Raw genomic sequence first — 288,358 nt, 5'->3', positions numbered from 1 at the left:
CCCTAGTCTCCCTAAATACAAATCATTCCTTTAACTTTTTTGAATGGCTTACTCCTTTTTGCCATTCAAATATCAAATTTAATGTTGTCTGGAAAGATTTTCCTTCAAAAATAGCCAAAGTCACTCTAGATCATTACAGCCAACTTTAATTCTTCGCACAACACAAACCACAATTTGGTTCTCTTTTTCTTGGTTGATTGTTGCTTGAATGATCAATTTACTTCTCTCTCTCTCTCTGTGTGTGCATGTGTGTGTGTGTTTAAAACCAGCCACCTAAATGGAAAATAACAATGAAAACCAACAGTGGGAGGTAGGACAGTAAAGGGGGGGAAAATAATCAAAGAGGAAAACAAACCATGTTTAGTAACAGAAATAAACAAATATGGCTGGAAGAACAACCCATATCTCAATAATAACCCTAAATGTTAATGGCTTAAACTCACCAATTAAGAGACACAGGCTAGTAGAATGGATCACAAAACAAGACCCAACAATATGCTGCCTACAGGAGACGCATTTGATAGGAAAAGACATACATAGGCTGAAGGTGAAAGGTTGGGAAAAATCATATCACTCATATGGACTTTGGAAACAAGCAGGAGTGTCCATACTCATATCAAATAAAATAGATTTCAAGCCAAAGTTAATCAAAAGGGATAAAGAGGGACACTACATACTGCTTAAGGGAACCATACACCAACAAGACATAACAATCATAAATATTTATGCCCCAAACAATGGTGCAGCTATGTTCATCAAACAAACCCTTCTCAAGTTCAAGAGTCTAATAGACCACCATACCATAATCATGGGAGACTTCAACACACCTCTCTCGCCACTGGACAGATCTTCCAAACAAAAGTTGAATAAGGAAACTATAGAACTCAATAACACAATTAATAACCTAGACCTAATTGACATATATAGAGTATACCACCCAACATCAAGCAGTTACACTTTTTTCTCAGCAGCACATGGATCCTTCTCAAAAATAGATCATATATTATGTCACAGGGCAACTCTTAGACAATATAAAGGAGTAGAGATAATACCATGCATCTTATCTGATCATAATGGAATGAAACTGAAAATCAACGATAAAAGAAAGAAGGAAAAAGCATACATCACTTGGAGAATGAACAATAGGTTACTGAATGATCAATGGGTTATAGAAGACATCAAGGAGGAAATTAAAAAATTCTTAGAGATAAATGAAAACACAGACACAACATATCGGAATCTATGGGACACATTGAAAGCAGTTCTAAGAGGAAAATTCATTGCTTGGAGTTCATTCCTTAAAAAAAGAAAAAACCAACAAATAAATGATCTCATACTTCATCTCAAAATCCTTGAAAAAGAAGAGCAAAACAACAGCAAAAGAAGTAGAAGGCAAGAAATAATTAAAATCAGAGCTGAAATTAATGAAATCGAAACAAAAGAAACAATTGAAAAAATTGACAAAACTAAAAGTTGGTTCTTTGAAAAAATAAATAAAATCGACAGACCCTTAGCGATGCTAGAGAAGAGAAGAAGAGAGAGAACTCAAATTACTAGCATACGGGATAAAAAAGGCAATATCACAACAGACACTTCAGAAATACAGAAGATAATCAAAAACTATTTTGAATCCTTATACTCCAATAAATTAGAAGATAGTGAAGGCATAGATAAATTTCTTAAGTCATATGATCTGCCCAGATTGAGTCAGGAGGATATAGAAAACCTAAACAGACCAATATCAATTGAGGAAATAGAAGAAACCACCAAAAGACTACCAACTAAGAAAAGCCCAGGACCGGATGGGTATACAGCAGAATTTTACAAAACCTTTAAAGAAGAACTAATACCAATACTTTTCAAGCTACTTCAGGAAATAGAAAAGGAGGGAGAACTTCCAAATTCATTCTATGAGGCCAACATCACCCTGATACCTAAACCAGACAAAGACACTTCAAAGAAAGAAAACTACAGACCAATATCTCTAATGAACCTAGATGCAAAAATTCTCAATAAAATTCTGGCGAATCGGATACAAAAACATATCAAAAAAATTGTGCACCATGATCAAGTAGGATTCATCCCTGGGATGCAAGGCTGGTTCAATATACGGACATCAATAAATGTTATTCACCACATCAATAGACTTAAAAATAAGAACCATATGATCATCTCGATAGATGCGGAAAAAGCATTCGACAAAGTACAGCATCCCTTTATGTTCAAAACTCTAGAAAAACTAGGGATAACAGGAACATACCTCAATATTGTAAAAGCAATCTATGCTAAGCCTCAGGCTAGCATCATTCTGAATGGAGAAAAACTGAAGGCATTCCCTCTAAAATCTGGAACAAGACAGGGATGCCCTCTCTCTCCACTTCTCTTCAACATAGTTCTCGAAACACTGGCCAGAGCAATTAGACAGACGAAAGAAATTAAAGGCATCAAAATAGGAAAAGAAGAACTTAAATTATCACTATTTGCAGATGATATGATTCTATACCTAGCAGACCCAAAAGGCTCTACAAAGAAACTATTAGAGCTAATAAATGAATTCAGCAAAGTGGCAGGATATAAAATCAACATGCATAAATCAAAGGCATTCCTGTATATCAGCGACAAATCCTCTGAAATGGAAATGAGGACAACCACTCCATTCAAAATATCCTCAAAAAAAAAATAAAGTACTTGGGAATCAACCTAACAAAAGAGGTGAAAGACTTATACAATGAAAACTACAGAACCCTAAAGAGAGAAATAGAAGAAGATCTTAGAAGATGGAAAAATATACCCTGTTCATGGATAGGCAGAACTAACATCATCAAAATGGCGATATTACCAAAAGTTCTCTATAGGTTTAATGCAATGCCAATCAAAATCCCAACGGCATTTCTTGTAGAAATAGAGAAAGCAATCATGAAATTCATATGGAAAAATAAAAGACCCAGAATAGCAAAAACAATGCTAAGCAGGAAGTGTGAATCAGGCGGTATAGCGATACCAGACTTCAAACTATACTACAGAGCAATAGTAACTAAAACAGGATGGTACTGGTACCAAAACAGGCGGGTGGACCAATGGTACAGAATAGAGGACACAGAAACCAATCCACAAAACTACAACTGTCTTATATTTGATAAAGGGGCTAAAAGCATGCAATGGAGGAAGGATAGCATCTTCAACAAATGGTGCTGGGAAAACTGGAAATCCATATGCAACAAAATGAAACTGAATCCCTTTCTCTCGCCATGCACAAAAGTGAATTCAAAATGGATCAAGGAGCTTGATATCAAATCAGAGACACGGCGCCTGATAGAAGAAAAAGTTGGCTACGATCTACAGTCGGTGGGGTCGGGCTCCAAATTCCTCAATAGGACACCCATAGCACAAAAGTTAATAACTAGAATCAACAAATGGGACTTACTCAAACTAAAAAGTTTTTTCTCAGCAAAAGAAACAATAAGAGAGGTAAATAGGGAGCCTACACCCTGGGAACAAATCTTTACTCCTCACACTTCAGATAGAGCCCTAATATCCAGAGTATACAAAGAACTCAAAAAATTAGACAATAAGAGAACAAACAACCCAATCAACAAATGGGCCAAGGACCTGAACAGACACTTCTCAGAGGAGGACATACAGTCAATCAACAAGTACATGAAAAAATGCTCAACATCTCTAGCTGTCAGAGAAATGCAAATCAAAACCACCCTAAGATACCATCTCACTCCAGTAAGATTGGCAGCCATTATGAAGTCAAACAGCCACAAGTGCTGGCGAGGATGTGGGGAAAAGGGTACACTTGTACATTGCTGGTGGGACTGCAGATTGGTGCAGCCAATTTGGAAAGCAGTATGGAGATTTCTTGGAAAGCTGGGAATGGAGCCACCATTTGACCCAGCTATTCCCCTTCTTGGTCTATTCCCTAAAGACCTAAAAAGAGCATGCTACAGGGACACTGCTACATCGATGTTCATAGCAGCACAGTTCACAATAGCAAGACTGTGGAACCAACCTAGATGCCCTTCAATAGACGAATGGATAAAAAAAATGTGGCATTTATACACAATGGAGTATTACTCTGCATTAAAAAATGACAAAATCATAGAATTTACAGGGAAATGGATGGCATTAGAGCAGATTATGCTAAGTGAAGCTAGCCAATCCCTAAAAAACAAATGCCAAATGTCTTCTTTGATATAAGGAGAGTAACTAAGATCAGAGTAGGGATGAAGAGCAGGAGAAGAAGATTAACATTTAACAGGGATGAGAGGTGGGAGGGAAAGGGAGAGAGAAGGGAAATTGCATGGTAATGGAAGGAGACCCTCAGGGTTATACAGTGGAGGGGGTAGAGAGAGAGGAGGGGAGAGGAGGGGAGAGGTGGGGAGGGGGGAGGGTGGAGGATGGGAAAAGCAGCGGAGCACAACAGACACTAGTATGGCAATATGTAAATCAATGGATGTGTAACTGATGTGATTCTGCAATCTGTGTATGGGGTGAAGGTGGGAGTTCATAACCCACTTGAATCAAAGTGTGGAATATGATATGTCAAGAAATTTGTAATGTTTTGAACAACCCACAATAAAAAATTAAAAATAAAAAAAATAAAAATATAAAAAAAAAATAAAATAAAATAAAACCAGCCACCTACTTTCCATACAACCTTCTACCTATTTATTCACCTACCTATGTTCTTTTCAATTCAGCCATTCTCTTGGACCTTGTGACTAATATTTTTAAAATATATTTATTGTTATTTAAGTAGGGTTTGTATCAGAAATACTGTGTATCTGTACTCATGGATTGCAGTTTTCAAAGATGTTGGCAAAAAGCATCTTCCATCCCACATGCTTTTCTGAATGTGACATTGCCTATTTTCCACCAAGAGTCCCTTTCCATAGAATCTGGGCCTAGTTACTGGCTTGTAACCAATAGTAGAATACAGCATCAGGGGTGCTGTGTGACAGGTGAGAACATTTATCAGATGTTAAGTTCTCTTGAAACATCCCCCCTCTGAATTCTCCCTCTGGGGGATACTTCTCACATACCATGCTGTGAGGAGCCCAGGCCACACAGAGAAATCACATGTAGGTGTTCTGGTTTATAGTCTCAGCTGAGCATTGGGGTCATCCTTGCAGGCATCAGACATGTGAATAAAGAAGCTTCCAGATGATTCCAACCCCAGTCATTTTAGTCACCTTCATCTACTCTTCTTAACTGAAGTCCCAGACATCAAGGAGCAGAGATGGACCATTCCCACTGTGTCCTTTCTAAATTCTGATGGTCTAAATCCATAGACATTAGATTTGGGGAGAGCAATAAGTAATTATTTGTTACACTTGTGAATCAGTGGATAGACTAAGTAGTCAATACTTCTACTATTGGTCATCCTCAACACCTTCATTATATCAGTTAAGTTTTCATGGTCTGAAGTTTTCTTATCTGTAATAGGAGGACAGTGTTATCTGACTTTCCAAAACCACAGGAATTGGTGAGAAGCAGATGAGAAAGTGATGTGAAAGCACTTTGTGAAAGTGGATCTGAAATAAGAATTGAGGAACTATATAAACACAAAGGTAACTTTGAAGTCAAATTATATGTATTTTTTCCTAAGATAAAATAGGCTTACTAACTACCCTGGTCAGAGCTGGTTCCATACTGCAGGAAAGATGATCCTGGCCCCATGGAACATACGCTGTTATCGCAAACACATGAAAAGAACTCTTTACTCTTGATAAATGACTGTAATTCCTTCTGAGAAAGACAAGATTTGTGTGGTTCCATTCAGAATTGAGAGAAATACAGATATCTCAGATGGGACTGAGGTAAAACTAAAACTGCTTGAAAGTATTTCACCCTTGTTGAGATTTTTCTTTATAACCCAAGGTCACCACATTAAAAATAATTGAATCTGAGTGAGGAGAGGTGGTGTGTTGCTCCAAGGCAAACCAAGGCGTCAGCCAAAATGGCTTAGATCTCCATTGTGAAGTGCCAAAGCCATCAACCATTATGCCAAGTTCAATGATTTCCATGCAACCCAAGTAAATCAGAGTTAGATAAAGAAAGTTTTTGACCTTAGGAAGAGCACTGGAGGGGTGATTTCTCTCTGCCTCAGTATTTCCACTCTATTTTTTTGCATATCTAAGAAAAAAAGTGTTTATACACAAATTATAGAGATTCAAACTTCCTGATTTTTATGCCTAGTGATTGGTTTATGCAAAACCAACACCTGCTCATTCGCTTTTTGACTATCAATTCTGCTTTAATCTGTTTTAATATTTAAAACAATCTGAGCATCTTTTTCAGCTGTCTGGTTTTTTATTTCTTTAAGAATCTCACAACTGTAAATAGGCAAATGACCAGGATTTAATGCCTAAAAGAAGTATGGTTTACTGGAAAGAATATTCACTTTTTAGTAAGATCTTGGTTCAAAGCTTATTATACACAGTTAAAAACATTGACATTAATCTATCTACTTAAACTTTCTGAAGCTCAGAAACAGAGTAAACAGGAATAATAATATTTACTTCTTAATGTTGCTATGAGGAGTAAATGACCTTTCACTTTTGGGGAGACCAAAGTCATGTTGACATTTTTACCCCAATTCCTCTGGGTTAGGGTCATCTACATGAACATCCCAGCATTCTATCTTACCCAATTTTCTCCAGGTATTTCTGGAAATTTCCATGTATTTTCACACTTGCTCATGTATGTGACTCAGGCTAAACAAAATTCAGAGTAAAACAGTCCTTTTAGCCTTTGCTTCTGGCCCCCTGCCTATGGGATTCAGGCTAGAGATTAGATATAATTTCCTCTCTACAATTCTGTTTTCCTTCTCCCTCCCCATCTACCTTTCTGCTTAAGTACATAATTTTACCAGTTCTTCATCGTATGCAAGTAAATTCATGAAACATACTTGGGAATCACAATGGTTCCTGGGCACAGATGGACCCTGGATTCTGATTTAGGCTTACTGGGGCATCTGGCTCACAGGAGTTTCTTACATTATGTGATCTAATTTTTCCCTAAGAAAGCTAAGTGATGCATTCAAGAATCCAGAGTTGGGATTCAAACTCAGGCCCTGTGATGCCAGAAAGCCTCAGCTATGTCACAGTTGGAGCTAAGCTCTGGAGCTAAGTTGCCTGGTCTCAGAGCTGAATCTAGCTGCTTTCTCTTCAGTGACTTTGGACAAGGCTACTACTCTGAAACAAGAGAATCAAACCCTATTTTGTGACTTAGCCTAATAGCTGCCCTCAATGATACTGACCCCTGAAGATCACCCTGCAGGATTGGTGATGCCTTCCTATGGGGCAGGAAAGGCTACATCTTTATTTCTCACCCTTGGCAAATATGTAAGTATACCTTTCCTGAGTAAATAACAGTTCTTTGTGATTAATTTCTGATGTGTATTGGGTGGAATTCATGGCTTAAACTAAGCTTACTTCATAGAATTTCAGATTCAGTATCTTCCCTTTTCTTTTACATTTTGTTCAAGTCCTCAAATATCTCTTGGATATATCTCTTGGATATGAATTAGCAGAGACAGCTAGGTAGTGTTGTCTCTCTCTCTCTCTCTCTCTCTCTCTCTCTCTCTCTCTCTTTCTCTCTCTCTCTCACACACACATCTTTACAGAAAAATCCAGTGATTTAAAAAATTTCTTCCTCAAGGGACCAGCCATCTGGCATCCAGATCCATGTATAAGTGACACAGTTAGTATTGATGGAGTCAGCCTAGATAGCTAGCTGATGACTCCTGTGGCAAACCCCAAGTAACTCAGAAAACTGAGAGGGTACAAATCAATTCAACATTGATTTCTAGCCAAGGAACTAATAACTGCACTTGCATGGTCAAAACAGATGCATTATTTGTTAAAATGGTCCTTCAGAGCCCTTTTTATGATCAAGGGCTGCAAATATGCCCAAGGCTTAGCCAAACATTTCTGCCTCTTTATAGGAGCTGACCTGCCAACTCAGAAAACTCTCCAAAGCTCTTGCCTCTATTGGGGGGTCTCTTGAGCACGTAGGCAAGTCATTGTTCCATTATTAAAGATAAAAGGGATTAATTATGCCATGAATAGAAACGCTATGTAACTATTAAGTTATAGGTAGGATTTTTTTTTTTCATGGTGCAGGGGATTGAACTTGAAGCCTTACACATGATAGGCAAGTGCTCTACACTTGATGAGCTATACCCCGTTCCCAGGATTTTTGTTATCAATCATTTTCAGGAGAAAAATGTCTCCTGAAGAATTCTTTTCCTTTTTCCCTCATTGTGCTTATTTACTTTTCACTTCATTTTTATGTGTTTTTATACCTTTGGGGCAGGAATTTCAACCTAATTGAGACCATAACCATAGCCACCAGACCAGCTTGCTACCCCTGAACCAAAGATAGATCAACAAATAAATATTAATTTAAAGCACAGCCTAAACAAAAGGGCTTTTTTTCCTTTCTTTTCAAACTTCCAGTGAGTAGATTTGAAATAAAACAATTTAAAAAATCACAACAATCAAAGTATTCTCAGAAATCAACTAAACAAAACTTATTATTTTAAATCCAAGATCTGCAAAGGAAAAGAGAAACTGGGATCACTGTGTTTATTACCTGAGATGATGAGCAAATTACTAAGCTTTTTGTGGCTGTGGCTCATTTCTTGCCATTCTTGTCCCTCTTTTCTCCCTTAACATGAGGAAGGTGATGATTTAAAATTTGGGCTGACTTCTGTACTTTCCTGTGTTATCTGCATTGGAACCAACAACTGGTAGCGTCTGGAAAGTCCTTGGATTGGCTAGAAAACCATCAGCCCATCAAGTCATTGTTCTGGTACTTCAATTAGCTTTTGAAGCTTATAAACAGGTGGATGCAGGTCCAACTTTCTGAAAGAGAGAGAGGGGAAGGGAAAAAACAAAATCTCTGACTTTCAAAAGATATTGTATAAAAGCTCTCTCTTTATGCTTGTGTTAAGGTAGTTACTGTAACACCTGCACTTTGCTTTCTTCAAGGAGAACTTAATTGTCTGTAGTAGGCAAAAATAAGCTCCAAGACTACTTCACATTCTGAAATTTTCAGGGAAATAAGACTTTCAATTCAGTCTGACATTTCCATTAGAGTTCAAATAAACAATAGCAAAGCAGCTCACTTTAGAACCCTCCAGGCTGAACTAAGTGAGACAGAAAATTACTTCTGACACTTCAGGGGACAGTTTTTCTCCATCCCCACCCCATCTCTATATACCCTAAATTCTGCTGTTGTCACCTATATTGATTTTTAGCTCAATTTGTTCCAGAGAAGGGTTTTCATTTTAAAATAACACTGATAACTGGCATTTATTGAGTGCTTACTATCTGCCTGATATTGAGGTAATTAATGTGTGATTAAGTGATTTAATTTTTTTGTCACAACCCCATAGGAGAGAGGTACTTTTGTTTCCACTTCACATAGGGAGAGAATACAGGCATATGTTTTTTCATTCCCTGAGTATGTAGGCTCTGTGATGGTCCGCCTTGTTTTGTTCACTGCTGTATTTTCAGAACCTAGAAGAATATATGGCATGAAGTAGGTACTCAGAAATTACATGTAGAATGAACATTTACGTGCGTGTGTCAATGAATGAATGCACAGAGGATCCCAAAGTCACATAACCAGCTGGGACCCACTCAGCTGTCTAACCCTGACACCTGTGCCCCTCTTGGCTGTAGCACATAGGTGATTCAGGTGATATGCTTGCACTGTTGATATTACTCTGTTCAGGAAGGAAAGGCATAGCTACCTTCTTATTGCCATAGCCTTTGTGAAACCACTGGCCAGAGCAGAACAAAATTTAGATCCTCTTCAATGGTCATTACTATTTGTTTGGTTTGAGGTTAATGGTCTGGGGGAACTAAAGGAGTAATTGTTTATATATATATTTAGTTGTAGATGGACACAATACCTTTATTTAATTTATTTATTTTTCTGTGGTGTTGAGGATCAAACCCACACTTCACACATCATGTGGGGCAGGTGCTCTACCCCTGAGCTACAACCCAGCCCCTAAAAGAGTAATTCTTCAGTGGAATCTGACAGCCTTTCTACACTCCAGTTCCATAGTCTGTAAAGGAGAAATAGTTGTGTTTACTTCGTACAAATATTGTGGATATTAAGTAGAAAAATATATAGATGAAACACTTAGCACCAATGTCTTACACATAGTGGTCATGCAGTCATAGTTTACCTTTTCCTTCTCCTATTGAATGTGATGCTCTGTCACTTATTTTTGGATAAGCAACAAAATTCCTTTCTCATTTTGGTGCTTTGAAGCACAATATGGGAAAGGAAAAACCTGAATAAGGATGTGCACCCCAGGGTATAGACAATGAAAATGTACTCAATTTGTACTGACTGTTCCCCTGCAGCTAAAATGTTCCCTTGCAGATATTTTAGCACGTGTGTTAATGCTCTGAGATAATTCTGGCATTGGTGGTTATGGAAAAAAAAGCCAAACTGACTGAGGGGTTGTGGATACTGGAACAGAGCCTAATTAAATAGGTTATGAAATGCTGTAGGTAATGTGTAGCTGTTTTGAGGTTAGAGAAGACTTCCTTTTCAGAATTTTTATTAAAAGGAGGGATTTTAATAAAGCATTACAAAATATCCAAATTTTAACAAAAACTGGATTTTTAAAAATGCACATATAAAGCGAAAAATGCTTATATGAAAATATACTTTACCAAAAAAGGAAAAAAAGAAAAAAGTGGCTTCCTAATTAGAATTTAAATGCCTCTGAACTTTTTGCTTGAATACAACATCAAATCCTTTGTTGGCCTGAAGAGGAAGGGAGACTGCTTGGGGAGAAGAAGCTAAGTGGGGAGCATGGAGGCAGCCCTCCAAACCTGGGCGTTCACCTGGAGGGTGGAGTCACCTGTGTTGGCAAATCTGGATCTGATGCTAACCCCAAATGGGTCTTGCAACTAGAGATCTTGTGGAGGAGGGAAAAGGGGAGGAAAGAAGGAGGTACTGCGGAATGAAATGGAACAAATTATATTCCATGCATGTGAGATGGTGTCAAAATGAATGCCACTTATGTATAGATATAATGCACTAATAAAAAAAAGAAATAGAGGGATATAAGTAGTATTTATGAACATGGCAGTAATGATAACATTAAACACTTAAGTGTTTGATTAAAATTTTAAAATAAAGATTAAAAAAGAGAAAAAAGATTTTGAAATAAGTTTTAATGTTAAAAAGCAAGCAAATAAATATAAAGAAAAGTAAAGGAAAAAGATGTGTGTGAAAATGCATGCAGTAGGGGCCTCCAGAGACAATAGTCCTAACAGCCTGGAGTTTAAGATCTGATGCTTATGCCACTTATGCCTGTAGTGGGTTGCTCTGAGCTCACAGCGTGTTGAAGTCTAAATTCAGAAGAAAATGTTACATCCCAAAAAGGACACTCCGAGCTGAGCAAGTCCCCTAGATGGGGAAACAAGCTCTACCCCATTCTGCTGTTTCCTAGACTACTGGTCACTCAAAGGCTTTGCTCCATGACTTCATCTCTGTAAAATATCTTAGTGATTTGAACAATTGAAAGAAAGCCTTTAGTGGAATGTTTTCCTCTTGAAAGAAAGAATAATAAAGGCAGATTGAGGAATGAGAGTTTAAAGATAAAGCAAATATGAAGTCCCATCTTTCTTCTCTTTTTCTGACTCCCGCAGGGCCACGCAAAGAACGATGTGAGGAGGGCTGCTTGCTGTGTTTGTATCTCATTGCCATGGCTACTTTACATGGCTTTATTCGGCCTGTCATCTTTTCTCCTTGCCTTTATTTATCTTTTTTCCTGTTACTGTTTTTTCCCCCCATTTTGGGTACTGGGGATTGAACTCAGGGGTACTCAACCACTACGCCACATCCTCAGCCTATTTTGTATTTTATTTAGAGACAGGGTCTCACTGAGTTGCTTAACGCCTTGCTTTTGCTGAGGCTGCCTTTGAATTCTCCATCCTCCTGCCTCAACCTTCTGAACCGCCAGGATTATAGGCGTGTGTCACCGTGCCTGGCTGTTACTATTGTTTTAATTTGTATTCTGTTCAATTCTGCTCCTGTCTGCTCTCCTTCCTTCTTCCTTTTGGATTAGGATTGGTACATTCCTGCAAGACTTTTTGAGGTCATTGGGCTTCAGGACACATCTCCTTCCCTATCTCTGATCTTCAGTGTTAAATGCAAGACATTTTTATTTAGGAATTAAATTAACAATCTATTTCCCTGAAAACTTCTCTTAAAAACTAGAATACCATTAGAGATAATTTGATAGAGATCGAAGTGTAGCAAAACAAAGGCTGAACGTCTTAGCACTGGAGATCTTTGTAGACCCAAAGCAAAATAAGTTTGTCTTCATTTGGAACCATAATAGCCCTGGAGAAGATTGAAGCATAATGGCTCAACATGTTTCCGTGAGCACAAGAGTTAGCTAAATTATTAACCCCTTATCTTTATAATATGATTCTCAACCTTAATAAGAATCTGGAAAAAAATTTTTCTATTAGTTATTTCTCAGTTCCGAGTACCTAAAATTAATTTTTAAATTATTCATGTGTGGTTAAAACAAAGCATGTGGTGGTCTTCTGTGATCTAGTATTCTCTTTCTTCAATAATATTATTTAGAAAGTGATAGTGATAAAAATACTTACTATAGGCTATATAGTTCTAATAGTAATGGTTTTATTGGCTCAGTAACTCTGGGGATTATGCCTTTTCCTCTCTTCCAAATAATCCTGTTGACTTCTTCTTTCCACCCAATCTGGTTTATTCATTTATTCCACAAGCACTGAATAGTCCAAAGCATTTTGCTAAATGTTGGCCATTAGAACACAGTGAACAGACCCACATGGCCAGGTCATACCAGAGCTTAACACTCATTTGTTTCTTAAAAAGCCTTGATTCTTACCAGGCTCTCAGAGTCTACAGAGAAGAGAAATTCATTCCTTGACTTGAATATTGATGCTTTCAAACTCTGCAATGCTAGACTCCCAAATATCTTCATATTCTACTTGAAATCTGAAATGATTTGACTAATAATTATATTCCTTGAAATCAATAATCCTTATAGACTACCTATAGGGTATAAGTCATTGGAGATAAGATATTCTACTAGTAAAATCCAGATACAATCATTGAGGAGTATATATAGGCAGCACACACTTTCATTTTTATTTTTTACTATTTTTTAGTTAGCTTTTAGGTTTTTAATATATAGGTTATAATTTTCAGAAGATGATATAGATGATAAATTTTCCAGTTTAGAGAAATTTGATAAATGTATATAGTTATGCTAACTATCCTAATATTGAGAACATTTTCTGCCATCCCAGAAATCTCCTTTTCCTACCGGGGTATGGTAGTACACACCTATAACCATAGCTACTTGGGACCCTGACACAAGAATATTGCAAGTTCTAGGTCAGCCAGAGCAACTCAGTGAAACCTTGTCTCAAAATAAATTTAAAAGGGTTCAATAGTAGCTAGCATGTGCAGGACCCTGCGTTCAATCCTATGTAATGGCAAGAAAAGGAAGGAAGGAAGGAAGGAAGGAAGGAAGGATCATCCATCCTTCATTGTTTATATTATGAATATTTTATATATTATTATGTTTTATTCAGCTATTTCATTGCTGCAACCAGAAGACCTGACAAGAACAATTTTAAGGAGGGAAAGTTTATTTTTGGACTCAGAGTTTCAGAGTTCTCAGTCCAAAGATAGTTGATTCCATTTTTAGGGCTAGAGGTGTGGCAGAATATTATGGTGGAAGAGGGTGGTGGAAGAGCTTAAGATATCACAGCAGGAAGGGGGGAGGGGGAGGGGAGGGAGGGAGAGAGAGAGAGAGAGAGAGAAAAGACACTCCACTAGCCAGATACAAGATATATACCCCAAAGGCATGCCCCCAATGAACCCACTTCCAGTCACACCCTACCAGACTACAGTTATGACTCAGTTAATTCTTACCAAAGGATTAATTCAGTGATTGGGGTAAGACTCTTATGACCCAATCATTTCATCTCTAAGCCTCTTGAAATGTCTTACATATAAGTTTTGGGGGACACTGTACATTTAAATCATACATATGGATATTAGACCTAGACTAGAAATATTTTTATGAATATTTTCTCACAGTTTGTGGCTTTTACACATTTTCTCGTAAACCTATTGTCATATTCTACTTATTTCCATGATTCATCTCCAATTAGTTTAAACTTTTGAAATAGAAAAGTCAAGAATCCAATCTTCCTTCTTTCTTTCTTTCTTTCTTTCTTTCTTTCTTTCTTTCTTTCTTTCTTTCTTTCTTTCTTTCTTTCGAATTGTTGTAGCATCTCATCCCTGAGGAAATAAATAAGAGATGCCTTTGCTAATGAAATGGATTAAAGGTCAGGGGTAGAAAGATATCATGGGGTAAAATTAAAGATGTTTTTCTATCACACAGGGATTAAAAATATTTTTTAAAGTGAAAATGGAAAGACATACACACAATTGTGGAGAAAGGACGAGGACAAAATGGCTGGAGAGAGACACAAGAGAGAGGCTCAAGAGAGGGGAAGTGATTGATGGAGCCAGACTGATGGAGAGGTTGTAGGAGATAAAATCAAGGACATGAGAGAAAGGGTTTGCTTAGGAAAGATGCCTGCCTCTTGATGTAAGAAGAGTAGGGAAGGAAAGGATGAAAATACAGAAATATATTGAGAAATAAAAGGGAATTTTCAGGATGCTCTATACAATGGCTTTTAAAAAAATTATTAGTTGGTGATAGACCTTTATTTATTTATTTGTGGTGCTGAGAAATGAACCCAATACCTCACGCATGCTAAGCAAGCACTTTTCCACTGAGTCACAACCCCAGCCCCTATATAATGGCTTTGATCAGAGTAAAATACAAGAAGTCACTGCAGAAACTGAGAGAAGCATGGATTGGCCTCAGAGCTTAAGGATCATGAATTGCAGTGGGGAATCTGGGAGAGTTGAGAGAAAGGACAAATCAGGATGTAAGGACAAAAATGATTTATAAGGTGACCCATTCATTCACTGGCCAGACCATATGCAATGGATCTGTATCAGAAGAAGGAGGGAGAGGAATAAGGATAGAAAGGAGCACTGAAAAGGTAGATAACAGTGTTAGGTGGTGAGGAATCTCAAACATGGGGAAGGCCACCAATGAAAAGATAGATCTTGAGGGCTGGGGTAGAGCGCTCAGAGGTAGAGTGCTTGCCTACCATGTGTGAGGCATGGGTTCAATCCTTGGCACCACATAAAAATAAAATAAAGATATTATTTCCACCTAAAACTAATATATATATATATATATATATATATATATATATATATATATATATGAAAAGATAGATCTTTATGCTGAGGAGGGAGGAGTTCAAGGTCAGAAGGGAGCTGATAGAGCTCCTAAGAGCAAATGTGTCAATTGATATTACAATCTTCTGATTATGGGCAGCCATATACCTTTAAGCCCTATTTTTTCGTCTATAGGGAATTTTATGCAGGTATGGCTGACCTAATATTTAGCTTAAGCTTGTGAACATTCTAATTTTCATGAAAGGATAAGAAATGCATTTTAGAATTATACCAGAAAAGTGTTCAAGGGCCTATGGATCTCAAGTTTCTCTCTATTTTATCATATGTAGGTTCAATGATTTTATAAAAATTCTATTAAGTATGCCTTATGAAAGTGATTCCTTCCTATTAGTCACCTAGGTCTTTTCCTTTAGAAAAATTATTCTTCTGTGGTAACACTGGTGTTATACTTAATATGGCCAAACCTGCATGTTAAATTTACTTTTACTTTTAAGTAAAAGATATATACCACAACTATATATATATATATATATATATATATATATATATATATATAATATATATATATATATATATATATATATATATATATATATATATATATATCTTATAGAAAATGAGATATCAACTGGGTGTGGTGGTATACACCTGTCATTCTAAATGTGGGAGGTTGAGTCAGGAGGACTGCAAGTTCAAGACCAACCTTAGAAACACAGCAAGACCTGGTCTCAATAAAAAATAAAAAGTGATAGCGATTTACCTCAATGTTAGAGCATCTGTGAGTTCAACCCCTCACCCCCCTCCCAATAAAGAAAATGAGACACCAAAACTACAGGGAGAAAAAGTGGGAGATAGAGAGCAAGACATCTGGGACATTTATGAGGCTCTAGATTAGTAACACATCTCCATGAGGCTTTTGTTTTGTTTTTTCAGTGCTGGGGATGGAACCCAGGGCCTCATGTCTGCCAGTGCTCTACCATTGAGCCATATCCCCAACCCTTAATAATGCATCACGTAAGGAGCCCCTACCAGGGTGTTGAGAAGGTTCTTTCCCAAAATTTTGGTCTTTTTTATATTTTTCATGATTTCATGTCTTAACTAAAATTTGCCAGTAGTCCTTGAGCAAATTTCATCATCTGTTTGCAGATTGTAATTTCCCTTCAATTTTGCAATAAACATACTCAATTATTCTGCCAAAACTCAGACTCTTGTGAAGATAAATTTAATAAAAAGAAAAGTGAAATGGGAAAATGAACTTAGTCTAGCTTGGCTTGGTTTGAAAGTAGGCCCCTCAGTCTGATTAGCCTTCAAGTCAGTGGTTATTGCCACATTTTCTATCCTAATTTCTATTTGGCCTAGGGTAAGTGGGTTGTCAGTTGTACCCAATTTTAGAAACCTTTTTGAGTCTATTATCATCTATCTATTATTTATGATTATCATCCTCTAGAGCCTATTACTATCCCTTAAGCATTGGATGCTCTTTCTTTGAACTGTTTGAGGCTAATGTCGAAAGAACAAAACATCTTTCCTCTGCTCTCACACCACAAAAATCAATCTAGACCTCTATGCACCCCCAAAAGTATGGAGATATCTCCCCACCAGCAAGCAAGCAATCAGTTCTGCAGGGGACACCAGCTGGGTGTCCTCTAGTTCAATTCAAGCCTGACACTATCTACCTGGAAATAGTGTTAGGTCCCATGAGTTGAGGACTCAGTCCTGCAACTGTCCCCCCACCTTCAGAGCTCAGTTGCAAGCTCTAGATTGCTTCTGACCAATCTGCTAAAAATCAGAGTTCCAACAACCTCCTCCTTGGGTTTGATTAATTTGTTCAAACAGCTCACATACATTTACTGGTTTCTTATAAAAACTATGTATTATAAAGAATACAGATGAAGAGGTCAAGGTATGCAGAAAGGGCACTCTTTAGACACATGACCCTCCAGGAACTTACATATGTTTAGCTATTTCAATGTCTTCCAAACTCTGTCCTTTTGAGTGTTGTGGAGAATCCATTGCATAGTATGCTAGAATCATGGAAAACCACGTAGAAATGTGATTGGACCAAAAGGGTATGATCTAATCCTAATAGACTGAGTGGGGAAACCCAGCAAGGCCTGTCTGTTCAGATTCTTCAGCGTTTATTCCTTAAATGTAGGGAACCAGGGCCCTTTCTGAAATGGAGGTCTGCCTCCTAGTATCAGATAAGGTAGGTCAGAGAATTTCTTTATGGCAAACTCCAAGATAGAAAGGGGCGGGGGTGGGGGACATTAGAATTTCTATGACTTGCCTTGTGGAGGGAGTTATGAGCCAGAACCATGGACAAAGTCCAAAACGCACATATATAACATCACTCCTATCAATAGGCAAATCTCCTAATCTCCAGGGAGTCATGCTCTTGTGACCTAATCCAGGACTAAGTAAATTGAATTGTTTAATTTAATAATAGTGAAGGGAAGTGTGAGCTATAAGTTACTGCCTTCAATACTGTAAGGATCCAGTTGGGGAGGTAAGACATGTATGTATAAAAGCAGCTAACATAGTAGGTGCAGCGTCTAATGGAATCTCTTAATAATGTGTGCTGTAAGAATTCAAAAGCAGGAGAAATTAATGTGGGTTGGAGATCTCTGGAAAGATTTGTGAAGGGATAGATACTGGAGTTAAAACAGGATTCTAAGAGGAAGACAGAAGTGGACAGGGCAACCCAGCAGGAAGACACTTTATAAGTGAAGCATAGAGGTGGAAAGGCTCATGGGTACTTGGGAAATGCTGGATAGAAGAGAGTGGTTAGATTGGAAGCCTTGAGCTCAGAAATTGGAGATAAATTTCGAAATCTAGGGTGGAATAATTTGTAGTGGATCTTGATATTACCAGTCTAAAGGATATATTGTGTGGCATATTTTAAGGGAACATTCACCATTCAGAACATTTTCACCACAATTCAGAGCCTCCAGATGACTGCTTTTGCTAGTGCAGAAATTCACATAAGAAATTCTGACTCAAATGTTAGTTAAGCTGGTTCAACAAGAGAGAGGTTGTGAGGCACAAAACATAGGATTCTAATACCCAATATTTTGTTTTCCTTTATTATTTTCCTTTATAAAACACTTTTAGCTGTGTGCTGTGGTGCATGTAATCCCAGCATCTCAGAAGCCTGAGGGAGGATGATCAAAGTTTGAGGCCAGACTCAGCAATTTAGGTAGACTCTGCCTCAAAATAAAAAGTAAAAAGGGCTAAGGTTGTAGTTCAGTGTTAAAATCTCCCTGAGTTCAATCCCCAGTACCAAAACAAACAACAACAACAAAAACAAACAAAAATTTTTAGATTTGATAAACTCTTTGTTGGAATTTTTTTGTGCTATAAAATACCTCTCAGAGATATGATACTGTAAAATTCAGATGGCTCTACTAAAAATTGCTCATATCTCAAAAAAATGAAATTATCTGAAGGTGATTGTTCATGGAAATAGAGGAAAAGCAAAAATAACCACATACAGTCTTTGGATCTTCTCTCTTTCCAAGTGACTCGATACTGGGAGTCACAGAGATAAGCAACCTCTTGGTCTCAGCTAGAGAAAGCTTCCCTTTTATTTTGACCAGCCCTATACAAACCAGGTCACTGCATGTTGTATTCACGGCTTTACAAAGCCCTGCTTTCATTCTAGTTAGAGGCTGATCTCTATTCAGGACCTTTGTTGTTCATGGACACCGAATAAAAGAAAAGGGATCTGATGTTGGCTGGGCTGGGTTGCAGAACTGCAAGTGGAAGCCTCTTATTTTCAAAATGGGAGACTCTTCTAGGCCCTGCAGTGCCCCTTGCTTCTGTATCTCCAAGTTTCTACCAGCTTTAGGTCCCCGAAAAATGTGTTAGTGAGGGTAGGATCCACTTGAGCAACTTGTGGGATTGAATCTTGGGGTTTTAAAAATACTGTGCTCTGTAGGAGTTTATACTCCTGTGCCTTAGGTGTGTAATAAAATTTGCATGTTCTTTTCCAGGCTTAAAAAAAATACTATGCTATAAAGCAAGCAGTATATTTGAATAGTTGGCCTTTTATTACTGCACAAATTCTTTAAGTGATCTGTCTCTAGAATTTTAGAGCTGAGTGGGATTTTATTGATCATCTTCTTCAGGCATACCATTTATGAATGAGGAAATAAGGGTTAGGGATAACAACCACTAAGGTGACAAATCAGCTTTCTGGGGAGATTTCATGTGATGCAGGTTTTCACTACTAAAACTGAGAAAATCCTAGGCAAATGGAGAGAAGATGGTCACTCTAAGAACCAACTGACTAACTCAGTTTCACAGCAGTGGTTGAAATGTGGCAGACTAAAAGCCATGCTGCCTTTCAATTCAAGGATTTTCCATAACAGAATAACACAACCAAAATGTGTCCTCATTCATGGGCCACATGTTAAGATCAAAGAATATTATAAAGGTCAGTTTGATATTATGCTCTAGATGTTTATAAAAGTTTTTTCCCCACTTTGGATTTACGCCATCTTATCTCTAAGAACTCAGCATTAGTACATAAAATTTTAAGTGTATTTTAAGTTTAATAAATATAGTAGGCTATTTCTTACTTTATTGGATGGAGGCAGGGTGGAAGTCAATGAAGTATACTGAGAGTAGCCAAAGAAAGCATTTGTTCTGAAAATTAGTTTAGGGCCAAAGTTATTGTATCTCCCAATATATGAGGTTGGATTAAAGGCACAAGGCAATAGACAGGAATTTTTTTAAAAAATTTTCATTCTAATTTGTTATATATGACAGCAGAATGCATTACAACTCATATTACACATATAGGTCAAAATTTTTCATGTATTTGTATACAAAATATATTCACACCATTCGTGTCTTTGTACATTTACTTAGGGTAATGATGTCCATCTCATTTCACCATCTTTTTTACATTCTTTGCCCCCCTCACTTCCCCCTCCCCTTTGCCCTATCTAGAGTTCATCTAATCCTCCCATGCTCCCCCTCCTAACCCCACTATGAATAAGCCTCCTTATATCAGAGAAAACATTCGGCATTTGGTTTTTTGGGATTGGCTAACTTCACAAAGCATTATATTCTCCCAACTCCATCCATTTACCTGCAAATGTCGTGATTTTATTCTCTTTTATTGCTGAGTAACATTCCATTGTGTATATATACCACATTTTCTTTATCCATTCATCTACTGACAGGCATCTAGATTGGTTCCACAATTGAATTGTGCTGCTATAAACATTGATGTAGCTGTGTCCCTGTAGTATGGTGTTTTTAAGTCCTTTGGTTATAGATCAAGAAGTGGGATAGCTGGGTCAAATGGTGGTTCCATTCCAAGTTTTCTGAGGAATCTCCATACTGCTTTCCACATTGGCTGCACCAATTTGCAGTCCCACCAGCAATGTATGAATGCACCTTTTCCCCAACATCCTTATCAACATTTATTGTTGTTTGTATTCTTGATAATTGCCATTCTGACTGGAGTGAGATGAAATCTTAGAGTAGTTTTGATTTGCATTTCTCTAATAGCTAGAGATGTTGAACATTTTTTCATTTATTTGTTGATTGATTATATGTCATCTTCTGAGAAGATCTGTTAAGTTCCTTGGCCCATTTATTGATTTTGTGTGTGTGTGTGTATGTGTGTGTTCAGCTTTTTGAGTTCTTTATATATACCCTAGAGATTAGTGCTATATCTGATGTGCAAGTGGTAAAAATTTGCTCCCAACCTATAGGCTTTCTACTCACCTGACTGATGGTTTCTTTTGCTGAGAAGAAGCTTTTTAGTTTGAATTCATCCCATTTATTGATTCTTGATCTTAATTCTTGCACTATAGGACTCTTATTAAGGAAGTATGGGCCTAATCCAGTATGATGGAAATTTGGGCCTACTTTTTCTTCTATTAGACACAGGGTCTCTGGTTTAATTCCTAGGTCCTTGATCTACTTTGAGTTGCATTTTATGCATGTTGAGAAATAGGGGTTTAATTTCATTTTGTTGCATATGGATTTCCAGTTTTCCCAGCAACATTTGTTGAAGTTATCTTTTCTCAAATGTATGTTTTTGGCACCTTTGTCTAATATAAGATAGCTGTAATTATGTGGGTTAGTCTCTGTGTCCTCTATTGTGTACCATTGGTCTACCAGTCTATTTTGGTGCCAATACCATGCTGTTTTTGTTACTATTGCTCTGTAGTATAGTTTAAGGTCTGGTATAGTGATGCCACCTGCTTCACTCTTCTTACTAAGGATTGATTTATCTATTCTTGGTGTCTTATTTTCTAGATGAATTTCCTGATTGCTTTTTCTATTTCTGTGAGGAATGCCATTGATATTTGATTGAAATTGCATTAAATCTGTATAGTGCTTTTGGTAGTATTGTCATTTTGACAACATTAATTCTGCCTATCCAAGGGCAAGGTAGATCTTTCCATCTTCTAAGGTCTTTGATTTCTTTCTTTAGCATTCTGTAGTTTTTATTGTACAGATCTTTCACTTCTTTCATTAGGTTGATTTATTTTTAAAATAAATTTTATTTATTTATTTTTGAGGCTATTGTAAATGGGTAGTTTTCCTCATTTCCCTTTCAGAAGATTTGTCACTGATGTAAAGAAATGCCTTTGATTTATGGGTGTTGATTTTGTATCCTGCTACGTTGCTGAATTCATTTGCTAGTTCTAAGTTTTTTGGCAGAATGTTTTGGGTCTTTTAGGTATAGAATCATATTGTCAGCAAATAGTGCTAATTTGAGTTTTTCTTTTCCTGTGTATATTCCTTTAATTTCTTTCATTTGTCTAATTGCTCTGGTCAGTGTTTCAAGAACACTGCTAAATAGAAGTGGTGAAAGAGGACATCCCTGTTTTGTTCCAGTTTTTAGAGGGAATGCTTTCAATTTGTCTTCATTTAGAATGGTATTGGCCTGAGACTTAGCATAAATACCTATTACGATGTTGAGTTATGCTTCTGTTATCCCTAGTTTTTCTAGTGTTTTGAACATGAAGGGGTGCTGTATTTTGTCGAATGCATTTTCTGCATCTATTGAGATGATCATATGATTCTTATCTTTAAGCTTATTGATGTGATAAATTACATTTATTGATTTCCATATGTTGAACCAACCTGCATCCCACTTGACCATGGTGCATGATCTTTTGGATATGTTTTTGTATTTGATTCATCAGAAATTTATTGAGAATTTTTATATCTATGTTCATTAGAGATATTGGTTTGAAGTTTTCTTTCTTTGATGTGTCTTTGCCTGGTTTTGAAATCAGGGTGACACTGGCCTCATAGAATGAGTTTGAAAGTTCTCCCTCTTTTTCTATTTCCTGAAATAAATTGAAGATTATTGGTATTAATTCTTCTTTAAAAGTCTTGTAGAACTTGGCTATGTATCCATCTGGTCCTGGGCTTTTCTTGTTGGTAGGTTTCTGATAGCATCTTCTATTTCATCGCTTGAAATTGATCTGTTTTAATTGTGTATATCATTCTGATTCAATTTGGGCAAGTCATATGACTCTAGAAGCTTGTCATTGCCTTCAATATTTTCTATTTTATTGGAGTATAAATTTTCTGAATAACTTCTAATTATCTTCTGTACTTCTGTAGTGTCTGTTTTTGTGATATTTCCTTTTTTATCACATATGTTAGTAATTTGAGTTTTCTGTCTCCTCTTTATTAGCATGGCTAAGAGATTTTCTATTTATTTTTCCAAAGAACCAACTTTTTGTTTTGTCATTTTTTTTCAATTGTTCCTCCTGTTTCGATTTCATTGATTTCAGCTCTGATTTTCATTTTTTTCTGTCTTATACCGCTTTTGGTGTTGATTTGTTCTTCTTTTTCTAGGACTTTGAGATGTAATATTAAGTCATTTATTTGTTGACTTTTTCTTTTTTTAAGGAATGAACTCCATGCAATGAACTTTTCTTTTAGTACTGCCTTCACAATGTCCCAGAGATTTTGGTTATGTTGTATCTGTGTTCTCATTCACCTCTAAGAATCTCTTAATTGCCTCCTTGATGTCTTTTGCAACCCAATGTTCATTCAGTAGCATACTAATTAGTCTCCAGGTGTTAAATAGCTTTTATTTTTTATTTTATCATTGATTTCTAATTTCATTCCATTATGATCTGATAAAATGCAGTGTAGTATCTCTACTTTTTTATATTTGCTAAGAGTTGCTTTGTGGCATAATATATGGTCTATTTTAGAGAAGGATTCATGTGCTGCTGAAAAGGAAGTGTATTTGTTCAGTGAAGGATGAAATAGTCTATATATGTCAGTTAAATCTAAGTTCTTGATTATATTATTTAGTTCTATAGTTTGTTCAGCATTTGTTTGGACGATCTATCTAGTGGTGAAAGAGGTGTGTTAAAATTACCCAGAATTATTGTGTCATGGTGTATTTGACTCTTGAACATGAGAAGCGTTTGATGAATGCAGACACCCCATTGTTTGGGGCATATAAATTTATAATTGTTAGGTCTTGTTGCTGTATGGTTCCCTCGAGCTGTATGAAATATCCTTTTTTATCCCTTTTGATTAACTTTGGCTTGAAGTCTACTTTATTTGATATGAGGATGGAAATCTCTACTTACTTCCACAGTCCGTATGAGTGGTATGATTTTTCCCAACCTTTCACCTTCAGTCTGTGGATGTCTTTTCCTATGAGATGAGTATCTTGGAGGCATCATATTGTTAGGTCTTTTTTTAAAAAAAATCCAATCTGCCAGTCTATGTCTTTTGATTGATGAGTGTAGGCCATTAACATTCAGGGTTATTATTGAGACATGATTTTATTCCCAGCCAGTTTTGTTTATTTTTTTGGAATTTTACTGGACTTGGTTTTTTCTTTGATTAAATCAGTTTTTCTTTAGTGTAATACTTCCCTCTGCTGATTTTCATTGTTGTTTTTCAAATCCTCTTCATGGAGTGTTTTGCTGAGGATGTTCTGTAGTGCAGGCTTTCAAGTTGTAAAACCTTTAAACTTTTGTTTATCATGGAAGGTTTTTATTTTACCATCAAATCTAAAGCTTAATTTTTCTGGATATAAGATTCTTAGTTGGCATCCATTTTCTTTCAGAGCTTGATATCTGTTGTTCTAGGATCTTCTAGCTTTCAGGGTCTGGTTTGAAAAATCTGCACATATTCTAATTGGTTTACCCCTACATGTAATCTGATTCCTTTTTCTCGTGGATTTTAATATTCTCTCCTTATTCTATATGTTATGCATTTTCATTGTAATGTTCTTGGTGTGGATCTGTTGTGATTTTGTGCATTTGGCATTCTGTAAGTCTCTTGAATTTGGTTTTCCAATTCATTCTTCAAGTTTGAAAATTTTGCTGATATTATTTCATTGAATAGATTGTTCATTCCTTTGGTTTGGAACTCTATGCCTTCTCTATCCCAATAACTCTTAAATTTGGTCTTTTTATGCTATCCCATATTTCTTGAATGCTCTGCTCATGTTTTTTTTCTTACCATTTTCACTGTGTGGTCTACATTTTTTTTCAAGATTATGTATTTTGTCTTCCTTATCTGAGATTCTGTCTTCCATGTGGTCTAAACTGTTGGTGATGCTTTCAATTGACTTTTTAATTTGGTTTACAGTTGCTTTCATTTCAAGGATTTCCATTGTTTTTTTTGGAACCTCTCTCTCCCTATTGAAGTAATCTTTTGCTTCCTGTATTTGTTTATGTAGCTCTTTGTCAAAATGATCTTTTGCTGCCTGTATTTGCTTTCTTATATCATCCTTTAATTCACAGAACATTTTAATTATGTACATCCTGAACTCCTTCTGTGTAATTTCTTCTGCTGTGCTAGCCATAGATTCTAATAATGGGGTATCTTGATTTATTTGGGGCACTTTCTTCCCTTGTTTTTTCATATTGATTGTGTGTCTTCCTTTCTAGCATTGTTTATCCAAGGCATTACCGTTTTTACTCTTTAGGCTTATAGTGTTCCTGTAGGGTTCAATACCTCTCCTTTGAGGTGAAGGACAATATTATTGGATCCCAATATAAGCAATATACACCCCCAAAACAAATGTTTGCTAATAAGACATTTACAGTTTGGTCACAATGTACAGAAATGGTAAATTCAATTATTATCTACAATATACTCAGTAGGTTTGTAAAAGGGTTTGTAGTTTCTGATGGTGGTCAAAGAACCAAGGGTGAGAAGTAGGATGATATGCTGAGGATGTAGGAAGTGAGGGTATCAGTTGTTAGGACGTGTGAAAGAAAAATATAAAGAGGAATATATTTAAATATAAAGAGAAATAGTAGCAGGAGAATAGAGAGGAAGTAATTTTGGGTAGAGAAGTAAGTGGGAGGACAGGAGATTACATAAAACAAACACATATATATTAAGAAAAAATGAAAAATCTTAAAATAGTAGAAATTGGTGGGAAAAAGAAAACATTTTAAAAAATTAAAAAATAAAAAGTATATATAATACAACTGTAATATACTGTTCAGATGTCCCAGTCCTCAAAAGCCTAATTCATGCAAAGTACTTGGTTCCACATATGTTGGGGAGAATAGGGAAGGAGAAGAAAAAGAATCTTGAAAGAAGAAACAAGGATTGTTTTGGCTGGAAATCACTATTTTTCATGCTTCCCTTCTCATCCAGTAGGTGGGGTCATCTGTTGTTAGCTGGTATTTCCGCCCTTAGGATGGTGAAGGTAACCAGGGTGTCACTGTGCTGGGTTAACAACTTCTGGGGAGAGGGGGGAGTTAGAAACTGGGTACATGGAAGATGGTGATGAAGGTGACCCAAGATGGAGGCTCCTGCTTTCAGGGGTGAAGTGTCAGGTTGGGTGTGGGAACCGAGCGATGGCATTGGACAATGAGTTCAGAGATTATCTCTGTGGCTTGCAGTGTTGGCTGACTTTAGAGCCTGTGTGAAGTTCCCAAGTGCAGGCAGGCTACTGTGCTTAGGGGACTATGTCCTCTGCTACAGAGTCCCAAGATGGTGGTGACTGGGAGAGTCCCACATTGGTAGATGGGGTCCACACCGGAGTGGCAGCCAGAATTCCTGCATGTGGGAAGCTGCTGGGTGTCCTGAGTGGGAGCGGCGTCAGTGATTTATGCTCTGGTGGATGGCCGAAAGTTTTCTGCAGCTGTTGATGGTCTTGCTTGGGTACCCAGTAGTTCTGCATGGGCCAGTAGTTGGGAGACCTACTCTGATGCTGAGGCCTAGAGCCCTGGACGGGCACAGTGTCCATGATTCCCTCTAGGGAGCAGGAATATTGCTCTCAGAGAAGTAGCATTCTCACTCCTTGAGTCCCAGGTCATGGAGCGACACAGAATGCTGCCTCCCTCTGGCCCATCATCTTGGATTTCCAGGACAAGAATTTTATATTAATGAAAATTGAGGGCTGGGACTCAGTAGTAGAGCACTTATGAAGCATGTGTGAGGCACTGTGCTGCAACCCTTGTGCTGCAAAAACAAAACAAAACAAACAAAAATGAACAATAAACCTTAGCACTATTGTTAACAGTTCTCCCTGTCTCAATTCTTGTGACTGTAGCTATAAAGCAGTGATAAATTGATACTTGAAGTTTTGAAGTAGCCTTTCTACTTTTCAGGCACAACCCAGGCAACTCTGAATTCTTGATGATAAAGATGAAATGCTTAAAACTCAGGTTGATAAAATTGCTGGATTTATACACTCTGTTTTTTTTCTTTTACAATCTACTTTTTAAAATATCAATGATTCATTGGATTCCACTTAATTACTATCATCTTATGCCATGTGCTGTCTGGGGGCAAAATCATCTTCATCCATGACTTAACTGTTTAGAACAAGTCCTGCCTGTGACCACCCCTCCTGCCTGTGTTCATGGTACTCACTGCTGATTTGTTCTGGTACTCATTCCTGCTCAAACCTGACTGGTCCTCAAAGTACTTCTGAACATGTGTCTTCAATCTAATGCTACACACTGACCCAAACTGGTACCAAATACAAAATCTATTCTGGCACCCATAATTAATTATTGTGGGACTCAAATTACCCCCAGATTTGTGCAACTCATCTGGATATCCTCATACTGTGATATCCCACATGCTATCTCCTTCTATGTGATTTAAGGGTGAAATTTCAACATGTCTAAAAATGAAATCCTCATCTCTACCTTCCAAGTCTGCTTACCTCCTGCCATCCTGATTCCTGCTCTCCAGTTAGTCACTAAAGCCTGTATTTTAATTGTTCTAAAAATCTCTGAAATCCTTCTCCTGCCTTCTGTCCCTGCTGCCACTGCTGTATTTGGGCTCTTGCAAGGCCTGCTTGCTGGTATCTCTGGCTACTTTCTCTTCTTTTCTTCCTTCAACATTGCTGCAGGAGGGGTTTCTCTCAAAAATCACAAATCAAATCATGTCATTCCTCTCCTTTAGATTCCTACTCTGGCTCCCCCTAATCTTCAGAAGATAGTTCAGGTCTCATGGGTTAGCTTATGAAAACTTTTCATGCATCTGTGCTTATCTTTCCAAAATTGCCTACTTCTTCCCAATAGTTACTGAGGGACTGGCTAAATCATCTTTGAAAATGACAAGGTTGCTTTGTTTAAGAAATCTTTTTTTAGTTTTTAATTTATTTTATTTTATTAAGTTTAATAAAAGTATTTAGATAATTTATTTTAAATTTTAATGTTCTTGCTAGACATGGTGGTATACACTTATAAACCCAGTGACTTGGGAAGCTGAGGTAGGAGGATTCCAAGTTTGAGATCAGTCTCAGCAACGTAGCAAGCCTATGTCTGAAAATAATAAATAAAAAGGACTGGAGATATAGCTCAATAGTAAAACATCCCTGAATTTAATCCTTGGTACAATAAAGTTTTTTCTTATAAATGTTTTTAAGATTGGATTTTTTTCCTACATATTGCTTTGATCAAATTCTGTAGATCTTATTCCACTTGTCATTAATCTCTAACTTGTTTATACTTTCAGTTTTAATTCTGATTTTATTCAGGATTTATTATACAGAGATATTTAACAATTTTAAAATGAATAAATTTTTTTTTTTTTCAGAGTAGAAATTAGAAGTTTATTAAAGGACAGCAGAAAAGACTTCTCCCGGAGGAAGAAGGGGACCCAAGAGGTGGAATCCGTGGAAGTGCGGTTGTTTCCCCTTTTTATAGTTTTGGTGATGGAATGTAGGTTGGAAGGCCCGAGGGGTGGGACACAGGTGGGCCAAAGAAGTAATCTGGTCAGGAAGGACTTCTGAGTCAGCACCTTTTTGCTGGGGGCTGTTCATTAACATTTCTTTGAGGTGGACTTTGGCCTAGGGCCTTTTAGGACTTCATTAACATTCCTTGAGTTGTCCTGCCTTTCCCGGAATCATTGCCAGCATGGCCTCCATTTTAGATTTCACTCGGTATTAGACCCGATTTACCTAACTACACTGACTACCTAACTTTAAATCTGGCTTCATTCCCCCCTCTAAGTTGGGAACTCCTTACTGCTGTAAGGAAGGGGGGCGAAGAGAATCTCTCTGGCTTCTTCAGGCTGAAAAGGGACGGTGTGGGGCAAGCAGTTTGGAGTCCCCCTTTAGAAATCGGGTCTATCGAGTGGTCCATGATAGAAGTCTAATTGAGAAGTAATAGGCTGGAGGGCCATTTGAGTGATGGATGGTCTATAAGAGAAACAAGAATTCATTAGTACTGGAACCATATTGATGCAGCAAAATGCCATAGCACAGCAATATGCCAATGAGTATGATGGCAAAGACAAAGATTAACAATGTTTTCCACCAGGAAGTACCAAGAACTAGGAGATAAGATATTGTTTCCATGACAAAGTTGCTGAGGACATGGCTTCTATCTGAGCATGTAAATCTTTAAGGATATTTGTCACATTGCCAGAAATGTCAGGGATGTAAACACAACATTTAACTTTTAGGGTTACAGATGTCCTTTTCCTTAAGATACAGTTTAATAATTTAATGTCATCTGGTCTTGTAAAATCCTTTTACTAGTATGACCTCTGTGTCTAATAGAGAAATCTTTAATTCTGTTACTTAGGGCTGGATAACCATACTTGCAAACACTAAGCCTACCTGTGTAAGTTAGAAATAAAGGCCTTAAACTAAAAACTACTTTGGCAGTTCCTTTTGATAGTTATCAGGCATTCCTGTCTGAGAATCTCTTTTGTAGCCTCCAGTTTACTTATTTTTGGAAGTTACATTTAACTATTATTATTATTTAAAATGTCCAGGAACAGCTGTGCTTTGGCTTTGACTGTTTTTGCTAAGTGTTTAAGATGAAGCAAGTCAAACTGACTTTTGTTTTTATCTATTGTTAACAGTCAGCTGAGCTTCCCTGGGAGTCCTCGGGGAACTTCACAGCAGCTTCTTAGTTCTGCTAGTGCCATTGCGCTAGGATGGGTCCAGGCCTTGCTTGACCATGTGGCTTCCCTTGGAAGCATCAGGGATGTCTCCCTTTTCTGATGACCCTCCTCTTCACAGCAAATGCACTGATTGGCTTTCTGTCCTCCACTGGTCTCATTAATCTCCCTGATTGGGAGGTTATGTGGCCTAGAGTTGCAAAGCTCTTTGGAGAAGTCCCCTATTTCCTGATTCAGACTGACTCAGAGGGCAAGAGCCAAATATTGGTTTTCTTGGCCCTTTTAATTTAACTAATTTTAAAACTTAATCTTAAACATCCAGCAAATAAGTTAACAGCCTTATATTAAGAGCACTGGGCTTTAATGTCTATCTCTCTATCCTGTAGGTGATAACTCCTTATCTTATGTTGACTCAGGTTGTGTGTTCTTAAAGCAGTACCTCCTTAAAACATTAACAGGCAATCCTTAAACCATCTATAAGCAAACTACAAAACAAAACTAACTAGGGTAAAAACATATTTAGCTTATATAATAGCTACCTTGAATTCTGGCAGGGTTATACATCATAATTCCCTGTTTGAGATCCTAGTAATCTTGGCAAAAAACTACTTTCGGACACAACTTTAACTGTACTGAAATCTGGCCTACTTCTTTCATAGTCACTTTCACATGTAGTGAGATGGGACAGAGCCTTATCTCAAGTAAGGCAGGGCTTTTCATAAATCTTAAGTACTGTAGTTCTGAAACTGATCTTTGCTTTTTAAACATCATTTTACAAAGCCTACATAAATTGTTGTGAACTTGAGCAAACACAACATAATATCACATCTAAAACATGAATTAAAGAAAGGCTGAAAGCTTTTAACCTTTTGTAGAAAAGTAGCAAAGTACTTTTGTGTTTTGCAATAAAACCTTCACACAGATTAGGCTCTCATTAACTTAAAAATACATTTAAATTGTATCTCAGTGTAAAAAGTAACATGGAACTTTATATATCTTATTGATAACAAGTCCAGTTATAGAACACAAATGATAAATAAATTTCCAACATGTTTTTCTTTTAAGCCTAAAATTACCATACAACTTTAGAACACCAGCTTGATATAATGCTCTTTTAAAACTTCTACCTTACAGACTTGTATACCTGGAAGATATGGACACATTAACACCACAATTACATTGATGTTTTTATATTAACCAAGTTTAGCTTTTTAAAGAAATATGGCACCATTCTCTAAAACAACAGCACTTGTTTGACCAGCTGTTTAATTTCTTTAAGATTACTTGCTCAAAAACTTACACTTATAAGCAACTTACACAGACCTTTTTATATCATTTACTTCTCTTAATTACTTAATCATATACTCTTATCCAGAAACTCATTTTCCCTCTATTAAATCCATACCTAGAACCTTCTAGTTTCTCTTTTTCATCTGTTAACCTCCTCCTGTTCACATTTTGAAACAATACTTGTAAATTTTTGAATTTAAGCAGATTTAACACTTTATTAGGGCCTTTTTGAACATCTAGAAAAACTTATAAGCTTAATTTTAAAGACATCTTTACTTTCATCTGTTTACCAAATTTAAATTGAGCCATTTGAATCACGTGAATCAAAGACATTTGGATCCATTTTTTAAAAATTTTTCATGAGCGCTCCTCATCTGCCAATTGTCATATCACTGCACGATATATGGACATACACACAGACATACCGACATACAACACGTAACACAAGTGTAACACAACACAATAGTAAAGGCCTTGTAGGTTTCTCAGGTGAAATCTCATTGCAATGTTTAAAAAAACTCCAGTTGATCAAAAATAGAACTTATCAGAAAAACATTGACTTGTCTGTAGGATCAAAATCACGAGCTCAAAAAAAATACAGAATCTAAGAAAAAAGCAAAAGTCCTAGAAAAAATTGACTGGCCAGTAATTAGTAAATGCCATACAATTTACTCTTTGGTTTAATCTAGTTTGAGTTCCCATAAAAAGACACTTTTACTCTTTTTTTTCTTTTTTTTCCTTGGGCCTGAAATCTGCCCTCTGTTGAGCCCCAGGCTTCTTCTATTTGCATATCAGTTTAAGTCCTGGCTGAGGTCTGGAAGGAACTGGGAAAACTGGAATTCTGAGTAGAAACCTCATGCCTAAGGCATTTTAACCATAAGTCACAATTTTCAGGTTTGGATGTTGAAAATTATGATACAAGTTTAAGATACAATTTACAAAATTTCATACCTTTACATTTTCCTACACTAGAAAAACTTGCTCACACAAAACTGAAAATAGGATCTCTACCATCAGAAGAAATTTCTTTAGGATCATTAAGTCACTTCCTTTGTTCTGAAGTTCCTAAAGTAGTATTAAGTTACATTAAATCACCTGAAAAAAAATCTTGAGAACCACACACTACCATGTATATCCAAAATTAAGCTTTAAAAATTTAAGACTGTTGCTATTCAATGTTATTTCAATAAGCCAGACCAACGTTCCAATTCAACATTTTTCCTAAATCTTACACACTGAGGGGAACAGATACCATATCATAATTTACTATCCTTGCCCAAGTTAATGCACTGGTATACCTAGTGAAATCTTCTCAGGCTACCCAGTTCAAAATAAAACTAAATGATCGGGAGTTACTTGCCAACTTGGAAGTAGAATTCTTTTAATTTTCTATCCTAAGTATTTAAGTTCTCTGGCATGAATTATCTGAAATCAAACTAAATAATTACCTAACCCCAACTTTTAACTGCAAGATTATGCAATGCTTCAAACTCATTTAGGTACCAGATGTTACAATGAAACATCATCTTTTAGACACACATTTAGCCTAGATTATCCCCAAGAAACAATCTATAATAACCTTTAAAATAGACCAGATAAGAGAAAAATCTCTCCGGGTTTTTAACTTCCATTTAATTATGACTCCTATCAGTGGCACCTTAGATTTCCCATGAGTGGACCAGATGTTTTCACAGAGGGGCAACTATAGGTGTAAAATCAAGGGTCTCAGTGTGACTGACTTTACTGCATTCAGTGTCCCTTCTTTTTAAGTGGACAGAGATGGAGCAATCCTTACAGTGCAGGGAAGAATGAGGAAATTCCCCAAAGCGAAAATGGCTCTGGCAGCTGCTGGGAGTACCTCAGTTTCCCTTTTACTTACAGGATTAGCTCCTTTGGATAGATCCAATCCCAGGCAATCTGACATATCTCTTAACTTTCCACTAGAGTCAGTTTTTATCTGCCTTAGGTCTTGAAGGGGGAAGGGGGTATGTACTTTGATCGGCCCAAATTTTTCTCTTGATTCTTTTTCCTCAGTGAGTCCAAGATTTTTTCTCTTCATGGCAGATATCATAGCTAAGTCTACTTTACACTGTTGGCATAATTTAGGATTTTCCCTTAGAGCAAAGAAAATCTGAACATACAGCACCTCACACCATTTCCTTTTTTGTAAATTTTATCAAACTGTAAAATTGTATTAAAATTGATATTTCCCTCTGGTGGCCAGGTTTCTTCATCAGAGAGTTTGTATTGAGGCCAGGCCAAGAAAATGAGGCGCTTTTTCTTGAGCGTCTGAGGTTCAAATTTATCCCAATTTTTCAATACGCAGGCTAGTGGTGCACCTGGCATATTGGAGAGAGAGAAGCTCCCGTCTGAGTGAGAAGAACAGGACTCAGGCGCCCCCGCCGCACTGGAGAAAACTGTTCTCATTAGGGACGTCTCCCTAAGCTTGAGCTTCCTAAACGGTCCAGAAAACCCGTCTCTCACCTTGCTTTGCCAAGGGGTTTCTGGTCCCCTTTAGCAAAGTGCTAGGGTCTCAGTTTGCCCTGTGCCAGAGACCCTGGGAGGATTCAGACTTAAGGGCATTACTGCTTATCCTCCCGGCCACTAAAAACCCATTGCAAAAGAGAATCGTGTGCTCTTTTGTTGCCTTTGCTCTGTAGACTGAAGGAGCCGCCTAAGTGTTAAGGGATATCTACTGGTTGTAAGGTAGCAGATTACCGGAGGAGTTGATTCTAAAAATGCCTCTCTAGTAGCTTAAGGAACACAACACATTTTAAACATTGGGGTGGTAAAACAGACTAGTTAAAGTTACCTATGCATCTTAGGGAACCTGGGCAGATTTTGCTAATTATCCCATGCCTTTCTCTCAGTCCTACAACCTGAATTGCTAACATTTCTGACCTGCGAAGGAAGGGGAGCATCCAGGAGGAATGGATGCGAGGTTGGGAGTGTTGCATGGCCCATACGGAGGCAAATGTGATTGGGGCTTTCCCTCAGTGCCATTCATCTACCGATCACCCTAGATACCCCTGAGGGCCGTCAGAAGGGGGCTCAAGAGAAAGGAACCTTAGGAATCCTCTGAGTGTAGCCCAGACCAGAATTCCGCAGTTGTTCCAAACTCCTTCCTCCACCTCCACGCATCCGAGGCAGATCGGGATTTGGGACACTGTGTACTCACGCCAATTGCTCTCCAGGCCCAGACAGAAAAGTTGGAAGCGGCTTTGGCAGAAGCCAACATGCCTGCTCTGTATTGAACAGGTGATTGAGAGCTGCCTAGGCCGGGAAACCTCTCACCCGAGTCTTGAAGAGTGGTGGCTGCACTAATTGCGTTTAAGTAGCCGTCGGGTGCCCACCTTACCCTCCAGAAAGAAATAGAGAAAGATGCACCTCAAACAGACATGGGGTGTGTGCACTTACCTCGGTGTAGAATCTCGGTCTGGGACCTCCAACATGTTACCGCTGTTGACTGGTGAATAGTTCTTGCTTCCCCAATGTTGAAGAATAATACCAAAGAAGCACGCCGAGGCAAGGTCAGAGTAGAAATTAGAAGTTTATTAAAGGACAGCAGAAAAGACTTCTCCCGGAGGAAGAAGGGGACCCAAGAGGTGGAATCCCTGAATAAAATATTTTTAATCTTGTTTTTATTGTATGCATTAGAGTTAGAAAATGTGAACAAAATAATCTCTGCATTTTGAAATTTTCTGAGAATATGTGTGGTCTAACATATAACCCGTTTTTGTAAATATTTCATGGAGTTTAAGAATTTATATTCTCTTAACTGTTGAGTCTACTGTTCTCTCAATATATATTAAATGAAAAGTATTAATTGTGATATATATGTAGTTTCTTAGAAAGTTTTTTTTTCATGTACGTTTTCTGAGTAAGGATACAGATATATACTGTCTCAAAGATAAGTATATGTTCTTAACTTTTTTGAGATTTGGCAAGGTAAGTATCCTAGATTCACAGTGGCTTTTCTTCAGAATTGGGATGATACCATTTCTTTGTTTTCTAGCAACCACATTTACAGTTTTATTTAATTTCTTGTGCTTATATTATTTTGTAGCTTTAGTTGCTGTGAATCCATCATTTCCCCAGGAGTTAATTCTACTTGTTCAGTTTAGAACTATATTGTTATATTTTTGTTACTATATTTAGCCATTCGGATTGTCTGATCCTACTTGTAGCTGTGAGTAATACCCTCAATGATCATTGCTGATCATATAATACCACAACAGGTTCTGACTACAGGGGACCTGCCTCCATAGTCTGTGCAGGGCATCTGTGTACCAGGAGTCTGGGTACCTGTAGTCACAGTAACCATAGATTGTCAGCAGTCCTGCTCTGCTTCTCCAGCCTCACTCACTCTGTTTGCCATTGCCCCAATCCCACTTTAGAGAGCTGTTCTCATGGCTTGAATCTAGAGGCTAAGCAGGAGTCTGTAGCTCTAAGCAGCCGCTGCTCCTTTCATGACAACAGGGACGTGGGTGGATACTGATGTCAGTGTTTTGATATGGTGAGTTAATCACCTCACCAACTATCTTCATCCTGCTCTTTCCCCTAGTTCCCACTGTTTTTGTTCTTTGGATTATTTTGAGGCACAATTGGGAAAACAAACTCTGTTTGGCCTACTTCTTTGTATGAGATTGTGGCTTCCTCAACTGTCTTGGGTTTTACTTTCAATTTGGTCCAAACTACTAAATGTCCTTGAGAAATTTGGTTGGTCACATCACTTTCAAATTTACCACTCTGCCAAGATTTATTTATTAGACCATATGTGCTTTTCTGACATTTTAATGGGATTTCCCACTCCACCTCCCCAATGTAAACCTTTGTATTCAATTAGCCAGCATGCACTTTCTAGAAAGCCAACTCTGAGTTTAGGACTTTAATATGTAACCAAGACTTTTCCTTTTTACTATTCCCTCTGTTAAAGAATGTAAGTCTCAAATCAAGTCAGCAGTATTCTGAAATATGCCTTAAAGTTCTCCTTCCTGCTTCATGACCACTCAGAGCCCCTGGCACATGTTAGATATCTTGTACCTCAGGGTAAGAACATGGGGACCACCTTTATCTCATCTCTTAGGAAATATAATTACAAAAGGTCCAACTTCAAACATATTTATCAAAATCCAGTTTAGTCTTATCTCAGGAAGTTTGGGGACCTTTATACACAGGGACTCCTGGTTATATAGATGAGTTCCCCTCGAATGCACTCATGTTTGTGTAGCAGTTTTTTTTTAAGTTTATAAAAGCTAATTTTATTCTCACATATAGATAAATTATTTTAACTGTGTGTGTGTAACAGTTTTTCACTTAGACTTTCTCATTTGAGTCTCTTGATAATTTTCTTCATAGCTGTAGAATACTATTCTCATTTGGCACATGAGGAAATGGACTCAGACAGGTTATTTGCCAAAGTATACAAATTAAAAATGGGGAGGGAAGCACCAGTCCTCAGACCTTGAAATTCTTTCTCTGAGTACAATGCTTTACTTGTATACCTCACGTGGATTTTTTTAATGACTGAGGTGAAAGCAGCGTTCTTAGACCAAAGCGGATTTAAAATCTAGATAAGTATCTATGAGGCGAGACAGGAATCGAACTGGACTTTAGGGGCCCGATACATTATTTACTGAGAAGAATGTGTCTGATTGTGACAGATTAAGTTTTTATATTATTTTCACAAGTCATAGAACGAATTACTCCTTAAAGAAGCTCCTCTGATAAAAAACAATTCCAAAGCATCATTGTAGGAATGATTGCTTGAAGATACTTAGTGACCTGCATTAAAGCCATACTTTCATCTAGGGTCCTTTCTTGGGGTTTATTAATTATCCATTCTGTTTGACAAATGCCCTCCCCACTCCAAGCTTAGTGGCTTAATACAGCTACCATTTATTATTGCTTCCAGGTCTACCAGTCAGCTGGGCAGTTTCTGCTGAGCCAGCCAGGCTTAGCTGATCTCTGCTGGGCTCACTCATGTATCTGTGGTCAGCCTGAGGATTCATTGGGAGCTGGCTGCTCTATTCATGTGTCTGGTGGTAGGCTGGTTGACTGTTGGTTGGGGCAATGTCTGTCACCATCGAGCGAGTCAACCCAGTCTGATTCATGGGGTGGCATCAGAGTTCCAAGAGAGCAAGTGGAAGCTCTCCAGGCCGATTGAGCTCTAGGATTAGAACTGGCACAATGTCATTTCCACTGCACTTTGTTGGTCAAATAATTCAAAAAGCCAGCTCAGATACACAGGGTAGAGAAGAAGTTAGAAAGTCATATTGAAAGGGCCATGAATACAAAGAGGAGAATAGCTGGCATCATTTTTGCATCATTACCACACCTGGCTCACAGTTGCTGTGAGTGTTGGCTGCAAAAGGATCATAGATGCCTTCCAGAATGGCCTGAACTATGTCTCCCCCAAATTTCTATGCCGAAGTCCTCATCCTTCATGTGACTTTATCAGGATATAGAGTTTTTAGGAGGTAATTAAGATTCAATGAGGTCATAAAGGTGGGGCCTTAATCCAATTGTGACCTTATAAGATAAGCAAGAGAGAGAAATCTTTGTTTCTTTCTTTGCCTTTGATGATTCAGTGAGAAGGCAGCCATGCCATTCCAGGAAATGGGCCCTCACCAGAACCAACCCTGCTGGCTCATGACTTGGGCCTTCTGTCCTCCAGAATTGTGAGGAAATAATTTCTGTTGTATAAAACAGGTAGTCCATGGTGTTTTAGTATGGCAGCCTGAACTGACAAACACACTTCCTCTTTTCTGGAGAATGGCCTTAGCTGTAGGGAGACTGCCTTGCCCTAGAGATTATGCCCTCATCTTTCATGTGTTGGGGAAGGAGGTGTAGCTTACAACAAATGGTCAGTGGATTTGAAAGAACAAAAAGTCCTTAACTCAAGGGGAAACGACTCCAACTACTCTGTCATATTGTGTAAGCTCCATGGTCTCTATATGAATCAGCTTGACGATAGACTCAGTCTGAGACCACATCCTTTAACCCCCTCCACCATCTTCCATTCCTCTTAAACCTTAACAGGTTTTTATTGATGATCACTCCTTCAGTAATTCACAGGCACCCAGTTCCATCACCAGGCCCCACTTATAGGATCCCTACCCAAACAGATGTTGTAGGATAATAAGATATTAAAAGCAGACACTTGCCATTAGCACATATTTACAAGAATAGTTGCATATTTTTAGCTTAGTTGTAATATCTGTGAAATTTCAAAATGCCATTTTACACTTTGTTAAAAATAACAATGGTTAACATTTGCTAAGTGCTTGGGAGGCTGTATGCTGAGTGTGTAGCAAATACGATCTCATTTAATCCTCGTCATGCCCATTGGAAAGCTGCTGTTACTATCAGTTTTTAACTCCACATGTTTTATAAATCATTTCATATCTGGGATTTTGATCTACTATTCTTTGCTCTAGCAACAAAAGACTCCTGGGGGTGCATAAAAACAGCCTTTGACACATGGCATTCAGGAAACATCTGAGTGTCACAGACAAGACAACTTGACCTTCATTTGACTTAGGAGATCAGGCCTCTCTGGGTGCATCATTGAACAGTCTTGATAGGAAAACCTAATGGCCAAGGGAGCAATCCTGTTCAAAACATTGACACTCTTCAGGGAAGTTAGCTGGCCATTGGGGTGTGCCTCTCTGTGTTGCAAAGTGTTCAGCTGAAGAATGCGCGTAGACTCCAGGCACACTCATTTTAGTTTTCAAAAAGTTTTAACCTCTCACCTTTCCATTAAATCATGTTTATTAATACAACAAACCTTTGAGTTTTCATTACTGCATTTTAAGTACTTATCTCTCTTTTTCTATCGTAAGTATATGAGCGTCACAGGAAAAGGAGAAATTAGTCAATAGCAACTGTTTAAGACAGTGAATCTGTAACTTCAGCAGCTGCAGCAGGAAATAGGAAATCTTATAAAGGGAGGGTCAAGGAGCACCATCAACTCTTTGTTAGTTATGTGGGGATGCTTTGTCTTTTTCAGTTTAGGTGGAAATGTCCTATGACTCCAAGGGAAAATCCAGAAAGGAAGACCAGATAAGACTGTGTTTGGCATGGTACTAAGCCAGAAACCAAGGCTTAGAGAAGTAAAAAGAACTATCCCTGAGGTCACACAGCCAGGAAGTGGCACAATCAGAATTTGGACATGGGTGCTCCTCTTCATGCTGAAATAGCAGGAAATGAGAGTGAGCTACATGATGGTGGTGCTTTCTGGAGAGTCTCCCATACGATGCAGTTTCTTCTATAGTGAAAGTAAAGAAAATTCTGATGGATGGCATTCAGTGCAGTTTCATGATTTCATCTACCCGAATTAAATTCCTGCAAGTGTAATTTAAGAAGATTTTATCTGAATTTATAAAATTAAATGTATTAGTTACTAGGAAGTGCAGCAGGCATTTGAAGAGAGGAGGGCTTAAGAGACAGACTAAATATGATTGTGTTTCTCTGAGTTTGGCTGATTTGAAACCTCTCCTAAGACTGATGAGAAACTGCTAAGAGGTAGAAATGTTGGAGATTTTATAAAGAAAGTTTCTCTGAAAAGTGAATAATTAAGGCATAAAATTCTTTCAATGAAAGAAAAAGAGGTCTAAGTTACCAGGAGACTGGATGCCTTGTTCTGCAAGGGGCTAGAGATTGAAGGCTGCCATTGGGCATTCTACAAATTTCCTTTGGTGGGGACTCTCTGGCATGGAGCCCATGGGTTACCCACCTGTTTGCACAACACACAGGAAGGATTCACAGGAATAGCTCGAGTTCCCAAAGACCATTTGTTTCATCTAAGAGAAATACAATCCTCATGAATGCAGTTGAGTCTCAGTTTTAGTGGATTATTATCTGTCCCTGTGTTTTAAAGACAAAGCCAACTGATTTCTACATCTGCTTTAGCTGATCTTTTCCTGTGTTAAGCAGACATCCAGGGAATGCAGGTTTCCTCTATTACCTAAAGTGCAGGAGAAACATTAACGACAGAGATGAGAAAAGAAGTGAGAACATAAGGCAAAAGGATTGGTGAGATTAAAAAAAAGGGGGGCGGGTGGGGAGTAGGGGCCTGGTGAGGGATCCTTGGCTGGGTGCCCAGAGCAGCTACAACAGAGGGACAGAACCCAGCAAGAGCATTTCCTGCTTTGGGTTAAAAAAATAAATCCCACTCTCCTCTAAGAGGTGGTCTATTCATCTTGTGCAGCATTAGGTCATTAATTTGAAAATTGCAGGTAGTAAAAACAGCAGTCATTTTCTTAACACCTAGATGAATGGGCCTCTCCCTGCTACACCCACTGCACACCTGGGTTATATTCATATTATCTTATGTGTGGGAAGTTTCCCAGAAAGTTTCATCCTGGAAGAAAGCTTAAAGCTTGTTATTGCTTTTCTGAGACTTTCCTACATTTCCTATCTATTTGTTTGTCTCAACCCACAATCTTTGATAGAACGTAAAAAATAATTACAAAAAAGCCTGGGAAGTCGCCTTTTGTTTGAAACTATATTTAGCAAAATCCTTAGCTTCCATCACAGAATTTCAAAGTGACCTCATGCTTTCCTTGGCTTTTACAGGTCATCAATTCCCCTCCTCCACAGGACTATAGAAATTTCCACAACATTCCGGACTATCAGTGTCGCTGACCTTCCTTCAGGAAGTAGGTAAGTCTGGCTTTCTCTTCTTACTTGAGAGCTCAAGAAACCCTGGATTTGGTGGGATTTGCCTTAGATGTCCAGGTTTGTTACTATGAACCATTGTCATGTAAAACTTTCTTAATGCTTATACAACCTGTAATAAGACCACAGTTCTTTGAACTCTGGGCAGGTGTATGGTTTTACAACACAGTATTTTAAGATAGAATTTGTTTTAATCTTCCAGTTAAGCTTCTTTATACAAACAGAACTGCCAAGAGAACAAATGCAATTCACTTACAAGTTGTTTGTCTAGTTAACAGTAAGTACGCAAATCAGTTTCCTGTTCACACAAAGGATTTTCTTGTGTTTGAAATCTTTGACCAAGGGTACATTGGCTTGGATTTGTATAGGGAATTCATAGTGTTAATTATCTATAGTACTCTGTGCACCAGGATGTGAGGAGACTTGGTAGGCGGCTGGTAAGGACGAAACGAGTATGCAGTCCCTTTCTGGAAAGAACCTTTGTGTCTATCTGCATCAGGGAAGCATCACAGAGGGTCCATACAGAAACAGAGATTCAGGCAGTGGAAGGTATTAGGAAGTTGGAAGATAACACAGAGGAAAGAAAAAAGAAAGCTTTGTTGTTGAGATAAAATTAAGAAGGGTTGCAAATGGCAGTTTCCTCAGGGTTTCTGTTCAAGGTTTTCCTCTTCACTTTCTTCTCTCTTTTTTTTTTCCTGGTTGTATACAAAGTATATTTACACCATTCATGTCTTCATACATGTACTTAGGGTAATGATGTCCATCTCATTCCACAATCTCTTCTATCCCCATTCCCCTCCTTTTCCCTCCTACCCATTTCCCCTATCTATAGTTCATCTAATCCTCCCATGCTCCCCCTCTCAACCCCACTATGAATCAGCTTCCTTATATCGGAGAAAACATTTGGCATTTGGTTTTTTAGGGATTGGCTAACTTCATGAAGCATTATGTTCTCCAACTACATCCATTTACCTGCACCTTCTATGATTTTATTCTCTTTTATTTCTCAGTAATATTCCATTGTGTATATATACCACATTTTCTTTATCCATTCATCTACTGAAGGGCATCTAGATTGGTTCCACAGTTTAGCTACTGTGAATTGTGCTACTACAGACATTGATATGGCTGTGTCCCTGTAGTATGCTGTTTTTAAGTCCTTTGGTTATAGACCAAGAAGTGGGATAGCTGGGTCAAATGGTGGTTCCATTCCAAGTTTTCTGAGGAATCTCCATACTGCTTTCCACATTGGCTGCACCAATTTGTAGTCCCACCAGCAATGTATGAATGCACCTTTTTCCCCAACATCCTCATCAACATTTATTGTTGTTTGTATTCTTGATAATTGCCATTCTGACTGGAGTGAGATGAAATCTTAGAGTAGTTTTGATTTGCATTTCTCTAATAGCGAGAGATGTTGAACATTTTTTCATTTATTTGTTGATTGATTATATGTCATCTTCTGAGAAGATCTGTTAAGTTCCTTGGCCCATTTATTGATTTTGTGTGTGTGTGTGTGTGTGTGTGTTCAGCTTTTTGAGTTCTTTATATATACCCTAGAGATTAGTGCTATATCTGATGTGCAAGTGGTAAAAATTTGCTCCCAACCTATAGGCTTTCTACTCACCTGACTGATGGTTTCTTTTGCTGAGAAGAAGCTTTTTAGTTTGAATTCATCCCATTTATTGGTTCTTGATCTTAATTCTTGCACTATAGGAGTCTTATTAAGGAAGTTGAGGCCTAATCTGACCTGATGGAGATTTGAGTCTACTTTTTCTTCTATTAGACACAGGGTCTCTGGTTTAATTCCTAGGTCCTTGATCCACTTTGAGTTGAATTTTATGCATGTTGAGAAATAGGGGTTTAATTTCATTTTGTTGCATATGGATTTCCAGTTTTCCCAGCAACATTTGTTGAAGAAGTTATCTTTTCTCCAATGTATGTTTTTGGCACCTTTGTCTAATATAAGATAACTGTAATTATGTGGGTTAGTCTCTGTGTCCTCTATTCTGTACCATTGGTCTACCAATCTATTTTGGTGCCAATACCATGCTGTTTTTGTTACTATTGCTCTGTAGTATAGTTTAAGGTCTGGTATAGTGATGCCACCTGCTTCACTCTTCTTACTAACGATTGATTTATCTATTCTTGGTGTCTTATTTTCCAGATGAATTTCCTGACTGCTTTTTGTATTTATATGAGGAATGTCATTGGGATTTTGATTGGAATTGCATTAAATTTTATAGTGCTTTTGGTAGTATAGTCATTTTGACAACATTAATTCTGCCTATCCAAGGGCAAGGTAGATCTTTCCATCTTCTAAGGTCTTCTTTGATTTCTTTCTTTAGTGTTTTGTAGTTTTTATTGTACAGATCTTTCACCTCTTTAATTAGGTTGATTCCCAAGAATTTTATTTTATTTTATTTTTTTAGGCTATTGTAAATGGAGTAGTTTTCCTCATTTCTCTTTCAGAGGATTTGCCACTGAAATACAGAAATGCCTTTGATTTGTGGGTGTTGATTTTGTATCCTGCTACTTTGATGAATTCATTTACTAGTTCTAGAAGTTTTCTGGTGGAATGTTTTGGGTCTTCTAGACATAGAATAATATTGTTGGCAAATAGTGCTAATTTGAGTTTTTCTTTTCCTAAGTGTATCCCTTTAATTTCTTTCATTTGTCTAATTGTTCTGGCCAGTGTTTCAAAAACTATGTTAAGTAGAAGTGGTGAAAGAGGGCATCCCTGTTTTGTTCCAGTTTTTAGAGGAAACGCTTTCAATTTGTCTCCATTTAAAATGATGTTGGCCTGGGGCTTAGTGTGGATAGCTTTTCCAATGTTGAGATATGTTCGTGTTATCCCTAGTTTTTCTAGTGTTTCGAACATGAAGGGGTTCTATATTTTGTTGATGCTTTTTCCGCATCTATTGAGATGATCGTATGGTTCTTATCTTTAAGCCTATTGATGTGATGAATTACATCTATTGATTTCCATATGTTGAACCAACCTTGTGTCCCTGGGATGAACTACACTTGACCGTGGTGCACGATCTTTTGGATATATTTTTGTATTTGATTTGCCAGAAATTTATTGAGAATTTTTGCATTTATGTTCATTAGAGATACTGGTCTGAAGTTTTTTTTTTCTTTGATGTGTCTTTGCCTGGTTTTGGAATGAGGGTGTCACTGGCCTCATAGATTGAGTTTGGAAGTGCTCTCTCTTTTTCTATTTCCTGAAATAAATTAAAGAGTATTGGTATTATTTCTTCCTTAAAGGTCTTGTAGAACTTGGTTGTGCATTCATCTGGTCCTGGGCTTTTCTTGGTTGGTAGGTTTCTGATAGCATCTTCTATTTCATTGCTTGAAACTGATCTGTTAAATTGTATATATCATTCTGATTCAATTTGAGCAAATCATATGACTCTAGAAATTTATTCAATGCCTTCAATATTTTCTATTTTATTGGAGTACAAGTTTTCAAAATAATTTCTAATTATCTTCTGTATTTCTATAGTGTCTGTTGTTGTAATATTTTCTTTTTCATCATGTATGTTATTAATTTGAGTTTTTTCTCTTCTTCTCTTCGTTAGCACGGCTAAGGGTTTTTCAATTTTATTTATTTTTCTAAAAAACCAACTTTTTGTTTTGTCAATTTTTTCAATTGTTTCTTTTGTTTCAATTTTATTGATTTCAGCTCTGATTTTAATTATTTCCTGTGTTCTACTGCTTTTTTTTTGTTGTTATTGTTGTTGTTCCTTTTTTTCTAGGGCTTTGAGATGTAATGTTAGTTCACTTATTTGTTGACTTTTTCTTATTTTTTTTTTATTTAAAATTTTTTTTTTAGTTATACATGGGCACAATATCTTTATTTTGTTTATTTATTTTTATGTGGTGCTGAAGATTGAACCCAGGGTCTCACACGTGTGAGGCAAGCACTCTACCACTGAGCCACAACCCCAGCCCTGACTTTTTCTTCTTTTAAAGAATGAATTCCAAGCAATGAACTTTCCTCTTAGTACTGCCTTAATAGTATCCCAGATTTTTGGATACATTGTGTCAGTGTTCTCATTTACCTCTAAGAATTTTTTAATCTCCTCCTTGATGTCTTTCTCAACTCACTATTATTTAGTATCTAGGTGTTGGAGTAGTTTTCATTTTTTATTTTGTCATTGATTTTTCATTTCATTTCATTATGATATGATAAAATGCAGGGCAGTATCTACTTTTTTGTGTTTGCTAAGAGTTGCTCTGTGGCATAATATATGATCTATTTTAGAGAAGGATCCATGTGCTGCTGAGAAGGAAGTGTATTCACTCATTGATGGATGAAATATTCTATATTTTCCAGTTAAGGCTAACTTATTGATTGTATTATTTAGTTCTATAGTTTCTTTTTTCAGCATTTGTTTGGATGATCTATCCAGTGGTGAAAGAGGTGTTTTAAAGTCACCCAAAATCATTGTGTTGTGGTCAATTTGACTCTTGAACGTGAGAAGAATTTGATGAACACAGATGCTCCATTGTTTGGGGCATATGTATTTTTAATTGTTATGTCTTGTTGCTGTATGGTTCCCTTGAGCAGTATGAAATATCCTTTTTTATCCCTTTTGATTAACTTTGGCTTGAAGTCTACTTCATTTGATATGAGGATGGAAACCCCTACTTGTTTCCTCAGTCCATGTGAGTGGTATGATTTTTCTCAACCTTCAGTTTGTGGATGTCTATGAGTCTTCTGGAGGCAGAATATCGTTGGGTCTTTTTAAAAAATTTTTAAAATTTTTTATCCAATCTACTAGCCTATGTCTTTTGATTGGTGAGTTTAGGCCATTAACATTCAGGGTTATTATTGAGACATGATTTGTATTCCCAGACAGTTTTGTTTATTTTTTTGGTGTTTAACTGGACTTGGTTTTTTCTTTGATTAGTTTTTTCTTTAGTGTAATACTTCCCTTGGCAGATTTTCATTGTTGTGTTTCAATTCCTCTTCTTGGAGTATTTTGCCAAGGATGTTCTGTAGTGCAGGCTTTCGAGTTGTACAATCTTTTAACTTTTGTTTATCATGGAAGGTTTTTATTTCATCATCAAATCTAAAGCTTAATTTTTCTGGATATAAGATTCTTGGTTGGCATCCATTTTCTTTCAGAGCTTGATATCTGTTGTTCTAGGATCTTCTAGCTTTCAGGGTCTGGTTTGAAAAATCTGCACATATTCTAATTGGTTTACCCCTACATGTAATCTGATTTCTTTCTCTCATGACTTTTAATATTCTCTCTTTATTCTGTATGTTAGGCATTTTCATTGTAATGTTCTTGGTGTGGATCTGTTGTGATTTTGTACGATTGGCATTCTGTAAGCCTCTTGAATTTGGTTTTCCAATTCATTCTTCATGTTTGGAAAATTTGTTGACGTTATTTTATTGAATAGATTGTTCATTCCTTTGGTTTGGACCTCTTTGCCTTTCTCTATCTCAATAACTCTTAAATTTGGTCTTTTTAATGCTATCCCATGTTTCTTGAATGCTCTGCTCATGGTTTCTTACCATTTTCTGTGTGGTCTACATGCTTTTCAAGATAATATATTTTGTCTTCATGGTCTGAGGTCTTGTCTTTCAAATGGTCTGATCTGTTGGTGATGCTTTCGATTGACCTTTTAATTTGGTTCATTGTTTCTTTTATTTCAAGGATTTCCATTTGTATGTTTTTTTTTAGAACCTCTATCTCCCTATTGAAGTAATCTTTTGTTTCCTGTATTTTTTGTGTAACTCTTTGTCAAAATGATCTTTTGCTGCCTATATTTACTCTCTTGTATCATCCTTTAATTCAGAGAACATTTTAAATATGTACACCCTGAACTCCTTCTCTGTAATTTCTTCTGCTGTGCTGGCCATGGATTCTAATAATGTGGTATCTTGATTTGTTTGGGGCACTTTCCTCCCTTGTCTTTTCATGTTACTTGTGTGTCTTTCCTTCTAGCACTGTGGATCCAAGGCATTACTGTTTTTATCCTATAAGCTTATAGTGTCCCTGTAGGGTTCCAATACCTCTCCTTTGAGGTGAAGGACAATGTTACCAGATCCCAACATATATATATATATCTCCTTAAAACAATTAGTTGCTATTAAGATGTTTACAGTTTAGTCACAATGTACAGAAATGGTGAATTTAATTATTATCTACAATATAATAAATAGATTTGTAAAAGGGTTTACAGTTTTGATGGTAGACAAAGAACCAGGGGTGAGGTGTAGGATGATATGCCGAGGAGGTAGGTGGTGAGGATATAGAGTTATTTTGTTTTAGGAAGTGCGGAAGAGAAATCTAAAGAAGAAGGTTAGTAGCAGGAGAATAGAGAGGAAGTAACTTTAGGTAGACAAGTAAGTCGGAAGACTGTAGGGTACATAAAACACACACACACACACACACACATAAATAAAAAATAGTAAAAATTGGAGTAAAAAATAGCAAAAAAAGAATAATATATAACACAACTGTAATATACTATTCAGATGTCCCAGTCCTCAAAATCCTACTTGGTTTCACATATGTTGGGGATGTGAGGGAGGGAGAATAGGGAAGGAGAAGAAAAAAATAATCTTGAAGGAAGAAACAAGGATTGTTTTGGTTGGAGATCAGTATCTTTTCTGCTTCCCTTCTCACCCAATAGGTGGGGTCATCTGTTATTATCTGGTATCTCTGCCCTCAGGATGGTGAAGGTAACCAGTGTGTCACTATGCTGGGTTAGCGGCTGCTGAGGAAAAGGGGGAGTTAGAAACCAGGTACCTGGCCAGGTGAAGTTCCAAACTGGGAGTTTTACCCAGTTGGTGAAGAAGATGACCTAAAATGGAGGTGCTTAATTTCAGCGATAAGATGTTGAGTCGGATGGGAGGAGCCAGATGATAGTGTTGGACATTTAGAGAGAGCTCTGTGGCATGCAGTGTGTGGTTTTGGCTGTCTTCAGAGCCTGTATGAAGGCAGGTAGGCTACTGTGCTTAGGGTGCTATATCCACTGCTGCAGAGTCCCAAGATGGGGGTGACCAGGGGAGCACCACATTGGTAGATAAGGGTCCACATGGGAGTGGCCGTTGGAGTTACTTTATGTAGGTAGCTGCTGGGTGTCCTGTGTGCGAGTGGCATTGGTGATTTCTGCTTGTGTGGGTGGCTGAAAGTTCTGTGAGGGTGTTGATGGTCTTGCTGGGACACCTGGTAGCCCTGTGTGGCGTGTAGTTGGGAGACCTACTCTGATGCTAAGGCCTGAAGCCCTGCATGGGCACAATGGCCGTGATTCCTGCATGGGAGCAGCAATATCTCTTGCAGAGAAACAGAATTTTCACTACTTGAGTACCAGGTCATGGGGCAACACAGAATGGTGCCTCCCTCTGGCCCGCCATCTTGGATCCACTTTCTTTTCTTTTGTATCTGTGTTTTTCTTTTTCTTCATGAAACATGAAAACGTGCATGTGATTAAGTATTTTCAAAGAAAGTTTTGTGCCTTAAGGTCTGTATGTTAGTATTATCATTTAAGACCAGTTGTATGCAGCATGGATGGCCAAAGGCCAACAGCCAAAGCCCTTCGGGTCATGGGAGGGGTCTTGTCTCCGGAGCATTGCCAATGTGCACTCTTTATGAGATGCTTCCCAGGATTACTGTGATCATCTCCAGTCCCAATGTACTAATTTCAATGGTTTGTCCTTTTTTCCAGGCTCTTTATATCTTTCCTCTTCACTCAGATATGTCCCTTCAGCCCAGATAAGTTAAATGTAAATTGCACGTTGCCCTGGGGGAAAGAAAGATGCTATGGAAGCAGAATAAGAAGAGTACCAAGGTCTGTTTTCTTAAGTTTTGACCGATGGCCCAGGTGGAAAACAGAAAAATTCAAAGCATCCCTGTAGAAATAGTTCCTCTTATGGTCAAACCTACGGCAATGTGGGTATGATGGAATTCTTTCTGAGTGTGCATTTTGCAAAACATAAATTTATAATCTGGAGCAGGGGACATCAATATTCAGGGAAATGACTACTTTCCCCATGCCATCCCCATGTGGCATCTAGCAGTTGTAAAGGAAAACTGGTGGCACAGTGGACTAACACAAGAGAGGGCCAGAGATAATCACCTCAGTTTGACTTCCACTTGAAGCTATGGGCAAAGGCATACCAAGTTTCCCCAAGTCTCTAGAGATACAAGCTGAGGACAGCCACTGGGCTATGTAGGTATCATGCCAGGAGAAGGGTTACATCATTGGTAGGGGTTGGGCCACTGTTAGTAAACAGATGCCAGGATACTCCATGGGAGCCAGGCCAAGATCTGTAGACCCTCTGTGCACATGGAGATAAGCACCACACTTTGTCTCTACTCAGAACCAGATAAGATGAATCACAACTGTAGCAGGAAGCCAGTGTTAGTCTGGGGTGCCATCTGCTTATAGCCCATGATAGCTTATTAGCATCATCAATCTCAGGATAGAGGAGGAACAATTGCCCTGGGTTGAATTCCCAGCACTACCACCAGAACCACCACCATACACAAAAACACACAAAAAAAAGAAGAGGAGGAGGAGAAGGAGGAGGAGGAGGGGGAGGGGGAGAAGTTGGAGGAGAAAAAAAAGGAGAGGAGGAGAAGGAGGTGGTGGAGGAGGAGAGGAGGAGTATTAAAAAAAAAAGAAATAATCCTGAATGCACTGGAGTATATTGCTTATTTTTCTGTTAAACTTTGTATTTCAGATAATTGTAGATTCACCTGCAGTTTTAAGAATAATGCAGAGATATCTTGTATACTTTATTCAGTTGCACCCAAAGGTAACAGCTTGCAAAACTACAGAATACCAGGAGGGAGCTGGGGTTGTGGCTCAGTGGTAGAGCACTTGACTGGCAGGTGCGAGGCACTGGGTTCGATTCTCAGTACCACATATAAGTACGTGAACAAAATAAAGGCCCATCCAACATCTAAAAAAAATAAAAAATAAAAAAGGAATAACAACCAGGATATTGTTAAAGTTCAGAACATTTCCATCACCACAAGGAACTTCATGTTATCCCTTCATAACCATGCCTTCTGTCTTCCCTTCCCTTGTACCTGACAATCATAGATTTGTCCTTCATTTCCATGGTTTTGCTTTTCTGAGAAAGTCTTTATTTCTCACTCACCATTGAAGAATAACGCTGATATAGATTCTATGTTGGTTCACCTTCATTTGTTTGTTTGACACAGCGTCTTGCTATGTTGCACGAGGTACCCTCTAACTCCAAACCCTGCCCTACCCTCCTGAGTATCTATGATTACAGACTTGGTGCCCGTTCCCTGCATTCAACACTTTAAATATTCCCCTTGCATTCTTTCTGGGAAGTCCAATGCAGTTCTTACCCTTGCTTTTCTATAGATAAGATGTTTTTATCTTCTGGCTTCATTCAAGAATTTCACCTTGTGTCTGCTTTTTAATTTTTTTTTTCATTTTGAGTATGATAAATGTAAGCATGTGAGGGATTTTTGAATCTTTACTTTTTATTCTTTTTTTTAAAAAAATTATTTGTTCTAATTAGTTATACATGAGAGTAGAATGCATTTATGTACTTTTTGATATGTCATACATCGTTTCTCATTTTTTTCTGGTAGTACAGGTTATAGAATCCCATCAGTCATGCTGTCATATATGTACATAAGGTTTCATTCTACTCTTTTCTACCCTCTCCCCTCCATTCACTCCCTTCTACCTAAAGTAACTCTTTTCTTCCCTAGGTAACCCCATCCCTCATTGTGAATTAGTTTTTTTATGGATTCATTTTGGTATTATTCTACTTGATATACTTAGAATTTCCTGGATCTGTGATTTGGTGCTTAATTTTGGAAAGTTGTTATCTATTATTACATTATTTCCAACTTATTTAGACATTCTAGTTACTTTGCCTTTTCATATGCATTTTAGAATAATCTTTTCAATATGTTTACCAAAATTTTACTGTGATTTTATAGGAATAGTGTTAAACTTCTATATTAACTTGGAAGAGTTGACACCCTCTTGGTTGAATCGTCTGATCCATGAACACAACAAGTTTCTCCATTTATTTCGATTTCTTTGATTTCTTTTAATAGCATTTTGTAATTTTTTCAACATACAAAGTCATGTAAATGTTTTGTTAGATTTATATCTAAGCATAATTTTTTAAAAAGTGATGATAATATAATGCATTTTTTAAAACTTGATATTTGTAGTACAGACTCATTGTTACTTTACAGAAATATAATTAGCTTTTAAATTTCTATATTGTCTCCTAAAAACTTGCTGAATTCACTTATTAGTTGTAGGGTATTTTTCTGGTACAGGTTTGGGAAATTCTACAAATTTTCAAATAAGGACAGTTTTATTTTTCTTTTCCAATCTCCACTCCTTTTATTTCCTTTTCTTGCCTTAGTGCACTGGCTTCAACTTCTAGCACTATATTGAATGAGAATAGTGAAACTAAACAACCTTGACTTGTTCACAATCTTAGGGGAAGGTATTTGGTCTTTTGTCAATGAGTATAATGTTACCTGTAAGTTTTCTTTATGAGTATTAAGGGAATAAGTTTTTTTTGTTTGTTTTGTAGTGCTAGGGACTTAACTGAGGACCTCATGAATGCTAGATAAATGCTCAGTAAGTGCTCTACTATTGAGCTCTGTCCCCAATCTGAGAACAAGTTCTTCAGAAGACTATAAGTTGATTAAGTTTCCCTTTATCACAATTTCTCTGAGAGTTTTTAATCATGAAAGGACATTAAATTAGGTCACATATTTATTCTGAATCAATTGATATGACTATTTGATTTTTCTTCTTTGGCTTATTAATATGGTAGATTACTTTGAATGAATATTGAATTCAAATTGAATATTGAATATTTCACCAGTCTTGCACCCCTAGAATAAACCTCCGTTGGCCATGATACATAGCTAATCTTCATTATTGCTGAATAATAATGCTAATATTTTTGCTTAGGAATTTTTGAGTTCATGTGGCATATTTGCCTTAGTTTTGTCTGGTTCTGGTATTAGTGTAATTCTTGCTTCATAAAAGGAGTATTTTCTCCTTGTTATAGTTAATTTTGTATTAAGCCATGTCAACTTGACTAAGCCATGGAACCCAGAGTCAAATATTCTAGATGCTTTTTAAAAAGTATTTTCTAGATGAGATTAACATATAAATCAGTAGATAATGAGTAAATAAAATTTAATAATCTGCTTCCATAATTGGGTGGACCTAAACTAATTCCCTTGGAAGAAGAAGAAAATTCTGTCAGTAGTCTTTTTTGAGATATGAACTGTAACTTCAGTTCTTCCCTGGGTATATAGCCTGCTGTCCTACTTTGCAGATTTTGTACTTGCCAGTTCACATAAGCCAATTCCTTAAAATAAATTCCTCCACCCCTGCCGCAGTCTGGCTGGGCACAAAATCACGAGCCACTCACAGCCTTGTAGATTCAAACAGCAATTCTTTATTCCCGAACTCACACTTGCACTCTACAAACACGTTCTGGGCAAATCCACACTCTCCACCGGGCTCTGAATCCCAAATACTCTCTGAATCTCGTGAGAACTCAACGGGAACTCAAGGCACCTGAGGCAGCAGGATACGCCCTATTCCTAGCAGGAATCACGTTAAACCTGGAACCGCCCTAAACCTGGAACGCCCTAAATCCCGATCCGCCCTAAACCCTGATCCGCCCTGGTCCTTGAGCAAGGTCACCTTTCATGCAAAGTCACTGCAAATGACCTGGGTTCACCATGGAGAGTCCTTCCTCTAAGCAACATGGAGTAGGCTGACAAAGAAATTGTGATGTCTCATTCCTACTTGGCAATGGCTCTCAGCACACCCCTGTATGTAAAATATGCATTTTATATGTATAGTTGGATATGTGCCTGTATGTGTGTATATATATTTTGTTGTTGTTGTTGTTGTTGTTGTTCTACTTCTCCATATTCCCTTGTTGGGTGGAGTATTCTATGAATGTTGATTAAATGATCTATATATGTATATACATTTTTTTGTGCTAGTTTTTCTGAAGAACTCTAACATGCTCCTGTGTTTTAAATGATATATATAGAAATGGTCTCAATTCTTTTTTAAATGTTTTGTAGAATTTACTGTGAAACTATTGAGCATGGAGGTTTATTTTTCTGAGATTTAAAATAATTAATTCAGGTTTTTTTTAGAGTCATTCAAATGATTTGTTTTATTATTGACTGAATTATGATAGTTTGTGGTTCTTGAAGAATTGGTCTAATTTCTCTCTAAATTATTAAATTTAGTTTTATACAGTTGTTCCCAGTATTCTCTTATCATCACTTCATGTCTGCTGATATACCTGATTTGAATTTTTAAAATTTTTTTAGATATACATGACAGTAGAGTATATTTTGATGTATTTATACAAACAGGAAGTACATCTTTATTCCAATTATGATCCCAGTCTTGTGGTTGTACATGATGTGGAGATTCACTATGGTGAATTCATGCATGTTCATAGTAAAGTTGACTGATATTCCTAATTTATTTCTGATATACTATGATGCATCTTCTTTCATTTTTCCATGTCAGTGTTGTGAAAGTTGTCAACCATGCCTTTACTTTTTTTAAATTAACTTTTTGTTTTATTTTCTCTATTGTTTTTCTGTTCTCAATTTCATTGATTTAAATTCTTTTTTTTTGATACTGTGGATTGAACCCAAGGTTATTTTACCACTGGGTTACATTTTATTTTGAGAAAGGGTCTCACTAAATTGCTTAAGGCCTCCCTAAATTGCAAACCTCCTGCTGAGGAGGACTGGGATTATAAGCAAGCGCCACCACATCCAGCTTCAGCTTCATTGATTTTGTTCTTACCATTGTCATTTCATTCCTGCTTTCAGTTAATTTTGCTCCTCTTTTTCAAAGTTATTCAAATGGAAGTTTAATTATTGATTTAGGACTTTTCCTCTTTTATAATACACATGTTTGATGCTATAAATTTCTCTCTTGGCACTGTGTTAGCAAGGCTCTGCCAGTTTTGAGAGTTAAATTTTTATTTTCATTCAGTTCATTGTATTTGAAAAATTCTCTTGGGACTTTTTAATCCCTTTGCTTACTTAGAGGTGTGATTAATTTCCAAGTAAAGATTTTTCTATTACTATTGAATTTTAGTTTGATTTCATTGTGCTCAGAGAACACTCTATATGATTTCAATTCTTTTTAAGTTTTTGATATTTGTTTTATGGCCCAGGATATGGTCTGTCTTACCGTATGTTTCACAGGCACTTATGGAGACAGTGTGTTCTTCCCTTACTGGATGAATACTTTTATAAGTGTTGATTAGATCTTATTGATAAATGAGTTCTATTGATGAGTTCTATGTCCTTGCTGATTTTCTTTCTTGCTATTCTATGAATGTTGAGAGAAGGTTGTTAAACTTCTTAACTGTAATTTAGGACATTTCTATTTCTCCCTTCAATTATGTCAGGTTTTGCTTAGCATATTTTGCATTTCTATTGTTTGGTGTGTGCACATTCAACAATGCTATGTCTTTTGGTGAATTGATTATTTTATCATATATTATGTCCCTCTCTAGCTCTGGTGATTTCCCTTTGAAGTCTGCTTTATCTGATACTAATGGACATGCTTGCTTTCCTTTGATCAGTGTTTATAAAATGTATCTTTTTACCTTTTTAAATTTTCAACCTGCCTATTTTGTTATATTTGAAATGAATTTCTTTTAGGCAGTATATGCGGTAATAGTTTCATATGTATTCTTTCACTTATATTTACATGTAATTACTGCGATGATAGGATTTAATTCTGCCATTTTATTTCTTATTTTGTTTGTCCTCTCTAGGTTTCCCTAACTTCTCTGTTTTCTTTTTCTTGCCTCTATTTGGGTCTAACATTTTTTAGAATTCAGTTTAGGTTTACCTGTATCACATTTAGTATATTTCTTTATGTGGCTCTTCTAGTGGTTACTGTAGGTATTATATCATATATCATGTATGTGAATGTGTGTGTGTGTGTGTGTGTGTTATTATCAAAATCTACTGTTGGAAATGAGAAAGTATTACACATTTTCAAATAGTGAAAGTTAGTGATAGTTCTCTTAATCAAGTATGAGTTACTTTCAAGCTGAAATGTATATTATTACCATTTTATTATCCAACCCACTGCAATTCCGTATAACTCTATTGAAGAAACAGAATGTAGAGCTTTGTAAAGTGCTCTCTGACAGGGAGGAAAATTAAGTTACTTATTTTATAAAGCTCCCATAATACTCCTTTACTCCAACATGACTTCAGTCATCAGAAAAGAAAGAAGAAAGGGTCTGAAAGTGTGGCTCAATGGTAGAGCACTTGCTTTGCCTAGCATGCACAAGGCCCTGGGTTCAGTCCCCAGCACTGCTAAAAAGGAGAAGGAGGAGGAGACAGGCAGCATCTATTCTATGAGCATCTGTTGTGCTTTCCTAAATTACCTCATTTTAGGGAAAATTCTAATCAACCTCATCATTGTGAGGAAAATTCCACCAAACTCATAACAAACCAGTCATTAGTGCTGACTAGAAATAATGCAGATGTTTAATTCTCTCTTTTCTTTAACTTAGGTGAAGGACACACACATAAGAGTTCAAATTGGCATTCCCTGCTTAATCTTTGTTATTGTTAATTGTGCCTACTTGACAAATCTGAAAAATACCATAATTTATTCAAACATAGAAGGCTGACTAGGGAAGTACCAAAGGGGAAAAAATTTAAAAATTAAAAAAATTGTATCCTTGTTTCCCACATAGTAACATAATGTTTCTCATTTCATCCAAAGACTTACTCCTATGGAGAGTTCACTAAAGCAATAGAATGTTTGCTGGAACTTTGATTTACCACATCTTTCCTTGGGTATGTGTGTGAGCGGGGGAATCACAAATGTTTTAGGCCTTTAGAGGTTAACACTAGTACTAATGAGAACAGATGTTTCTTGGGGTTCATTCTCTGAAAGAGATTTTCCATGTGTTTGATTTGTAATGCAAATATTTTATTTTCTGATTTTAATTACTAAAGAAAGGAAATTTAAGCATAGACACGACACAGCTTTCTTTGTAAATCTAGTTCTTTTTTTTTTTTTTTTTTTTTTTTTTTTTTTTAGGAAGCATTGAGTTCTCCAGTTGTTACTGAAATGGTGGCAGATGGGACTATGCTTTCTCAAATTATACATCACTCCAGAGGCCTATCTGGTTTCAGTGTTTGCTTGGGACTAAGGGATTGCCAGTGTGGTCTGATGCTTGAGTCAACTCCCTCCATTTCAGGTGCCCCTTGCACAGCCTTAGCCTCACTCATGCACATTCTGACTTTTCAGGAGATAATGCTGTATATTAAAATTGTGAAGCAAATACCTAAAAGGAAGAAAAAAAAATTTTTTCTCTTCAGGATCTCAATTTATTAAAGGTTGCAATGATAAGTCATCTAGAGAGCAACCTTATGAAATAGGTCCAAGTTTCTATGATAAAATAGTAGGATTGAAAAACTCCTAGGGGATAATCAGAATTATTTAAATTCCTTGCATCTTTGTTTATGCTGGGGGTGAGGTGGAGAATAATGGGAGCCACAGTCCCCTTTTCCATCCCTAGACCTTCCTCCAGTCATCTGAATCTGAGCTTCAGGTGGTACATGACCAAGGAAAGTCACCTCCCCCTCTGAATAGCATTAATCCTCCATACCTTGGAGGGCTTAACAAAAATCCTGCAAGCTAATTTCAAATCTATTTATAAAAGGAAAACCTCTCTCTCTCTCTCTCCTGGTTCTTTTTGCCAGCCATTTTGTAAACCTACTATTTAACAAATGTAAAAAGTATAATAGAGATGGAGATGTAGCTTAGCTCAGTGGCAGAATGCTTGCCTGGCATGCCAAGGCCCTGGATTGAATCCGTAGCACTGGAAAATAATGAATTTATAATAAACATCTCTGAGGAAATAATAAGAAACTTTATTATTATTATATAGAAATCTGGTCTCAATCTAGACATCTGACATTTTGGATAGAGCATATAATGTGTACAATCTCATATTAAATACTCAGTAAATATTTGTGAAGTAAATGAGGGTATCATGACTCTGGCTATTAATCTATTTTTTTTTTTAAATAGGAAATTTCACCCAAAATGATCCTGCAGCTGGATTTCTGAAGTTATCACTTTAATGCATCTCTGGAGAAGTCTTACTTTTTGTAAGTCACACAAAAAATGATCATTTAATGATGGGAATGCAAATACCTACTTCTTAAGAATGAAGTCACCATATATCTGAACGTGCATGCACAGACTGGGATTAAGTCTGTAAAGTAGTGCATGTAGAGAATATTTGCTCCTAAATAGGGATATTTATAGGGTTGGTTGTTGGTATGCCACAGAAAATGTTATTTAAGACTGAATAACTCAGGTTCCGGGACATATGGTTAGAGTCCATGAGGTCAGACCACACCCTGTGGACAGGATGAAATTTTCTCCAGAAGGAGAATATTGTCACTATTAAACACCCTGGAATTCAACATCAACAGTTTTGGGATTGGGGGAAGAGAAGACCGCTTTGCTTTCTGAGGAAGGAATGTGGTATTTGTAGTGAAAAGCCAAGGGTAGTAGCTGAGCTGGTACTTGTCACATGGAAATCTGCTGAGAACAAAGCAAGAATTTGAAATCTTAAGTATAGGCCTGTGAGTAACTTAAATGAACTGTGGGTTTTGCACCCGATCTTGATGATTCCTAAGCATTTAACAAAGTTTTATAAATACCATGTTTGGGGGTGGCTGTGCTTAGGAGAGTTAAAAGGGAGGCTTTTCTTGAGGCCTGAACCCACCAGAGTAGAAGGGTAGAGGTGCTGGGGGAGCAGGTGGGCAGTCACAACATGATAGGAGGTGACAGTCATTCTCTGAGCTGCAGTGGTTCAGGGTGAGAAGGGTGGGCTGAGGTGTTGGCTCACCAACATGGTGGATTTGTAAAATAAAATAAAAATACCTCATTGGATTTCTCCAAATTTGGGGAGGGGAAGAAAACAGGAATAGCAGGGGATAAATACAGGGAGAAGACTGTATTAATAATTTGAAAAAGCATTCTGTCATAGAATAATAAAAGATCTCTAAACTTAGTTTTCTAGTCAAAATTTAGTGAGATTTGGGACCTCTGGGCACGTATATTTTCTTATAATTTCATGTCAAATATTAATCTGTATAAAAGGGTCTGTACTCAGATCACAAGGAATATCCAAGATAGAATAAGAATATCTGACTCAAGCCTTCTTCTGAAACTTACTAGCTATATGACTTTCATTTCATTGCTATGGACCAGGGGTCAGCAAACTTTTTTTTTTCTTTTTTTTGGTAAAAAGCCAGATAACATTTATGTTTGACTTGTTGGTTGTAGGTTTCTGTCTTAACTACTCAAATAACAATAAACAGCCCAGAAATAATACCTAAAAAATTGGTATGACTGTATTCTAATAAGACTTAGTTTATAGACAATGAATTTTGAATTTCATATAATGGTTGTATCACCATTACATTATAATTTCAAAGAAATTATTCTTTGAAAAAAAATTTTGTACAATCATTTAAAAACACAAAAAGCATTTTAAGCTCTTAGGCCATGCAGAGGTTAAGTATTAGCCAGATTTGGCCTATAGCTCAAGTTTGTTGAACTCTGTTCTGGTCTCTAATTCTAGAAGTCAGTTTTCCCTCTTGTAAATGGGAAGCACACAAGTCACAGAATTCTAGAATAAACTGAGATAGAATGTTTTACTTTGATTTTTAAATTTAAAACATGATTGACTAATGTATTAAATTAAGAAGACCTGATTGCCTACATTTTCATCTTAATTGATGACAAATTATCTGGAGCTAGAATCAACAATCTTTGTAAGTGCACTTAACTGATCATTTTTGCTTCTCCCCAAAAGGAGATCTGCAGATAAGTGAGTAGTAGCATGTTGATGGGGAAGATTCCCTCCTTCAGAAAATGCCAGATCTGGTAGTGATCACTTACGGCTCATTTGTACTTACAGTGTGGATAAAGTTACATTTTACTATTAGAAGCCTTTCTGCGTGCACTTATTAAAAAAGACTTAGCAACTCTCTTGTACTAACAAGAAAGATGTAGTGGACCCTTGATTAGTGACTTAGTGGGTCTGGGGATATGTGTTAACATTGAATGTGTTGTATATTTTAGCCTATGAATTGAAAGCTAAAGACACTGCAATTTGTGGTGATACCTACAACATAGTGTACAATTGTATTTGAAACAGGGGTTACAAAGCCATTTACCTACAGGGCAGGGCAAGTAAGATATATGTCTTAAGCAGCCAGAGATTAGGTAATAGAAAATGAGGGTGGCAGCTGTGCAAATTGTAGAGTGCATTTCTACCCTTCTTAAAAACATTTGCTTTAGAAACAAAACACAGTGAAACACAATGAGTAAACAAAAACAAAAATACTATTATGACCAGATTAAACAAGTTGATCAGTAGAATCTGGACAGGTTTTTTTTCTGACCCATATTGGGAATGGAATTTGAGAAGGAAGGTGCCAGGTATGGTGGTGTACACCTGTAATCCCAGTGGCTCAGGGGGCCAGGCTAAGGCAGGAGGATTACAAGTTCAAAGCCAGCCTCAGAAACTTAGTGAAGTCCTAAGGAATATAAATATAAAATAAAGAGGACTGTAGATGTGGCTCAGTGGTTAAGAAACTCTGAGTTCAATCCCCAATACCAGAAAGAGAGAGAGAGAGAGAGAGAGAGAGAGAGAGAGAAGTACCTGTGGAAAATCATTTTTCTATAAATGGAATGGAGGCTGGTTTGAGAAAAGAGATACAGACAATGAAGATCTTTGTTGTACAGCTCACAGGGTGGTGAGTGATGAGCAGGGTACTTGCCTGGTAGCAATAGGCCCTAGTTCTGGTGTTTTCTGGTTAGAAATTTGGGATTTGTGGTATAGCTGAAACCTCCTTTATGAGGATTAAATAAAATGATCAACTTGTAATTGTTTTCATTAAATTTCTATGAAAATATGAGTTACATTTTTATATCCATAGCATATGCTTAGTAAATGCAGGACCCTAAGAAGATAATGGGCATCCCATACAGCTATTTCTTGTTTTCTTCACCATCACCAAACCCAATTCATTTCAATAGCAGTTAGGCAGTAAGACACCCCTTTTTATTATTAGGCTGAGGATTATATTATAAGCCTCTATCTTTTAACTGTAACTCACTGTTGTCAATAACTGTACCACACGTGACATGGGCTAGTTCTTTCCCATTCTGTGATATCAACATTCTATGAAAAAGGTGATAGCAGATAACAAACTGTAGGTGAAATTTATTGTGAAATTTCAGGAAAATGGATTCAAGAGTTATTAGACCACATATTATGTGATTTTTCCATCCAAGAATAGATGAATTACATACTATTGGAATTGAGCATTAAGGGTCATTATTTGATAGACAAAGCAAAAAAAAAAAAAAAAGGAAATTGGTTATTATAGGGATCAAACCTTGCATATGCTAGTTTAGTATCCTCCCACCAAGCTGCATATCCTGCCCTGCAAATATAGCTCTTACAGATGGAAATGGCCAGACAATTGAAGTCATCCTGCCACAGGTTCATGCTGTTGAAAATGGAAATGACTTCTCTGGGAAGATGGGAATAGAACTGTTTTTATTTTGTTTTACCATAAAAATGCTAATTTCATTAGACATGGGAAAATGGAGGTAACACTGAATGTAGCCAACACTGAATTTTGTTATGAACTTTGTCCTTCTGTACTTATATTTTTTTCTTAAGGTTATTTCCTGCTAGAACTTGATTCTCTTTTATTATGAGGAATACTGTCCTGTATCAGGGAAATCTTAATTGTAAGACCAGGGAGAAATTATAATAATTATTACTTATTCTTTATAATTTTTCTTTTCTTTTCTTTTTTTTGTCTGTCTGTTTTTCTTCCCTCCCTCCCTCCCTCCCTCTCTTTCTCTTTCCCCCTCCCTCCCTCCCTTTCTCCCTCTCCCTCTTCCTCTCTCTCTCCCTCTCCCTCTTGGTGCTGAGTATTGAACACAAGGTCTTACCCATGCCAAGCATGGGTTCAACCACTGAGCTACACTCCCCAGCACTAATGTTTTAAAATTATTAGAGTCAGACTTTTTAAATTTCAAGCTTGTAGTTTTCCAAGTCTTTTTTTTTAAGTCTTATTATATTGGAATAATTTTGTCTTTGCAGACCTTATATTTGATAATTGCCAAGTAAATATTATTTCAACTTAGGCCTGCAACATTTATCCACACTTCTCCATTTGTTTAGTTAAATCAAAATTTCTTTACTTCAGCATAGTATAGAAGAAAGTGTTTGGATTTTGGAGTGAGCACAGAGGAGCATAAAATTATAATTTGATAGGATTCATTATTTTGCAGAAATGCATTTAGACAGAGTGTATTATATTGTTAGTTTTTCTACCTTTACTTAATTGAATCCTGAAGAACTTCATTCACTTTTATGGACCAGTTCCTCCAGTGACTTGATTTTCTGCTGATCTTTAAAGTCTACTGCTGGCCAGGTGAGGTGGTGCATGTCTATAAAGTCTCAGGAGGCTGAGGCAGGAGAATTTCGAGTTCAAAGTCAGCTTCAGCAACTCAGCGAGACCCTAAGCACTCAGACAGACCCTGTCTCTAAATAAAATACAAAAAGAGCTGGATATATGGCTCAGTGGTTAAACATACCTAGGTTCAATCCCTGGTACCAAAAAGTAAATAAAATAATAAATAAATAAATAGATAGATAGATAGATAGATAGATAAAGTAAGTCTATTGCTATAATTTTAGCTTGCTGCAGATATATTTGGAAGCATACAAACATATTAATCATTTAAGCATACAATAATTAAATGATCATTAAATTCAACATTTACTTAAACTGGTGAGACATATCACATATGCCTTAACTTTCTCTCTGAAAAAAGTTAATGATTGGTGAAAAAGTGAAATTAAAACTCTGCATATATTTCTATAAAAGTTTTCAGAAAATTAGAGAATGGCTTGAGTTACTCATTCAATATTTTTTTCCCAGGATTTCTAGTTATTTTAAAATCAGATATGTTTCTTGATGATTTGTTAAATTTTCATTAAGAACCCAGTACATCAGCATGTTAATTGCCTCATGATATTTATGCCAGATATTTTAAAGGTCAGTGGATTCCTTTGCGATTCTAACTTGCTCCTAAGAAAATGAACTTTCAGCTTACAGTGTGTACCATAATCTGATTTTTAGTTTGTTTGAACCAGGTGATTAGGACAATCTGCAGCTTACTACTCAATTTCCTGGAGGAATAGCAGAAAATGGAAATGAACTTTGGGAGCATGCATTAACAAAGATTCAATTGCAAATGTGAATTTTTCTCCTTAGAAATTGCTCTGAGGCCAGTATCTCCTTCTCTGAATACCTAAAGAATTTTTGTTACTGAAATATCACTAGTAGAGATCAGTCTATTTGCTATTGGACCAAATCTCTTCCCAACTTCTAATTTGGAGATAACTTAAACCTGAATCAAGATCAATTTTTTGTAAAGATGGCTTGGCAGTGTGATGTGACTCTTGATGCCTTCTTCTTTGGTGGCTGGTCTGCTGACATGTACAGGTGACAGGCTCAATTAATTATTAATAGTAGATCTGCTTTGCCTGTTACTTTATCTCCACCATAAGGCCGCTTTCATGGTAAGGACTAGCCAGGGCAGTGATGGGGGAAATTTTCTAGAAGTTAATTACCAGGTGCCTATCTGGGATGTGACGGGATTTTCTCTCTTCCTTCCTACCTTCCCTTTTTACCATCCCCAATGTTCTACAGGATTAAGACAGTATTTGATAAAACAAAGAAATGGAGACTTAGTTAGCCATAATAACACATCTGAAGTGTGAGGAGGTGATAGTTGGCTTAGAAATGTTCCACTCTTAACAAAAGGGAATGATTAATGCTTACTCTCAGAAATACAATGTAAAGAAGTGTCAACCCTAAGCATCATTGTAGTGTCAGGAACTGTGGTCAGGACATGGACATTGAGCTAGGACATCAAGCTGGGGACAGAGAAGATAGTGAATTTTGACCAAGAAGATCATGGGGTTTAGAGAGGTGAGAAGAGAGGACCAGAAAGAAAAATTTTCTGAAGTGGACTGAGGGGCTGAGGTCAACAGGGCATAGAAATGTTTTGAACTGTTTTCTGGGGTAGGAGCATATTCATGATCAGTGAGGTGTAAGTTAGTTTCATTTCTGATATTGAACTGCATCTGTATGCATTTGCAGCTATTACATGTGAAACTAAGGTTATACAAAAATATGGGAAGAGTGTAGCTCAGTATGAAAATAGAAACTACTGGTAACACACAGTTTTTTGTTTTGTTTGTTGTACTGAACCTCATAGTCATTATATAGCTCAAATACTTCCTTTTTAAAAAATCAAGTTTGGACCCTGCCTTGCCTTGTAGGTAGGTAGCCAGGATCCACCATCAGACTATATACTAATTAAATGATATAGGAGACTCATCCTGGTTCACAAAGAGCAATTCTCCTTCTGAGCATTGTCCATTAGTCTGGAAGCAAAAGTGTAATAGCTCTGTGTGAGGCCAGCCCCAACCTATTATCTTAAACTGAAGTTCCTGGAACATGCTAACCAGAATACCATCTGTGTTTCTTAAAATACGTATTCCTGAACCACATTCCATAAGCCAGGAGTGTACTCTCTTACTGATCATGCTTGCTTGGTAAATATGAAAACCTCTACTAAAGCAATGCTCACTAGGTTGACCCCATGCTTACTCACTTTTTAAAATTTCCCATTTCTTATTATAATCATCCTTACATTCAAGAAGACACCCGTGTCTATAAACTTCTGGCTAATAAAAGTTGGGATTCTTGTGTTCCCTCTATTTCTAACATGTATGACTGTTCCTGGAAGACAGAAGAGTTTAGACGAATATTTGTTTAATAGGTAAATTGAAGAAGCAACAGTTCAGTTCTACTTGTGAGAGAGCTATATTTGTTTGCTTGAGTAAGAATGGTAAGAATCAAGTACTAATATCTTTCTCAATGTTAATGTCTAGTTGCTCCCCTTGGGTGGGAAATAGTTCATTTGAATGGAATGGATGGAAAAGGACTATGATATGATCCCTCTAACCTGTTAATCACAGGGTAGCTTTCCTTTGCCCATGCTCTATTTTTCTTGCTATTATTTTGTGCTGCTCACAACGACGTGGTACAATCATAATAGAAAAGTGTATTTTGCTTTGGTCTTAGTCCTTTTTCCTAAGGGAAAAATCAGTATTGTGTGTTTTTCCAGGGAGATGCTGTCCCAGAATGCTTTTCCCAAAGGACTATGGCTCTGATTCATCTATTTTTTTTTAAAATGCTTTAGGTTTATTTTATTTCTACTATTTGTTAATGTTAATAAAATGTATACCATAAAGAAATAAACTTCAGAGGACATAAAGCACATACCTGGGGGCTACCAACTCTGTTAGCAAAGGTTCTGTTCCTCAGCACTCAAACACCTCCAGCTGAAGTTGGCTCTCCATGACAACTTTCTGTTCACAACAGAGCTACACACCAGGACAGGATGGGTGCCACCCTTCCTTGCAGTGTGACAAATATTTGGTAAGAAGATAATGCTAAATTCTTTCACCACTTGTCTAGTTTTGTTACTAGGAATGTCTAAAAGGATAGTATTCTATAGCTCTGTGGATTATGTGACTACTACTGTCTGCAGAGGAAATATTTAGTGTTTGTTTCTGAATAAACCTTTTTTGTTTTGTTTTTTTTCTAATATGAACATTATAGGAACCATGAACTTGAACTTGAATTTGTCAGTGAGGAGACTACTTGGGTTCTGGACTTTACCTTGAGGATACTTAATAAACTTTTATTGTTTTTCTTTATCCTAATCAGAGACCATAGGAGGGATGCTATGATTAAAGAAAATTGGGGTTTCTTCTAAACATTCTGAAGAGTTTTCCTCCTTTTGGGAAACATGGGGCTCCCATTTGTCTTCCAGCTGCTGAATTATCCTTTCCTTCTCCTCCAACTCTTCTTCCAACTCAGTGATCTTCTCTGTCTGAAAGGAAAGCTGGGTCGACAGTTCCATGATGAGGCTAATTTTCCTATCACTCTCTTCCATAGGAGGGAGACCACCACAGAACTCTTCTTCTGACAAGTTGTCTTCTAGAGCAAACAAGAAAAGGAAAGTGTGAGCAGTTTTAACTGGAGCTTCTAGAATTCAAAGACAGGAAACATGAAAAAACTTCATTTCTCACGTTCTCAAAAGAGAACACAGATGTTGTGTCATCTGGCCAGAGAGTTTGAGGATGGAAGGGACCAATTTCGGGTGCTTGTGAAAAAACTTGGAAGCCTCTTGAGAGTAAGGAGGATCATACTTGCAAAGTTTTTTTTAATTTTTTTTTAATTCATATGCATTTATTTTCAACTAACCATGGGAATGAGCCATCCTTGAAAATCCTAAGTTTCATGTTATCCTTTTCCCTAAAAACCTTTCACAAGAGCTACAATCAAGTAGAAATATGCTTCAAATTAAAGTTTTATTCAACTGAAAACAAAACAACTTGCCATTGTCCCTTCTGGGGAAAATGATAATGAGAAAAGACTAGACTCTCAACCCAAGTCAGCTTTAGAGTTGGCAGGGGTCCAGTTTGAGGTAATCCAGGAAACTCTGTTTGCATGGTAAATCCCACAGATATTCAATTCTTTCATTTCTGAAGGCTTTATGGCATTTAAAATAGAAAATTCCCCTGGACATAAAAAATCTTACCTGTTATCAATTTCTATCAGCTAACCCCTCAAATAAAGATAAGATCTGATAATACTAAAGATAATAAAGATAAGAATAAGAAGTTTAAGAGAGGCTCTAAGAAAGAGATAAAAGATTAGTGATTGTCCGCAGGGTGTTCTGCAAAACAAGTCTCAGTAGCCCTTCCAAAAAATTTGCTCCTCAAAATGAACCCCATCTTATTAGACCTAAGCAGTACCATCCCTCATTATCACTCTTCTTTTGAAATTTATACTATTAAATTCCTTTGGGAAAACATTCAAAGGATGTCAAGAGCTTGGGTATCACTTTAGAAGCAATGGAACCCTATCATATGAATAAACCTGACATAAGACTTTGACACTTGATTGCTATAATTGAAGGTCTAATATTTACTCCAGTCCAGTGAAAACAATTCCCAGAGCTACACCTGGGAGAAACACTACTCTCAGTCCCAAATACAGAAGCCTGCTACTGTCATATACCCATGTACCTGATAAAAATGGGGCATTTTTGTTGGGTGGTGCTTGCTTCCTCAGCAAATAAAACTAATGGGCTGTCATCACTTTCTCAGGGATTCACTAAAAGAAGCTTGAGCATTACATAACACAGTCTGCAGAGTCCTTTTGGTTGCCCAAAAATGATAAGAGGAGACATCAGGCCATTCTCTGCTCTTAGAAATTATTAACAATTTCTAAATTTAAGATGACTTGAGGGAAAATTTTGTTCTGATTATATGAAATTCTAATGCTATATTGAGGAGATAGTGGTTTGAGTAACTTTCTTAGAGAGAAATGAAAAAAAAAAATCTCAAACGTCAAAGGAGTGTTTAGTTCATTGCCTTTGCAATAGGCATGTGCTTTCCAGGGTGGGAGAGGGAGTCTATATGGTGGGGGATTTTCCTTGTCTGCTGATATGCCAGGGCCTCCCTCACCTTTTCTTTCACCTGGCCAGAGCTGTGCTATCACTACGGTAGCCACATTAAGCTACTGAATGTGGCTAGTCTGAATAAAGATGTACTATAAATGTAAAATCCATATTTGATTTAGAAGATCTAGTTTGAAAGAAAAAAACTGAGAAGTATCTTTTAAATTTTTTGTGTTGTTCATGTATTAAACTAACAACGTTTTAGATATATTGTGTTAAATGAGATAGATTAATGAAACTTCTTCACTCACATGTTCTAACTTTTTGAAAATGTGGCTATTAGAAACTTTAAAATGTGTGGTTTGCATTTGTAGCACTCATTATATTCCTGTTTGATAGTCCTGGGCTAGCATTTGCTTTTTTTTATTTGGTATCAGGAATTGAACCCAGGGGAGCTTAATCCCTGAGCCACATCCCCAGCCTCTTTTAAAAATATATATTTTATTTACAGACAGGGTCTCTCCGAGTTGCAAAGTGCCTTCTATTCTGCTGAGGCTGGCTTTGAACTCATGATCCTCCTGCCTCAGCCTCTCTAGTTGCTGGGATTACAGGAGTGCATCACTGCGCCTGGCTGGCATTTCCTTTTGAAAGAATACTCCCCTAGCCCAGAGGGACATGTTACTTGTAGACACACAGATCTAGTTAACCTGCACAGATGTTTATTGGGAGGGAGGGTTGCTGGTTCTCAACCACAGATTGTTTTTCTGTGACCCATGTAAATCTAAGCTTGAGAATATGGGGTTTCATGGACTGAAATAAGTTTCATCAGGAGTAGAAAGAAAAAATGATAAATTTTGCAGCAAGGTGATGATGGGGAGATGCTGTGGAGAGGAATGGCAGGAGGAGGAAGGCTGGATCTTGGAGCAGTTCAGCGATGGAGAGGGTGTATCAGGAGCTGCTCTCCTTGAATGTGTCTGTTTGCCAGCTTTTGTCATTTCTTTGCACTTGCCTTCAAGTTTTTCTTTCTCTAGCTTTTTGTCTCCTTTCAGGACGTTGTCATTAACTTATATGTGTAATGACATTTGGCCTTTTTTTCCTTTTATTTTTCTTTTAGATAAGGCAAGATAGGTAGAATACTTTGTTCATCTTTTTCAAATTAATTAATTAATTAATTATAATTAGGTATATATGATGGCATATATACCACCATCTTTCCTGCCCCCATGCCCCCTCCCCTCCTCCCTTTTACCCAAAGTTACTCCATTTTTCCTATGCCCACCCCTCACTGTGGATCAGCATCCACTTATCAGAGAGAACATTCGGCCTTTGTTTTTTTGGGATTGGCTTAATTCACTTAGCATGATATTCTCCAACTTCATCCATTTACCTGCAAATACTTTTATTCTCTTTTATTGCTGAGTAATATTTTATTGTGTATATATACCACAGTTTCTTTATCCATCCATCTACTGAAGAGCATCTAGGTTGGTTCCACAGCTTAGCTATTGTGAATTGAGCTGCTATAAACATTGATGTGGCTACATTACCACAATATGCTGTTTTTAAGTCCTTTGGGTATAGACCGAGGAGTAGGATAGCTGGGTCAAATAGTGATTCCATTCCAAGTTTTCTAAGGAATCTCCATGCTGCTTTCCAGATTGGTTGAAGCAATTTGCAGTCCCACCAGCAATGTATGAGTGTGTCTTTTCCCCACATCCTTGCCAACACTCATTGTTGTTTTGTATTCTTGATAACCACAATTCTGACTGGTGAGATAAAATCTTACAGTAGATTTGATATTCATCTTTTTTTTTTAATGATAAAGGAGCAGAACACAGCTGGGAGGTCTTAAGATTAGACCTTAAGATTAGGCAATATAGGCAAAAATATAACTTCTTCCACAAATGATGCTGGGAAAACTGGAAATCCATATGCAGCCATGAAACTAAACCCTTATCTCTCACCATGCACAAAACTCAATTCAAAATGGATCAAGGATCTAGGAATTAGACCAGAGACCTGTGCCTAACAGAAGAAAAAGTAGGTCCAAATCTTCATCATGTCGGATTAGGCCCCCACTTCCTCAATAAGACTCCTAAAGTGAAAGAAATAAAATCAAGAATCAATAAATGGGATGGATTCAAATGGGAAACTAAAAGGCTTCCTCTCAGCAAAAGAAACAATCAATGAGGTAAAAAGAGAGCCTACATTTTGGGAGCAAATTTTTGTCACACTCATATTAGATAAAGCACTAATCTCCAGGATATATAAAGAACTCAAAAAACTTAACAGATATACAAAACAACACAAAACAAAAAACACAAACCAACCCAATCAATAAATGGGCTAAGAAGCTGGACAGACCCTTCTCAGAAGAAGATATATGATTGATCAACAAATATATGAAAAATATTCAACATCTCTAGTAATTGGAGAAATGCAAATTAAACTAAGATTCCATCTCCTGTCAGAATGGCAGTTATCAAGAATACAAACAACAATGAGTGTTGGCAAGGATGTGGGGAAAAGACACACTCATACATTGCTGGTGGGACTGCAAATTGCTTCAACCAATCTGGAAAGCAGTATGGAGATTCTTTAGAAAACTTGGAATGGAACCACCGTTTGACCCAGCTATCCCACTCCTTGGTCTATACCCAAAGGACTTAAAAACAGCATATTGTGGTAATGTAGCCACATCAATGTTTATAGCAGCACAATTCACAATAGCTAAACTGTGGAACCAACCTAGATGCTCTTCAGCAGATGGATGGATAAAGAAACTGTGGTATATATATACAATGAAATTACTCAGCAATAAAAGAGAATAAAAGTATTTGCAGGTAAATGGATGAAGTTGGAGAATATCATGCTAAGTGAATTAAGCCAAACCCCCCAAACCAAAGGCCGAATGTTCTCTCTGATAAGTGGATGCTGATCCATAATGAGGGGTAGGCATGCGAAAAATGGAGTAACTTTGGGATAAAGGCAGGGGAGGGGATGGGGCATGAGGGCAGGAAAGATGGTGGAATGAGACGAACATCATTACCCCAGGTACCTGTATGACTGCACATATGGTGCAATGCTACATCGTGTACAACCAGAGCAATGAAAAGTTGTGCTGCAATTGTGTACAATGAATCAAAATGCATTCTGCTGTCATATATACCTAATTAGAGTAAATAAATAAGTAAATTTAAAAATAAAAGGTTAGGCAATGTAGACACCAGGTCCACATTCTCTGTTGAAGAGTGGCAGAGGGAGAAGGTAGCAAAAAATGAGAGGAGAGGCAAGGGCTATTAATCAGCCTGGGATGCTATAAGAAAATATCACATACTGAGGGACTCAGACAAGAGACATTGATTAACCACAGTTCTGGAGGCAGAAAGTCCCAGGTCAGGCTGTAAGGATGGTTGGGTTCTGGTGCAAACTGTTTGGCTTGTAGACAGCTGCCTTCTCTCCATGTCTTCACATGGCAGAAAGACAGAGAAACTGAAAGCTCAATAGTGTCTTTTCTAGTAAGAACACTAATTACATCATGAAGGCCCTGCCCTTATGACCTTATAAGACCCTTTTTACCTTCTACAGGCCCCATCTCCAAATGCCATCACATTGCAGGTCAGGGCTTCAACATATGCATTTGGGTAAGGCCATAATTCAGTCCATGGCACAGGGAGAAAACAATTGGAAAAGTTGGAAACAGGAGAGATGGCATGAGGTTTTTGATTCCCACTGTATTAGTTTTCAAGTGTCCTAATAAAAATTCTGATTAAGAGATAAGCTAAGGAGTATGTATGCCAGAAAGGAAATTTCTTACCCAAGAACATTTTACTCTCAATGATCTCTTTGCACACTTCTGTTCTATTTGTGATATATTACAAATAACCAAGTGTTTTAAACTCTTTAACAAAGTGGGAGACTCCAAGTGTGTCCCATCCTATATGTGTTGGAAATTCTCTCAACCCCAATGAGTTTTTAGAACTCTGTCATCAACTGTCACTCTGCTCCTCCATCATTGGGTCTCTCTCCTTTGAAATAAGAAGGCACATATGTCCCTGAAGTTCTGACAGCTCACAAGGCCCAAAACTCAAAGGCCTACAGTCTTCCCTGGACTTTCCCTGGCAGCTCAGATAGTGTTACCACGTGGTGGCTGCCTGAACATAGAGGTCCTGCCATCTGACTAGGTACACTCAGATTTAACCCTATACCCAGAGGCTTCAGAAGACCCAGACATAAGAAAGGCCCTTAGACCTGTGAGAGAAATGATTAGCCACAATCAGGATGTGAACTTGTCATACTTACAGAGATTTTTTTATATGCATACATGATTTTTCATTATTTCCCTTCTATCTGCCTGCACATTAACTAGATGTTAAAGCTGAGGATGTAGCTGAGTGGTAAAGCACTTGCCTAGCATGCACAAAGCCCTAGGTTCCCCCACAAGCAGAGAGAGAGAGAGAGAGAGAGAGAGAGAGAGAGAGACAGTTGTGAGAATGAGGAGAATAAGAGTTTAGGGTCATAGCAAAGGGGATACAAGAAACAGGTACTAGAAATTGAGGAGGTTTAAAAAATTTAAGAAGAGGACAGACAATAGGACTATTCAGCTTGCAGATGGACCAGGCCATGCTCACTTTTCTATAACAGCCTTGAAAGACCAAAGGCCCAGAAGAAATTGCAACATTTGCCTTTGGCCATTTCTAGTTTCCCATTCTCTATAACCTCAAAACCTTTATGTTCGTAGCAAAGTGCCACATGAGAATTAGATAAAAAATTATTACTAACAACTAATAGCAGAGATCATTGTAATAGCAGAGGTAATTGTAGTTTGAGGAGTAGCTTAGCATCTGAGAGTTGGAGTGCATTTTGGGGACAATCAGGTCTTGCCTGCCACCCAGTACAGGAATTATTTCTACAACATCTCTATGATGCTTTTCTAATCAAGTTACTCTTAGTCACTGGGATCCCTCGTGCACTTTATATATTGGTTGTCAAGTTGTAGTCAATGGATAAAATCTGCATTTTTGTCATCATTGCAGGGGCCAGCTGTTATAGAGACAACTAACAGGTAGAAAGCTGATGGACAGATGTGAAGGAGAGTAGGGAGCAACCTGTTGCTAATAAGAAAAAGAACACATGGTATCACATTTGGTCAAAAGACCCAGAACACGTGAAAACATTACTTTGTGAGTTGAGGAAGTTAATAGCTTTCTATAGGCAGTGATATAGTGTTGAAAGGTGACCCAGGGAATGGCAGGAAGGGAAATTTTTAGATTTTCTAAATACTTCTTTGTAAAGATCCCTGTACCAGTGCCACACAAAAGTGTGCACTGAGCAAAGAAATCCTGAAAGCCATTGGTCTAGCTTCTGAATCAAATACCTCAAGGAATAGGAAAAACACATGTGCCCTGATTGTGAGTCTCCTCCACAGACATCCTTTGGTTCATTCATTCATGCAGTAATTAATGATCAGGCCCCTGGACACAGAGAATAAGCTGCAACATTGGCCCCTGCAGTGGTAAGCTCCACCATGGGGCATGGGAGAGGCTGCCCTAAGTGAGGCCCTAAAGGACATTCACAATTAGCCTACACAAACACCTCTGCTGGGTACTCACTCCTGAAAGTTTACTTTTCTCTCTGCCTTTCAAGCGGATGACCAAGGCTGCCAAGTGTTTACTCAATACTAAAGACTCTTACCGGTGAGGTGATTACATACCTCATTCCACCAGAGCCACCCAGGATTATTATTTGGCCTAAGGCTCCATCAGCCTCCTCTGTACAAATGTCCATCACTCTGACTCACTTCATGCTGCTTTTGAAAGCTGTGTATATTATCAACAACCACCAGGAAGTCCAGCTTCATCTCTTGTCACACTTGGGCTTGCAAGTTGGCACATCCTTATAAATACATCCCTCCCCGCTTGAATAACAAATAAAACAACACAAATCTTCCTGGTTTTCTGTCCTTCTCAATGGACCTTTTTTGGCTAAAGGTAGTTCTCTGAATTAGATGATTCACTTATTTGTTTTGTATGCTTGTAGTCCCAATAATTTGCCTCCTGAAACTCAAACTAGTATTATGTATTGAAGTTTTTCTCCATCCTCCCTCTTCAATGTTTTTATTTGTACAATAAGACCAGTCTCTATAGTGCCAAGTGACTGACTTCAACTTCAATTTCCTTTCACTATTGTTGTAAATACTTAGAACACATAAAGTTGGCATGTGTTAATTGGCTTGGGAAAAAAAACAACAACAACAACATACAACACTACAAGAATGGATTTGGTTGATAAATAAGCTTTGTCACTTAAAAAATGTAGTGTGATGTTTGTTAGAAATTTTTGATATCATAGTATAATGACAATCAGTTTTATAACAGGATTATGTTTTAGAGGAATAATGTGAAATGCAGTTGCAAACTAGATAGAATTTATGTTTCTAGCTTAAAATATCAAACCTATGAGCTTAAAAATATCTGTTTGTTTTCATAAATATCTTGGAAGGGAACAAATACTTAGTCCATATCATAATAGAAAAGTTACAGCCCTGAGGACATGATGCTTAGAGCTCCTGAAAGCAGCAGATCAGAGAACCTCTAGAATACCCAAGGAAAAGAAAACACTTAGGAAAAGTCAGGGCAAGAGAGATTGTGAGGGAAGCAGTATTGCTTAACATTCTTCGGGGTCTCAAGCAGATGTAGCATCCACCGGCCTCAGGCTGCTATAACAAAACATTGTAGACTGGGTAATTTATAAACAAAAGAAACTTATTCTCACCACAGAAACTTATTCTCACAGTTCCTGAGTCTGAGAAGTCCAAACAATGGTGCTAGCAGGCTCAATGTCTGGTGGGGATCCACCCCTCGTAGATGGCACCTTCTAGCTGTCCTTACCTGGTAGGAAGGCTAACAGGCTCCCTCAAACCTCTTTTAGAAGGACAATGATCCTATTCAGGAGAGGTCTGTCCTCATGACCTACTCACATCCTAAAGGCGGCACCTCTTAATAGCAACACATTGTTGATTAGATTTCAGATAAATTTTAGAGGGACATAAACATTCAGAGAATAGCAGTATAATATAGTCTCCAGAACCAGAGTGAGAGGTCTCACTGATGTTTGGACACTTTGAGGACTTGGTTAGTGGTGAGGTTACCATGTAGGATGAAAAGCACTCATCTAAAACTGCAAGTATCATTTAAGTTCAAGTGGCAGTTAGATGGCTTTCTCTGCAAGACGTGCAAGAGCTAAACAGACCAAGGGAACTGCAGAATATTATTATTATTTGGTACTGGGGATTGAACCAGGACACTTTACCACTAAATTTAAAACATCCCTATATATAACTCAGCTGTATCCCCCAGTCCTTATTTTTTGAAACAAGGCTTTACTAAGTTGCTTAGAACCTCAGCCTCAGCTAAGTTTCGGAGGCTGGCTTTGAACTTGAGATCCTCCTCAGCCTCCTGAGTCATATGGAACTCCAGCGAATGCCCAGTGGGAACTACAGATTTATATCTTCCTTCTTATGCATATTCAGAGGCATGTAATCAACTCAATGTCCATGCTTTTCATTTATTGAATACTAATTCCCCATATATAGAGTTGAAGTTTTGCAATATCTTCATATCTGTTCATCTTTTCTCTGCTACTTTGGTTTGGTTTCAATTCTTATACAGACAATTCCCATTATAATATAAGTTAGGCCTTGATACTTTTTTCCTAATACCCTTCAATGACTTTTCATCTCAAACAGACTAAAACCCCAAATGCTTACAATGACCTTCAAGACTCTGTTTGGTCTGGGTTCCCCTTTACCTCCCTGACACGTCTCCTATTCCTCCTCTTTAGAGCAAATCTAGCATTTACTTTGCTACATTGCCACCACCCTTATTACTATTCATAACGAAGCATGTTCCTGACCCAGAGCTTTACATTTGTTATTTTCTCTGCCTGGACAGTTAGTTATACTCCTGTTGCATATATGGTTAGGTGCCTCAATTCCTTCGGGTCATCACTTTCCAAAGCTACCTTCATACAATGAAATCTTCCCTGGCTATCCTACTTACAGTTTCAACCCATCCCCCATGGATGAACACTTTAAATCCCTGTTTCCTGCTTTAAGTTTACTGAGATACTATATTTGACCCCTTTTATATTTTATTTTTGTCTTGTTTGTACTTTTACCCCCATGAAGGCAAAGCTACTTGAATGTTTTGTTTGGTACTATATCCCCTGTGCCTAAACTAGCACATGGAGTATAGTAGTACTGTTATAGTTTGGATGTGAGGTGTCTCCCAAAAGCTCACATGTGAGACAATGCAAGAAGGTTCAGAAGCGAAATGACTGGATTGTGAGAGTTTTAACCCAATCAGTGAATTAATCCTCTGATAGGGATTAACTGAGTGGTAACTGAAGTGGTAGGATGTGGGTGGAGGAGGTGGGAATTGGGGCATGGCTTTGGGTATATATTTGTATCTGGCCAGTCTCTTTCTGCTTCCTGATCACCATGTGAGCTGTTTCACTCTGCTACACTCTTCCACTATCATGTCCTGCATCACTTCAAGGAATGGAGCCAGCTGTCTATGGATCGAGACCTTTCAAACCATGAATTGCTAAATAAACCTTTCCTCCTCTACAGTTATTCTGGTCAGGTCTTTCAGTTGCAGCAGTGAAAGAGCTGACTAAAACAAGTATTTATTTGTCAAGTGAATAAATGTATGAAAATTAAGTGCAAATATAATTCAAAATCACCATAGAAAGGGTCAATCAATTGGTGTATCATTAGGATGATACCTAGGTTTCCCTCTGGGAATGTTTTTTTCTTCAAACAAAGCTTTTCATTACTGCATTAAAATAATAACAACAACAATAATAATAAACAACTGTTGTGATTGCATAACAATGCATGTAACATCTCTTGAGTTTATGTTTTTTGGATAAAAAATGCAAAAGTTAGAGTAGGGATGCCCTAGACTTGTTCCAGATCTATGTTCTATAAGCTATAAACATGGTACTTCAAACCTGGCCCCTGGGAGGCTTTGACAATATGGGGAACCCAAGGCCTTGCCTCTGATAAATGTAGAAAAATGCCCAGGAATCCATATATTCATAAAAATTCCCGGATAATTCTTTTGTTGTTGCTGCAGTACTGGGGATTGAATCCAGGACTGCTAGGAAAACATTTTATCACTGAGCCATATCCCCACCCCGTGCCCCCTTTTTTTACTTTATTTTGAGTCTCCCTAACTCACTCAGAATGGCCTCAAACTTTCAACCCTTCTGCCTCAGCCTCCTGAATGGCTGGAATTGAGGGTGTGTGCGGGCATTACCTTACTGGACTTCCCCTAGTAATTCTGATAATCAGCCAACTTTGTACAATTGAATTTCTGCTGACTTACAAGAGGCATTATAAACCAACCTTTGGCTAAATCCTAAAGGGTAGGCCAGAAATCCAGGCACGCCTCTTCTTAACAAGGCTACAGTACCAAGCTGGAGGAGAGAGATCACATCCATTCTACTCTGCAAGCCTCTCTGGCTACTTGACAAGGCTCTGCCTGTAAATGTTAGTAGCTGACTAAACACACCCATGGTCCTCACAGCCCCTCCCCTTGTTTAATTAGCTTATATCCCAGAAACATCTTGCCAGTTCTAACTTGGCTAAATTATCTCCAGAACATCCAGAGAAAATGAGTGTTTGAGGGTTTGTTGTTTTTGCTTCCGTTTCTGTTTTAGTGGAGGAACGGATACATTTCCTTTTAAGCTGGTCTGCAGAGAAGTCTCATTTTTCCATGAGAAATGGATGGAAAGAGAGGGTGAATGGAGGGAGAGGACAGGAGGGTCACACCTCACGTGGAGGCACGGGTACTCTCCAGCATCCACAAAGGTTGAAGAACTACTTCCACCACTCGGGGAGTAAGTGAATCCCTTCTGAAGATCTGAAGCTTGGGCCTTCTGCTTAGGGTTTGCTGGATTCAGCTGATATGCATATGCTCCAGAATACCAATAAAAACATATCAGAAACAAGCATGAATACCTTGGTGCCAGCACAAGGAAGAGTGGTGGGTGGTGCCTGTGTGGAATAGCAAGTGATAATGTATCAAAATGATGCCAAAAACTAGAATGGGCTGCTGTGGGACCCCAGAACATGCCCATCAGAAATATATTTCTTTGGCATATTTCAAGATGGTTATTCAGAGAAACAGGGTTAACTCAGAAAGGATGTCCTTTTGTAAAATAATTTACATCCATGAAGGAAATATATATTAGTAAAGTAAACATCCACTTAATGTAAACAGACTTTTCTATTTTTTATCCTCATTTCTGCTTAGAGAAGATCTTTCCAGAGGAAGAAGAGATTGGGAGTCGGACACTTGGCCTGCGCAGAGACTCCCACAGGTAGCTTTTACCTGGAAGATTCACCTGCCCTCCTCAGCCTTCATAGCCAGATGCCACTTCTTTCCCCCCAAAGCCTAAGCCCATATGTATTTGTTTAACTCTATAAAAGCTCCAACACCCTAGCTCTCCCTTGAGCCTCATGCTTTGTGTATGGCTCTCATGTTTCTGCATATTAATAAATTTGATATTTTTTTCTGTTAATCTGTTGCCAGTCTATTTCATAGGCTAAAAATTATCAAACCTTCAGAGGGAAAAGAGTAAATTCAAAACATCCCTGTGGGAGGTGGGGAGTGTTCATCAGCTATCTTATTACTGGAACAAAATACCTGAGATAATCAAGTTATAACAAGAAAAGTTTTACAGAGCTAACATAATGGTACATGTTTGTAACCTCAGCTGCGTGGGAGGCTGAGGCAGGAGAATTGCTAGTTCAAGGGCAGCCTCAGCAATTTAGCAAGACCTTGTCTCAAAATTTAAATAAATAAATTTAAAAAGGGTTGGTGATGTAGCTCAGTGGTAAAGTTCTCCTTTGTTCAATACCCAATAAGGAAGGAAGAAGGAAGGAAGGAAAAGGAAAGGAGAGGAAAGAAGAAGAAGGAAGAAAGAAGAATGGTTAGGGTCAGAGTTCAGTGGTGCAGCATGTACTTAGAATGTGTGAAGCACCAGGGTTTAATCCCTACCATCAAAACACAAAAACAAACAACAAACAAAATAAAAACTCCTCAAAGGTTTATTATTTTAGCTCATGGTTTTAGAGGCTCTAGTCCATGATTGGTCAGCCTGCTTCTTCTAGGCCTCTGGTAGAGGGAGGGGGCAGCACACCACGGTGGTGGTAGCATGTGGCACAGCAAACTACTCACCTCAAGGCCAGAAAGCAAAAGAGAAAGAATAGGGCCCTGGGAATCAAAATTCCATTCGAGCCCCCCCACCATTACCTCTGCCTCTTACAGTTTCCACCATTTCCCTATAGCACCAAGCTGGAGACCAAGTCTTTACTATGTGGGTCTTGGAGGAACATCTAAGATCCAAACAAGAGCCTTCAGAGAGAAAAGAGTAAATCTAAAATGTCCCTAAAATGGTCCATGGTAGAAGGTTGGAGGACAACCTCATGACCAGACATCACTAGTGGGCAGAGATCAGTGCCGTATTCCATCTTCTATGTGCTCACCGGCAGGGCAAAGGGTTTCACTAGGGTGAGGGTAGGACATCATAGGTAGATTGACTTCATCACACACATTTTGGAACAGAGTTCCTTTCCCACCACTTCAGGATATTTTATAGAAGGGGTTCTTAACAAGATTCAGAGATAACAAATGCTGTTAGTATAATAACATTCCTGAGTTATGCAAAGAAGTCTATCTAGGTAGAAGAAAAAGTTTCTGGAATCTCTCTTGTTTCTTCCAATGAGAAGGACCTGAAATACCCTCCTATAATATGGCTAGCTGGCTTGCTCAAAGAGAATAAAGGGTAAATTGCACTGACCAACAAGTTGGTCAGAAGTCAAGAGGTAAAAATGGACCCTGGCAGGAGGGTCAGGAAATTCAAGGGAGGGAGAGACCTAGGAGATTGTGTGAAAGGACAAAAGAGAGGAGACAATGGATGAAGGCCTGTTTCTGTGCTTATTGAAAAGGCATCAGTAGGGACTCCACGTCAATTGAAGGAATAAAAGTCAAACGAATTTATGTCTTTTGGATTGCACATTGAACTAGAGGATCAAAAGTGAGTCTTTTCCCTGTTTTTCTTCCTGGTGCATGGGGGTTTTATGGGCTACATTATTATGAAATGAGAAGGACTATTTAATTAATGTGTTTGCATTTATTTTCAAAAGATATTCTATTTCTGATGATATATATCATGGAGAAACAAAATGATGCCATAGTAATAAGAGCATTGGTGATGAAGACAATAGAAAGTAGTTCCCCCAACTCCCCTGAGAATGTTGGGATAAAAAGTATCTAATATATATGTATTTTTTAAAAATGAGGATTTTGGCCAGGTACTGTGGCTCACATCTATAATCCCAGCATCTCAAGAGGTGCTGAGATTGCATGTTCAAAGCCAGCCTCTGCAATTAGCAACACCCTAAGCAATTTAGTGAGACCCTCTCTCTAAATAAAATATAAAAAAGACTGGGGATGTGGCTCACTGGTTAAGTGCCTCTGGGTTCAATCCATAGTACCAAAAAAAAGGGAAAAAAATCAGGATTTTGCTTCTCTAAACCATGCAGGGAAGAGAAAAGGGTTAGGGGAAGTACTGGGGAGTGAGATTGATCAACTTATGATATATGCTTGTATCATAATATATGGAATAATGAATATTGCCATTAGGTATAATTATAATGTGCCAATAATTTTTTTTAGAAAAAATAAACAAACTGTGCAGGGGTATGGGATTGTGTAGAAATGTAAGTCATTTTGATTTAGCAGACTTGACTCTATCAGATGTTCCTGATAATGGGATGAAGCCATCTTTGCTTGCCTAAGTTTGAGTGATGTGTGCAGCTATCCCTAAGAGTATGTGGTTCTTCTCTTCCTTGAATCTCACCTCATCTCCCATGTCTCTTTGTTTGATTAGCCCTGGGAAGACAAGGATGTGCCACTGAACTTTACTAATCCCCTAGATATGGCATGAAATCTGGAGCTAGCACCTCTTGGCTAAGTTTAAAAAAATCTACATAAAATAGAATAAACTGTGAAAACTATTAGAGCAGCAGAAGAATCACACAGAATTTATTTGGGTTGTTCACTTATTTTGCCCTGAACACTAAAAATGATGAAATTAACTGCTACTAGTATCAGCCAAGTGGGACCTTCACATAACTCTCAGAACAGATTCTCCAAGTGGTGAATACTCCATCACCCAAGAATGACATTAATGAAATTCATTACTGAGATTTTAATTTATACAAAACATTAAGTAGAGGAAGCTCTGAAGCTGAGAATCCATAATCCTCAGTAAGCTTTTCAGAGTACTTTGCAAGTAGGGAAATAAGAATGGAAGAATAATGACCCCCTAAAATGTCAACAAAAATGTCCTAAATGACACCCCCAAAGATACTCCCCAAACTTGAATATATGTAACCTCAAATGACAAATGCAGATGTAATTATATTAGGGAAGTTGAGACAGAAAAAAAAAATTGTGCTGGATTACCCAGAACTCAATGTAATCACAAGGGTGCTAAGAGGGACATGAGGGATCAGAGTCAGAGAAATGTCTGTAGATGCTGCACTATTGGCTTTGAAGATAGAGAAAGGAGCTGTAAGTCAAGAAATTTAAGTGGCTAATAATAGAAGCTGGAAAAAATGCAAGGAAACATTTCTTCCTAGAAATGTTTTAAGAAGTGTAGTCTTGTTGATGCCTTGACTTCAGCCCAGTGGTACTTGTTTTGGACTTTTGATTCCCAGAACTATACACTAATAAACCTGTGCTGTTTTAAGGTACTAAGCTTGTCACAGAGCAATAGGAAATCAATAAAGGGGAAACTAATCAACTCTCGAGTAATGAGAAAGCTATCCATTATGGGAGACCCAGAGGGATCATTGAGGTGCAATGTCACTGGTAGACTTGGACTTTAACTAAGGGCAACTGAAGGTTTTTACAGGTCCAGAAGAGTCTTTATTATAGACCTTCAGCCTCCTCTGGTATCTTAAGCCATTGTTAGTCTTTCTGCCTTGTAAATGTTAACCTTTCTAATGGCTCCAAGCAATTACATGCAAACAGACTCAACAGCTACTATCTTTAAATGGATATAGAACCCTTTCACTCTTTAATGCTTCGTCAACTCTATCACCCTTAACCCCTGAGCAGTAAAATCTCTTCTTTGAGTGGTCTATACTCTCTGGCCCCCTTTCCTCAAACTTTGCTCATGTTAACCCACTGCAGTTTAGATTTTGTTTTTAATTACTTCACTAAATTTAGCCTTGCCGGGTTATCAATGACACAAAATCCAAAGGACTTGCTTCAAGTTCATTTTACTTGACCTCTAAACCTTTGTGCCTGTTAACAGTCTCCTTCAGAACACTCTTCCCTTGACTTCTGCAACATAACTTTGCCCTCCGAATTTTCTGCTACTCCTTTGGTCTTATTATGTAGACTTCTTAGAGCAATTACTACATGGTCATCCTTACACTTCTGGTCTTTCTTTCTTCTTTCTGTAGGTAATTTCTCTCATGTTTGTGGCCTTGGTTGCAAACTGTTGGTATGAAAGATGCCCAGATTTGCAACTCTAGGTCAGACTTGAGTGCTGGACCCTGGACCTCTGTGTTTGGATATCTCATAAACACCTCAGGTACAGTATGTCCCAAACTGAGCTTATTATTTAACCTCTACAATTGATCCCCTAGCAATATTCCCCAGCCAAGTAAAACAGTATTGCTATCATCTACTTGCTATAGTCAGAAACCTAGGAGTTACTTTAGATTCCTTTTTATTTTGTGGGGAGAGTGTACCAGGATTGAACTCAGGGGCACTTGACCACATCCCCAGCCCTATTTTGTATTTTATTCAGAGACAGGGTCGCTGAGTTGCTTAGCACCTCAGTTTTGCTGAGGCTAGCTTTGAGCTCTCAATCCCCCTGCCTTAGCCTCCCGAACCAACGGGATTACAGGTGTGTGCTACTGTGTCCAGCTGGATTGCTTTTTAAACTTTGCACTTTTCTATGAATATTTATACAAACAAAACAAAAACAAAACAAATGTTCTGTGGTACTGGGGATCAAACCCAGGGCCTTGCACATGCTAAACATACATTCTACCACTGAGCTACACTCCCAAACCCAATTTTCATTCATTTTATCACTAAGTTCTACTGATTCAAACCTTTAGAATTTTCTTAACTTTGCCTAAATGTCTCCATCCCAGTTAGGTCATGCAATATTCTCCTGTAACTTCCTTCAAGTCCATGAAATTATAATTCTTATTCAAAAATTATGTTCTCAGGGGTTGGAGGTAGGGCTCAGTGGTGGAGTGCTTGCCTAGCATTTGTAAGATCCTGGTTTGATCACAAAAAATAAACAACAAAAAATTATGCTATTAATACTGTTTTATCAAGACATTTTCCAACCTCTATGCTTCCTCTTTTCACCATTTTGTGGAAATATATAGGTAGCATAAGGAACTAACAAGCTGGTGGGGGTCACTTCGATGAATCAAATGGGCTTCATAGTGGCACATTTGAGCACTTGGAGTTTATTCCAAGTGGAATCTACAGGGATCAATTTGGAGGAGATCAGAAGAAAAGTTGTTTTTAGGGAAGGAGTTGTGACAGTGGTTGAAGCATGTGAGAATAGCAGAGCTGAAGTGGGTAAAGATGTCAGAGTGGAGGATCTTTGCACTCATGAGACGAACAACCCACAGAAACGAAGCCTGCTTATCAATCTCACCAACATACAAGTGATTGTATCTAACATTATATTTATCAACTCTCTTTCCACTTTTATTTTGTGTAAATTCACCTGATAGGACAATGGTAAGAAAAAGAATCAGGGAGAAGGTGGGGGCCAAGGCTGTCCATGCTTATTTAAACTGATAGCATTAAAAAATCCCTGTTCTTGAAGATACCCTGTCAAACGCAGTTCAAATTTCTCCTCCCTGTGGAATGCCACTCCAGTTTTATCAGATTTATTATATTTTATTTATTTATTTTTTGCAACTTCAGGATGTAATTTCATCTTGAAATTATAAAAGATATTTCAAAAATGATAGAGAAATTCCCCAAGAGAGAACTCAAACAAGTGTTTCTTTCTTTAGGCACACTTCTGGTATTCAGCACAGATGTTAATTTTTGTAGATGTTTTTCCTATTAGTTACCTACTTTATCAGGTAAATATATTTCTTGAGAACATTATCAGAGATAATGGTAAAGGGATTATTTTAAGGTTGGGCTCAGCTCCAAGGTACTGTAGAGAAATACAAAATAATTGTGCAAGGGACTGATTAAATACTCAGCAAAATGCTTTGGTCCTGATACTGGAAAGTTTTGTTGTATATTTTTTATATATATTGTACATAAATAATACCAGAAATTTATATATACATATATAAGTTATAGATATATCAAAGAATTTCCATAACTGTGATCTCATTTTTTAATATTTTTCTACAGCCCCTTTTCCCCCACATACTTCTGAGACAGGAGAAAAAGAGAGGGAGAAAGGACAAGTAATGAAAAAGTTAAACATAAGAGCACTTATACTGTGTCATTTTACTAAGAATTTGTTTAAAAAAATCATGTCAAAGTAGAGTAAATATATATATATATATATATATTATTTCTACTATTATGATTGACACTCCCAGAATCTTGTATTGGAGTAGGTCTGAAATATGCAGGCAACTTTACACATCCTCCCACCTCGCCTCTACTGTCAGGAGTCCATGTAGGTCCATGTAAACTTTGCCCCATCAGCACCTTTGGCTGATGTGGGGTCACAACATACCATGGGAGTCATTTGCTGAGCACTTCTCAATTGCTTATGGAACATTCCTGACTTTAAAGAATGAAACAATAGGCCAGGTGGCTCACTCTTTTTGTTTCCATGTATTACTAATTTCTGATCTAGCAAATGTTAAGAATCTCAGGAATTGGCAGCAGGGTTACCTCTAAGACTTGCGGGCATTTGTTCTGGCTACTTCCCAAGATGACCCTCCCAATGTCTTCTGATTCTAACCACCTGGATAAACAAAGACTTAGCATACACATTCATTTTCAGCAGGCCAACTTCCCCTTTTGTCTTTGGCTTAAGATATAGGAATTACTTTTAATCTACATTATGGATAATCATTTTAATCAATTCTTGAAGTCACTTAAGCCTTCAGATGACAAAGTATGCCTCAAAATGGGAAAGCCTCTGTTGCTCTTTAGGATGCAGGTTGGCTTTAATCAATCAAGTAAGTTGATTTTTTCACTTGGGATTAGCCTCAAAAAAATTGATATTGTTTGTGGATAAATCACAAAGGTGATTCAGCTCCACATAACAGGATGCAGGATTCTCAGCAACTTAAGATGAGAGTTTATTGCACAGAAGGTAAAGTCTGGGGAATTCCAGAGTTTGTTCATTTGTGGCTTCTCTTCTTGTTTCTCCCTCTGATTTGCAAGGTGACTGCATTCTTCATCAAGCATGCATTGTCTAAAAGTTGGAAGAGAAAAAGTCCTTTCTTATCTCCACTCTTCAAGAGTTAGGAAACCTTCCATAATGCTTGTAACAGAATTGACTCTGCATGGTGATATCATACTCCAGAAGCAGTCTTGAATAGGAAATAATAACCACCATGGTCAGTTAAGACTAATGAACATTAGTGTTCTCAGTGGGTGGGGAGGATCCCTGAAACACAATTATTTCCTAAATCATGAATAAAATTAGGATTGTGTTAAAAAGGAAGAAGAATAGTGTCTTTTGTGTAGGTGACTAATAGTGTCTGCCACAGTGAACAGAATGGTTTTTTATAGCAAATGCCAATAAAAGTATATCATTCAGTGCTATTTTTGTTCAATCTCAAAGCCCAAGTCTAACTGGTTTAAGTAACAAAGAGAAGGCACTGACTCCAGGGATAGTGTTAGCTTCAGGCAAGTGACCTCAATAATGTAACTGAAGATCTGGCTTCTTTTGGTCTCTTGGTTGTTTCTTTACCATGTCAACTTCTTCCAAAGCTTGGTATTGTTCTGGGAGCCAAATGGTTGCCACTGTCTTCTAAGGATAATCCTCCTCTTTCAGTCTGTCAAAGAGAATCTCTACCTGCATTTACTACAGAAAATTAGACAGCTTATCTTTCCCATAAACTGCAACAAACATCTCTCACATCTCATTTAGATCATAGGAACATATCTGAATCAATGAATGAGCTATTGCAATTGCTACTTAAGCTTACAACACTGTAATGTGTTGAAGGGATGCAATTCATATTAATAACTTTATGACAAAAATGAAAGGAAATTGGGAAGACAAGTGGATGAATAAATGAATAAAGATCCTTCTCAATTATTGGGAATCTGATGTTGTAACCACTTTCCCAGTAAGAGTTTCCATGAATAATTTTTGTGAAGAAAATAGCTTAAAATAGGGCAAGTAATAGAAATCAAATTTATAGGAAACAACTAGTGAAAGCCACATCAGTATAAAAATTCTAGTAGAGTAAGAGGCAATTTCAAGAATAGATAAAGTTGGAACAGATATGCAGGAAGAGGAGGTCACAATTTTTGAGACTATGGATAGTCAATGGACATGGCTACTTTTATAAAATGTAAGAATCCATTATAGATCATTGTATTCAAAGCTTGAAAGATTTAAACAATATAAGTAAGCAATTTCAAATGTATTAGTTTTTTAAAAAGATGAAGAAGTTATTCATTGTGACATGCTGATACTGGGAAAATTCAATTAATATTTTTTTGCCTGAAGAACTGATACAGGATCCAATGAGTTGAGGTTCAAATTGGGCTTTGATATTTATAATTTGAAGAAATTTTAAAAAATCAAAACATATAAGAAGAAATGTGGTTAGTAGCATGAAGTTTTTAGTGCACAATTATGTTTAATCCTAGAAATGTCAGCATTTTTAGAATGGCTACCATGAACATTATGGTATGAAAAAGTCTAAAATATATCTTTGGGCTGTGTATGGTGGCACACATCTGTAATCCCAGTGACTCTGGAGGCGGAGGCAGGAAGATTACAAGTTTGAGTTCAGCCTCAGCAACTTAGTGAGGACCTAAGCAATTTAGGAATTTAAAAATAAAAAATAAAAAAGGCTAGGGATATGGCTTCATGGTAAAGTGCCCCTGGGTTAAATCCCTGGTACTCCCCTAAAAAAGATATATGTACACACATAAACACACACACACACAAACCTATACAACACACACACAACACATACATACCCCTTTGGACAAATTAATAGTGTGAAAAGTCAGGAGGGGAATTATATGAACCATCATGGTGATGGAAAGCAGCACCCCCAAAAAAGCTAGGGGTGGAGTTATAGTCTACACTCACATGGATGGTCATTACAACAATTTCCTAAAACTTTGAACAAATCAGACTCTCTGTGTGTCAGCCTCCTTATTTATAAAATAAAAATGTTGAGCTGGGAGTAGAGCACTTGTCCAGCATGCATAATATCCTGGCTTTAATCCCCAGCACTTTAAAAAAATCACCAATTCTAGAGTTTCATGATTATTTCAGGAACTTTTAACTTCTGAGCCTATATTTTAAACTATTTGGCACTTAATATATTGTGTTGTTGATTCATATGTTGACATTTAAGTTCTTTTGTACACACAAATCTATATGTGTATCTATATGGCCCAATAGTGGATATGTGATATGCATGATTCTTGTTGAATATAGGCCAAAAGGATCAAAGGTGGGCAGGAATAATTAAGTTTATACCTTCTTTTAGCATTTTTGGCTTTCTCAAAATTGTGAAACTTTATTGATGATAAATCACAAAATTACATACTTACAAATAAACATGAATCTTTGTGATATTATAATATATACATATTTTATTTTTCTCTACATTTCCTAGCTAATAATTTTCTCCCATATATAGACTGGAGAAATTAGAGTTTCCTTTCTCCAGGCAGGACACAGAAACTCTGAATCTGTCTAGGAGCCCTGGGGCATAAATAAACTCTTTGACTTCCCTTGTCTGACACTAGATGATAAGACCCCCATTTCAGAAGTGGTCCTACCCTATATCCAACAAGGAAGAAATGATGAAGAATCTGGACAGGCCTTGCTGGGTTTCAACTCAGATCATACCCTTTTGTCTAATCACATTTTGTCACAAATTTCCATGCCTCAATCATGCCCAAGTCTCCATAAAAATTCAAAAGGACAAGGTTCAGAGAACTTTTGGATAGCTGACCCTGGGGGGTTCCTGGAGGGTATGTATCTGGAGAAGGAAGGGAATTTCTGTGCTCCTTTCCCATTACCTGGCTCTGTGTGTCTCTTTATCTGTCATATCCTTTATAATAAACTACAAATGTAAATGTTTCCCTAAGCTCTGTGAGTTTCTCAAGGAGATCAACTGCACCCGAGGAGGAGATTGTGAGAACCCTACTTGTTGGTCTGAAGCACAGGTGCTTAACCCTGGCATCTGAAGGAGGGAGGGGGCAGTTTTAGGAATTAAGCCTCCACCTGTGGAATCTGAATTGAATGGAATTGAATTAGAGGAAAATCAACTAGTGTCTACCGCACAATTAACTGATTTTTTGCTCCCTGGTGGGAGGAAACCTCTACACCTTTTTTAGGGTCACAGAAATTTGTATTGATGGTTGCAGTGTGAGAGTCAAAGAAAGACACTGTTTTTCATATACAGTCTTTCAAATTCAGAAAACAAGAATATCAGCAAGTAAGAATTTCAATTAAAACTGAAAAAAATTTCTAAAATTGGTTCTGCATTAACAACTAGTATAAGAAATATACTAAAAGCAAATAGGACTTTTTCTCCCATATGAAGCAAGCATTGAACTACATCCCCAGCCCTGTATTTTTTTTTTTTTTTTTTTAATTTGAGACAGTGTCTTGCTAAATAGCTCAGGCTGGCCTGGATCTTGTGATTCTCTTGCCTGAGCCTCCCCAGTGGCTGGGTTACAGGCTTGCAATACCACACCCTGCTTCAAATAGAATGTCTTACTGTATTTCCCCTCGCAATCTTTGTACCCTGTTTTTTCAGCCTAAAACTTGGATTTAAACTTTCATCACAATTGTTGCATGGTATAATTCTGTTCCTCACTCCACTTTAAAGATAAACAGAGCAGCACTGTATTCACCAGTGGCTTATGGATGCACATTTGTCTTCTCGCATACTGGGATCTATGGGCCTAGAATTCTCAGCACAGGCGCATTGTCAGTATATTTCTGAAAGCCGATTTGTGTGATTTGTTTAGAGCACTGCAGTACTAGTACTGGCTCTCAACCCAATCAAGAGCTGCAGACACAAGGGGAGCCAGTGAGAAGGCAAAGCTGCCATGAATAAGTCACATGTTGAGACTTGCATTTTACTGGTAGCTAAACTGTACAGTTCATCTGCCAGCAATACATTAAAGTGGGCAGCATTTCTTTCTGATCATGGGTAAATATACAAACTATTCTTCAAGCTGAAAATGATTATGTTCACTAACAGCCATGAAAATGGAATTGTGGAAAGAATTTTGAGTTAGTGAAGTTTTTTATTTTTATTTTCTATTTTTTTTAAGCTTCACATAATGCACCCCTTTTTTTTTTTGCAAAAAAAGAGAGACATAATTATGTGGTGGAATACAGTATATCTTCAAGTGATCATCTCTGTGCCTTGATAGGAGTACAGATGTGTGTAAATCTCTACATGTGGTACAAGATTTGTCCAGAGCAGAAGTGTGATAATGTGGACACAGAGGGTAAGTGGCTTCTAGTCAATGGGGGAGTCTTATTTGTATTACTCTGTCATAAATAGTCTGTCTTGTCACTTAGTAAAGAACAGACAGAAGTACAGAGGAATAGAGAGAACATAGAGAGGAGAGAGGGAGAGTGAGATCTAATGAGCTGTATAGTAGAGGAAAAAACCAGAGGAAATGAGCAACCATCTGGTAATTTTGCAGAGGATGCTTTGGGAAAGAGAGATACTCTAAAGTCCCAACACTGTCCTATAGAGCAGCAAAGCTGAATGAGTTATAGATGCTCTGTGAGAAAGACCTTGTGCTTGAGGGAGAAGTTTGAACAATTGCAGATACGAAAATTGAAAATTTGCTTTGAGTACAGAAACTCTGATAGAAGAGAACCACCTAACCATCTTTAGTCTGACCTTGGGAAAGGATAAGATAAAAGACAGAACCATGAATCCTGCAGAGCCTTGGCAGTGATGCAAAATATGCACAGGACCAGGGAGGAGTTTTTCCTTAGCCATTAATTCCTTAATGAATAAATATTGGAAATTTACATTAGAACTACATAATTTGCTCTAGTTAACTTTTAGAAAGCTCTGTCTAGTTTTTCCTGTAGTATGGTTTCAGGCATTATCAATCTTTTCATCTTTACAACATTCTGAGTCAAAGAACCCTTTAGATGTTGTTAGTGATAGGCATGAGAACCAAGTAGAATCAGGTGCTTCCACCTGACTCTGGCAGTCAAATGTCTAGAGTGGTAAAACTGGATAAGCAGCATCATTTTCCAAGTGCTGCTAGAATAAGGCCTGATCCAGTCTGGATGTGTTACATATTAAATGTGCATAGGTACATTGTACATACATGTACATGGAAACATGACCTGGAGTCAGAAGAGTTCAGCTCAGATAATACCTTTAATAATGCAAGGCTATGAACCTTCCCTCTCCCCAACAATACTATGGTTTTATGTAAAACCAAACCAACATAAACGTTTTGATTTCATAAATAATTCTAATGTATTAGCATTAACCAAAAGAAAAATATAAGTAAATAAATGAAATCATACAAGTCAGCATTTTCAAATGGGAGTCATTAATTCTGGAAGATTTTGGAGATTTGAACTTATTCATTCAGCCCATATAATGCATATAAGGCACAAACTTCTAAGGTAGGTCTTGGGAATAAAATAATGACTGAAAACCAGACCTTAGTCTCAAAGAAAACTTTAAATGATCAATATTTCCTATAGTGTTCAAAACAGGCTTTTCTGTGTCAATAATCTGTTAACTGGCTCTGTTTCAAGATAAAGATTTACAGATATTCTCAGATACAAAAAGACAATCCATGATGAAAGCAAGAGTCCTGAGAAGTATTAGAGTAGCTTTATGATATAAAATATAACCCTTAATTTCCTATTATCAGGAGGAGTGTGACTAGATTGATATATAAGTGCCATTTTTCCTTGTATAGAAATAAAATACAATATTAATATTCAAGGGAGGAATCAATTTGTGTTTGATCTTGGGCCTTTCCAATTACTTGCTGTGTGAGCTTTATAGAGCTACTTAAATTTTCTATGTCTGGTTTCTTCATGTTCATAGGTCTATCAATACATTACTACAGTACCTCTTAATGTTGTAAGAGACTTAAAAGAGTTAATTCATGTTAAAATCTTAGATAAGTGCCTGGCGCATACTAGTTGCTCAAGAAATGTTCAATATTATCTGTGTTCTACTATAAGCACATTCTCCAATTCAAAGTTCCCCATTTTCACATAAATCAACTGATGTTTCTGTTTTATGGAATGGCCAAATAGAATTTTCCTTTGTAAAAGTTCACAATTTTGTTGTTTTATTTCCAAAATCCTAAAAGCTCTAAAAATTCAAAGTTTTTTGTAGTTCATCTGTTGGCAAAAATCTGACCTGGCCTGATCTGAATTCATTCGGCAGCAAAGCCTGATCTGAATGATTGGGAGTCATTTATAGCATTTTTCCAACCCATTAAGTGTAAGGATGAATATATTTGATGTTGTTGTATGGTTCCAGATCCTGCTTTTTAAAATTTGAAAAATTTCTCTTTCTGAGACACAGTTGGTCCCTCAGTTTCAGACGAGATTTTTAGACCTATACTAGTCAAGGTAGATGGTGCAGAAATTTCCATCTCTGACTCAGAGGCCAGATATATTAAGCAAGGATGAGAGTCTCTTCAACTATAAACACGCTGAACCAATTGTAGCTCTAGATCGAAACCATGTGAAACCTGTTTCCTCCACGACATTTATTATCACTAGATCAATCTTCCCTCTTACTTGTTCTCTCTGCTATAAATTTCCAAGGAACAGTTATTTTGGTTTTGGAACATTTGTCAAGTTGTAATAGTTCTACACCCCCGGCCTCCAGTTCTCTTAACCTCTATGCCTCCTCTCCCTACTCACATTCATACAAGCACACCATAAAGTACAGGTCAAAATGCTCCAATAGTTGGGCCTAGGTACTCTGCAGCCCTTCTTTGGAAGCTTTCTCCACCTACCTCCACCTATGATCAGTCCAGGAATCAATAAGTTTGAGTCTTGCCAAGCATCCTGACTCTACTCTGCCCTCCAGCACACATCCTATTCTGTGCAAACTGCTGGTTGAAAGAACTGTCTACTCTTCAGGCAGTTCATCTGGTTTTATTTCAGGAAGCGGACAGCAGATTCCAATCTAAAAGGCCTGTTCTTGTTAACTAAGCTTCAGATCTCCAGAGATGTCTAGGAGAAAATTCTTCTAATTCTCCTTCCTCTTTATCTCCAGGAAGTCTAAAATCTTTTCATGTGTTTAAAAATTCTCCAAATAGACCTAATCTTGACACCAGATTTAACCACGCTAACTACAGCTGGATTTATAAATCTGATCTCACTTCCATTTCTAATAGAAAGCAGCAGTCTAGGTAGAACTGAATCTGAAAATCTCTTTTCCAGGACACTCAGGGCATTTTCTTTCTCTGTTGTGGTCAGGGAGGCCTCAAGATGTAGACTACTTAGTTCCCAAGGTAGAGAACAGTGAAGAGGAAAATCTTCATTTATAACAGATATTAACATGAACAAGTGGAACATTCAATACCCTGGAAGGTAAAGACCCAGTTTTTAGGGAAATATGATAAAGTGGCATCTGTGTTTGAATTCTCCCCAGACCTTTCACTCATTTGGGTATTCCAGAGCTTCTGTGGGCTTCAGTTTCTTGGTCGACAAAATAGGTATCATAATACCTGCAAAATCACGCCAGGTCATGGCTCAAAATTACTGAGACAGAATTCAGATTCATATGTGTCTGACTCCAAAACTACTGATCTTGTCCTTGAATCATGCTGTCTCTGGAAAATTCATATGTAAAACAGAACAGTCCTCTGCTGGTAAACAACATCAGTTAGCCATTAATATGAAGCTAATACAAGAATAATACAAAAGCATTTGGATAATTTAACTTTTGATGATGGAACAAAAACAGACTGAATTTGCTGGTGAGGGTATGGGGTAGGGTTCTGAAATTAAGAGTGACTTGCTCATATTGAACATGGAGGCTGAAGGGCTGCAACCTCCCCAACCTGACAGGTGTCCAGGAAGCTGAGAGTGGAGACTGCTCCCTTTCCAGGCCCGTGCAGCACAGTCTAACTAAATCTACATTATGTACATTTCCTGCCTTTTGTTTCAGTTGCCTGCCTCTTTTTAAAACACTTTGTTTGCCTCAGAGATTTTGAAGATGGAATTTTGAAACAATAAATTTCATTTGTCTTCCTTTAAAGCTGACTTTGAATGAAACCTATCTTCCTATTAATTTGACTTTGAATATGTCTGGAGTAGGGATCCAAGAGATCATTGTGGCCTAGCCTCTTTTCCTTGGTGGTATCGGTCCCTTCAGATAACAGGACTGGGTGTAGCAGGGCTATACGTGGAATCCAGCTGCAGTGTTAATTCAAGGCAACACTGTCCTAATTAACATGGTGGAGGGTGAGGCAATAGAGCTGGCTGTGGTTCTATGATGGTTGGATGTACACCTGGTAATGTGGTCCACACAGCAAACCTTTGGAGTCTCATTAGAAGCATTGTGGGGGCTCATTAAGAGCTGAGCCAGAGAGGAAAAACTATAGCAGAAATATCCAGTTAGTTAAAAACGGAACAAACAAACAAACAAACGTCTAAACAGTGAAGACTTTCCTTTGGAACAATCCCAGATGTCCTAGACATGATAGTTTCCATACCTCCTAATTATCACTGAAAGCAATCCACTCAAGACATGGTTCCTTGCTGAGAGGCTTCCCACCATCAAAGGGCCCCCTTGTTCTGTGATTTCTGCAAATGCAAAATGCTTGACTTCCTAGTAGCTACCTTCCAAATCCCTTTGGTATAGACTCTAAACACCACACTTGAAAAAAAAAAAAAAGTAAAGTACAACTACTTTTTTTTTCTAAAGCCAGATCTTGTCCTCCATGAAGATAAGAGAAAAACAGGTATTCAACACATTGTTGTATGCTGTGAATAAGAACCCATAATTTATGTCTTTAAGGAAGACTACGAAAAGAACAGCCTGAAGATACTGTCTCAGCTCGGTGGCTTTCCTTGCTTGATACTGTGTCCTCACAACAATTTTTATTTTGAACAGAGGTGGAGGAGACAAGGAGGATAGGGTTTTAAATAAGTGGGTAAAGAACTCTAGAAAAAAAAAAGTGGGTAAAAGGTTAAAGATAAGGGGAAAGAGCATTATAGTATTAACTCCCTCTCTGAGTTCTGTATGTTGTCATCCCTCTGTGAACTGAAAGGAAAAAAATATATTCTATCTCTATATCTACCAATAAATACATAAAAAATATAATGTATCAGCTTGTAGGGCTGGCAGGAATATAACATGTGTTCTTTGAGCTTCCAGTGGTCAATTATTTTGGAGAGGACGTAGGGACGGTCCATTTGAATTACAGGCGAGTGGGAACTTTTGTCATAGTTTATACAGCAGCAACAACACCAGCAGATTTTCTCCCAGCTTCTCTTCAGCCATCAGAACACCCTGGATTATGTCAGTATTTGCTTGTCTTGGTCTTTGTCCCCTCCCGTGGTATGTAAACCCTTGGAGATAGAGATAGTGTGTTCCCTGGCTCCATATATTTGGGACCTTGAACACTTCCATGGGCCACAGAGGGTGTTCCACCAATGTCTGCAGACATGCACTGATACTGTGGGAGTTAACATATGCCTGGGAAATGGAAGAAAGCCATTTCTGTTACAGGATTGGACTGATTGTGATGGGCGCACTTGGGGAACTAAGTGTTCATATTGGATGATGTTCTATATATAGCTTGAAGGTCATATCTTACATAAAGTAAATATCTTAGTTGACTAATGTAAGTGATTCAGAGCAAGTTTGTTTATATCTAATAAAATTACACAATACACAAAGCTACAGGAAACTCGCATTCTGCCTATCTTCTTTTTTCCAGCTAAATTAGGTTCCAAGAGAGGAAATATGCTTCTCTCTCACAGCCAGCCACTTTTAAACAACCTCAAAGGCCTATTCCCTATGGGTTATACTTTGGCAGAACACTGCTGTTAGCCTGTGTACAGGGTCATGTGAAATGCTGTGATCTGAACAGTCAGTGGTCCACCACTTACTAATAGACACCCCCTTTCTTATGGCTCCTGCATGAGAAAAGAAATTCCCATAGTTATTGCAGAGGGGAAACAATGGGAATATTTGGGGGAAATTATGAATGTGCCACATTTCAACTATTACAACTCCTGTATGTTTATTCAGTTCTGAACAATGCCTAGTTTGACACTAGGAGTTTACTGTTGTATGGATTTCCCAATTACACACCCAACCATTGACAAGCACAGCTGGAAGTTTCCTTTCATGTTGCATCACTCCACGTCAATCACTTGCTAAAGAGGGACACATTGACCAGTAAATCTGAGAAAGGCAGAGCATTGATTTCATCTGGGCACAAATTCTGCGTAATTTCCTTAGGAAGCCAGTTTCAAGAGCAACTGCTGGTCCTTGTGTGTAAGCTCTTGCATTTTCTATTAGCCAGGATTCCAAAATCTTCTTGTGATCCACTAAATAGTGATCCAGTTTAAAGGCAGATAAACACATTTAATATTTCACCTTGAAACCCTTAAAAGCATATATCATTTTGCAGATGTATAAACAAGACCAGAAAGGTCTAACCTCTACCTTTAGGCTGAAGATGCAGATCTGAGACTCCTTTAGAGGCTAAGAAAGATCCGTCTTTCTTTGCAACACATTTGATTCTTTCCATCTTCTTATAGACCCTCCCCTGTTCTGCTGTTTAACATAAGCCTTTTATGTTGAATATAAAGACTTATGTTTAACATAAGTCTTTGGCAAGCACAGGGGAAGTGCCAAATTAAAATGAAATTAAAATATTTAAATTAAAATGAACACATTTTGAAAATACTAAAATTTGATCCTACTATTGATTATCCTTCATAGGAGAGGCAGTAAAAGTCAACTTAGAGATGAGTTGAAATTCTGGTTTTCCCTAAAATGTAAAAAAAAAGCAGTCTGTCAAGTCCATTTTTCTATCTTGACCTTTCTCTCTCTCCTCCCTTGGACTGCTCCTTTTAGCAACAGAAAGGTAAGAATTTTCTTTACATCACATCACATCCCATGACCTCCCTTTCTTCTCTATGGTATGATCCAGGGCCGACTTTCTAAGCTGGGGTTCTTGATATATATTATAGGTTCAACAATAACAGATTTCCACTTTCACAGGTCAAAGATGATCAGATATTAGAAGTTTTAAGAGATCTAACCTATGAGATTATGGTTTTGAGAGTCTAAGAAAATTCTCTTTTCTCCTCAAATCCTGTTTTTCAAAACTGTCACCTGTGGAGCCTAAAACATCTCAATTTGAATGTTAAAGTCACCCAGCTATTCTTTGTGCTGCACAGCTTCTATTCTCCTTAACCTGAGAAATAAGCCTCAGCCTCAAGGTCTAGGCTTAATGACAAAAGGAAATTTGGGGTAGGGTGTGTGTGGGGGGGGTAAAAAATAAAACTAAATGAAAAAGACTGGAAATTGTAGTGGAGGACATTTGAAAACTATTTTTTTTAAATCACTAAAAAAATTCAAATCACAAACCAAAGTAATAGTTTTCCTTGAGGATAGCACTACCATGACTATATTTTATCAGAAAGAAGTGATGTTAATTTTTTTCACTTCTGATCTAATTTATTTAAGTTTTTATTCTGTTTTGGAAAAGTGAAAGGGAAGACAAGAATGACTTGTAATGTCATATTAAGTATAATAGTCCTTCAAGCTGTTGGGGCTCAGAACACACTACCTCAAAGGCAACTGACTATGGGAGGTCAGGACATGCCCCCGCAAACACACTTTGGCCTATTTCGGGCTGGTTTTTCAGAGAGACTGCAAACACAGGAGTAGCCCTTCTTTTGTTCTTTGGTTAAACTGACATCTATAAAGGCAAGCACACTAGTAAAAGCATCAGGAAGAGTGCTGCTCAGAGACAACCTTTATTCCCTGAGAAGTCTATAAAACAAGACAACTTTTATTCACTGTACACTGCTCCACCTCCTCCTTCCCCTCCCACAACTCCCCTTTTCACCTCCCAGAAGCCAGAGCCTCTATTCCTTTCTGTGGCTCCAGAGGCTAGGTAAACTTCTGTCATCTGACCTGCAAGTCTCACATTTTGTGAGGTTCTGTAATTTGTAAAATAGCTTTTGCCTACCAATTGGTCTTAAATCCATCTAATTTCTAACCAGCTAAAGAACCTAGAAGGATAGAGGGAAGTCATTTTATTTTCTCCTTTACATACTTCTGTAAAAATTTAGATTAAAAAAATTTCATGCGATGTTATTTAATTTAGTCCTGAGGAAAAACCTGCAGACCTTTAAGTTCTTAAGGCAGAAACTGATTTGCCTCAAATCAAAGAGCTGTTAATTTACACACCCAGAGGCAATAACCAGGTTTAAACTATGAATGTATTTTCCGTCTTTCTTAAAAATAATCATCTGTTCTGAGAAAGAATCATAGAATTGGGAGTCCCAGGGTTGAACAAACTGTGAAATGGGAATCATCAGTGTGTGTACAAGGTAGGTAGCAGATGAGGTGGCTTCTATACAGGTGAGCAGAAGGACTACATCCAACTACTCTGAATTGCAGTTGTGTTTTAGAAAGCACCAGCCCTGAGTAGACAATAATCTACATTCCTTCACCAACACTCTGCCTGTTTATTATAACCTGATTACACCAGTTGCAGTTTACACATCATTCCTCTTCTGCCAATAAGGCAGAGTGTTCTGGGATACTGAATCAAATAGCTGGATTATCAGTTCTAGGAATTCAACTGACTATGAAGTACTAAAACTTCTTAATGAATTTCTTTGTACCCTTTTAGAGATGAGTCCCCAGCAAGCTAAAGATTTTTTTTTTACCCCAAATTTTAAATTGATGCATTATAATTGTATAGGATTTTTTTAATAACTTAATTTTTTAAATAAATTTTAAATCTTTTGTGGGTCAAATTGCTTTGACTAGATTTAGTTGCTGGTAATATACTTAATGAAAACATAAACCCTCTTGAAGTAAAATTGATCTGAAATTTTTGTATTTACTTGTAATAACTAAACCACTTCAAAGTAAAAATTTGAAATAAATGCCAGACTTTAGCATCTATCTATATTAGTTTTTCTTTCAAGAAAAAATAATTAAAATATTTGTTGTGTCTAAAAATATTATAATTGATCCTGATACTAACCTATAATGGCTAAAATGTTATAATATGCTAAAGAAATCTTCAATGTAAATTGCTTGAGATAAATTTATAGCCTAAATCTGAGGTTTTAAGTTAGGAGAAGGAGTTCAATTTCTTCTAAAAGAGGAACATTTGAAAATAAATTCCCTTATATAAATGAATTTTTCATTTATTGTGTTACTTTATTTATTTTTTAAAGGCTACTACTGTAATGACTGGTTTGATCTGAAGTTCTTTGGAATAAAGGTTGATAAGACAAAGATAAATCTGGAGACATAGACTAAGATTAAAAAAAGAATCAATGAAAAGAGGGCTGAAGAGACTGGCAGACACTTTCTGCCAGTAATGAAAGGCTTGGGTTACATGGATTACTTTTAACTCCTTTTTCTCTTGTATCCTTGGTCAATGATAATTTTTTCTTTCTTATTTCTTCACACAGCTTAGCCATGTAAATCCACCACAGGGAGGTGACACAATAATATAGATGAACACAATTGATACAATGATAATGATGATTAATGAATAGCTTGATGTTCTTCATACACATAGCTCGTGCAAGATTTCTGCTGGTAGTTTTGAAGGTGACAGATGAATCCACGAGATTTTCTGTTTTATCTATCAATAATTCCAATCTTTCTCCTTGCTGAGCTACTAGATCTATGTTTCTGACCATGATTCCTTTCAGTTCATCCACTGGGCTTGAGTCTCCATCACTTTGTCTAGGCCCTTATTCTCAGGATGATGCTTCAATTGTGCGGCCAAGACACTTGAGAACTCACTATTCATGGCATATGGAAGTGCTGCTGTCTGTGCCCTTGAGCCATAAGTTGCCTGAAACCTCTTCTTTACCTCATTCAAAAAATTGAAGGCTTGGGAACGTTCAAAGCCATCATCAGTGATACAAAGACATAGAATCCTCTCTTGGCAGATGTAATGAAACAAATAATTACCATGTGAGTATATTAGTTTGTTATTTTCAGAAGGCATCTTAGCCAGAATCTGCTCTATCACCTCCAGGAAGTTTCCTCCACACCAAGCATGTTTGGCAAGTATAGTGGTTCCCCTGGCAACAACAGCAAAAAGAATGGCCATGGTGTCAATCTTGTAAAGGCAAGGGAGTTCGAGACCAAGAGGATCGGGCTGGCTCTGGGTTGCTGTTTGCTGGTACACCCTATTGTGTTACTTTAAAAGCATTAAAATGAATGTTAGCTTGTGGGTTCCTTGCACTTTGTTCATTGTCATGATTATCTTGTGTCAAGTCAGACATTTCCAGATTCAAAAGATGTGGCACATTAAGAAGAAAAGCAATGGAGGATGCAGGCCTATACTAGCATGTATGCTTAGCGTGGCAAGGCTCTGAATTCATTGTCCCGCACCAAAAAAAGCAATAATATAACTTCTCAGCAGAAAAAAAGAGATGTGATTTTTTTAAAAATCAACTTCAGTGAGATAGCAATTCACACCCACAAAAAGTAATAAAATACAAAAAGCAAAACCCTGGAAAATACTAAGTGTTGGTAACAATGTGGAGAAATTGGAACCCTTGTGCACTGCTAGTGGAGATGAAAATTACATCTTTCTGTGGAAAACAGTGTAGTGCTTCCTCAAAAAATTAAACATAGAATTATCAGATGACCCAGAAATTCCTTTTCTAGATATATACCCTAAATTATTGAAACAGACTTGAACAGATATTTGTGGACTGATATTCCTAGCACCACTATGACAATAGCCAAAGATAGAAATAATCATCTGTTAAAGTAGCCCATTAATGAATGAGAGGCTAAACAAAATGTGATAATATTTACAATGGAAAGTTATTCAGCTTTAAAAATTATAATGCTGACATGCACTACAAATGGATGAACCTCTACAACACTAGGCAAACTGAAATAGACACAAAAGGACAAATGTATGATTCTGTTTATAGAATGGTCAAATTCACAGAGATAGAAAGTACAATAGTGGTTACTTATAGGTGGAGAGAGAGAAAGGAGCTAGTGTTTAACAGGTAGAAGAGAATTTGGGTTTCAATAGGGGAAAAGCAGTGATGATGGCTTCACACCCTTATACTTATTGCCTCTGAATTGACCCTTGAAAATGTGTAACATGGTAAATTATGCATATTTTACCACAACAAGAAAGTTTTTAGAATGTGTGACTTTTGCACATGTACATCTAGCATCCTCTTAACAAAATAATAGCTCCTTACCTGTACTTATATTTACCCTTTGGAATTGTCTTTCTTTCCCTATTGGCAGGACTTACTTCTCTAAATCTCAATTTCTCTTCTGTTACATAAAGAAATGGAATTGGGTAATTCTTGGCTTTTCTTGACCTGTTATTATCACCTTGGATGATTAAATGGAAAATATGAGGCCATTATTCTATTAAAAATTACTTTTTCTGCATTCCAATTGTCTTATGAAAGGAACATGAACTATGAGTTTACTTTTCCTTGTCAGTTGCACCTTTTGATAGTCATAAAAATGCTATTTTGGTAAAGTTTATTAAGATCTTGGCAAATGTCTTAAATGTAAAATATTTTGAGAAAAAAAGCAATTTTTATCATTTAAATTGTGAACCTGACATGATAGCATAGTATCTGCATTAGCATTACCAATCAATGATAGAAAAACAAAAATACTTTCTTAAAAAAATCAAAAACTTCCTTACGACTTTTAAATTAAAATTTATTATTACATGATATAAATACCCAAGATAAAGTATTGTACAATATTTAGTATTTTTCCAAGTACTATTATATATCTCCCTATTATATGAAATTGAAGCCTGCAAGAAGCAACTTTGTAGGTTAATAAGACTAATATTTATTTATTTACTTATTTACTTATGTCATGATACTGGGGATCAAATCCCGTGTCTGTGCAGGCTAAGCAGATGTTCCACCACTGAGCTCCACCCCCAAGCTCCATCCCCATCCTCAAGGGTGATAGAAGTAGAAATTAGTTTCCATGTTATTTTGTTTTGTAATGGGGATTGAATCCAGGGCCTTCCATCACTGAGTTATATCCCAGCCTTTTAAAACTTTTTTTATTTTGAGACAGGGTCTCTCTAATTTGCTGAAGCTGGCCTCAAACTTGTGACCCTCCTTTCTCAGCCTCTTGAATTGCTGGGATTACAGGTGTGCACCATTGTGCACAGCAGTTTCCATGTTCTTGAGAGGTTGAATCCTTTGTCTCCTAGGATTGCTTTATTCTAAGAAAGGGTACTAGTTAGAATGGACTAGGTTAGTCTATAGAAACAAACATGGAAACTTTAGTGGCTTAAAACTGAATAACTTGTTTTTAACTCATGCAAAATCTCCTGCATGTGCAACAGTCCTCTGGACAGCTCGTTTTTAGCAGAGACTGGGAAGCTAGAATGTTTGCATCTTGTGGAAGCAAGCACCTCAACATGAGAGTTCCAATTTGCCCAGGGAAAGAGAGAACTGGTTTGCATTGGAGGCCTTTCATTTCCTCAGCCTGGGGCATGACATGTTACTGAAGCTTATAATTCATTGGCCAGAGAAAATTGTATGACCCTAGAGAGCTGCCCAGAGGCTGGGAAAGCTGTGTGCCATGTATATTCAGTGAGCATTTAGTGTTTGCCAAAATGAGCTTTAGTCTGAGCAGTTCTAAGTGGTCTGAACTGACCATATTCTTAAAGATAAGGCCATGGGATATATTAAGGTTCCAGAAAAGGTACTGCATTATTTTTCTATTGCTGCTCTAATTAGTTACTATAAATAGAAGCTTAAAGAACAAGCTCATTATATTACAGTTATCTACCATATATACATATAACACACATGTTATATATACAAATATATGCAAACATATAATATAAATATATGTCATATGAATATAAAAATATGTAATATAAATATATAATTTGTATATATGCACACACACGTGTGTGTTTGTGTGTTTGTGTGTGTGTGGTGTGCTGAGGACTTATCCTAGGTTCTCAAGCATGCTAGGCATGTGCTTTACTATTGAGCTACGTCCCCATACTCTTTTTTAAAATAATTTTATTTTGAGATAGCATCTTGCTAAATTACCCAAGCTAGCTTTAAATTTGTGATCCTCTTGTCCCTTCTGAGTAGCTAGTACAGGCATGCACCACTGCACCTGGCTTATTTTACAGCTCAGTAAGTCAGAAGTCTAACTTGGATCTCCCTGGGTTAAAATCAAGGTTCTGGCAAGGCTGTGCTCATTTTGGAAGCTTACATCCCTGGCTTGTGGCCTCCCGCTCAAACTTCAGAGCCAGTAACATTGCATCTCTATGACCCTTGTTCATAATCACATCTCCCTCAGACCACAGCTAAGAAAGGTTCTCTGCTTTTTAAGGACTCATGTGATTACATTGGGCCCCCCTGGATAATCCATTACAATCTCCCTATCTCAAGATTCTTAACCTTAGTCACATCTGCAAAGTCCCTTTGGCCATGTAAGTAACATTTGCAGATTTCAGGGTTTATGATGAGGAAAACTTGGTTTGGGGCTAGGAGAACAGTGTCCATAACAACTACTTTTTGTCATGATGAAATTTACTCTCTTTAAAATTTAAGGTTAATAACTGCCAGCCCCAGAACAATACAGCAGGCAGCAATCCTGGTGGACAACTTTTTTTCAATTAGACTTTATAGTCGCACAAGTTATTGATTGCTTGGCTGAAGAGGAGTCTAACATGAGCTACATCACTGGACTTTCACTGCCAACTTAGATGTATATCTCATGAATGCATACAGATGGGAGTTATGTGAAAGCTGGGGGTGATGTTCAAGCAAGGAATGTTTTTGAAAGTAAATTGAAAAGCACTTGATAAACTTTTTGAATTAGGGCAGGAAGTTTTCTCTTTTTCAACAAGCATGTTGTGAATGTCAAAACCCAGTCCAAGAATGGAAAAAAAAAACAAAACACTAAACTGTTTTACAGCTTCCGGCTGTTACGTTCTCTCTAAATTATTTGGTTATTATTGTTAAAAGAAAGATTTGCATTCCTCAACAATTACTCTCTCTTACGTATACAACTTATTCATCATATTTGGGATCTCCACACACTGAATTTAAAAGATCTTATTAAAATAGCAGCATCCAAAACATAGTATTTTGATTATAAAAGGGTGTGCATTTATAAATATGTTTATATGGAGAAAGTGCTAATATGCAAAAACCAACATATTTGTGGGACAATAAGATTAAGGGCAATTTTTTTCTTGTTTAAAATTTTGTTTAATATTGTTTATGAAATACTTGTTAAATACATATTTGGTAAAGATAAGAATAATCAGTTTATATGTAAGAATGTTTATCAAAATATGTTTTGATGATGCAAATATACATTTTTTTCTCTGACCTCTGTTTCCAGAAGGTCAGAATCAACATAGTCCTGAAAAACTGAAGAAACTCTGCCTCTTAGATTCCTTCATGGCTACAGATGAGGTGACATAGAGATATTTTGTATTGATCCGCTTGTTCCAGTCAGACAAAGATAAGGCTCTGGGAATCAGTCCTGCACATCTTGCTGACAGCTCTTTGGTGTACTTAGAAAGGCCATAAAATTTCCCAACTTCCATGAAACTAAAAATAGCTGTTTGCCACATTAGAGTTACTGCATTTCTAACTTAAGTTTTGTTCTAAGCTAAGGTAATTAATTAGAAGAAGTTTCCAGAAATGTTTGTCAGCAAGTCTAATTTTTCAGAGACCTCTGGTCCGCCCTCACAGTGTCCTGAAGGTTTTCAACAAGGGTTGACAATGCACATTTCTGCACAGCATGAGCCAGTGAAGGGGTTTTGTGAGGACCTTGGTCAACTCTGCTGAGCAGACCTTGTCTCAAGGAGGCTGCCACGGCAACTCTGGTCTTTTGTCACCACACATGAGAACAGCCCTGCCTGGCCAGATCTTTTGATTTGTCAAAGAAACCAAAAATCAGAATTGCTAATTTTTTTTTCATAAACTTTGATGAACTCATTTCATTGAAACAATAGTCCAAAAACCTTAACAGGATAGAATCAAACATTGAAATGTCCCAACTGTCTGAAACATTGGTTTTTATACTCCATTTAAACACAGGAATCCATTGGAAACTTGTGAATTCTTGGGGTCCACCTGAGATATTTCAATTCAGCTCCCTCATCCAAGGTGATTTTCATGATGGTCTTAAGATTATGCTTTGAAAAATACTGTCTTAAAAGATAGTGAATGAACCCTTGGACATAAATTTTCTGATTTTCACTAATTTCCAGTATTCATTTGGTAAAGGAGTAAAATGTCAGCTCTGGCTACCAGGCTTAAACTATTCCAGACTATTCTCTGTGGCATAGCACCTGGCCTCCAGCATCTTAAGCAAGAGTCATGTAGGCAGGGGCTCAAGGAAGAGTGGTTGGAGAAGACTGGAACTGGGCAGTTGGCTTGACAATGTTTACAAATCAGACAATTAGAAAATGATACAAAATCATATGTCATCAAGGGCCAAAATAGGAAGCTCAGATGATCTGGACTATGGTTGGTCAGAAAGGGACCAAGTCAAATAGAACTGGAATGGTTGCAATTGCTTCAGGGTGTTGAAGTTTGAGACGAACCATCAAAAATGTGTTGGAATGGGAAGAGACAGATGAATGGTGAGAAGGCCCAACTCAGCTGGAGCATGAAGGAAGCTTCTCAGATGCCGGGCTCTTCCCCTTGGCCTTCTCTGCCGCCAGTGCAGAAACAGCCTCCATCTCTTCTCTCACTCCTTCAGGAATTATTTAATCTTGGTTTTATTTTTAATTTAATTGTGTTTGCTTTTCACATCTAAATTAGTGACTCTCATTTTCTCTATTTTCAGGCTTATTTATATTTGTTTATTTTCGAAATCAGTCAAATTTAGAACAAACTTGAAAATAGTTTTGCAAGGAGCCCATCACCTCAAATGTACTTGTTTCATCATCAAAATTTTTACAAATCATTAATAAAAATATGAGTGAGAGAGGAGAGAAATTTTCTAATAATCTCCTAAGCCTTCCTTCTTTGGCTACCACCTATCCCAAATAGATCTTTTGATGATAATTTCTCCCTCTCTCCCTTCCTTTCTCCATTCTTTTTCTTTCTTTTTTTTTAGACAGAGCCTTAGTGTGTTTCCAAGGCTAACCTAGAACTTGTGACCCTCCTGCCTCAGCCTCTCAGGTAGCAAGGATGATGATTATTCTTTAGGAATGACATTACTTACACCTACCAATGTCATGATTCAACAAAACAGTTTCAAGAAATATTTCAGTGAAGCATGGAACGAATTTTATTACAGGAGCTCCAAGAAAACAAAGAATTTGTCCTTTTTGCTTATCATAAATAGGTGCTCAAATTTATTACATGGAATGAAGTTGATTATAATTTGTCATATCCTACTGTTTGGCTTAATTTATATTTCTGCTTAAAAATTGACTCATGTAGACTTTAACTTTTTTTAACCAAATTGTGTGTTTTTTGTTTTTTTTTTGAGGGGGGGGGGAGTTTTAATAGGAACTCGGCAGTGTTTTTTTCACAATAGTTTTTTTTTTCTTTTCAGAAGAGGGACTATTTAGTAATAAATGAGGCACAGAAAAATATCAACTTTTATATAAAACCTCTTTAATAAAGATGATTTTTAAGAAAACCTAATTATGACTGGGGTTATGGCTCAGTGGTAGAGCACTTGCCTAGCATGTGTGAAGCACTGGGTTTGATCTTCATAACCACATAAAAATAAATAAAATAAAGGTATTGTGTCTATCTACAACTAAAAAAAAATTAAAAAAAGAGAACCTAATACAAGACTTTGCTATATCCCCCTTATTTGTTAGCTAAGCCTATAGGGCACCAACCCATTCTGTTATGGAAAACATGATTGAGAAACTGTGACACTGTCTCTTAATTATAGGTGCATTTGTGATAGGGCTTTACAATGCTTAATGTACTTTCCTAGTTCGACTTTGTGAATACAACATCATTTGCACTAGTCCGTTCTAAGCATTCATCTGCCCAAGGAGAAATGGAATTTATTACAAAGAAAACACAGACAAGCTATACTCAGCTTTTGACCTTCAAAATTGGGTTATGTAGCAAACCATGTGTGGCAGATGGTATATTCCTAACTTGGTCACAGCAACATGTCCCATCCCACATGTTCTTCCAAAACATGAACTTGCCACACCCAATCACAAGATGAAATCTACTCCTTTCCCCTTGAATCTGCACTGGCCTTACTTAATGCTCTTGTGACTAATAGAATAAACACATTTCCATTTCACATATATATCTATAGGAGGAATTAAAATTCTCAGCCCTACTTTATAGGTGTAGCATTGCTAAGAGGAGACACCTGTAGGAACACTTGTGGTGCTGGGAGTTTCCATATATTTTCCAATAAAATCTTATATTCCAATCTGAGAGCAATGTAGAAATTGAGGCACAGCCAAAATACTAGGATTAATGGGACTGGGATTCAGATCCTAGTTTTTCTGATTCTTTTCTGTACCTTTTCCCTTGAGAACTAAATATTCACAGTAATTGTTAGAATGACTTTGATAAATGATGGTTAAATCTGCACGTGATGCTTAACTCCTGTGAATGTGGATAAGTTTAGAAGCTGGTTGGGCAGTTTTCTCTGGGGCTCTGAAGCCACTACTTAAGCATCCATGGGATAATAAATTGCCAGTAACCACAGAGGGAACCTGAGGTCCCACACAGAATTCAGACCCTGTGTCTCTCTTTATGCCCATTATCATTCTTAAGAAACACCCACACATTCAGGGTATTGGGAAAATATTAAAAAATAAATGTATAGATTGTTTTGAGGAAAAAACTATATATATTTATGCACACACACACACACACACACACACACACTACAAATTGTGAGTCTGGTCCTTCAAGATCAAGCCTGGCTCTTTAAAATGAGTTTCTGGAAACCCATATGTGAGCTCTGAATCAGAAGATTCTCTGCTGGGCAATTGGGTTTGGATGGGCAGCTGTTTTTTTCATTGGGTCATTTTTATTTTATGATGCTCAGGATAACTTTTTACATTTATGGCTGGCAGTTGTAAGGTAGTGTTTATGTTCTTTAAGTTCAGGAGCAGGCCCTCTGGTCTGTTGACATTGTGGCTTTATAACTAAGTGAGTCTCCTGGTGTCCTAGAGACTATCCCAGCATTTCCTCTCCTGCAAACATTGCTTGCACTGTCTGTGCTGCTGGGAACTTGGTCTGCAGCCTTGGAGCAGGGCTTTTGTTTCTCTCTGGAGAAAGTGCCTTCACCTTTCCACCACTTTTCTTGAATGTGTTTCTTTCTTTAGGAAAATATTTATTTATGAAAGTATACATTGATTGAACCCAGGAGCGCTTAATCACTGAGCCACATCCCTAGTCCTTTTTATTTTTTATTATGAGACAAGGTCTTGGTAAGTTACTTAGCACTTCGATAAATAGCTAAAGCTGGTCTCGAACTTCAATCCTCCTGCACTCAGCCTTCCGAGTTGCTGGGATTACAGGCATGTACCACTACACCCACCTGGCATATGTCTGTTTAGAATGGTTCCTTTGGTGGTCCTCTTTCGTGACACACGTTGGGCAAAACAGAGAAATAAAGACATAATTCCTAATTTTTACTCCAAGGGTTAAAATTAGGAGCATTCTAAAACATTTGAAACTAAATTTCCAACTGTGTGTGACTCCCTCAGTGTTCATAAAACTTTTTCTTCTGAACAGCTAGATGGTTCCAAGAAACTCACTCTCTAGCTGTTATAACTGCTTTGACATCCAGAAAAGGCTTCACAAACAAGGTAAAACTGCGGCCAGGGACCCCCATTCACCGAGACATCTGTCCTCAGTAGCTATGGCCCATGCTCCTCAAAGTCACAAGGGCTATTTGGGAAAATATAAGTCCATCCTAAGTACAGAATTATTACAGATTTCTCTTGGAACCATTTTATTTAGAATGACCTCTTTCTGCTCATCCTGCCTAGACTCATCACTTTGGACAACCTAAGATTGGACTCCTGGGGTTTGACTGGGTTCCAGCACTGCTGCTTCTCTATCTCAGTACTTCTTGGAGTCAGGCAACTTCTTGTAGCTGTGCTTTGTTCCTGTCTAGCTCCTTCCTTTCTACCTCTCCCTTCTTCCCCTCTCTTCTCCAACCTGCAAAACAGGACCACTTGCTGCTGATCAAAGTGGGTAAGATTTCAGCCCCTGCTTTTCTTTAATGACTGTACCTCTAAACAAGATTTCTTTCATATAGGGAACTCTGAAACAAGTAACTAAACCAGCCTTTCTACTCTATTATCTAATATTTGGACTACATTAGGGTCTCTTTTAGGCCATTAAAGTATACTCTAGCATGTTTTTAAGATATCCAGTTCCTCCATTTCTGTGTTAATCATATAGTTGAATTGAACTCTTCCAAGCCTTTACTATTCTACTTCCCAGGACTGTAAGTCTCTCATTTAATACCAGGGAGAAACATTTATTGGATAGGACCTTTTCCATTAATTACTTCTGTAGCAATCAGCTCATATTCTAGTATTATTAAAGTTACTTTTGAAGTAAAATGTATTAGAAGTTGAAAGGTTCTTAAATCTTTTCACAATTTCAATTTTTTTTTCAAAAGTAGAATATTCATTCTAATACAAACTTTTGAAATAAAAGAAAGAAATGAGGAAACTCTCCAAAGGTTAATTTCTAAGAGGAAAAATGAAAATACTATATATGCCCCTTTTCTAACACTATTATTCCATACTTTCATATGCCTATTTTCATTGAATAATATTAAAAACCCTCCCAGGCCTTCCCTCTTTTTATGATAGCCAGCTTAGATATGCCAACTTTTACATCAAGAATTGCTCTGTTATGAGAACTTTCACCAGCTAGCTTTAACTTTTGCATTCAAAAGTATACTACTGGGTCCAACGTGGTGGTTTGAGGAGACTTCTTTTTCTTCTAATATGGCATTACTTTCTCAGAGTTTCAATATGGATTAATTGTGAACGGAGATTATATCCTTTTTTGGCAACCTCTTTCCTATAAGAAATCTTTTTTTTTCTTTTTAAAAAACAGAATACACAATTTTTCTCTTTAAACTAGCTTTAAGTAGAATAAACTTGAATAGATTCTGATGTACTAGAGCACATGAGAAAAAACATCCTATGACCAATCAGTGCTTCTTCAAGAGTATGTCAAGTTAAGTAGCCTCTAATAATCTAACATTTTGCTTGAAGTGGCACTTTTGTTGTTGTTTATTTCTGTTACCAGGATTGAATACAGGGGCACTTTACCACTGAGCTACATCCACATTCCTTTTTCACTTTTTATTTTGAGACAGGGTCTCACTAAATTGCCAAGGCTAGCCTTGAGCTTACAATCCTCCTGCCTCATCCTTCCAAGTCACTGGGATTACAGATATAAGCCACTCACTACCCCCAGCGGTGGCACTACTTTTTATCCATGTATTTAGTTTCTTATACATCTTGCTCTAGATTATATTTTTGTGCTTACTCATTTCAGGAAGTAAATAACCAATGAATATTCATTAAGGACTTTCTAAAATGGGAAGGCATGATTCAGAGATATCAGAGTTCTAGAGCTAGCCTTAGTCTTGTGATATCTGGATTTTCTTTCTTCTGTAAAATGTGGTCTTGGACCTGTTCTGGAGCTGTTCAGGTAAAGTCAGTGAACGGCTCTGGCCTGCACACCATCAGGACTGATGGGAGATGGGGCAACCATGGAGAAAACTCATTTCATTTAAGGGGGTCACTGTTCAGCTGTAACCAAAAGTTGCCAGGCAATAATCTGAGCCTAGGATTGACAGATTGTCCAATTTTGCAAGGGAAACTGGGAATTCTTCTTGTAATGTGAAATTTCTTGATTGTTAAGCATTTGAAATTATTGTAAAATACCTAAAACTTTGTAGAACAGGGTGATACTTGATTTATTTTTTTCAGTAATGGGGATTGAATCCAGAGGCTCTCTGCCACTGAGTTACATCTTCAGTTCTTTTTGTTTTTTATTTTGAGACAATCTTTCACTAAATTGTCCAGACTGGTCTTGTGATCCTCTTACCTCAGCCTCCCAAGCAGCTGGAATTATAGGCATGTACCACAATACCCTGCTGGATTAATACATTCAAGAGCACTTAAAATATTTTGGCTGGATGAATTTAACCCACAGACTAATTTCTGGCCTTGTAAAGATCCTTCTATGTCTAAAATCTTATATACCTCTTAACCTTTCTCAGCCATTCAGATCCATGACCACACTGGCAACTCTAGTTGAATGAAGAGAAATAGAGTACCAGTACTAACTAGTAGTTACTACTACTCTTGGGTAGTAACCAGGAGATTCTGGTTATCACTGATAGACTTAGTTTTCAAAGGGACCATCCTAAGAAGATATTCAGTGGAGCAGATGCCTGGTTGTAGAAACTTAAATTATCCATACTTATTTAATATGTCATGGCCAATGACTATGCTTATATGAGTGAATTAGAATTAGACAGGTCTAAAAGTTTTGAGCAATAAGATTGCCTCTGATTCATAAAATGTATCTTGTTAGTGGTAAGGCCTGTATTTCCATGTCAGGCGCACACACAATGGAGGTATCTAATTAGGACAAACAAATATTTCAGCTTTGCTTCTCTTTTATAAACCACAACTGCTTAAATAATCCTTACATCTGTGCTATTATTCATTTGATCTTTGAAGGTTTGGATTTTTTTAGTCTTAAATGTTTGACAAGTCTAATGCAGTCATGCTGAATTTAAAAAGATAATCCATGGTATAATTTATAAAATCTAATTTCACATACACATATGCAACATTGACACCCTATTCTTCACACATATTTAAGTTTGAAAGATTCAGTTCAGAAAGATTCCTTCAGCTGTATTTAGAAGTGTTTTCTCCAAGTGATTAGATTTCTGCCCCTTATATTGAACGATCCTTTGCTATGTCAATGTTCTGGAAAAATTAGTACGCTTCCTTTGACATTTTATACAATACTGACTCATTTGATATTTCCAGGTTATTAAAGGTCTAAGTATTTATAGAAGAGTATAATAACCCTCACCCCCCCCTTTTTGGAAGTGATTCACTAGCTGGGGATTTCTAAAGATACATTGAGAACAACCTTGGATCGAAGTGTGTGTCCTTGTTCTGTCACTGACCCCAGGACTTTGGACAATCAGACTTAGCATTGGTTGATTTTCTATGTGCCAGATATTTTGTATACATTATTCCTAATCTCTCAACCGGCCCACAAAGTAGCTATTTTGATCCCTATATTACAGTTGAGGAAATTGAGGCTCAGAGATTGGGTGATTGAGTGGGATCCGAAGCTAATTCTGTACAGTCGCATAGTCCATATTCTGTTCATTACTTCCTGGTGCTTCCCAATGCAGCAGAGTGGAGAGAGGGTTTTCTGGGCCCCAGTTTTCTCATCTGTAAAACATGGGAGTGGGACAAGGTGATCATGAAGTTCTATTTAACTTCTAACATTCTCTACTGGTACAGTATGTCTTTCTGCTACAAAGAATGTGACTCATTCTTAGGAGAAACCCTCTTTGGATGTTTTCAGATACCTCTGATCCTGGCTGATATTTTCAAACAGGATGTTGACAGATATACTTAATATTAATCTTGTCTCCTGTGGTATTTGGATTTCTGCCAATTCTTTGTTACTTGAAACAATGGGCAGCATTATTTTCTCTGTTCTTTGATTTTCACATAACCTACTGTGCTGTTTCTCTTCGTAACCTTGAGTTTTGAGTTTATGTTTAACCAGACTCTTACTTTTTAAAAATACATGAAAATTTTATTTGCACATTTGACCAACTATATTATATATTTTGAGTACTTCATGTTCTTAATTATCTATTTTCTCTTTAGAACCTCATGTAAAATGATGCCACGTGTACATAAAATTAGACGACAAGATCATGATGTCAGAGGACCACTGTCAGTTGCCAATGGAGCTTTTAGAGTTAGTGAAGATAATATTCAAAATTCTCTTTATATCATCTATATATCTAAAATTCATACAATACTTGCAAGCACTTTTATTTTTTGGGCTGGGGATTGAATCCACTGCCTTCTGCATGCTAAAAACAAGCTGTACTGCTGAGCTATACCCTTCAGCCTTACAAGTACTTCTGACTATAATGGGAATTCATTCTAAGTCCACATAGATTGTTTTAAGGCATTTAGATATCTCGTCTACATCTGAACTAATGTCAGCATTTTAGATACTAAATTAATTTTTATATAAATTTTGCAATGATCTCATCTGTATTTTTCTGTCCTGCTAGATCCATTCAAGAATTCATCTTTCTGAAATAATAAGAATTACCTGGTAACAAAACAACAAACAACAGCCTTGTAGTTATCACAGGGTTATCTATTTAGAGACAATATATTTCTATGATGTTCATATCTAATTTGGGGTCTTTCTCTTGCTGCTCCAAAAATGTAATGCCATCATATAATTGTGCAACTTAATTTTTATATAAAGAACTTGAACTTAAAATCTTTAATAATTGCTGTGATCAGCATTCTTTATAGCCTCTTGGCTTGTTCAGCCTTAGTGATTTGCACATCTTTAATTCCTACTCCTGATAAGAATGCTCTGTTGAAAACCCAACATTTGTTGATAGTCTTCTTTATGCAAGGCAATATAGTTCTGGATACTGTGGGAGGATACAAATATGCTAAAGATGTAATTCATACCCTGAAAGAGTTTATGGTTCAATATGGACAAAGTGGAAAAAGACAATGAGTGGTAAGATAAATTCAAAGATGATAAATGACATTACAAGAGCATATGTAAGAGCTTCAGGGGATCTGAACAGCTGGCATTTCACCTGGACTTGAATATCAGGGAAATTTTAAACAGGGACACAGGGAATTTGGGGAGAATATTCTAGACAAAAGGAACTAAGCAAAGTTTGACATGACTTGGTCCATTCTTTTTGAATTTTCCTCTGTATCTAGCCTCTTCCAATACCTATATCTTAATGTGTTTAGCTCATATTCATCATTTAAGAATTGTTTAAGAGTTGGGTGCAATGACTCATGCCTGTAAACTGATCACTCAGGAGACTGAGGCAGGAGGATCAAAAATCTGAGGCTAGCATCAACAACTTAGCAAGACCTTGTCTCAAAAGAAGAAAATTTTTTAAAAAATGAACAAGGGTTGGGGATGGATGTAGCTCAGTAGTAGAGCACTTATCTAGCATGGTAGGGTTTCAATCCCCAGTATTGAAGAAAAAAAAGTTATTTAGGGGCGACATCTTTCAGAAATCCTCCTCCATTCAGTATGTAATGACATCTAATCCAGTTTGAGATTGTTGATTGGAATTGTTACTTTTTTTTTTTTTTTTTACAAGTTAGAAGCTTAAGAATCATCCTGGTTACTTTCATCTCTGTATCCCCACATCTAATACATGACTAAATCTTTCAATATTTTCTGAAATAAAGATGAAATCCATTTAGGAAAGCAAAATATGGTTTGGGAGTAGAAAATTGTTCAGTCATAAAAATGAAATCCTAACACACACTACAACCTGAAAGGACCTTGAGCAAAAGAAGCCAGAAACAAAAAATAAACATTATATAATTCCACTTATATGAAATACATAGACTAGAAACATTCATAGAGAGAAAGCAGAATAGTGACTACTTGAGCTGGGAGGAAGAGGAAATAATTGCTTAATGGGCATGATGTTTTTGTTGGGGATGATGAAAAGTTCTGTCTACCCATAGAAGTAATGGTTACACAACATTGTGAAATGTATTTAATGCCACTGAATTGGATGCCTACAAATGGTTAGAATGATAAATATTATGTATATTTTACTACATTAAAAGATGTTCTAATTTTTTTTTTAAAAAATTAAATCCTGTAATTCAATTTTTTTCCCAAGTCCAAACCACTGGACTAATGAAATACTCACATTTGATCTAGTCTCCAACTATCTTTATATCTACATCTTTCCCCTTTATTTATTTTGCTTCAGGGATATTATATATCTGAGTGTTACTGTTATGCACCAAACTATTACCCTAAATAGTTTTATACTTGATATTTCCTTGAGGATACTCTTCCTTGCCTCACATGCAACTCCTTAAAATACATGTTTCACCTGAAATATCGTCTCCATCTTACAGAGGGTTTTGCAGACCTAAATCATCAATGTGTTCTCCACTTCTATTCCAGCTTATTATTTTGTTTCATAGAATTATATTTATTTTATTCACTACACTTATTCCAATCTGTAATTTTCTTCTTCTCCTTCTTCTTCTTCCTCTTCCTCCTCCTCTTGTCCTTCTCCTCCTCCGTCTCCTCATTCTTTACCAATTTATTTATCTTGAATAACACACTGGATGATGATGTCATTGCTTGAAATGAGACCAGGTAGGGGAAGACTAACTTTGAAACCAGGATGGGGTAAAAGGTTAGAAAAACAAGAGGAAATATAAGTCAACCTACAAATATATGAACCTAGAAGTCAGGAGTGGAAAGAGATACTAGAAATACAAATGCAGGAATTAGCTATCAGAATTAATCAGATAATCCAGGGAAAATCTGGAAATGCAGAAGATAAGGATTCTGGACTAGGTAGTTCCTAATAATCTTTTGAAATTCTATTGAGTAGGCTCAGTGAGTAAGACAGAGAAAGAGTAGAAAATAGGGAAGAAGACATTTGACATAGGCCAGGAGTAGAGATATGTCAAAAAGAAAGGGCTGTATGATTCTATGAATCAAGTAAGATGAGCACAGAAAGTTTACATTGGGTTTGACATCATGAAGATTGTTGGGAACCTAGATTAAAGCACTTTTAGTTGAATATTGTCATCTCAAGAGGGTGGAAAAATTAGACTGTGGTAGATTAAATGAAGGCGATAAATGAGAAATCAGTCTATTTCAATCCAGTATAGAAGAATCAGTAATATTTCAAACCAGTCCCTGGATTTGATAATCTTCTTAAACTTGAGGGCCAGTAACTGTGCTAGTGATCCTGTGGATATCACTGGCAATCTGAAAGTACAATCTGTTCCCTGGTAAATCTGCTACTTGAATGGTTTTAAATTTTCTGATTTCATAAGTAAATTCACTTCATCACCTCATAATTAATAAACACATTAGGCAAGAGTACATTAGAAAGAATCCCATTAAGTTTTATTCAATATCCACCTAATATTTCATGACCATCAAGCATTGGTCATTGTGCTAGGCTGAGGGTAACAAAGAAAGATAAGACATTACCTCTGTTTGTCTTCAAGAAATCTACAGTCTTCTGGTAAAGACAGACAAGGAAAGAGAATAGATGTGACTGTGGTGTGTACAAGTTTATGGACACACGATTCAGGAGAAGGCCAGGAAAAGGGTGAAAAGGTGCTGGTGGTGATGGAGGTAATCACAAAATGCTTCCTTGAAGATGGCCCTGAAGGCAAAGGGGTAGGAGTTGGAGTTAGAGGTAAAGGATGAAGGGATCTAAGAAAGAAGAATACCTGACATGGAGCCTTCAGGCACCAAGCAGAGGGGCACTTTGGGGAAAATTTCTATTGCATATGACAGGAGCAACTAACATCACATTTCAATTTTTACTCATTTCATGTGGATTTCATTTCTTTTGTTTTTTTTCCCAAGCTTTCTTGAATTTCAATCAAGATTGTTTTTCTATTGCTCAATCCTCAATAAGCACTAAATACTATTTATGCAATGGATGCATGTAATAAATCTGAGAATGATACAAATAAAATTTCACCAGGACAGGAATATGAATGTGAAATTGCTCATTTAAAAAAAGGGCCAGGATATTTACTTATACCTTAGATTAAATCAGACAAAAGGAAGGCTGATGTCACTGAAGCAATAAATGTTTAGTAGGTCTATCAATTTTCTTCAGTAATGTTTCCAAAGAACTTAAGACATTTTATATGATGTAAATAAGAGTGTTCATCGACATGTGCTCAAAGGGAAGGAAAGAAAGAAAACCTCAAACGAGGGGCTGGACTGGGGCTCAGTGGTAGTGCACTTGCCTGGCATGTGTGAGGGACTGGGTTTGATTCTCCACACCACATATAAATAAATAAAAATAAAAGTCCATCAACAAATAAAGAAATTAAGGAAAAAACCCTCAAACAAATTTCCATTTCCTAGAGATTTTATTCTAAAATGAATTTTCACTTTTTTCCTTTTTGGTGGTGGTTCTGGAGGTGGTGTATAGGGTCTTACACTTAGGTACATCCCCAGTCTCTTATATTGTCTTGAAATAGGGTCTTGCCTAGGCTAGTTTCAAACTTGGGATTCTCCTGCTTCATTCTCGGGAGCAGCTGGGATTACAGGAGTGCCACACTGTAAATTCTTGCATCTTAATATTGCCTTATTGACAAACAAATTAAGGTACTTTATTTTGTTTGCCAACGTTTTCACAAACATTTCTTTATTTAGAACCCACAAGATCTGCTAAATAAATTACTTCCCTTTGGCTTTAGATCAAAGCAACCTCCAAAGAAATGCATCAGATTCAATTATTGACTCTTAGGACTCATGTGGAAAAGTTATGGCTATTAAAAAGAAAAGATTATTCACTTGTATTAGAAAATTTTGTTTATAGCATAAAAATAGAAGGTCTGGTACTGATATTTTCTCCTCTGATTCAATTAATAAAAGATAAGTACTGACTTTCACGTTCAGAGCAATCAGCTCCACATTTCCCTCAATGCCTTTGACCTTCTCCTAGATTTGTGGAGTTGATTACCTTCTACTAACCTTTGCTTCTAAGAACCCAAGACACTTAGCAGCTAATATCCACAAATGAGATCATTTAAATAAACTCAGCATTTCCATTCTCTTGTGCAATCCTATTTGAACTACAAGCACAGTGATAACATACCTAGACTTCTGGAACATGGTTATCATTTCAAATATTTTTGAGCACGAGTGTAAATTTATATGTCAAAAGTTAGCATCATCTAGTGTCTTGACTTAGTTCTAATGTATGATAACTAAAGATACATGATATATTAAAGCTTAGAAATGAAAAACATATTTTAAAAATTTAATTATTTTTGAGATGGGATCTCATTATGTTGCCTGGGATAGCCTCAAACTTCTTATCTGAAGGGATCCTTCCTAAGTAGCTAGGACTACAGTTCCATGTCACTCTGTCTGGCTGAAAAATATATATATATTTTAAAAGAGTTCTCATTTAAAAGCTACAGTTAATCTTTTAAAAATAGTAAATACAAATTGTGTATGAACTAATCAACATTAAATATAATTTAAAATTAATAGTGTCTGGTAGTGGCATGCCCTACACAAATAAAATAAAAGCATATTGAAAATTAACTACATTTTTATAGAAGTTTACTTAACGACCTGGGATAAGGCCAGAGGTTTTGGCATTCATCCAGATTCAGAAAGACCTATTTGCCCTGAAGAGCCATCAAAGTTATTTCTCTGGTCAGTTGGGAAAAAGGGACTGAAGTAGGTATTTGTCACAGAGGTCAATGTACTGTCTTGACTTAAATTAAGGGTGGCACTTTTACTTGACGTCTGAATCCTATTATAGACAGTTCATGTGATAAAAAAAAATTGCCACCATATTCCTTTATGTATTTAGGAAATTTTCTAAGAGTTAAGGTAATATAGGGATTCTCCTGAACTAAGTTAAAAAGTTTTACCCTATTAACCTGTCTTATAAGAACTTGTTCTGTTTTTAAGGACTCCAGAATTCTTGTTTGCTTCCATTTGAAAGTATATATGCATGTCTTGCATCCTCTCTTCTTGGCCTCAGAAATTTACCTTCTGACTTATAACTGATTATTTTATAATAGTACAAGTTCAGTTTGTGGCTGGGGACCCCTCCCTTCTTTGTTTACTAGGTTCTGTTTATAATTCTGTAGATGATGAAGAGGGAGGTCTCCTTCCTCATTTACCAGGAATGGCCACAGGAAACAGTGGTTCTGGAACCTGTCTGACCACATGGAGAAGATGCTCCAATGGTGTGCCCAGAAGGTGATGACTGCAGTGTGGACATCTCAGCCACCGATTCTGAGATCAATGACATCAATGAAAGCTTCCTTCACTCGAGTGGAAACAGTTTCAGTCTTGCAGGCCCCATTTATCCTGTTAGCAGGAAGTAACGCACTTCTCTGGGATCCAGCTGCACAGTAAGCAACTAAGGAACTCTGCTGCTTGTCCTACCTTTCTTCTCCTTTTCCTTCCTTTCCTTGTGGTGTGGGGAATGAAACCCATGGCCTCAGGTGTGCTAGGCAAGCACTTACCACCAAGCTATGTTACCAGTCCCCCATTTCTTATTTATTACTTTTTAGTTATATGCTCTTTTACAAATGTCAAATTGTGGCTTTATTTGATTTACAAAGTTAGAGGTACAGGAAGATAATCCAGTCTAAGCCTGTGTATCTTAAAAACTAAAAACACAAAAGCAAAAAATAACAAGAAAAAAACAAATAAAAACCTCTTTCAGACTATCACAATATATATAAGGATATATATCTAGTGAATATTTAAGAGTGTATATCTATGGGGCTGGAGTTGTGGCTCAGTGGTAGAGCGCTCACCTAGCATGTGTGAGGCCTTGGGTTCCTCAGCACCACATTAAGATAAATAAGTAAATGTATTGTATCCAGCTACAACTAAAAAAATATTTCTTTTAAAAAGTGTATATCTATCACTCTTCCACAGGCCAGGAATGTCTTGTGACTTCAAAGGTCTCTGATTTGTCCAACAGAACCTATGCATCCTTTTAAAATTTAATTCGATGAGCTCATGTCCTACAAAAGTACACAATCTTTCTTCCAAATTTATCCATATGACCAGTGTAGCTGCTCTCTAACATCAACCACCTATCAGGAAACTTCAAGTCATTAAATAAACTGTAGAGAAGTTCCTGAGGAGCTGCAGAAGAGAACACCATTCACTTTTTGCACTTTGTCAACAAGAGATTTATACCAAAGACAGCTGGCTGACAATTGTTTAAAACTCCGAAGTCTCCAATTCAGCTTATGTTTACAAATAAATGTCCATCTGCTGATGTTTAACAAAGGAGTGCACAAGACTGCTCTGCAAATATCCTGGAAGGAAGCATCTTCCTCTTCAGCTGGCCTGGGATGTTTAGCAGCATTCCCAAGCAGCACACTCTTCTGGTGATCATAGCAGTCTCTATGGTTAAATAGGAAACCTTTGAAATTGATCAAATTCCCTTTCCCATGTGCCTTGTCTGACATTTAGCTGGTGCTTGCCCTTTCATCCAACCTCTCTGGATACAGAAGCCAAGCTTTTTTTTTTTTTTTCCTCTCTCTTTTTAAAAACCATTCCTAAGGGATGGACAGAAGGAAGGGAACACTATTTCCTGATAATGGCATAATTCCAAAATTAGTCTTACAAACAAAGGAAGGAGGGGACCTTGACATCACTAAATTCCCACAGCTGCCGGCTGGAAAATACTGGACCCCAACCAAAAATTGCAAAATGGATCTTCTTACCTTTTGTTAATCAGAAAATAAATAGATTTCCAGATATTTTGTAAAGAAAGGGCCTAGATAGGCAGTATGATAAAACAGTGAATGGGTTTCTACACTTTAATGAGGTTTAAAGAAAGCAGATCACAGGAGACAGGGAGAAGTATAGAAAGCTTTTCCATCTTCTTTTATCTGATCATATGCCCTGACCCTTGACCTCTGGCACATGGCCCAAGTGTGGTCCATGATAAACCCCCCTGCCTTGGCCATAGTAATTGATCCAAGGGTAAGAATGTGATACAAATCGTGTCAATCAAATTCCTTCTCTGAGATTTGAATATGAAGTATGAAAAAAAAGTTCTGTTCCCCAGGGTTGGGTATGAATTAAAGCTCTTTGTTTGCAAATATTATAAACCCATGCTGACCACATTAAGAGAAAAAAAAGAATTTATGAGAAGACTATAAGTTAGCTCTTAGTATTGAAGGAAAATATTAATTAAAGGAAATTTCTCAAAAGGAGCATTAGAGATACAGGTATCCCAGACCAACAGTTTCTTCCAGGGGCCAAACTCCAGGACAAATCAGTCCTAGTCTTTTTTTGCCCTTCTTCATTCAAATTAGTTCAAGGTTCAAGTTTCTGGCAAAGGACAGATGTGATTGGCTCAGCTAGTCTTAAGCATTCCCCTGAGCTAAGGGGAGAGGGGGGAACCAGGCTTTGATTGACAGTCCCAAAAGACTGCAGAGAATGGGAGAGGAGTCTTTTTCCAAAGGAAAATCATGATTCTGTTTCTAATAGAAGACTGAAGTGGTTCTGTACAGGCAGAAACAACATATGGTCACTATAGATTGAGAGCCAGGGCACCCTGGGGACACTGTCCTGATCTGTGCCTGTGTAGACCAGATGGGGCCAAGAGGCAAAGAAGAGCCAAGTCTGGAAACCCCCTGGGGCTCAGCCTCCTTGCCAGCCTTAACTTTATTGCTAGCCTCAGTCACAAATAAATCCCTTCCTATCAAAACTAGTTTCATTTTGGTTTCTGTCACTTGCAACCAACAAAGTCCTGATCATTGCCTACTTTTTAGAATGATGCTTTTCAGGCCTAGACTTCTCTGAAATATCTTTTTGAAAAGTAGAACCAAATTGAATTTGTGCATAGGCTACAGTCTCCAGCTGGAAGGAGCAATGGTTTCCTGGGATCTTCTGTGCAACAAATCTCTAAATTTTGCAGGGACTCCTGGAAGAGTTCCTCAGCCTCGAGGGGAATTCTGAAATCAGTGAGAAGACTTTGGTTTGGGATATGCTGGCTCTGTCTCAGGAAAAGACTATCAGTGGACAAAGGAAGAGACAACCTGATAGGAAATCTCTGAATGCAACCCAAAGATTAAAATGTTAATTTAGAAAGCACACCTTGAAGTTATCACACCCATGCTCTCATTTTCCCTTGTTGTTAATTGGTAGGGTTTATTGATCTAAATGTAAATTATTTCACTCTGGAGTAACTTCTGCATCTGAAGACTCTGTGGTAGTATCAGCTTTTTTAAAAAATATTTTCTGAAACTGGCAGGATAATGATTCCTCTGGAGAGAGAAATCTTTATCTTTAATTTTCCTAGTCTTATCATTTTTCTGTCAAGGCAATGTCATCTTTGGTAACGGGGAGCACAGTTTGCCAGTTTGTGATTTTTATTACACATCATACTGAGTCCTGTGCAATCTGATGACATGGGTAAGTGAACATACTTTTGATGAGGTCCCAGCAATTCAAACAGTGAGATCCTCAAACTGGAATTGTTACCTTCTTAGAAAACATTAGGTAGACTGGTAAAAGAAGTATCGGTGTTCAGTGGTAAAAGAAGGTTGCATTAGGACTATGGGTCAAGTAATTATTTCCTATTCTGAGGAATAAGAACCTTTGTAGGAACCATGCTGAAAAGACAGGGTGGAATTGCTAAAAAAAAAAAAAAAAAAAAAAAACTACACATAAATGGACTACTATTCAAAGCTGCCTTACTCCAATAAATGTAAAAATGAGCCCCCCTTCTATATGCTTGGAATTCTACCAAGTCAATATTTTATTTAAGCCCAATGTATTTTCTTTAAAATACACTTGACAGAGCTGGGGGTAGTGGCACATGACTGTAAATCCCAGCAGCTCAGAAGGCTGAGACAGGAGGATCACAAGTTCAAAGCCAGCCTCAGCAACTTAGTGAGGCGCTAAGGAACTTAGTGAGAACCTATCTCTAAATAAAAAATAAAAGGGCTGGGAATGTGGCTCAGTGATTGAGTGGCCCTGGGTTCAATCCCTGGTACAAAAAAAAAAAAGCCATTACTTTAAAAAAAATACACTTCTTAGTCATTAAAATATACAAGTGACAGGGTGGTTAGTCATTACATCTTAGAATTTGTTTTAATCACTGTTGGTTTGTTTATAATTGAGATTAAAATTCACATCTCAGAGTTCACAATTTTAATTGTTTAAAAGTGGTTTTCTGTATTAACAATGTTGGGCAACCATTACCATATCTAATTCCAGGATATTTTCATCACCCCCAAATCTCCATTTCCTTAACACCTAGTTGCAACAGAAGCTTTGGTCTGGAAGAAGTTTGGAGAAGGAGAGGTAAATAGAATACTCAACGGAGAGAAGGCTTGGGCCAAGTGCCTAAGAGTGAGCATCACGGTAAAAAAAAATACCCTTTAAAATATTGTTTAGAGTTAGCTCTGGGGTGGTGGCAAAAAGATATCACCTGACTTTCTAAAGTATCTAGGAAAGTAATAGATTCTTAAAATTAATGGGGTAAGTTGTCTAATGTTTAAAAGCACTCTTATGTCACTGAAGATCACTGAAGATCACTATTACAAGCTGCCCCTCTCCCCCAACCCAGAGTATGGTTGGCACTATTTGGACATTGAGTCATAGGTGCATTTGCCCTGGGACATAACAGGGCTACCTGGGCCGTGTTGCCTTAATGGGGGTAAAACCAAGAGACGACTGAAGAGTTGACATGACTTTTATTAGGACAATGGAAACAGGCAAGTGGGGGCTAGATATTTTATTTGGTATATTAAAATATTATTTGGTCCATATTAAAAGAATTAAAAAATTAAAAGAGAACAAAATCCTGAGGGGTGTATTTCCTTAAGTAGTAACTTGAAATCTATATTCTGATCAAAGATAGGAAGGAGATCACACCAGAACAAGACTACTCATGCATCAACAGCAGGACTAGTAAAGCCTTTTTCTAAGTGACTTTGTTCTGCTAAACAAAAGGAAGCAGAATTAGTCCTGAAACTTAACGTTAGTTTCCTGTGTACTGATTTATATCAAAAGGTAGACTCCGACTTCAAAAAGAAGTGCAAGCTGGGTGCAGTGGCACATGCTATAATCCCAGCAGCTAGGGAGGCTGAGCCAGAAGGATTGCAAGTTCAAAGCCAGCCTCAGCAACTCAAGGAGGCTCTAAGCAACTAGTGAGAACCCTGTTGCAAAAAAAAAAAAAAAAAAAAGGTGGGGTGGGTGGGAATGTGGCTCAGTGGTTAAGCGCCCCTGGGTTCAATCCCTGGTAACCCTCTGCAACCTTCCAAAAAGGAGTGTAATAGGCATTTCATTGATTTCTGCTAGTAAATACAGCTGTAAACACTTCAGGTGCAGACTTTGGAAGTGACAGGAGGAATCTCCCTTGGGTTGTGATTATTCACACAAAGTAAAATCAACAAACAACACTCAGGCTGTAAGTTTCCTGTTGCTTTAGTTTTATAATAAAGGTGTTTTTCTTCTCAGCTGAATTTTCACGGACTTAAATAATTTATTAAATAATTTATTTTCTGGGACGTAATTTAAGCACATAACTAATAAAATAGTTTACTGTATTTATGTTTTTAAAAAACTGGCTAGCTGGCTCCTTTATCAATTTGAATATGAATATGCTTAAAAATATTCATGATAATCTGAAACATTCCTCTGATCAGAAGAGCTGAACAGCAACCTATAAACTGTTTAGAAAATGAACCAAACATGGAAAAATTACACATTTGGGTAAAAGAGGATTCTAATTTATTTGGAAATATTTCATGAATTTGCTTGTTAGAATTGCAAACATCAGATCATAACTATAATAGAGAAGTAACTGTTAATCCAGGTTAACATGACATACCACTTATAATCAATGTTTTTTTCCCCTTCTTGCAATTTGTTATAATAAGCCAGACCTTCAAAATAGTTGACCACTTGAGGCAGGCCAAATGGGGCCTCTCTTTCCCAAATGGCTCACAGTCTTGTATTTTGGGGTCTAAAATTATACTACTAGAGATTTATTTCTTGGATGCTGAAGGCCTTTTGTTCATTGACAAGAAATTTACTTTTAAAGTGCTAGTTCCCTTGTGATGGGTAATTCATTACTATTACTTTAAGTTTTAACTTGTTGGCTAGCTGACAATGCATTGGAAACATGGCTTTCGTTTTTCTTCTTCTTGGTTATGGGATTTTTCTTCCTTTAAGGAAGTGGTTTTCTGCCATCCAGTTCTGTACTTCTGGTGTGAGGGGCCACTCAGAACATTCTCTTTCTCACTCTTCTTTTTCTCTACCCTGCCACCCAGTGCGGGATGCATGACCAAAGCTTGTCCAAAAATGTTCCCCATCCCTGATCACAAAATTTGGTTTCTATCCCAGGATGAATACCCAACCCTAGCCAGACAGAGTTCTTTCGTGTACTTTTCTAACTAGAGCTGGTGGGAAAATGTTTTCTTTCTTCTCTGGAAAAGAGGTGATAAGAAAGAAGTGCAGCCCATAGCTTTTTATAGTCATCTTTCTAGTCTCTTCCAACATCTAGCTTAACAGAATTAAGTCTCAGTGTAGAGACATGCAGAGATGAGTGACACATCATGTCCTAATGGTATCCGACACCCTGAATCTGCAGGACTCTGAAGCTAATAGCGTGCCCTTTCTTGGTTTGCTTACTTGTGCCAATAAATCAACCTTTCTCCTTAAGCTATTATGACTGGGGCACCTGGCCTTTGCAAACAGAGTCTGAGAACCCAGAACAAACATTTTATAAAAGGACACAAAATAACTAAGGGAGAGATGGTGTTTTAGGTCCAGAAATATTTGTATGTGGGTGAGTTGGCCTGTATTGTTCTAGGGTAAATAAGGGTTATTTTCCTTAAGTGTTAGAGGCTTTATTTTGAAGTGTATTGAGAGGAAGGGCAAGGTGACCAAGGTGTCTGAGATGGCCAGTTAATATCACTCTGGGGCCATAATGACCTTGATAATCTCTTGGACTATTGAATTCAAGGTGAGGTTGCACAGGGCTGACAGGAGAGTAAAAATGTGAAAAATATTTGATTTAAGATATTAGTACCCCTTGTTGGTGCAATGACTCAGTTTCTCTATCAGTAAGAGAAGCAGCATAGCTCCAAAAGGAAGGGTACCATTTTGATCCAATGGACCTTAGAATAACTGTTTAGATTTAATTTTATTTATTAACTAGTAGTTTTGTTTTTAAATAAAAATACTGAGAAAAAAGTGATCTAAGAAAGATGGGATTTATTATTTTCTGCCTCCCCCAAACCATTTACATGTTAGTATCATTTAAATTTTGACTTATTCAAATACCTGAGAGACCAAATGGCACTAGACAATGAATGATATTTTTACCTAAATAAGTATAATTAGAATTAAATGCCCTGCAATAATATTTTTTGCACTAAGTTTAACATGGAGTTGAGAAGTCAAAAGCTTCTCTCAAATAAGCTGGAGAACTACCTCCAATGTGTTCCATGATTGTCATCAGCTTCTCCCCAAGAAACCAATGGAAAATCTAGCCCGTGGATTCCTTAGATCTTTAAATGGGTAACATTTTCTAGTGGGTTTTTATTTGTTTAGTTTTCATGGTTGTAAAGGCAACATTATAAACTGCTTTTATATTATTTTGTTAAAAGAAAAAGTTGAAAAGAAAAGAAAGAAAAAAGTTGTCCTTTGGCAGGTGTTTCAAGGTGACAGTATTAGATGCCATTTGAACCCTAGGAAAGTGCTATTGGAAATTGAAAATACAAACCAAGTTTGCTTGTGAAGTTTCACCATGTGGTCAGGATTCTGGGAGTGTCCCCTTTCTGAAGCCACCACATCGCCTACTTCTTCCTCCTCCACTTGTTTCCAAGTTGCTCCTCTTTTTCCAGAATTATTTATGAGTAATAAAGGAAGCCAGAGTAAGAACAATGACATGTTCCTGGCTTTGCAAGAGTGGCACACTTCAAAGGAAGACATTTATTTTAGGGAACTAAGTCTTTGCAGGAGATCAACAGGCAGAAGTGAAGTTTGTTATTGCTGCTACATAGCAGACAAAACGTCCTCAGCCTATCAAAGCTGGAAACCTCCCCTGGTGTAGGAAAAGTCACTGCTTTGGTGCTGACTACTCAAGTATTGCCTGTCTGAGTCTAACCTGGGCAAGTTAATGAATATATCTGAGCCCCGACTTATTCTGGTGGAATCCATGAGTACACTTACCTCAGAAATTATTCTGAGAATTAAGTAGATACTTACACATCTTGCTTAGCAAAATGCCTGGCACATAGTGTGAAATGTTAACTCCTATTATTAGTAATGACAACCTGTGTTTTTTCCCCTAAAGTGTATTTATAGCCTCTTAGTAGAAGTAGTATTTTTTTTTAAATTGAAACTAATGTTGCTATTCAAAAAAAATTTTTTTAAACTATCCAGATTTCACCCTAACCAGCCTTCCCTGCTGGTTTTCTGCTTCATTTGTCTGCTGTTAAAAAAGACTCTCCTCCCTTCCTTGTGCTGTCTTAGCGTGCCAGCCTGTGCGCTCAGACAGGCTCCTGGCCCTACTCCAGAGCCCTGTTCCTCAAGGTGTCAGGTCTTCCTTCTTAGGCACTGCCCTTTCCTCACAGTCACCCAGCTTATCCAATGACACTTCACAGATCTATTTCAGGCCAGTTGTTCATTTTCAGAGACTTCCCCTTAAAGAGCAGCTTATTCATTCTCTGCCTCTCTAAAGTGAAAGCAAACCCAGCCCAGAGTTAGTAGCTCACGTGCCATCTCTGTTCATTCCTAACAGAGGTCAGGCCAGGCCAGTATGCTGCTGAGCTAGGACGCTGCCAGGCACAGTGGTCTTGCTTTTTGCTTGGTTGCCAATGAAACCATAGGCATCACCCAAGATGAGGGGCCAGGGTGCAATTGTCACGTGGTAATACTGACCTCTAGGGGCTGGCTTTCCTTCACAGAGCATCTTTATCTTCTCATTGAGTTCCATGATTGTGAAGGCAGCCTCTTGCTTAGCTGTTGCCAAATCAGTTTTTAGTTTTTTCATTTTCTTTTTGTGCTTTAGTTTCTTAAAAAAAAAAAAGAGTTTCCATCACTAGAGACAGATGCATCAAAGGAATCAAAGAAACTAATGATGTATGAACAAACATTGCCTTTGAAGCCCTGCTTAGATGAAATGCTCCCTGTTTATGTAGATTGAGTACTGCTTGAGGTCTGTGACACAAGGCACATATGCTACCGTCAGAATCTTTGAGTTCCCAGCAATAAAAGTCTACTCTCTACATTATGGGACCTTTCACCCTCTGGAAAGAGTTTTAATCTGGATCTGAGGATAGGTTGCTTATAACAGAGGCAATTAGAGAAGAACTTAAAGTTGCCAGTTAACATTTACCACTGAGGTGCTAATACCTAAAAGTATCAGGTTCCCCCTGCACCCAATCTGTCGCAGACTCTTGTGAAATAACCAGAGCCTTGTTCTGAGTCATGTTTTCTGCAACAGTTGAATGTTAGTTTTAAATACACTCTAAAGCATATGGTGCTACTATGCAGTGATGGCATTTCCTATGTTATCTGTACATGGAACGTGGTTAAGGGTAAGAATTGTTTTTAAGCAGTAGAGGATAGGAAAGCCTTGCTCTAAAACTGATTTTAAGTCCAAACCTTTGGGAGAACTACATTAAGAAGTGGTTATATAACCAAAGGATTCACCTTGAGATTTTATGACTAGAGAGCTCCTTTCATGGATTTCAAAGTAGGTTTAATTTGTCAAAGTTAGATTGATCTGCAACATTGGAGAAGCTGTCTGATGTGACAAGTGTTGCATTTGTACATTTGTGTTGCTTTTGGGCAGCTGCCTTTTCACTGGGGATCTCACCTTGCCAAGTCTTTGTGGGCTGTTAATTAGGAAGTCCAGAGAATGAACAATGAACATTGCTTGTCAGACATAAATCTTGAGATAGAGAAAATAATGGTTTTCTCACTATAGAAGAGCGCTTCTTTCCTGGCCTCTGAACACAGAGTGCTCAGAAGGCAGATAATCACTCTCATATTAGAGAATAAAGCCAGTAAAATTGATTTGCAAAGGTGGAATTAGATAGACACAGACTTCACATTTTAAGGACAGGTTGTCGAGCTGGGGATGTAGCCGAGTGGTAGAGCACTTGTCTGGCCTGTGTGAGGCCCTGGGTTCATCTTCAGCACCACACAAACAAACACACACACAAACCGAAAAACCAAAACAAAACAAAAAGACAGGTTGTCCCCCAGACCCAACACAGGATGGTCAGGACTTCACTAAATCTTAACTAATGCCATAAGCATGGTTAAAAGAGAATGTGTTCCTCAAAGGAATGGGGCTCAACGGATGTTTTTGAAGGAAGTTGGAAGGGTAGAATTTGATAGGGTTCACCCATGCAGTCCAGGTTAGAAGTGCACTCACTAGCCATGACCCCAGTGGCAGGTCTTCCCAGAAGTTCTACAGTGATAGTTAGTGTCCCCATCCTCATTTCATCATGAAGCCAGCTGTTGAAACATCAGCTGATGAGGTCTCTTCTTCCAGACCACCAGGACTTTTGAGTTTCCCTCCTCTGAGTCTCTGGTTACTAAAAGCCTTCATAATTGGCCTTCCATGGCCATTAGTTCAAAGAGAGAGTAGATTGATGAGGAAATATGCCTGGGCATTTAATAGCTGTGCTTCGCATAGTAAATTATTAAATTCTCATGCTAATTCCTCTCTGATTAGCCTGTTCCTGAGGTCCTCATCCATCCCATGCCTGCAACTATAAAAGCTATGAGACTCTGGCTGGTCATCAGTGATCTTCCCTGATGCGATTCTAAGGATATTAGACATTCAAGAATTTTACATCTTTCTTTTATCTCTTAGATCTTGGGGACAGAAAGTGGGAAGAAGAACACAAAAATGAAAATTGAGGAAAGGGAGGGAATAAAAGTATGGTAAAGGGGATTCAGAAGGGAACATGAACCAAACGTTTCAAAAAAGAATTGATAACAACATGCATGTTGGTGTGTGAGGATAAAGTATTCTGCTGCAAACAAGTGATATTGAAATGTATAAAAATGTAGGGTGGGTTGATGGACAGACAGAGAAAGGTACAGATTTGAGAGATATTGAAGATAGTGCAATGTTCATTGTAGACTCTACTTGTTGAATATATGGGTGTTTGCTATAAAATCAACATATCTACCTGCTTAAAGTTTTTCATAATAAGATATGGGATGGAGAGAAGAATTAAATATCTATTTTCTTTACATCACCCCTTCTTTAATTCTTAATAGATGATATTCGTTTTCAAATCTTGTCATAAGTATTTATATGCAGGTAAAGTAGGCATTAATAGTAATTTTTTTTTAAATGCAACTTTGGTGAGAATTGGTGGGATGTTACTAGGAACTGGCATGATGTCTATAACTAAGAAAAAATCTTTGTTTCCATTTTGACAGGATGACTTGACAGAATTCAGAAACCCAGAGTACAGATACATTGCTTTTCAATACCAATTGAGAATTTCAACTCTTTTTTGTTTGATTGTTTTTGTTTTTTGGTGCTAGTGAATGAACTCATAGCTTCATGTATGCAAAACATGCATTCTACCACTCAGCTATACCTCCAGTCCTTCAACTTTTTATTTTAGAATTTTAACTTAAAAAAAAATATCAAATTTTCATGCTAGGCATGGTGGCGCACTCCTGTAATCCTAATTAGGGCTCCTGAGGCTGGGACAGGAGGATCTTGAGTTCAAAGCCAGCCTCAGCAATGGCAAAGCACTAAGCAACCCTGTCTCTAAATTAAAAAAAATATATACAAATTAGGATTGGGGATATGGCTCAGTAGTCGAGTACCCCTGAGTTCAATCCAAGGTATCTGCCCCCCCACCAAAAAAAAAATCAAATTTTCAGACTACCTTTTTGTCTTTTTTTAATGATAATTATGTGTTCTGTCTCTTCAAATTATATTTGTATGCTTGCCTTATGATCTAATAGGGAAACAACTTTTGGAGAAAACAGTACACCAGGCAGTCATGACAGTTGACTTCAGTTATCTAAGGGACTATTTAGGAGGAAAGGAAGTTGAGTCAAGCAGTGTTGTTCTAGAGATACCACAGAGAACAATAGGTAGAAAACAGGAGGAGAGAGGATTTTGGCACAACATGAGAACACAGCCTCCAAGAATCAGAGCCACAGCCATAACAAGACAGGATGGATCCTGGCAGAGACCTGCTGCTCTGGAATGGTCAAGCAGAGGACACTGATGAACATTTTCAGGCAAGCCCAGAGTAACCTCTGGACCTGGAGTGAAGAGGTCGTTGGAAGTTGGCTCAATCCCAATTCTTCTCACTTCTGTCTTCCACTAGCCCCTCAAGGGGCACAGCACACATGTGAATGGAAACTTCTGCCTTCAAAGCCTTGATGGTTGGTACAGTTGTCAGGGACACTTTAAAGATAATTCTGGTATTTATGAGAAATTGGATAAGAAGGCCTGTGGGTCTCTTACTATTCAAGAATAATGTGACTCAGAATTCACAGAATTTATTATTTAGCTATAGGAAAAGGAGGGGTCAGAAAATTAAATTTAAATAAAAAATTTAATAAGAGACCTAGATGTGGTTCCCTAATGTTTGTTTCTGTAAGGACCTTTTAATTGTTCAGATATTTTTTTTTTTTAGAAATGGTTTAATATTTTGCTTTTTTAAAAAAATTTCTTTTTCTTCTCTAGACAGAATGCTGTGTGTTATTAATTCATAGTCTTTACCAAGCCCTTTGGGCAGTTCAAAAAATTCAATTTGCCAACATGTTTTTTATTAGTCATAGACATCAAATGATTTCAGCAATGATAATATTTTCCTTTGCTATTTTGGCGTTCGCTAGCCAGGCAACCCAAGTGTACTGGAACCTAATGGATTCTGTTATGGTCTCCTTAGTAACTAGGGACTCTCTTCAGTAATTACCAAGAGGATAGGAAGGTATTGGAGCTTGGAGGCAAATTCCTATTATCTTGTTTTTTTCCTACTTCTCCTACAGGGTAGAAAGAGGGAGGAAATCATGTATTTGTGTAATGTTTTGAAAAGGAAATATTTATCAGTATCATATTGCTGAATGGCTTACATTATACTAAGTCAATGAGAATCAGAAATAGTCAGGGAGCTATTTATAGAAGAGTTTCAATGCAGAATTGCCAGCACTGTCTAACATTTCTGGGTATTTCCACACACTTTGACTCATGGCTTTGGATTATGAAGTTGAGCTTTGTCACTTACTGGCCATGAGAAATTGGGTCAGGCTGACATCTCCAGCTTTAGAGTCCATTTCATAGAGTGTTTGGGGGCTCAAATGATACAACATATAAATGATAACACCCAGTGCTACGCTTAACGATATAATAAAGTCTTTCTATTTTTGTCATCATTCCTTGAATCACAAAAAAGGAGAACTTCAACCCTTCATCAAAACATGTATATTTTCTGAAGTTGTTTTTATCACACTTTACAGAAAATAGAATTTGTACTTATTGAAAGAAAAACTTTAGTCTTCTTTTTTTCCAAGATAAGTTTTCTGCATGATTGCATTGACTGCCTTCCCATTTTATATGGGAAGACAAAGCTTAATGTCCTGAAAACAGACATGCAAATAGCCTTGATCCAATCTTCTGCCAGAGCTGGCCTGATGCCTAGGTGAAGTAGGTGGCTGGCTACAGGGAGAGATGGAGCACTTCAAGGCCCAAGCTCTAGTTCCCCATGGCAGCTTTCTTGTGTCTACAAGATCAGAGTTGTTTTCACACTTTTATGATTTCAAGCTGGAATGTCCCCCCAAAGGTTCATGTGTTCAAAGTACGGTCTCAAAATGCAGCAAGCTTCAATGTGTGAAGTTGGTGTTAATATACCTTATATATAATCAGAGATATGATAAATTATTGTATAATGGTGTATTAACAATTGCAATGCAAAAAATTAATTAATTCATTAATTTTAAAAAATAAAAATAAAAAATAAAACCTAAAAAAAATGCAGCAAGCTTCAGAGGTGGGGCTTTTAAGGCATTGGATAATAAAGAATCTGACCTCATCAGTGGATTAACTCATTGATAGCTGAATGAACTACTGGGAGGTGGTACTTAAGTGAAGGAAATAGGTAGCATGCCCTGGAAGGTTTCGTCTTCTCTTACCCTCCAGTCTCTCTGCCTCCTGGCTGCATGAGCTGAGCATCTTTCCTCTGCCATGATGTTTCTGCCTTGAAAATAGCTGACCATGGGCTGAAATTCTGAAACTATGAGTCAGAATCAATTTTTCTTCTTATAAGTTGGTCTTGTCAGGTATTCTGGTCCCAGTGATGAAAATATATTTAATACAACCACATTATCTGAAATATCACCTGTCTATTCCACTTTCTTTGCTTAGCATATATGATAAAGATAAAAGTTTTCACTCCAGGGGACCACTGATAAAATGCTCCATACCAGGATGTATGAGAGAATTTGGTTTGAATACAGAAGATAAAGTTAGGTTTCTCTTTTCATTCCTCTTCTAATAGTCATTATAATGAAATTAACAAAGGTACACAATTTGGCTTAAAAATCAATTTCACATCTCCTACTTTTTTTCCTTTTCTTTCTTTCTTTCTTTCTTCTCCTCTTCTTCTTCTTCTTCTTCTTCTTCTTCTTCTTCTTCTTCTTCTTCTTCTTCTTTTTTTTGACTCATAGTGCCCTCACAGAATGTTTTAAGAGTCCAGGGATGTCAAATATATGGCATTTATGTTCCTTTCCAGTCCCTGCCAGCCTTTGATTTAGGGACTCTTCCACATGGGTATTGCACACCTGGCTTTATAGTCCTTACGCTACATTTCCAGTGGGCACTGCTCGTTGATAAAATCCAACTGTAATTAAAATTGTATTTTTCTATACAGATGAAACAGTTGAGCCACCAAGAGTTCTATTGGACCCAATCCTGGTCATGCAGTGTTACTCAAATGGACTTGACCCAAGGTCTTCACTTACTTTTCTTTTCAGCACTCACATGAAGCCTCACTAACCAACAGCACCATTAATTATCTAAGTTACTGAAAAGTAACCTAGAGAGGCAATAGAACAGCCTTGGCTATAAAGGTGTAGCTTTGAAGTGCAATTGTGTCGCATTTATAGCATGGGTTGCTATGGTAGCTCTAAAGAGCCTAGGAAATAAAGGAAAGTCTTGATACGCCCAGATAAGAGCAATCTGGGCTAGGTGTTGTTCATTTCCTCAGAAAATCCTGAGTTGATTCTGGCAATTGTTACCTTCTTTTGAGTCATCTGACATGACAAAGAATGGATCAAATGAGACTTTCCTACAGAATGCCTTGAATGAAAAATGATCACAACTGCAAAATGTAGCTTAAGATTTATCTCATCTGGAAAGTCTTAGGGAACTAGGTTGATGCAAAAAACTCTCAGGGCTCATCAAAACCTTGACTGAGTGCCTGGTCCCATATGATCACTGGTAGACAGATGATGCTTAATGGATAAGATAATCAGACCTTGGAAATAAAAGCTGAAATTTTCCAGTTCTTTAGTAGCCTTCCCATGTGAGTATCAACTCACATTATTTTGTGTTAAAAAATGCTATAGAAATGCATTTTAATCATATCCCACACTCAAGAGGTTTCTATTAAGAAGAAAATAAAAGCCCAGTAATTAAACAAACAACTCACTACAAGAAAGAATTTGCCTATAGTCAGAACCAAATCTCCGTTTCTTTCCCCTGTTGTATAAACGATTATTAGAGACAGAAGTGAAATTTCCCAGTCAGTATTCTGGTTTCTAGAATGCTAGTCTAAGTGTTTATTTAAGAAAAATTACAAATTAACTCAAAATAATGAGAGAACATAATATTTGGAGTGAATTTCAATGATAAGGTAAACAGTTCTAATAATACACTTGTCCTAAAAATAGGATGTTCTTCCCTAAAGACATTAAACTCCACTTCCCTTAATGTGGCATAGAGCCCATTATTGGGAGAGAATAACTCCAGAGAGAAGTTAATATCTATTGACCATTTACAATGTCCCAGGTATAAGTCTATGAACTTTATGTGTGTTAGTTCATTTCAGTTTCATAGCAAACCAATGAATTAGGACCCTTATAATCCCATTTTTAGATGCAAATACTGAGACACAGAAGGATTTGAGTAATTTTTCTAGAGCAAAATGGTGAACCATAATTCAAATGCATGCAACCTGTCTCCTGATGGTGACGTCCATCACTGTGGATAAATGCCTCAGAATCATACCCAGTGTTCACATTGCAGAAGTTGGATAAAAGGACATTTCAGACTCTACAAAGCCATTTCTAATTCAAGTGCAGTGATGAATAACTTATGACTGTGAAATCTTGAAGCCAAGGACTTGACTGCTCAGAAAGAATTGTTAAATCAGTTGGAATCATCAAATCTTAGATGATACAGAATTGGATGCACTCTTAGAGGCCAAATTGTCCAGACCCGGTATCTTAGAACTGCAGAAGGAAAAGCAGAGAAAAATGATTTGTCACAGCTAATAAAGCTGCAGGAAGCAGGACTCAGAGCCAGGTTTTCTGACTCCTCGTCTCAAAGAGAAAAGGGACTGAGAGGTGATTTGATCACTGTGATGGTAAAAAGAGGCAAATTATTCATACTGCTTTCCCCTTGACCCTCTCCAGTTTGATTGGCTTTATCTCCAGAATGAGAGAAATGGAAGAACATCCTCTTTATCTCCAGAATGAGAGAAATGGAAGAACATTTCTCTGTGGCCATAACAGCTGAAGGTGGGTAGATGTTATCATTTGTGCATGATATTTTGCATGCACAAATATGCCACAATGAAACCCATTATTCTGTATAATTAAAATACAAAAGAGGTAAAAAGCAATGGAATGGTTCTATGACTACAACCCAGAGTACTGTCTAAGATCCCTCAAATCTAAGGCCCCAGGATTAGAATGCAGGACTTTAGGCAGGTAGACTTCCCTGAAAGCCATCTTTACAGACTAGTAGGATAGAACTCTGTCACTCTCTATAATACATACTAGGGTTACACATGATAAAAGTCTTGCTAGCTTGAAAGAAATACACTGGGGACTGGGGATATAACTCATGGTAGAGCACGTGCCTAACATGGGGAAAGATCTGGGTTTGATCCCCAGGACTGGGGGATAAAAGAAAAAAGAAGGAAGGAAAAAAAAGAAATAAGCTGGATCATTGAGCAGCTTTCATAAAACAATATGGTACACACTGTATTCTAATGTCAAAACAACCTCAGTTCTGAGATTAAGGAGACTCCCTTTGTATGTTCCTTCCTTTGTGTAACATGCATCTTTCTCACCCAGTAGGCTGACAATTGGGATTTTTGAGAAAGAAAGAAGTTATAGTACAATAAATATGTTTTTATATTACTGAGTCCAGCAAAGAACAAAACCTAGCGCTCAAGGAGATCATGCACACACATAGCGTAGGCAGTGCCTGCTCAAGCCAAGTCCACTTCTTGGTTTTACATCTCAAATCACACCCTGAGAACAGAGTTAAGTGTGTTTTCACACCTAACAGAGTCTGATAAAAAGCTGTTTTCCAGTCCAATTCTCCCTGGGGACAGAGAGTGCCCAAAGGGCCAAAGCTGTATAAGAAGCAATTTTAGTTTCTCAGCCCCACCTCTACAGGTGCTGGTATCATTAGCAAACAGCCATAAGAAGGGATGTGGGTGGAAAAGAACAGAAACTAGAGAGGACAGAATATACAAGTGGTGAAAAGATTTCCATATCTGCCTTGTGAAAGGGATGCTAAACCCTTGTGATACGATTACAAAAACAATGAAGAACTTTTCTCAGCAGATATTGTTTGGGCAGATATTGTTTTTGCTTGTGCCCAGTGCTCTCTTTGAATTTGAACAAGGCTGCCTTCAAGATGATAATCAGCAACTATCGGCCATCTGTGACTTATCTTGAATCATAAAGCAAAGGCGTGTGTTCAAGACTGGAAAATAGAGATTCTAAGCACCAAGGTGCTTAAAATACCTTTAGGCATTTTTTGGTGTAGTAAATACAACGTAATTAAATTAATCTTTCCAAAAAAATATTCTTCTCCTTTAGAGACTCTGTTCTGCCTTGAGAATGGTGAAATAACAGGGGGTTTGGGCTCAGTGAATACAAGAGCAGACCTTAAAACTAGACACGATGACAAAGAAACCCAAGTAGATAAAGAAAAATTATCATAAAAGGAGAAATGATGCTCATGAAGCATGAAATAGCTTTGTATGTTGTATAAGAGAAATTACAGGAAGCAGCAAAGTGGCAAGTTTTCTGCGATGTGTATTATTTTCCCATGAAATGCAAAGTTTAAAAAATTGCTTTTTTAAACTGCAGAGTTGAAGCAATTTTAAAGAAGAACTTTTAGGTTTAAAGTAAAAGGGACCAGAGCTCATGTGAAAACGAATTTCCTATGTTAAAGATAAGCGTGTGTTTGAGTGTTTTAAAAATGGCAGAGTGGCATGATATTAGTAGTATTACTGATATTATTTTAGAATTTAGATTCTTTGTAAGTAGTGCTTTGAGATATTAATTTATTCTTGGCAATGGATAATCTGAGCATAGATGTTACTTTATACTAATATCTGTTAAGTTGAGTACTATATCGCTGCAATTACATGAGTAGTAGTTAGTTCATCAGTCATTTAATTTTTCAATTGCTTAATCTGGTATATGTCTCAAAACAAAAGTAGTTTTGCAGTGGGTAAGAATCTCAAATTAATTGAAAATTAAAAATTTCCCATCAGTTTCATCACAAGCAATGTTTGACATTTAATTTGACTAAGGACATTTTAATGCATATGGAGAAATTATCAGAGATTAAAGCATAAAACTTGGCTCCTAGCTCAAGCTACAGTTTTTCTTTTTGAGTCTTTTAATTGAAAGGGAGTATTCACTTGAATAGTAAACTAACCAAGTGGTTAGAATAAGTTGGTAAAGCAGGTGTTTTTTCCCTTGGTTAAGTCACAACCATGAAGCATTACTGAGGAGCAGAGCTAATGACACATAGTCTGCATGTGCTGAGACCAATGGCTTTTATCAAGAACCTCAGATGGTATTCAGCAACTTGGTTATGATTGCTACCCTGAGGGTACTCATTTTTTTTTCTTTTTTTTTTTTTTAAATTTTTTTTATTGGTTGTTCAAAACATTATAAAGCTCTTGACATATCATATTTCATACATTAGATTCAAGTTGGTTCTTTTTTTTTAAAGAGAGAGAGAGAGAGAGAGAGAGAGAGAGAGAATTTTAATATTTATTTTTTAGTTTTTGGCAGACACAACATCTTTGTTTGTATGTGGTGCTGATGCCAGGCGATCGTGCTACCGCTTGAGCCACATCCCCAGCCCTCTCATTTCTTGATTTTACTTTTCTTGGTTCCATTTTACTTGTCCACTGTAAAAAAGGGGACACCAAACTATAAAAAAGACTCAGAGGGAAGAGCAAGTGCCACTAAAGCTCTGTCTTGTCCTTTAGTTAGAGAAACCAAATTTTTCAGAGTGCTATAGGTACAAAGCAAAGAAAGGAGTTTATTTTCAAATAAATTACACACATATAATGTTGGCAAATACAGATTTAGCCCAATGTTTAAAGCTGAACCACCTTAAAATTCATTTCCCCAAGAGATGCAAGACAAAGTTTTTTTGGGAGTCTCCTCACAGAACATTCCCCCCCCCTCCTTAGTTTTACTGATAGTTGTGCTATTTTATGAATGTGTATTGAATGTGAATTATGTGATAAATGACATTTTATCTATTATTGGTGACAGTGTCATCTGTGTTTAGTCAATAAGAAAACCCCTAGTGCTGAAACAAAAATCACCCCTCGCTTCTGTTGGCTAAAACCTTACAATTGGACAATCATTTACTTAATCTTTACATCCAGTTTTTCTGAGCCTCTTTTCTTGACCACTGGGTGCTATCTAGATCCTAAACCTTTAAAGGTGATGGAAAATCTAGTGCAGTGGGCATACTGTCCTCACTACTCAGAAGACTGAGTAAAGTAGTAGAATTGCTCAAGTCCAGGGGTTCAGGGCCAACCGGGGCAACATAGTGAGACCTATTCTCTTAAACAATGAAAAAAGATCTTAAAAAGGTGATGGAAGAAATAGTAGTGGTTTGTCACACCTGAAAACGTCTTTTACTGAAATGTTTCTGTCCTGCTTTGTGGACACAGGTTAGCACTGGGAAAAAGGTCTAAGCATTAAGCAATATTGACAACCTAAATTTGTATTCCTCATATTCAACATCACAGCTGTGACTTTAGTTACATTTGTATTTTTGGCTTTTATCTTTTTCCACTATTGTGAGAAGTTCATTCGTTCATGCCATGAAGCCAAATTTCACAGGTGGAGAGATGAGAATATTGGGATTTATATTTGGCTATGTTTTAATAGTGCTTAGAGCAGAAGTTGAATGTGAATGGGTTATATGAATGCCAGGTGGGTTGCAAAGCATAACCCAATAAAAGAAGTATTTGGCACTTGTAAATAGCATGCCAAGAATCAGAGGGGGAGGGAAAGGTGTGGTGGTGGTGTGAACTTTTGCTTTGGAGATATTAGCAAGTTTCAGGCTGCATATTTTAACAAGTCTTAACAAATATCCTTGTCAGAAAACAAGTCATCAAATACAGATTATTCTTGGATTTGTTGAATTTCAAGGGTCTGCCTCTTCTGTTAATTCTCTCCCTATATAAGTGCCTTCTCTAATTATATTACAGATGCAGCACTGAGAAGACAGTACATGAATCTGAACTACAAACAGGGATCTTCAAGGAGATCTTGAAGTCCTGACTGGTAGACATCTGTGCCTGTTTACAGCAACACACCCTCTTTTCAGATATGCAAGGATTACAGGGAGGGAGTGGAACATGTGGCCTTGGCTAAAGAATACTTGTCTCATCTCTCACTAGCGACTTGTGTCACAATTTCCCAGACTCTGAGATTGTAAGATTTAGGGATAAACATATGAGTTGAATTAATAAGAGGCTGAGAATTTCCCAACTTAGACAAATGATGAGCTGCTTATTTTGCTCCTGACCCAGAAAACCCACAGGAGCCATATTTAATCAGTTCTAATTTGGTCTTGAACTTCCCAGTCATCCTTTGTAATAATAGGAGCAACACTAGCCTGACAGAAAACCATCTAGATATGGAAAAGTCCAGTTGCCAAAAATACATCTTGGAATACCCAGGACTGAATCTGATCTTTTCTAGATAAGAGCAAGACTGACCCAGGGCTAACCAAACTTCTATGAAGCTAAAGCTCAGGAGATACACAATAAATAAATATTTTGATTTTGTAAGAGAATGCACAGGTTTTCCAGCAAATTAGGAGGCTTAGGCAGGAGGATTGTGAGTTTGAGGTCAGTCTTGGCAATTTAGTGAGACCCTGTCTCAAAGTAAAAAAAAAAAAAAAAAAAAGGGATGGGGCATAGTTCAATGGTATTGTATTTGCCTAGTATGCTCAGGGCCCTTGGTGCAGTCCCCAGTATTGCTAAACAAACAAACAAATACATACATACATAGATGAAAATATGCCCCCTGATTTTGCTCAAATATTGTGTGAGTTCTACTTCTTCTGATTGAATTCTATAGTGCCTTATCTAAACTGGCAATGTCAATTCCTCTGAGTCACAAAGGTATTTAGTTTTTCAACCTGAAGCCATAACAAAAAATTTACAGTCTTAACTATTTCTAAGTGTATAGTTTAGTGGTGCTAAATATAAGTACTTTTTGCCATTAATTTCTATAATTCTTTCATCTTGGAAAACGGAGACACTATACCCATGAAATAACAACTTTCCTTTCTTCCCTCCTTTTAGATCCTGGCAACAATTCTACTTTGTGTTTCTATGACAGATTTGACTATTGTAGGTACCTCATATAAGTGGAATCATATAGTATTTGTCTTTTTTGATTAACTTACTTCAATCCGCATAATGAGCTCATCTGTGTTTCAGCATGTGTTAGAATTTCCCTGCCTTTTTAATGATAAATAACGTCATATGATGGGTACAGACTGCATTTTGCTCACACACTTATCCAATATTGGGCATTTGGGTTGTTTCCATTTCTTGACTATTGTGTGGAAGATATTTCTGATTTTGGTGGTGGTGGGGATTGAACCAGAGTCTCATGCACGCTAGGCAAATGCTTACCACTGAGCTACACCCTGAGTCTCAAAGCTATTTCTTGAAATGGTGATCATGGTAGTACACTAATTACAATATTTTCCCTTCCTAGGGGAAGTGAAACTTTTCATCTTTTAGTTATATATTTTAGTCTCATTCCCCTGCCCCAGATATTTATTTATTTATTTATTTTTTGTTGTCAACCAAGCACAGTGGTCCCAAAATGGAAAGCATTTAGAAGATATCTCATATCTGATTACATGATTCTGGTAAAATATTTTTGCATTGATATACAACAATTTTACATATTTGTGGAATATGGTATGAAGATTTGATATATGCATAAGGATTAAATCAGGTAATTTGCATTTCTGTATCCTTACTAACACTTCTTTGTGTTAGGAACTTTTTTTCTGATTTTATCAAATATTCTTTAATTTCATCAACAATATGAAGTATGGTAAAAGAAGCACACAATAGATTTTTGCAGTACTGTGTTAGGAACTTTTAAATTTCTCTCTTCTAATTCTTTATTAATTACACAATAAGTTGCTGTGAACTAGAGTTAACCTACCATGCTGTAGAACTTTAGAAACTATTTCTCCTTCAGAAGTTTGTTACCCATTACCCAATGTCCCTCTGTCCTCCCTCCCCTTCCTAACCTCTAGTGATTTTTGAAATCAATATTTTTAGCTTCCACATAACCCCTGAGAACATTAGTATTTGTCTTTGTGCCTGGTTTATTTCACTTAATGTCCTCCGGGTTTATCCATGTTGCCACAAATGACAGGATTCATTCTTTTTAATAGCTGAATAATATTTCATTGTATGTATTTATCACATTTTCTTCATCCTTTCTCCTGTTTGTAGACACTTTGGTTGATTGCATATTTGGGCTATTGTGAATAATCCTGCAATAATCTTGAAAGTACAGATATTACTGATATGATGATTTCATTTCTTTTGTATATATACCCAACAGTATAATTGCTATACCATGGAGTAATTCTATTTCTAGTTTTTCTTTTTTTTTTGGGGGGGGGGTGGCCCTCCATACTATTTTCCATAGTGGCTATACTAACTTACATTCCCACCAATGGTATACAAGAGTTCCCTTCTTCTGTTTCCTCACCAGCATTTGTTATATTTTTTATCATAGCTATTCTAATTCAGGTGAGATGTTATCTTATTGTGATTTTGATTTGCATTTCCCTGATGATTAGAGACCTTGAACATTTTTTTATATGCTTTTGGCCATTTGTTTATCTTCTTTGGGAAACATATATTCAGATAATTTGCCTGTTTTTTCAAATAGGATTATTTGTTCTTTTCCTTTGTTTTGTTTTTGCTGTTGAGTTTTGAGTTCTTTGTATGTTCTGACAATCTGACTCAACCAGAATTTGGGGATTTGTTGCATAGGACTTTAATCTGTTTTTAAGCTTTCTGGTTGGTCTGTAGAGGTGAGCTAGAGGAATACCTAGAGATAAGACCCAGATGCTGGCTACAAAGGCTGTATGAATATTCTTGTGGAAGTGAATAGGTTGTACAGAGGATGGCACTTAGGAAGCATGAGTGTATGCTTGGGAAGTAGGGACAACTCCAGAGAGTTGTATGGGGAGGTTTCCATGGGGACTTGGTCCATGTGACATGTCTTCCACTTTTCTGCAGGTGGTCACTTTTCAGGTGTAGAGACAAAGGGATCATTTGAAATGAATTAATTTCAAATTTTGGAAATCATGAACATGGCAGTGCAGTGAAGAGATTTATGGTGTATATCACCTTCTTAGTGTAAAGATGAAGAAATAACAATTGAACTACCAAACTGCACCCAATCACTCAAAGCTCCAGCATTCCTCAGTCCTTCCTATTCTTATTTCCCACCCACAATTCCCTTGAACACCCCTTGCATGTCAAAACAGCTAAGGAAAATTTCCATGTCTGTTTTCATACTCAATGCATTGTTCAAAGTTAGTTCGATGACTTTTACAAGCTTCAAAGAAATCTAGCAGGAAAATTCTTAGTCTTTTTACTAACTCCATCAAAACAGAGTAATTTGAGGTGAGTGTCTTCACATTTGCTTTTCTTCAGATGCCAAATGAAATTTTTAAAAGTGCCTTAGAGCTGGATGTGGTGGTGCATGCCTGTAATCCCAGGGACTCAGAAAGCTGAGGCAGGAGGATTGCAAATTTGAGACGAGCCTCTATTATTTTTCTCAATAACACTTTACTTTTTATTGCTATTTTCTGATAGACTAAATGAGGAAAAGCCTATAAATTATATAAGGAAAATTCTACTACAAGTGTTATTTAACATGGGAGATCTAACTGGACATTTAACAATAGTTAAAACCTTTCCAAAGAACTGATTATCCCTTTTCCAAGCACATAACCTAGTGAAAAACTTTTTAGCCTAAGCTTTGCATGTTTTTCTCACCTAGTTAAGCTTTCTAAAGCCGATAAAATTTCAAGATAGAATATAGCTCATTGGAAAGAGCTAGATTTCTTGAGATTCTTAATAATTTATTTCTGTTCAACAAATATTTATTGAGTATGTACTATGTGCCAAACTCTAAGTCAGATGCTGAGTTTAAAGGAAAAAAAAACTTCCTTTGGAAACTTTTGTCTTATGAGACATAATGTTTTATGACAGGGTCTGTATATGGTATTTGGGGAGGAGAGAGGTGAGGCACTTTGCCCTGCCCGTAGTTCAAGGAAGAACTCCACTTCACTTTGAACACTTAAGGTTCAAAGAATTTAAAAAGCATGAATTAATTCATCCACATGTAAATCCTAATGTGGTTTAAAAAATATCATTTGGCATCTAGAGAAAAGCAAACATGAAGGTACTCACCTCAGATTACTGCTTTGATAGAATAGGAAAAAGACTTAGAATTTCCTTACCAGATTTCTTTGAAGCTTATTAAAGTCATTGAACTAACTTTGAACAATTTATTGAATGTGAAAACAGGTATGGGACTTTTCCTTAGTTGTTTTGACCTGAAAGGAGTTTCAAGAAAGTTGTGGGTGGGACATATGAAACTCAGAAGGACTGAGGTGTTTTTCTCTAATGTCTCTTAGAGGAGATGTTTCACAAACTGAGTTTGAAACATGAATAAATTGTCAGGTTAGGAAGAAAGGGATATGAGGAGAAAGTCATTCTAATATGAGTGAGTTTGTTAAATAGCATTTTGTAAGAAACCACCTGAGGTACAGGCATAGAGATAAAAAGCAAGGGGTAAGATGTAAGCTAGGTAATCAATGGTCATGATATAGAGTTCTAAGAAGTCTGAGATTTACCTTGAAGGGAATGGAAAAATGTTGGGCTTAGATAGATGGATGCCATAAATAGATCAATCTTGTGGTATAAGGTGGGTAGAATTTTAAGGGAGAAGGTCTAAGTGCAAGAATTTCATTCAAGAAAACCCTTTAATGATCCAAGTATATTAGATATAGTGGGGGCACTAAAATGTTTAAGAAGGAAAATTGAAATAAAGTAATTGCTTTGCCTAGATAGAGTGATGGATGAGTGTGTGTGTGCGTGGTGGTGGGTGGGGGGGGGTGACTCAAAAATGTAAGTATTGGGGTTGGGGTTGTGGCTCAGTGGTAGAGCTCTTACCTTGCGCGTGTGAGGCACTGGGTTCAAGTCTCAGCACCACATAAAAATAAATGAATAAAGTAAGGTCCATAAATAACTAAAATGAATATTTTTTAAAAATATAATTATTAGAATCCATAATTCATATGTGGTTTCCAAACTTTTTTGCACATAAGAATTACCTTGTGCATTTGTTAACAATGTCAATCTAGACTATTGGTTAAGATTCCAGATTGAATTGATTTGGGGAAATACCCTTTTCATTAGCAATCATGTGGGAAAGCAGCAAAATACATTATAAACCTAAAACACACACACAAAAAGCATACTCCAAAGCACAAATATGAAATATCTGGGTAATAAGAATGCAATAGCAACTCAAAGCATGTAGTCTTGAATAGGGTTGGTAAAGCAGCATCCTGATGGTCTTTATAACTAGTCATAGACCTTAAGGGTGAAGCTGTAATGATCAGTCAGGAATTGGAGGCAAACCATGTAGACCTTGTTCATGATGAACATGAACATGAAGGGATGGGATAGTAGCTAATACTTATTCAGTGCTTTTCCTGCATATAAACTTGACCTTGGAAGAAGAGCTAATACTCAGTCTATCAATTCAGAGACACTGAAAGAAAGTAAGAAATAGGTGGTAAAGGAGATATCCTGGAGAAATCTGAATGCCAAGTCTATGCCATTTTTGTTTTGTGTTTCTGATTCTCATTGATATTGTGATACAGAGCCCATGAATCTCTAAATAAGCATTGATATAGGGACATGAAGGGTTCCAGGAGAGGCAAACTTGGAACTGAGTACTGGGAATTCTCATGGAAAACACTTCCTGTTAGAGATAAATTCACAATCTGAGATTACAAAGCACAAAAGTTAACTCACTGCTGGGAGAGGGGGGAATAGAATAGAATAGAATAAATAAACAAATAGAATTCATATTAAAAACCTATGTAATAGAGGAAAGGATTTGTTCAAATATATTTCCAAAAGGCATTATGGAAAAAAGAACCAAGTAAAATGTGAAAGTGAAAAACTATGATAATGGAAAAATATACATGTAAAACCACAACCTCTAGCTTTCTTTCACTAGGCCCTACATGCTAAAGGTTCCACCCTCTCCCAACAGCACCACAACCTGGCAACCAATCCTATGGTTAAAATGGGTCTTTGAAGGACATTTAAGATTTAAGATCCAAACCATTACAAAATAATTGAAATGATTCATGCAAGTGATTAATGTGATCAGATTTGTAATTTAGTATTACTAATGATAACAGATAACATTTATTCCATGCATACTATATGCTTTAGTTTTGATGCCAGTATTTTATACTTATTAACTCATTTACATGCACAAATGCCTCATGAGATAGATACTCTTTGATATTCTTATATGTATAAGAAAACAAGCTTAGAGCTGTCACCTGATGGTTAACTTTAACATGTCAACTTGGCTGGGCCATGATGCCTAGTGTTTGGTCAAACACTGATCTAGATGTTGATGTGAAGGTATTTGTGGGTATGATTAACATTTACAATCACTGACTTTAAGTAAAGTAGATTACCCTCTGTAATGTGGGTGGGCCCCAAGCAATCATTTGAAGGCCATAAGAGCAAACACTGAAGTTTCCTGAAGAGGAAGCAATTCTGCCCTAGGATCACAACATAGAAACCCTGCATGAGTGTTCAGCCTGATGGCCTATCCTCCACATATAGAACTCAAAAACTACAGCATTAGTGTTTACCTGAATTTCAAGCCTTGATAGCCAGCTTTGCAGATCTACACATTTCAAACTTATTAGCTTCTGCAATCATATAAGCCAATTCTCTCTCTCTCTCTCTCTCTCTCTCTCTCTCTCTCTCTCTCTCTCTCTCTCTCTTTCTCTGTCTCTCTTGCTCTCGCTCTCTCTTGTGTGTATGTGCAGACTTACACCATTGGTTCTGTTTCTCTGGAAATACTGACTAATATGCTCTGGTTTCAGTGACTAGATTCTGGTAAGCCACAAAGGATTCTCATATACCAGGTACCAGGTAGGGAATGAATTCAGTAACTTAGGTATGTTATGATGGAAACAGGATAATGAAGGCAGAAGGTGAAAGAAGAGAATGGATTCTAAAGATATTTAGGAGTTACTATTAATAGGATTTGGTGATGGTTTGAATAGGGGAAGTAGAGGTGAAGGAGGTATGAAGGATAAGTCCTAGTTTTTAGCTTAGATGACTAGGAGGAGTACAGTGATACTCCCATGAGTAACACTCTAAGGAGATCAATAATGTGGGCTGGGTGAATGTTGTGCTGGGGTAGTGGTGGTGGAGTTAGGGAGATGTAGCTCTAATTTGAAGAGTGTTAAATTTATATTTGATGCCTTTGAAATTTCCATGAGAACATGAGGATAGGAATGTAGCTTTGTGGAAGTTCTCAGTCAAGAATGTCCAGGCTAGATGTATAAATTAGGAAGTGATCTACAGATAGAGATAAATGATGGCATTTTGATGAAGAGATTGCCAGTGGATATATCATAGAGTGAAAAGAGGCAACTGAGTAGTATTGAGCTTTGAGGATATCAAGGTTTAATGAAGGACTCAAGGAGGATGAACCTGCTGTTGAGAGAATGAATGGAAAGGTGAGAGCATTAGGGGGAGGGAATCCAGATAGGGTTACAACATGGAATCCAAAGAAGAGAGTGTAGTGGTATGGGAGCTATGACGCTGCATGTTGTGGACTGATGCAATGTAGGCTAAAGTACTTATAGGGTTTAGTACTTATGTGGTGTCTTTAGGGAACTGGGGATGAATCAAAAAGGGTTGATTGAAAAGTGGGCATAAGTACATCAGCAGACACTCCTGGAAGTGCACACACCTGGGAATGCTTATGTCTGAGAATGACTGGAAAACTCAGAAAGAAAGTTAGAAGATAGAATTGTCCATATGCTTTTTTTAAAAAAAAAAAAACACTTTTATTTTGTGTTGTAGATGGTCACAATATATTATTTTATTTATTTATTTCATGTGATGCTGAGGATCAAACCCAGTGTGCTTCAGGCATGAGAGGCAAGTGCTCAATCACTGTAAACAATTGACTGAGAATTTAGCAAATGAAGATAGGAAGAATAGACAACTCTTTAAGAATGGTTGATAAAGGCATATTTGAGAAAGGGAAGAATGTTAACATTTTTCCCATCATTGCATATATGGAAAATAGTCTTTTTTGTGTGATGCTGGGGATTGAATCCAGGGCTTTGTGTATGCTAGGCAATTACTGTACCACTGAACTCCACTCCAACCTTGAAAATTTTATATATATAAATATAAATTATATATATATATATATATGTAAATACTTGGTATTAGGCATTGAATTCAGGGGTGCTTAGCCACTCACAGTCTTTTGTTATTATTTTTTTTATTTTGAGATGGAGTCTCATGAAGTTGCTTAGGGCCTCCCTAAATTGCTGAGGCTGGCTTTGAACTTGCAATCCTCCTGCCTCAGCCTTCAAAGCTGATGGGATTACAGGTGTGTGCCATTGCACCCAGCAGAAAATAATATTTTTAAGGGATACTGAGGATGCCATTCTAGCGGGAGGTGGAACATATATAGTCTGTGGGATTAGGTGGGAGTCTAATTGCTGAAACTTTCCCTGGTGACCAGCAGAATATTCCAATGGAAGGTCAACACCCACAAAGACGATGGAATCAGCTTGTTATGGTGAAGTCTACAGAAAAATGATGGGAAACTGAGGTGGGTAACCAACAATTAAGAGCTAAATGTGAGGACCACCAACAATCTTTAGTAGTTTAAAAAGTGTCTCTCTCTCTCCCCCACAATGTTAGAACAGCCACAGCAGGGACCAAAATCAGAATTTCACAATTAGGGTTGCTGAGCATTAAAAACAACTGAAAATTCAGCTGAGGCAGTCACATCTTTGTTGGGACAACCTGAGACCCTAAAACATGGGATGGAGACATCAGGGTGTGTGCCAGAGAAGACTGCGGCTCTGGAGATACCTTGACCCCTGAGAGTGTACAAAAGTGACTGGTCTTCCCTGTTTTACCTGGCATGTGAGAAAAATACCTCAGAGGTTTCTCTTTCACATGGCTGAACAAGTGTCCCTCGTAAGAGCTACTCCCACATTGTCTCCTATCTATCATGATAGAAACCAAGGAAATAATCAAACATATTCTACATGTGCAAAGGGAAAAACTGCAAAAAAAATAGAGTAGGTTAAATCAAGTGCAAAAGCAAGTACTATTTTATATGCATCTGCAAGAGGAAGATAAACAAACCTTGATCAAATGAGACTAACTGAAATAATTGGAGGGGAAAAATAAAGGGGAGGAGGCACTCATGTTTGCACTTTGGGGTTGGGTGTTATGCCAAATATTTTGAGCACAAAATAATGATTATTGACTTCAGAACTTGGAGCAAGAACCATAAAACTAGTGTTCAAATATAATTTCAACTGTTCAGTCTTGAATGGTTGTAAAATTGGTTTAATTTTTTATTGCCATAAATATTTACAATCCTTAAAATATCATGGCACATCTAGAACCCATTCTTGGAACACTCAGTACACTGGCACACCAGTTGGTAAGCCCTGGGTAGGACAACAGCTAGATAGATTATGTGGGCTCAAGGAAAATAATTTTCCTTAACTGGATGTAATCATGTTGAAATATTGATAGAAAGGATCTGGATGAAAGGGAAGTTTAAATACATAAAAAAGTAATGGAGAGTTGATAATCTAAGATTTCTGAAAGGGTGGGAGAGGACTAGATCCTGAGCCAGGTGAATGTTAGCCCAGAACAGGCTAACAGCACAGACAGTATACCTGTCTTTATGGTGGGAGGGGGATGCATAGTCCTGTCTGGTAATATTTCCAGCAAAATGTTCTAAGGGGTCTTAGTTGTAAATCACAAAGCCGATTTAACAAAAAGAATTTCCTGCTAAAGAAAGTCAGAGAATGAGATTAGAACACAGGGCCTAGGGGTTTACAACCGGTAAACCCTTTGACAGAATTAGTCTTGAATCTCAGCAGCCTGGCTTGTGAAGCCTTCATAGCAGCACCAGGAATGGATGATCCTTCCTGCAGCTCTGCTACCCCTGCCTCTGCTCCTTTGAAGAGTTTAATATGTTGATGCCCCCAAAGAATTCTTCGGGCTCTTTTCTGTGCATTTCAAACTTCCAACTCAGTCTAAGAAATGTGCATCTGACTGGTGTTTTTCTTTTGCCTTGGCATCAAGGGAAGCTGGCAAGTTATCTGGCTGGCTTGGCTTATAAGGTGGGCTCTGCTTCCATTGAAGACCTACCTAACAGAGGATTTCCTCATCATAGTTAAGGGGTTCAGAATTCTGAGCAGCTAAAAACATCCATCAAGATTGCTATTGCATCCCATGGATCAATGTTGTGGGAATTGGTAAGAGATGCTTCTTTGACGCATCCTTGTCCATTAACCATGGGAGAATATCTGAGATGTTTAAAAGGCATCTTTTTCCAGTCTAGGGAGATCCTTTCCCAAGTCAAGGTGCTCAGTTAGGCAAGCAGATTGTAACTGGATGTTAGTCCCCACTTGCCCTTCAGCTGGGTGTCCTTGTCCAACTCAATACAACATTCCTTATGACTCTACACCTGCCAGAAATAAAAGGATTAAATGTGATCATGAAACCACACGTGAAGAAATGGCAGATTCAGGCGGCAGCTCTGATCCCAAACTCTACAGTCCCAAAGGCCTTTATTTTACAACAAGCCTTAAAGCCATAAACTATTGCTTTACAGTCAATTGACAGATGTTATCAGCAAAGGCAGCAAAACCCTCTTTTCTCTTTTGTTGGTGTCATTCTCTAGATAAGAATCCAAGTAAGTGAAATCTGGCAAGTGTGATCCATGCAGGTGATACTATTTTCACTCAAGACTTGAAAAGTCTGTGGGGTTTTTTGAGTACTATCTTGAGAGATTCTTCCTAAGGGAAGATTTTTTTCTTAGCTGGAAAGTCCCGAGCTATTAGTCTTGAGTCAGCCTAGGATACAGAGCTGGCTTTAGGAAGGGGCCCCTGAGAGTTGCCCATTTGTTTCCACACTTCAATTTATCTCTCCCCCCACCTCTTCCTGGACCTCTAACCTCAGTCACATACAACTTACTGAGTTGGCAACATTTTTATTTTGATAAGCTGGAGGGACCTAAGGCCAAGAGAATAAATCTAATTATGGTATTTAGGTACTTGTAGGCAGCTCAGGAAATTTCTCTCTGGGTGAATAAAATCATTCTCATCCTAGGAAAATCAACTCTTTCTATATGCTGTAATTCCTAAGGCTCTCTTCCAGAAAGCCTCTTGAACAGAAGTGAGCCATTCTGGCCAGACCTCTTGAGACCCTCTTAGATGAGAGTGGTCAGATGCAGTCAGCATGTACCCCTGGGGGCCATGGATTGTAGTTGCAGATAAGAAGTGCTATAGAGATGGAATAGGTGGGAATCCTGGCTATAGAACTGGGGCAGAATAAAGCAATCTACATTTAACTCATTTCAACTAAACCCAAGGTAAGATGTAGATGATAATTTTTAATATTTACATTGAAGATTTTATCTCAGAATAGGAAGTGAACCATGTAAAATTTACATAACTACAGTTATTCAAATGTACTTCCCTTTCTTTGAAGAACTAACTGCTCATTTCTGAAATAATTAGAATTTTCTGTATGCAGATATTGTTCTCAGCACTTTACACACATGAATTCATGAAGAAATCATAACTTTTGGGTAATAGAGATTCTTATCAATATCCTTATTTTGTAGTTGAGGAATCCAGTGCACAGAAGATTGGCCCTGAGGGTTTCAGAGTTTAGGTAAGAGGTCATTACTTAGAAAGGGGTAGAGATGGATTTTGAACCCCAGAAGGCTGGCTCCAGGTCTGATGCTATGCTGGACTGGCTTCAGAGAGAAGAGCAAACCAGGCTCTCCAGGCAGAAATGATGAAAGCTAAAAGTGAGGTCAGGAATTGGATAGCAAAAGGATGTGAGGTAAATGTAGATGAAGTCAAGGCAAGTACAGAAGTGGAAACAGACCCAGGGAAGTAGGCAGTTCAGAGTCCATTCTCGAGTTGAGCAATGGCTAAACTCCTATGTATTCCATCTGTTGTGAAGTAATTTTTATGACCCTCAGGAAAAAAAAAATTGAGAATGTGTGACCAAGTTAAAGGTTTACTACAGTTCCAACTCTGGGAGGATGTGGAAATGTTTCCTAGACTGAAAGCACAGAAAGAACCAGGATTATACTTAGGAGCAGCAAATAAAAGAAAATGGTAGCAGCTCAACAGTTTGCCCATCAACATAAAGAAAAAGATCAGCTTAAAATGGAAAACAATAAAAGAAATTTGTTCCTTGATGGTGCAGTTATTAAAGGAAAGTCAGTTATACTAGATATTTATATTCCTTCTAAGAAAAAATTGGCAGTTATAAATGAAACACAACCAAATGGGTCAGACCTTTCTTTTTGCTATTGCCTATGATTTGATCCTTGGGTGATGCTGTTAGAATGTCAAGTTCAGGGCTTAATGAGCATTAGTAATGGCTCCAGAATTTCCAGACAAGAGACTTTTGGAGTGCAAATGGTCCAGATGGAAGAGTGCAGCAGGGCATGGGTCCAGGGCTGTGTTTGCATAGGAAGTACACTGTTTGAATTAAGTTAGATCGTGTTTTTATTGGAGGTAGTTTTGGGGATGAGGGAATTTCACTCTCCAAGCTACCCCTTTGGTGCTACCACTGATTAACATACTGCAAAAGGAATGCCTTCAGCTTCCCAACCACTTCCTCCAAATCTCAAAGATGGGTAGCACATATGTATCAGGGCATATTTCCTAAAGACAACACATGCTGGCCACATTCCCTCATATTCTCTGGCTGTGCATAATTTGTTCACTTCAACCCTTAATGGGCCTTTTTTTTCAGGAACACAAGCCACATTGTCCAGAAGAAACAAATTCATGGCCCACAACCAAAGTGGACAAGATTTATTTGCTGAAGCACATATCCATTCCCATTTGGATCCCACTCCTGTCTGAATCTCAATTTCTAATAAGACAGAAGAAGGCGGGGTGGGGGGCCGAGGAGTCAGAAACAAACAGGCCCACAGAAGAAACAATTTTATAATCACTAATTATGCATCTAAAAGTTTGATGTATGTTAATTAATTTCCTCTTAACAAATGGCATAGCAACTTAAATTCTACTGAGCAGATATTTACAAGTGCTTATATCCTAGCCTGTTTTTTTTTTTTTTAATAGTGCTAGGTATTGAACTCAGAGCCCTCTTCATGCCAGGCAAGAGTTCTACCACTGAGCCACATCCCCAGCCCACCTATCCTGTTCTTTAAGTAAAATTCTTATATTTTAATGTTGTATAACAAAATGTAAATCAGTCATTGATGACACATTTTATGGTTTGCTTCATTTTCATAAATGAATTAACTCCTCTATATGATAAATCAAAAGCTTGATATTTTTTTCCAATTCTGTTTCATGAAGAAAGTATTTGGCTCATCTGAATTAACAATATGCTCTTATTTTCTAAATAATATATATTACTTGGAATTAGACAAGTAAAGAAAATAATCTAAAAAGATTTTGTTTTTTGTTAATCAGAAATCTGCAAAAATAATTTTTACAGTTATTTTTTATTTAATTTAATTATGAGGGAGTCAAACATCTGTTTCTATTTTATATCCATCAGTATATGGTATTTGAATATTAATTTAAATATGCTGTTTTCTTTCGACCTTATATCACAAATATTATTCCATATCTTTTGGAAATAATATATAATTTTTTTAAAAAATATTTTTTGGGGTCTGGGGTTGTGGCTTAGTGGTAAAGTGCTCACCGAGCACACATGAGGCACTGAGTTCAAACCTCCGCATCACATAAAAATGAAATAAAGATATTGTGTCCACCTACAACTAAAAAATAAATATTTTTTAAAAATAAATATTTTCTGTACCAAAAAATGTACCTGAGTAATCACTATATGAATTTCAAGGGAGGAAGCTCCTTGGAAGATAAGCTAATAATAAATAAAACTTTTGGTGATCTAGGAAGCAAGCACATGCTAAACAGAGGAAGCAGCATGAGAAAAGGCATGGAATTACGAAGGTATAGATTTATTCTGGATGGAAAAAGTGACAGGTGGGAGGTGGTGGAACTCCAAACATAGGAAGGGTTTAGATTCTACAAACTGCTGAAAGGAACCTGCACTGAGGATATTTATTCTATAGAGAATGATGGGTCATAGGCAGTGGGTGGATGTTTGGGAATAACACTGGATCAATGAAGAAAGGGAAGCTAAATATGGGCCTAATCCAATAATCTAGTTGGAGAAGTGAGGAAGGTCTGCAAGGAGTGGGAGGTGGGGCAGGGAAACTATTGACCCACTTTTTCCAAGATGGAGTTGAGAAGATATGGGACCAACTAGTTCTAGAAATGGGGATAAAGGAGGAAACATTAACATTTCCCTATTTTTACATTATATTGACCAGTCAGATGAAAACATTTTTTAACTGAAATAAATAATACGAGGAAAGACAAGATTCTTTTGGGTAGGTGCAAAATAAGTTCAGTTTTAACTCATAGGTACCTATAAGAGGCCAAGAGGAAGTTTCATGTATTCATTTTTTTCAACAAATACTTTAATATTATTGAATGCCCTGTTATTATATTATTATATTATTTAGGCCCTGTTCTAGGTTCATGGGTATACTGTTGTAGGGAAGACAATATCCTGGTCTTTGTAGCCCTTAAATTCTACTGAAAGAAGCTAAAATATTATTTTCAGGACAAAATTCATGAAGTACGAGTATGAGTTTATTCTCTGGGTACATTGAGGCATGTGGAAATCTTTTACACAGTTAACATGCATAGCTCATATATGTGCCTCTTGACTCAGCATAATTTTGTAAATAAGCTTCAAAGCCTTATTTCCTTTTCTTGTATACTGTTGTTTCTGTCTATGATCCAGGGCCATGTTCAACCATGAAATCTCCATTTATTACAAAGTTTACATGGGAAACTAGCAAACATGTTATAATGACATGCTGGGTGACATACTCATCAGAAAAAAACAGTGATTAAATGTAAACTCACCAAACGTTTGTTTCCTCATTTGTTAACAGAGGGGGCTGTAGAACTGATCTCAGATGCCACCTTCCCAAGCTCTGTTGAGTCTACCCATCATGATTTCCTTGTCCTGTCACTTCAACCCTCTTAATATCATCCACAATTTTTCTCCATCATCCCTCTACTGTCCCTCATCCCAATCTACCTCCCTTGTTCCTTGCCTCACCCCAGGACCACCATCAGTGCTGCTGAGTTCTGTGATAGAAAAACCTCACAATCATGTATTGAATGATGCTATACAGTCTTGGTCTCAAATCTCCAGATGGCCTTATGAAGCTCTCTTATAGCTTGCTCTCATTTCCCACATTGGCCACAGGCCCAACCCTCACTACTATTCACAAATCCCCCAGATTAATGAATCTTCCTTCACTCTTCACACAGGACCTTGTCACCTACCACACAGAGAAAGTGCTCACTCCAGTAAACAGCTCAGACAAGAGCTCTCTCAAAGTCACAGCCCTAAGTCCACAGAAAGTCACTTGCTTTGAGGTCTATTCTTCCCTCTTTCTTGTCCCAATGGAAGAGACACTCCCTATAATCCTGTGGCTCACTCCTTCCTTTGCCCTTCTCTGCCTTGGGTTCCATCTTTTCCCACCTTCATACAGACTTTTCCTTCTCATCATCCTTGCTTATATCTACAGACTGCCCCTCTTTGGCCTTATTATTAACAACAATGAATATGCTTAAGAATGCCCTTTCTTAAAAACAAGCACCAAAGAAACCACCTTCATCCTCCATCTCTCTCTGGCTATTGCTATTTTGTTCATAGTCAGACTCCTTTGCAAGAGAAGAGTGGCCACTCTCACTATTTCCATCTGCCATCTCCCACACACTGCTCAACCCTCTTCAGAACAGCTCCTGACTCTCCAACTGACCTGAAGGATTCAAATGAAAATACTTTTGACTGATTGAATGAAATTAAATATTCTAGGTCACTTGCAGATTTTAAATAATTTGTAATATTCTAAGTTAATAAAGGTTTTCCATGTGACATGTGTAAGGGCAATATAGTTTCTTAAGGACAGTTTTTAATGAATGAGTTATTTTTGATGTAAAACATTTCTTCTCTAGGATCTGATTGCTTAATGAAAATTAGTAAAAAAAAAAAAAAGGGGGGGGGTACTACCCTTTGATATGCCAGGTTTTGCCTGAAAGATGACTCCATTCCACAGACCCAATATTTTGAAGTAAATGTGGAGATGAGCACTCTACCACTGAGCCACAACCTCAGCCCTGTTTTTTTTTTTTAAAAAAAAATATATATATATATATATATATAATTTTTATTTATATATTTTATTTTTTAATATATTTTATTTTATTTTATTGGTGTGTGTGTGTGTGTGGTGCTCAGTAAGTAAAATTGCTTTGAAACTGAAGCCATTACCACCCCAGCAGAAGTCATCCATTATCTCAGATATGCCTGCAAAGCACTCCTGATTTGAACACAGTTCAACCAGGCCGAAGCATGGGTAAATACTAAAAATTTGCTGGTCGTGTGAACAATGATTCAGGTCTGCTTAATGTGGCTGGATCCAGAATGCATCTTTCTTATTATCTGCATGTGAATATCATGTGTCCTTGAGGAAGAACACACTGGATATAAACCAAAAATTCTTACACATTTTGCATGGTTTGTTTAGAAGGTTTTTTATTTATTTTATTTTTTTAAAATCTTTATTTTGAGACAGAGTCTGGCTAAATTGCTAAGGGCCTTGTTTAATTGCTGGGACTGGCTTTGAACTTTTTTTTTTTTTTTTTTAAATCTTTATTTCATTTTTATGTGGAACTGAGGATGAAGCCCAGTGATTCACGGTGCTAGGTGAGCACTCTACCACGGAGCCACAACCCCAGCCCCATTTTTTTAAAAATATATTTTATTTTTATCTTTTTGTGGTGCTGGGGATTGAACCTAGGGCCTCAAGCATGCCAGGCAAACACTCTACCACTGAGCCATATGCCCAGCCTGGAAAGTCAATTTTTGATATGAAAACTTTGTCTTCCTTGCTTTGCTTGGACAGTGGTATTGACTTGTTTTATTCCAAATGTGGCCTTTTCAAGTCAGTCCAGCTCCCTCTTATTATCTCAGGGTTATGCATTCTCTCACACATGACCCTTCTTAAGAACAGAGAATAGCAGTGGAATCTTGCTGTCTTCAAAGAACCACCAAGAGAAGGGTGGCACCCTTTGGTTTAAAAAATAATAAACAAATAACAAAAGCCAATGTCCTGTGAAATGGTAGCACAAGGCCCTAGGTGGTCACAAACATTATTTCCTCCTCCTGTCTTCACAGGGTTGCTTGGTATTTTTAGGAGCACCTGCTGATGGTGTCAGCTGCCAGAATATCACTGGCACCAAATGGTATGAAACAATAAAAGAGCAAACACAGGGCACTGATGGCCAGGCCACCCTGCAAGCTGCCACCATGAATGCACAAAGAGCAGCCACACCATCCACATCCTGCTGTGTCCCCAAAACATCTTGTTCATCTGCCACACAGTCCTTCCTCCTCAACATTTGTCCTCATTCTAGCACTGGACTTGATCCACTGGATAGCACAGTTACCTGGGTGGGTACAGACCCCCTCACAAGTCAGAGGTAAGCATTCCAAAGTAAAACTGTTTAAATTAAATAAAACCTTTAAACTGGCTGTAACTAGGGCTCTATTCTAAGAAACAAACTGGTTGTTTTTGTCACTTCCCTTTTTCTCTGTCAAATCTATTCCTAAAAACACCTGTCTTCCCTATTATAATTTTTCAACTAAACCATCTTTAAATCCTACTGCCCCACTGAAGAGTTTAATCTGCTTGAAAACGAAACTGTGAGGCACATAGGGATGAAATGATTAAGCTAGTGGCTTCAGATGTGGAATTTCACGATTAGGAATATATCCATTCCCTACCCAGGAATAGTCAAAGCACATGTTCAATTGCTAATCGCTCACCAGAGTTCTCTCAGTTCACAGAATGCCATGCAAAGGGACAAAGAGAAGGGTGCAGAAATACAGGCATAAAGGCAGAGAATGACATACAGGGGAACTCTTGAAAAGAGATCATGTTGTTTGTTTTACACTTTTCTATATAACAAAGTCCATAAAAATAGACAGTCCTTATAATGTCTGGTGATCCAGGAATGGACACTGTTACAATATGCTAATAACAAAGGGCATTCAAATAGTCATACTGGAATATAATTGTACATTTGTTTATGCTATTTTTTTTCCTCTTATATCACGTGGAGTGTTTGTAAACTTGGTGGCATGAAGTAAGGAAGGAAAAGAAAGAAAGTCCTCACACAAAAGCCTGTAGCCCTCAAGTAGAATCTTCTGCAGTAGACCTAGCCCTACAACCCACTAAGCCTTGGCTAAGTCAGAAGATATTACTAGGATAATTACCGTGTAAATGATAATAAGATCAACAGCAGCTTAAATTCCCTGGGAACAAAACATGTCAGCAAAAGATAAAAGACACTTTCTTGGCTAAAACACAGCCCAAGAAACTGAAGTAATGAAGCAGAAAGTGCACACTATCACAGATGCCATAAAACAGATTCCTTGCATTTGTTGCTGTGAGCATCATGTCTGGGAAAAACTGCTCCCAACAGGCCCATATATTGGGAGTCATAAATGACAACCTCTATTTCTGTTCTCATTTCTTTTGACTGTTTCTTCACCTAGAGCATAAGGGGATCGATCAGGTTGCTTCTAAGAGATTGAGTTCTAAGTTTCTAGAATTATCACCAATCTGTTGGTCACTCTTTGGTCAGTTAACCTACAGATGTAAAGCATTCACTGCTAAAAAATTAATTAACCTATACCAGTATTTAAAAATTGGAATTTTTTTTTTCCAAAAAAATATGGATGTCCAGCTGCTCTAAGAAACAGGGTGGATTCCATCATTATGGGCATTCTGTGGAAAATAAAAAGCCCACCCATCCTTTGTTCAAAAATTATTAGGAATTTTAAGACAGTGAGAGCAGGGCATCAAGTCAAACATGAAGCCTCTAAGTGCAGAACCTGTGCTGCTGTGTTGCTTGCATGCCCAGGAAGCCAGCCTTGCCCGAAAGTTTAGAGGAACTGACAATTAGGCCCATGCTCCTCGGACAAAAATTGGTGGTAACTGGGTGGCAGCTGCCCCTTTAAAACAAGCCTGTCTGCCTTTATTCCCTTTTCTCTCCTCATTGAGGCCAAATGTCAGTCAACATTCATCATTGCACTTGCTCAATTGATTTTTCACCCCAGCTTTGCTGAGCTCATTTACACAACCTGCCTGGCCTGTGTAGATATTAGAGCTGTGCCCTCTGTTGCAAAGGTTATAACTGCCCAGAGGAGGCATGCTTATTGATCATCCTCTGGGGATGGTGACCAGGCTACCAGTCTTTATTGCCAATTGAAAGTGGAGGTCACCCGCACACAGACCAGACAACTCCTTTTATTCTAAGACAGTATAATCCGGAGTGGGCACATATTAGGAAGTAGCACAGATGACCCACAGAGGACTCCCTTCTCCATGACCTCAAGATATCTTTCCTCCTCCAGGGGGATAATAAGGAATAATATAAGACGAGAAGATGGTTGAAGCCCCTTTCACTCTAGGATTCAAAAAAATTCCATAATTTTACGAAAACCTGAAAGAGTCTATTCTAAAAACCAAAACAATTTTTTAAAATTGGCAAGCACTCATCAAAAACAAATTCACTTTATGCACATTAACTGCATATAAAGTGCTAAATATCTGTCCCTCTCTGTGACCTTACTGTATGAACTTTGTTGAATCTTTGTCCTGAAAGAAAGAAACCATGCTCTTTGGGGGATATCTAGGAGATTTCTGAAGGGCCCAGATCATTCTGAATATAGTATAGTCTAAAATGATGTGCTATATTCTCTACTGCCTCAAAATTCACTGTAACCTTAAAGTTTATTCCAGACCCTACTGTGGCTATTGCCCTATACTCTAAAATAGATTTTCCCACTAAAAGAACATAAAAAATAGAAGGAATATCTTTCTGGCACCAGTTCCTTTTCCCCTTTGTTTGATTTGATGTGGTTCCTGGCACCACAGAACACTTCATTTTTCTGGACCATTTCCAGGCCAGGTCTTGTTTCTGCACAAAGCCTGAAAAGGTTAAATAGTCAGCGTTCTGGTCAATTCATTCTGCCAGACTTCTCCCACTTGGTCAACATTCTTTGCCTGATCTCCTAGCTATAGCCTTTGGCAGGGCTTTGCATTTATTTTACTTAAGGACATATATGATAAATATTTGGTAGATATTTAATACTTTTATAAATAAAAAACATAATATATTTATCCCTTAATTGAACAATATGATGAAACATTTTGCTTTTTAACCCCTTAACCCCTTTTCTTTCACCTTTTACTATTCTTGTGCCAAGATCATTGTGAGTACAGTTACAATAATAGTCTTCTAAAAAGTGCTTAAAGAACATTATTAATTTCCTATAGCCTTGTTATAGTTCAGGAAATGGAAAATAATTTAATACAAATACTTTTAGGCATGGCTCTGTTTTTGCATTTATTTTTATTATGTTTTATTGACATTTATGCACATTATTAGAGGCCTGTAAATCACACATGTTCCTACATGTATGTCTATTTGTTCATGAAAAGAGATCAAAGTTTTCTTTTTCTTTGCAGTTCCAACTCCGCTTCCTTAGACTGAAGGATTCTCTGTGTCTTGTAGTTACTCAATAGATAATAGGGATAAATGAGATCATATGATGACTATAATACTTAAGCCACTCCACCTCAAACTTCCTTCCTCTTTTTCTGTTTTAACCATTTTACACATTTAAATTCTTACCCAAGTATTTGAGGATTTGTAGTGTAAGGACCCTATGTAATATTACTTTCTGAATCTTTGCTGTGTTTTCTATTTGTGGTTCCATATGTAGTTGCCAAGGGTAGGCTCTCTGGTGTTAAGTCTTCATGGCTATAGCCACTCTTTTTTAGCATTCAGCCACTTTTACCCATATACCCCTGTCAATCTCTGTGTCCTCCTCAGACTTCCCAAACTGAAATCCCCACCGTAACCCTCAGGGTTTTTCTTGAGACTGTAGTAATGATACACATTTGTTAAGCATTTATTTTTATATACTCTTCTAAAATTTTTTACATAGGTTATTTTTATTTAATACTACAAAACTTTATAAAGTAGGCATAAATATTACTACATTTTATTAAGTCTCTGACATTTTTTCACATCTCTGAAATAGGAATGTGCTTTAAAATAGAGTATTGGTAGTATTTTTAAAAATTGTATTTGCACAGTAAATAAAATGGTGGTGACTATATTTTATCTCATTAGAACCTTAGTTTGATGAGATATAGTGACACCATTCGATAGTCAAGGTAACGGAGCTCAGAAAGTTTAGCCCAAGGTTAAGAAGCCACACAGTCTAATTTCAGAGCCCATCTCCTGATGACCACCCTTTGCAGTATGGTGTAGCAAACCTTGCAATTTCTCCTCTCCATAATTTTCTTTTCATGATATATTTCCTTTTTGAGATATTATTTTAAATAACCAATGATAGTTTTCTTTTTATGATTTGAAAGCTTATAGATTGTTTCTAAGAATTTTAAAGACAGTAAATTTAAGGAAAAATAAAATCACCTTAACTTCTACTAAGACACCACTATTGCCAACATATGACATATTTTCTTCCTTTTTCCCCTTATGTATATGAAGACCACAATGCTTAAGTCAGCCAACCTCAAATTTTATTCCTCTTCCTCTCTGTCTCTCTCAACCCCATATATTTAACTTCTTACCCAATTATTTGAGTATTTCACAGATAAGGTCCCCATGTGATATTCCATGTTCTGGAATGTTACACACATTCTGATACATTTCTACCACAGTGCCGGTCACATGCTGCAGACTGACTCTCTGCATCCCTCTCCTTTGATTCAGCACTGTGTGATGAGCATTTCCCACACAACTGTATGTTCTGTGAGAACATGACTTTGAACCCCCATCTGCACTGTGGAACTGTACTATATAACACTCGGATTGTTCTCAGGTTTTCAAGTACATATGATGGACAGCCTTATTAATATCTTAGGACTCCTCTTTTTAAGTTATGAGGCTCAGCTCACCAGTAGAATTGGGAGTAAGTGCTCCCCAGATAATAGAACTGTAATCTGGAGTGTCCCCCAAATCCAGGGTTTATACGGGAAACAAAGAAGAGAACAGCAGCTTCCTAGGAAGCTTCTCCTTGGCATTATTCAGCCTCTTTGGGAGGGAATTTTCCTCATTAGCAAAGGCCCAGGCTGTCCCTGTGTTTGAGGTTGAGTCAGTTTAGCAACAGGGCCTGATCACCTCACTGAGGCAGAGGCTGCAAATGGTCCTGCCTTTACAGTGTTGGGGTACAGAACACAGGATAACCAGAAATGGTGGCCATAGGGATGGGAGACCAGAGGATCTGAGGTAAACATTTTGGGGGCTCTTGATCTTGGCCTCATTTCTTTTTTGCCTCTTCCCAGTACTGTTAGCAGGTAAGGAAAATCAACATGTAGCCAAGCACAGCAGAACTCAGTCATAACAATGGCCATAGTGGACTGAAGAAAAGGAAGGTTAAGGAGCCCATAGGTAGGTCATGCACATTCCTGATAGCCCATCCACTAATCTCCAGAAAGATATTTTGTACATAGTCAACCTTCCAAAGACAGCCACTGTCAACTGTGGCTTTTATTTCCTGGGTACATTCATTGTTTACTATTATGATAAAAATATGTCTTGAAAATTGACGTCTCAAAGACAAAAGGGTATTTTCTCCATATAGCCAATGAAAAAATCTCCACAACATCTTTTAGTTTTCAACTGAACAAGAACTTTTCAAGTAACCATAACCACATCTTTCTCTAGGTGAAACAAGCCCTCCATCATCTCAACTGTCCTTGTCAATATTTGCCACTAGCCAACTGCCTGTGTGATGCTATGCTAGGCTTTGTAGGGACTACCAGATGTGCATAAGACCAGGCCTGTTGCTTTCCCAGAGGCTAGTCACTGGGGTGAAGTTTAAGGTATTGTAGGGGACAAGGAGATGAAACAGAAGAATGAATAAAGGTGCTTACCTATGCAACAGTGGGAGTTGGACAGATAATATAGATTTGTATGACCAATACTTACTAATGAATGCACATGTCAGAAACTTTAGTACAGAACCTGGCCTATTCAGTATGAAACAAGGAATATTTGTTTTGTGAGTAATAGTTGCCATTTTCCAGGCTGGTTCTCATGCATCACTAAAGCATAATCCCTGTGCACAAAGCATTTAAATTCTAATAAAAGATGAGGGATTTCTCCTCAATCACCAGAACCCACCAAGTCATTTGAGAAGGATCAGAAGTGAGATCCAGTAACCAAGGGAAGAAAAAACTCTGATCAGTCTCAGGGGAGACTTCACTGTAAATGTTGATTAGGAATTCAGCCCTAAGAATTGGGCAAAAGGAAAATGCTGAGAAAAGACTCCAGAGGAGGAAATGGAGTGAAGTTGGGAAACTCTGCAGTCCTGGTTAACTGCTGAACCATATGGAATATTTCCTAATGCATAAGCCAGACTAACTTTCTCCTTAACATTTCATTTCAACAAATATACAGCCTACTTGAGAATCCCTCTGAATTTTTTTTTTTTTTTTTTTTTTTTTTTTTTTGTGGAACAAGATGCGGCGTCTGCATATCTAATGCACACCATAGGACCAAACAGAAAGAACAAAACAAATTATTTTTTTTCAATCATGACTGTTAATGACTGTTAAATAGGATTTTAGGGCATGATCATCCTTTATTTTATTTTATTTTTTTAATAAACAACAAACATGTATGTCTCATAGTTCTATAGCCTGGGAGATGCAAGATTAAGGCACTAACTGATGCAGTGTTTAGCAAAGGCTAGCCTACTCCTTCAAAGATGGCACCTTGCTGATCTATCTGCAAGAGACTATTTTAAAGGGAGTCAGAAGGGGCAGAAGGGCAAGGCTCATCCCTTCAACCTCTTTTTTATTTTTCCTTAGTTTGGGGGCATTATAATTGTACATAATGGTGTGTTTCATTATTACATATTCATACATGCACACAATATAACAATATTATTTAACCAATATCATTCCTGAGTAGTTCCTCTTTCTTTCCTCTCCTCTCTTCCCCTAGTCCCTTTCCTGTACTCTACTGATCTTCCTTCCGTATTCATGAGAGACATGATCACTATTTCTTCTCTCAAGCTGCAGATGCTTTCTGAAACACTTAGTAGACTTTGCCTGAAGAGAAAAAAAGTATTTTTTGAAACTTAGTTTTAACTTTTTAATAATCAAATTTACCAATAATTTAAAATATGTTTTTCTCTGCTTTTTGAAAGAAGTATATCCATTGACCTCTTAGGTTCCTGCTGCTCTTAATAATACAATTGCCCCTTTCTTATTATTCATGCAATTAGATTTTCTTCACTCATTAGATGATAATGTTTTTACAGGACTAAGATGTTCACAGCTGTTTTTCCTTCTTTGGAGAGTGGAGCAATTAGCAGCTGACCCTCAGGGATGATGTTGTCTGGCTGTGCCCAGGAGACTACTTGTTTGCACACAACACTTACTCCTTTCAAAAGAGTCTCCTGGTGAGAATTTTGGATTTTTTTTTTAATTTGAAATCCTTGCCTGCAAAGCTACTATGATGACAACATGTAGTATAAAAAAAAAATGGTTTGCTTTGTAATGTTTGTTTAAGTACTATAATAATTGATATTAAAGTTTTGCTTTTTGTGGTAGGGGAGGAAATTTTTTCATTTTCTTTCTACTCAGCTTAGGTTCATTGGCCATGGCCCTGTAAATTAGACTGACAAAAAACAGATCAACTCAAGAAAAACAGAAGTTTATTAACATGTGCTTTGTATATGCATGTGGGAGTACTTTGTGAAGGGAACCTCAAAGACATGGTTAGAACTTGAGCTTATGTAATTTCTTAACAAAAGAACAATGCATTTTTTCAAGAAGTGACAAGACAAAAGAAAAGAACTTGAGTTTCTAGGGCAGCCAATTGTGGGAAAGTCGATACAGTCATCTCTCTGGATATGTGGGTTTTATCTGGATGGATTCAGCCAACCTCAGTTCAAAAATGGTTGGGAAAAAAATCATGTGCATGCTAAAGGGTACAGACAGTTTTTCCCCTTGTCACTATTCCCTGAACAATACAGACAAGTATTTACATAGCATTTACCTTATTAGGTATTAGAAGTAATCTAGAAGTAATCAAAGTATATGGGAAAACGTGCACATGTTGTGTGTGAATACTTAATCATTCTAAAGAGGGACTTGATTGCATGTGGAGTTTGGTATCCATTGAAGGTACTGGATCCTACCTTCCAAAGATACTGAGTGACAACTGTATATAGGGGAACTAATGGAAGTTAAAGTCCAGCAAGTAGAGTTTGCAGGGTTTTCTGGTGCTCTCTCTGGACTGACAGGGTACTAGAGTCATCTCCAGGGATTAACTCCTATCTTTTCTGGTAGAGGTGGGAGGAAGGTCATCTCTACAAATTTACATCCTGCTTTTAGGAAAAATGGGGGAAGGGCAAATAGTTTGTTTGTTTGTTTGTTTGATTTTGGTATCTACTTTTTCTCAATTGCCTTCAGCTCAATATAATGCATATGTCAGAGTACCATATTTGGGGAGGCAGATTCTGTTTCCCTATTATGCTTTCCATTTTCTTAACCTTATATCTAATTAATTGTCTCTTAAATTGTGGGCACATAGTAAAAATGGTGTATAGTTTTCGTGTGTGATAGAATTTTTCAGGTTTTCTCTCTTGGTTGGTAATTGAGAAATTTCCTAATAGAATTCAATTTTGTTGTTTTTATACAGATTATCACTATTATTGCTAACTGCGGTGATTTGGTCTTGTACAGATAGAAGGTTAGCTTTATAATTGATAGGTTTATTAGTTCTAGAAGCACAAACAATAGGCCAACTGCATAAAATACTGGTTTCAAGCATTGGAACTCCAAAATATTATAGTTTTGGTAAAGGGAAAAAATAAACAAGAAATACCATTTTACCTAAACAATCATTCAAACAGAAACTGCTGTATACATGGTAGCTTGTAGTATAAGGAAAGTACACAGAAGACAATGCTCTTGCCCTTGGGAAGTCTGTAAGTTCATGTTTATAATATAGTAGAAAGAAACTAGAGGAATAATTCAAAGTAGTTCAAATCAGAATGTTATATACTGAGAACTTCATGTGACATTAGATACTATCACAGTGAATTAGAAGCCTCAATAATTTTGAAAGTGATGAACATATAAAATAATTCTAATGACACAAATTTTAATAGAATTATTCAAATAATAAAAGTGCTAGAGTAGAGGTATAAATTATATGCTAAGGCAGAATTAATTAGCTGATAATCTGCTATGAACATATCAATGATAGAGAACAAGGCAGGACTGTGACTTGAGAAGGAAAAAAGGGGCTTTGAGAATGCTTGAGTTTTGCTTCACACTGCATTTTCTGAATAAGAGCTACACTTGGGAAGCCAAAGAATAAGATGCTCTATGAAGAAGAAGGCAAGAGCTAAACCTTTTATGTGACTATGGTATAATTCTTTCCCTCAAATTCTAACAGTCTGCAGAATAACTCCTTTTTCTTGGCTTAGTTGAGAATAGATGTTTGAAGAGGTTAGCTATTTCAACAATTAGGAGGATCAAGCTCCTATATGGCCCACAGATCAGGGCTGAAATGGGGACTGCTGACATGTTTAAGACAAGTCAAAGGTGCTCAGGCTCCAAGATATTTTTTTGTTTTGTTTTGTTCATTTTGATTTTTAGCTAGATATGAACAAGATGTAAATATGGAATTTCAGATTCAGCAATTTGATTCAAAGGTTGTATAAATTACCATACACATTAATATATATATATATATATATATATATATATATATATATATATATGCATTCATGTGCATATATCGTATACATTTACCAATAAATTTGAAATCTTATTTCAATTTCTAGGTTTAGTTTTTAAATTTATTTTTTCCCTAGAGGCAGCTACTGTTTTGAATTCTTTTGCAGTTTTTTTTCACAATTTTTTTAAAAACATTTTTATTCAATATTAAAAGTAATATTGATTCTTTTTACTTTTTTTTTTTTTGCTGTAGACATTTGTTGTGCCTTTACTGCTTCATGCACCTTCTAAAAATTTCACTTTAATCTTATTGTACTGTCTCCATCATTCTTGAGGGATTCTCTTGTGTAGAAATTTCTTTGTCTCCCTTATCTGAGATTTTACTTTCCTTCATTTCTGTTACCCAGAATTACCTGTGGTCAACCACTGCCAATGGAATATTCCAGAAATAAACAATTCATAAGTTTTAAGTTGAGCCTCATTCTGAGCAGTGTGAAGAAATCTTTCATTGCCCTGCTCCACCCTGCTTTGAATGTGAATCATCCCTCCGACCAGTGTATTCATGCTGTTTATGCCACTTGACCGTTGGTAACCTAGTAATTGTCTTGGTTATCAGATGGATTATCATGGTGTCATAGTGCTCCTGTTCAGATAACCTTTACTTAATTATGGCCCTAAAGTGTAAGAGTAGTGATGCTGGCAATTTTATTAGAGTATATTATTATAATGGTTCTATTTTACTATCAGTTATTGTTGTTAATCTCTTCCTGTACTTAATTTACTAGTTAAACTTTATCTTAGATATATGTGCATCGGAGAAGACAGCAGACTCAGGGTTTGGTTTCAAGCATCTATGGGGTGTCTAGGAATGTATCTCCTGAAGATAAGGGCTACTGTACCTAGAGGCAGAATGGTAAGAACATGTGTGTTTTCACCCATGTTGGGTTTTTCCTGCTAGCTCTGGAGTGACTATTGTAGTATAAACTCTGAACAGCATTTTGTAGGATTTCCTATTTTTCACATAATCTCCAACATTTGTGCCTTTTCTAATTTATTTAGTCAGACATGTGTGAAATTGTACCTCATGATGTTAATTTTGGTCTTCTTGATTACTAGTGAGATTAAAGATATTTTCATATTTTTATTGGCCATTCATTTTTACTTGTAAAATTTCCTATTTTATATATTTGATTATTTTGCTATTGACTTGTTTTTTTCTTTTTTAAACTATAAAAGCCATTCAGTTTTTAATCCTTTATGTCATTTATTTATTTGAATTTATTATGTTATTTTGTATGTAGCATTTTAAAATTAACAATTTAGCTGGGAGGGGTGGCATCCACCTGTAATCTCAGTGACTCAGGAGTCTAAGAATGGAGGATCTCAAATTCAAGGCCAACCGCCATAGTTTTTTAAAAAGAGCAGGGGATGCAGCTTAGAAGTAAAAGGTCCCTGGGTTTAATCCCCAATATTGAAAAATTAATTAATTAAAATAAAATTTATTTCCAGTTTAAAAAATATAGTCAAGGTTATAATTTTCCTTCTAAATATCAGCTTAAGTTTCATTCTACAAGATTTTTTAATGTCATATTAAAAATTCTTTTTTTTTCTTTCTTTTTCAGAGTTGGAGATTATACCTAGTTGCATGTTAGGCAAAAACTCTACCCCTAAGCTAGATCCCAACCTGCCCATAATATAGTATTCTTATTATCTACTTCTTCTAAGTGCTTCATAATGTGAATTATGATTTTTAACTCATGTTAATCAGAAGTGTGTGTATTTTGTTTTCAAATGTTTTTAAACTATTTTTTATTAATAATTCCATTTTGCCAAGAGATTGTCATTTTTATAATCCTGAATTATTGAAATGTATCAAGCCTTTCTTTGAAGTTGACCAATAGCCAGTTTTTGACAATGTCTTAATTTATGCTTGAAAAGAACATATTTTTGCTAATTTATGGATGAAGGATTCTACATATTAAAAAAAAGTTCTCAATTGTATTTTTAAATATTCTTTTCTTGGGCTGGGACTGTAGCTCAGTGGTAGAGTGCCTGCCTCGCACATGTGAGGCACTGGGTTTGATCCTCAGGATTACATAAAAAATAAATAAAGATATTAAAAAAATAAATAAAATAAATATTCTATTCTTTTTCTAACACATTTTTGTTGGTTTATCTATTGGTTTTTAAAGGGGTGACTTTGAAATATTCAGCTGTAATAGTGCATTTATCTCTTTCTCGTTGTAATTTTATTAGGACACACCTCTCTCAACATATTTTTTTGTCACAGAAAAATAGTATTTATAAATATTAAAATCTTCTTGGTAGATTATATATCTTTAACAGTGTTTCTTTATATCACTTTTTTTTTTGATTGGATGGGGTATGGGGAATTGAACCCAGGGATACTTCACCATTGAGCCACATCCCCAGCCCTTTTAAATTTTTGTTTTCTTTTTTTTTGAGACAGAATCTTACTAAGTTACCTAGTTGCATGTTAGTTACATAGGGTCTTGGTAAACTGCTGAGGCTGTCCTTGAGCTTGAGATCCTCCTGTCTCAGCTTCCTTAGCTGCTGGGATTACAGGCATGTGCCACCATGCCTGGCTCTTTATCTCACTATTAAAATGTTTTGCCTTAAGTTCTATTTTGCTTCATATTCTTTCATTAATTCTGGTCTTATCTTCACCCAGTGTTTCCTTATACTTTATTTTACTCATTCTAAGCTATTTTGCTGTAGCATATATCAGATAGGCATACAGAGCAAGATTTTAGATTTCTTCATTCAGTATTGGAGATTGGACCCAGGACCTCTTGCATATTAGGCAAGTGCTCTACCATTGAGCTACATCTCTAGTCCTGGGTTTTAGATTTTTAATCCAATCTGATTTTCTCTGACTTTTAATGGTGAGGTTAATATGTTTAAATTTATTGTGAGTCATATTTGAATTTATTACTATCATCCTATTTTATATTTTTCATTATTTTATCTTTTTTTCCCTTTGTTTCCTTTTTATTCCCTATGCTGGATTAATCAAGTTTATTTCTCTATTTTTCTGTCTCTCTCAGGATTCTCCTTTTTTTTCTCTCATTACTAATTTGGAAGTTATATCCTCTATTTCCTGTATTTTTATGTTAAATCTTACATTTTTAAACATGTGAATGAAGTCTAAAATTAATCAGTATCTTTACATCCTAAACCAAATGTTTCAAGGACATTAGAATTCTTTAACTCAAATCTACCTCCAGTATCCACAACCGTTCACATTCAGATTGTCTAAACTGATAATTCTATCTTAGTTTAATCTATAACCAACTTTTAATTTTGGTAAATTTTGAAAGAACAGCACCACAAACACCTGTGTATCCTTTGCTGAGATTCAGCAATTGTTAACATTTTGCGACTTTGGCTTTTGATCTCTCAGGTATGTGCCAGACATCACAGCATCCTAGGCCTGAGCACCTCAGGAAACACCTTCAAAGAATAATGACCTTCCATATAGCCTCAATGTCATCAGCACATCTGAGGCATGTGTATCAATCAATACAAGAACATTATCCAACATCCAGTCCACAGTCTAATTTATTCAATGCTTCTGAAAATAGTTCTTGCACAACTTTCTTTTTTTGAATCATCGTGTCTCAAGGATTGTGCTCTATATTTCATTGTCATATTTCTTTAGTTTCCTTTCATTCAGAGCAGACTCAGCCCTTTATTTTCTTTCACAACCTTGACATTTTGAAAAGTTCAAACAGTTGTCTTGTAGAACTGTAGAAACTCTTCTTTTAGGAGTCTCCTCCTATTACTGTTGGCTTTTTTTTGTTGTTGTTGTTAATTCCTCAGCTTGGAACTCAGATCTTATAACCTTAAGCAGAGCAGGTCTAGATTTTCAATTTCTTGTAGTTATCTTTCAACAGATGCTAACAACTTCCTTCCAATTATCCCAACTATTTATATTTCCCATTTCATTTGAGGCCCAGTTTCTCCTGAGCTGCAGCTTGTGCATGAAGCTCAGTTCTGGATCCCAGGGTCCTGAGGTCTACTTTCTTTCCTCTATGAAGTCCAAGCCTCCAGCTGTTAATCAATAACTTGTTCCTGATTTTCCTTGAGCTTCTTGACATCAACTCTGACTCCACATGTTCATTTTGAGTTGCTTCTCATGCCTGGAGTCTGAGAATGTCCATTTTCTGGTTTCAATCTGAACTATGTATTTTTTTTATAGGGTAAGAGAGTTGCTACTTATCACCCAATATTTCAATGTCTATATAGCAGTTCAGGAGATTTCCTGTATGGAACAGTCTTCTAAAAATTCTGGAAACTCTAGGTCATTACTGTTTCCATGCTGCTTCTTTACCTTGGGGTAGGCTAAGGGAATTACTTTTAAGATGGAAGAATCCATTTCTACATATTTCATAATATGCCCATTTGAATAATTGTTTTCTTTTTTGGTACTGGGGCTTAACCCAAAGGTGCTTTACCTCTGAGCTACATCCCCAGCCTTTTTACTTTTTGAGACAGGTTCTTGCTAAGTTGCTGAGGGTCTGATTAAGTTGTTGAGTTGGCCTCAAACAGATGATCCTGGCTTAGCCTCCCAATTCACTGGGATTACATGTGTGTGACGCCCAAGGATAATTGAGTATCCTTTTAGAGTAAAAATAAATCTACAGAAAAATAGGAAATTTAAAATGTGACAAGTTTTACTGCTTAGAAAGAATACCAAAGACATAGTTTATACCATTATGTTATAATAATTAGAATTCTACTAATGGGAATTATTTTTATATGCTTATTTTCTTCATTTCCAAGATTCTTAAACAGAAGTATGTAATAATCAGTAAATAATGCCTAAATAAATCATTTCCTTTTTGGTATTATCTGATTGTTTTCTAATAACAAGTAGCTAGAAAAAAAAATTGGTGTTGAATTTTGATGGGAAAAAATTTAAGTGAGAAAGTTCAGACTATAAAAATGTCTAATATGCAAAAGAGCATGCTAAATTGATGATTAGACACATAATATTTTGAATGTTTTAAAGCATAATTATGCCTAAAGATAATTATATATTTTATTTTAAATTTATTAAATATTTTACAATGGGTGCTATAATGTATGAACTTTAAAAATATAATATTTTAAAAAATGCTTCTCTCTTTTTTTTTTTTGGTACTGGGGATTTAACCCAGGGGGTGCTCTTCCGCTGAGCTATGTCTCCAACTCTTTTAAAACTTTTTTTTTTTTTTTTTAATTTTGAGACAGGGTCTCACTAAATTGCTGAGATTGGCCTCAAACATGTGATCCTCCTGCCTCAGCCTCCCAAATCGCTGGAATTACAGGCATGTAATTCCAATGCTTGGTGAAGCATTCTTAAATTTTTGACAGCATAAGGAAGATAAGATTGTAGGAAAAAAGAAATAATTGACCTTTTGAGGAATGAAATTTTATTATTCTTTTAGTGCTTGTTTTCCAAAGTATCAATTGGATTTAGAAAGCTCCTACCACTTATTTACAAAAAAAACATGAGCTATAGCTTGTATAAATATAGAAGTGGCATCCCTCAGAATTAACTGTAAACAGCTCACTAGGTCTGGAGGTTTTGTCTCTTTGCCAAACTTGATAGGTGAGTCTGATGAAAATAGTGCATTAACAGATGCTCAATTATGATTTCTACGGGTTGCCAAAATATGTCCTTAAGCTATTGTTGATCATTCTGTATTTACATAAGTTTAAATTTCTGCTCTTCTATGAAGAAGTATAAGTGGTTGTTGTGTTAGTTCATTTGTCAATTATAAAATCATGGGGGTTGGAAGAAAGAGTTCCCATTTCTTTTTACTTCCAAAACCTCTAGAGTTGTTCTTAGTCCTGAACTAATTGAAGGAAAATAGGGTGTTAGGAGCCATATTGTGTCCCCCTAAATGTATATGATGATATCCTAACCCTCTGTACCCTCAAATGTAACCATATTTGGACATAAAGTCTTCAAAGAGGTAATTCAGTTAGAATGAGTGAAACCTAACCCAATCTGACTGTGTCCTTTTAAGAAGACAAAATTCAGATACCAGACATGCATGCGAGTGGAGGGAATACCACGTGGGCACACAGCAAGTCTGCAAGCCAAGGAGAGGGGCTCAGGAGAAAACAAACCTGCTGAACCTTGTTCTTGGACTTCAAACCTTCATTACTGTGAGGAAATGAATTTGTTTAAGCCACCCAGTGTGGCATTTTGTTATGGCAGCCCTCATAGACTAACATGCAGGGAAATCACTCCTTCTCTTCCAAGTCTGTGGGGATAAAGGGAAACCACTGGCAGAGTTCATTTTCTTTACTGACCTTAGAGGCCTGGTTAGGACAAGAATGCCCACTAAAGTCTTGATCAAAAATTAACAAGAAAGAATCCTTAAATCACCATTTTTTTCTTGAAAATGCAAGCAGCATCTGTTTATTTTTTATATGTGAGCCTTGCCCTATTTTTTCCCCCTTGACTATGTAGGATGTATTATGACTATGTAAGAACAGTTTTAAGTCTTAAAAATAAATTTGGAATGAATGTAATATAGATTAAAAAAAAGAGAGTTTGCATTTTATTTTTCATTTCATTTTATAATACAAATTTTCAGGAAAGTGAATAATTTACCAAAATGATTAGTCAGGCCAGCAGCATAATATTTTCACTTGTCAAAATCCTTGTCTTGTGTCTGTTGTTAGTAGGCCAGCTGTGGGGTTATAGCTGCCATGCCATTGCCTCTGCATAGACCAACAACAAAACAGAAGCACTGACTGTGAAAATAACTAACCTTTAAAAAGCTGAAAAGTAGAAACCCAATAAAACATTGTACCTCTTCTTGCATCTAATTTTTATTGCAAATATTTTATGACATTGGAAGCATTTCATGTATTAAAAATACATTTCACAGGGTGGCTGTTCTTCACCTGACTCCTATAGCAATTTCTTTTGTTCTCTGCTGTCTTTTCCCTTTGGATACCCGCAACGATGTTAAAAATAAACACAAAAACTCATTAGAAATTATAGTGCTGTCACAGCTATTTGAAAGACAAAGGTGGGAGATTGTGTTTTCTCCATAGCAGATTCCAAAAGAAGTTTGTAAAGTTAATTATCACAAAACAATTCTGGAAAAAAAAATGTAAAAGAGCTTCTCAATTCCCCCTTTGTTACCTGACGTGTATTAAAAACCCTTGCCAACTCTGTTCTCACTTTTCAGCTTCAGATCTGCATTTTCAATTTACTCTGATTGTGGTCACTTTAAATGTCCTACAAGCAAATCAAAGGCATTGTGCTCAAAATCATAATAATCCTGCTACTCTACCAGCTGCTCACCATTTTCCTTTCTTTAGCCAGTGGCACCACCTTCCATACCCTGCCTGTGCTGTTGCAGTATCCAGGGTCATCTAGAGCCTGCCCCCTACACCTCCTGTCCTCATGGTCCCACCTCTGCCTCTTCCTTTCTCCAGCCCCCCTGGCTTTTGTCCAAGGGAAGCCACCATCACCTTCCACCCAAGTTGTTGCTGTACATATCCTTGGTCCATCTTTTCCAGGCCACTCTCCATGGCCCACATCTTGACATTTCTAAAATACAAATCTGGCTGGGCACTGTGGCACATGTTTGTAATCCCAGTGTCTTGGGAGGCTGAGGCTGGAGGACAGAGAGTTGAAGGCTAGCTTGGGCAACTTGGCTAGACCCTGTCTCAAAATAAAAAGTAAAGAGGGTTGGGGATGTAACTCAGTGGTAGAGAGCATCCCTGGCTTCAATCCCCAGCCTCCCAAGACACTGGGATTACAAATATGTACCACTGTGCCCAGCTAGATTTGTATTTTAGAAATGTCAAGCTATGGGCCATGGAGAATGGCCTGGAAAAGATGGACCAAGGATATGTACAGCAACAACTTGAGTGGAAGGTGATGGTGGCTTCCCTTGGACAAAAGCATATATATATATATATATATATATATATATTGGTACTGGGGTGATATATATATATATTAAATTCAGCAGCTACAAGCTGCTCTTGGTTATTCCTACCTCTAAAACACCATTTCTAGATGTTTTCGTGTTCCAGGAAATGCTATGCTCTTTTTTGAGAAACTTAAATGAGAGCTTTCTGATTGACAACTCTCTCTCACTAGTACTCTTATATGTATTTCATGTTTCAACTTATCTGTGATTTCCTCTGAGAAACCATCGCACCAGCTCTCCTTCTCAGGAGCTATTTCCAGATGTTGTCACAAAGATAGTATTGACCCTGTTTTAGCACTTCTAGGACTGGACTGCAAAAGTCTATTAACTTGATTGGATCCTTCACCAGTCTGAAGGTGCAGGAAGGCAGAGACTATCTCTGTATTGTTTGCTGTTTAAGAGTGCAAATCCTGGCTCATGATAGATGATTACTATGTATTAAATAGACGATGGTTATCAGAAAACAAAGCCCATGTTATTTCTGATCTCTTCTCTTGTCTTTTAAAAAATATTCTCATAATTTGGTTCAAATGTGCTTGAAAAATTCTAAAGTTCCCTTAGGTGGACCTTTATTTTATTCCTCATAGAACTTTCAAGGGCATTTTGCTGGCAGGAGGGAAAGCGGTACTGATCCCAAATAGATCAAAACAGTGACTCATTAGGCCGTTCCTGTTACTTAATAATAAAGCAAATACATAAGTGGCATGACTCACTGTCCTTCTCAAGTGTAAAGGCTTTCCTTAACTCTCCAAGAGAAGTCTAGCTTTTACTCCAGATTACACATATAGAAAGTGGAGCATGCTTTACTTAACTTGAAAACAAAAATCATAAATTAAAAAAATGAATCGATGAGCCATGCCTGTAAATTCTTAGCAAATAAATGGATGGGAAATTATCAATGTTGGTCAAGGATTTTACGTAGGGAGAGTCCAGGTATACGCCTTTCACTTTTCTGTCCAGGAACTGTTGGGACTACTCCAAATGAGTAGGAAGTTACTACCTGACAGCAAGTCACATTAGAGGAGAGAGTTCCTTTATTGTTTTGACATTTATACCTTAGTGCAGTATTCCAGGGCAGCCCTTGCACGCTGAGCAGCTGTTGTCTGGGTAGGGAGACCGTTAATGGCAATCAGAGGCACAAGGAGTCCTGCAGACCGCGCCTAAGTTTTTTTTTAACACTGATTAAATATTTAAGAACAGCAAGGTTCTGTATTTAAAGACACTGTAAACATGCGAAACTAAATCAAAAGGTCTTTAAAATGTCAGACATCGCTAAGACTTTAGTCTAATTATTCACCATAAGGATGACAGAAATAAGCTGATCTTCTCAACTGAAATCAATTCTTTTTCTTTCAGAGCTTTATTTCCAGAGGATATAGTGTATGACATGTGATGCCCCCCAAAATCAGATGCTATAAGACACACTATAAACTGCTCTTTGAAGGCTGCTGCTAGGATCTACCCTCTCAAGAGGTCAAATGGGTATTTGGTGCTAGCAGAGAAACCTGTAGACCTTTTACTCTTACTAGAAGAAATGAAGGACAAGTAGGCTTGTCTGAAGGAAATCATTCCTTTATGGACTTTCCTATTTTGTAGAGCCTACTCAGCTCTGCTGGCCCACATCTTGGAACCCAGGCTCTAGAGAGACCTAACTTTAATTAATCCACAACATCAATCATAATTTATTCAGCATTTCCATATTGTCTTGATTTGTCATATTTAAAAAATGAGTATGCATGTTTTAATATTTTATTTCAAATGATCTGTAGAAAAGCACATACTTTTGAAACATGGCTCTTTTTAAAAAAAGTATTTAATTAAAATTATCACCAGGGCATTGTCAGGACATTGGAGGTAGAGAAACTTGAGAGAGTCTTTGTTTTATTCCCCAATATAAGGAACTTACTTCTTTTATTTACCTTTTATTGGCACATTGTAATTATACATAAAAATGAGATTCATTATGTAATATCCATACATGCACATAATATAATTTGATCAATCTCACTTCTCAGTATCTCCCCTTTCCACCCCTCCCAATCCCCTTATTCGATTGCTTTACTCTAATCACCTCTCTTACGTAATTATTATTGTTATTATTTTAATTAGTGATTATAATTATGTATACAAGTAGGATTCATCGCAGTATATTGGTTCATAGATATCACATAATTTTGTAGGTTTCATTCCCTAATAATTCTCATGTCTTCTCCTCCTCTCTCCCTCTGTCTACTTCCTCTACTCTATTGGTCAAAGAGACTTATTTCTAAGGTCACTACAAAATAGAATTCAAGGTTACTTTGAGTCTAACCTCAGCCAGGAGAAGAACAATTGAGTTTAAATATCAGAATAGCTAAAGATACTCATTTGTTAAAAAAAAATTCAGATTTACTTGAAATCAAATCCTTACTAAAATCTTGACATTTGTATAAAATAAATGGCCAGCACATTTTATCTGTGGTTCACAAAATGCAGGGTTTGGGTATATGACAGCCAAAAGTAGACAAGAAGTTCTTTCCTCAGGGAGGCTTGAAAAGGAAGGAGACTGGGTAAAATCAGGGAGGAGGGAAGGAGAGGGAAGCTAAGCAATTGACCAAATTATAGTTATATGGTGTGCATATGTGAGTATGTAACAACAAATCTCACTCTTATGTAAAATTATAATGAACCAATAAGAATTGTAGAAAAAGAAGTTATTTACTCATTTAGTTTCCCTTTTGCTAATTTTTTTTTTTTTTGGCAGTCCTACTATTTCCTCTGGTAAAGCTTATGCGTACACCTCTCTAACTTTAACACACTGTAGAGCATGCTGTGTTTTAAAGCATTGGTTCTTTTTTCTTTCTCTCTTTGTATTGTAGTTCGCTTCAATTATAGGAAATAGAGGGAAAATAAAGGTTCTAATCCTATCTACTCAATTCATTCCTTTTTCTCAATTGAAAAATAATTTAGTAACAATAAAGAAGAAGGAGGAGGAGGAGGAGGAGGAGGAGAGAAAGAAAGAAAGAAACAACTTGGAATTTGAGATTATAAACATATTGTCCTATAAAATAATGTCCTATGAACAAAAATTAATATCTTAATTTTATCACATTTCTATTGACAGTATGTTGGCACTTCATCTGTACAGATTGAGTTAGCACACTTCACCAATGGGATTCATGCTGTTAGCCCTTTGGTGTGTGTGGGGGGAGGGTTGCATAGATGTATGCAACTCTTAGTGACATGGATGATGACCATTAGTGACATGGATGATTCCTATTTAAATCTGAATATATGCATATCTTAATAATTAGCTACTTGAAAGAAATAAGCACAAAATATCATAATTTAATATTTGTCAAACAAATATACAAATAGTTGTTAACTTACCAATCCTCAATAACTAACTGATTTAACTGAAAATAAGTGTGAACTAACAAATGCTTGCAAAGGAAAAAAGGCGACAGTTGAAACCCCAAATTAACTCATGAAATTGATGAGGTCCTTAGAACAAATCATTTTGGTTTTACATTCATAGTAAAACTCCCCAGTATTGCCAAGCATTGCATTAGACTGAGTACATATATGATATATTGTATATAATTTTTAGCAATTCTAATAATGTGCTTAGCTTATAAATATTAAATATTAATAATCCATGGTAGCTCATTTTCTATTTGTCTGGTAAAAACTCTGCAGTCCTCCTTAAAAGTGAATGTATATGAAAAAGTACATTATTGATTACAAATGAAGAAAGATCATGTACTTTGGGGTCAGCTGGAACACCTGTGGGCTTGACTATTCCTCAGGAAACCCAAGAGTCACATCCAAAGGGCAACTGCAGCTTCTTGATCCCTTAATGAAGGGAACAATAGACATTCCTGACAGAGCACAGGAATGTCATCCTTCAAGTCATCCTTCAAGTATTGGAAAATTGCTGAGAGGTTCCATTTTCTTCCTGAACTTTGAACCAGAAGGCCTCTAAGGCTCCTCTTGACCTTGAGAGTCACTGCTTTACCTGGTGATATTATTACAGATGTTTTTTGCTCAGTTTTTCCTGTACATTTTGTGTCAATAGTTGTACTCTTGATGTTCCAGAAACAATACCACTAACATGACTTATTAGCTTCTGGACTACGTCCCTGAACTGTTAATCTGTTGCTATTTTGGGTGATTTGTTTTTATATTAATTGTAAACTTGGAATGGATTTCAATGGATAAAAATATAAGCAAATATTATTGATGCCTTTCTGAGTGACTACCTATTCTTAGTCAATTCTCTGCAAGAGTCTTCAAGGAAAGACTTAATGAAGGTACTTAAATTTTAGTTTTCTAAGGCTACCAAATTCAAAGAGGTTGACGCTCTGCTGTGGTATTGACATCAAGTTATCCAGACAACCTTTAAGATCAGCTCATGGGCTTGAACAACTACCAAAATGTCTTCTCCCATATTGAAAACATTTAATAAAAAAACTTTTATTGTTTCTCTAGAGAAAAGTTTGTTTGGGTTCAAAGATTCAGCACAATACAACTTCATTTACCTTAACATAGATGGTGAAAAATAGCCTCCTTCATAAGGAGCTCTGTAACTTCCTGAGAGAGAGTGATCTGACATGGGGGTGGGGATAGGGGTGGGGGGATGTAGTTGTAACATGGTGGCCCTGAATCATAGAGAGGCTACAGAGTTCCTATAAGCTTTGAATTCATCTGTTCTGCGATGCAGTGTCTAAATTATATAATATCCAAAATCTGTGCAGCTGTATACACTTTGTTCTTGAGTCTGTGGAATTCCATGAGTGAAGTGGTCAGAACAAACTCAGAACAAACTCCATTAAGTGAAAGATTTGGGCAGTTTTGGAAATATTCAAACAAAACGTGTTTAATTTATAAGAACCCCTGTGAGGAGAGTATTAAGAATGTGTGTTCTGAAATAAAAATTTTCCACGTTATTTCAGAGGTTCTGTTCCTCACTGAATGTTGCTTGTTGCTTTTATAAATAATATTTCCTCCAGCTGGCACACTTCAACAGGATCCATTCAAATGGATTTCATGGGACATTGAGCAATTCCGGTACCTTTCTCAATCAAAACTAAAGGTTATATTATTCCCTCTATCATTTCTCTTTTCTTTCTAGTGGCTAGGAAGGAGGTTGTTGATATTATGTTAATGTTTCAAGGGAAAGCACAGCTGCTAATTTTTTTCTGAAGTGAATCACATCTTTGAACTTTGGTCATGTCCTTGAAGATAGGTTCTTGTAGGTTAACAACCATTTCCCAAAGGGCAAGGGGTGGGAATGAAAGTCTTTTTTTGGTCTTCCCTTAGTTTATTCTCATTTTTTCCCCTGAGTGTGCTTCCTGCTTAGGAATCTTGCTGCCAATAGCAACCTGGTAGACCTGTCATGCTGGGTGGCATGAGGACTGAGTATTATTTCTATCAGCAGAGAAAAAATTGGTTCCTTAGCCAAAAAAGAAACTGATAATGACTCTTTTGTGTGCAGGCACAGTTAGAACAGAACACCTTTCACCAATTTTAATAAAACCTCTGAAACATGATTGTAGAGAGGCACTGGGGAAAGTAGTGTGACCTCTCTGGAACACATGGAGACTTTCAAGGTGACCCTAGAGGTCAAAGAGGGAATGGAGGTTTGGGGATTGCTCTTTCCAATTAGAACAGTTCTACAAGTTCTGATGGCTTCTTGAAGTCAGGCAGAGACCCCAACAAGGCTTGAGAGTAGATGGTTATTGATTAGCACTGGAATATGTTGGTCTAGTACAATTTATCAGCATTTAGTGGATATGGTGGAGAATGGGTAGTTCACTAGTAAAATAAACTTCAGTGTGGGGAATTGAATTAGTAAAATCAGTGAAGAGAGGAGAAGTATATGCAAGGACGAAACAAAATGTGATGACCAAAAATGTGACATAATGGAGAATTCTGGACTATCCCAAGGGCAAATGGATCAACCTGACACTCAGCAGTCTAAAGTGGAGGGACACTTTCTGACCAAAGACAGATGGCAAAGGAAAGAGTCATGACTGCAAACAGCCCCAGGCTCTGTCAATATCAGCTGTGCCCACAGACTTGAAAAGATGGGCTCTACCCCTACAGGGTGTGGAAAAGACACCTGTACAATGGGATTACTGTCACTACATTGCTGTCAGTAAGTGCTCAGACAAGCAAAATCAATAAGACATTGTGGGAGATACCTTTAGGAGAGAGCCAGGTTGGCCTGGATTGCCCTCTTGCAATGGTTTTTACAGAGTGCTAGGATACTTACTGGGCTTGGGACATTTCTTGAGGAGCCTTCAGGGGGCACTATTTTCTTCTCTCTTTGAACATCTTGAACCAAGGTGTGGCACCATGGGAAGGGATCCACCAGGCAGTGCAGATACAGCCTAACCCTGAAACTAGGCGTGACATGATGTGCCTCAGGGGTGGCCACTGCTCCTGATCATGCAGCAATACAACCTCATGCTTGAGCACCTTTATTATATCTGCTCTGCTTTAGAACTCCATATGCAGAGATCCGTACTCTGAAACCAATCACGTGACCTCTGTCCTTCTTGAAGCCTAGGATGGAATGTCCTTCTGAGAAGGTTCCTGATCATTTCTGCCGATAGCCTTCCACCCTCCCCTAACATCCCTAGTCCCTCTCATACTCTGTTTTTATTTTAAGCCCTTTTCACCATCTGATATTTTATTGACTTTCCTACTCAACCACAATGTAAGTTCCACAAGGGCAGAGATTTTTGTCTATTTTATTTACTGTTATATCCTACCATACATTTGCATCCCATAAATGTCAGGAAGATACAATCAATATTTAAGAAATAAATGAATGAGCAAAGTTTCACTTTCTAGTCTTTCTCACCTTCCTGAGACCCACAACAGTTTGGACTCTAATGGGAATGACACACTAGTTTTAGTGTGCTCAAGAGGATGCAAAAGCCCCTTTGCTCTGAGAAGAGGGGAAATTTCTATTTCTAAGGTAGGGATCTTCCATGTCTAGAATGTTGTCCCTGAAGTCACAATTTCCTGATGCTCAGGAGAAAATAATCAGGACAATTTATTTAAAAATGGCCCAGGAAAATCTCAGAGTTCAATAGCTATTCACTTGTCTCTAGATTCTAATTTCTTTCAATCTTTCCTTCACTGTTCCTTGCTTTAACTTTTGGAAACCAAGGTAGCCATTTGAGTTTGTGAGATATTTGTCATTCACATCATAATTAAATTGAATGAAACAATTCTAATTGACTGAGTTTTGTGTTAGCTCTTCTGGCCCATAATCCCTAGGCACCATATTGAATCTCAGGGTTTTTGTGGTGGCTATGGTCAAGCTGCCATGGTTTCTCAATCTCAGATTGGGATCCATATCAAAGATCATTAGGGTACTCAGAAGGAACTCACAGCATCCTTAGAAAGATGAGTTCTCCAATCGCTTGCAAATTTGGATCAAGGCAGTGGGCTGAGATGACTTTTTTTATTTCCTGAAAAAGAGGCAGTCCCTTAGGTGTGTTCTCCAACAAACCCAGGATACCTGATAGAGGTCATAGTATCTTCTACTGTTGGCAACATAGACTTAGTCCCTGAAGTGGTAACCTGGTGCTAGTTCATACAGAATTATAAGGCCACTTGTTAAAATGTCAGGAAAATTGGAAGCCAAATGATCTACACCGGTGTATGGTGGGAGAGGGTACTTAAACTATGAAAATGGGCAAACACTATAAGGGCTCTCCCTTCCCTATGAGCTGGTTTTCAAGTATTTACCAGAACATCACTGACCTTTAGATATCACTCAACATTACTGTGAGCTCTTTGACTACTTAAGCTTCTGGTATGTGTATGTGTGTGTGTGCATGTGTGTACGTGCTCAGTGTGTGTATGTTATGAGGATGGGAGGCAAAACAGGATGTTTGAAAAAATATTAGCTGGATGGGGATGGGAAAATGGGAAGTGAGATCTAAAAATTGAGACATTTTTACCTTAAAAATATATTTAAACTGAAACAATTCTTGGTATAAAATTTACTAGTTAAGGGGTATATCATTTAAAATTACATATTATAAACATGTCTATATTATTGATAAGGGGAGTGGATGATACATATATTTAAAAATTGATGCATATAGGTGATCATATTTTTGTAAAATGAAATTTTAAAATCTCAACCTAAAAGGAAAAAAAAAAACAAGTATGCATGCATGTGTTTGTGTTCTCCATTATAAATTAGAAATTTCATGCTGTTGCCATAAGGGGTGAAAAATAGGAAACAGGAGAAAGATATTTTAAAAATCATATACCTTTATATTATAGACCATTTTACCAGATATTCCTTGGTTATGTTTTGGTGTTGCAGAGCAAAAACAGAGCAAAATGCTTTTAAAGAATGACTTAATTTGAAATGTAGCATGAATGAAATGTTGTAGGTGTACATGAAAAGTTTTGAGAGAAATTGTCTTCAGTCCTACATACGGAATTCACAGCATTATTGATTCCAAATCGGAACATTTAAAAATAACATGCTTCAGTAAGGATAGAAGAAGAAGTGCTAAGTTTAAAATGTTAGAGGGATGCATGCGTGTGTGTGCCTTAAAATACTGCACTTGGTGAAAACAAAGAAGGATGAAGTTACACCAAAAATTGAGACCAAGGTGGTCTGCCCAGACACAAGCACCTTATAGACAATGGACTATTCATTAGTCCAGAGAGCAATAACCTAAATGTCTTTCTGCCTATTCCAAGTATGACAGCAATGGCACTTCAACCTTGAAATAGCCATTGAATCTGCCTATGAATTATTTTATAGGAATTGTGATAGGGAAACAAGAAAGCAAGAAGATGCCATGACATCAGAGTCCCAGCATTGTCAATTCAAGCTAGTTTCAGAAGAAATTCAATACCATGCATACATAGTGCGAATATGCTGAATGAGGGATGATTCACATTCCAGGCGGGATGGAGTGAGATGGTGTGAGAGTTTTTCACATTGCTTAGAGCAGCATGCAATTTAAGATGTATGAGTTTCTGGAATTTTCCATTTAATATTTTCAGACCATACTTGATCTCAGGCAACTAAAACCTTAGAAAGGGAAACCACAAATGACAGTAAAAAATATATTGCAAGTTAAGTGAATAATCTCTTAACATATTATAAAAGACACCATTAGAAGGTCTGGCTCCCATGCTAACTTTCATTGTGGTATTAAATGTGGTATTAAATGCTGGCCAAGATGTACATTTCTGTTATTTAAATTCATATTATTGAAGTGACAGTTCAGATCCAATAAAAGAGAACATTTGTTATCATATCATTGATTCCACTGGCAATCTCCCTACAACCTCAAATATTTCTGTGGAAACAGCACGGGGACTGTTTACCCTAGCTGAGAACCACCTGTATTTGTGTGTCAAGCAGACTGTAAAGATAGTAAGAGTACAGGGCTCGGAACCTAAAGCAGGGTCTGTTGACATAATTAGGTGGTGACTATCCATTCCCCAGAGTTCTTCTAAGGATAGAAGAGAGTCATCATTAGTTTGCTTCCTAGCACTTGCCTAGTTCATGCTGTCCCCACTTTCAAGGGTTACTTAGCTTAAGGACAGCAGAGGATCTTTACCAGAGACCAAGGACTCAGACTGATCCAAGAAGAAAAGTTTGAAACAGTTTAAAAACAAATAATGAACTAGGATTCATTTCAACAGCTGATAAACTCACGGGGAAACCAGCACTGCTGTGGGTCCATAATAAAGGGCATTAGGTTACTGTCACCATGTGTGCTGTGCTAAGAGCCACAGCCAAGTAATATGATGCATGGCATTTTTGGTTGAAAGGTGACGCCAGCAAGCCATTGAGATGATATGATTATGTTAAGATCTGCATTCATATGGATATTGGACTCCTGCTGTCCACCTAGGCCTGCTATGGGACTCCTGGAGAGTGCCCATTGGTTGGGGAAGTGCGGTAGGAGGGAATTGCAGAGGAGGGACTTCCTGTGGGGGTCCGGGAGAACACCTCGAGGGTCGGTGGGCAATCTTCCTGGGAGCGTAAGGAGCATTGGCGGCAGTTTCAAAAATAAAGTTTGTTCCTGCTTGAGTGGCTCCTGATTTTGTGCCCAGCCAGACTGCGGCAGTGCTGGGCTTTTGTTTTGCAGTTCTTTCCTCTTGCTAGTGTTCAGAGTCTGGGCAGGCTGCTTTACCTGCCGGGATCACTCCCACTTGCCCCCACCTCAGCTGGACAATTCCTTCCTATGATTTAACAGTGAGCTGCATCCACAAAGGCTTCCCTGGGCAGCCTCCATCTCTAGCCTGGGCTAGTGACGCTTCCTTCACATTTCCATGGTAATGAAGGCTACCCCGATACCACTTGGCAGAAAGTGCTATAGCACTTCTGTATGGCTCATCTCTTCCTTATAACAATAGCTCCAAACTTCTGAAGTTTAGAAGTAAAAATAAAATAAAGATCTCTGGAGGTTAGGATTCAGTATTTCTCAAAGATTTTCAGTTGATTTCAGTGTAGCCAAGGTCAAGAACCATTGCCTTAGATGGCAAAGTATCAGAGTTAGAGGCTGGGTCTTCAGTACATTCTCTCAATGCACAAATCTGATGCCAAAATGTTGCTAAATGAATGAATGGATACACTTCAAATTGGAGTATTTTAGACTCTCACGAAATAACATTAAGAAATGGTAATTTGTTTATTCCAGACTGCAAGCAGTTTCGGTCTAAAAAAAAAAGTACAAATATTATGTTGATTAAAAAATCATTAAATCCATTGATTTTACAGCAACAATTTGGGAGGAAGCCATTGTGCATTTTTTCATACATTATATTCTGAAGACTCTTCTTGATAGTATTTAATACTATTTTTATGGTTATTTTCTAAGACAGGATGATGAACTTTGAAGAATTTTGGTGGATGAATACTTCTGCTTAGGGGATTTATCCATGGAAGGACCAGATGCAATGTTTCTCAAAGTGTGGTTCACAGACCAGCTGCATCCAAATAAAAATACATGTTTCCAAACCTATCTCAGATTTGCATTTAGACTTGTTGAGGGAAAAATTTGCATTCTTCTCTTTAATATTAAGATATAATTTTCACACTTTAAAAGTAAGTGTACAATTCAGCAATTTTTAGTATGCTCACAAGGCTGTGCAACCATCACTGTTATGTAATTCCAGAACATCTTTACCAATTAAAAAGAAACCATTACCCATTAGCCGGCACTGCCTATCTGTTATACCCCTGCAGGCCAATGGCACCAAGTAATCTACTTTCTATCTTTATGGATTTACCTATAATCTGAACATTTATAACAATGGAATCATATAATATGTGGATTTTTGTTTTGAACTTCTTCTCCTTAACAAAATCATTCTAATGTTCTTCGATGTCATACCAGGAACCAGAATTTTTTTTTTTTAAACTGAGACCATTTTACTATGTTGCTGAGGCTGATCTCAAACTCCCTGCATCATCCTCTGTCTCAGTATCTCAAGTAGCTGAAAGTATAGGTGTGACCACCATGACTGACTTAAGAGCCAGGATTCCTTTTTATGGCTGAATAATATTCCATGATTGGATACCCTACATTTTGTTTATCCATTCTCAGTTGATGTACATTTGAGTTGTTACTGAGTTTGGGCTATTGTAAATAATGCTACTATGAACATATTTGTAAAGGTTTCTGTGTAGATGAGTATCAATTCTTTGGGGTATATATCTAGAAATAGAATTGCTGGGTCACATTTTAAATCTTCTACATATATTTTAAACAACTTTTCTAGGTGATTCTAAGACTCACTAAAGTTGAACACCACTTTCCTGGGGAGTCACTATGTCCTCCTAGGCACTGTACTAGCAAACCAACAACTGCCCACAGGTGTGACATTGTTCTTGGTAATGAGTGAGAGAGAAGATTACCATAGCACCCAATCAATTCTGATTCATTTTTCTTTTTTAAAAAGGTAACTACCAAGTTAACATTGCATAATAATGCTGCATTATCACCTTTGTTTGACAAAGTTAAATCTAGATATTTCATAGGAAAAAACAAATATCTTAGAACAAGCAGATCATTAAGAGGTCTGATATTTTTTCCAGACTACAGTTGAATTTGCTTTGATTTTCTTTGTCTGAGAACCAGTATCTTATTGGTTTAGGCTACCCCTAGGAACCAGAATTTGGATTTGATTTGTGATGACCATTCTTTTTGCTTGCCAAGCATCTTTGAACACTCTCCCTAAGCTTAGGAGTTTCCCCCACCTCATGAGACTGCACCTTCTCAAAGTAGAAGTCTAAATTTCACTTGCCGCCCCCCCCCCCCTTACATTCTCAGTGCAGGCATCTTGAGCCTGCACCAAACCTCCCACCAGTCAGAAGCACTCATGCCAGAATTCAGATCAGAATAGTTGCTGGGTACACTCTGCTCGCACTAGAAACACCCTGTTTGGAAGCAGAGGATCTAGCGGAGTTTCCAAGCCCAGATCAGAGGTATCAGCTAGAATTAGGACCTAGTGGGAGGCTCCACAGTGCTGTGATTTTGACAGTCTTTCTCAACTGCAATTTCCAGGTTTAATCTTCTACCCTCCTGGAGAGTCTGGGAATTACCTATGACCTTTAATCAATGCCTGTTCTGCTTAAGTTGCAAGAATATATTCCCATTAAACACAAATGTGACTGATACTACAAAACTCTACTTTAGAAGCCCACTGATGCTGATCTTTAGGTATAAGCTTGTCCCAAATTTGCTATTAATTAGTTTAATGAGTCCTGAAAAATCGCTGCCTGCTTTTTTTTTTTTTTTTTTTCCTTTTCTTTCAGAAAAATTCCCCTTTTCAGGGCTCAATTTGGCAAATTCTCTCACTTCAAGTATAAAAAGTTTCATTAATGCACCTTGAACTCTTTGTGATAGTTAACACTGATAATAAAAATATTTATCCACACAACAGTGTGCTGATTTCTAAGGTACTCTCTCCAGAACACTAACCTGAATTACCATTTCTTTGCTATATCCATCAGGTTTTAAGTTTAGATGGTCCTATCTCTTAGCTGCCCTGTCCACTCTACTAATTTTCTCTAACACATATGCATATACCACAGCAGCTTTAAAACACACTATCTTATAGCTTTATCTCAGCATCAATGATGGATGGAAAGTTTCAGAGACAAAAGATTAGTTCTGTGATGTTTGTACTTTGTGTGTGTGTGTATATATATATATATATATATATATATATATATATAATGTATATTTAATGACATCTAATCTAGGATGTATTCAATCATTGATTTTTGACTTATTGTTTCTTATATCTTCCTATTTTAAAAAACTCCCTAAGAATATCATGCTAAGTGAAGTAAGTCAAACCCACAAAATCAAAGGCCGAATTTCTCTGATAAGCAGATGCTAATTCACAATAAGTTGAGGGGCTAAGAAAGAACAGAAGTACTTTGGATTATGCAGAAGGAAGTGAAGAGAGGGGGGCTCTGGGAGTGGAAAGGACAGTGGAATGAACTGGACATTATTAGCCTATGTGCATATATGATTACACAATCGGCGTTTTTCTACATCATGTACAACCAGAAGAATGAGAAGTTGTACTCCATTTATGTATAATGTGTCAGAATTCATTCTATTGTCATGTATAATTAATTAGAACAAATAAAAAATGAAAAAAAGAAACTCCTTTGACTCCTTGGGCAATCTGGAAGCTCCTAAGAGGAAATTATTCTCTGATCCATGTAAGAACATATGAATTAATAGATGTCATGTTAAATCTGATTATGCCCCACACCAACCTATCCACTCACAACAGGCCACAGCACAGACCCTGACTCAAGACACCAGGCTTGGAATCTCTTTGACCACTTGCTCCTAAATGAAATCCAGCAGGAAAGAGGAAGAGTTTCTCATGATGTGCTCCCATTTCACCTTTATCTACCTCACATTCGGTTAACTCTGATATGTGTGAATCACAGAAAATAGCATAAATATCAAGTGATTCTCTCTAAAGCATGCTAAAATTGATGCATACAATAGCTTCCAAAGCACACAGCATGTACATATACCATTTGACCTGAGAATACACATTGGGACCTACAAATTTATACTGAGAAATGAAACCTGGAGTTTTACTACTGTGTATTTTAGAGGTTACACATGGTTATTGCTAAAAAACAGAATTCCTGCTGTCATAATATCTATTCATGAGCAGTGCAGAGAAATATATTTTGAGGCTAGAAATTTCGCCCAAATATATAATCTTGAAAATAAAAATAAAACAAAAACCCATCCATGAAAACTTAGGAAAACAAATTGTTATACTTAAAGAAAGATTCTAAAAACAACTATTTACCCTTAACAATGTTTAAACCAGCACAGGTGCATAAGCCATGCACAGGAGAGTAGCAGGAGTCAAGGAGCATCATAGTTTTATTGGCATGAATCCCCAAAGGTCTCTGATATGAGATCCAGCAGTAAAGGATAATTTGGGGGGTACAAATTCTGAAGTCTAAATTCTTATACTAGAATTCATGACTGAAAGGCAAAATGAACTGACCAGTTTTCAAGAAGTCATAGAATGATCCTCCAAAACTTTACTGAATCTCTTTGCAACTGAACTTCGAACTACCCCAGAGCACTCAAGTCTACGCAGCATGAGCATGGAACGGATCCTTGTTTGGGCTGAAATCCTACATACTTCTAGGTTTCCATCCACTAAATGGCTTTAATGGAACACTGCATCCCTTCAAGGGTTACTGTGGTAGAGCTCTTTAATTACGTTGGTTACCTTCTGAGCCCTCTCTCTGGGGATGGGTGTGTTCCGTGTGTGTTGAGGGGGAAACACTCCCATGAGCTCCAACTGGACATAACTTGTTTTTAATGCTTAACGTAAACATCTAGCTGTGTGCTCATTAGTAATTCCACAAAGCAGAAAAATGCCTCCTATTCTCATTTCTGCCTATTCCCTCCTCTGAACTTCCACCGTGACTGTTTGCATTGTTCCTGCTCCCACTCCCACCCTTGTGTGCTCTGCATTCGCCCCACGCCTGCAGCAGCCTCCCTGTTTGATCCTGCAAGCCTCCTCCACTTAATCCTTCCTCTTAACCGGTTCTTCCATGAGGACAGACAATAACAATTCGCAACCAAAGCTCCCCGCACCCATTAAGCCCGAAGGGTAAGAGACTGGCTTGTTAGGATCAGCAAAAATTGTTGAAGAATGAACAATTAATAGCCCTTTCTTTTGATTTTACATTCCTTTGCCCCTTTCTGGAATTTTGGGACTTACTTGTACCTCTTCCACGAGAAGCTCAAGTCCTCCTTAGCTCTTACAACACTATTGCCATGTTTTTAATAAAAAACCATTAAAAGGTGTGGAGTTATTTTAGTTTTACTTTATTTTTAAGATGACTCATACATGAACCATTTGTTGACTCTCTGACCTGGTTATCCTCTTTTGAGAAATCACACTCGTTTAAACAAGCCTGTCTAAATCATTTATTTATACGGTTGCTGATTTTTGTTACAGATTCCAAGGCTATGGTAAGCTCTTTTCATTTATCAAGGCTCAAGAGAACTCCTTTTGCCTCCCTAAGGTCTCCTGGTGAAGTTTATATCAGCCCATGACAAATGACACTTAAAAGGGAAAAGATTGGGCCAAAGATAGGATTATTTATATTTGAAACACTAAAAATGATAAACATCTGCACATAAGCAGTTACTTAAATTAACATTTAAAATTAGAAGCAACTTCCCTTTTCTATTTGGCAAGAAAGATCATCATCCTCCATGATTTCTAGGAAATAAGTATTAAAATGTACTTGTTTAAAAAGTAAATTCTCACAACAGTTACTAATATGGCATTATGTAAAAATGTGGATGTGTAACCGATGTGATTCTGCAATCTGTATTTGGGGTAAAAATGGGAGTTCATAACCCACTTGAATCTAATGTATGAAATATGATATGTCAAGAGCTTTGTAATGTTTTGAACAACCAATAAAAAAAATAAAAAGTAAATTCTCAACAATTCTAAATTTTCTCATTCAATTTGATTAAAAAATGCTTCCAATCTAAGGCAATTCCTGACAGAGAATTTGAAAGTGGAAAGAACAAAACAGAAAAAGAACTGAAAATAAAATAGGGACAATTTAAATCCTAGATTGGGCCCTGGAATTGGGAAGGTGAAGAGTAACATCAAAAGGTCTCATGACCCCTTTGTGTTATTGCCCTCCACCACCCTGCACTGGCTTCCACGTGAAAGGGACACAGATGTCTCCAGAAATGGGCTTCCAGAAATGCATGTCAAAGGAACTTTGGCAAAGTCAGCCACAATCATTTAGCATTAAGCACGGGAATATACGTCATAAAAGTTCCCAGTTGGGACATTTGTTTATGGGGTGAAGCAAGAATTGGAGAGGAACAGGTAAGACGGCATTCTCCAGGGGCCTGAGAAGGAAAAGGTTAGGAAGCAAAGCTAAAAGGACAGGAGCATGGTCGGAATCACCTCAAGCATCAAAGATGATTTTTCACTTGCAAAACTCCTCAGCAATAGCTTTCCATTCCCCAGAGCACTGACATCTGCCTAACACAGTCACCATGTTCTTACTCAAGGGAAAATGAGCAGAATGCCCAGGCTCATTCCTCTATGCCTATTGTGGCAGACAAAGTACGGCCTTCTACTGATACCCTCATGTGCAGAAAGCATGAGCTAGCAATTCTTTGGGCTCAACAAGGATGTGAATTTGTTCTGGAGACAGTGAAGTAATTAAGAGTTAAACTCCATACAATGGAATCTGGTAATAGGCTTTTAAACTGCTATCTAGCATTTATCTATTATCTTTAGCATTTACCAAATGCTAAAGCATATTTTGCAAACTATGATTAGGACAAGGAACAATAGTAGTGGTAGCAGCAATATTAATAATTATCAATATTAATGATTAACCAATATTGGCTATGTCCTACTACTTTAAGCCCTTATCTGCATCATCTCATTTATTTTTGCATTATCTCATTTAATCCTCACAATGACTTGATGAAGTAGGTTCTGTGATTATTCCATTCCACAGATATTCATAATAATGAGAACTCAGAGCTTTCTCTCACAAAGAATCCTATGAAAGCTTGCCACTGATACAACCATTAAAGTTTGTTTACTGGGTTTTGATGTTGTTTTATTTTATTCTTCACTGTTTAGCAAACATTTATATAAGCTTAATACGTGTGTCAGTGATATTGATCAAAGAATTTCATAAATATAAAGTCATTTAATCATCACAACTCTGTGAACAAGATGCATTTAGTATCCTCACTTTGCAGTATGCAAGGAAATTAAGCCTCTAATAGATGAAGAAACCTACTCCAAGACACAGAGCTAGTAAATGGTAGAGCTGGGCTTAAATCTCAATAGTCTGTTTTGAATGTTCTGAGGGGAAAATGTTTTATACATGCAGTTGTTGCTCAAGGATTTAGAAAATATTTAGTTAACTCATCCAATGTACTGGAGCAAGAAAAATGTGTATGGAACATGGGCAGTGTGAGGAGAGGCTGACAAGGGGGGACAGGCATTTATTGTGTCTCTCTTTTTTCTTTACCTCAAACTTTGTGAATGACTCTACCAAATTATCATGATTAACATTTCCTCTTATGGATACTAGGGAACCTAGTAATGATGACAAAATGATTATTGACCATCAACAGATCATCTAATATGTGTCTAATATGTGAAAGAATAGTCCAAGTGAACTTCAGTGCTAGCAGCTAAAGCTGACAGCTCAGATTTCATTTTTCTTAATATCTGTCTTTCTTCATATTTAGCAATGAAATAAACCACAAAACAGCTGGGTGTAGTGGTTCATGACTGTAATCCCAGCAACTCGGGAGACGACGGAAGGAGGATTGCAAGTTCAAGACCAATCTCAGCAATTTAACAAGGCCCTCAGGACTTAGTAAGATCCTGACTCAAAATAAAATATTTTAAAAAGGGGCTAGGGATGTGACTCAGTGGCTAAGTGACTCTGGATTCAATTCCTAGTACCAAACCAAACCAACCCCAAATAAACAAACAAAAGCACCACAAAACAAATTTCTACTCAACTTTGTAGGTGTACATTTCTGTTTAAGCCTTTCTATCCTCAAAGCATATGATTTTTGAGAACTCCCTTAAGTTTCTAAAAAGCCCAATCTGAAAACATCTTCTGAACAAGGAATTATAGCTACCCTAACACTGATACCACCCCCAACTCCTGTGCAAAGAGAGGAAGTTAACCTTTGCTAATGGAGTTTGAGCATCTGGAAATCCTTTAGTTGTGAGCCTGGTCTTGCTAATAAAAGAGCCTGAAAATGTCCTCAGTAGGGAAGATATGGGAGCTGTGCTCTGAGGAGGAAAAGAAAGTAGGAAAACCTAAGGGGAGAAAGTCCATTCATCCATAAAAGACAAGATCAAGTTTTGGGGGTTCTTGTGATACCAGGAACCACATGCCACCAAGTCCTTTGGGTAATAAGACCCATATCAGACGGTGTATCTAGAAGACTGAATTCACTGCTTGGTTAAGCTTCTATAAGTCCTCTGCTAAATCTTGGCTCTGGACAAAAGAGCCCACAAGTCTTTAAATGGGCCCATGATCTCGGAATGGCCATGGAGCAGAGGACATGGTAACAGACACATTGATTAGAAGCTAGTAGCCCTCAAAGTTTGGATAATAAAATTTCCAGGGTTGAGAGAGAACCACCCTTCCTACCAAATTAACCAAGACTAAATTTTCTGCTAACAGTGACACTGAGTCTTAAGTCTGACTTGATTTTGTCTTAAAAAATAAAATAAAGAATGAGACATTTTTATCCCTTAAATATCATGGAACAAGATAGAGAGGTATATTGCATTCTCTTTCCCAGTTTTTGAACATATGGTATTTACTAAATGAATTTAAATCTTAAGTTTTACTTAAAAATAAAACAATTTCTAATCTACTTCACTCTGGAGTCAAACTACGAAGACCTATAAATCCAACATCTGATAAATGACATAAACACTGGTGTGGCAGAATCTGAGAGATACTTATCAAAATCCATGCTCTCTTCTTCTGTGCACAGCTAGACCCTTTCCCAGAATTCCTTGCAATGGACATGGCCTCATGACTGAGTTCTAACCATTGGGATGTGAACAAAGGTGAGGCGCACCACTTCCCAGGATGGCTCATTAGAAACTTCCAGCACACCCCTTGTGATCTCTTCCCTTCTGGACTACTGGGATAGAAATGGTCCCAAGGTGACCTTCTGTTCTACATGTTGAAAATGTCAAGTCTCCTTCAATTTCCATCTCTGAATAATACTGATTAACAGTGTCTGCCATGGACAAGAATGCTCCCAATAGACTATTTCTTGAAGGAACAGGAGATAGGTTTCTGTTGTGTTCAGCTGCTGAAATTCTGGGATCACTTTGTTACAACAGCTAGAATTAACCTAACTAAGTCAAAGTGGCTGAAGCAACCACCACAAAACAAATCAAATCCCCACTTACCTACAATTGCCACGTATTCCTGTACTTTCTAAAGAACACCTTTCAAATTGTAGAACAGATGTAAGTGACCTGAATTTAAAATCCAGGGTATTCTCGGTCCGGGTCCTGCTGACCAACCAAGCCTTCATAGGCAGTGGCAACAGAACTGAGACGGGGCTTGTGAGGGCCGGTCAGGACTTACCCGTTGCTTTGGTCACCCAGCAAAGGGAACGAAATGCTGCCATTCGCATACATGGCAGAGATCTGATGTCATCAGAAAGCGGCGGAGGAGCGGCGACAGAAACAGTTGGTCTCCTGGTAAAGAAAGTGAGTCACAAACACCCGAGTCTCTCTCACTTTGTCATCAAGCCAGAGGAGCAGAGCAGAGCCGCCGCCCGAGCCCGGAACAGGCCCAGCGGCCCGCCAGCGTGACCCCAATTGGAGTAGGGGCAGAGCAGAGGCGCCATCCGCGCCCGCAAGGTAGGCAGACCTGCGGACCGGCAGAACAGGACCAGTGGTCCGCGGGCGTGGTAGGAGGGGCAGGGCAGAGCCGCCGCCCGCGCCTACAAGGTAGGCAGACCTGCGACAGACCAGCGGATCAGGCCCAGCGGCCTGCCAGCGTGGTACACACGTCACCCCAACTGGAGCAGGGGCAGAGCAGAGCCTTCGCCCGCGCCCGGATCAGGCCCAGCGGCCCGCCGGTGTGGTAGTCACGTAACCCCAATTGGAGTAGGGGCAGAGCAGAGCAGCCGCCTGTTCCTGCAAAGTAGGCAGACCTGCGACCGACCGGTGGAACAGGCCCAGCGGCCGGCCGGGGTGGTAGGCACTTCACCCCAATTGGAGTAGGAGCAGAGCAGAGCCTTCGCCCGCACCCGGAACAGGCCCAGGGGTCCGCAGGCGTGGTAGACACATCACACCAATTGGAGGAGGGGCAGAGCAGAGCCACCACCTGCACCTGCAAGGTAGGCAGACTGCCGCCCAACCCTGCAAGGGAGACTTTTCAACTATACAAGAGCAATATAAATATATAGGGGGAAAAAATTTTCAAAAATACAACAGTTTCACCAAGCAGAAAGAAACGCAAGCAATATGAAAAGACAAGGAAAGAAAGGACCACAAGCAATGCAGGTCAACTCAACTTTAGAAGACGTAACAGCTGCAGCAGATGGAATGTCAGATAAGGAATTCAGGATATACATGCTTCAGATGATCTGGAGTCTCAAGGAAGACATTAGACAGCAAAATCAGACAATGAAAGATCACTTCGAAAATGAATTACACAAACAAATCCAGGCAGCAAAAGATCAACTATACAGGGAGATAGAGGTTATAAAAAACAAACAAACAGAAATCCTAGAAATGCAGGAAGCAATAAACCAACTTAAAAACTCAATGGAGAATACTACCAGCAGAGTAGAACACTTAGAAGATAGAACATCAGACAATGAAGACAAAGTATTTCAACTTGAAAAGAACATAGACAGCTCAGCAAGACTGTTAAGAAACCATGAGCAGAACATCCAAGAAATATGGGATAACATAAAGAGACCAAACTTAAGAGTCATTGGGATACAGGAAGGTATAGAGCTCCAAACCAAAGGAATGAGCAATCTATTCAATGAAATAATACGGGAAAACTTCCCAGACTTGAAGAATGAGACAGAATCCCAAATCCTAGAAGCCTACAGGACGCCGAATGTGCAAAATCATAAGAGATCCACACCTAGACACATTATAATGAAGATGCCCAACATACAGAATAAGGAGAGAATTTTAAAAGCTACAAGAGAAAGGAAGCAGATTACATTTAGGGGTAAGCCAATCAGGATAACAGCTGATCTTTCAACACAGACTCTGAAAGCTAGAAGATCCTGGAATAACATATTTCAAACACTGAAAGAAAATGGGTTCCAACCAAGAATTGTGTATCCAGCGAAATTAAGCTTCAGGATGGAAGATGAAATTAAAACCTTCCACGATAAACAAAAGTTAAAAGAATTTGCAGCTAGAAAACCATCTCTTCAAAACATCCTTGGCAAAACATTACAGAAAGAGGAAATGGAAAATAACAATGAAAACCAACAGTGGGAGGTAGGACAGTAAAGGGGGGGAAAATAATCAAAGAGGAAAACAAACCATGTTTAGTAACATAAATAAACAAATATGGCTGGAAGAACAACCCATATCTCAATAATAACCCTAAATGTTAATGGCTTAAACTCACCAATTAAAGACACAAGCTAGTAGAATGGATCACAAAACAAGACCCAACAATATGCTGCCCACAGGAGACGCATTTGATAGGAAAAGACATACATAGGCTGAAGGTGAAAGGTTGGGAAAAATCATATCACTCATATGGACTTCGGAAACAAGCAGGAGTGTCCATACTCATATCAAATAAAATAGATTTCAAGCCAAAGTTAATCAAAAGGGATAAAGAGGCACACTACATACTGCTTAAGGGAACCATACACCAACAAGACATAACAATCATAAATATATATGCCCCAAACAATGGTGCAGTTATGTTCATCAAACAAACTCTTCTCCAGTTCAAGAGTCTAATAGACCACCATACAATAATCATGGGAGACTTCAACACACCTCTCTCGCCACTGGACAGATCTTCCAAACAAAAGTTGAATAAGGAAACTATAGAACTCAATAACACAATTAATAACCTAGATTTAATTGACATATATACAATATACCACCCAACATCAAGCAGTTACACTTTTTTCTCAGCAGCACATGGATCCTTCTCAAAAATAGATCATATATTATGTCACAGGGCAACTCTTAGACAATATAAAGGAGTAGAGATAATACCATGCATCTTATCTGATCATAATGGAATGAAACTGAAAATCAAAGATAAAAGAAGGAAGGAAAAATCATGCATCACTTGGAGAATGAACAATAGGTTACTGAATGATCAATGGGTTATAGAAGACATCAAGGAGGAAATTAAAAAATTCTTAGAGATAAATGAAAACACAGACACAACATATTGGAATCTATGGGACACATTGAAAGCAGTTCTAAGAGGAAAATTCATTGCTTGGAGTTCATTCCTTAAAAAAAGAAAAAACCAACAAATAAATGATCTCATACTTCATCTCAAAATCCTAGAAAAAGAAGAGCAAAACAACAGCAAAAGAAGTAGAAGGCAAGAAATAATGAAAATCAGAGCTGAAATTAATGAAATCGAAACAAAAGTAACAATTGAAAAAAATTGACAAAACTAAAAGTTGGTTCTTTGAAAAAATAAACAAAATCGACAGACCCTTAGCCATGCTAGCGAAGAGAAGAAGAGAGAGAACTCAAATTACTAGCATATGGGATGAAAAAGGCAATATCACAACAGACACTTCAGAAATACAGAAGATAATCAGAAATTATTTTGAATCCTTATACTCCAATAAATTAGAAGATAGTGAAGGCATAGATAAATTTCTTAAGTCATATGATCTGCCCAGATTGAGTCAGGAGGATATAGACAACCTAAACAGACCAATATCAATTGAGGAAATAGAAGAAACCATCAAAAGACTACCAACTAAGAAAAGCCCAGGACAGGATGGGTATACAGCAGAGTTTTACAAAACCTTTAAAGAGGAACTAATACCAATACTTTTCAAGCTACTTCAGGATATAGAAAAAGAGGGAGAACTTCCAAATTCATTCTACGAGGCCAACATCACCCTGATACCTAAACCAGACAAAGACACTTCAAAGAAAGAAAACTACAGACCAATATCTCTAATGAACCTAGATGCAAAAATCCTCAATAAAATTCTGGCGAATCGGATACAAAAACATATCAAAAAAATTGTGTACCATGATCAAGTAGGATTCATCCCTGGGATGCAAGGCTGGTTCAATATACAGAAATCAATAAATGTTATTCACTACATCAATAGACATAAAAATAAGAACCATATGATCATCTCGATAGATGTGGAAAAAGCATTCGACAAAGTACAGCATCCCTTTATGTTCAAAACTCTAGAAAAACTAGGGATAACAGGAACATACCTCAATATTGTAAAAGCAATCTATGCTAAGCCTCAGGCTAGCATCATTCTGAATGGAGAAAAATTGAAGACATTCCCTCTAAAATCTGGAACAAGACAGGGATGCCCTCTCTCACCACTTCTGTTCAACATAGTTCTCGAAACACTGGCCAGAGCAATTAGACAGACGAAAGAAATTAAAGGCATCAAAATAGGAAAAGAAGAACTTAAATTATCACTATTTGCAGATAACATGATTCTATACCTAGCAGACCCAAAAGGGTCTACAAAGAAACTACTAGAACTAATAAATGAATTCAGCAAAGTGGCAGGATATAAAATCAACACGCATAAATCAAAGGCATTCCTGTATATCAGTGACAAATCCTCTGAAATGGAAATGAGGAGAACCACTCCATTCACAATATCCTCAAAAAAAATAAAATACTTGGGAATCAACCTAACAAAAGAGGTGAAAGACTTATACAATGAAAACTACAGAACCCTAAAGAGAGAAATAGAAGAAGAAGATCTTAGAAGATGGAAAAATATACCCTGTTCATGGATAGGCAGAACTAACATCATCAAAATGGCGATATTACCAAAAGTTCTCTATAGGTTTAATGCAATGCCAATCAAAATCCCAACGGCATTTCTTGTAGAAATAGAGAAAGCAATCATGAAATTCATATGGAAAAATAAAAGACCCAGAATAGCAAAAACAATGCTAAGCAGGAAGTGTGAATCAGGCGGTATAGCGATACCAGACTTCAAACTATACTACAGAGCAATAGTAACAAAAACAGCATGGTACTGGTACCAAAACAGGCGGGTGGACCAATGGTACAGAATAGAGGACACAGAAACCAATCCACAAAACTACAACTATCTTATATTTGATAAAGGGGCTAAAAGCATGCAATGGAGGAAGGATAGCATCTTCAACAAATGGTGCTGGGAAAACTGGAAATCCATATGCAACAAAATGAAACTGAATCCCTTTCTCTCGCCATGCACAAAAGTGAATTCAAAATGGATCAAGGAGCTTGATATCAAATCAGAGACACGCCGTCTGATAGAAGAAAAAGTTGGCTACGATCTACAGTCGGTGGGGTCGGGCTCCAAATTCCTCAATAGGACACCCATAGCACAAAAGTTAATAACTAGAATCAACAAATGGGACTTACTCAAACTAAAAAGTTTTTTCTCAGCAAAAGATACAATAAGAGAGGTAAATAGGGAGCCTACATCCTAGGAACAAATCTTTACTCCTCACACTTCAGATAGAGCCCTAATATCCAGAGTATACAAAGAACTCAAAAAATTAGACAATAAGAGAACAAACAACCCAGTCAACAAATGGGCCAAGGACCTGAACAGACACTTCTCAGAGGAGGACATACAGTCAATCAACAAGTACATGAAAAAATGCTCACCATCTCTAGCAGTCAGAGAAATGCAAATCAAAACCACCCTAAGATACCATCTCACTCCAGTAAGATTGGCAGCCATTATGAAGTCAAACAGCAACAAGTGCTGGCGAGGATGTGGGGAAAAGGGTACACTTGTACATTGCTGGTGGGACTGCAAATTGGTGCAGCCAATTTGGAAAGCAGTATGGAGATTTCTTGGAAAGCTGGGAATGGAACCACCATTTGACCCAGCTATTCCCCTTCTCGGTCTATTCCCTAAAGACCTAAAAAGAGCATGCTACAGGGACACTGCCACATCGATGTTCATAGCAGCACAATTCACAATATCAAGACTGTGGAACCAACCTAGATGCCCTTCAATAGACGAATGGATAAAAAAATGTGGCATTTATACAAAATGGAGTATTACTCTGCATTAAAAAATGACAAAATCATAGAATTTGCAGGGAAATGGATGGCATTAGAGCAGATTATGCTAAGTGAAGCTAGCCAATCCCTAAAAAACAAATGCCAAATGTCTTCTTTGATATAAGGAGAGTAACTAAGAACAGAGTAGGGACGAAGAGCATGAGAAGAAGATTAACATTAAACAGGGATGAGAGGTGGGAGGGAAAGGGAGAGAGAAGGGAAATTGCATGGAAATGGAAGGAGACCCTCAGGGTTATACAAAATTACATACAAGAGGAAGTGAGGGGAAAGGGAAAAATAATACAAGGGGGAGAAATGAATGACAGTAGAGGGAGTAGAGAGAGAAGAGGGGAGGGGAGGGGAGGGGAGGGGGGATAGTAGAGGATAGGAAAGGCAGCAGAATACAACAGACACTAGTATGGCAACATGTAAATCAATGGATGTGTAACTGATGTGATTCTGCAACCTGTATACGGGGTAAAAATGGGAGTTCATAATCCACTTGAATCAAAGTGTGAAATATGATATATCAAGAACTATGTAATGTTTTGAACAACCAACAATAAAAAAATAAAAAAATAAAATAAAATCCAGGGTAAACCTTCTAGTTAGGTTTCATTTGTTCAGCAAAAATTCCATTGTATTTAATTAGTTGCCAACATTTATAAAGTACAGATATCTGTACTTTCATCTTCCAAAAAAAAAAAAAAAAAAAACTGGACAATCTGGCCACCTGGAACTTTATTCTCCTCTTTCTGTGAGTCAGGATCTATCCAGACCAATATGACTTATTCTGGCCTTCTTCCCTCTTCAACATTATTTACTTGGCTTTTATCTGCAGTTATACTTGCCTGGTGGATTATCATCAATAGCTAGGGATTTAAAAAAATATGCAATACCAGCTAGACTATAATTGCAATGAGTAAATTTGTTTTTAACTATTTACATGCTATGCCCTTGGTTTCTTTTGTTGGAAACTATAGAAACAGTCATCTAAAAATCCATTACTACATTTTCTGCTCTGAGATTGTTGAAGGTTCCTCCTCCCAATTTGTCCCTCAATATTCCCTATATGAAATAAAAGATAAAATTTCATATCAGAATTAACTCACTAGCAAGTAAGAGAGCATCCTCTTCTCCCCAATACAATAAAAGTTATTCATCAAATCATTTTCCCTATTATTTCAACTCTGGCTATTAGGAAGACCAAAGCTCTATTTCTGTTTCAACTGTATCAAATGGGAAGTTATGACTCACACAGGCATATCCTAATTCTTCCCCAATATTGCCATTTTATTTCAATATATATGTTTCTCAATTAGTGTTATTTATGTACTTATAAAAATTAATTATTTTGTACATGCATATCTTATAAGCCATCTCAAATCCTTTGTGAAATTAGAATATAAATAACTAAATATGGTTAAATTAAACATTATAGTTAATATTTAATAACAATATAAATTACATCAAGAGAACAGCTAAAATTTAATATTCATAAAGTATGAGGCTGTATACATCTGAAATACAAATTTTTATTTGATTTTGTTTTTTCCCTTTTGAAAATAGGATAAAACTATATATAAACAATCACTTAGAGTCTTTTCTGAATTATTTGATATAAACGAGAGAGACATGTTTAATTGTTGTTGTTTCCTTGACTTTCAAAATTAGCATTAAATGTCAGCTGTGGTATTTACACATTTTACTATTTATTTGTCCATTCATTCAGTAAGTCATCTATTGAACATCTTCTTTATGAAAAAAATAGGTGTGAATAAAGCCAAGTCCAGAACTTGGGCAACTTTATTGGAGTACAATAAAGACTAAAAAAGAGATCCATAGGATCTGCACTAGAGGGAGAGTTAGCTTCTCCCTAAGGGGTCAAGAGAGGTTTGTTACCTGGGGAAGATGAGCACCAGGTATTTAAATGTAAGTTGTGTGTGTGTGGGGGGGGGGGGGAGAATGGCCCCGTCTAAACCCTGAGGTATCCTTAGTGAATTTCAAGTCCTCAAGTCAGTACCATCACTGGGAACCAATTATCAATAGAGGGTGGGGAAGAGTGTTAGGAAATGATGATGTGGCCAAAGAGCAATAAGACACTAACATAACTGAATGTATTGTCTATGAAAACAATTCTGGAAAAACTATGCAAGGCCATATATGAACTTAGTCTGATTCCTTCCCTTATGAAACATTGATTTAATTTTGTATTATACATTTCACAAAAGATTTTAGTGTAGCTTGAATAGGGAAATATGAGGATCCATTAAAATAAGAACCTGAAAGATGTGGTAAGGAGAATTTAAGAGCAGAGAAGTAAGATGGAGCAAATGGGAAGATTGATTCACACAAATTGTGCCTCAACATAACATAATCAGGTATTAGAAGTAAGGTGCAAACTCACCATAACCTTTCTGGCAGTCAAAATACCATTTATGAAACCAAAAATGGTATCTACAAAGTAAAATCAAATCCAGCGCACCATGGGATCATCAACGTAGCTGGTACATAAAGACATACCATCTGATAAAATAATAAGTGACCTCAATAATATTCTGATGGTAAACACAGTACCAAGCTTCTTAGGACATAGACATCCTAATGCACTAAGTCATTAGCATGGTCCCCTACCATTCAATAAAAACAGCCTTAGGATACCTTGATGGAGTTTAGGAATGTAGCTCTCTGCTGATCTCACTTAATTCAGGAAGGATTTTAGGCTGGCTGTCTGAAAGAAAACGGCCTACATTGGATTGTCCTCCATCCTAAGCTTCCTCTTATCTAAGCTTTGAAAAGCTAAGTAGTGAGCCCAAATAGTATCTCCTGGTCAGCTGCTGGAGTGAAGTGAAGCACAGAACTCTCTGGCGCAAATGGCTAGTTGGGTTGGGGCTAGAACTGACATCCTCCTTTGGAACTGTGGGGCCTGAACTGATATTCTTGAATTTAAAGATGGCCTACATTCATTAATCTATTCACCTGATGATTTACTGACTAATCAATTCATTAACTGGTTCAATAAATACTTCCCCCAAAATCTACTACTGGGGAGATACAGTGAACTAGACCCCAGCTGTACCCCAAAGAAGCTCAAAATCCAAGGAGTGACAAATACAAAGGAGCGAACAATTAAATCACAAAAATACAATTTTGTGCAAGGCGAAGAAAGGGCTTAATCAGCTGGGCACAGCAGTGCACATCTGTAATCCCAGTGACCTAGGAGCCTGAGGCAGGAGGATCACAAGTTCAAGGCCAGCCTGAGTAACTTCTGTGAGACTTTGTCTCAAAACAACAACAACAACAACAACAACAAAATAGAAAGAGCCAAAGATGTAGCTCAATGGTAAAGTGCCTCTGGGTTTCAATCCCCAGTGCCTCTCCCACAAAAGAAGTTTTGATAGGATATGACAAAATTTCCCTCAGAAAAATAATCTTAAGTCTTTGATTAATAAACAAAGAAAGGGCAAAGCACAATAAACTGCTCTGGGAGCCTTTAATCTGAGTTGTTGGATGTACTACTGAGAACAGGTTGAAGACTAGGGAAGAAAATAGACTCAAACCTGGTCAGAAAAGGGAAACTGAGCCTCTTTGGTGCCTAGCAAAATCCAGGCTTGAGTGATATAAATGACTCACCTCATTCTTTTCTTCCCTGGTCTTCAGCCTTCTCTCAGTGGCTTTGCCCTTTCTTTGATTTTGTAGGAGGCAGGGGAGATAATATGATCCTGGTGGGGCTCCATGGTTTTATTTTGAATATTGCCTCATCAAGGTGCTATCAATTAGTTATTGATTGGGACAGGAACGTTTCATGGATCATGTTCAGAAAATAATTGGTTCTAGGTCATGAGTGACCTGCTGACATAAAGTGACAGCTCAGACCCTACACCCTTTCAGTCTCACGGAAAAATTAGGCAGCAATAATCGCCAGGAGGATTTGAAAATCTCTGTTATTTTTCTATAATTTTTAAACTCTCCAGATCATGCATAAGATCAAAAGATCATACAAATTAATTTACTGTCACAGCCAGCATATATGTGTGTCAAAAGTTCTGAACGGTAAGTGAAATCAAACCCAGAAATCGGGGCTCTAGTGTCAGGATAAGTGTATTGAAGACTTTTGCTAGTGTTTTAGTCAAGCGTTTTGCTGTGAGGAGGGATCCTAGTGTCTTTAACTCTCACTTCCTCATCTGATAGAAGAGATAAATACTTACCTCACAGATTGTTGTGAAAAGTAAATGACATAATGTGGGTGAGAGCATGTAGGAAACTGTATTGTTAGGTGACGCCAAGGTGTTAATTACTGTCACCTTAGAGTAGACTTAGTCATGACAAGCTTCAGGAATGAAGTGATGTTTCTAGAGCACACAGAAGTGTGGGATTTAGAGAGGAAGGGCAGGAAGATCATTTCATTTTTAGTTTATCAGTTGAACAAATGTGTACCTTGTGTTGAGATGGCTATGACCTCCGCTCTGTGTTAAGAATCAGTCCTGAGGTGTTTCCCAGGAGCAGAAGCAAGAGGTTCCAAAGGCAGGCCTCATCAGTAGGATACCTACCGGTCAGGGACAATGTTCTGGTCAGAATGCAGGGTCCAGGCTGAAAGCAGTAGGGGCTTTATTGGACAGTGCAGGGCTTTTCAGGTGTTACCCAACATCAGAACCACCTGGAGGACTTTTAAAAATCACACATTTCGAGATCCTTGCCCCCAGGGTTTCTGATGCAGGGCATATGGAATGGAGGCCTAAAATCTGCAGTTCAAACAAGTCCCAGGTGATACTAAAGATTGTGGCCCAGGGGCCACACACTTTGAAAACCACCTGAAGAATATAAGAATTATACCTTCTCAGATATAAACAATTGAATCTGGTTCTGACCAGCTTCAAGAAAAAGGAATTTGGGGAGGGTTGTTGGGTGACTCCCCAAAGCAACGGGAACCTGATTCAAAAATGGATCCAGGACAGTTCTGGTCTAGTAGAGTAAACTCCTTTGCCGCGGTACCTGGGCATCACAGGCAGAATAAATCAACTCCAACTGTTACTCCTCTCTTGTATCACCTGAATTAATTGCAGTTTCCCTGCAGAAAGGGTCTAATTGGATTAGGGCATATGCCCACTCCCCAGCTAGTAGCTGACAGGGTCCTTTGAATTACAGATCCCTGTTTTAGTCAACTTTTCATCACTGTGATCAAAAGTCCTGACAAGAACAATGTGGAGGGGGAGATGTTTGGTGCCTCATGGTTTCAGAGGTTCAGTCCATGGTTGGCCAACTTATAGCTCTGAGCCTGAGGTGAGGTGGGGGAAAGGCATGCCAAAGGAATGCTGCTCAGGACAGAAACCAGGAAACAGTGAAAGTGCTCCCAACAGGGACAAAATATAAACCCCAAAGACACACCCCTAGTGACCTTTTCCTCAACCCACACCATACATGTCTATAGTTAAGCCCAATTAATCCACATCAGTGGGTTAATTCACCAATTAGACTACATTTCTCATAATCTAATCTTCTCACCTCTGACAGTTTGTGCATTGTCTCAACATGAGCTTCTTGGGGACACCTCATATCTAAACCCTAACATCCTCCATGGCTGCACACAATGAGAAAGAAACAATTGAAAAGGAAATCTGGATATCACTGCTAAGGTATGTTAATGGATACTTAGATAGCAAAACAAAATAAAACCCAATAAAATAGCCCATGCAGGAAAAGATCAATTAGTAGAGGGTTTGGAATTTTAGGATGGGGAGAATCTCCTCATCCTCTATTCTGTTACTCCTGTAAATTCCTAATTTAGAAAATAGCAGTTTATAGCTTCTTTAGAGAAGCATCAGAGGACATTTTTGAAACCAATTCTTTAGGAAAACTCTCATTGGGATCAATGCTGATCCCTCCCAAGTCCTGTGTTCCTCACCTTGAGCTTTTAAGTCTAAGAGTATTCCCTGGAACTGTGGCTCAGGACCTTCTGGTTTGAAAGACACATCCATCTATCCTGCAGAATGAAGCATGCTATGCAATTCATTTGAAGGAATCCTTCATACAGATTTACTTAACTTTTTTAAGCTCTTTTTTAAATACTTCAAACATACAGGACAATATAAAGAATAACAACCCTTGAGTGCCTACTACTCAATTATGCAGATTTTCATTTCTGAAATAATACCATTGAATATTACTGAACTCTTGGTCCTGGTCAGGTCTTGTGGGAGATAAATACCCAGAGATGTCTAGGTGAGATGGATGAGTATTGGGAAGATAGACCTGTGGACTATTGCAGATAATCAGATCATTAATACAAAGTAGAGACACAAAGAACTATTACTAAAAACAAGCAAGGTATGGATTCAGCCATTTGGAAGGCATTAATTTTAAAATGATTTTCTCCTTAAGGTAACCTAGTCTTTACTCAAATTACCTTAACACAATTATCTTCAAGTGATTATAAACATTTTCTTGAAATATTTGCTTTATCCTATGTAAGTCTCTTAAGTAGATAAGTAATCATGTAGGAGGGAGTGGCAAATGCCTGGGGCAGCTTAGCCCCGTGGGTGGTTCAGTGTGGGTACTCCTGTGTGCACTGGGAGGGGCTACTCAAATATTTCAAAAAGTATAAGCTGTGACTAGGTGCAGTAAAGTTAATGGGATGATATTTTAATCTTCAAAATATTAGCAAATGAAAACTGAAATGTTAAGGCTTGCATCTTCTCTCCATTTCATAGGTATCAAGTTAATTATACAATAACATGATTCAATTATTGGGTTCTAGATGACTGAACTGAATAAGAGCAAGACTAGACATTGGGCTATTCATTTTCATGTTAAGACCATGTTTCCTTTAGACACTTTCTTACTTCACCTACAGTAGGGGTTTCCCAGAACTGTGTTTACTTTCTCTCTCCTCTTTTTTCCCTTGTATTTCTACTCCAAGAAATTATCTTGTGTCCTTTTGGTGTTATACCTTGTCAGTATTGCCTAGGATTAAAGTGATGCCTTATGTAACTGGCATCTTTAAGGAATACAATTCTTTCCACAAACTTTTCTAGATATATGAAGTATGCTTCTACAAATGTCACTGCAATTTTATTTTTAATTGGGCCATTTTAACAATTCTTTCTTTCTTTTTTTTTTCTTTCTTGGTACAGGGATTAAACCAGGAGCACTTTACCACTGAGCCAAATCCCCAGCCCTTTTAAAATTTTGAGACAGGGTCTTGTTAAATTGCTTAGGGCCTCCCTAAGTTGCTGAGACTGGCTTTGAATTTATAGTCCTCCTGCTTTAGCCTCCTGAGTCATTGGGATTATAGGTGTGTGCCACTGCACCCAGTTTAACAATTCATTTCAATGAAATCTGTACGAACATTGAATAGATACTATGAGAGGGAAAAGGTAAACTTGCTCTCTCTTCTCCAAGGAACTCATTCTTGTAGAAGAAACATATCACACCATATTATTCTGTTGTGGGGCACAGTGCAACAATTAACTGAAAAGAGGTGCAGAGAAATGTCATGAAAATATCGAGGAAATAGAGATAACTTCTAGGTTGATGGTTCTAGAAGAAATGATATTGATCAAGAATGGGAAAAATGTGGCAAACTCAGCAGCAGGGACAGGCATTCCAAGTGGAAAGGAATTACTCAAAGCTTCCAGGGACAAGAATGCTTGACTCCCTTGGGGGCTACAGATACATAATGGATATGAGATGGGAAAAGGGATCAGACTGAGGCTATATTTAGCCTGAGCAGTTTTTTAAGAATTTTTTGGGGGGCATATACATTCAGTTATTTTAGTGTCCTGTTGCTATTTGGGCACAGCATCATCTCCTGATACTCTCCCTCTGCCCTTTACTGACAGTTGGTACCCAGTGATGATGCTGACGTGAAATTCACTAAGGATACCTCCAGGTTCAGAGGGGGCCACTCGCGTTTCAACTCCTGGTGCTCATCTTCCCCAGGTGACAAGTGTTTCTGACCCCTGGGGAATAGCTGTCTCTTCCTCTAATGCAAATCCTATGGATCTCTTTTTTTAGCCTTTATTGTATTCCATCAGCTCAGTTGCTCAAGTTCTGGACTTAGCTTTATTCATACCTACTCCTGTCACAAAGAAGATGTTGAATAGATAGTTTGTTGAATGAATGGACAGATGAGAATGTATAAATGCCACAACTGCCATTGAGTGGCTACAATGAACCCGGCACTGTAGTTGGTGTAGTGGATACAAACACACATTCTTGGTACTGCCCTCAATGATCTTCAAGTCTAGTGAGGTTAGATGTATGAACAGATATTGTCAACAAAATGGAGATATTGAGCTTTATTAAACAAGCAATAGGCCACCCTTTGGGTTTCTCTGCAACAAACTGCAACCTGGCTTAGTATGTCAACAAAATGAAACCTAACTTGGGAGTATATATATTTTTAGTAGCACACTTTAATTATACAGGACAATGAGCTTCATTGTGGCATATTCATAACATAGAAATAACATGTATATTATTTATCCTATCCCCCCACCCCCTTGCTTTCTCTGACCCTCTTCTTCTACCACTTCCCACCGATCCCCTTTCTCTTCCTTAGGACCATTTTTTTTTTTCAGAACAAACAGCTGGGTTACAGCCAATCACAGGTGTGAAAATGACCACACCATGCTCATATAAGGCAAATGTTCATCATTCCAAGCTCAAATAACATGAAAGTCTAGCTGCCATTAATCAGGTGATTTTTCTACTTTGCTTCTATGTTCAGCCTATAAAACCTTGCTGCTCATGTTGCTGCTGGTTGGAGCCCTCTGGACCTCTTCTGGTTTTGAGTGTTACCCAAATTTTGACTTGTTCTGTGTTCAATTTAATTTGTCTAAAGATTTCTTTAATAGCTATTATATCCAAAGTGTATAGGAACCCAGAGAAAGTAATCCGGGGACTCAAGTTGACCCAGCATGGTGTTCTTGCAAGGAGAGTTAAGAGTTATTTGGTCAAGGAGGAGAGGGGAAGATATTCTGATCAAAAGAATACTGCAAGCAACATCACAAGGCATAATATGATACTGTATGTATAAAGAAGGACAGAAACTCTGTTTTACTAGAGTGGAGAAAGGGGAGGGAAGGAGAAGAGGAGATGAGAGGTAGAGGCTGTGTTTGGATACTTCATCCAGAGTGGAGGCAGGGAAACCAGAATGGTCGAGTCCTACAGGTGTTACATTTAAGAAAGTACAGTTCAAACAGGAATTCCAAAGCTTAACACGACACTCAAACAGGAGTTCAGGTACATACTGCCAGTCGACTCTTATTAATCCTTCTTATTATTATTTCCTAGTCTTCGGCACCTCCAGAATTTCCAAGGGCCTTTTAATCTGACCCTGCCTACAATGTTCCATTCTAAACACCTTGGTTTCTTAATGCTTTTTGGCCATTCAAGTAGGTCACATTCTGTCTGTGAATGTCATCCCTTGGTTCTGTCTGGTTTTCTGTACCCACTTCAAATTTTCCCCCCTTTGGTGCTATGGATAAACTTCACGTTCTCATGCATGTCAAGTAAGTGTTCTGCTACTGAGCTACACCCCAAACCCTCACTTCAAATCTTTACACATGGATTTTTATCCTTTATCTTCTTAGCAAACAGGACCTAGTACTGTCAGAACAAGTGGGCCACTTGTTCCTGGGGGGCAACCAATAAGAAGCTATGAATTCACATACATTAATTATTTGGGGCCAGTCAAAATAAGATGATCAGAAAGAACCAGGAAAGTAGCAGTATAATGGAATAAAAGACATAGAAGTAAGAGGACTTGCAGAAATATACTGAAGGATTAACAACTAATTGTAGTTAACAACTACATGTAGGATGGAGGCACAGAGAGATGGGATTTCACAGCTGTTTTGTAGGTGAAACATAGAATAGATAATAGTAATGTGATAGTAATCTCCATGTCTGGGATATATAAGCAAAGGGACCTATCCTGAAGTTGGGAATAGACAATCATAAAGTTGACTTAGTGTCTGCTGAACTGAGGTGTCAGCAAGATACTTCCGTCATGTTTAAGAAGCACAGTGCTTCAATTTAATACACTTTGTTATCGGTCTCCAAGTTTGTGTATTGTAAAACATCTTTCAGGATCGAAAAAAACACCTTTGGGGATTGGTTATACATGGATAAATCCTATAGGAAATAAACCCATTTGACTTAACTTTGTTTCTGGCCCCCCTCCCCTGTTTTAGAATACCAATTAATATCCTGTGGAATGTTTTCTCTAGAGACAACGTTCTAAGAAATGCTCATTATAACATTTAGGAAGTGGTAATCAGGAGATGATTAAGGTAGAAAGAACTTGGTGGGGGTGGGGGTGGTTGTTTGTTTACGTGGAAGTGAGAGCTGAAGAATTATGAACTGATGAATCACCAAGAGTGAATAGAAAGTGAAAAGAAGTTTGGAGATAGAACTTTTAGAAAACTCTGTTTGACACCAAAAATGGCATGTAGAGAATATTACTTGAAGAGTTGTGATCACAAAATCATGGGTTTCATAGTGTGACAAGCAATCTAATATTTCTTTCTTTTCTTTTTTGGGTACTGGGGACTGAAACTAGAGGCACTTAACCACTGAGCAACATCCACAGTCCTTTTTTTTATATTTTATCTTGAGTCAGGGTCTCACTAAATTGTTTGGGGCCTTGCTAAATTGCTGAGGCTGGCTTTGAACTTGCCATCCTCCTTCCTCAGCCTCTTGAGCCACTGGGATTACAGGTGTGCACCACCGTGTCTGGCTTAATCTAACACTTTTAAGATCTGTTTTTTTTTTATCTGAAGAATAATGCTCACCTTGTTGAGTTGTAGTGAGATTTTAAAATAGATAATATAGGAAACATTTCCGTAATAGAGGAAGATACTGTCTACTTTTAATAATACTATTAATATGGTTTTCATTTAAATTTTTCTTGATGAATTTAAGCAAAACCTTAATGAATACACTGCTATATTGAAGCCTGGAAGTTGGACAGTTATATATGCAAAATCTCAATACACCATACAAGGAAGCAATCCCAGTTCAGACAAGCCTTGGACAGCAGCTACATGACAGAGAAAGAAATCCATAGAAACCAGGTGATTAGAGGAAGATACCACAGGAATTCCCCCAAGGCACCAGTGACAACATTTTTTTTTCCTGTTTTTCATGATTGCTGGAAGATAATATCAGAACCTTAGTGAATATATCTGCTCTCCTCTAAAATTTCTGGGCTCAAACCTCCATGCCTATGGCTATAGGTAACATTCTGTCAGCTGGGGATTTCCTCTGACAATAGTCATTACCAGGCACTCTCAGGGGTCGGCCAAGGGAGAGGCATTTGCAACAGAATTTTGGACTAATGAGGCATACTTCTGTTAGAATATGTCACCATGCCACAGATGCAGGCATGAGTCATTTTTCGTATTGGTCAAATGAGCGTACGGGCCACAGATGATTCTGAATTTAGAGTTAAGTTTCTGCTAACTGCCACAGCAAATCAGCCTTTCTTTTCTCCAGTACAAAAATGGGAAAATTATTGAGATTTTCCCCAGGTCAGTTCATTTCAAACCGTATAGGATACGCCATCAGAATTTGTTATTTTGCAGTCTTTTCTGCATGTTTTCTGGATTGCAGCCTCTTAGGTGTTAGGTGCGAATAACTTAGTGGTCTTAAGATTGCCCATTTAACATGGCTGGCCATTTAATCAAAAGGTCACCCACAGTGGCCAAGATAGTTGGAGGATATGAATAATAGGATGGCAAGCAAGTCTTTGAAGACATTCTTAAGACACTAGGTTGGGTGACTGGCCTGTGAGCATGAGAATACAGGGGATGTTCACTAGTTGTCCTCTTAGCAAATATAGGCTGAAGTATAAATAAAATTTGCCCTAGAAATTCATGAGGTCTCACTCAGGAGAGCATTTGCAGGAGAAAAAGGACATTTCTGTGCTCTGATTGGTTTATGGAGTCATTTGCCTCAAACTCGCAAGACTGGGACAGAAGGAGTATTATGGATGACATGCTGCTCAAAGTGTGATCCAAAGACTGGAAGCATCAGCGTCCCTTGAATCTGGAATCATGTACATGTGCAAATCCTCATGCCCTACCCTGGGTATCCAGGAAACAGAATCTGTGGGCAACTTGCTGTAAGAATATTTCTGGGTAAATTTTACATACATGAAAGCTTCAAAAACATTGCCCTAGACTCATTTAAATTCAATGTGTCAATAATTGCCATAATATTTCCTTCCATCTGCTCACTAATCTAGACTGGGCATCCATTTTTACCATTAGTTTCCAGTTGTCTTATTCCTCAGAGGCCATCAGGATAGACTTGATTAAACCATCTGACTACATCCAAGAGCTCAGTTTGTCATTTTTATCATCGACAAAAATGAGAACTTTATTTATGGAGGGCAGCTCTGTAGAGGCAGTGTAAGTATTGATTTTTAGTCTTATGATTGGTTTGCAGTGGGCAAACCTTATTTATAGCTTCTGGCAAATTTCTGTCATTTTCAGGATGACAGTAATATAAGTAAAGGGATGGAAAAAGGAGAAAAACACTTACATAGGCTATGAGTTGCTCCTCGGAAGCTTTTAATTCAGCTTGCAGGTTCTCAATGCACTGAAAGGGAGAAAAGGTTAGAAACCAATATAAATATTCAAAGCATTCCAGAAATAAATATGTACTAGTTCTCAAGTCTTGTGAGTAATAGTGGTGGCACTATTATCTTAGCTAGATGTTTTAGATCATCCCTTCCACCCCTGCACCTGTTCTGTTCATTCTATGGAAGAGCCTGATGTCAAAACACACAAAAATGTTAAGAACTAGGAAAAGGTTGGGAGAAATATTAGCTTACTGTGCTAATATTAATGCCAATACTTATATTATAACACACACATATACACCTTTACATTAAAAAAGTCCATATATTTCAAAAGCAGACACAAATCCTTTGGGTTAAACAAGATGCAAATGATATAATGATAAATATATAAAGGTCCAGAGATTAGTCATTTCTTATAGTATAACTGATTAAAAACATATGCCAAATTTTATGATGCACTTGTTTTGGTACACAGAAACTATTTCTTGCTTAGGTTCAATATCAAAAAACAAAAAACAACAACAACAACAAAACCTAAGAAACAATTATACAGCTAATACCATTTACGAAATAAATATAATTCAGCTAACATCTTCAAAGAATACAAACCAAACAAACTTTAAAATGGAGCTAACTAAATTAATTTTTATGCCAGTATTCACCAGGGAATAAAATTACTTTTATCAAATACAAAAGTTGTTATTTATCATCATGATTTTAAATATGAACTGTCAACTGCTAGAAATGCTTTGCAGAATTGTACAAGATTAGGTAACTTTTGAAATAAAGATGATTTTTCCTCCACAACATACCTGGTCTTTCAAAAGAAGCATCTTCTCATGCTGTCCCCAAATGGCTTCCTTATGGTCCAGAGCCTTTAGTTTTTCCTCCAGCCAAGTAATTTGTTCGAGAAGTTTTGATTTTGTTCCTTCAGAGACTGCAAGCTGAAGATATTTTCTTATAAGAGTATGTAAGCACAATGATATTTTAAAAACTCCCTTTAGAGATAAACTTATAAATGAACTGCCTTTCTAACTATTACATATGAAAACACCTTCTAGAACATTCCTCATAGATGACAAATGATTTGAGAATGAAGGAAAATAATGTTTTAATTTATTTATAATGAGTAAGATCTTTCTAGGTAAAAGATGAGACCACATTGTTAGGATGAGCAGAGAAATTTCCAGTGCAGGGATCTCAACACTCACCATTGTGTCTTGAGGTTGTACTTATTCAGCTGAATCTGAAACCTGTATTGTGGTTTACATGTGGTTCTAGAAACTTAACTCTTGAAGGAGAACAGCCTTCTAGAAGGCATGGGAGGTCTTATTCCCTTGAACATTCACCATAGAGGCAGCAGGGTGGTTGGAGCTAAAGGGAAATGCTAGAATTTCAACTTTAAGTTTGATCAAAATCAGATCTATGCAAACCAAACCCAAAAAATTCCTACTTATGTCTTTGTCTTTGTTTTACTGTTTGTAGATTCCTCCTGAAGAAAGGATAGTTTGATGGTCCCTCCTCCCTCAATTTCCTTGGAGATCCTCCTTACTAGACTTTCCTTTTTTTCCCCAATAGCTGATTGTGCTTTCCTCTACCTTTGGCAACTCTTCTGAAAGTCCCTGGAAAGAGACACTCAATTTTGTAATCACTGCAATCCAGCATGCATCCTCTGCACACAGAGGATCTGTCCGTGTCTCTTTTGCACTACTCTGAATGCCATTACAAACCAGAATTTTTCATCTTGAAAGCCTAGCAAGTTTTTAAAAGACAGTTTACCAAATGAAGAGGTCAGTTTGTCATGGAAACAGGTGAGCACATCATACATATTGTAATCTGTGGCTCCAGCTATACAATCATTCATTTAACAAGTGTTTCTTCTGTCGGCACTCTCTACCACCATTGTTATGTGCTGGGAATTATGAAAGGACAATCTGAGGTCCAGAAGAAACTCATGTGCTGTAAAATCCTATTATGCCTTTTGGCTCTCAGTGATCTGGGAGACCTGCTGTGGTCCTCATAGTTACTGGCATGGTTGGCTCTGGGGTGCATGGTGGTTCAGGCATGTAGTCTGGCTTCTCTGAGCACCCTTCTATTTTATTAGAGATGCAGAGTAGTGTAATGTTTAAACATACAGACTCTTGAGTCAGACTCTTTGAATATAAATCTCAGTTTTGCTAATAGCTATGGCATATGGGCAAGTTGCTAAGACTCTCTGGGCTTGATTTTCTTACGTATAAATGCATTGGGGATGAAAAGAATGTTTCTTAACCCATGAGTTGTTTTTGAGGATTAAATTAGTTTATAAAAGAAGAAACATTCAGGACAATGCCTGGAACATATTGAGTACTTAGTGGTTATTTTAATTATTCTTCTTCCTTCTCAAATCACAGTGAGCATTCATATGAGTTTCATTTAAATATTATTTATCAAATTGCATCATAGCCTCCATAAACTGAGTAAACTGGGCACCTTCAACTCAAACTGCATTTGGTTTGCATACTTGCTACCACCTCTAGTCTTCAGAGAATACCTCCTTGTCTAGAAATACTTTCTTTCAAATATATTCTCTCATTCAGGCCCTTTTCTTCCCCCATGTCCTGTTTGACTTGTACTCCATCCAGTCTCTACAATGTTGTCTTTCTTTAAATCTACTGTCTCTTGTTTTCAAGTCTTTATTAATTCACTTGAGATATTTTATTCATTTGTTAAAGAACTAATTTGGAAATTTATAATAAGTAAGAATTTAAAGATAAAAAATGAAAATATTCATATCTTAAAAAAATTTAGGTAGAAGGCAAGACACTTTAAAAGTAACTATTATACAATATGAAACTGTATGGATAAAGAACAATATTAATGACTATTAACATTTGGGAGTATGTACTATGTACCAGACCCTCTGTGAGCCTTTCTCGTCCTCTTTGCTGATGATTGGCTCAAAAAATCAGGCCTGAGCTAATCTGAGTCTGGCTTTCCTCTGGCAACAATTATTCTATAAGGAAAGTGACCTAATTTGGATTACTCATAGTGGACAGGAGGAATTTTAATGAGTTGGAGAAACATTCTTTTTCACCCACCAGATGTGAATGCTATTGTAGCCATCCTATAAACACTGGGGAAAACAGGCATTTGATGAAGTCACACTCAGACAGGAAGAGTGAACTGGAGAAACCCTGGGTTCCTGAGAGCATTCTTGAAGTGCTTTATCCACTGACCTTGAAGTACACCCTGACTTGTGACTAGCATATATGAGCCAAGTTTCCTACTACTTGTTGCTGTAAGGATTCTACTGATTCATTGTCTGATTCCAAAATTCTATGCGTTTGACCACAAGTGAGGAAAGTGCATGAAAAACAACTGCAACTCACCTATTTGGTAGCTATGCCGTATCAGGCATCCTGCTAGGTGACAAATGTTACCTTATTTCATTGCTCAAAACCCTGTATGTAGACTTGGTTATATTTTTGTTATTGCAATTTTAAAGATTGAAGGTGGATTTTAAAGATTCAGGGGTAAATTAATTAGCGTAAGACCCTGTAGCTAGTCATGAGTTTGATTTGGACCTACATTGGTCTGCCCTCAATTGCTGGGTTCCATATCATATTCACACCCTAACTCTGAGGCTACCTGCCAAAATGAGGCCTGTGATGTTTTGGACCTTATTTAAGTGGACTTCAGCATGTTGACTTATCCATTTGAAGGAATTTATTTTCTTTTCTAAGACTGAGAGCTCTCTGCTTTGCCATCTTGCTTCCTATTTTTGTTGTTGTTGGTGGGGGGTGGGTACCAGGGTTTGATCTCAGGGACACATACCACTGAGCATATCCCCAGCCATTGTTTTTTTTTATTTCTTGAAACAGAATCTCACTGAGTTGCTTAGAGCCTCGCTAAGTTTTGAGACTGGCTTTGAACTCGTGATCCTCCTGCCTCAGCCTCCTGATCTTCTGGGATTATAGGCATGCACCATCATGCCTGGCCTTGCTTCTTTTTTTATATAGACACCAACTTCATCTCTTTCCTTTCTTCTTAGAACAGTTTCTAACTGAATGTCCCTTTGACTCAGAAAAGTTTAAATCAGATTCAAATTAACTATAAGAAAACTTGACTAGGAGTCAGGAGACCTATATTTTAGTTTTACCCCTATGATTCACTGACTCTATACCCTTGGTACCCATTTTGGACTTTACTGTGCTACCTTTATATATTGTTATAGGGTAATACTCTAGTTTCACACATTGAAACTAGATTCTAAATTCCCAAGAAGAATAAATACAGAATTCTGTCAAAAATTACAATAAGACAATCAAATTGTCCAGGAGCAAACTTTGCTATGATTTTTCCATTTATTAACTTTTTGAACTCTGATTCTTAATTCTCATATGTATCATCACTTCACAAAAGCAAGACAAAGGGATTTGATTGCTCCTTCCTCATGTAGACATGTTGTGGCAAGGACTGGTGATTTACTGTTGGATTCCACTATACAATTGTAAAACTGTTTATTACTACAGGACAATTAGTATTTCCCAGACCCTTTGCAAATGACCCATTCAAAAGAAAAAAATGGCTGGATAGTCCAAAAAGAAGAAAGAGAAAGAAATGAGTTAAAATAAAAGTAATATTATAAATAAAATTATATTTCTGAGATTTATTTTTTTTAATTTAAGCACTACATAAAAGATTATGCTCTACTGTTAAATTATAAGATGTTAGCTGCCATCTTGAATTCACTATAGTATCTTGATGGGTCTTTTAGAGCCCTTCGAAATCTAATTCTCAATTCAGGAAACACTTAGGAATTCTGCCTAAATTCACATTCAATTATGGGATAGGATGCAAGGCATCAAAGTAAGAGGAAATCCAAGTTAATAGCTGGAAGATATGACAGTTGAATTTTTTTAATTTGTTCTAATTAGTTATACATGGCAGTGGAATTCATTCCACTCATTTTACATAAATGGAGCACAGCTTTTCATTTCTCTGGTTGTACACAATGCGGTACACACTATTTATGCAATCATACACATACATAAGGTAATAATGTTGTCTTAGTCCACCATCTTTCCTACTCCCATACCTCTTCCCCTCCCCTCACTCCCCTCTGCCCAATCCAAAGTTCTTCCATTCTTCCCTTGTCTTACCTCCCCCCATTATGAATCAGCATCCACTTATCAGAGAAAACATTGGGCCTTTGTCTTTTGGGGATTGGCTTATTTCATTTAGCATGAGGAAGATTTGGGCTTACTTTTTCTTCTCTTAGGTGCAGGGTCTCTGGTATAATTTCTAGGTCATTGATCCACTTTGGGTTGAGTTTTATGCAGGGAAGAAACGGATTTAATTTCATTTTACTGCATATGGATTTCCAGTTTTCCCAGCACCATTTGTTGATTAGGCTATCTTTTCTCCAATGTATGTTTTTGGTGCCTTTATCTAGTGCTGGGAGCCATTAGCCAAGTAGGTATGACAATTTCCTTGCCAGCGTACCCCATGTTGCTTAGTGGAAGGACTCGTGGAAATAGGACATTTTGCAGTGACATTGCATCTAAGGTGACCTTGCTCAAGGACCAGGGCGGATCCAGGTTTAGGGTGTTCCCGGTTTAGGATAATCGGGTTTAGGGCGTTCCAGGTTTAAGGTTATTCCTGCTGGGAATAGGGCGTATCCTGCTGCCTGAGTTCCCCTTGAGTTCTCACGGGATTCAGACAGTATTTTTTGGGAGACAGAAGCCCAGTGGGGGTGGATTTGGGCAGAGAACGTGGATTTCCCCTGAACGTGATTATAGACGGCTGGTGTGAGTTTGGGAATAAAGAGTTGCTGTTTGAATCTACAAGCTGTGTGGTGGCTCGTGATTTTGTGCCCAGCCAGACTGCGGCAATCTAGTATGAGATAACTGTATTTATGTGGGTTTGTCTCTGTGTCCTCTATTCTGTACCATATGTCTACATGTCTGTTTTGGTGTCAATACCATGCCATTTTTGTTACTATTGTTCTGTAGTATAATTTAACGTCTGGTATTGTGATGCCTCCATAACATAATTCTATACTTCGAGGATCCAAAAAATTCCACCAAAAAACTTCTAGAACTAATAAATGAATTCAGCAAACTAGCAGGATATTAAATCAACACCCATAAATCAAATGTATTGCTGTACATCAGTGATGAATACTCCGAAAGAGAAATTAGGAAAACTATCCCAATCACAATAGCCTCAAAAACAAACAAACAAACAAAACAACTTGAGAATCAACCTAACAAAAGAGGTGAAAAACCTCTGTAATGAAAACCACAGAACACTAAAGAAAGAAATTAAAGAAGACCTTAGAAGATGAAAGATCTCCCTTGTTCTAGGATAGGCAGAATTAATATTGTCAAAATGGCCATACTACCAAACATGTTATACAGACTTAATGAAATTCCTATTAAAATCCCAATGACATTCTTCATAGAACTAGAAAAAGCAATCATGAAATTCATTTGGAAAAGTAAGAGACCCAGAATGGCCAAAGAAATCCTTAGCAAGAAAAGTGAAGCAGGAGTATCACAATCACAGCCGAATTTTTAAACTCTGGGGATGTTGAACATTTCTTTCTCCTCCTCCTCCTCCTCCTCCTCCTCCTCCTCCTCCTCCTCCTCCTCCTCCTCTTCTTTTTGGTAGGAAATGCTTAGTTTACAGTGTGTCTGTATTGAAGGAAAGCTCATTTTAACTTAGCATCAGGTATCTATTTACAAAAAAAAAAGTAGAAATGCATCTATTCTTTATCCTAATTAGTCACTTTTGGTGGTACACATTGGTTCCCATGATGTTGGGAGGCTGATGTTCTAACTCTGACTCTTTTTGAACATAAGACCTCTGTTTGCTCTCTTCATAGTCCTAACAGTTCAGAAGGAGATTATTAAAAAAGCATTAACAACATTCATCTTAAGAATTATGTGAAGCAAAGTAAAATCTTCTAAATTATACCTTTGAGGCTATATAAATCCACTTAAAGAATTTAGTTTTCAGTATTAATGCCAATATTCAACAAATGATCATTTAAAAATATTATACCATATTAGAAGTTAAACAAAGATAAATTATATCCATTATACCATATTAATTTAGTCAAGAAAGGATATAGCCATATTTTAGAAACACATTTAAGTAATGGTTCAAATAAAATGAATTTGACATCACAGAAAATGACAGAGCAGGGAGTGTTAAGAATTGATCCTAATGCAAAAATAATTATTGAGATGGCAAGAACTATCAGAATAAATATGTTAGAATTCTAGAGTCTAGCAGAACAATTCCCTTTCCAGAGAAGTTTCTGGATAAAGAACGAGACTGGTATTCAGGAAAGTCTCTGTCAGGCCCCTGGTTCACTACAAAAATAATGAAACTGAGACTTCAGTGACCATACCTGACAAGGAAAGTAGAATTGCAAAAGTAATTATAAAAAGTCATTAAACAAATGAGATACAGCAATATTGGACCCCAATAATTCAGCAACAATGATTCTTGGGGAAGGAGAGTTAGAATCTGACTTCCAGACTTTCCACATTACAATATTCAAAATGCTGGTGCTCAAATAAGAATCAAAAGCCTTCAAAGTAAAGTAGGGCATATTCACCAAAAACAAAACAAAACACAGAAATCATGTCTGAGGAAGTCTAAAAAGTGAATTTTCATACTTACTGGATAACGATTTAACTATTGTTTTAAATTAACTGTCTTAAATATGTTCAGAAGTTTAAAAAAAAAAACCTTGGCAAAGAAGTCAAAGAAATCAGAATGATGTATAAGTAAGAAGAAATGTCAGTAAAGAGAGATTCCAAAAGGAGTCAAGAAGACATTCTGGAATTGAAAAGCATAATGGCTAACATAAAAATTGTCTGAATCATATATGAGTGAAACTCAAAGTATAATTTACCTTGAGGCAAAACACCTCTCCAGCTAAGAATCTGTGAAATCAAACACATTATATGATTCTCACTATTGTTAGTTGGATAAGCATAAGATAGACATTCCCATTCCAAAAGGAAGAGATTGGAAAGGAAAAGTAGGTTCTAAGTAAGCACAGAACTTAGCATGAAAAATTTCATTAGCCTTTAAGGCTTGAGAATGATCCTCAAACCTCCATGGTTCTGCTATGTGGGAGTCCTACCTCCAGAGCTTTGCCTGGTGGGGCTGTACCTTGGGTGCTCTACTACATGGGAGCCTTGTTCCAATGATTGTCAGGCAGGGCTGTCCCCCAACCCCATGGCTTTAGTTAGAATCTGTTTATCCCATTAAAACTGGGATGGTGGCCCTGATGATTTCTTAATTGCTTTGGGACTGTTTTTCCCTTGAAGAATAAGTACAAATTTATTCCTGAATAGATTTATCATCTTTCCTGTAAAATCTAAGAAATCTGAGAACCTTCCTTGATTCCATCCCATCTCCATTGATTTGGTTCAAGTTGGCAGTGTTCCTGGTAAGGGTGCTCATTAGGTCTGTGGTTTACACTCTTACCAATCTCCTTAACAAACAGTGGTGGAATGCATTGTTGATATTCTCTGCAATATGGATAGGCTGAGAAGTTTCTAAATCTTTAAGTTCATTTTGCTTAAATAGTACTTTTTAATTTCTCTCTTCTAATATTTTTACTATAACCCATCAGAAGGAGCCAGGGCTTTTTCTTCAATGCTTTATTTGGAAATCTCTTCAGCTAAATATCCAATTTATTTACCAACAAGTTGTACCTTCCACAAAACATCAGAAGACAGACACAATTCAGCCAAATTTTTACCACCTAACAATGAGAATTGCCTTTCTTTCAGTTTCCAATAACATGTTCCCTTTTCCACAAGAGACTTTATCAGAATAGTCTTTATCCTTCATGTTTCTACCAATATTCTTATCACGATTATGTGTTTCCTTTAAGACAAAGGCATTCTTTCCAGTTCTTCTCTTTTCTTTCTCAGCCTTCATCAGATCACCCTTCACAGTCCCTTCATGCAATGTCTACTTTTCAAGTACCCTAAAACTCTTCTAGCCTCTACCCATCACCCAGTTCCAAAGCTGCTTCTACATTTTTAGGCATTTATTATGATAACACCCAAATTCTTGGTACCAGGTTTGGTCTTCATCAGTTTGGACTGTATAGCCGATATATAGACTGAGTTGCTTACACAACAGGCCTTGATTTCTCATAGTTCTAAAAGCTAAAATGTTTGAGGATCAAGGTTCCAGTTAGTTTCATAATGAAGGTCCTCTTCCTCTTTTGCAGATAGCCACCTTTTTGTTATATCTTCACATGGTCAAGAAAGGGACCTCTTATTTTCTTCTCTCCCTATAAGGGTAACAATCCTATCCTGGGGCATCCCCCTCATGACTTCATCTAAACTTAATTACTTTACAAAGACTATACCTCCAAATATCATCACATTGGAGATTAGGGATTCAACATTTGGCATAAACAGTCCATAAAAATTACAATAGGGCAAATAGAATCAGCAGGTCTGAGAAACAGAAAGAAAAAATTATGAAGAGAAATGAACAGAGCCTAAAAGACCTATGGGCACTATCAAGTGTGTTAATAAACATGGTAGGAGAAAATAACTATAAAAGCCACATAAAAATAAGAGGAAATCAAAATGATACACCAGGAAAATATAATCAAATGCAAAAGATATGTAGATAACAAATAGCAAAGTCACAGAAGCACATCTTTCATTATTAGTAAATACTTTACTTATTTATTGGTGGTTCTGGGGATCAAACTCAAGACCTTATGCATGATAATATTATTAGTAATACTTCAGATGTAAATGGATTATACCCACCAATTAAAAGACAGAGAATAAAGGATTAAAAAAATCAAACTATATGTTGAGTGTAACAGACTCACTTGATACTCAAAGAAATAAATATGTTGAAAGTAAAAGAAAAAATGCTATATGCAAATACCAGCAAAGAGAAATTAGTGTCTATACTGATATCAGACAAAATGAATGTTGTATGAAAACTTTTTATCAGACAAAGAATATTGTATATGGATAAAAATGTCATCTCATCAAGAAGATAAGAAATTATAAAGGAATCAAGCAACAGGGTCCTAAAATATATGAAGCAACCATTGACAAAATTTAAGGGAAAAATAGTTCAGCAAGAGTAGTTGGATACTTTAATACTTCCTTTTAATAATGAATACAACATCTAAACAGAAAATAAACAAGGAAATGTACTTGAACCATACTATAAACCAATTAGCCCTAACAGACATAATAAAAAGAATACTCCCGCCCCAGAACTGCAGGATATACATTCTGCTAAAGAATGCCTGAAACATTCTCCAAGATAGACCATGTATTAGTTCACAAAGTAATTCTCATTAAATTTAGTTTGCATATAAAAGGCATTCTTCCAGGCAAGTCTTTTGCTATTTCTGGAAATTGGATACCTCTAAAAGGGGTAGTATGTTCAGGGTCAGCAAGGTTGGAGGTGCCAAAGAATCAGAAATACAGGGATAAAAAAGGGATGATGAATATGATCAACAATAAGCAATCCAAAAAGGAAAAAAAAATTAAAAAATCCATTCACAATAGCCTTACAATGGCCAAAAAAAAAAGCGTACAAAAAAGATGTCCACCATCATTAGTAATTTAAAAAATGCTAATCGACCCATAATGATTTTCCACTTTACATTTACTATGATGGCTATAATTTTAAAAATAGAAATTAAAAAGTGTTGGTGAGGCTACAAATAGAAGCCCTTATATACTGCTGATAGGAATGTACAATGGTCCAGTCATTGTGGAAAAAAAAATTGTTGGCTCATTAAAAAGTTAAATTTGGAGTTATCATATGATGTAGGTATTCCAGTCTTAGGCATATACCAAAGAGAAATGAAATTACATATCTAGAGAAACTTATATAAAAATATCAATAGCAGGGTTATTCATAATAGTTAAAAGGCAAAAAGTGATGTCCATAGACAGATGAATAGATAAACAAATTGCATTATATATGATAGAATATTATTCAAATGTAAAAAGCAAATGAATAACTGATACTTGTTATGATTTAAGTGAACCTCAAAAACATATTAAGTGAAAGAAGTCACATAAAAGGACATATGTTATATGATTTCTTTTGCATGAATATCCAGAATTAGAAAATCTGCAGAAGGGAGAAAATTGGAGGTTAATCTGGGAATTGAAGGAAAGGGACATGGGAATGATTACTTAATAGGTATAAAGTATTTGGGATTGATGAAAAACATTGAAACTTGAGAGTGTTTGGTAGTTATACAAAATTGGAATTCATGTCACTGGACTATATATTTTTAAATGGATAATTGAATTACTATGACTTTTATCTCCATTAAAAAATAAAGATTAAATAAAATTATTCTCAAATCAGCTTTCCAGTTTAGAAAATTATTAGCAGTGTATCCTCTCAGTGAGTGCTATTAGGGGGGGGGAAATCACAAAAATGGATTGACTGGTTTCATCTTAAAATCTAGTACTTAATTAATTCTGCCCTGAAATCTAAACACCATTGCCTTTTTCTCCTAGTAAATTGACTTTTCTCTTCTCTGAGATGACTATTTCTCTTGACTCCTCCTCAATATTACTTCATATTTTCTTCCTCTTCAATATTCTACCTCCATCCCTTATGTCAAGGGGATAATTCACTAAAGAATAGTTCACTAGAGAAATGTATAGAACCCTTGCTGCAGCAGCTACCTGTTTCCAGTAATGGTTTCTCTGTTTATTCTTTTCTAACAGAAACCCAACTTGCATTTGCTAACAGCCATGTGCTGAAAGGAGCCTGGCCTAGTCCAGCCCTAGGGCTTGAACCATGATTGAACTGACATGCCATGTTTGTCTCATTCCCAGGTATAAGAGATTGTTTTAGGAATGGGCATACAGTAAAGTAGAGACTCCTGAGGCTCAAGAAGGATTTTACCAGATTTTTGAAAAGACATAAAGGGGGAAGCACATGTCTTTTCAACAGGAATGTATCTTCACTGAATAAAATGCTTGAAATTGTTGCAAATCTTACAAATATGACCCAGCTGACATATTGAGAATGGTAGAGCAAAGGATGGATCACATTTGTGTTCTTGGTGACATTCTTGAACCACTGAATTAACTAACTCTGAAACTTCCCTCCTCTAAGTTTATTGTTTTGCGAGATGACAGCTGACCCTATTACATTATTTTAATTGATTTTCTGTTGCTTGAAGAGAAAAGTATCCCTATTGAACAAATGGATAAGATATTCTTCTGATTATCAATGGTCAGTCCTTTCTCTAGGCTTTAAATCCCTTCCATCACCTCTTCCTCCAACAAAATTTTTGCTTCTGTAACTTCTGCACTCCACCATCCAATCCACTTGTTCTATGGTCACTGTTTCTGTCCAGGAATACTGTGATGTGTGGCCACAGAGTTATTACAAGATCAGAGTCAGACAGGAGGAGTTCTCCAGATAAGGTAGACACAAAAATGAGCCAATTGCAACATATCTTGTGGATATTCAGAAAAATGACATCCTTATGTATGTACACATGTGTGTGTGTGTGTGTGTGTGTGTAAAGAGAAAGGATGGATGGATAGATAGATAGATAGATAGATAGATATCCCTATCCCTATGGGATATATATATATATATATATATATATATATATATATATATATATAAATATATACACACACGCACACACACATACACATGGTATATAAATATCAGATATATATATCCTATATATCTATCTATAGGATATACATATATATATACAGTCCATATCTTTTATATGTATAAAATTGTGTAGGATATTTATATATGTTGTTGTATCTAACAACCTACTTAATATTGTCATTTGAATGCATACCACACTCTCAGAATTAATATGTTCCAGATGAACTCCTCATAACTTATTCCTTTCCCAGATTTCCTTTTCTCAAATGGCACTACCTATCCAAATGTTTAAGCCACAGTGATACTTAAGACTTTTCTTTCCATGATCATTCAGAGTACAATTATGAAAACCACCCCATTATGTAATGTGTTTTTCCATAGTCACTTGTCTCCTCTCATTATCTGTCCTGTTAGATTTTTCTGCTCTACAACCTACACACATATATATGCAGCAAGTAATACTGCCGCATATATGTGTATGTAGAATAAATTTCAAGTGTCACTTAAAAACACACACACACACACACACACAGAAATAGTCTTGTCAAACCATGCAGAGCTCATCCTACAGAAAAAAGAAGAATTTACTTCAAAAAAGAAAGGTTTCCCTTGTGCTAAATGCTTTGCAAGCTTATTTGAACTAGTACTACAAATTATAAAACTCCCGGCAATAAATAACAGAGGCAAACATTTTTAAAATTACTTATGTTACCTGCAGAATGGACAGGAACCTCTAGGTCTGAAGGTGCAGTTAGCTCACAAAACTTGTTTGGTTTCATTTCAATTGAACAGTTAAAACAAACAACAAATTCCTCATCCTAACCCTATCGTAGACAAAACAGACTTTGATGTTTATTAATATTTCTACTTTTAACAGTTTATTTCCATCCACTCTGTGTTCATGTACATCTTAAAATAGACCTCCAAAGGCCCATAACTGAGAAACATCCTTACCCTGAAATAGGCTGCTACAGCTCCTATAAAAGACTACCACACACTGGGTGGTGTAAACGACAAGAATCCATGTCTCATAGGTTTGGAGGCTACAAATGAGGTCAAGGTGTCAGCAGCTCTGGTTCCTCCTGAGGGTTGTGAGGAAAGTGTATTCAGGGATGTTCCTCTAGCTTCTGGTGGTTTGTGCTGGTTTTTGGCATTCCTTGGCTTGTTAAGGCAGCCCTTGGTCTCTGCCTTCATCTTCACATGGGGTTCTCTCTGTGTCCAAATTCCCACTCTTTATAAGGCAACAGTTATCTTGGATTAGGAGCCCACTCTACTCTGGTATGGCCTCATCTTAACTAATATGTATAAAATGACCCTATTTCCAAAGTCATGTTCTCAGCTACTAGAAGTTAGAACATCAACACATAAATTCTACCAGGATACAAGTCAACTCATAACACCTCCAAATTATTTGGGGGGCAAACCCTGAATAATAAAGGAACTTTAAGCTCTGAGTGAAAATAGAAATATTTACCCAAAGGTCAATCAATATGAAATATGAAATAAGAGGTCAAGGCAAATTCCTAAGATTCCTTTAATCTCCAAAAAAAGTTCCCTCAGCCTTATGAATAGATAGGAGTACTGAGACGTGGGAAAAGGTGAAGCAATTAATCACTGACTTGGAGGGAAAGGTCAATGCTGGGATATAAAAGTCGAAAAGCAATCATGTCAGGTTTTGAAAAATTAAAGTCAGCTTGATATTGGATGTAAAGTAATTAAAAAGAAGCAGAACTACTGTTGCCATGTACAATGGGAATTGCTCTCAATATGGAAATTTGAGTGTGCAAGAAAGACCACATTTAACATTTTCTGTAAATCCTATTTATTTCAACTCAAAGCCTCCATCACTAGGCAATCATTCTTGAGGATACCCCATCCACATGTCATTCATCCATCTGGAAGACTTGTATATCCTCAGGGCCCTGGGGGAGGTTCTTGGTTCCTACCTGTTCATCCCTCAGAAACCCATTTTCCCCAGGCATAGATCCTGCAGGTGTGCTCACTGTGTGGTTTCACTGCTAGGGCCTAGGACCCATTCCTAGAATGTAGCCAGTCTCTCTGGGCTTGGAGAGCAATTTCATGGGACAGGGCACCAGGCTTCCCCTGCTGGTGAGATTCACAGAGTTGGCACCTCACTTTTCAGCCTGGGAGAAATGCTTTCAGTTGTCTATGAGTTTCTCTCATTCATCTTCCCTTTTCTGCAAAGCCCTTTAAACCTATTTGATGGGTTTAGGTTTTGGACAACAAAAATTAGGAAACTTCTGAAAAACAATCCCCTGAAATTAGAAAACACAGAGTCCCCTGCAACCTTCTAATGAGGAAGGCAACTATTTTCAGATGGATTGTTTTGGGGGGTGGGTTCAGGGGATCGCACTCAGGGACACTCAACAACTGAGCCACATCCCCAGCCTCTTTTGCATTTTATTTAGAGACAACAGGCTCTCACTGAGTGGCTTAGCACCTCACTTTTGCTGAGGCTGGTTTTGAACTCTTGATCCTCCTACTTCAGTCTCCCAAGCCTCTGCAAATGGATTTTAACAGGTAGTAGTTGTTCCCATCAGAACAGGATTAAAATTCCATGTATTGGTTCTTTAGAGTGTGTTCATGGCAGTGGGGTTCCAAAGAAAACACAGAACATTCAAGATAAGCATGGAGGAATCAAATATGAAAAGGTGGGTGGGGAGGACCCCCACACTCCAAAGCTCAGGATGGTGAAGCCCATTGTGTTTCCAAGGGAAGCCATTCGGAGGAACTTTTTAAGGGTAGCCAAAGAGGTGAAATTTTAGAGTCTGTGCTTAAAATATATATATATATATATATATATATATATATATATATATATATATATATATATATATATATTTCAAAAGCACAAACACAGATAGTGAGGGATCTTGAAGCAAGAAGCAGACATCCCAACTTGGGTGAAGTAGGACAAGGACAGCATGGAATCCACAGAAGTCCCAGGATCTGAAGTCGAAAGTCCAGACTAGATCCTTATTCTCCATTGGTCAGACAAGTAAGTTTTTTTGTTGTTGTTGTCATTATTATTAACCAAGTTTTTAGAAAAGAAGAAATAAAGACTGGTTTTATAAATTACTGCAAATCCTCTCTGGAGTTTTTATCAAGTGCATCTGCATATTGCACTCTGAGTAATCAGGTGTTTTCAACAAATGCCTCTCTAGTGTTCACCAGGTTAAGGAACACTCCCCAGAGGTATTTTTCCTTGACTAAGTAGATAGAAACCAGTCCACTGAAACCAAGACTGGCAGCCATAGCAGGCACAGCCAGAGGTCAGCCTCTGTCTTCACTTCCCTTTTGCATTTCTGAGAGAGGCATAATTCTGCCCAATGTGCTGTGAATTTAGAATATCATGCTAAGTGAAGTAAGCCAAACTGAGAAACTCAAAGGGTAAATATTTTCTCTCATACCAGGAAGCTAGAATAAAATAGAGGAAAGGAGGAGGGAAGGAGAGGATAACATAAAGAACCCATCAAATGTAAATTAAAAGGCCAGTGAAAGGAAGTCAAATAGAGTAGAGGAAGGAGAATGGGAGAGGGGAGGGGGCTGAGATGGTAGAGGGGGAAGGAAAAGGGGATCATGAACTGAAATCGATTTCCATGAGTGACTGAGTTTGTTAAGATGGACCCAACTACTATGCATCACTATAAAGCTCTATTAAAAAATAAATAAAAATAAAAATATCCCTTCAAAAAAAAAAAAAAACAATACCATCAGGATTGGGAAAAGCAGGGCATATGTGAGTGGGCTGGGGTTGTGAAATGGGCTTAAGAAGATAAAGACAGGATGTAGGGAGGAAAGTTCAATGACAAGGAAGGACAAAACAGCCTCTGGCAACAGGTACTAGGGGGAGGAGACCAGGATGACAGGAGAGTCTGTCAGTTCAGTGTGGGCAATTCTCTTTCATGTGGATATGAATTAGGAACATTGTCATCTTATTGATTATCTCTCACTCACTGAGGGATGTTTTCTGCTCAATGATATAGTGACCAACTGTCCAGGTATCCCAGCAACTGTGGGGGTTCTTCTCCTTAAGGGTCCTGTTTAGCACTCATTATTTGGTTTTATTAACCAAACATTTTAAATTACTGCTCATTTTATGTGATGGTGATTTCCGTCATGATTCATGTTTCCAAAGAGCTTTGTCCTTAAATCACGTGTACAGTCACTGGATCAACAGCTTGTAGACTTTTCATCCTCAGGACATCTTTATATTCTTAATTGTTGAGGACTTAAAGAGTTTTCATTTATGTTGACTATATCTAGTGTCATTTACTATTTTAGAAATCAAAACTTAGAAATTTAAAAAGTACTTCTATTAATCCACTTAAAAACAATAAACTCATATATGTTAACATAAAAGCACATTTTAATTAAAAAACACTCCCTTCTAAAACAAAACAAAAAGAAAATTAGAAGAGTGCTCTTGATTTATATTTTGCAAATTGCATCATCTGGCTCAATAGAGGGGAGCTGGATTCTCATATCTGCTTCTGTATTCCAAGTGTCATATAGAATCTGAAAAGCATCAGTCTTTTCATGAGATTAGAAAGAGATTTCAAAGTGTCAGTAACCACTCTACTGTCATGTATATCTAAAAATAACAAATAATGAAAAAATGCCAATAACTTGTGGATATTACTGTTTAGAGTTTTAACTTTAAAGCTCACAGCCTCCAGAGGTCCCAAGATCCTGTTTTGCAAACCTTTGTTTGTCACTAAGCATCCTGGAGAGAAATGCATTTGTCTAACTCCAAATTTAAACATTAAACTGTTTCTGGGGCTAATAAATGAGTTCTTATTCACAAAACACAGGGTCATCCAAATTTTTCTCCCTGAAGTTCCCAGGACTGAAAAACGGCTAGAAGAAAAACCTATTTGAAAAATGGGTTTAAGGATCTGTGGAGAGCAGACTGTGTGCTGGAGAGTTACTCCATGAACCGCAATTTTCAGGCTGTGCCTAAACCTGAGTTACTTCATTTTGTAAAGCAGGCGTTTGCCATGAGCTATTTCATTTAAGTGCTGAGATGGAATGATTCCACACCTTGTTTGTACAAATAAACAACTACCATCTGCCTGGTGCAACCTTAAGGAATAAACTGATACATTAATTGTGCTCATAAGAAAAAACACCCAAGAAATTATCAGATTAATCAGAATCACATGGATGCATAGGTGTATCAAACTCATATGGGAAAAACCAGCCCTGTGAGCTTATTGAACACATCAACCACCCAATGATGAAATTCCCTCCCTGGAGGCTCACAAGAGGAGGAGCACTTTGAGACTGGACAAGGTAGCACCCTGACCCCAACACCAAGTCACTTATCAGAAGCCTTGCCCAGGAAGATTGCCAGAGAGATGAACCTCCAAATCTCTATTCTTGGCTTTAGCAGAGTGCAGTTTCTCCTGCCCATGACCACCATGCAAGTCAATCCAACATGACATTTCATGCTGACACTCCAAACTGATACCCTGAAACTGCCACCATCAGGACCTTGGCCTAGAACAAGCTTCTGAGCTTTGAGGGCTCTGCCCCTCAGTGAGTTCTTTGGCTGCTTCCTAATCTTATCACCTACAGTGACTCTTTGCATTCATCCCTGCCTTCTGCCTTTGCTCTCAGTTCAGCCTCCTGAACCCCTGTGGCTGCCTTAACCCTTTCCTAGCCTTTCTGTAATCTGCATATACATGTAAACATGTTTGTGTAAAGTGTGATGAGTGTTACAAATATTAGAAATTAAGATTAGAATAAAAGAACCTATGATTGCCTGGCTTATGAATACCAGATGACCCAAAAGTATTCAGTGAATGGCCACTGAAGAAAGTGATGTAGTCTATGAATTTATTGTTATTCAATAAATTCTAACATTGTGGAAAGATACAAATGTTTGGTCTATGTTAATGATACAGCACTCTCACAACAGGATCTGAGTAATAGCCCGGGACTACAGGATTCAGAAGACCTAAATAAAGAAATCCAAATGATAAAACTTGCATGGAGACTCCATAACTAAGTGGTAGATTGAGCCTACATGGAGTCTCCCTTAGGAAATTAATCATCTTTAAAATCCAATGACTTAAATATTAGATAGTTGGGATGATCATAGATCACGTAGTCCCCTGAAACTTAGGATCAATCTCGAATTCTACTTTTCCCTCAGCCCTTACACTTAATCACCAAATCCAACTCTTAAGTATTTCTTATCTCTTCTTCTAACATTGATTTAGGCCCTTCCCATTTCTGAACCAGATTTTTGCAAGAGCCCACACATTTAAATGCCTGGCTTTGATCTCTCAAACATGTTCTTCTCAGTATCCTCAGAGTTTTCTCTCTTGCACACAAATCTGTATAAGCTGGTTTCCTTCAAACCTTCCCATAGCTCCTCATTGCCAACAGGTGGACTCCAAGTGTGACAATGGAAAGGACATGGGTTTTGACATCAGAGAGAAGTGGATGAACTCTAACTTGATTTGGGACCTCAGGGGTATTGGTATCTGAGTTTCCTCCATGAGGTGTATGGTATACTAGGAGATGCACACAATTTTAATTGGTGGAGAATGGGAAGTGGGAGAAAGTTCATGAAGGCACCTAGGAAGGACATCTAAGCCTAATTGAAGGAGGAATAAAAGCATTTGGGGGACAGTGTTATCTAATTGAAGATCTGAAAAGGAGGAGTTTCTTGTTTTTTGTTTTTGTTTTTGTTTTTTAATAACGAGAACGTGGGTGAGAGGAGATGGTAGGAGCAGAGCAGAGACATTCTGGGCAGAAGCAGAGGGGAAAACATACTACTTAAAATTCGACTCCAAGGAACAATGCCTTTGTTTATTTCTTAATAAAAGTAGCATATTCAAGGACTGAAAGTGTGTGAGACAGGGTATGGTGTGACACAGAGCTAGAGAAATAAACAGGTGGTCAGTAAAAATGGCATTATAAGATCTGTTAAGGAATACAGGTTTGACCTTGACAGTAAATGGGGGATAAGTTAGGATTTTTAGCTGTGAAGAAACGTGTAGTATGTACTATAAAATCTTCACCCTGGCTTAACTGCTGAGAAGTCCTAATGAGGGTCAAGTGAGAAGTAGCTGCTGGAAATGGTGGCCTGGATAAGGGTGATGATGAAGACAGAAAAGAAAACAAATAAAAACTCAATGATTTGAGAACTTTCTGGGAGGCATCCTTCATTGTAGTACTCAGCAACTGGTTGGATGTGGGGAAAGGAAGGGCAAAGAATCAAAGCAGCATGGGTTTCTGATTTTAGCCCATAAGGTAACTCATGATCTCTTACTGGTCTAGGGGATATGAGAGAAGAAAGAGGTTTGGGGCAGGAAGTTGGCGAGTTGAATTCTGGAGGACAGCTTGAGTTGACTGGAAGAACCAAGGTGGGACTGCTCAGGGGGCAGTTATATCATCAGGTCCAGGGGCAGCAGGAAGACCTGGACTAACAAGGAAGACTTGGTCATCCTCAGCAGATTGTGTGCTCTAAAGCCAGGGTGCAGAAAGGGAGCAGACAAGAGGACTGCAAGCCCACAGGGGAACTTTCATCATTTGCAAAATGGCAAACACAGTTTTCCAGAACTGGAGAATTACATGAGTTAAATACAGGGGAGTAGCAGAATACCTCGCTCAAAATACAGGTTCAATAAATATTTACAGAAAGAATAAATGAATAATTGAATACGAGCATGTACCTAACTGCTGTTGTTTGAATACGGTTTGTGTGCTGGAAGTTTGATCCCCAGTGTCACGGTGTTGAGATGGGAAAACTTTGAGGGGTGGAGCCTAGCAGAATGTACTTAGGACTCTCCTCATACCTCTCTCACGAATGGAGTAATATTGCATTGCAGGAGTGGGTCAGGTTGTATAGGAGTGGTAGTTCTCTTTGAAATGGCTTGCTATAAATTAGTTGAGAACCTTCCCAGAATACCTGTTCTGCACATGCCACTTGTTACTCTCCTATACACTCTTGCCTTTGTGGTCCCACCTACCATGAGGCTCTCACCATGGTCAAGCAGATGCTCTTGAACCTCCTAAACTGTGAGCTAAAGAAACTACTTTTTTTAAAAAAAATAAATTTTTAGATGTAGATGGACACAATACCTTTATTGTTTTTTTTTTGTTGTTGTTGTTTTTTAATGTGGTGCTGAGGATCAAACCCAGTGCCTCACACATGCCAGGCAAGCACTTTACCACTGAGCCACAACCCCAGCCCCAAGAAACCACTTTTCTTTATGAAGTACTTACCCTCAAGTATTTTGTTACAGCAACACAAAATGGGCAAAGATACCAACTTTCTATTTTACTTTTAAACACTATGAAAAGTCAAAGTGAGTTCACCATCTCAGAGAAAACCTTATGAAGAAAATGCATACAAAGACAACTGCTTATTTCAGCAGAGCCATGACTCTTAGGGGACAAGGCCTTTTGATTTTTCTTATATTGGAAAATCACATTAATTAGCACCGGGTCAGCTATTTAAACTGACCTCTGTTTGATCTTGACATTTACAAGCAAAAGGAAGCCTTTAGTTATGTAACAGTCCAGCAGTCCACACATCCAGCCTGTGACAACAGTAACAACAGAAGCTGATTTGTCACTGTGCCTAACTCTGAATCAACACATCATTTTAGCAGCTTGTATTTTTTCCCTTTCATTCTCCAATTTATGCCCAACAACCCAGTAATGGGGGTGGGGGTGGGGGGGCGGAATTGACATCTGCTGAGATAGGAAGTTGTTAGTTTTTTAATTAAAGAGGGAACTCCTGCTTTAAAATTAATTGGAACTCTAACAAAATTCTTTAATGAAGTTCCTGATAACTAAGTTTCATGGTGACAAGGAAATCCATTCCAGGTCAAACAGTATGCTTGTGATTTTATGGCATTAAAGTAGAGTTCAAACTAGATGAGAAAACAAAAACTCATTCACAAAACCTCATGATTTCAGATTGGCATATCAAGCATAATTTTGGAGTGTCTGCAGAAATGAATACTCCTACCAAGGGCACATTACTTACTTCAAACAAACTGACATCAAGGGAGCCACTGTTGTGTTTGAACAATAAAGAGGAACCAGAACATTTTTTGGGCAATCTCAGAATGCATCTAATCATTTTTTTTTTTTTGCCACTCAGTACACATTTCTCCTATTCTTAAAATTAAAGAAAAAATGTCCTCAAAGGAAAATATTGAGACTTTATCTCCATTATTTGAAATGATTAATAATTTCTTGGTTACCAGAATCAAACAATATATAGTTTTTTTGGTTTTTTGTTTGTTTGTTTGTTTGTTTGTTTTTTGGGGCATGGGGGAGCCTTTTGTTTGTTTCTGGTTCAAGCATTATAACTTTATTTTATTTATAACTCCCAGGAGAAAGTAAGCTGTCAGAAACCTCCCTTTTCTGTAACTGTGATCTATTTCCTTCCACCCCCACCAGCTGCTACTTGGGATTTATTTCTTTGCTTATAGCATTCTCTTGTTACATTAGGGCCAAAGCAATTCTAAGGAGAAAAGCCTCAACTTCTTTAAAAACCTCATATTGAAGACAAAACCTTGTCCCAAGAACCTGGAGCTAACTTGGGGCAATAGCTTGGCCTTGGCTTTCCTTGCTTAATTTGAAAAACCATAGGAATAACACACACACACACACACACACACACACACACACACCTCCAATCACCATTTTCTAAAAGCCGAACTTAATGGTTATTCTCCATAACTAGACTTCTCAGTGGAATTTAAGATTCAGCATTGTCCCCAATTAATTCTTGTTAAAGGAATGAGCACTATCCAAAATAAACCAACAAAACTAACAAAAACCCCTAGCTAAATGTGGCTTGGTCTTGACTATGAACAGCCACTGGCCCCCCAAACTGGGTTCATGCAATAAGCCAGAATGAGTCTGTAGGGGAGCTGCATGTGGGGGAGCCAGTCAAAATACACACACACACACACACATATATAATATACACACATACATTCATATATATATATAGACACAAGAACTGTATATGTGTGTGTGTGTGTGTGTATGTATCATACTTCCTACATCTTTTCTATATTAAAAGGGCATCCAGTTTCTAATGGATCTTTATAGGGCATTGTCATTGTTTCAGGGATTAGAGAACTGAGAAACCAAATGAAGAAGACCTCATTTCATTTGCCTCAGTTTGAGATGCTAAAACAAATACATCCCATATTTTTCTCTTTTGTATGTAGTGTCCAAGCCTCTTCTTAGGCACCAACCTGATGACTGAGGCTACCAATCAACAGTACCTGCCAACATCACAGTAAGACCAGTGGAATGAAATTAAGAGTTCAGGGATAAATCAATGCATCTACGACAAACTTACTTATTTATTTATTTATTCATTCATTCATTCATTCATTCTGTCAACAATATCAGGATCATGAAAGAATTCTTTCATCAGCAAGTGATTCTGAGAAAACTGGATATCTACATCCAAAACATCAAGTTTACCAGGACAAAGCACTATGTACAATAGCATAGACCAAGCACTATGTACAATAGCATGGTCACAGGATGGGATAAGAAAGGCAACCCTCTCTTATATAAGGATAAGGGATTCTTATTTACAAATAAAAGGGTTCAGTAGTATATAAGAATCAAGGTTTCCAGAAAACCCTTTGAAAAGGGCTGCAGTTGCCCCTCTGGGTCTTTCTTGCCTTACCTCTTCTTCCCCATGCTGCCTGAAATGTAAATAAGAAGCCTATAGCTGCAGAGCCATCTGGGACCTTGAGGATGGATGGAAGCCCTGTTTGTGAACGCAAAAGAAGCAGAGCCCTGGCCTTCGAGGGTTGAGAAACCACCACTCCTATTCTGTTAGTTTTGTTGGTTTATTTTGAATAGTGCTCATTCCTTTAACAATCTGTGTCCAGACTGATTTTATAAGAATGGAAATTCAACACCTACCTCTTTAGGTCAATTTTATTTGAGTTGTCTGTTTTATGAACTCAAACCTAATGCTCACTTATTATATCACTCCTTTGAACTATGGAGCACAAAACAAAGGTGACAAGGATCCTCTGCCCAAAGCGTTAGCTCTGGTGCTTAAATTAAATGGGATCTTGTTAGAAATACAAATTCTTCATCTCTACCCCAGATCCTCTGTATCAGGAAACCTGGTAATGTGTGTGTGGGGGAACTGGGGGTGTGGGGGTACACAAACTGCCTAACAAGGCCTCCACATTCCAGTCTGGAAACCAAGGGAAATTCTTCCTGTCCAGTGTTACAGTGTAGGAAACTTTTTGCGTCTCTAAGGCCTATGACCACATACTCTTAATAATTGGGGTTTTGAATTTTAAAAATACTTGGGTACCTATATCAGGTTCACCATACTAACTATATGACCTAATAGAACCTTCCATAGGGTTATTGTGTGGATCAAATGAAACACAGTGCCTGGAACACTGTAGATGCTTAATAAATGTTAATTCATCCCCTCACTATCCACCATTTCTAATGTGTTATAGGGCTCCATTCCTAGGGATGCATTCCTGTATGATGTGAGTTAGACACTCCCCTCACTCCATTCTCTGCTTGGTCTCCATTATTTCGTCTGTTGTTATTTAAGACAGGGAGAACCTTAGGCAGGAAAAGAGAAAGGGGAAGTAATTTTCTTTGCATATCACCTAACTGGTCATATAAGCCACTGAGTGAAGACATAGGAATACCCTGTCACTAGTTTTATTTGGGGGTTTAGCTTTGACTAGCTCAGATTATAAATCTTAATTCCAAATTGTTCTGATCTCATATTTTTTTTTATTTTGACAGTAATGACATGACTGCAGAGAAATAAAGAATAATTAACTAGAGTAAAGCCCAACAAAGTTGTTCAATGTGTGATTGCACCAGAGGAAATGGAGCAATATCCTTATTTTTTTCATATTTCTGCATATTTGTTTTTCTTTTTCATAGTGAGCTATTATGTTTTGGATGTAAGGTGTCCCCCAAAAGCTCACATGTGAGACAATGCAAGAAGGTTCATAGAAGAAATGATTGGGTTGTGAGAGCCTAAATCCAACCAATGAATTAATCCCCTGATAGGAATTAACTGAGCAGTAACTGAAGGCTGGCAGGGTGTGGATGGAAGATGTGGATATTGAGGGCTTGGCTTTGGGGGTATATATTTGTATCTGGTAAGTGGAGACCTCTCTCTCTGCTTTCTGATTATCATATGAGCTGCTTCCTTCTGCCACACCACTCTTTCACCATGATGTCCTTACCTCGAGCCCCGAGGAATGAATGGAGCCTGCTGTCTATGGATTGAGACCTCTAAAACCATGAACACTTAAATAAACTTTTCATCCTCTACAATTTGTTCTGGTCGGATCTTTTAGTCACAGCAGTGAAAACTCACTAAAACATGAGCCAAGAGAGACCTTGCAAACTGAGGCCCAGGACTGATTGATGCTTAATGTGGACAACACCCAGGTGTCTCTACCTTCTATTCTGAGTTAATTCTAATTCTTCTCTAAGAGGCAAAGCCAGGAGGTAGAGATTGGCCATTAATGAAATTTACTCTTTCCTCAAAGGCAAGATCCACTGGCTGATAATACTGAGAGCTACCATTCCTTTGTTCCCACATAAACCTTTGTTCTTGTTATTTATTCTGCTCTTCAAAATCCCTTCCAGCCCACCAAGCCAGCCCATCTGCCCAGCACTCAGTCTCATGACTAACAGTGAAAGGCAGCTAGCAGTCCCAACATCCTTATAACAAATCTTAAATACATGGCACTTAAAAGAGCCTTAACATATCAAGTAGGTGAAATTATTCCTTCAAACACACACACACACACACACACACACACACACACGGTAATCTTTGTCTTTAATGATAAAGATAATCTCTCTTTGTGCAATTGCTTAGTCGCACAGCCTAGTAGGAACACAGTGGCACCCAGTGGACAAATGTTTGATTGAGACAGATGTCCATTCTGTTCCATTCTGAAATATTCTGAAGAACATCCTTGAGAAAGGTCAGTTGCACCCCTGTCCCTGTCCCTATCCTTCTCTCACCTAATTAAAAAAAAATAAGTTTTAAAATCGGGCACATGGGGGCTGCTATTAGTTTTTATCTTTTCAAGGATAACACAAGTCTAAAACACTGGAGAGAGAAAAAAAAATTCTCAGGATTAAATCCTTGGAGAACAGTGTCTGATTTAATTGACCTCTTTTGAAATAGCCAAATCTAATAAAATGTTCAACTTAATTAAAAATGTAATATTGAAAATGCTGTAATGTACTGTTACACATCATACTCTCCTTTTTCTCAAACCATTGCCAAATTTCAATTAAATTTACTTGGCTATGCAAATCTGACAACTTCAAGAACCATGCTTTAGGACATTAACATACATGGACCCTACAACTTAATGCTATTGTACAGTTCATCTTGGAGTCATAAAAGCAGCTCATGTTACTCTCCATCTCCTCCAATCATTCTGTTGTCTGTGAGCTACTTGGATAGAGAAGCTTTGGCTTTTGTCTTTCTTCCTCAAACACCTAACCAACTCCTCACTTATGGTAGAAACAAAGAAGCTGAGTGAAATCCAGTTTTATATATTTAATCTTCTAAACACTGAAAAAAATGAATATATCTAATTATTTGGTGTTACATAAAGAGATCATCCAGTGAAGAATCTTAAATATTAGGGGCTATTTTTAGTTAATAAAAATATTTTTAAAGAACAAAGTACAAGTGTTCTTTTATAAGTAAATTGAGTTTTACTTATTTAAATGACAAATCAAATATAAAATCAACATATATCTTAGGGCAGGAATAATCTCTTTTAGTAAGCTAAAATTCTTCCTGATTTGCAGGCTCTGAAATTCTTAGGTTTTTTTGGGGGGGGAGGGGGAGTGCTTTGAAATGGTACCTCATATTCATCATTATGTTCTTTATAATTCATAATTTTGCCACAATTTGAGGTTTGCTTTTATTTGTTTTACAGGAAACCCCAAATCCCCTGATGAGCCACTTGCACCACTTGCATTGAATCAGTAAATATTAAACACAAGCCAAAGTAGGGGATATAACTTTTTTGTAAGTTGGAAAAAAAATAGAGACAATTTGTGTATTGACACATAATTACTATATTACATATTAATCATACATTTTTTTCTCATAAGTGCCTCTTTCCCAAAATTTCTGGAAAAACGTTTTTATGAAATTCTGATACAGTGAGATTTTAGTGTACAAATATAATACCTTTGTTTCTTAAAAAAACTCATAAAACTTTTTTTTTCAAATTTCTAAAATAGTCTCAAATGTATCAATTCATGAGAAATTAATATGTATTTCTAACGTTTCAAGGTCTCTTCTGTATTTGATCCTCCACTGACTGGAACTGAGAGTGAGGAGTGACCCAGCTTCAGGGAGATTTGCTCCCAGGGGCCAAGACCCTACTGTGGGGAAAAGCCATCAACAACAGTAGTACATGTTGCTCTGTACTGCTTGCAAAGTGTAATCTTATTGGGAAACAGTCCGGTCCCTGGTAGGAGCTCTTTTGATACTAAATCTGAAATCAAGGACCTGTCACACATGAAAGCACCCACCTACAGAATGTCCACGTCACCTGCACAGGCCAGGCTCCACTTATGACCTGTATTGCCTCTGTGGATTTCAAAAACTCAAGAGGAAAGTCAATATTTGAAAATCTCTCTTCCAAGTAAACTTTCTTTACATAATTCAAGAAAATTATTCTGTGTGGCTTCCATAGGTTTTATTTCATCTTGGGACTTATCTGTTTATAATGCAAATATGCCTTGCTTATTCAAGAAAACCACATGCTTAAGGAAGTCCTGACCAACTCATGGCCTGTGGTGAATAAAAATCAAATAAGATATAAGTGTGAAAAAGTATTAAAGGCTGAAAAGTAAAAGGTCAAAATAAGTACTGAATGAAACGCTGGGCCTGTGCTTGTATGTGTGCTTGAGAGGGGATCAATGGGACAGCGGTTAAAATGTGTTAGATTCACACTTGCTATACTGCACACTGAGGAACATATATTTCCAGTTCCCCCAACAGGTATTACCTGTTCCGATAAGGTTTTAGTCTTTTCTTCTGCTTCCTTTAGGCAAAGTTCCAAGGTCTCAAGTTGGGCCAAAGTCAACGCCATCTGTCCAGTGTCCAGCGACTCTCTCTTTAAAACAATAATTGAGTATTACTTTTGACAGGAGTAGTTCCTGAGCACACCTTGAACTGTTTTATGGACTAAGGATAGGCTTAATAAACTCACACAGATCTTCCCCTTAACAAAGTGCTAAAACGGCAAAACCTTATAAAAACAATAGTCTTGTACATCAATTTACAGACTGAAGGCAGAATAAAAATTACGTAATAACAAACAGTTTTAGCAAGTTAGAATAAGATGACTCAGGTTGGAATTTAACTAATCCCAAACTTTTGTTCTAACTTCAAGAGATTGGGGTCAAATTTTCATATCCCTAATGGGAGATGTCACCAAAATACCTGTGTGTTTCATTTTTACCTGTCAGAGGTAAAGAATCATTGAAACTCAGAGAAGCCCTTGTTCCCTCTGATCTTCACCTTCTTATCACAATTTATTAAAGCAAAGACGCCACATTTTAGAATCTTGTCATTCTTCCTCAGAGCATGACTGATATAACTCAAATCAGCAGATGTGTATAGACCTTGCCTCTCAAAATTATTCCAAAGTTACTTTCACTGAGCTGCAGGCAGAGTATGTAAAATTGGTATGGAAGTAGTAACAAGCTCCATTGATATGAAAGCACTTCTAAGTACTCTCTTTCTCTGGCTAATGTGACAATTAATATTTACAGAGCAATATGAAAACTTAGAAAGGAAAACCTTATACGCCTTAGCATTATGACCTTCCTATAGCCTCCTGGGTGTGTTCTCCTTCCTGGTGAATGCTCCTGCTGGCACAGCTGCCTCTGATTAACCCCATAAAGAATGAACAGTACTCCTATTTTAAAGATCTCCCAGTTGCTTTGTTTTTCCCTTTGGTTTATGACACTACCGATTTTACACATGTGTGCATTTCCTGGTGATACAATAGAGCCATCTGGTGGTACGTGGACCAGCTATAAAAATAAAGCATTCATAAAGTTCCTATAGTTGTTCACATTGTATGCTGAATCTTGTGTCTCTGACACTGCCCTCTGAAATAAATGGAACTCCATGGGATGAGGGGCATAGGTAGTTGCTAAGACCAACGATAGAACCTGCTCCTAAGTCAAGCTCTGTCATACACAGCTGCATAATTACCCCCAAAGGTTTGTCTTTACGGGATAAGCATTTGGGGCCAGAATGGTGACACTAAGAATTAAGTGAACCAATGATCTTCTTTATCCCAGGATGATTCCAGTAATTTAAAGATAGGGTCTAAAAATTCCTCTGAAACAAGTCTTAAAATGAAGTTTCTATTTGGAAATAAATATATGCCATAAAACATTTTATGCAGAAAGGGAAAATTGTCAAAAGGTTAAGTCATTTCAAAAGATTGGGAATTCCTGATCTGCACTGCTATTTCCAGGGAGAATCTATTTGTCTGATGTTTGAACTCAAGAGGAAATTTTAAAAATCAGTACAAACAAAATCCAGCAAGAAACTTCTAGGCCTATTTCTCCAAACACCCAAAATTTCCCCAGCCAAGAAAGACAACCATTTCCAATAAGACAAAAACATTGTAAATGCAAGGCCAAATGAAACAGTTTAACAGAATAGACTGTTGTTAAATAACATAGGACTCTTTTTTTATTCCAATGTGTTATACATGATAGCAGAATGCATTTCAATTTATACTACACATATAGAACACAATTTTTCATGTCTCCAGTTGTATACAAAGTAGAGTCATACCATTTGTGTCTTCATACATGTACTTAGAGTAATGATATCCATCTCATTCCACCATCTTTCCTACCTCTATGTTCCCTCCCTTCCCCTTCATTCCTTTTGCTCCATCTAAAGTTCCTCCATTCCTCCCATGCTCCCTGCCCTCCACATTATGGATCAGCATCCTCATATCAGAGAAAATATTCAGCATTTGGTTTTTTGGGATTGGCTTACTTCACTTAGCATAATATGCTCCAATTCTATCAATTTACTTGCAAATCCCACGATTTTATTCTCTTTTAATGCTGAGTAATATTCCATTGTGTATATATACCACAGTTTCTTTATTCAGTCATCTACTGAAGGTTGGTTCCACAATTTTAACATAGGACTTCTTATATAGGTAAATTTAGGAGATTGTCATGTGTTAGAGACCCAAGCAAACTCTTAATACAGCCTGTCTTCTGCACCTTCACCCCAGATGCAAGGTCTCCCTCCCAGCTCTAAGGCTATCCCTCCTCCCTACTTTTTAGGGCTATCCCCCGCTGCTTCCCCACTTTCTTAAGAGAAAGTTCTTATATAAGGATAAGTACTTTTCAATAGGAGGCAACCCCAATAAGCCAAGATATCAAAATTAAATCAAGAAGATCTTTAGAAATAAGTAAAACATGGAGTTATATGTGTGGTTTCAAAGACCCCCAAAAAAGTTAGGTCCCATTTTGGAGGCTACAAGTGGCAGAAGAATAGACAGATAGGATTTCTACCATTAATATAATGCTGCTTCCAGGTAAATGTAGATGCAATTTGTCTTAATGATAAAAATAAACATTCTCTTAGTGGTAAAGCAATGTATGAGTGAATTATATTAATTAATAGTCCTCCATGACATCAAAATGCTGAAAATACAGGAGACATCAGAGTTTGGGGATTCAGCAACTTAACAATTCCCAGTTTTAGTTCCTATTTTCCCCACCTTTTTTTTATTGATGCATTATGGTTGTACATATTGATGGGATCTGTTGTTACCTACTTGTAACATGTACACAATGGAACAAATACTTAATTACTATTTTTTGTCTTAAAATTTTCTATGTGTCAATGCAATAATATAAATACATGTAACTAGCATGATGAAATTAACTCTAAATAATATTAAAAATTTAACAAACTAAAGACTCTAGACACTGTAATGAATGTGTATTTGGTTTGTAGCTTACTAACTGAACAAATCATATATGAAATTATAAGAGTGGTCTTCCTTTTGACTAAAAAAGTTTTCCCACTTGATAAGTTAGGGGAAAATTTACATTTTCTCAAACCTATCCTAGTACTTCCCATTATTCCCTTCCTTGCTTTTAAGCCTTTATTTCTTTGTCCTCAAATGACTTCCTTCTTCTTCCTCCTATCCTTGTGAACCAGTTCAAGGTCTCCATGATCTAACTGCATTTTCCACACCTAGAATAGCTCCTGTGTGCAGAGGCCAGATGGGTCCTTGCAGAACATTTTATAGGAGCCCAATAAATAATTGTTGTTGATTGAAGGGTCAAAAGTCAAGGCAGGGTGGTTGCATCAGAAGGAACCGTCCTTCATGCTGAGAAGCTGAAACAGTGACTTCATTGTGCAAAACTTTCCATGTATCCAGCCTGGGACACTGACAAGGGTCAGAGCTCCAGGGAAGTTCTGCTTGCCAGGGACAGGGGCCAGGCAGCACAGCAGAGGGTGAGGAGATGGCCACAAGCTTGGGTGATAATAGGGTTGTTATAACAACTGAATGTTAATCAGATTAAGTGTTCAATAAATGTTAATAATTCAATTATGCCAATTCCTTTAAAGATAATTAGATATTTAAACTTTCTAGCTTATTGTAAAACAGTATATCCATAGGGACACCGAGTGTGTGACATCAAGTGACCAAAAAACATTGGGAAATTCAGTCAAGTATGTAATTAAGAGAAAAGTAAATGTAGTAAATATGTGCGTGTGCAATTATTTAAGAACAAGATTGTGAAATAAAAGTATGATTACAACAAAGTCCACCTTTGTAGAGGAACATTTCAACAGAGGTCAGTTTTAGAGAACTAAATGTCTCAAACAATCTGAGGCCCCTAATATTCCAGGGTCTCAGAAGCAGTCCCTCCTCAGAGGTGCAGTAACTTCCTGCTAGATAAAATGTGCTTTCAACACAATTTTCAGTGCTTGGGCTTCCTGTTTGATATCTCATCTGCTCATTATTGCTGTGCGTTTCTCATTCCCCCTGCTTGACAGACACCCATGTGCCTAGACTTCCTTACCCTTCTGCAACCCGCTTTTATTTCTCGTGAAGATTCAAGTCTTTCCCCAGTTGATCATCATCTGCTCTACCTGCACCCCCATGCCTCAGCCCCTTATGCTGGGCAGATTTATGTCATCCCTCCCCTTTCATCTTTCATGATCAGAATTCACTGCATGGGGGAAATTTCATCACTCTCATATGCTTTCATGCTTAGCTTTTTAAATAGTTTCCTAGTCTCTTTCTATGTAGGCAAAAACTTAAAACTTAATTTTCCTGGTTAAAAAAAAAGCACTCCTCTGTGTTTGGGGTTACCTTAATAGCCACCCAATAAAGTGTTCAAGTTAGAATACAAAACAAACTATCACTAGAGGTTGTAGAGAATGTCCATCAATGTGACCGGGCAGAAGATAGCTATGGGAGGATGCCGGTGAGCACTAAGGAGCACCCTGCTTGTTGTGTGGAGGGCCATGTTCTGGATCTGACTTGATTCTAAGTAACCATGTGACTTTGGGTCAGCTACTTTATTTGTCTGGGTCTCAGCATTTTCACCTCTCAACAAAGAACATATTTTCTAGTGGTGAATCAGATGGCTATACTAATTGAGAACTGAGGAGAGTTAAATGAGGGACCATTCCCAAAGGTGTGGGTATTGTTAAAGGCATCAACAAAAGATAGTTAGGCACCTTCTGGAAGTGCAGGTGCCCTTTGCCTTACTTTGACCTGAAGCAGCTGGGGAACGGGAGCATCACTGATGGACCCAGAGGGAGAGCTGGAGGAGGGGAATACAGTCACTGCCAGTTGTGCCCAAGCAGTGGAATAAATAGCCCCACCTTCTCTCTTCTTACCCTCCATTCTCCTGCCTAGGCTAAACCTTGGGCTGAACCCAGTGAGAAGCCAAAGGGCAAAAGAACCTGAATAAAAGGTGCAGAGACACTAGCTTTTCCTGAGAAGAGCAGAGAGGAGGAAGGGTGGAGAGTGGGTAGGAGATAGGGGAAAAAGAAACCTCAGCCCAACGTGGGTTAATCCTACTGGTGGTTCCAAAATGCCAGCCCAGAGAGCAGTGTTGGTTTGTGATAACATTTTCAATGGTCAGGACAAAAATAAGATTTGAAAGACAATATTGTGAATTCTTCACGAAGCAAAACCTATTTCATTTATAAGACAGTTCTTTATTCTGAGATTATGATCGGTCTACTTTTTTTCTTTTTTCTCTTTTGGTATTAAGAGGATTTTTCTTTAATAAATGATGATGGTAGTATATGGAAACCCCTGTGTTTTGTTGGTTTTTGAGAAGGGAAATGAAAAGTTGGCAGTCCTATGAGACCTAACCCTGATAATTTTGGAGTGAAAAGTTTTACTGGTTTATAAAATCTAAAGAATAATCCCCACCTCAATTTAAGTGATCTCTGTTAATTATAAAATGATTATCAGGTGTCATTTCCTGAACTGTGGCCCTTGAATTTCTCTGGACCTAGTCCAAGGTGGTCCTATACTGTCAATCAAGTTGTCTGCCTTAGCAAGAGTCCAGGATACTATTTTTCTAGGGGGAAAAAAAAAGTACATTGTTAAGGGGCAGCCTTTATTTAATCCTGCAAAAAAACTTGACTATTTTTTTCATTCTGTTGCATCACCCATAGATGAAAGAAATTTTGGAAAGGAATTATTGACTCAGGTTTTAATTTATAAAAACTTTGTTGTCATAGAAGTTGACATGACTGTGTGACATTCAATCGCTTCAGAAATGCCTTTAAGTAATTATTCCCCAAACTCTTAATATGCCAGTTCTTATTTTAATTCAGTTTAAATCAATTCAATTCACTTAAGTTCAAAAAATATTTATTGAGAGCTCACTATTGGTCAAGTGCTATGCTAAACAGATGGGAAATAAATGGTGAGAAAACAGGCACGATTAATACTCTCACCAGAATTGTCAGCTTAGAAGTTCTATCAAAAACAAAAATCCTGGGATTTGGTTTTATGTAAAAATCAGAAGAATGTCAAATTTTAGTGGTTAATTTAACACTTTTATGCTGACTCATAATATATTGCTTTGTGCTTTGGGGCCTTGTTCTTTTTTCTTTGATGAGGATTCTGGTGGATGTTAGAAAGTAGCAAGAGACTGTGCTAACTTGCTTTCAACTATTCCAGTTCTCCCAAATCACATCACTTTATAGGTTCTCAGAAACTTTGTACAAACAGAATCTGAAGGGACCTTCTAAACCATACGTATCTTCCATAGTTTCGTTAAAGTTAATAGGTTCTGATTACAAAGAGACCTGAAATTAAGTTCACATTATGTTACATCTGTTATAGGATTTGTTTTGTGACCTAAAATAGCCTTACTCTTGTGATTTATGAGCATCAAAAAACTCCTTTCAGTACTTGATGAAATCTGTGAATTCTGTTACCCACAGATACACACACTAGGCACATATGTGCACAGAGTTACATATGCTTTCAGGATGTGAAGCACTCTTTTTGGTCCTGTCCATGTAGCCCAAGAATTCCTTGTTCAGAAGGAATATTATATTTCAGTTGCTTCTAATTTTTTATTCTAAAACAAAATATGAAATCTTGATGAATAAGACCATTGATATGCTCTTACTGCCTCTTTTATAAATAATGCAGATGAAAAAAATCAATGATATTTTCTTCTTTAGAAAATATCCAGAACCCAAAAGATGAAAATGCTTTCTCTCTGTGAACAATAGAGTAAGTGGAGGCCCTTCCCAGGCCTCATCAGGGGGACTGAAACTTCACAGAAAATTGTATTAACCCATATTGTTCATGAAATGAAGATTTTTCAAATGAGAACATGTTTTCTTCATAAGAAAAAAAAGGAAAAATGACAAAGCAAGGGAATCTTGCCATTAGACAACATTTTAATTTCTTTTTAAAATAAAGGAGAGGGAGAAATGGAGATGTATTTGATGATTATAGAGTCTCAATTCTGCAAGAATTCAGCATACAACCATGAGGGCATACTTAGCCCTATGAAACAAAATAACTTAAAAATAATTGAAATGGTAAAATTTATATGTATTCATATAAATTCAAGATTTACAAAGTAAAAACTTATTATAACACAAACATATAAATCAGATACATTATGAAGTGAGAAAATTAGTCTATATTAAAACAAATTCAACTTTTTTTTAAACCTACTTAAAGGGACTTTTGTGATAACAAAGAAGAAAAAAAGATTGAACATAATAAAAACTGTTAAATAAAGACAGGAAAAAGCCACAAGGTAATCTTACTGAAAGAAAGGAATTTTATCTGCTTATACCCCAAAAGTATCATTTGTTTTTAAATAAAAATTCCAGTTAAGCAAGACATAAAATACTGCAAATGCTTTTCCCATTTGTAAAGATAATGCTTTGAATAGTTAAGATTTTTTTGTGACAGGATTACTTATTTTCTCTCAGGTTTTACACATTTAAATTTTGAGTACTTGGGCATACTGACCAGCAATGTTTTCATTCTCACTATGAATCCCAATGTTTTAGGAAATACACAGGAAGGAGGATTTTCAAGTTAGTTCATGAATAAGGTGATAGAATTTTATTGTCCAAGATGACTGTGGTTTTTCAGTGAGTTTTGTTAAATAAATCATTGCTACACTATGAATAATCAACAGTGAATGTTTTATTAATGACAGTATTCGAATGGTGGCAATTTTGTTTGCCAGTGATCTTTAGATTCTAAATTGATAATCTTAAAAAAATCCAAGATATTTAATTGCAGAGGTAAGAATGTTCAATTTCCAATGATGTTCCCAAAATTTAGCAAGAAAATTCTTAGTTGGACTTGATGTACCATGAGAACTCGCCCCCGCTACCTGGCATTTGTCCAGACTCTCCTTTTTACCAAGATCTAAAGGAGATCCTTTTATATCAGATAAAAGTTCAGCCATAATTTCCATAGTACATTCCAGTATGATAAGGCAAGCAGAGGACAGATGGGAGAACTCACTTTTGCTGTAAATTTCCACTTCTTTTAAGGTTTTCCCAGCAAACGTTTTTAAGAGGCATGGCCAGAATACCAGAGAAGAAGGTATAGCACATCCAACAGAAGCTACTCAGTGAACCTCAGTTTTTCATCTGTGAAATGAAATCATTACACCTAATCCATCTTGAGCTCTGGGGTAGCTGTTTGTCATGCTGTTTTTTTTAAAATTGATTTTTAAAAAACAAATGACAGCAGAATGCATTACAATTCTTATTACATGTATACAGCACAATTTTTCATATCTCTGATTGTATATAAAGTATGTTGACACCAATTCGTGTCTTCATACATCTACTTTGGATAATGATGTCTATCACATTCCACCATTCTTTCTAATCCCCTGCCCCTTCCCTTTCCCTCCCACCCCTCTTCCATATCTAGAACTCATCTAATCCTCCCATGCTCCCCCTCCCTACCCCACTATGAGTCAGCCTTCTTATATCAGAGAAAACATTCATCATTTGTTTTTTGGGGATTGGCTAAACATCACTTAGCATTATCTTTTCCAATGCCATCCATTTACCTGAAAATGCCATGATTTTGCTGTTTTGACTACCCAGTATCTTTCCTTATTTGGAGAATTTCCCATTTCATGAATGTTAACCCCAAATTAGAAACCAGGAACTCCCTCTCAAATATCTTTTGCAGCTAAAGTGTAGGCAGGTGACTTAGGCTTCACCAGTTAGACATATCAGCATGAGACTCCAGTAGGGATTAGAAGGATATGAAAAAGATGTCAAATGGAATGTAATCTATCCAGGTGGACAGGGTCATCCTGTGTCCAAAGGTGCAATAATGTAAGATTTGCAAGTATATCTCATGCTCAGGAAAAACGGCAAGTGATGTGGGGTCTGCCCAGTAGCATCAGTCATAGGCTCTTCAATGGAATTTGCAGGGAATTATAGTCTCCAACCAGATTCCCTGGCTGTCGTAAGGAATCCCTGAAATACCTCACATCCTTTCAGCATTTATTTGCCCTTCATTATTAACTAGAATGGATTTCCTTGATCTCAATCATGAATCCAACTGATGCCAGAGTCCTTGAAGTAATTATTACTTATTTGTTGTGTGACTTTAAGCAAGTAATTTAATTATGCTGAGCCTCCATTTCCTCATCCTTAAAAATGGAGGAAATAACTTCAGGGACTGCTGTGATGCTTTTAAATGTAATAATGCAGAAAAATGCTTAAGATAATGCCTTATCTGTAGTACTAAGTAAAACAATAATCTTTTTAAGCTTTACATCTCTGTGATGTAACTTCTGAGAGTTCTCAGTCTAGAGAGGTCATGGAAGCTGATTACAAGGGTCGGAAACTCTTCTGATCTTGACATTGTGCAACTATACCTAGCCTGGTTATTCTTTATTGCAATATTCCTCATTGCAAAAAACAGTATGCATAATTTACCAGCAAAAATTTAAAAATGCAATCAGGGAGGGCACAAGCCTATATCCACCTCTGACAGATAATGAAGATTTTTACTTGATCTGCTTCATTTCTTCCCTTCCATCTCCTAGACATGTTCATTGGGCTACTGAGATAAGAGGGGAGACTGAAGACAAACAAGAGAGCAGTGAAACAGAACCAAAACGAAAAGGTTTTCAAGAATTTTTTTTTTTTTTTTTTTTTTTTTTTTTGCAGAGAAAACTTGATAAAACTTACCATGTGAGATGGAACCACATAGGAAAGGAAATTAAGATTTTAAAATATGTGTCTCTGAAAATTTCCCCCACCTAGTGTTATTGTGTTTTAACCCTTCATATAGTATCTTAGTTCATGGAATCCAATTACAGCTTCCATTCTTTTTAAAGCAATTCCATTTGTAAAAATTGATATTTTTAACTTTTGTCCTTTCTTGGCACTCTTACAAATAACAAAGATTGTGTGTATTTATTTTCAAAAAGTAGAATAAAATTAATTCTATCTTGAAATTATCATGCAGGTCGATTGTTGCCTTTTATAAATCTAAGATACACTGTGGAATCTTAGTGGTCTTATTTGGTCATTCTAGAAATTATTTTATATCATTAATCAAGCATGGCTTTAATAAAGATTTAAAATAAAACCAAAAAATAGTGGAAAAGCCTATAAAGGAAATAAATAATGATATTACTAGCCATGATTGAATTTCTTATTGTTGTCAAAGTATTACAGCTTCTTTCAAGAGGAGAAACCATTTTTATTTTATTTTTTAAATTTTTTATTGTGGGTTGTTCAAAACATTACAAATTTCTTGACATATCATTATTCCACACTTTGATTCAAGTGGGTTATGAACTCCCACCTTCACCCCATACACAGATTGCAGAATCACATCAGTTACACATCCATTGATTTACATATTGCCATACTAGTGTCTGTTGTGCTCTGCTGCCTTTCCCATCCTCCACCCTCCCCCCTCCCCACCTCTCCCCTCCTCTCCCCTCCTCTCTCTCTACCCCCTCCACTGTATAACCCTGAGGGTCTCCTCCATTACCATGCAATTTCCCTTCTCTCTCCCTTTCTCTCCCACCTCTCATCCCTGTTAAATGTTAATCTTCTTCTCCTGCACTTCATCCCTACTCTGATCTTAGTTACTCTCCTTATATCAAAGAAGACATTTGGCATTTGTTTTTTAGGGATTGGCTAGCTTCACTTAGCATAATCTGCTCTAATGCCATCCATTTCCCTGTAAATTCTATGATTTTGTCATTTTTTAATGCAGAGTAATACTCCATTGTGTATAAATGCCACATTTTTTTTTATCCATTCGTCTATTGAAGGGCATCTAGGTTGGTTCCACAGTCTTGCTATTGTGAACTGTGCTGCTATGAACATCAATGTAGCAGTGTTCCTGTAGCATGCTCTTTTTAGGTCTTTAGGGAATAGACCAAGAAGGGGAATAGCTGGGTCAAATGGTGGCTCCATTCCCAGCTTTCCAAGAAATCTCCATACTGCTTTCCAAATTGGCTGCACCAATCTGCAGTCCCACCAGCAATGTACAAGTGTACCCTTTTCCCCACATCCTCGCCAGCACTTGTGGCTGTTTGACTTCATAATGGCTGCCAATCTTACTGGAGTGAGATGGTATCTTAGGGTGGTTTTGATTTGCATTTCTCTGACAGCTAGAGATGGTGAGCATTTTTTCATGTACTTGTTGATTGACTGTATGTCCTCCTCTGAGAAGTGTCTGTTCAGGTCCTTGGCCCATTTGTTGATTGGGTTGTTTGTTCTCTTATTGTCTAATTTTTTGAGTTCTTTGTATACTCTGGATATTAGGGCTCTATCTGAAGTGTGAGGAGTAAAGATTTGTTCCCAGGGTGTAGGCTCCCTATTTACCTCTCTTATTGTTTCTTTTGCTGAGAAAAAACTTTTTAGTTTGAGTAAGTCCCATTTGTTGATTCTAGTTATTAACTTTTGTGCTATGGGTGTCCTATTGAGGAATTTGGAGCCCGACCCCACCGACTATAGATCGTAGCCAACTTTTTCTTCTATCAGACGGTGTGTCTCTGATTTGATATCAAGCTCCTTGATCCATTTTGAATTCACTTTTGTGCATGGCGAGAGAAAGGGATTCAGTTTCATTTTGTTGCATATGGATTTCCAGTTTTCCCAGCACCATTTGTTGAAGATGCTATCCTTCCTCCATTGCATGCTTTTAGCCCCTTTATCAAATATAAGGTAGTTGTAGTTTTGTGGATTGGTTTCTGTGTCCTCTATTCTGTACCATTGGTCCACCCGCCTGTTTTGGTACCAGTACCATGCTGTTTTTGTTACTATTGCTCTGTAGTATAGTTTGAAGTCTGGTATCGCTATACCGCCTGATTCACACTTCCTGCTTAGCATTGTTTTTGCTATTCTGGGTCTTTTATTTTTCCATATGAATTTCATGATTGCTTTCTCTATTTCTACAAGAAATGCCGTTGGGATTTTGATTGGCATTGCATTAAACCTATAGAGAACTTTTGGTAATATCGCCATTTTGATGATGTTAGTTCTGCCTATCCATGAACAGGGTATATTTTTCCATCTTCTAAGATCTTCTTCTATTTCTCTCTTTAGGGTTCTGTAGTTTTCATTGTATAAGTCTTTCACCTCTTTTGTTAGGTTGATTCCCAAGTATTTTATTTTTTTTGAGGATATTTTGAATGGAGTGGTTCTCCTCATTTCCATTTCAGAGGATTTGTCGCTGATATACAGGAATGCCTTTGATTTATGCGTGTTGATTTTATATCCTGCCACTTTGCTGAATTCATTTATTAGCTCTAATAGGAGAAACCATTTTTAAAGTCTGCTTTTAGTTTTCATTGAGCATAGTTGAGAATATTTAGCTTTCGCCTTTTCATCCATAATGCCCAAAGAGAAGAAAATTGAAAGAGAAAGATAATTCACAATTCTTACATCAGAAGATGAATGAAAAAAGCAGGAACAGGTACCCCAGACCAGTTATACAATACAACTGAGCTGCTTTTGAATACTTGATATGTGCTTAGTTTGAATTGGGATGTGTTGTAAGTATAAAGTACATACCAGATTTTGATAACTTAGTACAATAAATGAGAATGTAAGATATCTCATTGACACACTTTTATATTGATGACAGTTTTAGGGTTATACTGAGCTAAATAAAATATGTCATTAAAATTTAATTTCACCCCTTTATTTAAAACATTTCAAGGTGATTACAAAATTTAAAGTTATTTACATGAGTTACAGCATATTTCTATTAAACAGCACTATTTTAGATCCTAATGCTGACAGTGAATTAATCATGTAAGTGAAAGAGACTGATTCTTCAGATCACAATTTCCTATAGACTTAGATAAATGTCCTTAAACTCATGAATCAATGAGTGAATAACTTGTCTCTAAGGACAAAAAAGACAACAGGGTATTCTCATTCTCATCCTGGACATACTATATCATGCAGTATTTTGTGATAAGAATTTAGACCTTCTGCTCTGCTAAGAGGATGTGTAACTATATTCTTCCATCTTTTATAAGGTTGTGTGTCAAATTTTTCACTTAATTCAAAGAAATTTGCTATGTTTAAATTTTATTAAAGTATATAATGAGGGTTTTTTGGTTTTGCTATGCCTTTATTCCTCTGTAAATTATCTGAAAAAGTGAAAAAAATACAGAAGAGTTTATTTGATTCATACTGGAAACAATGATGACTATTTTCCCAGCATAGTAAGGATTAAGAATTAAGGCTGCAGATATAACTCAGTGTTAGAATGCTTGTCTAGTGTACATGAGGCTCTGAACTTGATCCCTAGTATGGAAAAAGAAGAGATAGAGATAGAGATAGATATGACCTTATGCTTACTTATGGTACTCTGTAATTTGATACAAATAAAAATAAAAACTTGTCATATGGGGGGGAGAGAGAGAGAGAGAGAGAGAGAGAGAGAGGTGTTCAAAAGTTATCCTGTGTTAGACTGTCTTTTTAATTTTTTTGAATCGCCAACTAGTTATGACCATTTTAATTTCAGAATTACATGATGGATTGTCACAAAGAAGATTATCATGGGAGACTTTTCTAGGTTTCAATAACATGATTATCTGAAAAGAATATAAGAACATACTTGAGGCAAGAACCCCTGCTGCTGTTCTATGTAGAAGAGGAAATATTAATAGGATTCAAAATATATTCTCCAGGGACATAGATACTTCTATTGTAAGGAAGAGTCCAAGTAGTAATAACCCCTAAGGAAAGCAGGTTGTTCTAGAATTTATAGCATATTCCTTTGGCATTTGAAAAAAACAAAGCAGGACTTAGATCTTTCCAAACAATATTTTCTAGCCATGTTTAAGTTTTAAAAATCCTACAACTTAATTATCCTTTGCATTAAGTGTATAATTCAAGAAATTTACTTCCCTAACTAAAAAACACAATGGTGTCTAACTATTTATTAAGAAATGCATAAGAACCATTCATATATTTGTCAAACACCTTTTATATGTAAGGCTCAGAGATAAGCTATGGAGAAGAAAAATGAATTGAATTCCCCACCCTTTGTGAGTTCACAATATAATGAAAGTTGAGAAAGGGAGTAGATATTGAGAAAGTAGACTTTGATAATCTAAGGGTGGGAGAAACAAATAAAAAACATGTGTTGAGCATTATCTCTGTGTCATAGATATTCTGCATTTTTATATCACAGAATTTCAGGAAATAAAAATATAAAAATGGAAATGAAAATAATCTAAAATCCTACCAACTACAAATTACTACTTTTGGTGTATATTACTTTCTAGACTTGTACATCTACCTACAAGATGCATAACATATAAAATGTGGATTCATAGTATATGAGTTAATTGTGATCATTTTCAATTAGCAATATTATAAGCATAATATATATTTGAATAATAGACATACTTTCTTATAATTTTTAATTTAAAAAATCACCATAATTTTTATGGTCACAGTAAATTCTTCTACATGCTTGTGCACTTTTCTCTACTGTTGGACAACCCTATAGTATATGTTGTAAAAAAAAAAAAAAAATATATATATATATATATATATATATATATATATATATAATATGCTTTGAAAAAGGTATATACATATATGTGTGTGTATCTTTGTGAATGTCTCATTATTTTCTTAAGGTAAACTGGAAAAGATGGTTAATTTTAAAGAGAATATACTTAGTACATATTAAAGATTATATCTCTAAATTAAATATGCCCACCAACAACACTAGATGAGGATCCTGTTTTTCTTACACCTTTGTTAGTAAAGACATTCTTAATACTTTTACTCTCTGTTGAACTTGTAGGTAAACATGATACATAGGTTTTTTTAAAAAAATTTGTCTTCTATTGCGTTTGGACATTTTAATTGACACTTGCAAATTTGAACATCTTATTGGCTATTTGTTTATCTTCTTATGTAGGTTGTGGTTTGTGCCCTTTATCCAATTTATTGCTAGTCTTTATCTCATTATATATGTAAGAACTTAATGTATTAGGATATTTATTGTAATAGATGTCAAATATTTATCTTTTACTTATTTTGAACATTTCTGACTGTTCCTTAAATGGGTTGAAATAGAGTGATAAGTTTTCTCATAAGATACAGAATTTTGGGTTGGGGTTGTAGCTCAGTGGTAGAGAGCTTGCCTTGCATGCGTGAGGCACTGGGTTCGATCCTCAGCACCACATAAAAATAAATAAATAAAGATATTGGGTCCATCTACAATTTAAAAAAAAGATAGAGAATTTTCAGAGACTAAGTTGTCATGTCATCTTTGTGCACCATGCATAACTTTGTTCGAGAAAAAAATTCAACTTTTTGGAGAAACAAATTAATCAAATCTTGGAGAAACCCTTAATTTCTATGAACCTCGCTAAGTACAGAAAACACACACATTAATTGACGTTATCAGATATATTTCAAAATAACCAATTGACTTTGATACCTGATCTAAGATAAATAGTTTAGTTATTGGCAAGAAAACCTGAGGCTATCATTCCCAGCAGCTAGTTTTAGTTTAACAAAACTATCAAAATAAATTAAGCGATCCAATTGGCCTTCTGAGACCAAGGGCAGCCAGAGGCTGTGCCTTACCCCTGAGAGTCTATGAGTTCTTATGAGGCCCACACCCAGATTCTCCTAGACTTTCACTAAGCATCCAGAGAGTGCTTACAAAGGGGCTCTTACACTTGGAAAAAGGCTGAACTGGAAAACAGTCCAAAATCTTAGAAGGATATACTCTCTCAAGGAAATTCAATGGTTTGGAATTTTCTTCAGATCATAGAAACAGAAGTGTGCTCTTAAAATCAGGCTGATTGACTGGATGGTTCCCCAAACACACTTGCCCCTTGCCCAATTTCGCTCTTCTAATCTAAACATTCAGGTTTCGGAAGATGAGCAAACTGCACATGAACCTTGATTTTTATCCAAAATATTAATAATGAATAACCCTCAATCTCTAAGGATACATAACTTCTGTCTCCTTTTTATATCTCACAATTTCCTCCTTTCTATACCCACAGCCTTCTCAACATTCCCACCTTTGCAGAAAATAAAACATGTCAGCACTTCACAGCACAAATTAGCGTGCTTTCCCCAAATAACGCCAGGTGTTTGGAACTTTTTGCCATTTGAAGGAACCAAGTAGAAAAAAAATGCCACAGGCACCTAACAAAACAATTCTGCAGACACTCAAATGTTTTAATTCATAAAGGTCCTTTGAGCCACTGATGCCTCTTGGGGGAATTCTGAGAAACATTCTATCTGTAAACAATCTGTTCCAGTGCCACATGTTTTCTAAATTTCTTGCCTGTTGACATTTTTTAAAAAATTAAAAGTACACATTTGCATGAAGGCAGGACCTTTTGTTTCTTATACGTTCAGTTGAGTCTATCATAGACTTTAAAATGAAATGGGTCATCTCATTTCATTGCCTGTGAAGTGTCATTTTCTAAAGGACACTCCTCAGTTCTTTGACCAACACCAATTTAAACTGTTCAGTCTTATTTTATGGGCTGTATTCTCAAGTTAAATAGGGATGTTATGGTTTGGATCTGAGGTGTCCCCCAAAAGCACATTTGTTAAGTAATGCAGGAATATTCAGAGATGAAGTGATTAGATTACAAGGGCTGTCACCAAATCAATGGATTTATCTATTGGATAGATTAATATTTTGAATGGACTATTAGGTGATTAACTAGGCAGGCAGGATATGGTTGAAAGAGGTTTGTCAATGCGGGTATGGCCTGGACTATATCTTGTCACTCTCCCTTCCTCCTAAATGCCATGAACTGAGCTTTCCTCCACCACACCCTTCTGCCATGATATTCTGTGTCATGTTAGACCCAGAGCAATGGAGTTGGCTTACATTGGACTGAAACCTTTGAAAACATGAGCCCAAAATAAATTTTTCCTCTTCTAAGTTGTTCTTGTCAGGTATTTTGGTCACAGTAATGGAAAAACTGACTAACACAAGGACTTATTATGAAAATGAGAATTTCTGGAGCTTATAGTTTCCTTTATTTTTCATCTCTCTGTAGTATTTCTTAGGTTTAATTCTTTCTTTGAAATCTAGCTTTATATTGCTATATGTTTCTGTCTATCAAAATACTTCTGAAATTTCTTCCAGGCACATGATATAATCTCATTTTCCCACCCCCTTAAAGTTATTTTGGGCCATGTGATTTCTTTGGTCAATAAAGTGTGATTTTGAGGTGTAGCAATTGCTGGACACAACTAGTCCCCCAATTGTAGAAGTACATGCCCAGGGAAGCATCCATCCAGAAGGTTGCTTAGAGCCTCTCTACCTTAGGTGGGTTTTGTGATGGAGAAATAAATCATTCAAATAAATAAAATATTAACTGATATGTAACTGATAACTTCCGAAATTTAAAAATAATCATACTAATTTGAAATCAATTGAAGTTTTTATCATTCTTGATATTAGCCAAAGGGAGAAAATATTTATTACCAATCACAATGATAGCTCCACTGTTACTTTTCCATAAACTGCTTCACCTTCAATCTCTGTAGCAGCAGTTTGTTCTACATTGAATTTAGGCTATATGATTTAAAATGGGTAAGACTGAGATGGCCAAATAGGGGCAGGGGTAGGAATGAAGGCAGGAGGTATGATATGGATCAGCTACTCGTGTTTTGAAAAATCTCAACATAAAAGTAGCTACATAGGAAGTTGAGCAATGGATAGAAATTCCAACTGATGTTCCATTCCGGGATCAGGGGGAACACATTATTCCTCTTTTGCAGGTGTCCCTAGAAGTAAAGATTCAATTTATATATTATTCGTTTTTTTCTATGGGAAAAATAAAAATTTTAGATTGAATATCTGGACTTACTTGTTAAATGGAAAATTTTACTTCCCTAAATTTGACAGATATCCACTAAAACACAAAGAAGTATTTCTCTGTAAGGCAGTCAAAATGATCTTAGTGCCAACACAATGGCTGTTTAGCTTTTGTTATGAATTTCCGTTCGTTAATCCTCATTCATTAGATTATGTCCCATTCTGATTTTGTGATTGCATTAGGTTAGGGTCTCAGTCTTGGAAGGAAAGATTTGGCTGCAGAGGGCTTATTGGAGATGATACCTATAGAGGAAAAATGAACAGAAATTCAAAGGGCCTCAGCTCCTCAGGCTCTGGGCTAGTACTACAGAATGATCTCCAATTACAGCCTGGGTCCAGGTGTTATGGCCCTGCACCAGCCCATCAACCAGTGCAAGCTAATCTCATGAAGGGGGCAGATAATTTGTGGGCAATGGATTTCCTTCAGCTGAAGGAATTCCTAGAAAGATTCTTAGCTGTGAGTCAAGATAACTCAAAATGGATCTTTGACCTAAATATGAAAATGTTGGGAGGAAATATTTGTGACTCAGGCAAAGACTTCTTAAATAAGATACTAAAAGTATAAGCCATGAAAGTATAAAGGATACATTAGATTTCATCAAAATTAAAACCTCTGTTTGGAAAAAACACATAAAATGTATCTGAAAAGCTACTTATATCCAAAATACAATTACTTTAATTGATTTTTATTGGTGCATTATAATTATACATAATAGTGAAATTCAATGTGGCATATTCACACATGCACACAATGTAACTTGATCAATTTCATTCTCTAGTATCTCCCATTCCCTCCATTCCTCACTCCCCCGGCTCCCCTTCCTCTACTCAATTGGTCTGTCTTCTAATTTATGTTTTCTTTCTTGTTTCCTCTTAGGAGAGAAAAATACAACCCTTGACTTTCTGAATCTGGCTTTTTTCAATTAACATGATTGAAAATTCCAGGCATTTTCCTGCAAACAACATAATTTTGTTCTTCTTTATTACTGAATAAAATTACATAATTTTTTTCATTCACCTGTTAATGGACACCTAGGCTGGCTCCACAACTTGGCCATTGTGATTGTGCAGTTATAACTATAGCTATACATGTGTCACTATAATATGTCAACTTTAATTTCTTTGTAAAAATACCAAGGCGTGCTATAACTGGGGTCATGTGGTGGTCCATTCCTAGTCTTTTGAAGAACTTCCATACTACTCTCCCTGCTGGTTGTACTATGTATAATCCCACCAACAGTGTATAATTGTTTCTCTCCCCCCCCCACATCCTTGACAGCATTTATTATTTGTATTCTTGATGAATGCTATTCTAGTTGGAGTGAGATACATTTCCTGACTGCTAAAGATGTGGAATTTTTTTTTCCTACATTTGTTACCCATTTGTATTTCTTCTTTTAAGAAGTGTCTGTTTAGTTAATTTGCCCATTTATTGACTGAGGTATTTGTTTTTCTGGTGTTAAGTTTTTGAGTTCTTTGTATATTCCAAATATTAGTCTTCTGTTGGAAGAGTATCTGGTAAAGATTTTCTCCTATTCTGTAGGTTCTCTCTTCAGACTCTTACACATTTCCTTTTGCTGTGCAGAAGCTTTTTAATTTAAAACCCTCCCACTTATTGATTTTTGGTTTTATTTCTTGAGCTTTAATGGTTCTGTTAAGGAAGTTTGTGCCAGCAGCAATATGATGGAGTGTTGACCCTATGTTTCTTCTAGCAGTTGCAGTGCTTCTGGTATAATTCCTAGGTCTTTGATTCATTTTGAGTTGACTTTGTGTGTGAAGGGTGAGAGATAGCAATTTAGTTTTATTCTTCAAAATATGAATATTCAGTTTTCCCAGCACCATTTATTTAAAAGGTTACCTTTTCTACAATGTATGTTTTCGGGCCTTCTGTCAAGAATCAGATGACTATATCTGTGTGGGTTCATGTCTATGGGCTTTCTATTCTATTTCATTGGTTTATGTATCTATTTTAATGTCAGTACTATGCTGGTTTTTTTGTTTGTTTGTTTTATTATAGCTGTAAAGTGTAATTTAGAATTGGGTATTATGATGCCTCTAGTATCACTCTTTTTGCTTAGAATTGCTTTGACAATTCTGGGTCTTTTATTCTTCCATATAAATTTTAATACTTTTTTTAAGTTCTGAGAAGAATGTCATTACTATTCTTATGCATTGAATCTGTAGATTGCTTTTTGTAGTATAGTCACTTAATATTATTCTGCCTATACATTCAGAAGATGGAAGGTTTTTCCATCTTCTGAATCTTTTTTATTTTCTTTCTTCAGAGTTCTATAGCTTTTTCTTTTTTAAAAAAAAGTTTTAAGAAAATTTTATTAGTTATTAACGGATCTTTTATTCATTTATTTGTTTATATGTGGTGCTGAGAATCGAACCCAGTGCCTCGCACATGCTAGGCAAGTGCGCTACCACTAAGCCACAACCCCAGCCCTTTAAAAAAATTTTAAAAAATATTTTTTGTAGATGTCAATGGACCTTTATTTTTATTTTATTTATTTATGTGATTCTGAGAATAGAACCCAGTGCCTCACAACGCTAGGCAAGTGCTCTACCATTCACTGTCGAGCTCTCTTACCTCTTTGGTTGGATTTACTCCTAGGTACTTTCCCTTCAGTTCAGTACATTAAAAAAAAATTCAATACCAAATACTAAGACACAAACAACACAACTTACAAATGGACAAAATATTCAAATAGCTATTTTTCCAAATAAGGTAGAAAGATGGTAAATAAGCACGTGAGAAGATGTTCTACATTGTTATTTAAGGAAATGCAAATTAAGGCTACCATGAGATACAATTGTACCTATCAGAAAGGCTAAAATTTAAAAGGCTGGGTTGGAAGGAATGTGCATAAATGGAACTTTCATTTATTGCTGGTGAGAAAGTAAAAATGATATAATGATTTTTTTTTAAATATTTTTTTAGTTGATGATGGACCTCTATTTTTTATTTATTTATATGCGGTGCTGAGAATCAAACCCAGTGCCTCACATATGCTAGGCAGGCGCTCTACCACTGAGCTACAACCTCAGCTCTGATATAACCATTTTGAAAAATAGTTTAACAGAATTTTTTGTTAAAGTTAAAAGAACATTTACCATAGGACTCAACCATTCCACTCCTATGTATTTACCCAAGAGAAAAGAAAGCATATGCCCATACAAAGACTTCATAAAAGTCCACAGGAGTCCAGAACTGGAACTGACCATCAGGCCAATGTCAGTCATCAGGCAAAGGGAAAAACAAATTGGTCCATCTAATAGAGTGGGATACCCCTCCACAGTAAAAACAAACTGCTGACACGTATTACAACATGAGTGAATCTCAAAATAACTGTTGAGTACAAGAAGCCAGAAAAAAACAAGGGTATATACTGTATATATATGGCTCCATGTATTTCAAGGAGAAGCTTGAGTGTGGGTAGGTGCGCAAGATTCCTGATTGGTCTGAGGAAACTTTGGGACTGATGAATAAAATAAGTTCACTATCCTGATTGTGATGATAGCTTCATGTGAGTGAATGCATGTCCAGACTTAATTCACATATTTTAAATTTTGTGGATTATGACTCAGTGAAGGTGGATGAAAAATAGGAAGAGGGCAGGCAAAAGTTCTCCATTCTTTCATCCTTCCTTCCCTATTCATCCATTCTTTATTTGTTTATTTGTTTCTTGTTTTGGTTTGGATGAGGTGTTCCCCAAAAGCTCATATGTGAGATAATGCAAGAAGGCTTGGAGGTGAAACGATTGAGTTATGCCAGCCTTAACCCATTACTGAGTTAATCCCCTAATGGGGATTAGCTGAGTTGTAACTGAAGGCAAGGAGGGTGTGGCTAGAAGAAATGTGTCATTGGGAACATGCCTTTGGGGTATAGATTTTATTTCTGATGAGTGGAAGTGCTCTCTCTCTCTCTCCTTCCTGATCATTGTGGAAGCTGCTTCCATCCACCGCACACTGCCACCATGATGTTCTGCTATCTGGAGCCCTGAAGAATGGAGCCAGTTGTCTATGGAATGACTCTAAAACTGTGAATCCCAAATAAACTTTTCCTCCTTAAAATTGTTCTTGTCAAGTATTTTTGTCACAGCAGCAAGAAATCTGACTAAAACATTAATTTATTTCCAACTCCTGGAGTTACTGTTTCTTATTTATTAAAATGGTAAAATAAAAAAAAATCTATTTTCTACAACAGCAACAAATCTTTACATTTAAATATACATGTGTCACTCTCATTTTAAGAAAGAATAGGAATATACTTAAAGTACTTGAAATATTCATTTAAAGCACAATGATATTGATAGCCTTGATTCAGAAAAGATGTAAAACTTTGCTCATTAAAGAGAAGAATTTTCTAAAAGCCATCTTAAAATATTAAAATTTAGAGACATCAGAAATATGACCAAATAAGTGTTTCCTGCAAAACTAATAAATAGTATGTTATGCTGAGTGCTAAAGAAAGAGCAGAATTTATGATTTCACACAAGGCATAGTTTACCTTCCTGATTTATACAATCTTTTTATAGTCTTTTTAGCTACTTTAAAAGTAATTTTGTAAGGCTGCATTTCTATATAGTATGCTATGAAAATGACCTTGCAAATTATAAACCAAAAAGTGCTTTTGTATCTTTAGCACTTAAAATAACGATTCTTTAATGAAGTTATTACCAGACAACAACTTGAAAGCTAAATGGTTTATGAAGTTTTATTATAGGCCTTTTTTTTTTTTTTTGCACAACAAGAGACCTTCTTCATACATATTCTAGCTGACAGATTCATACCCACATTCCTTGTTGTGGGATGTGCCACTAGACATAACCAATGTCATTATGTGCTTTACATGGCTCATTTCTATGTGCCAGAATTCTCAGGTGCAGTTCAGGAAGAACAATCCTGATCCTGTTCAGGCCAAACTTCCTTGCAATAGAATTTTTATTTCCTAAACAGTTTCAAATGAGATGATTTATATGCACTAGCTGTTTTCTGTCAGAAGATGTTAAAATGGAGCAAAGGTAACAGTTTACATAGCCCAAAGGAACAGGGTTGAAATACATAGGGACCACATGGCACTTGAGAAGTGGATCTGAGTTTACTCACTGGGTTACCCTATAAGGTTCCTATGTGTGGAGTGAACATATATACTCTTTGATCTCAACATCTGAAAGCTCCTTGAGCCTCCCTCAGTCTCAACTTCTTAATTTCTAAATTGATAATAGTAATAATAAAGAAGAAAAGTCTCCATATGATAGTGATGTCTCTGGACCCCACCCTCCCATGCTGCTATAAGGATCCAGGGGCAGAGCTCAATCACTTGGCAGTGAGAAAATAAAGAACCATCCTAGCAGTTCAGTGGTGCCTTGGAGGTAGAATGTGTTTAAATCCACATGGTGGTCAAGAAGTCACCATATAACAAAAAGGATTTTGTCCTTCATCTCAATCTTCACTATCAAAACTCAAAATAATTATTTAAAAGAGGCAATCACAACCTTCCTGTAGTTGGGTGCCTCATGGTACCCAGCAGAATCTCTTCCTTTGAGCTCTATTTCTACAAGTTCCAAGACTTTGAAAGGCCTGTGTGGTGGAAGGAGGCTGCAGTCACTGTGGATGTGCTCTGACCTTGAGGTCTCTAATCCTAATTCCCTCCAGATCAATGTATTCTTTTAGAAATGTAAAAAGATTGAAAGTAAAGCAGAACCAGCCCCAGGGCTCTCAACCACGCCAACTGTAAATTGGAAAGGGATGGGTTCTGAACTCCAGGAAGCTAACTGGGAGCCCTAGGCAAAAATCCTGAATGTGGTAATTGGCACCTTGACCTTTTCATGCTGGCCCTGAGAAGGCTACCTCTAGGATGCTCACTTATAAGCACCACGATAGTGTTCATATGATATGGGTGAGGGTCACTCTTTCTTTGGGCAACAAAATCATAAATAGCTGTACGAAATAAAATAAAAAATTCATTGTTAGATTTTCTTTTTCTAGCAAAAAAAAAAGCAATATAAGATTAAATTATCACTAGAATTAGAATACAAAATTTTAATTGAAACCATTTACCAATCCTATTTGGTTTCCCTGGACTTATATTCCTCCAACAAAAGCTCCCTTTCTGAAAATTATTATGGATTTGGGAGCCATGTCCAGTTTGTCTGGGGCCACAACAATTGAAATAACACTGAAGAAGAGAGATGTTCATGTTTTATGAACTATAATAACTGTGCAAATATGAGGTTCTGGGTGTGCATGAGAAAATTGATTGCTTTAAGATGGTGATGCTGGGGCATAATAGAGGGAGTAATAGATAAGAACCACCAAATCCTAAAGAAACAGAAAATAAAAGAGCCAAGTCCCCTGGCACAGAGGAGCCCATTTGAATGCTGTCAATTCTAAAATAGCTATAGTTTCATATATGTCTAGGTACTTGACCAATCATTTTCACCTTCTAAATATCTTATTTGAGGTAGGTCATTTAAGTTGCATTATCCTTATTCTATAGATGAAAAATGAGGCTCGGAAAGTTTAAAGAATTTGGCCATTGTTACAGGCTCGCAGGTAGCAACTATGGGTCTTTTGAACTTTGGGTCTTTTGAGTATGACTCCAAGTCTTTTGAATCCTAGTTCTGTGACTTTTTTTTTAAAAAACCACATCCCCTCTACCCTAGAACTGAAAGGATTGTTCCAGAAATGTCCCTGGGTGGAGTCTTGAGGGTTCTCAATTGAATCAAGAAAGCCTAAGGAAAATATAGATAACCTGCTTTTTTTTTTAAAGGAAATTCTCAAACATATAAAAGTAGAATGAACCTCTGTGTACCTGTCACCCAGGGGGCTTCTTAACAATCTCCTCAATGTCAACAAAGTCAGGGGAGGGACACGGTGATGCTTAGGTAGGAAGGATCCAGCTTTCCCAGGGAGGGAATCACAGAGCTCATGGAGGAAAAGAAGAAAGGCTTCAAGGGTCAAAGCTGGGCTTGCTGTCAGCTGGCTCGAAAGACAAAGAAACCGGATATTTCTGGAAGAGTCTGTGCTAGCTAAACCAAAGAATGATGTGCAGGATCTATATTATGCCTGCATTCCAGGATGACCTAATACATAAACAAATACTTCAAAATATCCCAGGATGCCTATAATGTCATAGGGCCACAGAGAGCAGTGTGGCATTTATTTCATGTTAAAATGAGAAGAAAGGCCACAGCACATCCACCTAACTTTCCTAGGGCCCCAAGGGCATCCCTGAGCTGCTACTCTTCCCCATTTTACTTGTCTTCTACTTGGGAAAGAACATTCCATGTTTTATGTAAAAAAAAAATATTTACTAGTAAAATGTGAACTATAGCCACAAAACCTCACTAGTAATCAAATTATACTTTCATTAGCCATACGGCCTTTTTATTTAAGAAAACATAACCATACAAAAATTATTTCTTACCGTTAATTTTTTTGATTGTGTCTCTGACAATGAACTTCCAGATATCATGCTGAAATAAAGAATTTAGAATTACAAAATTATATTTCAGGCAGACACACACACACACACACACACACACACCTCACACCTAATAGATCTTTAAACTCTAACACGTGAGATAAAATTTTAAAGTGTTTCCTCCAAATGTCAATTTCTGGACATTTCAAGAGGAAATAAAAATAATGGAATGTAAACTTTACTTGCAGAAGATAAAATAGCCTTTAAAGGCTCTCTTGAGAATAAGCAGTCTGAACAGAACAATCTGTTCTGAAAACCTGCAGAATCTCTTATTTCAACTTAAAAAAAAAAGTGGAGGGAGAAAAGCTTATCCTTCTATCAAACAGCATATTTAGGGAGTTCTTTTTCTCTCTGTCTCTATCTCTCTCCTTCTCTCTCCCTCTCCTTTCTTTTCCATCTCATCCTCCTGAATTATTTGCATACGAACGTAATATTTATTGAAACTTGAATTCTCTTGCTCCTTTAGTTTCTCTTGATTACTCTGATCCCCTTCTGACAAAACCACATTTTCACGAGTTCCAAATCCTTTCCTTCTGTGTTTTTGCTAAAGCCACCCAATCAGATGCTCACTTGTACCACTCCACAGAAACTGCACTTAGCAAATTCACCAAAGAGCTCTTCTGCTCTACCATATCCACTGGACTTTTGTCACAATTCAATTTACTTAACAGCTTTTGAGAGGATTCATCTGTCCTCTTTGAAATACTGTTTTCACTTGTCTTCCAGAGCATCCTGAGGTCCTAGGAATACTTTCTTCACATCTATCCAGCTCAATTATTCCTACTTCCTTCCTTTCTCTGCTCGGAAATCACCTTTGTGGGACCTACCATATGCATCATATTTAAAATCGAACCCTTTACCTCATCATCTTACTTGATTTTTCTCTGCCTGTTACTGATTTCTAACATACTACTACAGAGGTTGCTTATTTGTTGTACTTATTGTGTCTCCTCCCAACTGAAAAGGTAAACCTCCTTGAACACAGTGTATTTTTTCCTCTGATTTTTATCATTGTATCCTTAGCATCTTGAAGAAGGATGGGATGGCCAATAAATATTTGTTAAATCATTTAATAAAGCTCATAGATTTTAGTAAATTACACTCTGTTGTTACCAACCAATAAGCCTTTAACATTCCTAGGTATTTCTATACCACAGTTTCTCTAATCAATATATTGCTCTATTTCCATATTTCTGTGCATATGTCTCTCTTTACCCACTTTTTAATACATTTAGAGCCACTGACAATATTCACAAGATAATCAATGGCTACTGAGCAAAATTAATTAATTTCTCACTTAGTGAAAGGAAACACTTGTTTCTGAGAGACATAATAGCTTTTCTTACATCATATCAAAATCAGCTTTGACAGTACCTCTCTGTCACAAAATGGAAAACAATTTTTGGGTCATCACAATTGCTTTGAATATAAACAAACAGCTTTGAAAAACCTTAATAAACCAGGCCCCCCTTACCTTTGAACTAATTTTGTCTTCTATCAGTGCACCTCACAAAACTGACATTTCCACCAAGCTGTGCTAACTCATGGTTCCAGAGTACATGTTTGTCCTTTTCTGAAGTCATTTCCTCTGAATAGAATGTGCATGCCCTCTTCTCTGCTTGTTGAAATCTTCCCATTTTTTCCACATCATATCTCAATGCTCCCTCTTCCTGCAGCTTCTTTGACCCTGCTGGTCAGAAGTGCTACTTGCCTCTGTATTGCACAAATTTTTTTTGGACATCTTCTCTTCTTGCCCTTTTTAATGTTTTGTGATATACATAATAATAATTTGTCTACCATGTTTTTGCATTTCTCAGTGACTCTCTTATACAGAATGAGGACTATGCTTTGTTTATTTTTTACCCATCCAATGACATTCCAAACAAGATATGAACATTCAGTCACTAAATGAAGCCAAACAAAACAAAACATTGTGAGTATAACACTCTTAGGTGCATTTCACCAAGGCCATAAGTGCACCCAGAAAGTGCTATTTGAAACTACCCTCTATTAATAATGCCTGAAACAAAACTACTGATTTAAAAACTAGGGAGCTTTGGCCTTCTGACAGCAATATTTAAAGGTCATGAGTCCCGGCCTCAGAGTAACCATAGTAACTCAGCATACACAGAGAAATCATGTTGAACAATAATTAAGAAAAGCTTCAGAAAGCCTATTAGCCCTGAGATAAAACAAATTAGAATTAGCCAATATATTTATGAAGCTTGCTTTTATTGCATCTTGTTTCTTACTTCCAGGTTCATGGAGAAAACTGGAAAAAGTTCGTTAAACCTCTATTGACAGGTACTAACAATATGACATAACAGCATGGTAGTTTTGTTGTCGTTGTTGTTATTTTCTTTCTTTCTCAGTGCTTTAAAAGATCGTAAAAATTTCCTTCCTTTTAGTGATATACTGTTATCTGATTTCTGACCTTTTAACTCCATACTTTCTGTGTCAATTTGGAGTAGTAGTCGCTAATGAGTCGATGTGAACAGATGATTTTATTAAGATGGGTTTGGACATACTGCTACTGAGCACCCAGTTCTTAACAGCAGATGTCCTGGGAAAATGCTTTTTTGTTCCCTAGGTTGATTGCATCTGGGCCTAACCCTCCCTTACTTAGACAATTTAGGAGCAAGTTCCCATTCAGTTTATGTAAACTGTGGAGAAGGTCTGTGTCAAGGGCATGAGAAGAGAAGAGGAAGCAGAAGGAGAAGGTCAGGCAAAGTTACACGAGATCAGTCTGTTCCTGCTCAGAAAGGAAGGAGCTAAATTGAACCCACCTAAGGATCAAGAGGGTAGCTTGGTGTTCCCCTGTCTTCGGCCTCAAAAGCCCAGCCTCCGCCTGCACACAAGCTCCATGTGCCAGGAGAACAAAGACACTAACGGTAATTGACAGTGAGAGTACTGTCCTGATTTCCCTTGACTACTGTGGTGACTACACACTGGGCTAGTCATTTTAAAGGGTCAGGGCTCCCCAAGCCCCCCATGTTTGGTAAAGTTACATTTGCCTCTCCAACTGTCTGCATATTCGCTTACATGTTTGAGGGAAATAAGAAGAAAATGAGTGTTTCTAAATTTCATTTGCTTTAACAAACAAAAACACCTTCTCCCTCCCAGAAACATCTTTTGAGGGTCATGGACTCTTTTACATATAGTAACCAACAAGTTTACATAAAATCGTTGGAAACTTATGAATTTCTCACATCATGCATGAACCACAGACCCAAGGTTAAAAGTGAGGCTCCCACATTGACATAAATAAAATATGTTTTAAAACGGAGCAAGCAGAAGCGTGTTTACATGTGAACACCCCACCCAGGATACTACCCTCCAGGAGACATCTCCTTCTACAGAGTAAGCATGGTTGTCTCTCATTGAAGGTTTGAATGAAAATTCTAAATAGAAGTTATTTCCACATTGGAAGGGGAAACAGATATAGAGCCAACATGCAAGTTTTCTAGTGATTGACTGTAAATCACTTATAGGGGTGAAGCATACTTTCATACTTGAGCCAGGGTTGGTTTGTGTTTTATTTGGGGAACTGGGAGAGAAAGAATGATTAGCATTTTTGGTATGTGTATGTCCTGGCAGGACAGTGTGTCAGTGACATTTCATTTCAGTAGTTTGGAAAGAAGATTGGCTCAGCATCTTTGCCCTTCCCACATGGGTAAAAGGGGTCGGGTGGGTGAGTATAATTTTCAGAAGTGCACATGAGGGGACATTTTATTCATTTAACAAATATTTATTGAGACCTATGGTGTGTGAGACCCTGCCCCATGATCTGGAAAGACAACAGCACTCAGGAAAAAAAATAATAATAATAATAAAAAAAACCAGTCACTCTCCAGGAAAGGAAAAAAGTCTGTTTGATATTTTCCCACAGACTTTAAAGGAAGGTTATGTTTGAAGTGAAGGCTGCTGTATCCACATAGTCAAATGATTTTTTTTGAGGCAGGAGGAGCAGAGAACTCACCTGTATGTCTCAAGGGATTCAGAGCCCAGGGCTACAGATGTCTTGCTGTAACATTCTCCCATCTCAAGCCAGGCCCACTGGGATACCCTATCCATGGGACAGACATCAACTATCCCCATCCCTTAGAGTTTTGGAATCCCTGCCACTGCTCTGCTGTCCCTTGTTGCTAGGCAACCACAATGGCCGTGGTAAGGACAGTTAATTTTCCAAAGCAAAAAATCAGTTACAAAGCCACAGTAAGGCCTTGAAACATCTCACAAATCAGATCCAGGCATGAGGACAGATGAAGAATCATCACACAGTCATCATTTCTGGAAAACCCACTCAAAGTGGAATAGAGACAGTGGGTTTGTGCTCAAACCAGGACATGTTTACATCCAGAACCAGTGCTAAGGAAACAGTCACACCACTGTCTGAAAGGAGTGCACACTCAGAAATGGGTTGGCGTGCAAGCAAGCAGTGGGTTCCCTACTGGCCTCTTATTGTGAAGACTTTTCCCGGGGAAGCTTAGACTCCAGATGAAAGACCTCACCCAGCCATCCTCCTATTCAAGCTTCTTTTCTAACAGGATTTACAGAGGTGATCCATTGTGCTGGTCAGATGGTATTCTGCTCATGGTCATCGTTCATCTGTAGCCACTACTCCTTCTTCCCTGTGGCTTGTTTTAGGTCATTTTCTCCTAGACAGTTGTTTTACCTCTCCCTGGAGGCCTTGGTGGCCCCCAGTAAGCCTGTGTCCACTCCGCTTCCTGCTTCTGGCAGGAAGTACCCATAGAAGCTTGCACGGTCTACAGATCAGCACCACTCCTGTGTCCTGAGTTCACCCAACTGACTCACACAGCCTTTATCAAAATAAATTGGGTGGGTATGACAGCAATGTCTAATCACAGAATTTTTTCCCTAGGATTGGAGCATATAGATCAAAGAACTACCACAGCAGTAGGAATTAATAACTGAAATGTCTCCATTAAAGAGTGTAATTAGCATTTGCTCCTTTAATATAACTGCAAGTCATGTAGCCTCTTGGTAAAACAACATGAGTAAATTTTACATGAGTAAAATTAAGAACATTTAGCAGTTGGTGTTCTGAATGAAAAAGCTGACACTTAACTGGGTAGGTGTGGGGAAAAAAAGATTGGGCTACTGGCGTTTCATCTAGATAGCAGCCTGTAGTGGATAAGAAAATCATCTCATCTCTCTATGTTTTAATCTTCTTCCTTTTTAAAATATATTTATTTATTTATATGTAATGCTGAGACTTGAATCCAGGGCCTCACATGTACGAGGCAAGCGTGCTACCCCTGAGCCACAACCGCAGCCCCTAGTCTTCTTATTTTTAAAAGAATTACTTGAACTGTTCCTTACATCCAGATTTAAAATTTGGTTCTGTTTCCTTAACCCATTTTATTAAAAATCCAGAGTGGGTTATACTTTCCTGCATTTTAGAGTAATGTTGGTCTAAAATATTTTATGAAAAGAAGGTCATCAGTGGCTGGTGAAAGGCACTGTAGGCACTGATTATTTATAATGATTATTAATCTTATCATACATCTCACTGATGAAAAAGAGAGGAAAAGAGATATAGCTGGTACAAACAGACTTTTAAAAGTCCTTGAAAAAAAAATGAACTGACTTTTCCATTCTCACTTCTTCATGAAGAAATACTGCATGGGAAGGTTTTCTGGAGATGGTTAAGAAATTATCAGGTTTATTGAAAATATATTGGTCTACAGGACTCTAGAACAAACAGGCTAACTAATGAATGAATGGTATTGCTATTTTATGATATTAAAGAAAAGTACTTATAAATGAAAATCATTTAAATAATCTTATTTTTAAAAGTTAAGCTGAAATTTAAGAAAACTATTCTTAAAATAGTCTAAAGGGAAAAAAAAGATTTATAACAGAACTTCAAGGGATATATGTCAATCATTGGAACTGCCATCATTGATATTATTTGAAACTGGAAAAACACTGAAAGTTTACGGTGGCTCTTATAAACGAGTAAAAAATCTTACTTTGTAGCCTGTCAAATATGTAGGTTTTCTTAGGCTCAGAAATCACATATGTACAGCCGTGTGTTCTTCTATAATTCCAGCAACTCAGGAGGCTGAGGCAGGAGGATCACAAGTTTGAGGCCAGCTTCAGCAACTTAGTGAGACCCTGTCTCAAAATAAAAAAAAATAAATAAAAAGGACTGGGTATGTGACTCAGTGGTTAAGTGCCCCTGGGTTCAATCCACCATAAATAATAATAATAATAGTAATAATAATAATACAAGGAATAACATGTACATGTAACAAGGAGGGGCTTATGAGTTTAAGGAGTATGCATGTTTTGTATGCTCTACTGCTAATGTTTATCAGAACGTCTTTTCAAACTCAGATAAGTCAATATTAATAGGATCATAAAGAATAATAGGAGAAAAACAACGTAGGAATGAGAAAAGAGCAAAACAGAACGGAATGAATTTTCCATGAAGTGGTGTCACCATCTGAAGCCATTGTACATGAGGAGAGGAGAGAAAGCTGCAGTGGAGGTTTCTGGAGTCTCTGCTTGATTCATCTGTCCACTCATCTTCTATTTTGTTTATTTGTTATTTTATTCTACCAACACAAAGTGAAATACCAGTTTGTGCTGGTCATAGTAGTAGCACAAAAATACCACTACTGTCCCAACCCCCATGGAGCTGTTCTACCAAGGTTATCATTCTAAAAGCCATAATGGTCCTGTTGGAAAAATAAATAAATGAAGCAGGTCTTGGATTTACAAAAGGCTCTTCTAACTTAGCAGATTCTAAGCATTGAAAAATAAAAAAAATAAAGCAAACAGAGAACAGGGCTGCTGGCCTACAGCTGTTCACTACACTCCCATTGTGATGAATGCAAGGCAACCGTTCCCATGTCTGAGAGTCTGGGGAAGTATATTTGTGTGGGGGGAAGACAAGAGGCGAGGGGAAAGATGATAGGGAATCCAGAGTAACCAACGTGGCACAGACAAGCACAGTGGGGTCCATGAAGCACAATCACCAAAACATCTTCCAACTGATTGCAAATGCTGCCCTTCTGCATCCCTTAAGAATGTTCTGGCCCCTTGTCATTATCTTTTTGTTTCTTCCCTGTGTTGCTAACTGCTGGACACAGTGGGTCTAATTATCTCCAGGCTTCCAGCCTGTTTTAATGGAGAGGGATGTGATTTAGTCAGCTTTTTCACTGCTGTGACTAAAGGATCTGACCAGAAGAGTTTTAGGGGAGGAAAAGCTTATTTGAGGGCTCACAGTTTCAGAGGTCTTAGTCCATAGAAGTCCAGCTCTATTCCCTTGGGGCTTGAGGTGAGGCAGGACATCATGGCAGAAGAGTGTGACAGAGGGAAGCAGCTCACATAGTGATCAGAAAACAGAGATAGATACACTTGCCAGATACAAATATATACCACAAAGCCACACACCCAATTCCTACCTCCTCCAGCCACACCCTACCACTTCAATTACCCTTCAGTTAATCCCTATTAATTCACTGATTGGGTTAAGATTCTCACAACTGAATCATTTCTCCTCTGAACCTTCTTGCATTGTCTCATATGTGAGCTTTTGGGGGACACCTTACATCCAAACCATAATGGGATGCTTATCTATGTGAGCAGAGAGACTTATCAACCCTTGGTCCTAAAGCCTTTGTTGGGATGAAACTAAATGAGAAGGAATGCAAACTCTTCATTTATGGCTTGTTTATGTCAAGAAATGAACATTTCTTCTCCATCCTTACTGTCCTTTCTTGCAATGAACATTTGTCAGTGGGGATCCCTAGCAGTATTTGATTTCCCTGTTTGGAAGTCTTCTCTCCCTTCTATGTAGCTTTGGAGGGACAGTAAATTTAGGTACCTAACTCTATTACATAACCTAAGGGGGAAAAGAGCCTGTCAAGATAAAGGACTAAATGGCATCAGAACTTGGTTGTTCAGCAAACTGGATCTTGGGACATTGAATCTCAATCCATGGAAACAGCTGAAGTTCTAGGCATCCCTGTGTTTTTTATCCCACAAATACTGAGGTCCTGCAATGTGATGGGAACTTTTCTGGATGTTAGAGTCACAGAGACAAGCAAGACAAAGCTGCTGCTCTCATGAGTCCCATACTTCAGTTGGAAGACAAACAAATACAGAGGGTCATTAAATACAGGAACAAGCACTGTACAAAAATAAAACAACATAATGAGACTAGGGCCAGTAGGTGACAGTGCTGGAGCATGAAGGATGGGAAGGATCCAGCCGTGGGACACTTGTAGCCAATGACTCAGTCCCATCATTATAAAAACCATGCCATCTGAAAGACAGACAAAGCTCCCTTGACCATGTGTCTTCCTGGGCTCCCCTAACAGAAATTTTTTCAAAAGAATGGCTTCTTTTTTTCCCATTTTTTTTCTTCAGTCTCCTCCAATCAAATGTTCATAGACTCCACTGGAATATAGATATTATTATCTATAGGCCTTTATTCGGATTGCCAACAGCCTCTGTCTCATCACTTCCTTTGAACAGCTGCTTTCCCACCCAACTTTTCCTATTTCAGTTCCTGCTTCTTAGTCTCCAGAGTAGTTCTGGTTTGGGCACATTCCTAACCCTAACTTAGCTTTCTGATGATTCCATATGCTGCCAACTAGTTCCCTTTTTTCTCCTTAGCTACAATTGTTTGTGATTGATTTCAATCAATAAGAGTCTTAAAAAAAGCACACTTAAGTATTAAATATTATTGTTGATCTTCATCCAGGTAAACAATTTTCAATTCATAGCAAAATCTTCATTCATTCTTCTGTTTACATTGATTGTTTTTCTTTAAATATGACTACTGTATTGGTGAGTACATATTTATGATTGATTAACATAGTTTTCACTTCTTGAGAATGGATCACACATTTGTTTGGGAACACTTACGATTATCTCACAGTACAAGATATTACGTATAAGCACAATTTAAATTGAGAACAATCTTTGACAAAACTATGAAGTTGATAAACAATAATTAATGAATGGTTAATACATAATTTGTTTTTAGAATATAATAATTATGTTACAGGACTTTGTGATCATTTATTTTATTCATAAAACTGCTAATCACCCTGAGGTTGTAGTTTAGGAATTATTTTGAAATGTTTATGTCTATTGACATATTTATTTATTTCACTCTGAAAGGACATCCTTGTTAATTTCTCTCTCTCCAAAAATGCTGAATCTTCATCTCGCTTTGATAGAAGCAACAAGACAAAGCATCTTGATCCAGCTCCAAAAGTCACTGAAGTCTTCCTTTATATATCAATGTAGTTCCTTTCATAGGTTACTCCTTTATTTATATCTTCATCCTTTTATTCACATTTCATTAATTCTTACTGTCTGCTAGAAACTCTACTAAGCATTAGATATATGTGTGCATGTGTGTGGTGCTTGCACAAGAAAGGTTTCTACAACCCTTCCTGAAACACATTGAACAAAGAGAGATACTTGAAGATTCAGAGTTGGAAAAAAAAAGAGAGATCAGGAATGTGATAAAGGTACATGTTTTATTTCTCTTACATAAGTGCTAACAGCAGGCCACTAAGTAGCAGGGAAAGGGTTCTCAACACTGAACACCAGAGTCTGAACATGAACCACAAGTCATGTCTTTGACCTGGAGAGGTCACATGTCTGTTATTATCCTCCTCCAAGATAACAACACTTCAGGACTCAATGTGCAGTGAGTTAAAAGGAAATGACAATAGAAAGACAATCAACACCATCTGAAGAACTTGATAGTTGGACTGTTTCACTATTCTAAAAGTATAAATCATCAAAAGTTAACTGTGAACTTAACCCTATATGTGTTAGTTTTTCATTGATGTGACCAAACAGGAACAACTTAGAGAAGGAAAAGTTTATTTTGGCTCATGATTTCAGAGGTTCTGTCCATGGTTGGCCAACTGCATCACTCTAGGTCCAAAGTGTGACAGAATATCATGGCTGAAGGGAATGGTGGAGGAAAGCTGCTGAGCTTATGGCAGCTGAGTCCTTCTGGGACGTGCTCCCAGTGATCCACCTCTTCTAACCTGATTTACCTGCATTCAGTTACCACTCAGTCCATTCAAAATAGGAAAGACTGATCAGGTCATAGCTCTCATACATAATCTAATCATTTCATCTCTGAGTATTCCTGCATTAAACAGAGGAGCATTAGGCAGACATCTCATATCCAAACCATAACACCATGCAATGTGAAGAAACAATTCCTCTACGAACCTGCTCATTTCAGCACCTGGCAGTGTTTGCCTCATAAACATATGGAAAGTATTTAAAAATAATACCATCTTAAACAACTTTAAAACTGTTGAGAAATGTTGTCTTTGTAGTTTTAATTTGGAGGAGGAAATGAATTAGTAACTGCAATTTATTGGAAAGAAAGGAAATTTGATTTTGGAGAATTTAATGTGAAACAGGTTAAAAGACAAAAAATTTTCAAAACAAATTAAAAAAAAATTAAAAGCTGCCTCCAAAAAGGCAGCTTCATCAGAGTTGTTAGTGTTAATTAAGAACATCCAACCTACATCACATGGAGAAGTAATACTCACTACCTACCTGACACATCTCAACCTGTGAATCATTGCTTGTCCTTAGAAGGTGTTGATGATTATTTCATTTTGCATGAGAAGGTTTGTGAGATGCTTGCTTAATCCAAAAGCAACTGTGTTAGATTTAAGTCCCAGAAAGCAGTAAGACAGAACTACCCACTTATTTTCTATGTATCATGCTTGGCATTTATCATATACAAAGAAATAGTCTGGTCATCCTGATTCACATTAGCAAAAGAAGTCAGATGAACAGCAATCCCAAGATTGAGAAGAAATTATAGGCAAAGGAGGAAAAACATGTCAAGAGAATGAAAGAGAAAATGCATGATAAAATACCCTAACAAATATTGTTATGAATTTTTAATCACAATTAATATACCATGATTTGTTTTCTAGATGTTTTGGTAAAAACACAATAGCATTAGAATTTCACTTTTAAATTTTAGTTGCTAAATCATTTTTGGTGAACTATACTACTAATATAAAGATTACAAATTTTAAACTGTACAGATATAGTGGTAATATTGCCAGGTCTCCTTCAGAAGCTATTATCTATATGATAAAAGTGTCATATGAATTATTATAAGGAATTACAATTTGCAATTTGTAGGATGACTGTGCCCAGCCTTCCAGGAACCATTTTCCAATCTTCACTGCTGGATAGACAATAGACAAATATTTAGCAATAAAATATACTCCTTGTAATAAGAAAAATATTGACAATAGTAACGGACAACTTTATCAAGAGCAAAGCATTCTCTATTGAAAAACATCAGCTGTCCCTTTAATCAAGAGAGTTCACTAAAAGGCAGGCTTTCTGAGGCTATTCCAAGAACAAACACATCCTCATGATGGAATGGCTCCTAAAATAAGCTGTCATGTTTCGCTTCTTTCTGTGGGTATATTGAATTTCCTGAATGATCCTGCTGTCCCTTTACATGTGGCAGATGCACCAGATCAGCAACCAAACAAAACTGCCAGCAAAGGTTGTTTCTCCTTACCACTCTGTGAACAGCTTTCTTTTGCCTTTTGATTTACCTAGTGACACTGAAAGCAGCAGCAGACATAAATCTCACATTGAGGTGTCATGGATAATGGATTATTAAAATCTCATAGATCAAGAAAAAAAATGCAAACAATCAGGTTCCATTAGTTGAATTTTGGAGACTCAAAAGAGATAAAAAAAAATTGGAAGTAAGACAGTGGCTTGGTTTCTTCTACGTTGGCAGCTTCTCCTTGAAGCAAGTTATTTTCCTGTTTAGTTTACACTTTAGAAATTAAATTTCAAAGTTGTCTAAACTGAACTACATTTCCCAAGACTTTTCAAATCTTTTGAAATTGAGTTTTAAGCATATATTCAGAAGGTTTCATGATTTATTTTTATTAGCAGAAATATCAGCTTTTGCAGACAGGGAAGTCTTTAGTGTATTAACCATTTGTTATTTTTAAATACATCTACTACAATTCATTAACTTTAATACAATATTGAGTACAGAACTAAGTGTTTAATAGTAAACTTACCACTTTACTGCTTCATTTTAAGATTCAAATGTCCTTATATTTTTTATTAGATCTTGATATGCTGATAAAATAATTTATAGAAATTTCTAGAAAAGCTTATTGAAAATATAGAGGTTAAAAAAAGAAGTGTTCCAGAAAAAAAAATCCTCATGTATACTTGTTCTTTGGTTCAGGAAAAGTACATGAGAAAATTAATCAGACTGAGTAATTTGATATTACCACTTTGACACTAATATTAATGGTATTTCAGTACCATTAATAATATATTTAGTCACTGGAAACAAAACCGCTAGGTTCAGCATAGTTAATAAGCCTTGATTAAAAATAATTTTACTAGCAAACATTGTGGCATATGCATACATTTCAGATGGCATTTAACACACAATTCTATATAAGATACTTCATTAAAAGTCATTATGTAAAAGTCATCATTTTGTCAGGAAAACACCTGTTTTACAAAAATAAAATGTGTGAGAAAAAAGATGCTGTGAAATAAGAAATATCTGTGAGTATATTGAGTGTGAGGATGAAAGGACTCAGAACCTTAGGAATATCATATAATACTTCATCTGCATTTTTATGCATAATTTAAGAGTACATGGAAGCCAGCAGTCTGAGCAGAGCTATCATTTATTGAGCTCTAACGTGGCTCAGGACTTAGTGTTCTATTTATTTCATTTAACTCTTACAACTCTGGTGACAATTGTTGTGATGATAGCCCCCTTCTATGAAGAACTTACAGAAATTAAATAATTTCCTCCAAGATCACAAAGCTAGTAATTAGAGGCACTGAGGTTCAAATCCATGAACTTTTAAAACTAAAATCCGTCTCCTTACGACTCTATCTATTTCCTATATCACACCCCCATTCAAAATGGCATCTTGGCTATTACAGATCATAATGTGGAGTACTCAAGTTCTTCCACTGAATGTCTTACCAGAAGCCTGATAATCACAACATATTCTTGTAGAAACTGGAGAAGCAGCTATGATGCTGCTTCTATGAAATAAATAGAACATCTATTAGTTGTATCACCTCAAACTTCACTTTTATTTATTTGTTTATTTTGCATTCACTTTCTACTGGATATAAAAGTCATGGCAACTGAATTTGATAGTAACAATTAAGGCTTGGTTTCTCTTAAAACTCACGTTATTAAAAAAGAGTTGTCGTTTATATATCAATATTGGCTAGATGTGTGTGTGTAGAGGGTACAATTAAATAAAATGTATTTTTAAAAAATATCACTCTATTTTATTTCTTTTGATTTTTAAAATTTACATAACAATCCTCAGAATCTCTAAAATTTTTTTCTTGTCAATTGAAAAACACTCTCCAGGGGCTCACTCTACAGGTACACCTTGGATATACGCTAAAGAAATGGAATGAAGATTCAAAGCCTTCATGCAGCTTATCAGTAGCAGAGTTACATTGCTGTCACACATATGTGTTTGGACAAGTATGTCATGCTGCTTCTCTTGGAATGTTCTGGGATTTACACACACATGAAGCAATAAAAATCACAAGTGTGATGTGTGGAACAACATATTTCACACACTCTCTCAGTGAATTTCAAAACAACCTGGTGAGATTGTTACTAATGAGGAAACTGAGATTTAAAGAGATTTAATGCCTTTCTCATATAGGTGGCAGTTCCGGGTGGAATCCAGGTGTTCTGATTCCAAATGATGCCTCTGTCCTAATCATACTGCACAGTGTATCTGTTTATTCTGCAGGACCCCCAAATGGAGGAGGTAGAGGTGAAACCCACAGTTATCTGTCCTTAGGTATCAATCACTTTTCAGGGGAAATCCTGGAAGGCAGTTCTCTCAGGTTAACCACTCTACCCATGTGATTAGAGTGTGTGCTCTACCTACATGCTCTCTGAATAAAGACTGGAGCCATCTAATAGGTTAGGCTCCACAGCTTACTAGGATGTGGATTCTGTTAGGTTGCACTGGAGACAGTTTTCCCTTGGTACTCTTAGAAGTAGACTAAGCTCTGGGTTAGTCTGAAAGTAGATCAATTCTCTCATCTCCTTTCTGAGAGGCATCATATCTTTAAATCCACTGGACATGTTCTTGGCACAGAGTTTTGGACTTCTCTTAACTAGTCCAAATATGATGGCAAAGTGTGTAATAGGAAGAGGAATCACAACTTGGGCACAAGAAGAAACAACTACTCTTGTTTAGAACAGCACCCATAGTCATCACTCAAACAGGCTTGACCAGAGTGCAGGTTTTGTTTGTTTGCTGCTGGAAAAAAAGCTTTATTTTCATTTGGTTCAAGGCTTGAGAGGGTATCCACAGTGGAGGGTCTCCAGCCTAGGGGTTGGAGGGAGAGGCTCAGGCCAAAGCCCCGATGCCAGGAGATGCAAAGGAGCCTCATCAAAGGCCACTGTGCTCCAGGGCCTCCTAGTCATGCTTGAGGGTGAGTCTTTCAAAGAGATACTCACTTGCCTAAGCCAACCTGGGGCCTGCCAGATGGTGGAGGTTAATCAAGTGGTCCTCCATCTTCTTGATGAGCTTTACCTCCTCAACAAGAAAGTGGTTCTCCAGAAAGTCAGAGATGTGGGTCTGTGCAGGTAGAACCCAAGACATGAAAATCCAAAATGCCTTCCTTCATTCTTCAGAGCCAATGCAGTTTCCATGGTGTCCAGGGTGTCACCCCACTCATCTTGAGAAGGTTTCTGCATGTCCTGGAAGAAGGCACAGCTGCTGTTCTGGTTTTGTACCTTCAGGAGAAGCTCCAAGGCTTTGTGCTTCACCTCTGCCAACTTTCAGAAGAAGTGGCCTACATCCTCCAGAGCTACATCATCATGGTCAAAATAGTAGCCCAGAGAAAGGTAGGTGTAAGAGTGGCACAGATGCAAACGGACCAGGTGGTTGATGGCAGCCTCCACCTCGATGGAATAATTGTGATGAATCTGGGAAGTCATGGTTTAAGACTATCATTAAAGAGCTCACCAAAAAAAAAGGGGAGTTGACTGGTCCTGGAAGCAGGAGATGGATGAGAAGATAGTTCAGGAGATTGCAAATGGAGCTCAGATGGGGAGACTGTTGAAAGCTGGAGGAAAAGGGAGTCCCTGGGTCTGTTTGGTCCAAACAATGTTAAAGCAAGAGACAGATCTGTGGGACCTCTAGGCACAGTGGTGGTCCAGAGTACAGTTTTGAATGAGATGATCCATTTCCTCTTCTCCACCCATCTAACTCCTGGGCGTTTCTCTAAACGACTTCTATCTTCAGTTCTCATTTTCAACTTCCTGGATGGTCACCCTACTTTATATGAGAAGAAAATACTTAGTAGGTAAATCCGTGAATCTATCTTGCTCACCACTGAATTCATCATTTTGTGAAAACATGGTATGAATAAAATCCCGATAAGGTTTTATTAAATTTTCCTCTAATTCCCAGAATAATATTCATCTAAATGAGTAGAAGAAAATAATGTTACCCTCCCCTTCCTAAGGAATCAATTTTTAAACTTAAGAGACATTTTTTTGATTAATATGTGTTAATTGTAATGGAGTTCTGGGGCAATATTTCAAAACATGAACACAGCAGGCACTGATTAAATCCAATCTCTCTTTATCCACCTTCCTCCTTTCCCAACCTCTAATAATCACTATTCTGCATTCAGGTTATCTTTCAAAAAAAAAAAAAAAAAAACTTCTGCGCATGAAATAGAACATCTGGGTACATATGTTTCTGTATGTGGCTTGTTTCTCTTAAAGTAATGTGCTCCATTTCCATCCATTTTGCTGCAAATGGCAGGATTTTATTCTCCTTTATACAATAACATTCCATTTTGTATATGTACTTCACTTTTCTCTTGAGGAGATATTTAATGTGTGGGAGGTAGAGTCCAGTAGTGAAGGAGGGGTAGGGAATGTGGGCTTCCTCTCTCCTCCCTGAATCACAATTTCTAGATCCTGGAATTCATAAACAGAGGACTGAATCAGACATTGATTGATGAATTCCTTATGTTAATACTTGGCTTAAATCCTTACTTCCACACACATTAACACAGAAATCCTGAGACAAATATTGTCATTCCTGAGGAAGAAACAGAGTTGTCCTCAAATCCTCTCAGGAAGAATGGGGTGCCCTTATGCAATACCCAGTCCTCTTCAAGAAACGTACCCCAGGGAATTATGCACAGCAGAATCAAGGAGTAAGACATTTACCTTTTATTTTTAACAGAACCAAGATGAATAAGAACAAACAGCAAGCAGATTCTCAAATCCATGTAAATGAGGACATGCAAATTTTTATAACATTTCCAATTTTTATTACTAAATCAGAAAAAAAGGAGAGTACTTAATAATCCTACTGTTCATTGGAGTGTAAAATATTGAGTGGGTAGCTAATAGATTCTTTAACAAAAACAAGGCACAGATATATCAAGCAATTGTAAAGAAAAACTCTTTTTTCACAGAGGATGCTAAGTAAATATCATATTTTTCATTCTTGTCCAAAAATCACCTGGCAAACTAAAAACTATCAGCTCATCACCAAGAGCTTCTACCACCTTTCTTCATCAAAGTTTAACAAATATGGGACCCAATTTCCTTTTTGATCACCACTGAAATTTCCAAATTGCCATACATGATAACTTGTTACATGCAATTTCAAAATACATACTTGATTCCTATACTGTAAGATATAAAATATGTTAAATTCACATTTTTATGCATTGGAAACTTTACATTGTAACTTTGGACATGGAATGTGCCACAGAGGAAGTCATTATGAGACATATGTACAAAGGAGTGGATCTGGCTATGGCTGTAATCAGGGTGTTAGTCAGGCCGAAGGTCTCACCTGAAGACCTGACTCATGTGATTGTTGATAGGAATCATTTCCTCATGGTTTGTTGGACTGCAGGTCTCAGGCTGTCTTCACTTCTTGCTAGGTGAGTCTCTCCAACATACATTTTGCTTCATCAAAGCATGCAAACTGAGAAGGCATAGAGAATCGGCTGAATAGGAGAAAGTCATGAGATTTTATAAACCAATTAATGAAGTAACATCCCATCCCCTTTCCCACACTCTATTGGCCATATGAAAAGGGGGGAGATTACAGACTTTGAAAACTATGGAACTAGTTTGAGTACTGTCTTAGAGGCTGCTTATCAGACTAATGCATTTGAAAAGGATTTAGAAAGTGATAAACATTTAAATGGCCAACGGTAAAAAATATACTTTGCAATAAAATAATAAAAAACAATGTCTAAGAACCATTTTAATAACCTTGCCTTAAAATATTCTTAAAATTCAAAAGATAACTAAAGAAGTATATTACTGTATAAAAAGAAATATAAGTTAAAACAAATATTATTTTTATGTGGAAGATTGGAAAATATTAAAATATTAAAAATTTAATTGATAACACCCCTTGATGGCAAGAGTAAACAGGTACTTTATAATCTACTTGTGGAATTAAACATCTTTGAGAGCAGTCTGACCATATTGATATTTGTATACCCTTTGACATAAGTAGTATTTTTAGGTGTTTATTTTACAGAAATAACTAATAAAAAGTTAAAGATTTATGTACCAGGACATTCAATGAAGCAATGTGTATGCTCCTAAAAAATAAAAATAGAAATGGTTAAATAGAAAATATGATAACTGCCGCAGTCCGGCTGCAGCAAAATAACCTGGGGGTGAGGAACAACTAGTGTACATTGATACAGCAGGAGTGGGAGCCGTTTATTGCAGGACAGGAGCAGTATTTATACATTCCACACAGCTTATCTAATTAGCATAAACTAGATACATCAGTCAACCAATAAGGAATCTCCACACTTAATGGCTCGCTTTTGTTACTTCTCAAACCACTCCCTCTGGCATTTTGCCAGGCACCATCCAGACTTGTTTACCAACTCTAACATTCCCCTGGCAAAATGCCAGGTGTTATTTTGACTTGTTTACAGACTCTAACAGATAACTATAAAACATAATATCTTATAGCTCTTAAAATGATTACTTATTTAATGATGTTTAATTATCATAAAATGTGTCTATGTTATTTTTTAAATAAAAAAGGAAAACTATAAAACCTATATGGTATTATTTATATAGGACTGCATGTGTATACTGTGTGTTGTTCAAGGCTGTGAGGGAAATACCTAAAATGTTACCTTTCTAAATATTAATACTGAGTATCTTTGAGTTGTGGGGTCATTGGATGATCTTTATTCTTTACTTTCTTTTGCATTTTCAATGTTTTACCTTGAGCATATTCACATTTTACAATATTAAAAATCCATAAAACTATTTCCAAAATAATCTTTAAAATGATTTCCTCCTACACTCATATTGGAATGTTTTAAGCTCTCATCATATCTGTTAATTGGAACAATATAACATTATAAAATCCTCTCACGCTAAATGTATTAGTTGCTTCTATCGATAAATGGAAAAGTTCCAAATTGGCAAATTATACTTACTTTGAAAAACAAAACAAACCCTCCAGATTTTCTAAACACACAAATATCATCAATCAAAAGGGAACTGGAAATTAACTGTCAGGTTTCTCCTTAGCCTGGCTTATTCTGGAAAAATAACTCACTGAGGAAAGAACACTGAAGATTTTGGTTATTTAAGTAAGAAGATAAATCTTTGGTTGTCATATATAATCGTTTGCACATTATTTTTTTTCATGCCTTCGTATTTGAGCCTCATCCACAAAGTGCCAGGCACTGAGCTAAGTGCTGGAAATGCAACAGTAAGTCAGAAACACACTGTATCTTCTCCTATGGCCTCATAAAAACAAATCACTGCTGGAGATGCCTCAAAGATTGTAGTCCAGAATTCTCCAACCCTCAATTCATGACTCAGAGAAGCAAAGTTTTTACCTTTCCTTTTTCCACCTGTAATGTCTGACAGAGAACTTGGATTCATTTCTCTATTCTGCCTCCTGGTATGCAGAATTCTTAGAGGACCCATATAATGTTTGCTCCTGGGTTTGACTTCTATGATTATGTCATGTTATATGGTAAGCAGGGGGAGTACAGATAAAGATAAGGCTACTAATAACTTGACGTTAAGAAAGGGACATTTTATGGGTGGTCTAACTGAATCCTATGAGCCCTCTAAAAGCAGGGAGTTTTTTGTAGATGGTAGTAGAGAGATTCAAAACCCAAGATGGTTCTCCATGCCTAAACTGGAGGTGCCATGGGCAAGGACCTGAGGGATTCTCTAGAAGCTGAGAGCAGTCCCTAGATGATAGCCAGCAATAAAGTTTAGCTTCAGTCCTACAACCACAAGGAACTGAATTCTGCCTGTAAATAGGAATGACCTTGGAAGAGGACCTTGAACACCAGAAAATAATGCAGTGAGTCTACACCATGTTTTCAGCCCTCAGCAGAAAACACAGTCATGTCACCTTGAACTTCTTTCTGGCATATTGATGATAAACTGTTGCTATTTCAAACTAACAAGTTTTATAATTGGTTATGCAGCAATAGAAAAGTAATACATATCCTTTTTCATTTGTATATTACTCCTAAGGGGAATTATCACACTGCAATATAACTAGAGCTGAGAAGCTTGGATTACAATCATCCTACTTATTATCCAGAGGGGAAAATTGAGATCCAAGGTTTCTAGCCATAATGGCCTTTTATTTTTTCTTTTTAAAATGAGTTGATTCGTTTTTATTTTGAAATAATCTGAAACTTGTTGAAAACATGAGAGCATAGCACAAAGAACTTTATTGCCCTCTGAGTCATTTGAGTGCATACATCACTGACATACTAAGAGGATTACCCAAAAATACTTCAGTGAATTTCTCATAAACAAGGGCATTTCCCTGCATGCGTATAATATAGCTATCAAATTCAGGAACTTAACGTCAGTTCTTCTCAGACCTCATTCATTTTCTATAAAGTCTCCAAAATGATTTCTTTTCTCATCTACGATCCAGTTTGTAGTCCTGTATTGTACTTAGTCTTAATGTCTGTTTAGTCTCCTTTGCTGAAACCATTTCTCCTTCTCTCCTTGACTATTATGACCTCAAAACTTGAATATTATAGGCTAATCATTCTGGACAATGTGCCTTCATTTGGATGCTTCTTCGTGACAGTTGTGTGTACTTTGGTAGGAATAGTAAAATCATTGTGTTTTTCTTACTGATTGCTATAAATTAGCATACTATTTCAATTTGCACCAGTGCTAATGATGTTAATGGCAATCACTTCAGGTGATATTGGTCAGGGTTCTCCATGGCAAAGTATTCTTTTTTGCTTTTTAATTAATAACTATGTTGAAGGAAGATAATTTGAGTCTACATGAAAAATCCTGTTTGTCACCAAGCTTTGAATTCGTTCATGTACAGCAACTATACCACTATAGACACATGGTTTCCTGTTTTATTCAATGCTTTATAATCTGTTATTAGAATTTCTTTTGATATTCAAATTTTCAGAAATTCTGCCAAAAGGAGAGCCTCCAAGATGAATTTGCTTTGGTGTTATTTTGACAAGTTCCAAGTTCCTGTGTTCCTTCAGCACCATCTCACTTTCTGATAAAACAAAATCTCCTGGTGGATTTTGACTTTTGTCTAGGAAGTCCTGTTTCTTTTTAGTGAAAAATGATATTTAGAAACCTAGATCTGGACCCTGGGTTTACTTATTGTCTTTACAGTGTTTCTGTTCACAAGCCAAGTGACTTTTTTATTTTTTAAATGTCTCCAAAGTACTACTTACTGTCTGCTGCTTCATGATTTTCATGTATACTGTTCCCTCCACCTAGCATGTTCCCCTCCTCTTCACACTGTGAACTTTCCTGTGCATTCTTCAGATTGCTGCTTAAATCTGGTTCTTTAAGGAACTGACCATAGGTGAGAGGTTGAGTCTTCCTCTTATAGGACCATGTTCCCTAGAAGCACTTATGGTATAAGAATTGTTTAGGAACTGAAGTCTTCTCCTCAACAGATTAATAAACTTTGGAAGACAAAGTCTGTCCTGTTCTTATCAACACTGTGTTAGCAGTGCCTAGCACAGACCCTAACACATAGAAATTTCCAGCAAATTCTTGTGAAATGAGTAAGTGAATGAGTGAAGCCAGAATGAGAACCCAGTGCTTTCCCAGCTTTCCACAGAAGATGTTTAGAGGCAATGGATTCATTGAAACAGTATTCACTAAATCCTTCGACATAATGGCATGATTTGATTCTCTCTGACAAAACCTGAATTTTCCACACTGGGTGAAATAATTTCCCATTTGATTTTTGAAGTTAGTTCATCTTGAAATGGATCAGTCAAAAAATGGAAAACCAGGTGCCCTCTGAAAAGGTCACAGAGTTTGCCACTGTTGATTTAATCGCTTGGGTTTATTCTCCATTAGATTTATTTCTTAGTAACTTTGCTAAGTTGTTAAGAAAACAAAAAGCTGCAGAAGAATATTTAATTTGATTGCATAACACTAAATCTTTGCCACCTCCTGGGTCTCTAATTAAATCTTGTTGTTACCCAGCGTCTTGTCCTTGACTGTGGGCTGCTCTGAAAGTTTCAGGAAGGGAATTGATGATAGAGGAGATCCAGAAACTTGCTTTAAGACAACATGGAAGTCTAATAGTCCTTCCAGTGTCTCTCCAGGCAGGCTCAACCTGCAATTATCTTCTTAGCTTGATTCCTCTATGGTTTTCCTCTGGTGTTGAGTCAGTCCTAGACATAACAAAGACCCACCTGTGGTATCTGCCAGTCCCCAGTGTCACTATGACAACCGTGTCTGGACTTTATGTCTCTTGGCAACATTTAAACCAATTGATTATTGAACTCCATTGACGTGCTAAAAGGCAAATAGGGTCAGAACGGTAGGTCTAAACTATATAAGTTATTGTCTTTTTGGTCTTCAGAGACCAATTAGTAGAGTTCTTAAAAGTCTTTTCCTCATCTTCGTTCCTGAGGTGATCTTCTAACACTCTTGGTGACTTCTCTCCCAATTATGGTATGTTAAGTAGTGTTTTTTCAAAATATATTTTTAAAATTTTAATTCTTATATATGACAGCAGAATGCATTACAATTCATATTACACATATAAAGCACAATTTTTCATATTTCCAGTGGTACGCAGAGACACACCATTCGTATCTTTATACATGTACTTAGGGTAATGATGTCCATCTCATTCCACCATCTTTCCTACCCCCAAGCCCCCTCCCTTCCCCTCCCTCTCCTTTGCCCTATCTAGAGTTCATCTAATCCTCCCATGCACACGCCCCACCCCCAAACACATTATGAATCAGCATCCTTAAATCAGAGAAAACATTTGGCATTTGGTTTTTGGGGATTGTCTAACTTCACTTAGCATTATATTCCCAACTCCATCCATTTACCTGCAAATGCCATGATGTTATTCTCTTTTATTGCTCAGTGATATTTCATTGTGTATATATACCACACTTTCTTTATCCATTTATCTACTGAAGGGCATATAGGTTGGTTCCACAATTTAGCTGTTGTGAATTGTGCTGCTATAAACATTGATGTGGCTGTGTCCCTGTAGTATATAGTTTTTAAGTCCTTGGGTATAGACAGAGGATTGGGATAGCTGGGTCAGATGGTGGTTCCATTCCCAGTTTTCCAAGGATTCTCCATACTGCTTTCCATATTGGCTGCACCAATTTGCAGCCCCACCAGCAATGTAAAAGTGTGCCTTTTCCCCACATCCTCGCCTACACTTATTGTTGTTTATATTCTTAATAGCTGCCATTCTGACAGGAGTGAGATAAAATCTTAGAGTAGTTTTAATGTGCATTTCTCTAATTGCTAGAGATGTTGAACATTTTTTCATATATTTGTTGAATGAGTGTATATCTTCTTCTGGGAAGTGTCTGTTCAGTTGGCCCATTTATTGATTGGGTTCTTTGTTTTGTTTTTTTGGTGTTAAGATTTTTGAGTTCTTTATATATCCTAGAGATTAGTGCTCTATCTGATGTGTGTATGGTAAAAATTTGTTCTCAAAATGTAGGCTCTCTATTCACCTCACTGATAAATTGCGTTTTTTATGGAAGCAGAGAATCTTGTGGCAACTTACAATGGGAAATGATTATTCAAAGGTTTCTCCTTTTCCTTAGCTAGCACTGTGATTTTCTTCTATTCTAAGATACCTGGAAAAAATGGAAGACCTGATTGGAAAAAATCACCAGTGGTTCCATTCAAATACCTGAGGAATGCAGAGTGAATCCCATGTGAATTAGGAATTCCTTCTTTGTTCTTGTGGGGCTCCAAAAAAAGAAAAATGCTTAGGATTCTTAGATATACCAAGGCTTCTGTAGCTTGATATTTTACATTTCTCACTAAACCACCTAGTGAGTAATTATAAATTTAAGAAAATCTCTCTATTTTTCAGCCTCCTGGTGGTGATATACAGTCCTCATTCATTTAGTTATGTTTCAGATGGTTTAGCATTCATTGACTAAGAACACATCTAATGTGATTTTTAAAGAAGCATTTGTTATATCAGTTCTCAAAAATAATTGAAGTAGTTTCAATTCCTAAATGTGATTTAATTAACTGGCAGTTTTTATCTACACTTAAAAAATGATTATATGGGCTTTACCAAACAAATTAAGCTCTCCTGACCAAGACCCAACCTAGTATTCAAAGAATCAAAGGCAAACACAGAATCAAAGCAACCTTACAAAAATCTCCTTTAATGAGAATGCTTTTGAAAATACATTGTTCAGCTTTGAAGTGAAAAAATGCTGAGCTACGAGGCTCTCCCACTTTCTAAACAGGGATGCATTTTAATTGTTGGACCGAATTTGAACTTTGGAAGTAAAAATGGCAATTTATGTGCCACTTCTAGCAAAGGGAATAGAGGTATTTGAGTTTCTGTACACCATGGCTTCGGGAACTGCCTGGAAGATGGAACCACAAAAGGCCCATTCTTTCCTCTAGGACTATATTTCATTTGTCAGAATGAAAGTAGAATATCAAGTTATTCCTAACACTCAGTAATATTATCCCAGTTCAGCAAAGCAACACTCTGTACCTGACATTAGCAGAGCTGACAAGAACAGAGTTGCTGGTGATATCTTAGCCTAGTCAAATGACAGTCTCTGACTGCAAAGAACATTGGGTGGGGCTCTGTTAAACTATCCAAGGAAGATTTTTTATCTGTACAGAGATCCTCTTTAATATCATACTAAAAGGTTTTTGAAGTAAAGAATATCCTGCAATTGGCTTATTCCTGGGAGGAATCTAAAATATCTGTTTATCTACTGGGTTGGCTGAGTAGGAGTGATGTGATTATGGCAAGTGTGTACATTTCTGGCATAAATATTTACTTGCCTCTACTTGTCAACAGCTGAGTAGTTTCTCTGTCCTCCCACTTGCAGTCATATGATACTCAGTGAGGATCACCTCCGTTGGAGGCTGCGAGTGTTTATCTTCTAAGTGCTAATATTAAAATGCAGCTCTTGACTCAGGCACCAGCAAGCCAGGGGGGTTTTGAGCATTGTCTCTCCTCTTGTGGAGTCTTCTATGGAGCAGTTACCTTCAGAAAGCATAAAATATCAAGTGACTTCTTCTGGCACAAATCACAAATACCTTCTCTGCCAGAAGTGAAAAGGCAAATACATATTTAAAATCCAAATCAAGAATATCTCTTGATTCAGAAAATTCTGTATTCCCCTTTTAACTTTTTTTAAATTTTTTTAAAGAGAGAGAGAGAGAGAGAATTTTTTTAATATTTATTTTTCAGTTTTCGGTGGACACAACATCTCTATTTTATTTTTTTATGTGGTGCTGAGGATCGAACCCAGCACCCTATGCATGCCAAGCATGTTACCACT

At 37.2% G+C, this 288,358-nt stretch overlaps 1 protein-coding gene and 2 pseudogenes across 2 annotated transcripts; all 3 read right to left on the bottom strand.

Annotated features, from left to right (window-relative positions):
* Positions 1–64,331: 64,331 nt before the first annotated feature.
* Positions 64,332–265,091, bottom strand: Ccdc192 (coiled-coil domain containing 192). Of its 2 annotated transcripts, XM_046460444.2 has the most exons (7): positions 264,936–265,091; positions 263,405–263,453; positions 238,072–238,179; positions 211,147–211,278; positions 210,295–210,351; positions 125,524–125,656; positions 64,332–64,841 (listed from the first exon to the last, which is right to left on the bottom strand). In XM_046460444.2, the coding sequence occupies exons 2-7, from the start codon at positions 263,450–263,452 to the stop codon at positions 64,561–64,563; spliced, it is 759 nt and encodes a 252-aa protein (XP_046316400.1). In that variant the 5' UTR covers position 263,453; positions 264,936–265,091; the 3' UTR covers positions 64,332–64,560. The 2 variants fall into 2 exon arrangements, with proteins under 2 accessions (XP_046316400.1, XP_058440197.1); XM_058584214.1 differs by lacking the exon at positions 263,405–263,453.
* LOC124103742 (vesicle-associated membrane protein 7-like) lies at positions 97,079–97,983 on the bottom strand (annotated as a pseudogene).
* A 12,874-nt stretch (positions 265,092–277,965) lies between the features above and the next one.
* Positions 277,966–278,489, bottom strand: LOC124103399 (ferritin light chain-like; annotated as a pseudogene).
* Between the last annotated feature and the right edge of the window lie 9,869 nt (positions 278,490–288,358).

This window comes from Marmota monax, unplaced genomic scaffold (assembly GCF_021218885.2).
Source record: "Marmota monax isolate L192 unplaced genomic scaffold, Marmota_monax_Labrador192_F-V1.1 WCK01_AAM20220418_F8-fsc00006, whole genome shotgun sequence".
NCBI classification, from domain to species: domain Eukaryota; kingdom Metazoa; phylum Chordata; class Mammalia; order Rodentia; family Sciuridae; genus Marmota; species Marmota monax.
Note: the sequence above shows the minus strand (reverse complement) of the source record. Positions and strands in the feature narration are given on the sequence as shown.

Excerpts from the sequence above, each read along its gene's own strand:
- Ccdc192 (XM_046460444.2), bottom strand. The coding sequence starts at position 263,452 with ATGATATCTGGAAGTTCATTGTCAGAGACACAATCAAAAAAATTAACG. Across the intron at positions 211,279-238,071 it reads CTAAAACCTTATCGGAACAG|CTTGCAGTCTCTGAAGGAAC; the intron begins GTAATACCTGTT and ends AAATATCTTCAG. Across the intron at positions 125,657-210,294 it reads AGGAGCAACTCATAGCCTAT|AAACTAAAGCACAAAAAGAA; the intron begins GTAAGTGTTTTT and ends TTTTTTTTTAAG.